The 288,358-nt window shown below is 42.9% G+C and overlaps 1 protein-coding gene and 1 pseudogene across 1 annotated transcript; one reads left to right on the forward strand and one right to left on the reverse strand.

Moving 5' to 3' along the window:
- Positions 1-9,625: 9,625 nt before the first annotated feature.
- On the reverse strand, positions 9,626-233,069 carry LOC126470779 (gamma-tubulin complex component 3-like). Its single transcript, XM_050098787.1, has 11 exons — positions 232,944-233,069; positions 204,705-204,823; positions 161,521-161,706; positions 122,574-122,813; positions 102,656-102,792; positions 102,420-102,571; positions 97,689-97,881; positions 89,479-89,683; positions 72,797-73,150; positions 12,895-13,137; positions 9,626-9,805 (listed from the first exon to the last, which is right to left on the reverse strand). Exons 1-11 carry the CDS (start codon positions 232,972-232,974, stop codon positions 9,626-9,628), a joined length of 2,040 nt encoding a protein of 679 aa, XP_049954744.1. The 5' UTR covers positions 232,975-233,069.
- Positions 233,070-275,243: 42,174 nt separating this feature from the next.
- LOC126472333 (5S ribosomal RNA) lies at positions 275,244-275,361 on the forward strand (annotated as a pseudogene).
- Positions 275,362-288,358: the final 12,997 nt, after the last annotated feature.

Raw genomic sequence — 288,358 nt, forward strand, 5'->3', positions numbered from 1 at the left:
TTAAATCTATACTCGATGTTAACAAATATCTTTTATTCAGAAATGCTTTCCTTGCCATTGCCACTCTACATTTTATATCCTCTCTACTTTGACCATCATCAGTTATTTTGCTCCCCAAATAGCAAAATTCATTTACTACTTGAAGTGTTTCATTTCCTAATCTAATTCCCTGAGGATCACATGATTTAATTTGACTACATTCCATTATCCTTGTTTTGCTTTTGTTGATGTTCATCTTATATCCTCCTTTCAAGACTTTGTCCATTCCATTCAACTGCTCTTCCATGTCCTTTGCTGTCTCTGACAGAATTACAATGTCACCGGCGAACCTCAAAGTTTTTATTTCTTCTCCATGTATTTTAATTCCTACTCCGAGTTTCTCTTTTGTTTCCTTTACTGCTTGCTCAATATACAGATTGAATAACATCGGGCATAGGCTACAACCCTGTCTCACTCCGTTCACAATCACTGCTTCCCTTTCACGCCCCTCGACTCTTGTAACTGCCATCTCGTTTTTGTACAAATTGTAAATAACGTTTCACTCCCTGTATTTGACCCCTGCCACCTTCAGAATTTGAAAGAGTATTCCAGTCAACATTTTTAAAAGCTTTCTCTAAGTCTACAAATACTAGAAATGTAGGTTTGCCTTTCCTTAATCTGTCTTCTAAGGTAAGTCATAGGGTCAGTATTGCCTCATGTGTTCCAACATTTCTACAGAATCCAAACTGATCCTCCCCGGAGTCAGCTTCTACCAGTTTTTCCATTCATCTGTAAAGAATGAGTGTTAGTATTTTGCAGCCATGACTTATTAAACTGATAATTCAGTAATTTTCACATCTGTCAACACCTGCTTTCTTTGGGACTGGAATTATTATATTCTTCTTGAAGTCTGGGGGTATTTCGCCTGTCTTATATAACTTGCTCACCAGATGGAAGAGTTTTGTCAGGGCTGGCTCTCTCGACTTGATCTTTCAGTGCTCTGTCAAACTTTTCACGCAGTATCATATCTCCCATATCATATTCATCTACATTCTCTTTTATTCCTATAGCATTGTCTTCAAGAACATCGCCCTTGTATAGACCCTCTATGTACTACTTCCACCTTTCTGCTTTCTCTTCTTTGCGTAGAACTGGTTTTCCATCTGAGCTCTTGATATTCATGCAAGTGGTTCTCTTTTCTCCAAAGGTCTCTTTAATTTTCCTGTAGGCAGTATCTATCTTACTCCTAGTGATATACATCTCTAAATCCTTACATTTGTCCTCTAGCCATCCCTGCTTAGCCATTTTGCACTTCCTGTTGAACTCATTTTTGAGACTTTTGTATTCCTTTTTGCTTGCTTCATTTGCTGCATTTTTATATTTTCTCCTTTCATCAATTGAATTCAATATTTCTTCAAATACCCAAGGATTTCTACCTGCCCTCATCTTTTTACCTACTTGATCCTTTGCTGCCTTCACTATTTCATCTCTCAATGCTACCCATTCTTCATCTATTGTATTTCTTTCCCCCATTCCCTTATGCTCTCCCTGAAACTCTCCACAAGCTCTGGTTCTGTCAGTTTATCTACGTCCCATCTCCTTAATTTCCCACCTTTTTGTGGTTTCTTCAGTTTTAATCTACAGTTCATAACCAATAGATTGTGGTTGGAGTCCACATCTGCCCCTGGAAATGTCTTACAATTTAAAACCTGGTTCCTAAATCTCTGTCTTACGATTATATGATCTATTTGAAACCTTCCAGTATTTCCAGGCCTCTTCCATGTATACAACCTTCTTTTATGATTCTTGAACCAAGTGTTAGCTATGATTAAGTTATGCTCTTTGCAAAATTCTACCAAGCGGCTTCCTCTTTCATTCCTTAACCCCATTCCATATTCACCTACTACATTTTCTTCTCTTCCTTTTGTTACTATAGAATTCCAGTCACCCATGACTATTAAATTTTCGTCTTCCTTCACTATCTGAATAATTTCTTTTATCTCATCATACATTTCTTCAATCTCTTCGTCATCTACAGAGCTAGTTGGCACATAAACTTGAACTGCTGTGGTAGGTGTGAGATTCATGTCTATCTTGGCCGCAATAATGCATTCACTATGCTGTCTGTAGTAGCTTACCCTCTTTCCTATTTTATTCATTATTAAACCTACTCCAGCATTACCCCTATTTGATTTTGTATTTATAACCCTGTATTCACCTGACCAGAAGTCTTGTCCCTCCTGCCACCGAACTTCACTAATTCCCACTATATCTAACTTTAATCTATCCATTTCCCTTTTTAAATTTTCTAACCTACCTGCCTGATTAAGGGATCGGGTGTTCCACGCTCAGATCCATAGAACGCCAGTTTTCTTTCTCCTGAAAACGACATCCTCCTGAGTAGTCCCCGCCCGGAGATCCGAATGGGGGACTATTTTACCTCCGGAATATTTTACCCAAGAGGACACCATCAGCATGTAACCATACAGTAAAGCTGCATGCCCTCGGGAAAAATTACGGCTGTGGTTTCCCCTTGCTTTCAGCCGTTTGCAGTACCAGCACAGCAAGGCCGTTTTGGTTGGTGTTGCAAGGCCAGATCAGTCAATCATCCAGACTGTTGCCCCTGCAACTACTGAAAAGGCTGCTGCCCCTCTTCAGGAATCACACATTTGTCTGGCCTCTGAACAGATACCCTCCGTTGTGGTTGTATCTACGGTACAGCTATCTATATCGTCGAGGCACAGAGGCCTCCCCACCAATGGCAAGGTCCATGGGTCTTGTGGTGGGGGGGTGGGATGGGGAAGTGGTAGTGAGTTGGGAAAAAAAGCTGCAGAAATACACATAAAATTGGGAAAAATCATTAAATGTTGCACAGTCTAAGCACAAAAAGCTATTGGATCTCTAAATTACTTACTTTTTTTAAAAAAATTAACTTACCTGAATACTATAGTCATTCTACCACACTTAGTTCTCTTGACAAGCTGTCAGCAGCACAGATTGGTTACTTTAGTGCAGAAGAGTTGTTCCAGTATATTCAAGAATACTGCAGTGGTTGCCAGCACCAAGTCATGGTAATAAGAATTTCATCCACAATAACATTTTTAATCTTCTTCATACAATTACAAATTCACAAGCTGTGCTTCAGGATTAAACTCTCTGTTTATGTTGTGGAACTGGCCTCAGGCAGGCCAGTGCAACCAGCTAAGGGGTAAGCAAGCCAGGAAACCACACAATTCTGCAACTACTACATTTTGCAAACTGGCATTCTACCATCAGTGGTGGACTAGACTGCTGCATACTGTAGCACAATGCTGCATTTCTGAATATGGCTATGTGACAAGAGCCTAGCTCTTGTCATAACACACCCACAGTTGGAGTGAGTATAAATGTTCCCTACTCTGGCATTAGCAGCATTCCATCAGCACTGTGCATTTGAAGGGCACAGTTTTCATGCTAGTTTTTGGTTGAATGTGGAGCCAAGCAGCTACAGCCTCACTAAGCAACATCATAATCTAAGCAAAGCTGCTCATCTTTGATCTATCCACTAGCCCTGATGGTTATGGGCTTTGAAATGGATGCACTGAAGTGAGGCCATCCTTTCCGTGCCATTACCATGTTGGCCCGCCACTCTCAAAGAGTTTGAGAGGGTCTGAGTTGGAGTCTAAGCACAAACCTGCCAGCTGGCTTGGGCCACAGGCAGTGTATGCCAGCCCAGCCATCTAATATCACTTGCTGTAGAGTGGAGACTGGACTTCCATAACCAAGGGTGCAGTAGTTGCTGGCCATTGTTACGCTCTCACAGCATTCTGCTGCCTCAGCATCCTCACCCTCCACCTGCTAGCCATGGCCAATTCATGGGCCACAGTTATCGACTTCTTGTATAGAATCACTGACTAATAAAAAGTAATGTTTTTGAGTTAGCATTCTGAACTACACGCTCATTGCAGTACTGGGGATCCCATCCCAAAGCTCCCTGCAGATGCCACTTTGGGGACCGAAGTGGCCTTCCTGCAACACTGGTGTCAGTGTAGGGGTTGTTGCATGAGGTGACCACTACATTTTGGCAGCAGAAGAGGAAATACCTATGAGTGACAACTTGGAGTGACAATCTGAGACTTCATCTCAGCATGCGAGTGAAAATGAACAGTTTTGCATGTGACAGGATGAAGTACACAGTTTCTCGTGACCTGAAGAGGACGACTTCATATTATGTCAGGCAATGCCATGGTTAGCACTGTGATGTAAGTATTGAGATAGGTGTTCAGTGGTGGGAAACACAGTTGTGATGTTGGTTCCTCGAAGATTATTACTGCAGAGGCGGCTCGGACCTTAGTAAATCAGATGATACAAATACAGGCAGACAATACAGAGCTGCACAATCAGTTACATGCACAGAGGATAGGAGGTATCCTCATTCACTATGTCACCACCTGAATTCCTGGCAATTTAAGGGTACCACACGTGTGATCGACTAAAGAAGTTCATAGAATGTAATAAAGAATTTAAGACAATATTCACACTGCAACACTACCATATAGATATGACTTATGTGAACAAAGAAATACAAAAACTAACTTTAAAATAAAACAGATGAGTTCATTTTTGGGCTGTACGGCATTTAGATACATGCATGCTGGACAGATGTCAGAATACAAGGCATGGAATACATCTGAATTGTGGAGGAAACTATTTGTGTGTAAAAAGATAAACGAAATCATTCCACACAGAGAGAAAGAGAAAAGCGAATTCCATGTGTGGGAGCAACACCATCAAGAGCAGAAGTAGCAGCATTAGCAGTGCAGTCAAAAATAACAGTGTTGAAGGTATCAGAATTAGCAGCTAAAACATCACCACATGCATCAGAAGCTCATCCTACAAGCAACAGGAAAAAGAACCAGCCTTTTTCTCAGTAAGATGAATGAGAGGAAAGCAGTCTAAGCTATGTGAAACACCTTTCTTGCGTATTCAAAATGAGCCTCCAGTGCCAAAAGCAGACCAAACAACTCATATAATGAGAAAAATTGCTCTTCTACCAAACAAATATCTTATTAATGCTCAGGTGAACAAGGCTCAACTTCGTATCCCATCAAAATGTGAGAGGTCTGAAGAATAAAATAGAGAAACAGGTAATACACTTAAAAGATGAAAAATATGATTCACTGCAATGGGTAACTTAAATGTGCACTTCCCAACAGATGATAGAAACAGAATAGACCTTTAACAGATGATGTGCTCTTACAACTTATTATCAGTGACAGGCTCTCCAGCTATAATAAAAGTCAATTCCAGTACTTCAATAGCTAAATTATTGTATGTACCCTTATCTATAAATATTTTAATTGTCAAAAATACTATAAATGGCCTCTCTGACCAGGATTGACAGTTTCTCACCATAAAGCAAATAAATGCACAGAGAAGTGAATTTCATTTGGAAAAATGTAAGCATTATAAACACACATCATGGATAATTTTAATCATTAACTACAATTTGTTGACTGGTCTCCTCCATATGCTGCAGCTGATGTTAACTCTAACTTTAATGTACTTGTCAAGGAGGCTACAAAAGTCTATCTGAATAAATATTCCCAAAAAAGTGAGAGAGGGAACCTGTTTAAATCAGGTTATAGGTCTTCAATTACTAGGGCCATTAAACTCACGAAAGACCATACAAGCATTGAGAAACACCTACAGGATCAGCAGTCTGGCAGAATACAGTTTACAATACCTACATGAAAAACAGTTTTATCTGCATTGTTTCTGGATCTTTCCCAACCATTCAACACTACTGACCATGAAGTACTAACACAAAAATTGGAAAACTATGGCATTCAAGGGAAAGTTGAACAGAGGCTATAATCATATTTATGTGCCACAGAACAGTGTGTATGAACATGGAACTCAAACCAGTTAGAAATGAAAGCAATCAAATATGAAGTGCCACAGGATTTGGTAATGGGACCATTGTTATTTGATCTGATTGTTAATGATATAGATACTGAAGAGAAGAGAAGAAAATATTGTACGCTGATGACATGACAATATTGTACAGTGAGCAAAATGTGGAAATCTTGAGAACAGAGTATATATTTCTGCAAATGTCATAGCTCATGGCTCTTGGAAAAGGAACTGGTTATAAACCTAAAAAAGACTATGTATGGAGCGTTCAGAAACACAGAGAAGGCTGTTCATATGGATTTAGAGGTGGATGAAATGAGGCTAGAAGAAGTAGAATTCACTAGATTTTTGAGAACTGCTGTGGGTAATGATCTGAAATAGAAACAGAATATAAATTCAGTCTGTAAGAAACTCAGCTGTGTCATATTCATAATGAAGCAGGCATCACAGTACACATGCAAACAGCTTCTGTGCACAATATACTATGTACTCTTTGAACACTATCTGCAGTATGGAGTGATATTGTGGAGAAACTCAGACATTCAAGAAACAAAAATTCAAAAACCATTTTTAACAGAACATATAGGATTGCAAGGCTCCATAAATCAAGCCATGAATTTTCTGAAAATGAATATACCTAGTACGGAACAAATATAACCAAGTAAAAACGGTCCCAATACACGAACCTGGAAGGATTATTGAGTCTCTAAAAAGTGAAAACTCCAGTAGAGTTGACAACATAACTACTGAGTTATTAAAATATTGTTGCAGACATGTAAGTAAAATCCTTTGCCATATTTTCAAGGCCTCATTTAAGCAGGGAATATTTCCTCAAAGTCCACTGTGTAAGAAGGGAGATAAGGCAGATACTTCTGAAGACTGGCTGAACCCATTAGCCCCAAGTTTTTCAAAGGTTTCAGAGAAACAAATGCATGCCAGGATTGGTATGTCTCTTAGTGACCATAATATCATCAGATTTGGTTTAGATTTCAGAAAGGATCACTAAAAGAAAATGCAAATTAACATGTGCTGTCAACAACAAAAAATGAAGATTGTTGGAATATTTTGGGACTCAATGAAAGCATTTGACCATGTCATTTTTATTAAAGATCTATGTTTCTGTAGGGAATGTTGTCAACACCTAATATGGTGAATTGAAACTACACCACTTCTTGATAATTCGATTTACGAACTTGATATGTCAGCTAATAAGATTTTTAGGGATATTGTGAAATGATTTAATAAGAATGGTCTTCCTGTTAAATACAGTAAAACAAGCTTTATTCAGTTTCACTCAACCTCTAATGGTGAAGAACTAGGAAAAAGTTTAGTGACTATTGTATACTTCAAAACACGTCAGATTATGTATTGATAGCAAACTAAATGGGCCAATTACATCCTTGATCTCTACTAAGTACGGTGTTCTGCAACATTTTATGCAATGTATGCTCTTACAGAAACATGAAAAATATTTGATCTGCTTATTTTCATGCCATTGTGGCATAAGGAATCTTATTTTCATGCCATTGCGGCATAAGGAATCTTATTTTGGGGAAATGGCCTCTGAATAGAGAAGTGCTATATGTAAAGAAAACAGGCGTAAGAATCATGAACAGTGTCCATCCTAGAATGACATGCAAAATCCTGTCAATATCTTGAAATTCTTACATCAACTGTGCAATGTATGTTGATACTTATAGGTTTAAGGAGGCTAAACATCTAAGGTAACCGTCTTCCCCAAGATGGAATCAGTGTACCTCGTCTCTCTGCATATAACATAAATTTTATGTGCAAGTGTGAGCAACTTCCCTAAATATTTGGGTAGCGTGTATCTGAGGCAGGATGTGGGTACCAGCCTGGTATCCACCTAGTACGATGTGGGAAACTGCCTAAAAACCACATCCAAGTTGGTTGGTACACTGACCCCCCTCCCATTAACCCATTGGGTGTATTTTAAGCAGGGCCGGTGTGCCTCCCCATCACAGAAGTGGGCACTATAGCACACATGTCTATCCAGGCAGTTTACAATATACATTCTCCCTAATGGGTTTCATAGGGGAAAAAAGGGTGCCTTTCAAGCCCAACTTACATGTATCAGTCATGATACTAGAAATGAGCATACAAACCTACATGGTACCAAAGGGAGTTCATTACAATGGCTGTAAGATTTTTAATGCCTTCCCTTCTTTTAAAAGAAAAAAAAATGAATTCTCGTTTAGAAACACAAAACTTATGTCAGTTCCTACTGCAAGAGTCATTTTACGGTATAGGAAAGTTCCTGAAAGACCAAGTCCAGTATCCACATACACGTATAATCCATAGGTGTATTCACAGTCCTTATGTTTGTGAATATTTATTATAATTATAATTATTATTATTTATGTTATTGTTGTTGTTGTTGTTGTTTTTGTTGTTGTGGTGGTGGTGGTGGTGGTGGTGGTGGTGGTGGTGGTGGTGGTGGTCTTTAGTCCGATGACTGGCTTTGTGCAACTTTCCACGCTAGTCTGTTCTATTGACACCTCTTTATCTCTGCATAACTACTGCAACCTACATCCACTTGAATATGCTTACTGTATTCAAGCATTGGCCTCCATCTATGATAATAAGTTACTTTGACATAGTATACTTCATCTGAAAGTCCTCTGATTCCTCTTTTCAGTAATTCTCTTACTTTCTCCAAAACTTCCTGTTTTTGAAGTTATCCATGATTATATCTTTCCTCTTCTAGGACCTTCCATTTTTAACTAGTGCTCATTTCCTAAATTCAGTTATCTAGATTTGTAGTCCTAATTTGTCTGATGGAATATATTACTTTTTAATTATTTGACCAAGAAAATTATGTAAAACAGCCAAATTTGGTAGGAGCTGGGAATCCCACAACAGTGTACATTGTGTTAACAATAAAGTCCATATAATTTGATCAATTTTCCAGTTATCAATTTCATAATTAAACCATATTACTTCTTGGCTCGTTGCAATTCCAAGTTCACAAATTTTGCTCTTTTCCTTGTGGTAAATTATATGTTCATAGCCAAATTCAATAATTATTCATACGCTTATCTATAAGTAGGACCAGTGGACAATATTTCAGGCAATCCTCACTTAGCCACCAACACCCAAACATCCACATGCAAATGCTTTAACGAGTCCTTGGCTTGCATTCTTGCAGCTAACAACCAAGAGTCACTCAAAATGAACAACATGTAATTAGTACTGAATTGAAGTGTGTGTATCCACAAAAGTTATTCAATATGGGTACATCTCTGTGTTAAAGTTACCAAAACAAATGACTTTATTGTGCAGTGAATAGCTAAATGGATTTTTCTTCATACTCTGCCTACTTAAGAACTATAGGGAATGTTAACTTAAAATCTGTAGCCACTGTCAGGTATTTCATGGCAGAATGTGTGTGTGCTCATTTGTGGTGTATAAACTGTACAATTAAACTTATACAAGCTAATTATTGACATAATACTTGTGTCATGAACCTGGAAAAACTGACAATGTAACTGATGCAGTGTTGTGTCCATCATTTTGGACTTGTCGTTAATCAAATTACAGCAAGATAACAGGCAGGAAAAGCAGTGTAACTACTAAGGGACAATGTTATCACAGGTGAGGCACACCACAACCTTAACCTGAAAGTGAGTAGCACAATTTATATAACACCATAAAATGTAAACACATCATTTCATTAAACTTTTATTGAAGAAAGCTCAACAGAAGGTACTGGAGCTGATTGTAATTTGAATCATGTTTGAGACAGATGCTTTCCTCCCAAACTGAGACGACGATGTTGGAATGTGAGAGGTACATTTAGCCTTGAATCTAGTCTCTGGTAGTGCTCGTTGAAGTCGAGACGGAAGCTCAACAGCTGCAACATTTCATTTGGTTGAGTTGTCAACATGAGCAAGAACTTCTTCACCATATCCTGAAACATGGTACCAAATGGATTGTTATTACATCGAGGAACTAGTTTGGAATCTTAATAATGAAATATGTGGTTACTCAAACCTTAGGAAGATGGGTAAAATTAATTGATTGTCAGTCCCTCACATTTTATTTCAGATATTGAAGGATTATTTTGCTGCAACAGCTTGTTCCTTCTGTCTGTCTGAAGTCTCTACATGCAGAACACTTAATTCCCAGCCAAAACTGGGACAGAAAACCCAAAAATGCAGTGCAACTTAGGGCCATCATTGTGGAGTTATGCCATGCCATTCCAGAAGATTTGTGTTAGAGAGTAATCATAAATGCACGTGTGTGACTTGAAGAAGTTGTAAACCAAAACGGCAGTCATATTAAATGTGTGATTCATTAGGTTGTATTTCCAAGCTGTACTCTTTACTTCTACATCGATAAATTAGAAATCTTGTCAACAACAAATGTGTTATTCATGAAACAAATCTGGTGACTTACCATGTGCCACTCTGTACCACCAGAAGTAGGGAAGTTTGAGACTTGCCAACTGCAGTGGTTTTTCCTCAAAGTCTTCCATAAAATAGTTGGACACCATTGGTGACAGTGGATTCCTGGTGGCAACAAAACTACTGTATGAAACAGGATCTAAGGGTCAGTCCCAGGAAAACTGTTGTTGTGAAATTCTTGAGGAAGCGTAACTGGGACATATGCTCGAATCTGAAGCTCTTCTATGAACATCTACCAGTAGAGGGCATGGTTAAGTTCCTAGGGGTAACCTGGGATGCAAAATTTACATGGATCTGTTGCATATAGAATGTAAGTTCCAAGGCAAGAGGTGCTTCTCATGCACACTAGATGGGCCTGTGGAAAAAATTGGGGTCTAAGTACAAGGAGAATGTACTAGATATACACCTCTGAAGTAAGAATTAGCAGCACACTCACTGATGGGATGGAGACTATGCTGCATACATTCCCATTACATCTTTGTGTTACAATGGAGGCAGCAACAGGTGTATATGGGCTAAAAACTGGAAACCTTTAGTATATCCAGAATTCCACACTTATACAATTGATGTAGTGAATATAGGAATGGTCAGGGAAATGCTGGCTGGCTGACTGTGCAATAGCTTTCATCTGCTTCAAGAAACCTTTCATTGTAATGATTGGAAGTAGGGATCAGTGGAAGAATGAACTTCAACAACATTCCAGTGACGGTCGGGTTGACTGACAAGTCCAAAACAAAAGGTGGTGTTGGGGTTCGGGCTGGGATAAACGGGGTACACCCTAGACTAAAGTGTGCAGTCTCTCTGGGGAAGCTGGCTACAGTATTCCAGGCAGAGAGATTCGCTATATGAGGGTGTGTAGCAGAGAGATTCGCTATATGAGGGTGTGTAGCAGAGAGATTCGCTATATGAGGGTGTGTAGCAGAGAATATACACAGGTGCTACGAGACTCGTACCATCCACATTCATCCATGGAGCTGCTGTGAAATCTGTATCAAGACTTGCAACGAAACCAAAGATTGTGCAGAATGAAATAAATCCTTTGTGAGGCAATGAGAAAGCAGCAGAGTCATGTAGATAACTTATAGTCACAATTTATTTGTACTGTTTACAACTTTTCAAATGAGCAAAAGAGAAAAATACAAAAGACATTCCTATTCCCTATCTCAAACTAAGGAAAGACGGTCTCTTGAGTCATTTAAGGGACAATACAGCTGAAAGACAGCTGAAGTGAGGTTTAGAGTTACAGAATTTGACCATGGGAACTACTGGCTGGAAGAGTTAACATGATAGTTTGTACAGTAACTAACAGAAAAAAGTACAAGCATTTGAAGATATCTTTAAGTGTTTGTATAACGCACAGATAATAATGAAAATAAAGAGGTTGCAGAAATAATGTCAGATGAGGTGTATAATACCATTTGATGTATGAAGAAGAGAAAGGTGCCTGGAGATGATGTTTCAGTTGAAACAATTAAAGCTAAAGGGAAAGTAATATAAAAGGAATTTGGAAAATTATTTACAGAATAATTGTGAAGGAAGAGAGTTTCCCAAATATTGAACAATGCTGTAACGGATTTGCTTCACAAAAAAGAATACAGGCATGTCTAACTTACAAGACTATTAGTCTCCTTATCATATACACAATATTAACTAAAATCATCACCAACCACAGAGGAATAATTAACAATTACTAAGCAAAGAAACAAAATACCTTACAACAACACAACAGACAATTTGCAAGTCCTGAATGAAACTATAGAATGGAGCAACGAGTAGGAATTATTACTTAGCCTGAGATAAAAATATTTTGAGAAAATAGACTGTTTTAACAACTGCTCTTATGGTAAAGAATACATACATCAACATTATTGTTTTCATTAGGTTTCTTCCAGATAGTGAGAAGTTTAAAATGGAAAGAGAAGTCAGGTAAGGAAATTCCATACCGTCATGTACTCTCATACTGAGATCCTACAGAGCATGCTTAACTGTCAAACTCCAGAAATTTCATTACAGTATACAAAGCAATCAGCACGACAGTTTCATACTTTAAGAGAGCTATAGTCAGCAACTAAGTCATTTTCTGCCATATTCATTTCCTCTTGTACTGGAACTTAATTTTTCTAAGCAGGACTAAAGACAATATCAGGGTTCAGTGCCTAGTCTGGAACAGAATACAATTCCGTGACTAAGATCATTATATTGTACATTTTGCTGTAGAATGACAGTTCCATTTTACAAGTCTTTGTATTCCACAATACACACAGTACCAATACAGTATTTGTCTGATACATTACCATCTCACCTAATGAAGGCAGAGAAGTTATTTAGCAAAACATGTGGAGTTACATCCTGAGCAACTGATTCTAAATCTGGAAAATTTCACATTAAAAACCTCCTGATGAAAACCTCAGTTATTTAAATGTTCCCATATTCTTTGGATCATAATTGTGACAGCTCACTATGATGTTGAATGAGATGGTTTTACAATTATAGTATGCCTACACTCAAGTCGAACGACAAATTTGAACATCTTAGATTATCAAAATGCACTGGAAAAAAGTTCTCACCCTTCAACAATGCCAAAATATGTTACCTGATAGCTTTTTGCCAATATGTTCAATTGAGTCCGCATGCGAGGCAGGAACTTATTTACGAAGTCATTCACCCTTGCAGATTCCCTTTCCTCCATTTTACTGTCCATGCCAGAATTTTCAACTAGCTTCTCATATTCCTTACGAGCTTCCAGCTCCTCTGATGCTCTGTCATGCAATTCTTGTTCTAGGCTTTGCAGCTGTAGCATCAAACCATACACAGACCGCAAGTGGGCTGCCAAACTCTGGAAACAAATTGAAATAGCTTTTGTTGAATAATTTGAAGCTGCTTTACTACAATTATTATACTGTTCCTGAAGAAATAATAGTTAAATGTGTTTCCCATAGTTGAAACTTGGCCTGACTGAAGTACAAGTGATACCAAGCATCAATCTTGGCAGCGCACACAGACTATCGGTAGGAACACTGAAGAAATTCAGAAATAGTACCTACGGAGGAAAAAAAAAAGACAGGCAGAAACCAAAAGCTAAGAGGAAACCAAAAGCTAAGAGGAAACCAAAAACTAAGAGGAAACCAAAAGCTAAGAGGAAACCAAAAGATAAGAGGAAACCAAAAGATAAGAGGAAACCAAAAGATAAGAGGAAACCAAAAGATAAGAGGAAACCAAAAGATAAGAGGAAACCAAAAGATAAGAGGAAACCAAAAGATAAGAGGAAACCAAAAGATAAGAGGAAACCAAAAGATAAGAGGAAACCAAAAGATAAGAGGAAACCAAAAGATAAGAGGAAACCAAAAGATAAGAGGAAACCAAAAGATAAGAGGAAACCAAAAGATAAGAGGAAACCAAAAGATAAGAGGAAACCAAAAGATAAGAGGAAACCAAAAGATAAGAGGAAACCAAAAGATAAGAGGAAACCAAAAGATAAGAGGAAACCAAAAGATAAGAGGAAACCAAAAGATAAGAGGAAACCAAAAGATAAGAGGAAACCAAAAGATAAGAGGAAACCAAAAGATAAGAGGAAACCAAAAGATAAGAGGAAACCAAAAGATAAGAGGAAACCAAAAGATAAGAGGAAACCAAAAGATAAGAGGAAACCAAAAGATAAGAGGAAACCAAAAGATAAGAGGAAACCAAAAGATAAGAGGAAACCAAAAGATAAGAGGAAACCAAAAGATAAGAGAAACCCAAAAGATATACAAAGAAAAGATTATGACATAGCTTCCCAAAGATGAGAGTAAGGGATGTAGAGGAAGAATGGAGAAGGTTCAAACAGGCCATAGTCAAGGCAGTGGAAGAAACATGGGGAAAACATTGACAAAATTCAGACACAAAGAAACTCCATGGTTGGATGAGAGAATTGCAGCAGCAGTCAAGAAGAAGAACAACACATGGAGAGAATGGTTCAAGAACAGAACAGAACATAAGAGAGAGAGAAATGGAAATGACTAAGCAGAGCAGCTTAGAAAATGATAGCATTGGCTAAGAAGCTGTCTTGGAAAAAAATCACTAAAGAAATAGACGAGAATTTTAAGGATGGAAAAGAAGATATTATACCACATATTAGGTAACAGAAGGAAGCAGAAAGAAAATGCTTCAAGAGTCATCAACAGAGAAGGAAAATCAATTGGCAGGAGGAAGAAATTGTGAAAGTATAGAAAGGATACTTCCAAAATCTATACGAGGATCAGGATGAAACGAACACATGTAATGAAACAGGTCAAGGAAGGAAATATCATCTTCACAAAGGAAACAGAAAGAGTGGATCTGCAGATGTCAGATGTAAATAAAGCCGTATGGGAAATGTAAAATGGTAAAGTATCTGGAGTAGATGATATCAGAGTAAAAGTGACCAAACCACAGGACCTTTTGGGATTCAGTGGGATTTTTCATTTCTAATACAGTTCTGTCTTCATCCAACATTTGCAGATCATCTCTTTCTGTTTCCTCTGTGAAGATATTATTTCCTTCATCTCCCTGCATTTCATTAGATGTGTTTGTTTCATCCTGTCCATAAACATCTTGGATGTATTCTTTTCATCCTTTCATAACTACTACCTCCACCCACATGGGTTTTTCCCTCCTTTTTGGTTATTTTTGAAATATTTTCTTTTTGCTTCCTGCTGTCATCTAATATGCAGTATATCATATCTAATATGCAGTACATCATCTTGTCATCGTTAAAATTATCTTCTATTTCTTTTGTGAATTTTTCCTAAGATATTACCTTAGCCAATGCTATTCTTTTCTTTGCTGCTCTGCTCAGTCATTTCCATTTCTATCTTCTGTTCTGTTCTGTTCCTGAATCATTCTCCCCATGTGTAGTAGTAGTAGTAGTAGTAGTAGTAGTAGTAGACTGGTTCTGCAGTTCTCTCATTCCACCATGAGAATAGTGAGGTTAGCATGGACACATGGAATGATTGCAGGCAAATGGGTAAAGGCAATTATTGTATCTGTTTTAAAGAAGGGTAACAAGGCATTCTGTCAAAACTACAAAACAATAGCATTACTATGCCACTGCATGAAGATTTCTGAAGAGAGAATTTTACAGGAAATCAGAAACAGGATAGAACAACAATTAAGAGAAGAAGAACAACAAGAATGTCAGTCTGGAGGATCAACTATACATGCCATATTTACATCTAGACAGGTAGAAGGGGAATTTGGGGAAGATATCACAATTGCATTCATAGGTATAAAAAAGGTTTATGACATGGTTAGAATGGAAAGACAAGTTCTGAATAGACTGGAATTGTCAAAAAGAATGAAACTCAGAATCATAAACATCTGCAAGAAATGCCTGAAATGTGTTATGATAGATGGCAAGAAATCAGAATCGCCTAGAACATACAGAGGAGTTCTACAAGGAAGTGTGCTCTCTCTAGTGTTCTTTAATATAGCCATGGACAATGGACAACATAATGGAAGTTTTTCAAGGGTCAATAGCAAATGATATGATGATCTGAGAAGAAAATTGGCAGAAACTCTAAGAATAACTAAATACCTGGCAGAGAGCAATTTAAGAATCAGGCATGGAAATAAGCTGCACAAAGAGTGAGATGATCAAAATCAGCAGAAAAAAAGAAGGGAATTAAGTAGTAAAGGAAAAATTATTAAAGCAGTAGATACTTTCAAATATCCAGGAAGTAAGTTAAACAAGAAAGGAAACATCAAGAATGGAAATTCGGAGAGGACAGAAAACTGTTCAAAACTTGGTTTATTGCATATCGATATCAGACACAGTTACAAATCAAAAAATACTTGCCAAAGCAAATATCATGATATATAAGTCATATCTGCCAATTTGGACCTATGGATAAGAATGTTGGACCTGGACAAAGAAAGGTCGGAGCTGAATACAAGTGAGAGAGGTGCATGTTCTACAAGGTATCCTGGATAAGATGAGAAGGGACAGGATAAAGAATGCAACAATATGAAACACCCTTCAGATCAATACCCTAAAAGAAACTATGGGGAGAAATAGGCTTACATGGTTTCACCAGTTTAAAAAACGGGACAAGAAATACTTCCAAGAAGAGCTCTAGAATGGACAAAATCTGTAAGGAGACCAATTGGAAGATCATGAACAAGATAGACGAGATGAAGGATGATGTGAATTGAAGAGGACTGCAATGGGAAGAAATACCAAACATTAGAATGTGGGAGAAAAGAGAAGCTTGGAAGAGGCTCAATGAACGATTGGCTAAAGCAGAAACATTTGAGGAGGAGGAGGAGGAGGAGGAGGAGGAGGAGGAGGAGGAAGAAGAAGAACTGGTGAATAATGTGTATGATAATGAAATTAACTTAGTACATTTACATTATTAAGCAACTTCATTTGTTAATCTTAGCACATATTTTAGGAACAGTGGCACTTCACTCAGTTTGGTGATCTGAAAGTTTGTAATTGAAACCACCTGACAACCATCTATGAGGCATGTTCAGAAAGTAAGTGTACTAGATATCCTTTTTTTTTTTTACGGTGTATCTGAAACAAATTACATGATATTGTTGATACACTTATGACAATTTTTCCTTATGGATTGCCATCCTGTTCAGTGCATGTGGTGAGTCATGGCACAAGCTTCTTTATGCCCTCCTTGAAGACTCTCCCAACAGCTCCTTGTCCAACTCCAGAACCTCATTCTCGACTTGCTCAATGGTTGAAAATTTAATTCAGTTCTTTAGTGCCTTAAGAGAGGTGAAAAGCTGATAATCTAAAAGTGTTAAGTCAAAGGAATACTGGGGGTAGTTCTGAACATCTCAATAAAATAAGTCCAAGAGTGTCTTGGTGGCATTGTCATGCAACAAGCACACTCCTTTTGGCAGCGTTCCCCTTCTTTTGCTTTGAGTGCTCCTTTTCAGTTTTTTAGAGTCTGACAATATTGTTGTGCATTGATTGTCTCCCCATGAGTCAGAAATTTTATCAAAACGATGCCTTTCCAGTCCTAAAACATTGACAACACTTTTTTGTGTGCAAAAGTATGGTTTTGAATTTTTGGCAGATGGATAATTATTGTGACAAATGTCTATTTATCTCAGGCATGTAAGAAGTCACAAGTTTCACCCCCAGTCACAACAGAGCTCAGAAAATCCTCAATTTCCAAATCAATTTGCTCAAGAAACTCACAAACACTACTGACTCGAAGTTAGTTAGTTAGTTGCAAGTTTCATTGATCAATGGCATGGTACAGTAGGCATTATGATGTGGAACATGCCAAGCGCACAAGAAATGAATAAATGAAACAAGATTTTTTAAATATATATATTACAGTACAGTGTTAAAGATTAGTATTTCTACTACTTACCACATTCTCTTAAATGGCACAACACGCATATACTTTAATTATAGATTTATTTATTCATATTCAAGAATTCATCTATGGTATAGGAGGAGTTGTCCAGGAGATATGATTTCAATTTATTTTTGAAGCTATTACTGATGTCTGCCAGATATTTTATTTCACCTGGTAATTTGCCAAAAATTGTTATAGAAGCGTATTTTACCCGTTTCTGTGCCAAAGATAGGTTGAGCAAATGATAGTGTAAGTCTTTCTTTATCTGGTATTATAATCATGAATGTCACTGTTGTTTTTAAACAAGTTCATGTTGTTGAGAACGAATTTCATTAGCAAGTAAATGTGCTGTGAGGCTGTTGTAAGAACTCACAATCTTTTAAAAAGTTGCCTACAAGATGTGTGACTATGAACCCCACACATTATTCTAACCACTTTCTTTTGAGCAGTGAACACTTTTCGTCTAAATGTTGAGATACCTCAAAATATTATTCCGTATGACATCAGAGTGAAAGTATGCCAAGTACATTAGCTTACTAATTTCTATTCCTCAAAATTGGCAATTATTCTGATTGCAAAAGTTGCTGAACCTAGTCGCTTTAGGAGATCCAAAATATGAATTTTCCAATTGAGATTCTCATCTGTATGTACACCCAATACTTAGTATGCTCTACCCTGTCTACTGACTTCTGTTGATGTGTTATATTTATTGAAGGAACTGTACTTTTTGCAGCAGAAAATTGGATGTACTGTGTTTTTTCAATGTTTAGAGCAAACCCCATTTGCAGAAAAACAATTAATGACTTTTACAAAGACCTTTTTTGTACCATTTTCAATTGGAGTTTCTTTTACTGGATTAATAGTTCAAATGGCTCTGAGCACTACAGGACTTAACATCTGAGGTCATCAGTCCCCTAGAACTTAGAACTACTTAAACCTAACTAACCTAAGGACATCACACACATCCATGCCCGAGGCAGGATTCGAACCTGTGACCGTAGCAGTCGCGCGGTTCTGGACTGAAGTGCCTAGAACCGCTCGGCCACCGCGGCCAGCTTTTACTGGATTAGTAATGATGCTTGTATCATCAGCAAACATCGTCAGTTCAGCTTCTTATTTCAGATAAGAAGGGAGGTCATTTACATATATCAAGAACAAAAAGGGACCCATGATTGAACCCTGGGGAACACCTAGTGTAATTTCACCCTGTTAGATGAAGTGGCAAACTTACTTAAATCACTTGACCCATATAAAGAAACTTTTTGTTTCCTGTTCTGTAGGTATGACTTAAACCACTCCTATGTTATTCCATTTATACCATAAAATTGTAATTTCTCTAACATAATGCCATGGTTCAAATAATCAGATGCTTTGGACAAGTCACAGAAAATTCCTATTGGTTACATTTTACTATTTAAGGACTCTATTATGTGGACAGTGAAATTGTGTATTGCTCTCTCAGTGGAACAGCATTTTTGAAATCCGAGCTATGATATACTAAGTATCCCATTACTGTTGAGATGGCTAACTACTCGAGTACATTAGTTTCTTGAATATTTTTGAAAATGCTGTGAGCAAGGGTACAGGCTGATAATTATTGAAGTCTGTGGTGTCCCCCTTTTTGTAGAGAGGCCTGACAGTGGCGTATTTTAACCTGTCTTTTTCTGTGATGATCTGTGAATTGTTTTGGGGCCTATTTTGTACACAGTTTCCAATGGCACAGTGTTTCTCTTAGTGTGTCTTGCAAGAGAGTTGTTGAAACATCATAGAAATTTCATCAAGTGTCAATTAGTGGTCTTCATGAACAGATTTCTTCGTTTTTTGCACCAACTCATCAGTCAAAATGGGTCGTGTTCTCCACTGTTCGTCATGACCACTAGTTATGCCTCCACTGATCTCCCTACACAATTTAAACACATTCATTCTGTTCACAACATCTTTGCTATAAATGGTTTTGATTCGCAAAAAAATGTTGGGAGGTGTTATTCTGTGTGTGAGTAGGAAGTGGATCATAACACTTGGCTCACACTTGGCACGATTCCTTACTGACATCTTTCGTGCGACTAGACACTACAATGTGAGTTCACATACTATGATGTCCTTGCAATGCTCACTCTTGTCAGGGAATCCCTGTCTACCACTCAGTGTTGCCAACACTCAAAAAAACTAAAAACCACAGCTCATTATGGTCACAGTACAGTTACTTTCTGAACATGCCTCACACTACCAAAATTTGAATTCTGGCATAATGACTTATAAAAGACAATCATTACTGTTGGGAGCCAAACATTCTAGAATTATTGAACACTGTAATTGTTTAAGCAATTATGCTCAGGTTTTCTGATAGAAAGTTTTGTTAGGTTACACAAGTTACCACCTCTTTAGTAAGATCTGGAGGTCCTATGTTTTCCTGTGCATGCACCATCACTGATTGTAATACTTATGCCAATGCTGATTATTTACTTTAAAATTTGTTATGAAGGTTTGGCTGTCTATTGAGATGTGACACATTCAAATTTCCAGTTAATCAAAATACAAAACTCAGATATGTCTATGAAAGTACTACTAAACCTAAACACAGAGGAAATTGACTAGAAATAAATCATGGTGTTGAGATACCAAAACCTGTGCTTCATGTCATTAATTCTCCTGTTTCGTGGTTGACTTGCACAAAAATCTGCTGAAGTGGTCTGCTGTGTAGTTATATTTCCTATAATGTGGAAGTTGTGTGTTGCTGTCCAGTTTTTAAGACACATTTCAGTAGTACAGTTACTTAGGTCTACTGCAGCAGTAGAAGCAGGAGCACTGGGAGCAGCAGTAGCAGTAGTGGTATAATAATAATAATAATAATAATAATAATAATAATAATAATAGTAGTAGTAGTAGTAGAGGATAGCAGTAGTAGTAGTAGTAGTAGAGGATAGCAGTAGTAGTAGTAGTAGTAGTAGTAGTAGTAGTAGTAGTAGTAGTAGTAGTAGCAGTAGTAGCAGTAGTATAGTAGCAGTAGTAGTAGTAGTAGGGGGTGGTAATAGTAGTAGTAATAGTAGGGGGTGGTAATAGTAGTAGTAATAGTAGGGGGTGGTAATAGTAGTAGTAATAGTAGGGGGTGGTAATAGTAGTAGTAATAGTAGGGGGTGGTAATAGTAGTAGTAATAGTAGGGGGTGGTAATAGTAGTAGTAATAGTAGGGGGTGGTAATAGTAGTAGTAATAGTAGGGGGTGGTAATAGTAGCAGTAATAGTAGTAGTAATAGCAGTAGTAGTAGGGGATAGCAGTAGTAGTAGGGGATAGCAGTAGTAGTAGGGGATAGCAGTAGTAGTAGTAGTAGTAGTAGGGGGTGGTGGTGGTGGCGGTAGTAGTAGGGGGTGGTGGTAGTAGTAGTAGTAGTAGTAGTAGTAGTAGTAGTAGTAGTAGTAGTAGTAGTAGTAATAGTAGTAGTAGTAATAGTAGTAGTAGTAATAGTAGTAGTAGTAGTAATAGTAGTAGTAGTAATAGTAGTAGTAATAGTAGTAGTAATAGTAGTAGTAATAGTAGTAGTAGGGGGTGGTGGTAGTAGTAGTAGCAGCAGCAGTAGTAGTAGTAGTAGTAGTAGTAGTAGTAGTAGTAGTAGTAGTAGTAGTAGTAGTAGGGGGTGGTGGTAGTAATAGTAGTAGTAGTAGTAGTAGTAGTAGTAGGGGGTGGTGGTAGTAATAGTAGTAGTAGTAGTAGTAGTAGGGGGTGGTGGTAGTAATAGTAGTAGTAGTAGTAGTAGTAGTAGTAATAATAGTAGTAGTAGTAGTAGGGGGTGGTGGTAGTAATAATAGTAGTAGTAGTAGGGGGTGGTGGTAGTAATAATAGTAGTAGTAGTAGGGGGTGGTGGTAGTAATAATAGTAGTAGTAGTAGGGGGTGGTGGTAGTAATAATAGTAGTAGTAGTAGGGGGTGGTGGTAGTAATAATAGTAGTAGTAGTAGGGGGTGGTGGTAGTAATAATAGTAGAAGTAGTAGGGGGTGGTGGTAGTAATAATAGTAGTAGTAGTAGGGGGTGGTGGTAGTAATAATAGTAGTAGTAGTAGGGGGTGGTGGTAGTAATAATAGTAGTAGTAGTAGTAGTAGTAGTAGTAGTAGTAGTAGTAGTAGGGGGTGGTGGTAGTAATAATAGTAGTAGTAGTAGTAGTAGTAGTAGTAGTAGTAGTAGTAGTAGTAGTAGTAGTAGTAGTAGTAGTAATAATAGTAGTAGTAGTAGTAGTAGTAGTAGGGGGTGGTGGTAGTAATAATAATAGTAGTAGTAGTAGTAGTAGTAGTAGTAGGGGATGGTGGTAGTAATAATAGTAGTAGTAGTAGTAGTAGTAGTAGTAGTAGTAGTAGTAGTAGTAGTAGTAGGGGGTGGTGGTAGTAGTAGTAGTAGTAGTAGTAGTAGTAGTAGTAGTAGTAGTAGTAGTAGTAGTAGTAGTAGTAGTAGTAGTAAGGGGTGGTGGTGGTAGTAGTAGTAGTAGTAGTAGTAGTAGTAGTAGTAAGGGGTGGTGGTGGTGGTAGTAGTAGTAGTAGTAGTAGTAGTAGGGGGCAGTAGTAGTAGTAGTAGGGGGTAGTAGTAGTAGTAGTAGTAGGGGGTAGTAGTAGTAGTAGGGGGTAGTAGTAGAAGGGGGTAGTAGTAGTAGTAGTAGTAGTAGTAGTAGTAGTAGTAGTAGTAGGGGGTAGCAGTAGTAGTAGTAGTAGTAGTGGGTAGTAGGGGGTGGTAGTAGTAGTAGGGGGTGGTAGTAGTAGTAGGGGGTGGTAGTAGTAGTAGGGGGTGGTAGTAGTAGTAGGGGGTGGTAGTAGTAGTAGGGGGTGGTAGTAGTAGTAGGGGGTGGTAGTAGTAGTAGGGGGTGGTAGTAGTAGTAGGGGGTGGTAGTAGTAGTAGGGGGTGGTAGTAGTAGTAGGGGGTGGTAGTAGTAGTAGGGGGTGGTAGTAGTAGTAGGGGGTGGTAGTAGTAGTAGGGGGTGGTAGTAGTAGTAAGGGGTGGTAGTAGTAGTAGGGGGTGGTGGTAGTAGTAGGGGGTGGTGGTAGTAGTAGGGGGTGGTGGTAGTAGTAGTAGTAGTAGTAGGGGGTGGTGGTAGTAGTAGTAGTAGTGGTAGGGGGTGGTGGTGGTAGTAGTAGTAGTAGTGGTAGGGGGTGGTGGTGGTAGTAGTAGTAGGGGGTGGTGGTAGTGGTAGTAGTAGTAGTAGTAGTAGTAGTAGTAGTAGTAGTAGGGGGTAGTAGTAGTAGTAGTAGTAGTAGTAGTAGTAGGGGGTAGTAGTAGTAAAGTTGGCATTAAACTGTGGGTACAGTTCACTTTGATATTAGACACAGTAATGTGATAACATTCAAAAGAAATTGTTGAGTATGATAAAGTTGATGATGTTCAGTACTAATTCAAGTTCTAATTAAATTTTCTATATCTTAGTTTTCCATACAGCCATACTAGAGGTCATGCCATTTAATGCAATCTAAATCCAACCACAGGATTATCAGCCAATTACAGGAGGTAACAGAAGCTGCTCTTGACATTAAAGACAACTACTTGGAACAGTGGAAATGAGGAAAAGCACCACTTATGTGCAGATAAATGTTGTTGCTGCTGCTGCTGCTACTGCTAAGAAGAAGAAGAAGAAGAAGAAGAAGAAAAAGAAGAAATAATGCTCCAAACATTGTGCATGTTTCTGACCATTTTAAGCAGATCTATGATATTTCAAAACTGGGGTAAAAACTACATAGTGGTGATATTTTTATATAAATCTGGAATTGCCACATTCTTCCATATAATGTGTGTGATGTCCTTGTTCCCCCTCCTTCCTCGTTCTAACAAACAATCTTGTCATTACTAATTCTGTAACTATTCCTGCTATTGTCGAATCTTATTCTCTGGTTGATTTCATTAACACAACCAGAATCACTGGTTTAGTAATAACACATTTCTTCTCCGGTTAGGCATTAGTACATGTTATACAAAGTGTTTTCTGACCTAATCCTAGAACAGAATGAAATGGCTGCTAACCAGGCACTGTACAACTGGCTCATAGTAGTTCGCAATCTGGTAAAAATTTTCTGTCAAAATTTCATTTTCTTGGATACACCAAGAAGATAATATGTAATCTTTCTCTCCTGTTAGTGTTTTTTTTCCACTCTGGTAGTCTGAATCTATGGATCTCACTAATAATTATAACGAAACTTATCTTCTGCACACCCAACCAAACCAAATAAACTAACAGTGATTAGTATTCACTCGTTCGAGTTTATTCGGTTCAGCTCCTATACCCCCTTTGCTTTTTGTCTGTGGGAAAGTTTTTTTATTTCTAGATGCAAAGAATATTCCCCTGGCAGAGACAACATGTACACTATATGCACACATTCAAAAATCAATGTATGATGCATTCAGAAATCAACTTAGAATGTGTTCATAAATGTTCAAAAACCAACAGAGATGCATTTCAAAATCATATGAACAATTGATGGACCAATGTGTGCTGGATGCTAGGCGCTTTGTGAAACATGGATTTTTTCCTTCAAGAATATGAATTTGGTGCCCCCAGAAATTGCTGCCCAGGGCAAATGCCCGACTCCTCTGTTTTCTTAACGCTTTTTACTACATCACTTTCTTGCCTGTGTGTTTAGTACCAGTTTTTAAGTTGATTTTAAACTAACTTTGCAGTGAGCTGGAGACTTGATTCTAAACATAACTCAGAAATGAATGATAATGCAATATTAATTAGCTTTCTTGTTGGCCTGTTTGATTTATAATTTCATCCAACTGTTTAAAATTCATTGAGAAATACCACACTTGACACTAAAAAGCAGAAAATAATTAAATAAAAATAAATTTTTAGTATAACACTTCTTAAATTGGACTGCGAAGTATAAAACAATTTCTCAAAGCCCTGTTCAGATTTTTAACTTCATACAGATAGTTCTGAAAAATTGTGTTATTGAATTTTTAATAGCTATGAAAATATTTGTAAAATATATAACGAAAAACATGGGGTGCATGCAATAGATAATAGTTAGGTGGTGAACTATTCTAGCACCTATCATGTACTTCACACGCCCAACATTTTTTGATATAAATCTTACATGTATTTTCATTGCTATTAAAAATTCAAAAACAGAAATTATCAGGACTGTCTCTATGAGGTTAGGAATCTGTATGGAGCTCAGAGAAATTGTTTATACTTTTTAGCTTGATTTGAAGATTTTATTAAATATTTATTTTTCTTTAAATAATTATTTCTATTAAAATTTGACATCAGTGAGTAGCCAACTGTTTCTAGGTGCTTAATTTTTGCCTATGTACAACCTCCCTAAGATAAATTTTTAATGTTATCACATTCCTGATATATAAAGATTACACTTTTTGTAATGGAATAAATTTTTAGTAATTGAATGTTGGTCAGCTAACTTCGTAATGTTCATGCCTCTCTGGCCACAAGTGCCATCTGGATTCTCCTGGTGACACTAGTTTCTCTGAATTTCATACATGGAAACTTGCTCATAAATGTGATTGGTTCTCATCACTTGTGTTCACAATTCAATTTAAAAAGAGGTTGAAAAAAACTACTAATTTTTTTCCTTCCACTTATTTTTTTCTTTCTCACAACCTTCTTTCATGTACATAGTGTTCTTGCTCTTCTGGTTTGTTTATCACGTATTTCCACTCAGTTATAACTTGTATAGTACCTTCTCAGATACTTTTAATTTCTCTACTTTTCAAATTTCATCCAGTATCAGAAACCCAATTTTGCTTTCCTACTGTCCAAAAAGTTTCATTTGATCCATGGTACTGGGTAACTTTTCTTGTATTCTTAAATATTATCAGTCTCTTTTCCTCAAAAGCTTTCTTCTCACCTGAAAGTAGAAACTCCTGGTCCTGAAAGCTAGCAATCTCACATCATTCTGTGTTTCCATACGGTGACACGGTGAGTATACAACATATTTTAGTGTTACACATACTGCAGTATTTTGAGACACTGGCATAATGAATACCTTTGTAATGGTAGTGACTGAAGCTGATTTTCATAAGCTGTTGTAATCTTGCTTCACAAGAATTGGGATAGAACAATAGTAAACAATTATCGACACATCTAATTACTGTCAATATTATGAAAATGTTTTCAGAAGGTTGTGTACAATAAATTTTCTATGCACATAATAGAAAAATACTTTCCCTATGGAAACATTATGATTTACAAAAGAAATTTAAATTAACTATATTCACTTAAACATCACTCATTTGTTACATAACACATCCACACCACCAAATATGCTGCAGAATTCTCAACAGTTGGTCTGCATTTTAAATCACTGCACTGTTGCATGCCTACATATGATCTTCCTGACTCCATGACTGAACAGCATGTGAATAGATGCATTATCAGTATGTTCAATCTTACATTTAACACAATCCAACAGTTTCTGGTCACTGTCTCGCAGTTCAAAAACATCCAGTCTGCCTTGTTGAGTGCCCATTTTTCAGGCTTTCTTTTTGAGACTGTTCTGGGTGAGAGAGACATCCAGATAAGAGAGAGGGCATTAAAGAGTACAAGGATGTTTCAAGCACTAACAGCAACGACAACTTTTTTTTGAAATATTGCAATGAGAAATAAAATAAATATGTAATTTAATGAGAAAATCACCTTCCATTTCAGCTCACTACTCAAACTGTACTGCCAACTTTTCAACCTCGAGAGGGGTGAGGAGAAAAGGAAAGAAGCTGATATATAATTTTGGTTTTGTCTTCTAATTAATCAAGAATGCATCAATTTTTCCATCTTTACTACCAATCTCAAACAGTTGTATCCTCAGATAATGAATTCAGGTACATAGTAACCTAATGGAGCAAGATCAAAGCAGTATGGAGGATAATATGCAATATGAAATTACAGTTTTTGAATCACAAGGGTTGCAGCTATGGTGTGGGGGAGAGCACGGTCAATAAGATCAATAACATCTCAACGGAAGTCCTTCATGATGACTTTCCATTGCTGGCTTTAGCTCTCCCTCCAATATTGTTCTGTATTGGTTTCAGCAGTGCCGTAAAATCTGCCTATCCACATTCTAGACAAAAATGAAAAGGGCATTACGAGAGTTGAGATGTTAATGTATTTTTTATACTTGCTGTTATTTAAAAACTGAAGTTTGTATCATGTATTCAGCAGTTGGCAGTACATGTGTACACTCTGTTAAGCTGTGTACACTTCGTCTTTTTAATAAAGGAAGTGTTTACAAGCACATCAGTGTCAATTTTTGGTTCAGTAAATGGCACCAGGTTCTAAAACCCAGTGTTTTGAAACTACAGTTGCAAGAAACTAAGAACACAAATCTGTGCTATAGGGTTTTGAAGTTATCTCTATGAAGCTTTCCTTTCATTAGGTTATTGATTCCATGCAACTAACAATGGATTCTATTAGAATTAAGAACTCTGGAATTCTGGTGCATTTTATATTATCCAAGACAGGTTAGTAAAACCTAATATAGTTTCAAAAAGTGTAACCACCAAACAAAGGGTGAGATATGAAAGTGCATTAGGAGTTTTCTGCATCTAAATACAGCTTGCAAAGTGTGGACAGAATTGTATAGAGTATTTCATTTTGCCACTGAAGACAAAGTTTACAAGTTCTGCTTGCAATTGGTTAGTTACAAAACAGCTGTTGAAGATGACATTGTGACCCTCTTCAAAATTGAATATTCTGTGGAGTGAATTGGAACTGGATAGGTCTAAAGATAATGTAAATTATTCAGTAATGTCCAAGTTGTTTTTAGTTTGAAAAATATTATGTGTGCTACCAAGACATTATTTTTCATTCAAATGTTGGATGCAAATGTTGAGAGATGACAAATCAATTGACAGTCTGAGAAATTAGCTGTGTGCATATGAGAAAGCTTTTAGAAAAGAGTGGATGATTATAGTAAACAAGAAGCCATTGCCATAGATTCATCAAAGCAGTCATTTCATTAAGTAGATCTAACAGAAGGAAAATTAATGTGTAAGTACTGTAAGAAACTCAACCATACAACTAAAGTAGACAAAAAATGGTTAGCTGATGGAAAAAAAATTGAGACCAGCTAACACTGACAAAAATATGACACTTCTTGCTGTTACATTCCTTGTGATCAATTCTCAATGCAGAAATGATGACTGTTACATAAAACATGGCGCAACAAGTCACATTACAAATGGTAGAAAATGTTTGAACACTGTCAACAAAACACTCAGAAGCTACACTAATAGTAACATGCAATCATAAAGGTGCTGCAGGCCTTGAAACAGCAGTTAGAGCAAAATGGCACAAAATTACTATGACAGTGTATACTACACATCTCAGATTCACAACAAGAATATATTTTCTATTTTGCAGCACATGATAAATGCATAGAAAGTAAATTTTGCCAACTGCAGAGTTTTATAATTCCAAGACCGATCACTTCACTAGTTGTGGAGATGTCCATTACCACAATGGGAAAATTTTTGAACAGGTTGCAGGAAATGTGAAACCTAGCTCCACTTGTTGCATTAGACTTGCTTGTTGCATTACTATTCTGTAACAACAGAGGAGGAAGATGGATTGGAAAGCAGTAAAATGAATTGTTATGAGATATGATCACAATGAATATTACAGAATTAATTGTGAAGACGGATGCAAAGTCATTAAACAACAAGATGTTGTTGTTGAGGAGAGGCCACTGAAAAACAGTAAAGATTCAATTTGTCCAGTGAATGTTTTGAAGCATTAGGATCAAACCTCTCAGATTGAGAACCAGCTTGTTATTGACAGAGTGCTGATGATGGCAAATTCTTGAATGTAGATGAGGACCCTCAGGAGGCACACCAGGAAGACAAGTGAAGAAGCCCAACCACCTCTGCCTGATCAATTAAGTCCTAGAGCTGCACAAAAATTTAGTGTGCTGTGATAAAAAAAATGCTGTAGCGTTCACTATGAGGTGCTATTCCTTGGCATTTTTTGAAATATGCTTGTTTTCTATATAATCTCTTTGAAGTTTGTTTAGTCACAAAATAAAGCCGTATCCTGAGGAAACACACCACTCATAAATGAAACTGTGTTGTTCAGAATTAACTATTAATAAGAGGTAATGGGCATAGACCACAGCTAACTGATCAAAATACAGTAGTTTAAGTGACTGATTCAGTCCAGTGTAGGCTGGAACAAGAATTTAGTAGTAGAAATGAGTTCTATGGTAAGAAAATGGCTACAAATGGAGACTGTAAAGTCAATATTAATATTGATAAACTTGAAGGGCCTGACAACTGGACAAGATGGAAATGGCACATCTCTATGGAGCTCCATTCATATGAACTCTGAGACATCATTATCACTTCACACAAATCTATGATGTTGCCTCAGAAACCAACAAGTGAACAGTAGGCAACATACACAGACTGACAAAAGAATGATATAAAAACAGCAAGCCTGGAAAAAAGTGCAGTAAGCAAACCAGTTGCTCAACTTGTGCTAATGAGCAAAAATGCTACAGAAATATGTGAAAAATAATGTGTGCAATCTGAATGTAGCAGCACAAATCACTTTAACATGTAAACTGAAATCTTTTTTTCAAAAGTGATGAATTAATGAAACATGAAGAGAATATGTTGTCTGAAAGAATATTAAATGGTCAAATTTTATCTATGCTGGTAAGGAAATATGATAATTTTAATGGACGCAACTGCATCTGTTGTCTCTAACACACGGAAGAAAATGTCAAACGAGCAATCAAAAAAAAATTTCTGTGTAATAAATATAAACAACTAGATCATAAGGTGCATTTACTTCACACGTCATTGGTTCGTCTATTAGAAATTATATTGACATAAATAAATGGTATTGTGATAGTGACGCTATGAAGAAAACCACTTCAAATAAATAGCACTTCATCCTGAACCCAAAAAAAGTCAACCCTTAAGTTTAAGTAAATGCAATCAACACAACAACAAGAACCAGCTTAATTTTGCAAGAAACTCCTCAATTGAATTGAAGGAATTACCTGTGAACAAAATATTCAGTTTTTATTTGAAAGTGTGTGGATTACTGCTAAGATTTTTGAATTCGAGTAGTAGCTTATCAAAAATGGATGCTGCAGTATATTGCACAACTTTCTGCACAAGAGTTAAGGAAGTCTGATGCAAATGTAGAGTTGATTTCTGCTGAGTATTAACTGAGTGAAAGCTGCTTATTCTTGGGAATAAGCTAATATTGTTAACAAGAAATGACAGTAAGGAATATATATACATTCAGAGACCGATGTCAAAATACCCAGACTCATGAACAGGGATACCACTTATTGCCCGAACTGCCCATTTCTGAGCCAAAAATTATCCTTTTAGAATGGGAAGAGTTACCCCAAAATATAATACCATATGACACAAGTGAATGAAAATAAGCAAAGTAGACTAATTTTAGTGTCAAACGATCACTTACTTCAGATACCATTCAAATAGTAAAAATGGCAGCATTAGGTCTTTGAATAAGATCCTGAACATGGGCTTTCCACGATAGTTTACTATATATCTGAGCAACTATAAATTTTAACTGTTCAGTTTCACTAATCATATGCCCATTCTGTGAAATTAAAATGTCAGGTTTTGTTGAATTGGGTTAGAAACTGTAAAAATTGAGTCTTACTGTGATTTAGCGTTAGTTTATTTTCTACAAGCCATGAACTTAGGTCATGAAATGCACTATTTGAAACTGAGCCAATGTTGCACACAACATCCCTTACTATGAAGCTAGTGTCATCAGCAAACAGAAATATTTTAGAGTTACCCTTAATACTAGAGGGCGTATCATTTATATAAATAAGGAACAAGAGTAGCCCCAACACTGATCTTCTCTCCCCCCCCCCCCCCCTCCCCCTCCCCACTTGACTGTACCCCACTCAGACCCCACATCACAGCCATTCTCAACATTTTGAATAATGACCTTTTGTTGTCTTTTACTGAAGTAAGAAGTAAGAGGTAAACCAATTGTGAGCTACTCCCTGTATTCCGTAATGGTCCAACTTCTGGAGCAATATCTTGTGATCAACACAATCAAACGCCTTAGTTAAATCAAAAAGTACATCTAGCATTCAAAACCTTTTCTTTAACCCATCCAGAACGTCACAGAGGAAAAAGAATATAGCATTTTTAGTTGTTAAAAGACTTCTAAAACTGAACAGTACATTAGAGAGCAAATCATGTGATACAAAATGATCAATTATCCTTACATACACAGCCTTTTCAATAACTCTGGCAAAAACTGATGGCATAGAACTAGATCTAAAATTGTCTACATCATCCCTTCCTCCCTTTTTATAAAGCGGCTTTACTACTGAGTACTTTAATCGTTCAGGTAACTGACCATTCCTAAAGGAAACATTACAAATATGGCTAAATACAGGGCCAACATGTACACCACAGTACTTTACTATTCTGCTGGGCACTTCATAATAACCATGAGAGTCTTTAGTCTTCAGTGACTTAATTGACCAAAGTTCCCCCGTCTGTGTCACAGAGTATTTCAGACCTCAATCTCGGAAAGACATTTTCCAAGAAAGTTATATGATTCCCTGTAGAAACTAAATTTTTATTTAATTCACCATCAATGGTCATAAAATGATAGTTAAATTCTGTACATATATCTGATTTATCAGCAACAAAAATATTTTTACTATGAACTGACTTTATATTGTCAACCTCCTGCTGCTGACCAGACACTTCCTTCGCAACTGACCACATGACTTTAATTTTATCCTGTGAAGTAGCTATTCTATTTGCATCCCACATACTCTTTACCTACTGAATAATATTTTAAGCAGCTTACAATTCTGTTTCTAATGGGATACTGTAGCTTGATTGTGACTACTTCTAACATTGTGATATAATTCCCGCATTGTTCTACATGATATCCTTATTCCACTAGTCAGCCAACTGGGCTGCCTATTACTGCTAGTACCCTGTTTAGAATGTTCTAATGGAAAGCAACTCTCAAAGGGCATGAGAAATGTATTAAGGAAAGCATTATATTTATTATCTATGTTATTGGCACTATAAACATCCTGCCACTCTTGTTCCTTAATGAGGTTTAAAAACTCTCTATTGCTGTTGTATTAACTTTCCTACATAGTTTGTAATTATATGTGACTTTTTTTGAATACAAAAGCCTTTGAGTGTTAAGATTTGTGCAACATGGTCTGAAAGGCCATTCACCCTATTGCTAACAGAATGCCCATCTAGTAATGAAGAATGAATAAAAATATTGTCTATGGCTGTGCTACTGTTCCCCTGCACCCTATTTGGAAAAAAACACAATCTGCAACAGATCATGTGAATTTAGGAGATCTACCAACATCCTTTTTCTTGCACTATCATATACAAAATTTATACTCAAGTCACATGTATAACTAACTTCTGGTACTTCCTACAAAATGAATCAAGAACCCTCTCTAGCTTGAGCAGAAATGCTCTGAAGTGAGAGTTAGGGGACCTATAAACAACAACAATTGGAAGGTTAGTTTCGCTAAATGCAACTGCCCCTGCACTACATTCAAGTATCTGTTCAATGCAGTGTCTACTACTACAGGAATTTTTCCATGGATATCCCATCACCATCCAGTGCACTGTCACCTATAAGCTTTGCCAGCCTCTTCTTCCCATATCTATTGTGGTGCACACCATGCCTAGTGAACCTGATCTACTGATAGATCCAACTGGCACCACTGAAATGTTGCCCATGCTCTCTTTATTGCTGCTCCACACCACGGATCAATACAGGCAACAGCAGTGTTGTGGTGGTGTCCGTTGCTTCCTGTGTGAGTGTTTCTCATGCAGCAATGCTGACAGAGCATGGCACTAGTTGAGCAATGGTGCGCGACCCAGCTGCCTCTGTCAGCAATGACACTGGTCTTGGTGACCAGCTACAGCTGCGAGTATTTCGGCATGACTTGCATCCTCAGCACTGTTTGGCAAGCAGCAGGCAGGTGACATAATGGCCACGAGCCAATGCTATGCGTTGATGACTGGCTAACTGCTTCTCATGGCTGGTGCTGCCCCAATGTGACCATAGGTCCAGGTTGCGTGGTTACAGAATGGACTGGCCTGTCACAGGGTCAAACTGTGGTCCACATACAACATTCCAGATGGCACCCCAAGCAGTGTGGTATGGTGATTGTAGGGCTGTGATACTAACAAAAGTAGCTTTAGTACAAAATGGCTAGGTATTTAGATGCTTTCAGGCTGCAGTTGCTTAAGTTATGCTGTGATGGCAGCACACATATTAAACACTTCCACAGCAGTTAGTGTGAAAAGGATTCTGCCTTCTTCCACTTAGGTACTGCTGTGTCAATTATTTCAACACCTGATAGATAACTTCTTTATAGACCAAGATAAGTTTAACCAGATAAATGCTCAGCCTGTTGAGAATGGTCTTTCTGATCATGGTGCACAGCTAGTTACAATATATGACATAGCTCCATTCAGCAATACTAAACAGTCTTCCAAAGTAGTACGTTCAGTCAACGATTTAACAATTGAAAATTTCAGGGAAAGCCTACAGCAGTTAGACTGGGATGAGGTGTACCGTGAACCTGATGCCAATTTAAAATATAATTTATTTCATGACATTTTTGTAAATGCATTTGAAAACTGCTTCCCCAAGAAAATAGTTAAATATACTCGTAAGAAACCTTGTAACAAACCATGGCTTACTAAGGGTATAAAAATATCTTGTAACCGGAAAAGGGAAATGTATCTGACAGCAAGAAAGAGTAGTGACCTAGAAACTATCAAAAATTATAAAAACTACTGTGTTATATTAAGAAAAGTTATTAAAAAATCCAGGAGTATGTGTATCATGTCTGAAATCAGCAACTCTGATAATAAAATTAAAACAATTTGGAATATTATTAAAAGAGAAACAGGTCAACCAAGAGCACAGGAAGACAGTATTACTATCAAATTGAATGAAAACTTTACGAACAAAAAGTCAGAAGTTGAAAATATTTTTAATAATCATTTTCTAAATGTTGTGGATATAGTAGGATCCAGGTGTTCATTAGAAGATGCTAGGCTGTTAATGGAAGAGGCCATACCTATGCAATTTGATACAATTGAAATCTCACCCACTTCTCCCTCTGAAATTAGGAAAATAATAAACTTGCTTAAAAGCAAAAACTCACATGGAATTGATGGCATTTCCAGCAAAATACTAAAAGCTTGTTCTCAACAGATAAGTAAGATTCTCAGCCACCTGTGTAATAGCTCTCTGGAACAGGGCATTTTCCCTGATAGACTGAAATATGCTATTGTTATACCTTTGCATAAAAAGGGGGATAGATCTGATGTCAACAATTACCGTCCAATCTCCCTTCTAACAGCTTTATCCAAAATTTTTGAGAAAGTAATGTATTCAAGAGTAGCTTCACATATCTGTAAAAATGAAGTACTAACAAAATGTCAGTTTGGTTTCCAGAAAGGTTTTTCAACAGAAAATGCCATATATGCTTTCACCAGTCAAATTTTGAATGATCTGAATAACCGAACACCACCCATTGGGATTTTTTGCGATCTCTCAAAGGCTTTTGATTGTGTAAATCATTAAATTCTGCTAGACAAGCTCAAGTATTGTGGCATGAGTGGGACAGTGCACAAATGGTTTAATTCGTACCTAACTGGAAGAGTGCAGAAAGTTGAAATAAGTAGTTCTCGTAACATGCAAAGATCAGCACATTCCTCAAACTGGGGAACTATCAAGAATGGGGTTCCACAAGGGTCAGTCTTGGGTCCTTTGTTGTTCTTATTATATATTAATGACTTGCCATTCTATATTCATGAAGAGGCAAAGTTAGTTCTCTTTGCTGATGATACAAGTATAGTAATCACACCTGACAAACAAGAATTGACTGATGAAATTGTCAATACTGTCTTTCAGAAAATTACTAAGTGGTTCCTTGTAAACGGACTCTCACTGAATTTTGATAAGACACAGTACATACAGTTCCGTACAGGGAATGCTATGACGCCATTAATAAATATAGACCTTAATCAGAAGCATATAGCTAAGGTAGAATATTCCAAATTTTTAGGTGTGTCCATTGATGAGAGATTAAATTGGAAGAAACACATTGATGATCTGCTGAAACGTTTCAGTTCAGCTACTTATGCAATAAGGGTCATTGCAAACTTTGGTGATAAACATCTTAGTAAATTAGCTTACTACGCCTATTTTCACTCATTGCTTTCATATGGCATCATATTTTGGGGCAATTCATCACTGAGGAATGAAGTATTTATTGCACAAAAGCGTGTAATCAGAATAATAGCTGGAGTCCACCCAAGATCATCCTGCAGACATTTATTTAAGGATCTAGGGATATTCACAGTAGCTTCTCAGTATATATACTCTCTTATGAAATTTGTTATTAACAACCAAACCCAATTCAAAAGTAATAGCAGTGTGCATAACTACAATACTAGGAGAAAGGATGATCTTCACTATTCAAGATTAAATCTAACTTTGGCACAGAAAGAGGTGAATTATACTGGCACTAAAGTCTTTGGTCACTTACCAAATAGTATCAAAAGTCTGACAGATAACCAACAAGTATTTAAGAAGAAATTAAAAGAATTTCTGAATGACAACTCCTTCTACTCCATAGAGGAATTTTTAGATATAAATTAAGAAAAAAAACACAAAAAAATAAAGTTGTTATATTAACTTAAGTATGTTGTTAAATTAACCTAATTATGTCATGTATTAGAAAATTCGACTCGTTCCACATCATTACGAAATATCGTATTCATGATCCATGGAACTAGTATTAATCTAATCTAATCTAATCTAATCAAGCTGACTTGCCTTGCAATTTTGTGATGACTATGATGTATTTTATTAGGCATAACATACACATTTGCCTGTGGCTGGCACTTAACAATCTACTTCCTACTCTGCATTACATTGGCCTCCTCTTTAATAAGACCCAGTGCAACAGGTCATCTTAAACTAGATTATTCTTATGCAAACTAGAGTGATAAATTCTCCAGCAACTGGCACAGTTAGCTCTGATCTGGTATCCACATTTCCCAAGATTACTTTTATCATTATGTTCTCTTATGCACTACTTATCCTATGCTCCATCAGATCCTTTTATCTTAACTTGCAGTTGTAGTCCCCTATACTGCCTCCTAGGCTCTGGGAATCCAGTCCACCAGGATTTTAACAGTATCCGAGTCTGAACTTTGTCTTGTGTTTCACTTCTTGTACATGTTAACAAGAGCTAAGCTTAGCAGAGTAAGGGTCACTGTGGCACCTGATATAATTATGGTCAATGTTGTTTCTCTTTGGTACTGTTTCTCCCTGTAGTGATCTACATGGTGCATCAATGTCTCCCCAGAGACCCATCTCTACTGCTCATTAATGAGTGTGTCTACGAACTGTATTAACTCAGGTCCTAAAGTCTCATTCAACATAGTCAGATTTGCGGCTGGTGAAAGTTCCATAGGTTCACCTGGCCAATTCAACTGAGGCTGCAAAATGCTCAGACAGGTTAGTCCCACTATTTAACACAATGTCCCATTAATCAACAACCCATTTTCCTCTAGCTCTAACCTTTTCACTGCTGTGAGATTCCCTATTCAAGACGAGCCACTACTGTCACTTTAGCAAAAGTATAGTACAGCAAAATGTGCCTCACTGTTGGAAGTGCAACTGAGGCCTAGTCATCTCTTTGTTGTAATCTTTCCTTTTTTATGACCCAGCAGCAACTTCACTGTACAGGAGTTCTGATTTCCTCTCACTATCCTGTTCAGACAAAGGGTAACCTCACCTCAGTAATGCTTTTCCAACTCCTCTGCTTCTATTTTCACATGCCTGTTCTTGTCCTGTGCAATTAATAACAACCACTGCATTTTTACCCTGACAAGCTTCTTTGGTATCACTAATGTAATGGGATACCTGTGGTCCTTGTAACACGGGTGCCATGACTGCCTCTCTGCTACTGGTAAAGAAACCAAAATGTACACTTTGACTCCATTGGTTCTTTGCTTCCACCATGGCTAGGTTAAAATCAGTAGGCAAGTTCTTATTACTAGGTTTAAGACCAAATTTACTTCTAGTGGTAGCTTCTTTTGCAATTTCCACAGCTCCTGCAGGCGCTGATCTGGAGACACCAGTTTAGTCTCAGCATTCTCACACAACTTGCTGCATAGCTCCCAGCAATTCCAATACCTCTTACCATGCTTCTGATATGCTATTCTCCAAGGACTGTAGTCACTTCATGATCACTACTTCCCTATCCAACAGTTTTACTTCAGCTTGTAACCTCTTAATGTTGGATGTTCAATGATTCTTCCACAGTTACTGCACAATACATTACTCCCCCAGTCAACTGGAATATCTAATGTGAGGAAAGGGATACTCTCTACCCTAACCTCTCCCTGAAGTCCTCTACCACCCTGCAGCAATTCATCCCACCTACATTATAACTGATGTTATATTTATACCCAATAGACAGACAATAAATCTACTCTTATCTCTTAGGCCTTAATACATATGGACTACTACTAATTGGTTTGCCCAAAACTTCTCACTTGCTTTTTTGAACTTTCTTTTTCACTTTACCCTTCAGATTCAAATCCATAAATCCTGGATAACTGCTTGATTCTCTTGAAATTATTTCAAATGTACCAAATGAACAACTGTTGCCATCATGGCAACTCAATCTTTACATTCTCTGGTGAGCAGTTTCCACAAGTTGACATGGCCCTTGACACTTCGCAACTTATTTTATATTCCCCTTTTGAGTATAAAAAGTCAGTAATATTACCCATTGGCCAACCTTGCATTGAGGCATTCTTGCTCTACAGCCCACTGCTGCATCTTGCTTTTCTAGTGTCCTGGTATTAGCCTTGCACACCCTGTAGCATATTTCCCTTATTACTGTCATGAGCCCTTTTACAGGATCTCCTGTCTCACCTTCTTATTTTGTTAACTTGTTTAATGGTGATGGCATCTTATGACCATATAATTCTTCTTAATGTGACTGGAATACTCTCTTTCAAATTCTAAAGGTGGCAGGGGTAAAATACAGGGAACGAAAGGCTATTTACAATTTGTACAGAAACCAGATGGCAGTTATAAGAGTCGAGGGGCATGAAAGGGAAGCAGTGGTTGGGGAGGGAGTGAGACAGGGTTGCAGCCTCTCCCCGATGTTATTCAATCTGTATATTAAGCAAGAAGTGAAGGAAACAAAAGAAAAATTCAGAGTAGGTATTAAAATCCATGGAGAAGAAATAAAAACTTTGAGGTTCGCCGATGACATTGTAATTCTGTCAGAGACAGCAAAGGACTTGGAAGAGCAGTTGAACGGAATGAACAGTGTCTTGAAAGGAGGATACAAGATGAACATCAACAAAAGCAACGAGGATAATGGAATGTAGTCGAATTAAGTCGGGTGATGCTGAGGGAATTAGATTAGGAAATGAGACACTTAAAGTAGTAAAGGAGTTTTGCTATTTGGGGAGCAAAATAACTGATGATGGTCGAAGTAGAGAGGATATAAAATGTAGACTGGCTATGACAAGGAAAGCGTTTCTGAAGAAGAGAAATTTGTTAACATCGAGTATAGATTTAAGTGTCAGAAAGTCATTTCTGAAAGTATTTGTATGGAGTGTAGCCATGTATTGAAGTGAAACATGGACGATAAATAGTTTGGACAAGAAGAGAATAGAAGCTTTCGAAATGTGGAGCTACAGAAGAATGCTGCAGATTAGATGGGTAGATCACATAACTAATGATGAAGTATTGGGGAGAACAGGAGTATGTGGCACAACTTGACAAAACAGAGGGACCGGTTAGTAGGACATGTTCTGAGGCATCAAGGGATCACAAATTTAGCATTGGAGGGCAGCGTGGAGGGTAAAAATCGTAGAGGGAGACCAAGAGATGAATACACTAAGCAGATTCAGAAGGATGTGGGTTGCAGTAAGTACTGGGAGATGAAGAAGCTTGCACAGGATAGGGTAGCATGGAGAGCTGCATCAAACCAGTCTCATGACTGAAGACCACAACAACAATGTGACAATCTTGTATTTGTGTGATATTCTGAGCTATACACTGAGACCACATACCTTAGATTAAACATCACAATTGGAATGGTGTGTGTCCACATAGTATACTAACATCATCTTTATAGTTTTTACACACACACACACACACACACACACACACACACACACACACACACACACACACACACACCTTCCATTAGCTTGAGGACGTAAAGGTCTCTTTCTCAGCTTTTTCATGTGTAACAGCTTCAGGTATTTCCTAGTGCTTGCACCACTGTTGCTGCCTGTAGGTTGGGCATAGTGACTATTTCCACTTATATCAAAACATGGTTGATTATCATGAGAACATATTTATTCCCTGCAGGTGTTTTGTTGAAAGGACCTGAAACATCAATTCTGGGCCACTGAAATGGTGCTAATGCTTGAAGTAACATCTGCAATGGTACTCTCATCCAACTAAACTGCATACATTCACTACCTGTCTTCTGCACTATATGCTATTCCTTCAATTCATTAAAATGTATATGTAATACTGCTACTTTCCTACTTAATCTGTTGGCAGTCCCTTGTTTTTTGCACATTTATATATGACGTCAAAATCAAACATACTCAATTGTACTGCCCTTTGAGTCAACCTAATATATGGCTCCTCCAACTCCTGCAACTATTTCAATCCTGCATGACTCATTATCACTTGAAACATTTTCCCACAGAGAGAACACTTGAAGTAGGTGATCCCACTGACAAGGGTCAACATTTCTTCTCTGCTGAGTTTATTTGCCTTGATCCATATACCACCAGTTGTCCTATGCCATCTGCTTCCTGACACAAACACAACCTAGGGTTTAGTTGGATATATTGCATAAGAAAATGAATTCCTTAGTAAAATTTGTAAACACCAAGATCAGACTATCTGAAAGCTTCTTTCAGTTTCTCAAAAGCACATTGACAAACCTCTGACCAAACAAAATTTGAATCTTTCTTTAGTAATTGTGTCAGTGGTCTGGCAACATCTGTAAATCCTTTTATGAATCTCCTATAATAATTCGCAACTCCAAGAAATGATTGTAGCTGCTACACCAATGCAGATATAGAAAATTTATGTAGGGCTTTAACCAACCTTGGGGTTTGTTCTAACACCATCACTACTAATTATGCCACCAAGGTATGCCACCTCTTCCAACACAAAATTACACTTCCCCTTACTCAACATTAACATTGTGGCTCTGGGTCTCAGGAATACTTCTTATAGGCATTGTCTGTGCTGCTCCATATCACTCACACATTTGATTATATCATCAAAATTTACTATGCACTGATGTGGTTTCAATCCTTGGGAAACTCCATCCAACAACCTCTGAAACATCACAGATGTGTTATTCAATCTGAAAGGCACCCTACTGAATTTATAATGCACCCACAACAAAGAAAAAACTGTTTTTGGTCAGTCCTCTGGAATGACTTCAAACTGATGGTAGGCACTTAAGTCCATCATTGAAAAATACTTGCACTGGCCCAAAGTAGTATATGGTTTCTATAATGTTTGGCAAATGGCACATGTCTGTTATAGTCTTAGCATTCAGGCGTTAATAATCACAACAAAACCTGTATTTTGGTGATCCATCTGCACTTGGGCACAATGACCATTACAGCCACCTATAGGCTACAGCATTCCTCCATAATCCCATCCTTCAGCTGCTGACTGATAAATTCCTTCAGAATCAATTTCAAGTACTTCAGGCTCTGTATGGTTTATGGTAACCAGTAACTCATTTCCTGTTGGTATTTGGTATTGCATAATATGCACTGCTGTCAATGACACTTTTGGAAAAAAACTAACCCATAAATTCCAAGAACAGCACTTTTTTCTTCCTAATCACTCCCCTTCTGGCACTTCACTTTCCCTCATAATGCAGTTTCATTGGTGTTTGGTGATTTTCCAAGGCCGACATCCCTAGTACCCAACACCACCTCTTACAGGATACTCACTTTAGCTATCAACACCACCTTGGGTAACCTTAAATCCTGGGTGCTAATCTTGTCCACAAACACAAGTATAATTTTTCACAATTTACATACTGTACAAATGCACCACATCTTTCACTAAGCAACCTGCCCGATACAATACGCCATTTGCTTCCAATGTTTCCATAATACACAACATCCCTACCAGTGTGTTATACTGAACATCAACCCAAAGTGGTGTCCTGGCACTCTTAGGTACACAGTTGTGTGAATCGAGTCTTGGTGTGATTAGAATGAGATTTTCACTCTGTAGCAGAGCATGCGCTCATATGAAACTTCTTGGCAGATTAAAACTGTGTGCAGGACTGAGACTCAAAGTCAAGGCCATTACCTTTCGTGGGCAAGTGCTCTACCATCTGAGCTACCCAAGCACAACTCATGACCCATCCCCACAGCTTCAATACTGCTACTACTGGCAGAATTATTAAGTGGGTTTTTACTGTGTTTGAACCCCGGAATGGTGGTGCTCTCCCGCCACTGCAATGGAAAGACGCTATTGCACCACATCCAACTGAAGAGAACGAGGAGACGTTGCTTGTAGTCATATGAGAGACGTTTAATCATCTGACTGTGGATCCGATCTGGTCCAGGAGCTGTGTCGGGGCAATATCAAGGACGCTGAGGAGCTCCCACTCTGCAAATGGGGCATTACAGGGTTCACTGTGGAGTGTAGTAAGACAGAGGACTTACCCTTCCAGCTGCTGGTTGAGAGTGCGAAAGGCGGGGGAGAAATTCTCTGACACAGAGGCTGGAGCAAAGCGCTCAGCAAAGCGCTCAGCAAAGCGCTCAGCAAAGCGCTCAGCAAAGCGCTCAGCAAAGCGCTCAGCAAAGCGCTCAGCAAAGCGCTCAGCAAAGCGCTCAGCAAAGCGCTCAGCAAAGCGCTCAGCAAAGCGCTCAGCAATCGCGTTTGGGTCTGTAGATAACTTGCCATTCACATTAACATCTGGAACACCTGTTGGGATCTGGTACCTGACAATACGTTTGATCTTTGCCCAAACTTGAGGAGGTGTCATATGGTACCCAACGGTCGAGACATATCTCTCCCAACACTCCTGCTTCCGCTGTTTGATAAGTTGGTTAATGCAGGCACGGAGATGTTTAAAGGCTGAGGTGCTGCACAGAAGGGTGCTGCTTATGCCACTGTAGAGCTTGCCGACACTCCTTAATTGCTTCAGTGACTTCCAGCAACCACCAAGGGACTGCCTTTCACCGAGGGTACCCTGAAGAGCGTGGGATCATGTTTTCTGCCACTGGAACGATTGTTGTAGTCACCTGTTCAACCATCACATTGATTTTACCATGTCGAGGAGATTCAATGGTGACAGCAGAGGTGAAAGTTTCCTAGTCCGCCTTGTTTAAAGCCCATCTGGGTAGGAGTCCATGTGCCTGATGCCAGGGCAGTGACAGTAAGATGGGGAAGTGGTCACTACCACAGAGGTCAACATGTGCTGTCCAGTTGATAGATGGGAGAAGTCCTGGGCAGCAAACTGATAAATCAATGGCAGAGTAGCTACCATGAGCCACACTGAAATGTGTAGCAGCCCCAGTATTTAAGAGGCCGATGTCGAACTGAGACAGTAAAGTTTCGACATCTCTGCCTTGACCAGTAAGCATGGTGTCACCCCACAAGGGGTTATGGGCATTAAAACCTCCCAAAAGTAGGAAAGGTTTAGGGAGTTGATCAATCAGTGCAGTTAATACATTCAGGGATACTGCACCATCTGGAGGAAGATATACTTCCTGTATCATCCTTATTCTGACAGCCACAGCTTCAAAAGGGGTTTGAAGAGGCACAGTTTCACTACAGACTGAGTGTAGGACATAAATGCAAACTCCACCTGACACTCAATTATAGTCGGTACGGTTACTGTAGTATCCCTTATAGCCATGGAGGGCAGGGGTCCACATTGCTGGGAAGCAGGTTTCCTGGAGGGCAATGCAGAAAGCGGGTGTAAAGCTTAACAGTTGCTGTAGCTCAGCCAGATGGTGGAAAAAACCACCGCAATTCCACTGGAGGATGACGTCATTGTGAGACTGGGAAGGCATGGAACATTCAATGAGGCAGTTTACGACTCAGGGTCACCTGCTGCAACCGACTTTTTACCTGAGCAGTCTTTATACATTGTGTCTGAGGGTCCGGGGAGATCTAGGTCCTCAATGGACACCAGAATCTCTACCTCATCAGCAGACACAGAGCTCGTACGAGTAGGTAGTGATGGTGTGGGTGCTACCGCCATTCCCATGGTCTTGGGGACCTTCTTTTTGGATTTCTCTCGCTGCTCCTTGGGTTTCCGTAGCTTGGAGGACTTCACTGATTCAGTCTCCAGGACTGAGGATGAGCACGAAGCACTACGACCAGCTGCTTTAGGGCTCTTCAATCACTGGCGGGTGTCATCTTTCCCACTAGCAGAAATTTTGGAAGGGAGTAACCCAAGGGACCCCTTCCTAGCAAAAGGAGCTGAAGAAGATTTATGCTTCTCCAGCTGAGAAGTGGGGATTGATGTCCCCGATGGTTGGCACAGAGGGGGGGTGTTGCTCCACAGCATACATGGGGGGGTTAACAGTAAAGGCATCAGCTGAGTGATCCCTGTCTTGTCAGGGGGGCTACAACCAATAGGGTACATGACAGCCCCACCACAATGGACTTGCTATTGTGTTGGATATGAGGTGTAAAGAAGTCCATGGTCATCGTCAGTGCAGAAAGTGACACTGCATAGTGCATGGCAGAAACTGCACCCAGGAATGTATCCTCCCCGAAGAGATGGAGTGAGTGGTACTGCAATGCAACGACGAGAAAGTGGTTGGTTGGTTGATTGGTGGGGGTTGAAGGCAACAGACTACAAAGGCCATTGGTAGCTTTTTCCATGACCATGAAACACCCACAAAGAAGAAAAAACAAGCAATGCAGACAAAGGATGACACAGAACAAGAAAGACATAGACAAAGTCCAGAAAAGAGGAATTAAAAAGCACACAGTGTTATAGTGGTTGGCTGACCATGGAAACAAAAAAGGAAAAGCCAACCACCAAGAGACACAATAAAAACTCCAATCTAAAACTGTAGGCCAAAGGCCAGACTCGACACCAAAAAAGGACACTAACACTCAGATTGAGCAATAAAAGCCCCCTGAATGAACGAAACTCAAAACTAAGTCTGCCATTGGAGTGTCATCTGCTAAAAGTGCAGGGAACATATCAGGCAGTGCAAACATCTGCCTGAGTGCAGTTAAAAGCAGACAGTCCAACAAAATGTGGACCACCGTCAATGTTGAACCACAGCAACAGAGAGGTGGGTCCTCACAGTGCAATAAATAACTGCTGCATCAGCCAGGTGTGGCCAATGCGTAGCCAGCAGAGGAGAATGGAGTCCTTGCAAGAGGCCCACAAGGAGGAGAGCCACACACCTGTAGTCTCCTTGACGACCCTAAGTTTGTTGAGTGAAGGCAGGGTGCACCATTCATCACCCTAGGTACCAAGCACCTTCTGCCGCAAAACTGACTGGAGATCACACTCCGAAAGACCAATATCCAAGGTCAGTGCACCAACAGTCTGGTCAGCATATCAATACACTCATTACTCAGGATGCCGACAAGACCTGGAGTCCACGCAAAGACCATGGAGTAGCCGCAATGGGCAAGACTATGGAGGGACTCCTGGAAAGCTATCACCATACGAGAGCAAGGGAAACACAGGTCAATAGCTTGTAAACCACTCAGGGATTCACTACAGATAACGAAGAACTCACCTGGGCAGGACACCAGCCTCCACCAGTATGCTGTTTACAGGGCTTGTGCGGAAAGCTCCAGTTGCGAGTTGGACCCCGCAATGAAGTATGGGGTCGAGCAACCGCAATGTGGAAGGCAATGCCAAACCATAAGCCAACTTGCATGTGGAAGGAATGAAGTGACAGAAAATTTTGAGTAAAAATTGGGAGCAGGCCCCTAAGAACCCACCCATGAAAAATGATGAGGATGTGATGTTGCCACATTGTATTGTACACCTTCTGCATGTCAAAAAAGATGGCAACCAGATGCTGAAAGTGGCCAAATGCTGTGCGGATGGTAGACTCCAGGCAGACCAGATTATCGGTGGCAGAGTGGCCCTTATGGAACCCACCCTGGGACAGAGCCAGAAGGCCTCAAGACTCAAGTAGCCAACTCAACCTCTGGCTCACCATGCATTCAAGCAACTTGCATGGAACATTGGTGAGGCTAATGGGGTGGTAGCTGTCCACCTCCAGGAGGTTATCACCAGACTTCAACACTGTGATGATAATGCTTTCCCGCCACTGAGGGGGGAATTCACCCTCAACCCAGATACAGTTGAAAAGGTCGAGGAGGTGTCGCTGGCAGTCCACCGAGAGGTGTTTGAGTATCCAATAGTGGATGTGATCCAGCCTGGGAGTCATATCAGGGCAAGTGGCTAGAGCACTTTGGAATTCCCACTCACTGAATGGAGCATTGTACGATTCGGGATGGCACGTATGGAATGAAACACTGCGATGTTCCAACCACTCTTTCAGGGAGTGGAGGGCCAGTGGGTAATTTGTAGAAGAGGAACAACACTGAGCATAACGCTCTGCTAAGTGTTCTTCCATCATGCCTGATTCATTACAGACTGCTCCATTCAGGGAAAGCCCAGGTATGCTGACGGGTGTCGGATACCCATAGAGTTGCCTAATATTGATCCAAATTTGGGATGGAGATGTTCGGATGCCAATTTTGGTGACATACTGTTCCCAGCATTCCTGCTTCCATTAGCAAATAAGGCGTCGGGGTCGGGCACGGAGCTGTTTAAAAGTAATTAGGTGTTCCAGTGATGGGTGCCACTTATGATGATGGAGGGCCTGCCTGCAATCTCTAATCACCTCAGCGATTCTCGGTGACCACCAAGACACTGTCTTGCACCGAGGGGACCTGGAAGAACGGGAAATTGTTGATTCCGCTGCAAAAATGATGCTGGCAGTGATCGTTTGAACCATCACATCAAAGGCGTCATGGAAAAGAGGCTCAGTAGTAGCAATGGAGGCCTTATTAAAAGCCCATGTGGGGAGGCACAAAGAAGAGTGATGCTGCGGCAGTGACAGAAAGATTGGAAAGTGGTCACTACTGCACAAGTCATCATGAACACTCCATTGGACAGATGGTAGAAGGCTGGGGCTGCAGACTGAAAGGTCGATGGCTGAGTACGTGCCATGTGCCATACTGAAATGTGTGGGGGCACCATTATTTAAGAGGGAATGGTTGAGCTGTACCACCACTTGCTCAATGACAGGACCTCAGCCTTTTGCCACCAATTCACCCCACAAAGGGTTATGGGCGTTAAAGTCGCCCAGTAACAGAAAAGGGGGTGGCTATCAGCACAGTCAATACATGCTGTGGGATATCACCATCCGGTAGAAGGTAGACACTGCATACTGCAGACACGAACAGTCTGAGGCGTCCACACCTGAACATTGACAGCCTCTACAGGTGTTTGAAGAGGTACACACTCGCTCTAAAGAGTGTTATGGACGTAGATGCAGACTCTGCCAGACATCCTTGCATAAGCTGCCCGATTCTTATAATAATCCTGATAGCTATGGAGGGCTGAGGTTCACATTGGGGAGGTGGAGGCTGATAAGTTGGGACCAACAGGGAGGGAAGTGCCCCCCACCATCAAGGGGGCAGGTGTAGTCTTACAGCTCTGAGAGCTGACTGGAATTGGTGCAACAGATGGGGTTGTAACAGTAGTGATAGCAACAGTGTAAGATGTTGTCATGAGCATGAGATGGAGCCTTTCAAGTTTCCTTTTAGCCTCAGTGTAGGTCAGTCAGTCCAGGGTCTTGTATTTGATTATTTTTCTTTCCTTCTGAGAATCCAATAGTCTGGTGAGCAAGGGGAATGGTGCTATCTGCATTCGACACAGATCACAGATGGGAGGCGAGGCACATGGAGTATTGGGATGGGATGGATGACCACAATCTCAACATATGAGGCTGGAAGCACAGTGGGAAGACATAAGGCTGAACTTCCAACACTTAAAGTACCGCATCAGGGGAGGGATATATGACTTGACATCGCAGCGGTAGACCATCATCTTCACCTTCTTGGGTAATGTGTCACCCTTAAAGGCGAAGATGAAGGCATCGGTAGTAACCTGATTATCACTCAGATCCCGGTGGATGCGCCAGAAGAAATGGACACCTCATCACTAAGTTCACGTGCAGCTCGTCATCGGATTGTAAAAGAAGATCCCTGTGGAGGATAATACCCTGGAGCATATTTAAACTCTTATGCGGCATGATAGTAACAGTAACATACAACAGCTTGTCACAAGCGAGTAACGCCCGTGACTGGGCAGAGGATGCGGTTTTTATTAAGACTGACCCAGACCATATTTTGGACAAGCCCTCCACCTCCCCAAACTTGTCCTCTAAATACTCTACAAAGAACTGAGGCTTCATGGACACAAAGGATTTCCCATCAGCTCACGTACATAGTAGGTACTGAGGCGAATGACCATCGCTGCCATCCTTAGCTTTTCATTCCTTACATGGTGTGACCAGGGAGGGAAATGATTTGGGGTCATACGCATTTGCATTAAATTGAGCCCTGGAATGCTTAGAGACTGCTGGCAGCTGGCCACCAGCAACAGAGGATGTACCACGCTTCATTGTGTGTCCTCCGCCCTGATGCCACCCACTCTGACCAAAGGCCCTCCCCATGGGTGCCACCCAACCACTTCAAGGGCCACCTTGCAGGACGGTCATTGCCGGGAGTCCCAATGCCCCATGGAGATAGACATCTACTCCTTGGCATACATGGGGAGTTAATGGCGCAGGCATCATCAGCAGAGCGATCCCTGTGTTGTCAGGGGGCTACAACCAACAGTGTACATGGCGGCCCCACCAACAGACTGGCTACCATGCTGGATATCAGGTGCAAAGAAGTCCATGGTCATCGTCTGAGCAGAAAATGACACTGCATAGTGCATGGCAGAAACTGCACCCAGGAATGTATCCTCGCCGAAGAGATGGAGAGCGCGTGGTACTACAATGTGACGATGAGAAAGTGGGCTAAAGATCTCAATGCACAATGGACACGATGCACCATGTAAGGTACCCTTCCACAACTGGCTCGCTCTTCTTGAAAATTTTGAAAAATGGAGGTCAAACCCTACAGGGGACCATCACATAAAGGCCGAAGGGTTTGAGACTCCTTTTAATCACCTGTTACAACAGGCAAGAATACCTCAGGCCTATTCTGACCCCTGGGCCCACAGGGGAACATAGGCCATAGGTTTAGGCATTGCATTGAAAAGGCAGACCCAGTACACTGACACCAGTGAAGTGGTGTGGAGCCAGAGGGGTATACGGTGATTAATGTGGCACTATACGAACAGCCAGAAACACTAAATATCTTTATTACAGCTCCCCATTGTGGTTCTTTACACACAACAGCTGCACAGCTGAGACATCCAGTGGCTTAACGTTTGAGTGACTAATTAAAAGGAGTCTCAAACCCTTCGGCCTTTATGTGATGGTCCCCTGTAGGGTTTGACCTCCATTTTTCAAAATTTTCAAGAAGAGCGAGCCAATTGTGGAAGGGTACCTTACATGGTGCATCGTGTCCATTGTGCATTGAGATCTTTAGCCCACTTTCTCATCGTCACATTGTAGTACCACTCGCTCTCCATCTCTTCGGCAAGGATACATTCCTGGGTGCAGTTTCTGCCATGCACTATGCAGTGTCACTTTCTGCTCCGATGATGACCATGGACTTCTTTGCACCTGATATCCAGCATGGTAGCCAGTCTGTTGGTGGGGCCGCCATGTACACTGTTGGTTGTAGCCCCTGACAACACAGGGATCGCTCTGCTGATGATGCCTGCGTAATTGCTGATGGAGTGCAGCATTGGCCAAGAGGTGGTGCGTGGCGCAACTACCTCTGTCAGCAATGACTCCAGTCCCAGAGGCCGACTACATGCATGAGTGTGTTGGGGCAACTAGTGCCCTCAGCACTGTCCAACAGGTGGTGGGCAGGTGACATAATGACCACGACCCACTGCTGTGAGTTGATGGCCGACAAACTGCTTCCCAAGGTCAGAGGTGGCCTGATGTGGCAGTGGCTCCAGCTTCTGTGGTCTCAGGGCAGACAGCCCGGTCACAGGGTCGAATGGGTACATGAACAGCGTTATGGCTGGTGCCCCAAGCGTCCCAGCCCCTTGGCTGCAATACTAACGCAGGTGACTTTAGTACAAAATGGCTACGTACTTATATGCTTTCAGGTCGTGCTTGCTTGGGGTTTGGTGTGTGTTGTGGCACGTATGCTAAACACTTTTGTAGTAGCCAGTGTGGAAAGGCTTCCACCTTCTTCTATTTAGGTATGTCTGTTTCAACTGCTTTTACACCTTGCCAAGCCAGCTTGTCTCACAACATTGCAATGGCTGTGTTTTATTTTGTCAGGCATATGCTTTCCTGCAGCTGGCACTGCTGGGATCTACTTCATACTCTGTACATTTCTGATCAAATATAGTTGGTGTTCAGATATGTGTGAAATCTTATGGGACTTAACTGCTAAGGTCATCAGTCCCTAAGCTTACACACTACTTAACCTAAATGATCCTAAGGGCGAACACACACACCCATGCCCGAGGGAGGACTCGAACCTCCGCCGGGACCAGCAGCACAGTCCATGACTGCAGCACCCCAGACCGCTCGGCTAATCCCGTGTGGCTATAGTTGGTGTGCTAAGATGCGTGTATTTAGTCAAGGAACAGTTATGAGTATATTTAAGTGAGATGGAACAATGAATAGTACAGTGCTGGAATAGAAAATGTTTTACATGTGCCCAATGCAAGTGCCCATTTGGTCTCTGACAAAGTAGCTGCATGTTCTGACAAAGTAGTTGCATGTTCTGACTACAATATAATGACTGACTGTAAGAGTGTCAGGATTCTATATAATAATATATGACAAATGCACAAAATCTACTCTCACCTCATGTTGTGAATTTGCTGTTAAACTCTGAAAATCCTTTATAAATAAATGGCCATTTATTAATTAGCAGAACCTGCAGGGGTGGAGGGAGTAGCTTAACAAAAGATAAAGTAGACAAGAACAACCTCATAGAAGAGGTGAAGTGCACATTCAAACATTTTCCTTCACACTCCTGTTTAAAATATTGACACACTCTGACAGTATGAGATTCTCATCACTAGTTTTTAAGCAAATGACTGTAGGATCTTCCAGCACACTTTGTTCACTGAATCTTCTTGAAGGAGGAACTAGAGGAGCTGCACAACTTAACTTTAGAGGAATTATTTTTATATTTTTATGAGAATGCAGGGTCAAGCCTTGTTAAACAGATAAACTGTAACAACAACTGCTTGACAGTTGAGACAAAAGGAAAAGGTAAGTATTAATAACAACCTGGCTGTATGGTCTACAGGAGAAACAATCATAGTGACAAGCATGAATGAAAAGCCACATCATCTTTTGCCATCTTCCCACAGAAATCTTCAATTCTGTGGAGGTTACTAAGCCTCATAGCAAATGAGTATCAGATTTTAATATAAATTGCTTGTAGATGCAATTATAGGAAGCTATTTTGGGTTGCAAGTGTCAGTACCTTCACATTAACATTTATCTGTTATATAGTAGTCACACTGTGGTGGTTACTTTATCCTTGATAAAGTAAGTTGGTGGAGAGGCATGCTGAATTCCTCAGACTGATTTTAAATTCTATGTATCTGAGTGATGATCTGTTCTTGAATCATCAGTCAGGAATTATGAAGCATGGTCTGATGGCTTTGGCCCCAATATTTGTGGTATCCCACTTAAAAAAACGAGAGAGTTGTATCACCCCATTAAATATTTTGTACTTTCTTATTTCTTTTTTACACTTCTCAACAGTCAGTTTTTAAAGTGATGTTTCTCGTTGCCTGACTGAATATTGCTTGAAGTCCAACACACAGTTTGCAGTACCATTTCTCACCTACATCTACTCACTGCTTCAAAAATAAGTGTAAGCTGTGAACTCTCTTTGTCCCTGATTTACACAATCATAATCCTTCCACTATCGAAGAGCCTTTTTTGTGCGTTATCTGGTTTGTCAATACCTTTCACAATATTTACTTGTGGACTTGCTGAAGGACAGTTTTTTTTTTAAACCAAGAAACTGAAACGTTTTCCATGTCTTTTTGAAATAAGATGATCGTTCATGAGGAAATTATCTTTTCCTAACAATCACTACTTTGTGATGGCACCAGCAGTTTAATAATTCAAACTGCATATTATGACACAGGGCATACAGTAGATCATGTAGAAAAGTACATCATTCGCCAAGAGAATAGATGAGGTCTGTATTTCTCAGAAGCACAGTAGTTAGCGATTACTGAAAGTTTTCATCATTTTAACTGATGTCCAGATTTGTTCCTACCACCAAGAGTCATCTTATGGCCAGTACTGCAGGACTGTTTAAGGGTTGGACATTGATTCTGTTCAGACTTGTCTGTGTAGTCTGTCAATGGCTTTGCTATTCTTTGATTACACACGTCAACTACGGTATTGTAATATCAACAAAAATACCACTGTAGCTACTTATGCTGGTTAGTAATAAAACAAATTACTAAGACAGTCCCTTTTTTGTCTACAGCATCAGTGGAAGGAAGAGTTTATCAGCTGTCAGCTAAGCTAACAAGGGGACTAAGCCTACCTATCACCAATTTCAGCAATATTTATGGGGTTGGGTTGTTTGGGGGAAGAGACCAAACTGCGAGGTTATTGGTCTCATGAGATTAGGGAAGGATGAGGAAGGAAATCGGCCATGCAATTTCAAAGGAACTATCATGGAATTTGCCTGGAACATTTTAGGGAAATCACAGAAAACCTAAACTAGGACTGCTGGAAGCAGGATTGAATTGGCGTCCTCCAGAATGAGTCTAGTGTGCTAACCACTGCACCCTCTCGCTCAGTCCAAATTTACGGCCTGTGCAGTGGCTGGCCAGAAATAAAAGTGACAGAAGTGGGAGCTCCAGCTGGCCAGATGTTTAGAAAAAATAGCATTTTATGCATAGGTTGGCAAATGCATTAGCCATTTATGTTATTGTAGTTTTCAGGCAGAATAAAGAGTGCAGAATGATAATCTGAGGGTTATGAGTTTGTCCTCCCAAGTGGAAAAATATTTTGTTTTCAATTTTTATGTTACTTGCACTGCATTTCAACTGAAATAATGTTTAGTATATGAGGTTTATTAATATTTTTGAAAAGTTGAGATGGCAATCTGATGATGTTGATGATGATGATGATGATATTTTTGTGGTCTTCAGTTCAGAGACTGGTTTGATGCAGCTCTCCATGCTACTCTATCCTGTGCAAGCCTCTTCATCTTCAGTGAAGTACTGCGACCTACATCATTCTGCATCTGTTTGCTGTAAGCATCTCTTTGTTTCCCTCTATGATTTTTATCCTCCAGGCTTCCCTCCAATACTAAATTTGTGATCCCTTGATGGCTCAGAATGTGTCCTGCCAACTGATCCCTTCTTCTAGTCAAGTTTTTCACCCAAGATGTTCACTCTGCAGTGGAGTGTGCACTGATATGAAAATTCCTGGAAGATTAAAACTGTGTGCCGGACCGCCACTGCAGAGTGAAAATTTCATTCTGGAAACGTCCCCCAGGCTGTAGCTAAGCCATGTCTCCAGAATATCCTTTCTTCCGGAGTGCTAGTTCTGCAAGGTTCACAGGAGAGCTTCTGTAAAGTTTGGAAGGTAGGAGACGAGTACTGGCAGAAGTAAATCTGTGAGGATGGGGCCTGAGTCATGCTTGGGTAGCTCAGCTGGTAGAGCACTTGCCCGCGAAAGGCAAAGGTCCCGAGTTTGAGTCTCGGCCTGGCACACAGTTTTAATCTGCCAGGAAGTTTCATCAGTTATTTTGCTTCCCAAATAGCAAAACTCATTTACTACTTCAATTATCTCATTTTCTAATCTAATTCCCTCAGCATCACCTGATCTATTTTGACTGCATTCCATTATCCTTGTCATGCTTTTCTTGATGTTCATCTTATATCCTCCTTTCAAGACACTGTCCATTCCATTTAGCTGCTCTTCTACGTCCTTTGCTGTCTCTGACAGAATTACAATGCTGTTGGCAAACCTCAAAGTTTTTATTTCTTCTCCATGTATTTTAACAATGTGCACCCCCACCAACAACACATCCATCACCATTCCCTGAATACAAAAATGCAGCAGGAGACTGGGATAAATAAAAAAAGGCTGTGATGACGTTTCCATGCATTTGGGGTAGCAGATGTAAAATTGTGCTAGGTTCTTTTTTGTCATGGATCTCACCTCATCGATCAGTTGTGTCAGATCATTACCTTACAAGAACCTTCTAGTCTTTCTTTTGATCAGATGTGTGAGTTACTTTCCACCTATCACTGTGTGGAGTTTCATCATTAAGTGGCCAAAACAGCCATGCATGACATGGGCAGCAGAACCACAGTCATTATCATAGTTCTGTGAAAAATAAGGAATCCTATGTAGATCAAATGGTTTGAGATGCAATCATATAAATTGCTCCTGATAGGGAAGTCAGAGCCAATTCTCAGTGTGGAAATCCTACACTTAGAGAACTATTAAACATAGTTCAGTCATTTGAAGTTTCACAAGATGCAGGTAGAAGATAGAAGCCTGGTCTAAAGTATCAGAAATCAGTTCCTCTCACCCCTCCCAGTCTTCAGTCACTTTCCAAGGGAATGAAGATGCTATTGCCACAGGCCAACAGATGTCTCAGAGTCATACAGGTAATCGTCGTTTGTGACAACAAGTCTGCATCAGAGTAGCAACAGCCTTGTGATCTGCTGCCTTCATACCCATACTGTTTCATTAAACATGAATGGATTGCATGCCCCGTGCACTGGGCAATGTGTACTATGTGCCATAAAGGAGGACATATTACTTCTGTGTGCAACTCTCAAACCTGAATGAGGATGAAATGAACATGAATGTAAACAGTTTGTCAGCACTGAAGGTGTCTCCAAGCAAGTCATACACTGAAATGCATTTGTTTAACAAAGCACTGAGAATGCAGGTGAACATGGGTGCAGCAGCAACACTCGTGAATTCTCAGACTTATGGGGACATGGGTTCTCGCACTCTGACTGCAACGTCATCAATACACCATTTGGGCTTCATCAATACCAGCATTTACCTTTTGGTGTGGCAAGCACAACAGCTATTGCATCAGGACCAGGATGCATCAACTATTTAGATGACAGTGTGTCTGGTGCCCTAGAGAGGCACATTTGCAGAACGTTTGTGCTCTATTTTCTGTTTTAGAATCATCAGGATTAAAGTGCAATTTGGACAAGACACAGGTTCTTCAACCACCCATTCTTTGTTTGGGTTCTTAAGTGTCACAGGCTGGCATTAAAGCATTACACCAGCATATTGACGCCATCACCACATTGTCACACCCCATATCTGGCAAGGAACTACATGCATTTTTAGACAAAATTGCGCACTAATAGAAATTCATAGTAGATGTTGCTACTGTGGCACAATCACTCCATGCATTATTATGTAAAGATGTTCTTCTCTACTGCTCCCCAGATTGTGAACAGGCATTCGAGTTGTTGAAATCTAGGTTACAGTTGGCTCCTTGTTTGGTCACTTTTCAACCAGGCGATCATATTGTGTTAGCCATGGATGCATCTCACTTTGACCTTGGTACCCTCCTTGCTCATAGGTATGTGGATGGATCAGAATGTCCTATTGCATATGCCTCTAAAAATTTAAATTCAGTGCAGCAGTGTTATTCTCAGATAGAGAAAGGAGCTTTAGCAATCCTGTGTGCTCTAAAAACATTTCATGATTTTCTGTAGGGGTCTAAATTTCATTTTATCACAGACCACAAACCACTGGTATCTCTTTTTAATACTTCAGCATTGTTGCTGGAAGAAACTCCACATCAATTAGAGCAGTTTGCCCTTTTCCTGTCACAATACAATTATGAGATACATTTCAGATCTACAACTGATGCATTATTGCATCTGCTGATTGGTCTGTATCCAGAGTTTGATAAATAGAATAGCTTTGTTTTCATTTAGATGTGGAAGCTCCAGATGCTGTTGATGGTTTTCCTTTTAATAGTACTAAAATTGCAGCCACAGTGGTGGTGAATCCTGTTTTTAGTAAAAAAAAGTTTTTTCTTTTGTGCAACATAGCTGTCTGGACAAACCCCTGGGACATTGTTATGATCCTTTCAGAAATTATTTTGCATTACAGAACTGTCTTTCTGTTTGAGGCAGAGTTGTTCTGTTAGCTAAAGAGGACACTGTTCCCTGGGTTGTAAGAGGTCTGCTGAAAAAGTTCTGGAACTTTGTCCACAAATTTTTTTCTATGCTTACTTTTTACTTATTGTGTGTGGTCTCCTTTGAAATACTCTCCTCCACAATTGATCCACCACTCCCAATGCTCAACACTTCTGGAAGCAGTCTTGGTATATGTCTTGCTGGATCAGGCAAAGCGTTGTGTGAGAATTTTCTTTTATCTTGTCTATCGTTACAAATCTTCATCTTTCCAATGGGGTTTTCAACTATGGAAATGAAACAAGTCCACAGGGGACAAGTCTGGAGAGTATGGAGGATGAGGTAGCACAGTGATGCACCAACAGCAATGAATGTATGGGTGCATTATTGTAATGCCAGAGCCATGATTTGTCTCACCGCATTTAAGGCCACTTCCTTCTCATACTTTCTCACAGGCATTGCAGTGAGTCCTGATACTACCACCAATTGACCCTGTGTCATGAATTCATGGTGAACTAATCCTTCAAAATCAAAGAAAAATATCAGCATAGCTTTAATATTTGACCCTACCTGATGAGCTTTCTTCGGACTTGAAGAACCTTTCCTGACCCATAGTGAAGATTTAACGTTTGTCTCAACAACATAACCATAGGCTGATGTCTCAACACCAGTTATGATTGTCTCAAGGAAAATCTTGTTCTCATTTGTAAAATCCGACAGCTCTTCACAGATTGCCCTCATGAGGCGTGGGATGAGCTTGGAGGCAACATGATGCATTCCAAGATATTGTAGCAGGATTTCATGACATGATCCAACTGAAATGGACATGATCCAACTGAAATGGACATGATCCAACTGAAATGGACATGATCCAACTGAAATGGACATGATCCAACTGAAATGGACATGATCCAACTGAAATGTTACTTTCTTCTGTAATCTCTCTGACAGACTGAGTGGTACACACAATTTCATTGACATTCCCTCAAGAGCGTCATTGGTATTGTTGAAGGGCGTCCTGGATGAGGATCATCTTTAACTTCCGTCCAGCCATTTTTAAACCATGTGAACCACTTGTAACACTGAATATGGGTTAAGCACTCTTCACTGTAAGCTTCCTGCACCATTTGGTGAGCCTCTGTAAAGTGGTTCATTCATTGACATTTCTAGTTGTGGACAATGCTTACACTTCTTGAGTTTCATGCAAAATTTAATGCAGACATGTTACTCCTCTAGCTCTGCCATCTCGAAATTCATTAACTGTGTGACACAATGTTCTCCTTAATGCGGCACTGAACAATAACTAACAGACATACAACATTGGACCTTCTGGCAGTTACACATTAAACACAGATGTGTGCACAGATGCCAGCTGCATTTCACTCCAACACACCATTGGTGCAAAATTATGAATGCTCCAGAATTTTTTGAGCAGACCTCATACTTCCATCCAGCCTTTGGTGTGAGTTTATTACATGTGCACCACTGCAACTGCAGCATGTCATGTACAAAAACATTAGCTAGCAGGAAATGTTTTCTGATCAGGCGTTGATGAGCAAATGGTGCAAGTTGTTGCAGCCTGCCCACATTATGCAGCTCCCCATGGTTTTTTGTCAATGTGGCCAGATCTACAGAATGAAATGAGAAAGTATGTTCTGATGTGTCACTGGAAGTGGTTCTTTACTGGTCAGGACATCTGCTGACACTGACACCACATTGCTTCTGGCATGGCACAGCTGTTTGGGTTCGCTGTTTTGGTCGCTGACCAAAATGGGTTCCGGCAATCATTGAGAGTCACCACAGCCAATGCCTTTGCATCATATGCACTGCTAACCAGTATGACCAGTGCCAATATACTTAAGACAGAATATTTAGTCGGGTAAGGCGGAGGGTGGGGTGGGGTGGGGGGCGGGGGTAAGGCGGAGGGTGGGGTGGGGTGGGGGGCGGGGGTAAGGCGGAGGGTGGGGTGGGGTGGGGGGCGGGGGTAAGGCGGAGGGTGGGGTGGGGTGGGGGGCGGGGGTAAGGCGGAGGGTGGGGTGGGGTGGGGGGCGGGGGTAAGGCGGAGGGTGGGGTGGGGTGGGGGGCGGGGGTAAGGCGGAGGGTGGGGTGGGGTGGGGGGCGGGGGTAAGGCGGAGGGTGGGGTGGGGTGGGGGGCGGGGGTAAGGCGGAGGGTGGGGTGGGGTGGGGGGCGGGGGTAAGGCGGAGGGTGGGGTGGGGTGGGGGGCGGGGGTAAGGCGGAGGGTGGGGTGGGGTGGGGGGCGGGGGTAAGGCGGAGGGTGGGGTGGGGTGGGGGGCGGGGGTAAGGCGGAGGGTGGGGTGGGGTGGGGGGCGGGGGTAGAAGGCGGAGGGTGGGGTGGGGTGGGGGGCGGGGGTAGAAGGCGGAGGGTGGGGTGGGGTGGGGGGCGGGGGTAGAAGGCGGAGGGTGGGGTGGGGTGGGGGGGGCGGGGTAGAAGGCGGAGGGTGGGGTGGGGTGGGGGGGGCGGGGTAGAAGGCGGAGGGTGGGGTGGGGTGGGGGGGCGGGGTAGAAGGCGGAGGGTGGGGTGGGGTGGGGGGGCGGGGTAGAAGGCGGAGGGTGGGGTGGGGTGGGGGGGGCGGGGTAGAAGGCGAGGGGGTGGGGGGCGGGGGGGGAAGGCGAGGGGGTGGGGGGCGGGGGGGGGAAGGCGAGGGGGTGGGGGGCGGGGGGGGAAGGCGAGGAGGTGGGGGGGGGGGGAAGGCGAGGAGGTGGGGGGGGGGGAAGGCGAGGAGGTGGGGGGGGGGAAGGCGAGGAGGTGGGGGGGGGGAAGGCGAGGAGGTGGGGGGGGGGAAGGCGAGGAGGTGGGGGGGGGGGGGGGGGGGGAAGGCGAGGAGGTGGGGGGGGGGGGGGGAAGGCGAGGAGGGGGGGGGGAAGGCGAGGAGGTGGGGGGGGGGGGGGGGGGGAAGGCGAGGAGGGGGGGGGGGAAGGCGAGGAGGTGGGGGGGGGGGGGGGGGGGGAAGGCGAGGAGGTGGGGGGGGGAAGGCGGAGTGGGGGGGGGAAGGCGGGAGGGGGGGAAGGCGGGAGGGGGGGGGGAGGCGGGAGGGGGGGGGAAGGCGGGAGGGGGGGAAGGCGGGAGGGGGGGAAGGCGGGAGGGGGGGAAGGCGGGAGGGGGGGAAGGCGGGAGGGGGGGAAGGCGGGAGGGGGGGAAGGCGGGAGGGGGGGAAGGCGGGAGGGGGGGAAGGCGGGAGGGGGGGAAGGCGGGAGGGGTGGAAGGCGGGAGGGGGGGAAGGCGGGAGGGGGGGGAAGGCGGGAGGGGGGGAAGGCGGGAGGGGGGGAAGGCGGGAGGGGGGGAAGGCGGGAGGGGGGGAAGGCGGGAGGGGGGGAAGGCGGGAGGGGGGGAAGGCGGGAGGGGGGGAAGGCGGGAGGGGGGGAAGGCGGGAGGGGGGAAGGCGGGAGGGGGGGAAGGCGGGAGGGGGGGGGAAGGCGGGAGGGGGGGGGAAGGCGGGAGGGGGGGGGAAGGCGGGAGGGGGGGGGAGGCCGAAGGGGGGGGAAGGCGGAAGGGGGGGGGAAGGCGGAAGGGGGGGAGGCGGAAGGGGGGGGGGGAGGCGGAAGGGGGGGGGGAGGCGGAAGGGGGGGGGGAGGCGGAAGGGGGGGGGGAAGGCGGAAGGGGGGGGGGAGGCGGAAGGGGGGGGGAAGGCGGAGGGGGGGGAGGCGGAAGGGGGGGGAGGCGGAAGGGGGGGGAAGGCGGAAGGGGGGGGAAGGCGGAAGGGGGGGGGGAAGGCGGAAGGGGGGGAAGGCGGAAGGGGGGAAGGCGGAAGGGGGGAAGGCGGAGGGGGAGGGAGGCGGAGGGGGAGGGAGGCGGAGGGGGAGGAAGGCGGAGGGGGGGGATGGCGGAGGGGGGCGGGGGTAAGGCGGAGGGTGGGGTGGGGTGGGGGGCGGGGGTAGAAGGCGGAGGGTGGGGTGGGGTGGGGGGCGGGGGTAGAAGGCGGAGGGTGGGGTGGGGTGGGGGGCGGGGGTAGAAGGCGGAGGGTGGGGTGGGGTGGGGGGGGCGGGGTAGAAGGCGGAGGGTGGGGTGGGGTGGGGGGGGCGGGGTAGAAGGCGGAGGGTGGGGTGGGGTGGGGGGGGGGCGGGGTAGAAGGCGAGGGGGTGGGGGGCGGGGGGGGAAGGCGAGGGGGTGGGGGGCGGGGGGGGGGAAGGCGAGGGGGTGGGGGGCGGGGGGGGAAGGCGAGGAGGTGGGGGGGGGGGGGAAGGCGAGGAGGTGGGGGGGGGGGGGGAAGGCGAGGAGGTGGGGGGGGGGGAAGGCGAGGAGGTGGGGGGGGGGAAGGCGAGGAGGTGGGGGGGGGGGGGGGGGGGGGGGGGGAAGGCGAGGAGGTGGGGGGGGGAAGGCGAGGAGGTGGGGGGGGGGGGGGGGGAAGGCGAGGAGGTGGGGGGGGGGGGAAGGCGAGGAGGGGGGGGGGGGAAGGCGAGGAGGTGGGGGGGGGGGGGGGGGGGGGAAGGCGAGGAGGGGGGGGGGGAAGGCGAGGAGGTGGGGGGGGGGGGAAGGCGAGGAGGTGGGGGGGGGAAGGCGGAGTGGGGGGGGGAAGGCGGGAGGGGGGGAAGGCGGGAGGGGGGGGGGAGGCGGGAGGGGGGGGGAAGGCGGGAGGGGGGGAAGGCGGGAGGGGGGGAAGGCGGGAGGGGGGGAAGGCGGGAGGGGGGGAAGGCGGGAGGGGGGGAAGGCGGGAGGGGGGAAGGCGGGAGGGGGGGAAGGCGGGAGGGGGGGAAGGCGGGAGGGGGGGAAGGCGGGAGGGGGGAAGGCGGGAGGGGGGGAAGGCGGGAGGGGGGGGGGAAGGCGGGAGGGGGGGGGAAGGCGGGAGGGGGGGGGAAGGCGGGAGGGGGGGGGAGGCCGAAGGGGGGGGAAGGCGGAAGGGGGGGGGAAGGCGGAAGGGGGGGGGAAGGCGGAAGGGGGGGGGAGGCGGAAGGGGGGGGGGAGGCGGAAGGGGGGGGGGAGGCGGAAGGGGGGGGGGGAAGGCGGAAGGGGGGGGGGGAAGGCGGAAGGGGGGGGGGGGAAGGCGGAAGGGGGGGGGGGGGAGGCGGAAGGGGGGGGGGAAGGCGGAGGGGGGGGAGGCGGAAGGGGGGGGAGGCGGAAGGGGGGGGAAGGCGGAAGGGGGGGGAAGGCGGAAGGGGGGGGGAAGGCGGAAGGGGGGGAAGGCGGAAGGGGGGAAGGCGGAAGGGGGGAAGGCGGAGGGGGAGGGAGGCGGAGGGGGAGGGAGGCGGAGGGGGAGGAAGGCGGAGGGGGGGATGGCGGAGGGGGGGAAGGCGGAGGGGGGGGAAGGCGGAGGGGGGGAAGGCGGAGGGGGGGGGAAGGCGGAGGGGGGCGAAGGCGGAGGGGGGGGAAGGCGGAGGGGGGGGGAAGGCGGGGAGTGGGGAAGGCGGAGGGGGGGAAGGCGGAGGGGGGGGGGGGAAGGCGGAGGGTGGGAAGGCGGAGGGGGGGGAAGGCGGAGGGGGGGGGGAAGGCGGAGAGGGGGGGAAGGCGGAGTGGGGAGGGAGGCGGAGGGGGGTGGTGGGAACGCGGGGGGGGGGGGGGGAAGGCGGCGGGGGGTGGGGGGAACGCGGAGGGGGGGAAGGCGGAGGGGGGGAAGGCGGAGGGGGGGGGGAAGGCGGAGGGGGGGAAGGCGGAGGGGGGGGAAGGCGGAGGGGGGGGGAAGGCGGAGGGGGGGAAGGCGGAGGGGGGGGAAGGCGGAGGGGGGGGGAGGCGGCGGGGGGGAAGGCGGAGGGGGGGAAGGCGGAGGGGGGGAAGGCGGAGGGGGGGAAGGCGGAGGGGGGGAAGGCGGAGGGGGGCAGGCGGAGGGGGGGAAGGCGGAGGGGGGGAAGGCGGAGGGGGGAAGGCGGAGGGGGGGAAGGCGGAGGGGGGGAAGGCGGAGGGGGGGAAGGCGGAGGGGGGGAAGGCGGAGGGGGGGAAGGCGGAGGGGGGGAAGGCGGAGGGGGGGAAGGCGGAGGGGGGGAAGGCGGAGGGGGGGAAGGCGGAGGGGGGGAAGGCGGAGGGGGGGAAGGCGGAGGGGGGGAAGGCGGAGGGGGGGAAGGCGGAGGGGGGGAAGGCGGAGGGGGGGAAGGCGGAGGGGGGGAAGGCGGAGGGGGGGAAGGCGGAGGGGGGGAAGGCGGAGGGGGGGAAGGCGGAGGGGGGGAAGGCGGAGGGGGGGAAGGCGGAGGGGGGGAAGGCGGAGGGGGGGAAAGCGGAGGGGGGGAAAGCGGAGGGGGGGAAAGCGGAGGGGGGGAAAGCGGAGGGGGAGGAAGGCGGAGGGGGAGGAAGGCGGAGGGGGAGGAAGGCGGAGGGGGAGGAAGGCGGAGGGGGAGGAAGGCGGAGGGGGAGGAAGGCGGAGGGGGAGGAAGGCGGAGGGGGAGGAAGGCGGAGGGGGAGGAAGGCGGAGGGAGAGGAAGGCGGAGGGAGAGGAAGGCGGAGGGGGAGGAAGGCGGAGGGGGAGGAAGGCGGAGGGGGAGGAAGGCGGAGGGGGAGGAAGGCGGAGGGGGAGGAAGGCGGAGGGGGAGGAAGGCGGAGGGGGAGGAAGGCGGAGGGGGAGGAAGGCGGAGGGGGAGGAAGGCGGAGGGGGAGGAAGGCGGAGGGGGAGGAAGGCGGAGGGGGAGGAAGGCGGAGGGGGAGGAAGGCGGAGGGGGAGGAAGGCGGAGGGGGAGGAAGGCGGAGGGGGAGGAAGGCGGAGGGGGAGGAAGGCGGAGGGGGAGGAAGGCGGAGGGGGAGGAAGGCGGAGGGGGAGGAAGGCGGAGGGGGAGGAAGGCGGAGGGGGAGGAAGGCGGAGGGGGAGGAAGGCGGAGGGGGAGGAAGGCGGAGCGGGAGGAAGGCGGAGCGGGAGGAAGGCGGAGGGGGAGGAAGGCGGAGGGGGAGGAAGGCGGAGGGGGAGGAAGGCGGAGGGGGAGGAAGGCGTAGGGAGAGGAAGGCGTAGGGAGAGGAAGGCGGAGGGAGAGGAAGGCGGAGGGAGAGGAAGGCGGAGGGAGAGGAAGGCGGAGGGAGAGGAAGGCGGAGAGGGGGAATGAATTCCTAGAGTTGGGGGTGGGGGAGGAAAAGTGGTGGGAGAAGGCAGTTTTGGATAGGAAGTATTGGTGTGGACAGGGGAGAAGGAACTTGGGTGCTGGGAGGTGAGGCAGTGGGAAACATGTTTGCTGAGATTTAGACCAGGGAGTTGCGAGAGGCCATTACATACTGGAGAGACAGTTCCCACCTGCATAGTTCAGAGAAACTAGTGCCAAGAGGGAGTACTCAAAAGGTTTGCATAGTGAAGCAGCTGTTAAATTCATTGATGTGGTGCACAGCATGTTGACAAGTGGACAGTTGACTTTTTGGTGGACAGTTACCTGGTATGCTCACATAGAATGCTGCACAGTAACTGCAGCCTAACAGATGCATAGCATAGCTGCAGATGTGTGATCCATGGGTGAGGCTATAAGGAAGAGACTTTTTGACATGGAACAGATTACAGAGGTAGTGTTCATTGTATGTGCATTTGATATGAACTGATTTTTAACTTAGCCTCATCTTCCATTCCTAAATCCCTCCCCCATGAGTCCAACATCACTCCTATGGAACACACAGTTATCAACATCCTGAAGACCTATCTGTACCTTGTCCTTCCCACAGACAGAGGTTCGGTCATTAGTAGTATTGACTATGTTGTTGAGAGTCTCCACCTACTTTCTGACATCTCTGTGTACAAACCTTACGACCATGATCCCATCCCTGAAGACCAACAGGACCTTCAGCAGCTTCTCAAGGCCTCAAGTTCAACCCATGACCTAATACCTGATCCATCTCCCTCCTCACATAACTAAGTCCTGGCACTCAAGACACCACTCACTCTCTTCACTGCCTTTCCACTGTTCTTGTCCCATTGTGGATGTAAAATCCTTGAACACCAACATCACCGATGCTCATATGAGTGGGGGCTGGGGAGTGGGGTTACGACTGGGCCACGGTTGGGGGGGTGGGGTTACGACTGGGCCACGGGTGGGGGGATGGGGTTACGACTGGGCCACGGGTGGGGGGATGGGGTTACGACTGGGCCACGGGTGGGGGGATGGGGTTACGACTGGGCCACAGGTGGGGGGATCGGGTGACGACTGGGTTACGGGTGGGGGGTGGGGTTACGGGTGGGGGGTGGGGTTACGGGTGCAGGGTGGGGTTACGGGTGGGGTTACGGGTGGGGGGTGGGGTTACGACTGGGCTACTTGTGGGGGGTGGGGTTACGACTGGGCTACTTGTGGGGGGTGGGGTTACGACTGGGCTACGGGTGGGGGGTGGGGTTACGACTGGGCTACGGGTGGGGGGGTGGGGTTAGGACTGGGCTACGGGTGGGGGGTGTGGGGTTAGGACTGGGCTACGGGTGGGGGGGGTGGGGTTAGGACTGGGCTACGGGTGGGGGGGGTGGGGTTAGGACTGGGCTACGGGTGGGGGGGGGGGTTAGGACTGGGCTACGGGTGGGGGGTGGGGTTAGGACTGGGCTACGGTTGGGGGGTGGGGTTAGGACTGGGCTACGGGTGGGGGGTGGGGTTAGGACTGGGCTACGGGTGGGGGGTGGGGTTAGGACTGGGCTACAGGTGGGGGGTGGGGTTAGGACTGGGCTACAGGTGGGGGGTGGGGTTAGGACTGGGCTATGGGAGTGGGTGGGGTAGTATGGGGCTGGGTTGGACAGGGTTTGGCAGGGGGAGAACGGGGGTGGTGGAAAGGCAGGAGAGGGAATCGAAAATAGAAAAGAAAAAGGAAAGTAAAGTAAGTAAAGTAAAGTAAAGTAAAGTAAAGTAAAGTAAAGTAAAGTAAAGTAAAGTAAAGTAAAGTAAAGTAAAGTATAGTAAAGTATTGTAAAGTATAGTAAAGTATAGTAAAGTATAGTAAAGTATAGTAAAGTATAGTAAAGTAAAGGAAAGGAAAGTAAAGGAAAGGAAAGTAAAGGAAAGGAATACTTCATACAGATATTAGTAATTTGTGTGTATTGGGCATAGGGGAAATGGCTGTTTTTTCATATTTGATGGGGGGAGTAGAATGGGTGTGTAATATTCCTTAAACATAAGCACTCTAAATTTACCTAACACAATCTTGTCAGAATAATGTACTTTCTACCAAGGATTTCCAATTAAATTAACTAAGCACCTCAAAAACTTTGATATGGGCTGTAACACACTATTAGGATCCCAGCAGTACATCTCAGTTTGTTGTCATTTCTACTTGATAAGTACTCCTTGATAAATACTACTATTACATTATAGTTTGCCACAGATGACAATGGACCAAAAGAGCAGATGAACAAAATGGATAATGTCTTCGAAAGATATTACAAGATGAATATCAATGAAAGTGAAACAAAGGCAGTGGAATGTAGTCAAATTAAATTGGGCGATTCTGAGTGAATTGGATTAGGAAAGGCAACACTGAAAGTAGTGGATGAGTTTAGCTATTTTGGCAGCCAAATATTGTTGATGGCCAAAGTAGTGAAGACTTGATACCAAGAAAAGCATTTCTAACAAAGAAGGATAGATTAACATGTAATACAAAGCTCAGGACCATCAAGAGAAAAGAAGATTTTAAAATGTGGTTCTATAGGAGAATACTCAAGATCAGATGGGTACATCGAAAGACAAATGAGGAGGTACTGAATTGAATTGAGGAGAGGAGAAGTTTATGATACAACTTGGGGGGGGGGGGGGGGATGGAATTGGTTGATATGACATATCTGGTGGCATAAGAGAACAATCAGTTTGTTAATTGGGTTGGGTTGGGTTGGGTTGTTGTTGGGGGAGGAGACCAAACAGTGAGGTCATCGGTCTCATTGGATTAGGGAAGGATGGGGAAGGAAGTCTGCCATGCCCTTTCAAAGGAACCACCCTGGCATTAGCCTGGAATGATTCAGGGAAATCACAGAAAACCTAAATCAGGATGGTCAGATGCAGGACTGAACTGTCGTCCCCCTGAATGTGAATCCAGTGAGCTAACCACTGTGCCACCTCACTCGGTAGTTTGTTAATTGAGGGAAGTGTGTGATGTAAAAACTGCTGATGTGGATAAAGGCATGAATATAGTAAGCAGGTTCAAATGGGTAAGTTGCGTTCGTTATTCAGAGATGAACAGGCTTGTTCAGATAGACTACCATACAGCTGCATCAAAAACTAATTCTGTGTATCCAATTATTTTTTATAAATAGGTGATCTGTGCTGTTTGCCAGTCAGGTAGGTCTATTTGTTGCAAAGGAGATAACCAATAAATATTATTTAGGAAAGGAGCTAATTATGCAGTGTATTCCATGTGAAATCTAACTGGAAATACATCGTGACTGGAGCCTTTGTTTGCCTTGTGAAGTCTTAATTCTTTTTCCAATACTAAATGTGCTTAATTTATGAGTATGTGCAGAGATCGAGCATTGGTTCAATAATATCTGCATGCATAGGTGCATTTTAAACCGTGTTTTTAATATTTCTGCTTTCTATATACCAGCTTCAGCTTCAACACCAGGCAGATTCACAAAAGATGGAAAAAGATGGAGGGTTTGGATCCTCTGATCAACTTTACAGATGACTAGGATTTCCTAGAATTTTATGATAGATCTTTCACCAGAATGCAACCATAAAAATTATTGCAGACTTCACACACAGCACTTCTTACAGATGCTGAAGTTGCTATCAAGTTTTTTTGATCAGTTTCCCAGCAGTCTCCTCAGCAGCAAGAGAGAAGCAGTCCCCAAATTCTCACATTATGGGGGTTTACTTAACCTGATAGATGAAAGGGCAATTCATCCAGAAAGATATGCCATTCAGAAAAAGTGTCCTTTCCTATATCCTGGAGAAATGAAATGTAAAATTTGTATCTTCTGTTATGATCACCGGGACACAATTGCTGCAGCAACTGCAGTTTGTAAGGCTTAATATACAGGTATTGTTTTAGAACATGCCACACCACTGTTTGAGGAAGCTGAAGTTCCTTGCCTGCCCATCTTTTGAGCTTCTGAGGATTCCATGTAAATGCATCTTTGATATGCTCAAAATTTGCATCAGATTTAGGTGGCCAACCAGCACTATTTTCTTTGCATATGCCACCAACTTCCAAGAATTTTGTATTCCAGCCATGAATCTGCTCGTGTGGAGGTGGCTTCATGCAGAATCAATGGAGGAATGTACACTGCACGTAAACAGCATCTTGTCTTCATGCAAATTCCAACACACAATATGATTTCTCCTGTGGTATAGTCACCATATTGCTAACAACAAACAACAGTGCAGCTGTGTCAAAACTTTGAACTTTCCTATATCCAGTGACATCTGCAATTTGGTTCTATCCTTTATAGTTTGTCTCAACTGAAGTCTGTTTAATCTTTCTTTCTTAATCACTTGGTACACAGAAACATTTTGCTCCAATAAGGGGCTTTCAAAAAAAGCAAAAACAGTGCACCTCAAAGTAATTATGTGAATGGGCAGAAATATGTAGATGTAATGTACATGCACAGACAAACAAATGAACTTAATTTCAGAAAAATTGGGTGATTTATTCAAGCTATAGCTTTGCAAACTGAGCAAAACACTAACACATTGATTCAACTCTGACCATTATGCAAATAGTTACTCAGCTTGTCATTGAGTAATAGAATTGTTGGAGGTCCTCTTGAGGAATATAGCATTAACATCTGTCCAACTGGCACATCAGATCATCAAAATCATGGGCCCTATCCATAATGGTCCAAATGTTCTCAATTGAGAAGAGATCTGATGATATTGCTGGCCAAGGTAAGATTTGGCAAGCATTGAGACCAGCAGTAGAAACTTTCATACTATGCGGATGGGAATTATCTTGCTGAAATGTAAGCCCAGGGTGGCTTGCCATGAAGGGCATAGAATATCACCAGAATACCACTGTGCTGTAAGGGTGCCATGGATTAGAACCAAAGGTGTCCTGCTATGAAAAGAAATGGCATCCCAGACCATCACTCCTGGTTGTCAGGCTGTATGGCGCATGATAGTCAGGTTGGTATCCCACCACAGTCCAGGTTGTCTCCAGACATGTCTTCACTAGTCATCAGAGCTTAATGTGAAGTTGGACTCATCACTGAAGACAATTCTACTCCAGTTAATGAGATTCCACCCAATTGCCAGTGAAGACGTGTAAGACGTGCCTGGAGATGCCCCAGACAGTGATGGGATACTAACATGACTGTCACCTGCCATATGACCCAACAACCAGGAGTAATGGTCTGAGGTGCAACATCTTTTCACATTAGGACCCCTTTGGTAGTCACCTGAGACATTGCTACAGCACAGTGGTAGGTCAATGATATACTACACCCCATTTTGTTGCCCTCCATGACAAGCCATCCTGGGCTTAAATTCCAGAAAAATAATGCCCACCTACACATGACAAGAGTTTCTACTGCTTGTCTTCATGCTTGCCAAACCTTACCTTGGCCAGCAAGATCACTGATCTCTTCCCTACTGAGGACATCTGGAGCATTATGGGCAGGGTCCCCCAGCCAGCTAGGTATTTTGATGATCTAAAATGCGAATTGGAGAGATATTGGCACAATATCACTCAAGAGTGCATCCAACAACTTTATCAGTCAATGACAAGCTGAGTAATCACATGCATAAGGGCCAGAGGTGAACCAGCGTGTTACTCATGTGCTGAATTTGTGAAGTTCTTTCTCTTGAATAAATCAGACAGTTTTTACGAGGTTATGATCGTTTGTTTATCTGTACATGCACACCACCTCTACTAATTTCCATTCCAGTGAAATAATACCTCTGAGGTGTGCTTTTTTCTTATAAGAGCATATTTGGAAATATTAGCCAGTTGTTCATGGCAAATCGTTTATCATAAAATTTTGACTAGTCTCACTACATACAACTCAGTACTTCTCTTATATTTCATTTTTTCAGCGTACTATTTCTAGGTTGAAGAATTCTAAGACAAAGATAATTTTATGTTTTTGTAACTACAGACAGCTCATAACCTCAACTGGAAAACCCAGACTCTACATTTAATGAAGCATCCCAGTTCAGCCACACCTACAATGTGTGTAATTACTGCTACAGCTGATTTAAAAATAAAGATCCTATTTTATTATGAATATTTACATTCACTTATGAGATACACTATTTTAGGAGGGCTGGAGGGAGGGGAGGTGGGGAGAGGGTAGTAATACTTGCAGATTACTGGAATACTGGAACATGTGATGATATTCATACCTGTTGTTAATTCTAGAACATCCTGCAGAGACAGTTTTCAAAAAAACTTGATACTTCAAGAAGCATTTCACAATCTACACAGAGTAATTAATTGCTATTATCATTACCAGTATTTCTATTTTCTTGAAAATAATTGAAAACAAAAATATAACAACACTAGATGTGGTTAATATTAACAGTGAAAGGAGTCAGACACATGGGCAGATATGCATTCTGCAACCTGCTACAGCATATTAGCTGTATTGTGGTTAACATGATGGTGTTCAAGACTGAACTGAAGTCCTTTGTGTTGGGCTGCTCCTCTTCCTCCTGTCGAGAGTATTTCATAGGAATTCTTGACAATGGTGTATTAAATATAATTAATATTAGCACTGTAATAATTTAGCCTTTCAAAAGCTAAGTTGTTTTATTGTGTATAATTTAAATAAAAAGGTACATTTTTGTCCTCTTCCCACATTATAAAGAGCTCAAATAATATATCTCGTGTACTGAACCTCCAGAAGTAAATTATCAGAAATATGTGCACTGCACAGCAAAGAGAATCATGTCACCCATTATTACAGAAACTAAACATTTTGGCTGTCCCCTCCCTATACATATATGAGCTAATGATACTTCAAGCAATCAAAATAGAAAGTCGTGAGTAACAAAAGGAATCAAAATTTCTAGTGAGAGAAACAGATTTTGCCAATATAGCTCCAAAAAATACACAGTCACTGAAGAATTTTCTGACTATTGTAAAGCCTACAAAAAAAACTTATCTTGGAGTGGTTAGGCAGGCAAAACTTTTATGGAATGACAATTTCATAAGAAACTCTTCAAACAAAATGAAAACTATGTGGAAAGTTATTAAAAAAGAAACTTGTAGTTCAACACCTAAAAAGGAAAACATTACTCCAACACTTAATGACTCTAAGGTCACAGATCCATACACAGTTGTAAACAAGTTCGATGAATATTTCACCTCACTAGCAGAAGATCTCATTCAGGCAAACTGCAAGGTATCGTTCTTCAATTCCACCAATACGTCAAACAGCACTAATGCTACAATGTTTGTTTATGAAACAAACCCTGATGAAATTAGGAACATAATAAAATTGTTACCCAATAAAATCTCTAGTGGCTATGATGAAGTACCTGACCTCATATTAAAGGTGTGTGCTCCCCATATAGTAAAGCCATTATCAACCATCTACAACCAATAATTAAAAACTGGCATTTTTCCAGATGCTCTCAAAATAGCTAAAGTCTCACCATTACTAAAGAAAGGTTCCCCTGATTTAGTATCCAATTACAGACCATTATCCATATTAAGCATCTTTTCAAAAATCCTGGAAAAACTGTTTTATGACAGGCTTATAAATTTCATAAAAACCACACACCAATCAGCATTCAACAACATGGTTTTAGTAAATCTTTATCCACCCAGACAGCAATTTTTGAACTGTTCGACCACATACTGAAATCAATTGACCAACATAATATAGCTGCAGGTATCTTCTTAGATCTCTCTAAAGCCTTTGACGTACTAGATCATAAAATACTGCTTGCTAAATTGGAAAGAAGAGGAGTAAGAGGTGTGGCTCACAAATGGCTATGCTCTTACCTACAAAACCGCAGACAGAAGGTATCACTTCAATACGATATTAATGTACAGAATAAAATAAATAGCACAGTTTTCCTCTTGGAGGAAAGAACAATAAGATATGATGTTCCCCAGGGTTCTGTTCTAGGGCCACTACTTTTCCTCATTTACATAGATGATCTTGTTGAACGAATGAGCTCACAAGAAACTATCCTGTTTGCTGATGATACAAGCATAGTGTTGACTGGATCTAGCCCTGAATCCCTTCAGACAATATCTGATAACTCTATGAAAAAACTTTCTGAGTGGTTTAACAAAAATTGCCTAATTGTTAATAGTGGGAAAACTGTATGTATCAACTTCCATCTAATTCCCACATCCAATCAAAAAACTATCCAAGTAAAGTTAAATAATGATAAAATTGAAAATGCAAATACAACAAAATTTTTGGGTCTATGGGTCCAACAAAATTTAAAATGGGACGCACATATAAACAACTTATCAAAGAAACTCTCATCATTGTGCTATGGACTAAGAATACTAAAATCTACTACAAGTAAATCCACACTAATGCAAGCACACCATGCACAGTTCCACTCATTGCTCCGCTATGGAATCATCTTTTGGGGAAATTCAACACTCAGCACAAATATATTTAAACTACAAAAAAGAGCTCTGAGGATAATCCGTGGCCTCAAAAAGCTGGAATCCTGTGAATGTCAATTTATAAAACTTAATGTTCTAAGCATCCCATCCCTATTCATTCAAGAAACAATCCTATTCACGAGGGAATACCTCTCAAAAACAGGCAAATTAATCCAAAACAATGATATACACGCTCATTATACCAGAGGGCAATATAATATCCATCAAATGTTCTCAAGGACATCATCATACCAAAAATATATAACACATCTGGGTGTCGTATTACACAATAAAATTCCAGAACAAAAAAAACTGCTCCAGATCCAATATTTAAAAATAAACTAAGGGCATTTCTGACAAAGCACTGTTTCTATTCAGTACAAGAATTCCTGGAAATGAAAAATTATAAAGTTCCTTTGTAAAATACTGTGATTAGAGTAAAACATTCTGTAGGCAAAATAATAACCTAATTTCTACTATATACAACTATGTTTCAGTTTCACTTCCCAAAATTTTTTAACTCGCTTTTTGAATGTACAAGTACACATTCTATTAGTATTAAAACTTAATTGTCCGTGAAATCTCAATGTTAATTTCATGTTTAATGTAGTTTTTAAATGACATTGTCCTTCTGTTGTGTTTCCAGTTGACATTTTCACTATTCTGTAATATCAGTGATTATTTGTGTAAATTTAAAGTAGCACTACATTGCCTACATGTTTCTTAGTTCCCCATGTAAATTGGAGGAGGAGGAGATTAGTGTTTAACGTCCCGTCGACAACGAGGTCATTAGAGACAGAGCGCAAGCTCGGGTGAGGGAAGGATGGGGAAGGAAATCGGCCGTGCCCTTTCAAAGGAACCATCCCGGCATTTGCCTGAAGCGATTGAGGGAAAATCATGGAAAATCTAAATCAGGATGGCTGGAGACGGGATTGAACCGTCGAAATGTAAATTGTTTGTATTCTCTGTATGTGAAGTTACTATATTCATCAATGAACAATTTTGTGTACATTTTATAAATGGCAGTCCATTGCCTATTTTTTTTTCTCCAAACTACATATTTGTTAAGAAAAATGACTTGTCCTATATCATGTGTACTTTGTACAATATGTGATCCACAGGATAAATAAATAAATAAATACAAATACAAATACACAACAAACTGGAATTGTTCACTATAAACCAATTTGATCATCCATACAGTACAAGGAATAAAGATAATTTTATGCTTCCTGCCCATAGATTGAAATTATATGCTCAGTCCGCACAATATATGAGGATGAAAGTCTACAACAAACTTAAAGGCAAAAACATTCTAAACATGGAACTAGGGATACTGAAAAAGAAGTTACATGAAATTCTTATGCACAAATGTTACTACTCATTAGAAGAGTTCATGGAAGATGAACTGATAATTTGAGCAGAATCCAATCGCAAATTGGCGTTATATTGTGGAAAAAAAAATTGTCCATTATCAAGAAACATATTTACCTATGCTGGAAAATAAGAAAATATAGATACTGCTACATAAATTAAATATAGTTTTAAAAATTAATATTAGATTTTAGTTTGAAATTTTTTGTGTGTCTCCTGTACCATAATCACATGATTTGTAAGTGTATGTTACGAGAGTAATAAATCACAATTCGTCCACATGGCAGGATTCATGAAATATTAATGATAAGGTGTATTTTAAAGTGTACAGCATTCAGATATGAAGTGAAATCAAGTAAGTTCTTGTAACTGCTGCTGATGAAGCCTGCCTGCCTGCCTTAGAAAATAAACAATTCCTTTTCATACCCATTGCATCTGTAGATCTATGTTTGTTAGTACGTAATATGACAGAGTTGCCACAAATGTTTATTAGAGCATCATGTAAAAATCTGAAGTAAATCAGTCAAGATCTCCGAGATTTTTGGTAACAAAGTTAAACAATGACCTGTCTTTATATATTAGTACAGATTTAATGTTAAGTACTATTTATAAAGTCAGACTGATAATGGAGCATTTCATGTCACTTATGGCTTCATGTCAGATCAATATAATTCAGAGTCTGTGCAGGTATTTACATACCCACGGGCACTGTTCAGGTAGTTCAGTCAACTGGGACTTATTTGTTTGAATGTGCATGTTCTGTACTATGTATGTGTGTGTGATTTGGAATTAAAAAATACTTTTTTTTTACTAATGGCGAGATTGAAGCAATTAAGTTTAAAGAAGTTTCTCATAATGCTAATACATTCCTTTCCAAAATGTTTAAAATTATCTACTTGGTAAGTTGTTTTCCTGATAGCTGACAATATAACATGCCGTAAGTAAACATATAATAAGATAAATATGTTATGTAGCTTTCATAATGGAGAAGCAAAGAATGGTTCATTACAACAATCATTTTCAAACATGTTACCTGTGTTCCTTCATCTAGTAAAGCTCCTGCTTGAACTTTTGCTAGGAATGCATTATGTGCTCTAATAACATCATCCAAGCCTTCTGCTTGCTGCACTTCCTTGTTAAATGCCTCCCAGGAGCATTCCAATACCTCAAATAGGGTGTAGTACTGCACTTGATGTACGAAGTGCACCATTTCGGAAATTAAGAGATGTAATCTCTGCAATAAAGGCTTCATTCCAGGTAGACATTTCATCTGCTTAGCAGCTGTCAACTGCCGTTTGAATGCCAGGCTTAATACAAATTCCATTCTCTTAGCTCGCCAAAGAGCATTGAACAGCATCAAGTACGTTGACATATTCATAGCAAGAACCTGTACAGAAACCAAAGTATCATTTACTAGTTTTAGCAAGAGGTATTCCTTTAAAGGTTTTTATTGTTTGAACTGTCTTTCATTACATTCTACATCTTAAGTAAAATTGTGATATCATTTCATGTTTTCATACTGTTGAGAAATTAATGTTGTATTTGCTAGTTTCATAAAAGATTATTTTACTTTTTAGGGTAAAATTACAAACAATTTGTGTATGTAACTACAAAAAAACTTCAGAAGACATTAAGCTCATTTAATTCTGAGAACAGGCTTAAGTCTTTATGGAATGTAGTGAAATGAGAGGGAGGACAAGAAGTCCTATATCCGAGTAACATGACTATTGATTTTAATGGAAGGGCTGTGAATGGTCACACACAGCAGGTATGCTTAACAATCATTTCATAAGTGAGGTAGGAAATATAGGGTAAGCACTTCAACAGAAAAATCAAAGCAGCATGTTGATAAAGCAACTCTCATGAAATTCAGTCATGTTGATGTCTCATCCAGCTATTCTTAAATGAAGAGTATTATATATTCTCTCAAAAATAGAAACTCATCTGGATTTCATGACATTTCTAACAGATTACTGAAGATTTGTTGCCATATAATAATGGATATCTTTCAACACATCCAAAGGAACACAATGGCAAACCACCTCCACTAGGACCTTGCCTAGTACGGCGGTGCAGGTTACTGGCATCGTTCCCCTATCATCATCATCATCATCATAACCCATCATCACTAATTCAAGGTATTTTTTTCAGAGAAATGAAGTATGTCATTGTTGAACCCCTTATAAGAAAGATAGCAGGAAAGATGTCAAAAACTAGCAACCCTTTTCACAACAGGAATCTTCCAAACTTTATGAGAAGATGATGTTTTCTATTATAGTATCCCACTGTGACACTAATAACCTCAGTAAATCAGTATGAATTTCAGAAGATTTTCTCCACTGGGAACACAATTTACACGTTCACTCACGAAATTTTACAAGCTTGAAATAACAAAACAGCACTGGTTGGTAATTATCTATGATTTATCCAAGGCATTCGACTATGTGAATCACAACATTCTCCTAGTTAAAGTGAGGTTTTGTGGAACTGATTGTGCAGCCAACCAATAGTTAGTATCATATGTAATCACAAGAATGCTGGAAGTTGTACTTAATAATTTAACCAGTTTATGCAGTGGAAAATTTTCTGATTGTAGAGAAATAACCTATAGGCTTCCACAAGGCTCAATCTTAGGTCCACTGTTTTTCTTATGTGTGAACAATCTTCCGTCTGATATATAACAAGCAGAATTAGTTCTTTTTGTGGATGATTCTAGTATTTTATTCAACCCAAACACACAAACAGGAACAGAAGAAATGGAAATTAATGTTTTTAAAAGTATTATTGAGTGGTTTTCTGCAAATGGTGTCACTATCAATTTAAAAAAGAGACAACATATTCAGTTCTGGACATCTAAAGGTACTATACAAGGCTGTTCCAGCTTGAATGGCTGCCTGTGGGCAGCTGGTTGCCCATAGGTAGTAGTTATCAGCAGTGGACAAACAGGTAATGTGCAGTCTATCAGGCAGCCAGGCTGCAGCATGTGCGACCATACTGCCATGGCCTCACGTCTGCCAGCAGGGATGAGAAACTTTTCACACATGCACAGAATATGTGCAGTAGGGACACCTGATGGATAGGCTTTATTTACTAACTGCACTTATGCCCATGTGAGTTTTTGATATCTCCTAAGCACTGTGCCCCATGGGATGTCACTGGAACAACTTCTACTACATAAGTTAGAATTATAGCACAAAGTGAGGACGTAATAAATATGGTGGGACCTCCAAAAATTTTTAGGTGTCTATACTGGTGAGAATTTGAACTGGGAAACACACATTTTGGAGCAATTAAAACAATTTAGTTCAGTCACATTTGCTTTTCAAATCATTGTAAATCTTGGGAAGATGGAAATCAGTAATTTCACATGTTTTGCACATGTCATTAAATTATTATTAAGTAATAATTATGTACATATTTACAGCCATATTAAAAAAAGAAAGAAAGAAAGAAAGAAAAACACCACCTGCAAATTGTCAGCATGTAGCTACGTTAACACATGAATGTGTATTGTGAATGTAAAATGATGTGTTCCGCATCATTCTGATGAACTGTACAAATGATCCGAGGGATATGAAATTGATTAACCAATTAATCAACAAATAACACTAAGTGTATGGCTATAAGTATTTCACAAGAGAGTCCTCAAATAAAAAGTTCTTGGTAAACTTGTGTCAAACTTGGGTAAAATTGCAGTCTTTCAATGATGGCAGTCAGTCAGCGAAAGCTTGGGATTTTACCCAAATTTGATATGGCATTTTTACTGTTTTGCTGATGAATTTTTACTCACAAATTTTTATCCACCAGTACAATTACTTCAAGAGTCTATGTGAAATGCTCCCTCCTGAATTCCTAAAATACAGGTGTGAGATATAAGCCTTCGTTAAGTTAAATACCCCATCTATAGCACATGTTTCAAGAGAGATCTAGAAAAATTAAGTGTCACATACAAAAGAAACTTGTAAGAACAATCTTACCATTATGTGTCAGAATATTAGAGGACTTTAAAAAACCACAAAGTTAATGAACATATCTATTTAGATGATAGAAACTGCCGAAAGGAAGTTTGTGTATCATGTCTTTCTGAGAACCCTATAGATACAGGGATGCATTTGTTAGGTGTGTTGCAAGATGTCTTCTAATATTCTGCAAATAAAATATCTAGAAAATAATAAAAAAAATCATCATCAAATCTTTCCTTGGAGTAATAAATCTATAAAATTTGTGTGCCACAGTCATTCTGTAACAAAAAACGTATTGCACATTCTTAATTGTGTTTGCTTTTTTGCATCTAAGGGGAGGAGAATCACACAGAGCGGTTTTGTGAAAGTTGGAAATATACTTTAGTGTGCCCCACAAGAAGAAATCTTAAGAAATGTGGTGCTACTCATTGGGAGTTCAAATATTAGATTGTTGATGGTACCCCTTGGGAAAATAGCAGGATAAGTTTGCCTGGAGGTCTTGGTTCAAATGGCTCTGAGCACTATGGGACTTAACTTCTGAGGTCATCAGTCCCCAAGAACTTAGAACTACTTAAACCTAACTAATAAGGACATCACCGTAGCAGTTGCTCGGTTCCAGACTGTAGCGCCTAGAACCACTTGGCCACTCCGGCCGGACTGGAGGTCTTGTCAGTGATGTGGAGGAGTCCGTTCTGGCAGCTATTTAACAAACTGTGTGCAATCAGTTGCAAATCATGGCTAATGCCAGGACGAATGTATTGCCTGTCACTTGCACTGAGGCCATCCTCAGTTATTTCCAGTAGTTGTCCAATTTGTGAAGGCAGCTAGCATCACATGCAGGGTGCAGACTAAGCTCACTATTTGTAGCATCATATCCAAAGTTGAATGAAATCTCTTATTTCGAGCAGTGTGAAAGATCTAAATTTGATGAGTAAACAATTCCATGATGACAGTGGAAGTAAATTTCTTGACTTCTGCTTTTGGCCATAAAACTGTAGGCCTGCCCCAAAATTTTTGAATTGGTTAACGTAAGAAGAGGGTACGCATGATCCTAAGGCTGTGATAGCATCAGTGACTTGAGGGGTTATAAGAACCATTAAAAAACATAGGAAAATATTCTTATTTAGCACAAGAAACCAATATAAATTACAGAGTATCTGAGTACTCAACATAGAATATTCAGTGTTGGGGATGAAGACATGCAGCACAAACGGATAAAATTAAAAGGTGTCATTCAATAGAGAGAGAAGTATGTCCAGAGCAAGGTTTTCTGGGATGGGAAATGTCTCCCATGGTTTAACAGCCACATTAGAAAATTGCTACTTAACCATAGAGAGCATCACGGATTTAAAAATGACAAAACCCAGCTGTCAAACAGAAGCTGAACTAAGCAGAAAATGAGCACGAAGAGAGCACTGAATTATTTTGAAAGTAAAATTTAGCAAACTGGTGTGACTAACAACCCTAAAAAGTTTTTGTCTTATATCAAATCAGTAAGTGGATCAAAATTATTTATTCAATCGCCTAGGGACCATACTTGGTACTGGAACAGAAGAGGACAGAGAGAACGCTGAAATGTTGAATTCGATATTCCTAAATTGCTACATCACTGAAGATCAGGATACAGGCCGCCTTCCTTTCAATTATCAAACAAACTTCAAAATGGCCAATATGGAGAAGTAATCACACAATGAAAAAAGCAACTACAAATGAATGGTAGCAAAAAAGCATATCGATGAGATGAGATACCTCTAAGATTCTACAGACATTGTATGAAGAAAACTGCTTCCCTTCCACCAGCAGGTTATTGTAGGTCACTGGAGCTATGAAGGGTACCTAGTGACAAAAAAAATTATTGCAGCTCATTTCCGTTTTCAAGAAGAGTTGTAGGGCAGATGCAAACAGTTATATACCTGTATCACTGACATCAATCTGTTTTAGAATTATGGAGCATGTTTTATGCTCATATACACTATGTGATCAAAAGTGAACATACACTTTTCATATTAAGTGCATTGTGCTGCCACCTACTGCCATGTACTCCATATCAGCGATCTTAGTAGTCATTAGACATCATGAGAGAGCAGAATGGGGAGCTCTGCAGAACTCATGGACTTCGAACATGGTCAGGTGATGGGGTGCCACTTGTGTCATAGGTCTGTACACAAGATTTCCACACTCCTAAACATCCCTAGACCCACTGTTTTCGATGTGGTAGTGAAGTGGAAATGTGGAGGGACATGTAGCGCAAAAGCATACAGGCCGACATCGTCTCTTGACTAGTAGAGATCGCCGACAGTTGAAGAGGGTCGTAATGTGTAATAGGCAGACAGCTATCCACACTATCACACAGGAAATCCAAATTGCATCAGGATCCACTGCAAGTACTATGACAGTCAGGAGGAAGGTGAGAAAACTTTGACTTCATGGTTGAGCGGCTGCTCATAAGCCACACATCACGACGGTAAATGCCAAACGATGTCTCGCTTGGCGCAATGAGCGTAAACATTGGACGATTGAACAGTGGAAAAACTGTTGTGTGGAGTCACGAATCATGATACACAATGTGGCGATCAAATGGCAGGGTGTGGGTATGGCAAATGCCCGGTGATCATCATCTGCCAGCGTGTGTAGCCCAACAGCAAAATTGGGAGGTGGTGGTGTTATGGTCTGGTCGTGTTTTTCATGGAGGGGTCTTGCACCCCTTGTTGTTTTGTGTGGCACTATCACAGCACAGGTCAACATTGATGTTTTAAGCACCTTCTTGCTTCCAACTGATGAAGAGCAATTCGGGGATGGCAATTGCATCTTTCAGCACAATCGAGCACCTGTTCACAAAGCATGTGCCTGTAATGAACTGGCCTGCACAGAGTCCTGACCTGAATAATATAGAACACCGACTTCATGCCAGGCTTCATTGACTGACATCATTACCTTTTCTCAGTGCAGCACTCCTTGAAGAATGGGCTGCCATTCCCAAGAAACCTTCCAGAACCTCATTGAACATATGCCTGTGAAAGTGGAAGGTGTCATCAACACTAAGGGTGGGCCAACACCATATTGAATTCCAGTAGTTCCAATGGAGGGTGCCACAGACTTAAGTCATTTTCAGCCAGATGTTCGGATACTTTTGATTACATAGTGTATTATAAAATTTTTGGACAATGAAAATCTCCTCTATAAATATCAACTGCATTCCACAAACAAAGATCTTGAGAAACTCTGTTTTCTCCGTTCTTCCATGAGATCTACTAATTGGCACTTGGGCTGATGCCATGTTCCTTTATTTCAGATAGTCATTTGACACAGTCCTGCAGTATCCTTTGATTTTTAAAAAAGTACAAGCTTACTGAGTATCAGATTGGATCTGCGACTGCATTAAGGATTTCCTTGTAGACAAAACAGTACATCACTCTTGACAAAATGCAAGTGACAGATGTGAAGATAGTTTCAAAAGCACCCCTAGGTAGTGTGATAGGCATGTTACTGTTTACCAATGTTACTGTTTGCCATCTCACACACAAGAGCATCAGTAGGCACAAAGATTCATAGGAATAATTTTAAGGAACTTTAATTCATCCATGGAAAACACTGCTCACAAAACACTTGTTCCCTCAATTTCTGGGCAATTTCCATTAGTCTGGAACCCTTACCAGGTCATCGTGATAGAGGAGATGGACAACATCCAATGAAGAGTGGTGCATTTCATCATGGGATTGTTTAGTTAGGGCAAATACATTACAAAGATGCTGAATTAACTCTAATGGCAGATGTTTCAAGAGACGCTTTTTGCAACATGTAATGGTTCACCACCAAAACTGAGACAGTACATTCTAGGGAGCATCTGGCAACTCATTACTTCCTCTCATGAACATCTCACAAAATGACCACAAGAGAAAATTCAAGAAAGTAGAGCTAACATGGAGGTTTAATGACAATTGTTCTTTCCATTCGCTGCATTTTATGAGTTATTGGAGAGCTGGGAATTCCACCTCCACTGTTTTAGGTTGCAGTGTTCTCCTAACATCATTTCTGGTAAGCAGCAGAGTGCTTTGCTTTTATCTTTAAGTAGTCATTTATACCAAATGGTGAAGAAACTGAAACCACTTTTGGACCCTGTTTAATTGTATTTCAGTGATCTTTGTGCACTGTCAACTGAATACCACAGTCAGCAGATGCGCCTTGCTGCTAGGCTCCAGTTGAATCATTGGCACTGGTACAAAGGTTGGGCTGTAGACTTGCAAAGTATCATACACAAGTGGAATTTCACATGGCAGAACTGTAAAGTTTCATATGTGGAACATTTAATTTGAGACTGCAAGGAAGGCCAATTCTAAGGCATTCACTAAGCCTGACCCTAGTCCAAGTGATTGGATTGAACTGGACGATGTGGTTAAAGGGAGCAAACTATGAGGCAGTCAGTCCCTCTATCCTTTGTGTGTCGATCCAGGAGGAGTTCTCAGATAGAAGGGACACAGAAGACAAATCTTGATGAACCTGATTTTCACAGAGAATCAATAAAACCAAGAGACAGAAGCAAGTAGAAGTGAGAGAGGGGTAAGAGGATGAAGGTCGGTCAGCTACAGAAACCAGCTGGAGGTCCCAAGGACATGTTATATCACGAGAGACATACCTTCTGCAACTGACCAGTGTTTCCTCACCCTCCATTACCACAAGAAAACTAATGACATGAAAACGTTCATAAAACTTCAGGAAGAGAACAATGACAAGACAGAAAACCAATGACACAAGTAAAAGAATAAGGAGTATTAAAAAGGTGGAAAGGACAGGAGCTATGCCTGATCACTGAGCAAGATAGCCTGAAGGCTACTCATGGTGTCACTGCTGATTAAAAATGTCTTGTCAGTACAAGAACAAACATGCTTAAGGGATCACACCACGGCCACCAATCCTGGAGGGAAAACACTACATCTGTGTAGCAGGGAGCATTGTTCATTCCACATTGTATGGATGTAGGCAAAACTGGTTCATCTGCCAGCTGTAGAGCTGTCAGTGTATACCAATTCTGAACCTGGAAATGCATCAAGGACAACCACAAACTGCTGGTGAAAAACAATGGGGTTAAGGTACTCTTTCAGTCCAAAGGATAGGTTGAGACTGATCCAAGGATGGTGTACACACCATAGGGGCATATGCAAGGGCTCCTTGATTAGAGATGACAATGAGGGAGAAAGTATAAGTTCAGAGCAGAGACTGTGTATGTGAACTCTATTGTGACCCCACTCCTGGGCCACTGTAGTGGTAGGTGGATTTCCCCATCAGGAAAGAGGATATGAGCATTTGGATGTTCATGGGAGCAGTAAACATGTATCACATAGCTGAGGAGCACTTATGGTGCCTGATCTGTGGAGGAGGGACCTCTGCCTCTGAACAGACTGTTAACAGAGCTGGTCTGAAAGGAATCTGTCACAAGTCAAACCCCTATGTGGTGTTTTGGGTCCAGTATCCACAGTACTGAAGGCAATACCAAGCCATATGTCAGATATGGATCACAGCTTTGTAAAGCCACCGAAGTGTCAAGTGGTCTGTGCCCCAAATGGTGTTACTGAAACAGCAAAGGGTATTAAGGTTTGATTAGCACATTCACTTAAGTTGGAGAAGATGGGGGAAGCCACATCACACCATCTGGGCAACAAAGATCAGAGTCAGAAAGCGATATGACTCCACTACATTGACTAATTGGTCATTGATGTAGAGTTATGAGTGGATGGGCCCTGTGATGATGACAGAAGTGCAGACATGTCTTGGTGGCTGAAAACTAGAAGCCCCAGGTGAGAGCACAGGCCTGCACTTTCCATATGGCACCCTGCAGTTGGAGTTCAGCAACACCTACAGTGGAGGTGTAACAGTAAATGCAAAAATCATCAGCATACATGGGGGGTGACAATGTAGACCCAGCTGCTGCATTTAGACCATTGAAAACCACTGGAAAAGGGCACTATCAATACAAAGCCCTTTGGGACATGATTCTCTTGTATATTGGAGGTACTGTGGGAAGCACCAACCTGAATCTAGAAAGTATGGCCTGATAAGATAATGATGCCACGTGGTGTCACAAGCCTTTTTCAAATCGAAAAAGACAGTGATAAGGTGTTGACACTGAGCAAAATCTGATGAGACAGCAGTCTCCAGGCAGACCAAGTTGTCAGACTTGGTGAAAAATACCCTGAGGCAGAGTAAAAAACCCTTAAGATCTGAGGTACCAACATAGGTGCCAGCTCATTAACACTAGCAAGTTGCAAAGAACATTAGTGAGGTTAATTGGGTGACAGCTACCCATCTCAAGGGGATGCTTACCTGTTTTCAGTATTGGAGGATCATGCTTTCTCACTATTGAGATGGAAACATGCCCTCACTCCAGATACAGTTGAAAACGGCAAGGACATGGCATTGGGAATTCATCAATAGGTGTTTGAGCATTTGGCTGTGGATGCAGTCTGGCCCTGGACCCATGTCAGGGCAAAGTGTTAGGGCATTGAGGAATTCCCACTCACTGAATGGAGTGTTATATCAATCCAGGGGACATGTTGTGAAAGGTATGTGAATTCACTCCAACCCACAGTTTGAGACATGAGATGCAGGTTGATAATTCTTCGATGCAGAGGCTCAAGCATAATTCAGAGCAAATTTTTGGTAATATAATCTAGGTCAGCGCACACAACACTATTCTGGGAGGCCCTAACTGGTATCTGTAGAGATGTCTAACATTTCCCCGAACTTGCAAAGGAAGGGTGCGGTTCAATGGTAGTAACATACCATTCTCAGCATTATTGTTCCTGTCATTTGATTAAGTGGCAGGCCTGGGCATGGAGATATTTAAAAGCAATGCAGTGCTCTGTCAGTGGACGTTTGAGAGCCTGCCTGTTATCTCTAGTGGCCAGAGCGATATCTGAAGTCAACCAAGGTGTTGTCTTCAGATGGGGGATCACTGAGTCCACTGATCATATAATGGCAGTGGTTTTGCTCTGGACAGCTCAATTGATACTTCTCTATGATAGTCTACTGAGGATGAATGGAGAGACAAAGGGATCGCTGTCAGTACTGTATAGAGCCCATCTGAGTGAACACCCAGGCGAGAGAAGCTTAGTGATTGACAGGATAATCGGAAAACAGTCACTTGTCTATACCTCATCAAGGTCTCTCCAGTGAATTGAGGGGAAAAGACCTGGGCTGCAAATGTAAAGATTAATGGCTAAAAAGATCCATGTGCCACACTGAGGTGTGTGGGGTCACCGGTATTCAAGAGACAAAGATCAAGCTCCGCAAGTGAAGTTTCGACAGCTTTACTGTAGCCAGTGATTGTAGTCCATCCCAAAAAGTGTTGTGGGCATTGAAGTTATCCAAAATGAGGAATGTGGGATAGAGCAGAGAAATCATTGAAGACAATGTGTTCTTAGACACTTTGCCACTGGGAAGGGCACAGACATTACAGGCAGTAAAATCACATGAACAACCATAGTCTCCAAAGTCTTATCAAGTGGACATGTTTGCTGTAGATGGAGTCTACAACATATGTGCAAACTCCACCAGATGCTCTGTCACAGGTAGCTCAATTCTTAAAACAGACCCAGGAGGGATTCACAATGCTGGGAGCTAAGTTTCCTAGAGGGCAATGCAGGAGACAGGTGGTCATCTGCTGCCATAATTTACAAGGATATGGCATCAGTACACATTGGTCCTGAAGCAGGTTGTATGGGGAGACCTGGTGCCAGAGGACCCACCAGGAACTCCACCTCAGTTAGCAATCAGAAACGTATAGGGTCCAGTGACAAAGGACCACTGGAACTGGAACTACTACTACTACTACTACTACTACTTTGACATCTTCTCCCTGTCCCTCTCTTCCTTGGATAATTTCAGTGTTCGCAAGGGCTTGTCTGCCATAGTTTCGGCCACAGGTTGTAGACCAACAGAATCCTGGGAGCCTGGTAGGCGAGTATCCCAAAGGACACCATCCTGGTGGGAGATGCCAGATGGGGGTGGTGCTTCTGTAGCCATAGGTTTGGGATCAAATTCCTCACTGGGTAGGGAGTTGATGCTGCTGAAGTGGGCGTGGGAAGAAACAGTAAGGAAGGGGTTCCCAGCTACCAAGTGAGCGGGTGTAATCGAGCAGCTCCAAGTGCCTGGTTTTGAAGGAACAAAGAGCAGTGGTACCACTGCTAGACAGGATGACATCATCATTAGTGTAGCAAACTTTAATCATCATATGTACAGGATGTAAACAACCATATTTCTTTTTGACCTCCTCATACACAAGTCAGTTAAGGGTCTCGTACTCTTGAATTTTCTTTTCTATTTTGAAGACAGTGCAGTCAGCTGAACAATGGCAATGGCACAGACAGGTGGGGTGGGGGGCTGGCATTACAATGCGAAGACATGTGCCTTGTGTCTCACGCATTGTAAGCGCTGCAGGGGAGGGAGAACATGAGGTTGCACACTGCATTGATATATCATCACCTTAACCTTTTCAGACAATGTGTCACCTTCAAAAATGAAAGTCCTAGTATCAACACTATTGCCCTTAGGTTACCACTGGACATGATGGACAAAATGCATACCCTTTAACTACAAACTGGCACATAACTCATCAGCAGTCTGCAAAAGCAGGTTGCAGTGGGAGATGATACTAAGACTATTATGGACTAATAGCTATAGGAATTTCACCCACCTTGTTACAGGTGAGAGTACATGCAACTGAGCAGGGGATGTCATTTTAATCACAACAGTATCACTTTCCTTTTTTGAAGTTGTTGATAATTCACCAAGGCTGCCCTCAATGTGTTCAACATAGAATAATGGATTTGTGGCCAAAAATAAAATCCTGTCAGTCTTAGAGCAATTTAAGTATTGTGAGGAGTATTTCTCCATTTGTTTCTTATGCCAACATTCCTGTCACGGCATAGTCTGGGAAGGAAATATTGTGAGGTCATATCTCTCCATGTTGTAATAATCCTTTCCTTCTGAAGAGATTTCTGGGGCCATGCTGCCACCAGCAGAAGAAGAAAGTCTGAGCCACTTCATTTGTGAGTCATCCACCTTGGTGCCACCTACTCCAAATAGGGGCTCTCCCCAAGGGCACCACCAAGCCACATTAATGGCTAACTGGCCGGGTAACTGTTGCTCAGCCATGATGCCCTAGCCATGATGGGCACATACTCCTTCTAACATGTGGGGAGTTTTCAGTACAGGCACCAATAGTGCAATCCCTGCATGGTTAGAAGGCTATGACTGTACAGGTACATAACGATGCCTCACAACAGAATGGCTGCTGTGTTAGGTTTGGGTGTATTACTTTTGCCAGAGAGGAAAAATACAGAGAAGCAAAAAGGTGGAACACACACCACATTTGGTGACTTTCGCCAATTGATATGAACTTCTGTAAAATTTGGAGGAGGAATGGTAAGGCAAACCAAACAACAGGACCATGCAGTGAAGGATGAAAAGTTGCGGGAAGTGCCAGAACACAAAAAAATGAGTGTCCAAAATCTTAAACCAAATCTAAGCATGGTCAGCACCAAGAAGACCATCCAATGGAAAGGCAAAGGAGGAGAAAGAATAGCAGAAAGATGGACTTGCAGCAGGGAAAGGGAAGTGGTGCTGTAAGGGTTAGGGCCCCATGTTGACGAAGCACGTACCTGTAAGAGGGATGAGAGCCTCCGGCAGCGAGTCCTAGTTCTTAAAACTGCTAAATCAGCTGATGATTCTGACTCATCGTATCTATTTCTACACATAAGTATGACCCAAGTTCACGGGCTTCCATGTTGCCAGCGTATCATGAAAGACAAGTATGTTAATCATTGCCCCCCCCCCCCTCCTCCCTCCCCCCCCCCCCCCCCAAAATTGAGTATGACTTTTCTGTAATGTTAACAGGGTGCCTTTGGAACGTTCTCTCTTCTTGGCATCACATCGTCAGTTAAATACATTAAGAAAGTCCAGTCCTGTCCTCAAGTGTGATGGTGGCCATAATGAGCTGATGCCCACATTGTGCAGCTGACTGCTGGACCCGCAACAAGCATGGCCACCTGGCTGTCTTATGTCAACAAGTAGCTTGCGGGCATCATGCTTGGCCAAAGTATGACAATGTAGGAGTCCATAATGTGAAGGCTGTGGATCATATGCCTCTCGTGCCCCTGCAAAAGTTCACTTTGACCTCGACACTGCTCGGCCAGTCCATGGAATTCCAGCTGAACACCAGTACTGCCATTTCTTTAATCAGTGAGAACCCATGTAGCCACCTGGGTTCACCTCTGCTGCAGTGGACCCAGTGCTGGGTCCTGTCTTCTTTGAGAACTGTCAACGGTGGCCAAGTACAAAAATGGTGATTGCGTACTAACCTTCTTAGTTGTGTGTTCCACTTCTGCTATTGACACTTCAGGCTTAGATGCCTTTACCAGTTTTCAGCACAATGTAGAGGAGCAATTTAATTTCGTGTCAGCCACGTTGCCTTTTTCTAATCCTTACACACTGTGCTTGAGGTACATAGAGGTGTTAAACCATTACTTGTGTGTGCATGTAACTTTACGTCTCATATTTCTCTGAAGTCTTCTATGGTGCCTAAATTTTGCTGAGCTTGCTCACTTCTAGTGGCAGTTAATGACGATGCTCAGGCAGATCTTGCATGGTTCCAAGATCAAGCCAGTATTTCCTCCAGTCAATGAGCAACACCTATGGTGGTCATTAAAAAATTGAAGGGATTCTTATGCACTCATGGTTATTTGAAGTCTACTATTATTTCCCAGTCTGACATTGATCTTTACCCCCTACCTCACCTGGAGGAGTTGTCTAAACTGTCAGAGGGGCCAATATTATTTGAAGGTAGATTTAAAGACTGTATCTTCAAATGCCTCTTGATGATACTTTGAGAAGTTGCTGGTTTTACATATGCCATTCATCATATTCAGGTAAAATGGCTTATTGTGTGGGATTGCCCCACACCAACAATTTTCCAAAATTATTTAGAGCAATGGATTGATGATAATCCACACAGTGTTAATTATTTGGTCAATGTTGTTAAAGCACTGATACACATGGGACATTACAAGAATCTTTAATCCCATTTTCGAAGGCTCCAGGAGAATGAGCTATGCTGTCAGCTGGAAACGCAAAATTTTGTTGTCCACAGTTGCAAATACCTGGTACACATTCTTAGTCACAAGGATATGACACCCAAATGAGATCATGTTGATGCAATTATCAACATGCTAGCCCCCAGTAATTTCAACAGTTGCAATCATTTCTGCGAAAATTGCATACTATGCCAATTTCATTGCTCAAGTAGCACAAATCATGCACCCACTAAATCAGCTGTGCAAGGAGGACATTAAGTTTGTGTCATCAGCTGCCAGTCAACAGGCTTCTCAGCATCTTAAGGAAGGTCTCAAAACAGCTCCATGTGTTGTGCCACATACACCATGTTTGCTGTTAATATTTGTGAAAGATGCATCTCACTAGGGCTTTGCAGTGTTTTTGTCACACAATTTGTTAGATGGTTCAGACTTCAACTGCCTTCACCTCCATTAAATGCTGTACAGTGTAACTACTTCCAAACTGAGGACTCTTAGCTATTATTTATGGAGTAAGAAGTTAAATGTATATTTTTGTGACAGCAAATTTCACTTCTTAACTGATCACAAACCTTGGATTTCCTTGTTCAGGCATCAGTACAAACTTTGGAAAAGTTTTATTAGCTGGTTATCACTATTAAATACGGTTTCATCCCACCACCCAAAATGCTAATGCAGACAGCCTGTCTCATGGAAGGTTTTGTTAATGGTCCAGAAGGGGGGCATGCATATGTTTCTCATCAGCCCAACCCAAATTTTTCCAATTATTTTTCATTGTGCTACTGGCTCAACACCTGACAGGATGTCTTAACATTCACCACAGAGGACTGACTGTTGGGTTGTCATTCTACCCTGCCCCTGCTTCCAGGTCATCACCCCCCCCCCCCCCCTGCACCCCCCTCACATCCTCCTGCTCCTTGATGCATCACATTGGGGATGACACACATGAAAGCATTGGCCAAGTGGCACATTCACTTGCCCAGCATTGATGCTAACATTAAATGCATGTCCCATTCCTCCTGTGCCTGCCCCCTCAATCAAGTATTCCCAGCACAACATTTTTCACTGTCACACTGCCCTGACCACCCTTGGGTGATGGTCAGCGTCAATTAAGCAGGGCCATTTGAGGGCACTGTGTTGTTGCTGGTGGTCACTTACATGTGGGGCAGCTGTGTCTTGGCTTGCATGTTAGGCTAGCATCCAAGGTGGGCCGTAGGAATCATTGTAGATCACAGGAGCCATCAGTTGTTCAATGTTGAGGCTGGGTATGTTCATCTGTTCCATCACTGCAACCAGTTCTGGCCACAGACACAGTCTTAATTGGTGCCCCTGTGCCTTGCCTCCACCTCTGACCCACAGACCAGATACCAGGGCTGCCTCCAGCCAGGTCTCTCGTCCTCTCTCTACACCACCTCCACCAGGTTATGACCCTCTGCCTTTGGTGATATGTGGCTGGGTAAGTGAGGGGATCACAATTTGGAAATTTATAAAGACAGAACCACTCTCTCCGTCCCAATTATCCCTCACCCTGATTATCACACTGTGGGTGCACCGACATGTCTGTCACCCCTACAGTCTACAACTGGACTACCTGCCATACTCAGGCGTGAGCCGACAGTCTTAAATTCACTGACAAAGAGATATTGCTCCACCCTCCATGTAGCATTGTTTGCTGCCATTAAGCTGTGTTAATTTTATGTTGTATGTTGTGTTGGGCTAAATTTTAGCCTGAAGAGAAGAAAAATTGGCAACAATAGACAAGAGTGATATTAGTGCCCCTTCCAGATAATTTATGAACTTGTTTGGAAAAATAGCAGAAGTGATGCTTCATGTTGAAAATGTATGAACTACAAGGGTTTGTTGGGAAAATTATGTTATAAAATATGCAATAATTTTTGTTTGCAGTGAGACAGTATCAAGATGTGTATGGTATACAGTTCGGTTTTTGGAAAATGTAACAATTTCCGGGGACTGTAGGTAGTTTGGGAGATAACAGCATAGCTTAAACTGCTGTGAGTTAAATGAGTAGTAAGAACATTTAAACTAAGGGTTTTAAATTCAAGTCCAATACAATTTACGAAAATGTTTATGTTTTTTGAAGTACATGCTTAAAAATTAATTTTCCACTACTTTAATTTACACACAATTCACACAATTTTTAAGTGTGTTGAAAAGTGTAAAAGTGTATTCTACTGTTGTCTGTGATGTAACATGCTGTAATTCATTACTTTAGTGGTGTTGAAGGCTTCATAAAATAAACTTCATTTCATTTCCTGTTGAATCTAATGGACTGCAAGTAGGACAAAAACCTTAGTCCCCACTGCCTACATGATCCACAACAAAGTTGAGATAAGAGATGACAAAGACTACTGCAGTTAACTCTCTACATCTAACATTGTGAGCAGCTGATCAACAGTGAGGTGAGGAGGCAGTGACATTCACTAGTATTAAACATTACATTTCATGGCATTAGTCATCAATTAACATATTTAAAAAGACAAATACTAATCTTACAAGATGCAGTAAGTGAGACAGTAGCTTGCGACTAAAATTGATAAATTGCAGAGCCACACTATTAAAACATTTATTTAAATAATATTCTCATTTTATTAATAGCTATTTCACTATAAGAGCAATAGCTTTAAAAATACCTAATAAGAAAGACTTACTGTTCCTATGGGACCTACAACATTGTAGTCCAATGTGAACACGTCCCACCCAGTATCTCCTCCTGATATTTCTAGTAATCTCACTTCCAGTCTACTAAGAATATCTTCATCTTCATACTGGGCACTTGTAGAACGGACTGCAGATTCAAGAATTGCAGATAAATTGTGAGGAGACAATTGAGAAGCTGGCTTTGCCAACTCTGGCCTAAAACACAATGTGCAAGAAATCACATAACTTTCTTATAGCCTGCGAATTTTGACAAGCATAAATAAATTACACATATGGAGATTATTTTTTTATTCATCACAGAACAAAGACAAGGGCAGTTTTGAAATATTTGTGACTTTCAAATGAGAGAGAATAGTCCTTAAACGACCAACTTATTTTTTCTATACTAACTTTCATCCACAAAGCATTGTTCTCTATTAATAGTTCTTTGACATAGTTTCGTAAAACAGTCATTGGTTTCATAGGATTTGCTGATTAACATTTTCCATTATTTTTGTTTTTTGAGGCAGGAGAGCCCTATCCAATGGGCCTAAGCAAACTTAAAAAAGGATAAGTAATAAAAATAATATTAATGAGAACAACATTTCTACGAGCTGCTGATTTCCCAAGGATGAAGAGAGATGCAAAGACAGCATTCATTTCACAATGTATATTTTACTCTGCAAGAGATATCATCCTGTACTGAAACTTCCTGTGAGACAAAATCTATGGATCAGACTAAGACTCAAATTTGGACCTTGATTGTCACCATGAATGCTCTCATTAAGCTTTTACTTCTGTTAGGTTATAAGAAAAAACATTAATACACAGTTCTCTCCCTCAGACTTCATGCCATTAGCTCACCAATTAACATTTGTTTTTATTGAGAGATGGGCAATTAAACTCTGTGCTCTCTCAAATTGCTTAAAACAGGAACTCCAATTCTCATTTGCAGCCTTTGCTATACTGTAAGTCACGGGTGGGTAATCAGCGGCCTGCAGGCTGGATATGGCCCGTAATTGATTTTTCAATTCAAGTCCACAGAACAACATTGTGGACGAGAAAGGGAGGTGCTTGAATGAAAATTGAAATGTGCTGATTTTAACAATGGCAGCAGGGACTGTATCTTGGTAAACAAACCAGTTATCAGTTGTCATTTTATGCATAATATTGTGTACTCATTGTTTATTTCATGCAAGTGTTTCCATGCATTTTTACCGAATTTATTCACAAAAGGTCAGGCACTAAGAACAGAAAAGTAGATGCTGAATGTTTCCAGTCCCAGGGGAAATGGACAGAGGATTATTTCTCTACCATCTAAACCTGTTTTCTTCTTGTGTGGTGAATTACCATCTGTTGTGAAGGAATGTGATTTGAAAATGCACTTTCCCCACAAAAAACAATGCTCCTCAAGAGCTTACAGGGCAATTGCAGGAGACAAAATTAAAATATTAATTTCCAGTTTGGACAAGCAACAGCAAATATATGTCAAACTGAGGACACAGCAACAAATCGGTTAAAGCTAGTTTTATAGTGAGCGGAAAAATTATCAAGTTGTTTAAGTCTTTTGCTGAAAGTCGATTAATGATCAGTGCCTCTTCGACTGTGCTACACCTTGAGGGGTGGGGGAGTAAAACAATTAAGTTTATCGAGATGAACTGTTGTTCGCTGAATTGGTATGAAGGTATATTACATTAAAAAAAAAAGTTTGTGTGATTTTGCTGCCACATTCTAAGAATTTGCAGCCACTTTGGACGGAAGCACTAATTTGTCTGACAAAGCTGTTAGCAGGTTTTGTTCATGGTGTAGCTGTGAAGTTCAGCATAGTGGAAGAACTATTAGCATTACAAGTATTAGAAGGAATCATCGTTGGTGAAAGTAGTTTGAGGAAAATAAGTTCAATCTGCAGCTGAGTTACCTCATTGGAGTTTGTTCTTTTGGAGTACCTAAGTTGGTTGGTGCCATTCATATTGGTGCATTAATCCATAACCATTTACATCACAGGTACTGTAGTTCTGACTATGTGCTAGGTGCTGTGTTGTTGCATTATGTGATGAGGTGGCCCATGAGCTTAAGTATGTGAATTAGGCCCTTGGGTCACACAAAGGTTGTCCATGCCTGATGTAAGTACACGAACAGCAAAAAATAATATGGTAACTATTTTGTAAAAATCTTCACAGGTTTCCATGCTTAGTTTTCAGGATCTTTTGGCTGAGTACATTCCAGCCACTGTCCAGCAATATATAATCACTCCTAAGTGGTTGATGGCAGCATTATAATAAATTCACCACATCAATTACGTCTGATCCACTGCTTTCATGAGGAGCCCATTGTGCTTGCTTGTACCTTGTGATGACATGTTTGTAACACTGAAACATCAGGAGGCTGAAATGTGTACAGCAAACATGAAGTACAAACAATAACAACGCATCAGTAACATTGGGGATGGAAGTGCAGGGATGGCATCAGTCATCCATTCAAAACAGTTTAGTTGGCACAACATTACTGCCAATGGCAGTCGCCCATCTGATCAGATGGTGCTTATTACCACGAGCACCCTCTCATGAGGTGACACCTAGCAGAATCCTTCATACAGTCTGGACCAGGGCCATTCTGAGCTTGTAACTCTGTCATAGTTCTGACACAATAGCCACACTCTTTGGTCAGTCTATTGGTTTGGTTCTCACTATGGTCTTTGTTTACAGGTGTTTCCTTTGAGTGTTTCACAATTACCCAAGAGTGTGTGTCTTCAAATGTGCAGCAATTACAACAAATACTAATGGAAGCTGTTTGGAGTTATCAAGAGCTAATGACAGCGAAGTTATAGGGAGTTCAAGTGTTAGCAAATGCAACAGGAATGTCTTTCATGCAATCAGTGTCTACAGTGTTCCAACCTTTTAATGAACCAAGTGAAAAGTGGGATGTTTACCAACGATTATGGCAGTTACATTTTATGGCTTGCTAAAATTATGAATTACTAAGACAAAAGACCATGTTCTTGTTGAGATATCCTCAAACTGCATCAGATCATGCAGAAAACAGAGCCACTAATGAATGTTGTGGAACATCAGTTGCCTATAATACTTTCTTTTATTACAAGAACATATTTCAACAACAGAGAGGGTTATTGCAGCCACATTAAAATTCTGGTAGTGGAAAAAGACCCCAATACATCTTATGCAGTCTAGGCTACCAAACTACACAGATTAAGTAAGAACTGCAATTTTAAATGTGTGTACAGGCAGAACTACACTAACTCTATAACCATGGATGATATACTGTTGTTGTAGTAGTAGTAGTAGTAGTAGTAGTAGTAGAAGATAACTTTCTTTGCTAGTCCCCACTTTGTATCTCTTTTGTATCTCTGATAGTACTAAAATGCTCTAACTGTCCATTGGTTCCACAGTATTGGTGATTTACAAACTAGAGAAGTAACAACAGCATAAAATTTATAAAGCAGAGTTACAGTGAAATAAACCCATAATAATTATGTTACCAAATAAGTGTAAAAATTTTATGAACATATTTTTAAAACCACTACTGCCTACCACCCACCATGAAACCTAAAACATCCACTAGTGAGCAGCAGGGACCAGGTTGACTAGCAATGATACAGTGCATCTAAGAGTGCCGCCCCCCCCCCCCCCCCCACCATCCCTGAAGTCAGGAGCCATGCATTGAGGAAATTGTATCTTTCTCTGATGGAAGTAATGTGAACAGCTCAAAGCTATGAAACTGACCATGCAGTCCAGAGTTTGTTTACAATAGAAGACGACTTCAAGGCAGTTAGTTCTCCAGCACTGGTCATGTGGGATGTCATACCACTTCTGGCAGGGCCATGAAATATGCCACAGGTGTGGCAAAAGGGGTCACATTTAGGAGGTATGTTTTAGCAGCTCGGCCACAAACATGCTTCATGCTGTGGAAATGAACCAACAGAGAGAAATCTATGGAAGTGCAGACTTCTCGGAATACAGGCCAGCGAATGTAATTACATACATTCATAGATAAGCACTCATAGATAAGCACTTAGGCTACTCCATGACACTGGTGCTTCCATGTTCTTGTTAAACAAACACTCCTAACTTTAGTGTATCCAAATTTTGAGGCAGAAATGAGACAATGCTTTGGGACTATGGACTCATCATGTGCCTTTGCTAGGAAATTTGCTTCTGGTAGCTTATCCCAAAATGCAAAACATTTTTTGGGTTTAATCTTTCTATGCCTTAGGGTTTGCAGTTCATGAAACAGTACACACCACACAGTATGAAGGACCTTGTGCCACCCTAAAGACTAGGTAATAGATATGCTCATATTTTCTCTCCTGGGTTAGAGAATCTGACAGATTTCAAAGCTTGTGTCACTTAAGCAATGACTTCTCTGTGCTTCTTGAAAGTTCTCCTGGCTGTAAAGGATGTTCTCAAAATAGAACTGGAGAGACTCATTCATGAAGATGTGTGAATACTTATTTCCCATAGTCAAAGGGCCACTCCAATGATAACAGTACCCAAGCCCAACAGCACTTCGACTTAGTGGGGACTTTAAAGCGATAAACACATAAGCTAAAATGGAAGTATAACCCCTACCAACCATGGATGAACTCTGTAAAATTAAGCCATGGCACCTTACTACATAAAATTACCCTCACAAACATATTTTCAAATTCCCTTGGATGCAGCATCACAAGCATGCTTAGTGCTCAATATGCCAAATGGCCTCTGCCATTGCAATCTGTTAGTCTTGGAAGGACAGCCCCTGCCATGTTCCAGCATTTTATGCATCAACACATTACAAATTGTGTCTTATACCTCTATGATATCTTTGTTGTAGGCATAACTCCTGAGGACCACCTTCACAACCTTAGACTCTTGTTGCAGAGGCAGGCATCAAAAGTACTCATATGCAATATGTGCAAGTGTTCTTTCACATGACCATTCTTGACATACTTTGTATTCTAATTCTCAGCCAACTGACTCAAATCAAAGGAATGTTACGTTTTTGTGGTAGACAATGTACAACTACCCACAGGTGTAATGTGGTATTCCCAAGAATAAGCAGCTTTCACTCAGTTAATACTTGGCAGAAATCAAACCTGCATTTGGATCGGACTTCTGTAACACTTTTGCAGAAAGGTGTGCAGTATACTGCTGCATCCATTTTCAATAAGCTACCATTCAAATTCAAAAATCTTAGCAGTAATCCATGTGCTTTCAAATCGAAACTGAAGAGTTTCCTCATGGGTAACTCCTCCTATTCTGTCGAGGAGTTCCTTGAAAAATTAAGTTGATTCTTCTTGTATTATTGATTGCATTTACTTGAACTTAGGTACTGACTCTTTTTTTTGGTTCATAAACATTTTATTTTTATCTGTTATTAGTTCTATGTTGTAATTTTATGTACTGGCATGTTCCATGACCTTTGAGATTTGCTCTCCAATTTGGTCCTACGGAACTTGATGTGTAATCAAAAAAATAAATAAATTCCACAACACTTGTTAATCACAACACAGTGCAATTAAAATGTTCATTAGTTTAGGTTACTGACATCACTCTCGTGTCTTTAATGTTTGAAGTTCTTGAGTTTTGTGGATATTGTTCACATATTTTTGCACACACAATGTGCATAGTTGTGGTTTTACTCAACACCAGCGGTGCACCCAATGAAAGTCTTAATCATGAGCTTGCTAACTATGAGCTGTCAATTTGTTGACAGACATAAGAATAAACTGTTATTTCATAAATTACATTATACTTTGAAAATTGGCTAAGCTGGATTTTACTGCTTTGGGTAAACTACCACAATTTATGTGATTTTGGTTTATAGAAAATGAAGCTGGTCAGAAATTTAGAAAAATACCTGGTCACCATTATTCATGTGATATGAATCCTGTTATTTACATGTGTAAGGACCATACTGAATATCACAGTAAATTACATGAAATTATTAATTAGTGCTGTATGTCATACTGCTGAGAAAAATTAAAGAACAAAAATGGGATGTTCTTGTAAGATCAATGCCTCTATCTCCCATTCATATCCATTGTTCTAAACTTAGTTTATACTGTTCCCAACTCATTATCAATTTTCAATTTTTGGAGGACATGACATAATCATCTTATCAGAGTGTGTTCACTTCCTTTCACAATCACAAATTCAAAACCTTTAACATTATAACTGTTTCATCAACAAGCTTCAGCACACAACTACACCAAGTGTCCTGCAAGGAATGGTCAACATTCATTGGGATGGAAAATGCGTGCCTCAGGAACTATGAGCATTTCATCTTTGACACTATGAAACAAATCTCTTATACTGCAAGCTCTTTGTTTTCCATATTCTAAGAAGTCGTAGTATGGACCAAAAGGAGAAAAATATGTTCAGTAAACATGGTCTCTGAAGTGCACAAGCTATGAGCTCTTGTTCATCTTCACTACTGTGAAACACACCTTTTCTACTGAACAAGAGCCTGTAACTCTTGAGGTATGTATTTTAGAGTCCATGTTTACTAGACTTATGTTCTGAATGATCCTTCTTTTCATACCCCTGAATATTGACCACTACTCCCGGAACTCCTTATATTTGTCTATAGGCTGAAAGCAAACATATGGATAATTTCCAAATAAAGTAAGATAAGTAATATTCTTATTCTACATTATAGCACCAGCATTTGTATGTCTCATATGCCTTATTGCTAACATTACTACACTTCTTTAGTGATGCAGTGAACTTTAGAAAGATACAGATGAATTTAAACTAAAAAAGAAATGAAAAGAAACTTACTTTTATACTGTTATGCAAGTGACAGCATGCACTACCTGAAGCTTTGTTTGTTATAAAAAGGTACAGTCCAGTGGTTTGGATAATCCTTGGGATAGGGACGATTTTCATACCGAACAGAAGGATTGTCTTAGTGTCACCATCCTACAGTAGAGTGTCATATGAATATTACACTACTCCTCCTGTTTAGGCAAATGGTGCAAATGTATTGATTCTTTTTGCATTTGATGTGGTCTACAAAGGGCTGACTATACACAGAAAATGGTATAAATTATTAAGATGCACTTTAAGATCCTAACCTCGAACAACCTTGAAAATTTTCTTCATACTTTATCCGTTTCCAAGATACAGATGTTCAAAGGTACACTACTTGTACACATAAAATATGGTGTGAGATGAAAAGGTAGTTTATAAAAGTGATGTAGCATGGAGAAATATGCTGTAAAGTATCTCCATTATCATCTCAGGACCTCATGTTGTAGCACATTCAAAATTTTTGCAAGTAAAATAAGGTCTGAGGTGGAAAATTAGTTTTCCATTATTTCATTTTCACATAAGTAAACTACCTAAATTTTACTGACCAATACATTTCTTTTCACATGCATTGCTCTGGCAAGGTAAAGAATGGAACCAGTGGAAAATGCTGCTTATGCTAGGAGCAAAGGAGACAGACAGACAGACAGACAGACAGACAGACAGAGAGAGAGAGAGAGAGAGAGAGAGAGAGAGAGAGAGAGAGAGAGAGAGAGAGAGAGAGTGGGGGGTGGAGGTGGGGGGGGGGGAGATTGAGACAATGAGGAAGGGGGGGGGGTGGTGGGGGAGAATAAAGAGAAAGAGAAAGTGGAAGTTTGTGAGAGCCAGTGATAATCAGAGACAGAGTAAATGACAATGAGGAAGAGAGAGACAGGGACAGTGAGAAGAGAGAGCAACCATAGGAAGGAAGCATTGAGATATTAGCTGTAAGAGAAAGCAAGAGGGAGACAATGATAGTGAGATGAGACTGTAGTAGTAGGATAGGATAGGATAAAGGGGACTGGCTGCGACACAGGAGACAATGACAGTGAGAAACAAAAAGATAGTGACAATGATTGAGTGACTAAGGGCAACTGAGAGTGGACGAGTATGAGCAACTTACAGTGATGGGCTAGTGGCTGTGAGTGAGTTACAGTTAGGGGAACTTGTGGGAGTGACAGGTGAAGTGCATGTTAAAAAAGCATGAGTAAGTTCCCATTCCAAAATTTTTGAAGGTGCTGAGGAAGGTAGAATGAAACAAGTGATACCCCCTTTCCAGTCAGAGCCTTTTAAATAAACAAGAACATATTCACATATTTTGTGCTCCAATAGGAGCATGTTTCTACTGGTTAACATGAAAGGCAGAAAATGAACTACTAAGTAACCAAGTGACTTAATTATTAACAGCTGCAAGGTAAAATACTCCGTCTTACTGAAGTAGCTCCATAAGGTGCCCAATGAAGTCTCCTTGGCCTAGGAGGAGATACCTCCTCAGAGCTTGCAGATGGTCCATGAATTTGTACTTATTGTTGAGAACATCCAGAACACGTCTAGATGTTTCACGGTACGCTTGCTCTAACATAACCTGCAGCTCTCCATCCTGGTCCTCGACAAAAAGCGCTTCCACTGTTAACAGAAAAAGCAAATCAAAACATCAAGTCTCCAAGGAGATATCGACTGCACTTGGAATGATTAACACAGCAACAACAACAAAACAAATTTTATATTTATGAGATACTGTAAAAGAATTTGTGGCTTGGTCTATGGTCCAAGGACTTTTTCTGACAATTATCTCTTCTTTCACCTCAGGTAGTGATTTATTAACATGAAAAATTCCCAGTTAAACTGTTGTTTGGAGTTCACATTAAACTGTATGTCCTCCTGCAACTGACTGGCAAGTCAGTTCTAAACTTTCAGAAGGGCATGAACATCTTTTAGTGCCTTCAATTTTATTTATTTAACGAATTTTCTTGAAAAGATTTTGAAAGCTAAGATGGATAATCATGAATTCATTCCATATGAATTACTTTGACAAGAAGTTGTCAGTTGTTCTGAGAACTATTCCAGAACCATCTCTCTTACGAATTTAAATAAATCAACTTTTTAAGTGACTGACTTCTCAGAAATTCCAAAAGTTGCAGAAATCTATGCAAAGGAATCCAGTTGCCAGAGCATCTATAAACAAAATAGAATGTGTCAATATTGAAGAATCTTTGTAATACAGCCACAAGAACATTGTTATTGAACCAACATTTTTTAAAAAATTGTTATCATCATACAAGGACAACTTCACATAAAAAGAAGTATAAAACAAATAAAATCCAAGCCTGTGAATTCATGACTAATTGTTTAACTGTGTTCCTGTGCAATTTTCTGTAATTATGGTCAATAAACTAAGGAAATATACTTCTTTGCAGAACCTGAGAACTATTATTATGCTGAAGATAGTCTTACCATTTTATTTTACAACATATCAAAGATGAGATGTTTTCCTGTGGTATATTGACAAATAAGTTGACCTTCCCAATTACTGAAGCTAAATGTTATCAGCACTGCAAATTAAGACTATTCATGTGTCATCATTCAAATATATACAAACCTTCCTCATAAAATTGTTCCCTGAAATGAGAGTTGGAACATTTCTAGAGGGCAAACGTGTTGTGACAGAATGTCTCTGAAGATTGGGACTGAAAATTCAGCAAATGCTAGTATCAGTACAGAAAATACTGAAATCCTCATAATTTAAGTGGAGAATGTGATGCTGCTAGGAGACAAATTGTGGAACACTGGAAGGAGCACTTTGCCAAAGCTGATACAAAGATACGAGCCCACACATTTTTTCAACTTTAACAAAACTGAGGTGTCGTATAATTTGCTTCTTTCAAAAATATTTTCTGTTGTGGGGGAAAAATATCAAGGGGGCAAATGAACTAAGAAAGAAAGGCAGCACTGCTGTGTATTAATTGCAAAAAAATTCAATTGTTGTCTCCGTCAGTTAGGTATTAGAAGAGAGATAGTAAGAATTTGGAATGAAAAATTAAAAGACCAGACTGTTATCCACGAAGCTGAGAAACAGGAAGCAATTTATTTACGTAAATTGCCTGGCCTTTGGGGGTGATATTGCCGTAATATTTAAAAATCAATCACATGCAAAAATACATGACTTTCTCTTGGAACACATAGCCATCGATTGTAAAATGTAGAAACTGAAAAATCTGGGAGTAATAAAGAAAATAGTATAGAAAAATCTGCTACAGAGGGACAGCTAAACAAAATGAAGAGCCTATGGAATAATGAAAGATATTTACAGCAAAAACTGCAAATTCAGAAATGCAAAAACTATTCTCGAAACTACAATATATCTTTGATCATGCAATCTAGCTGGTATCAACCATCACTCATTCTACACTCATATTCGCACACCATCCTCCTCAACCTCCAGACTCCTCTGTTTCACTTCATCCTCCCAGTGCACTTTTACACATCACTATGTGCCATATGTAACTCCCCCTGCCTGTGTCAATGCGAACACATTGTGTCACAATCCCACATTTTGTGCTTGCTGCATTTTACCACCCAGATATTAGCCACTCTTCCTTTCAACTGTCCATCCCCCTCCCCACATCCTTCCTCCCCTCTCTCACAAGATTGAAGGGGCTAGCTTTAAAGAAAATTGATTGAATGCTTTGGTCTTATTTATGCGTGTATATAGCGACTTGTTACCTGTACATTACATTACAATGCACAAGTGAAACCAAGAAGTTCCGAAGCAAGTGAGTGCCTAGATGAACTCAAAATAGTGACAAGAAGAATGAGGAAAATTTAAGGTCAGATAAGGAGCACATATGCCTCGAAATTACAAATCTGTGAGAAATATATCAAAAGAGAGAAAAAAAGACAGAAACAATATGGAAATTGACACTTATACAGAGTAAACAAAATACTAACTCAACAAATCTTCAAGCACCTTAGGGACAACAAATAAGATGGATCTGGGAGGTAAAAAATATTTAGAATCATAAAAACATAAAAGAATCTGCAGAAATAAATATTTTCATTATTAAAGTATTAAAGTTAAATGGATTCCAAAGTACAATTGCTAAAACATGACATGTGACTTGGCCTGATAGAGAAGGAAAATGAGTCATAGTCAAAAATAAAGGTTGTTTACGGAAAGAAAAGCAGCAAATATTCGTTTTATAAACATATGTCCACCACTTTGAATGATTATCTCATTTCCCACAGACAATATGGTGTCCATTCCTACTATCTGTACATGACAACTGCAGTCTTAGGATTTCTGCATTTTTTCAGTAAATACCACTAATGGTTTAGGCCTTATGCCTGTTGCAACTGGCTGGCTGCTGCTGTATGAGGAGCCATCTATAATCATAGGAGATGTTATCAGCTTGTTACCAATCCCTCCAGCAATTAATGTCTGTAGATGAATCTTCTTGATGCCAGTACTTTTTTATTCAAACAGCTCCTCATGTGACCTCATAATGACTTAATGGACCCTGTACCAGACCTCACCACCTCAGAAAAAGTCTGAGGTGGTACCAGGAAGTGAACCTGGGTCCTTCTGCACTGAAGGCAGCACTGGTAACCATTCAGCTACAGAGATGTTTGCACATTTTTTTAATTCATTTATGTCACCTGGCTAATTATTTTGAATCATAATATATTTTAGACAAAATACTAGTTCCATATTTTTTCCACCAACACACCAAAATAAAAACAAACATGCATAACAGATCTTAAATGATACAGTTACTTGAATAGCAAAACACAGTTTCAGTACAATACTGTAGTTTGACGAACAGTACTCGCCATGTGACATCATCATAATGGCAAACAGGACTCCAGGTACACAAAAGGCAAGTATTGTGCATGCTAAAAAAATGAAAGTAAAATGGATTTACTTAAGAATAAAAATGACTGCAGATTGGAAAAATATTAATTTAAAGTTCTGCCTGAGTAAATATGGTAAATATGTGACAATGCCATTCTTATCACACTGCAATAAACTATGTGACTGACAACAACATCATTATATAATTCTGAAAAGACGAGTTGCAGTACTGTGTATTATTAAACTCTAAAGGACATTGTCTAGAAGCCCAGCAATGTTTTCAGTCTGTGTTATACCATGTCAACTGCTTAATACTTGAACTATGCAGCAAGTGGTTTGTTTACCTCTACTCTTTTCCGTATCCGAGAACATAATTGTCACTTAGCATACATGGCAGCAACACCAAACTATCCACGTTGACTTACAGCTTATTTATTAATTGCAGACATGATAAACATAAAAGTCTTTAACAGTAATCAAACATTACAGTAATCAAACATGACTTCGCTTGATGTTAAATCGTGTGTGTGTGTGTGTGTGTGTGTGTGTGTGTGTGTGTGTGTGTGCGCACACACACACATATTTCTCTGCCCTGTATGTTGAGGTTAATTCCAGCAACTCCTGTGGGGATTTTAGATACTGTTGTCAACAACCAATTAACAAGAAATGTTTGTGTATATAATTTATAAACATTTTGTGGCAGTTGTGTGAACTATGACGAATTAAAGCTCCTGCCACTGTCATTGCAATCTAGCAGTGGTAAGCATACAGCCATATGACTGCAGTACTAGGTCGGTACAAGCTACCGCTACTGGTGGCTGATGCTACCTACTGCCTACTTCTTAAATGATGTGCAATGCACCATTTATCAATTATTAAAACTAGCTTTTCTTAAAATGTGCTAGACATCAAATATGTAACACATTAACTCACTTGTAAATTAATCAGACATTTGAAGTAGTTTTACACATAAGAGTGTGATTCTATAAATAATCTGGGTGTGAAGGATCACTAATACTCTAAAATTGGTCCCCACTTGCATCTTGTATGCAATTTCCTTTGCAGTGTATTTCATTTTCCCAGTATCCTTCCAAGAAACCTACAGCTTCCATTCCTTTCCTGTAACACTGACTTTACCTCCAAACACTTTTACTTGCACAAACCGTGTTAACTCTAAATTGTGAGATTTGTGTACTCAAGAAAAATATTCATTCCTCCATGAGGTACCTTGTATTACAAATTATTGATAACAAGAACATTTAAGTAACTCAGTTGTCTTTCTTGTTAAACCACTAGACAAGAAAAATTATACCGCTTGTGCTTTCCAAAGTGCGTCGGAGGGCTGCACGACCTTTTATAGGGCCGTGATCTTGGCATACTTCACGAAGAAAGTTGATGCTCTTGCCTGTGGCAAGAATTTTACAAGCTTGTTCCAGAGATATGAAACTAGGAACAAGAGATTCCCTGTAAGGAAAAGAAAGTTAATATTGGTTTATTGAATTTCAATGACAACAACACAAAATTCATATACCATAAATCAAAACTTACTGGACATAATACTTGTCATGCCACAAGCGGTTGCCTTTAACACCTGGATTTGCAGCTATGAAGAATTCATTGTGAGGATCCTCCAATTCTCCATCCAAAATCCACTTACTTAGCATTATGAACAAAGGACGACATACCTGCAAAAATAGGTAGCTCTTCTCACTACTCACAGTTGTTGCATAAATATATTAAATGTGCAACAAATGTAACAGGGCCTTATCAATGATTATTGTTATTGTTAGCTATTTGCTGTTTTATTAGTATCTGTAAGAGAAAATAATAGGATTTATATGTGTTCCTAATAATGCAAACTAATAACAACAAAAATGTTTTGAAGATCTTGTCGCATCAAACTAAATGGACATGTAGACATAGAAGTAAGTCTCTGTCACAACTGTGTACCATAATAAAATCATTGAGAAATTTTACTTTTATAAATAATCATGGCAAATTAAGCTGCTATGTTTCATTACATGAAGAAACTGCTATGCATCACTACAGGAATTACCCTATACATTACTAACATTCACAACCATTTATAATCAGAAATGAAAGTATAGTAAGAATGATATTTTCGTTTTTTAAGACAGGTTACGGATGCTGAGGTCACATGTTATGGAAACACTAGTTGGATACCCTGAACAGTGAAATATTGATGGGCAGTGCTAATTTTTGAGAAAAGAAAATTCTGAAAATTATCTCATTTTCTTGAGAAGTACAGCATTATTTGTCAGGAGTGGTGATTACATATTCATTTGGTTAGCCATACAGGTTTTCTATAGTCTCACAGGAGAGAATATCATTGAAACTATATAAGCCCACCTGTTTGTACAAATATCTGCTGACATAAATTTCATTTTATTTGCATCTGGAGTGTTCAGTTCTCCAGTTCTCAGGGCTGGGGGCTGTCTTCCTGCTGAAGTTCATTCTTCATTTCCTTATTGGTTTGTTTTTCTGTATTATGTTTGCAGATTTCTTCTGTCCACTGGCCCTTCACAAGACCTTCTGTGTGTACAACACTGACGTTAAGTTGAAATTAGAACAAGAGTGATGGTCCTGTCATGTGTGACTGACATCAAGAAGAATGGAGTCTTATTATTCAACAGGAGATACAATTGGTCTAGGCAACCTAGGGCATGATCTCCCCAGATGATGCGACGTTTAAACTTTGGATTTATTGTGGTTACATGGAAATTTCAAGGCACTGGTGTATGCCACACAAATCATCAACAAATGCATCAATTACAGGAACTGATGTCTTATGCATATGCCCAAATACAAGAGCAACAAAGTGTGATCACATTGGTTTACAACTGACTGAGAAGGAAGACAGAATGATTTGTATCAATAGGTGCTAACCAAACAGTACATCTCCTGCATTGTGACCAGACAATGTTTTGCATTAAGAAGCTATTTTTCCAGAGATATACTTGCAAGACTTTTTCTTAGTTTTGTCCTATTCTACCTCCTATAAATATGTAGGAGAGTGAGAGTGCACACGTGTGAGTGTGCGTGCACACACTCTCACTCTCTCTCTCACTCTCACTCTCTCTCTCCCCCCCCCCCCCCTCCCACTCCTTTTTTTTTTAAAAAAAACCTCAATTGCAGTAGATACCATCAGTCACCATTATCTAAACAAGAACATGCCTATTTTTGGTAAGCAACACCCCAAGTGCAATTACTGCTGCTGTTCATCCTAAGGAGACAACTGAATTTGACTAGTAGGCGTAGCTAAAATCACAAACTTGGTATTTAATGAACAGGCAAAATGAATGAAAATCAGTAGATTGTTACAATGATTTCAAGTACCAAGAACATAGGTTGAAATTTTAAACACACAAGAGTGAACTAGAGAGTCAAAAAGCTCAGGGAATACACAAAAGTAACATGAAAAATACACATATTTGAGTGATCCAGTCCCAATCTCAGTATTAGCAAGTCAGGTTCATTAATACTGTAATGCTACAAGCTATAGCTTTTATGTGTATGAACTAATACGTCTCCTATACTGTGAAACAGACAGAGCTTTATGAGCAACACACAGATAGTGAGTTACAGCAAAATGACTGTTTAAGGTAGACGAGTTATACTGAGTGCCACAAGGTGGGTTGGAATTGCTAAGATACAGCTGTATGCTACTGCTTCCAGGAAATCCTCAAGTCCTTAAGGACATCACATGGACGAGCACTTACAGGCAGAAGGTGGCGATGTCCTGAATGTACCTAAAAAACTGAACTATATAGTCACCAAAAGAAATTTAAAATCATCACACTAAAATGACAAGGCCAATAAAGTCTTTATAAACATATTAATGTTATAAACAGTATGTATACATACTGCTTATAGTAGAAATACTTACAGTACAGACACATGCTTTCCAGAAACAAATGACATGTCATATAAAAGAGGATGAAGACAGTTATGGGATCAGCTGTTGTTAAATACAAGAGGAATTTTCATAGACAAAAAACATTGAACTACAGTGGTTTAATATAATAACGAAAATAATGACAATATAATGTAATTGGATAGATAAATCTAGATATCTACTCACCAAGCAGTAGCAGGAGAACACGCACATAAAAGAAGGTTATACTTATGCAAGCTTCCAGAGCCCATGGCTTCTTCTTCTGGCAGAAGGGTTTAAGGCGAAGGGAGAGGGCTGAAGGAAAAGAACTGCAAAGTTTTAGGAAAAAAGAGTGCATTTTGGGAAAGTCACTCAGTACCATGTGTCAGGAGAGACCTATCAGATGGGATGAGAAGGAAAGACTGATTGGTGGGGACTGAACCAGATGAGAGATGAAAACCTGAGAGCTTAAAGGTGGAAGGAATGATAATATGGAAGACAGAGAATACTGCAAAAACATCATGCACAAGTTAGTAAGAGTGAAAAGCTAAGTGCATTGTAAATAATAGAGGTGGGTGTGGTATCGATAGCAATGATGCCACAGAATAGTTTCTCAAGTTGGCACTACGAGAGACACAGACGACAGCACCCTCTAGCTGATGCTGTCGAAGTTTATGAGCTCCGTGACTGCTTCAGCCCATTTCATCAGGTCCAGCGAGCCAGGACACTTCACTTCAGCATTGCACCTACGTACAAAGTTATGTAATCGTTTATCACATTATTTTTGCACTAGTAAACCATTTTCTTGCAGTACCGACTTGTATTACCTTTCTACCCATTCCTACCCACGCGCTGCCTCCCAGGCGGGATACAAAATTTTTGCGATGAGGATCCCGCATTTCATCTCCTATCATTTCCTTTTCTTGCTCAGTTCTGCTTTAGCTTTTTTGCGATTTCCCAGTGTGACCGTGCGGGTGTATGAGTGTTCCCACCATTCCCTATAAGACTTTCAGTTGTGTCAACCATGGCTTCGCCACAGGAACAGACTTTGCTGTCCGATCTTGTCTGTTTTCAGGCTCAGCAAATGATGCAGCTGCTTGCTGCCATAAATGGACTGGTCACACTACAAACTGCAGCTACTTTAGCACCTCCAACACCACCACCTATACCGACGCCGCAGTCAATGGCGCCGCCATTTCATGCCTTCAATCCTGACGTTGAACGCTGACCAGAATACATTACCCAGCTCGAGGCACACTTCGCAGCTTACAATGTACCACGTACAGAGCAGCTTGCTTTTTTCATTGCCAATGTGGGTGTGGTGGTGTACTGTGTGTTCATGAAATTGTTTCCCACCACCTGCCCAGAAACTAAAACATACAGCGAAATGATTGATGCTTTAAACTCGCACTTCAGTGACAGTTTAAATGTGGCAGCTGCACAATACAAATTCGTTCGCCTCCGGCATGGCCCTACTCAGTCATATAAATCATGGTTAGCAGACTTTCAGGGACCAACTTCTGATTGTGAATTTAATTGCTCATGTGGACGCTCATATGCAGATATAATGATTAGAGACGCTATTGCACAGAATGTGACGGATCACCGCATCTGCGAACAAATCCTCCAATTTAATAACCAGTCTTTGCAGGAACTAATGGACATGCTAGACAGACAAGACACATTAGACATGGCTACTTCTGCATTCGACATGACACTTGGTGTGTGTACTGTTAGCACGGCACAAGAAGTGCCCTTCAAGTCAGCCACGCCGTGCCACGCGCTCTCGCGTAAATATGGTTCAAACCAGGCACCCTCTAAGAAGATGAAATCCTGTCCAAACTGCTTTCGTACCCACACCAGGGACAGTTGCCCATTCTGTCAAGCACAGTGTTACTTTTGTAATAAGAAAGGACATGTACAAGCGCTGTGCAGTGAGAGAAACTCTAATTCCGAACTTGTCTCCCATTCGTGTGACTCGTGTGGACATCACCACAATGACAACTACCATAATCAGGTTTCACATCAGCCTATGGACGTTAATGCCATTTATTCAAAGTCTTCAACAACTCGTCGTGTGAACCAAGTTTTGCCAGCCACTTCCTCTTGCATTCAGCATGATGCGAGGAAACTTTGTTACTTTGCATATTTGTGGATGTTCTGTTTGCATGCAGCTGGACACTGGTGGGTCAGTTTCTTTACTGAACAAATCTATGTATGACTTGCTTGGTTTGCCCCCGCTTTGTCATTCGCATTCCATGCTGACTGCATTTACTGGACAGGAGATATCAGTGATCCGTGTGTGTAGTTTGCAAGCCACGTATGGTGCAACAACCCGTACTTTGTGCTCCAGTCTAGTGATGCTACGAACATTTTTGGCATGGACGCATTGGAATTTTTAGCCTCTCAGTTCAGGACAATGTACTTTGCATCAACGCTAGTGACCATGCAGACAGTGTTGCCGCACTATGCGATGATTTTGCTGAACTCTTTTCTGATGGACTTGGTTGTGCCAAGGACTTTGCAGCGCATGTTGTAGTTAAACACAATGCCCTGTCCATTTTCTGGTGCACACGCCTGGTACCATGTGCACTGTGCGACGTTGTAGCTACTGAACTTATGCAATTGCAAGACAGTGGTGTCATTGAACTTGTTTCTGCTACACCACCATGGGCTTTGTCAATCCTGTGTGTGTGAAGAAACCCAATGGTTGTCTCCATATTTGTGCTGACTAAGTCTACAGTAAATCCCCAGACATTGGTAGCTACGTTTCCCTTACCACGTACTGAAGACATTTTTGATAAGCTTGGTGCGGTAAAATTCTTTTCCACAGTTGACTTGCAGGACGCATACTTTCAGATTTTGCTCTACGAACAGTCACAGCGTTATTTTGTGATAAACATCCACCTTGGCTTGTTCAAGTTTCACCGCCTTCCGTTCAGTTATGCTTCAGCTCCTGCTATTATTTGCAGCAGTTGTGTGCCACTGTCCCTAGTTGTGCCAATTATCTGGACGATATAGTTGTATCAGGTTGCACCCCTGACGAACATTTGCAGAATTTGCGTGCCTTGTTTACTGTACTTTTGCAGGCAGGACTAAAGTGTAACAGGGACAGGTGCAAATTTTTTCAAACTGAGATTCAGTATTTAGGATATGCGCTTAACGGACAGGGTATCCACCCCTCACCGTCACATCTCAGTGCAATTAGACACTTGCCAGCACCCAGAAACTTTAAAGAACTTCAGTCTGTGTTGGGCAAAATCACTTACTGTATTCGGTTTATACCAAATGCAGCGCAAATTGCAGCGGCTCTGCATCGCCTTCGGCATAAGAATGTTCCTTTTGTTTGGTCTTCGGCATGTGACACTGCTTTCTGCAAGCTCAAATCTGCTTTGTTGAGTGATCGCTGTTTGATTCCTTTCGATCCCTTCAAACCAGTTGTTTTGGCTGTCGATGCATCGTCTCTCAGCATCGGAGCGGTTCTCTCACACCGCATTAATTCATCGATCACCTGATCGCTTTTGCGTCTAAATTGCTCAATTCTGCCGAGCAAAACTATTCTCAAATCGAGAAGGAAGCTTTAGCTATTGCATATGGAGTGACTAAGTTTCATGATTTTTTTTATGGTCTAAATTTCTATTTGGTAAGCGACCATAAGCCTTTGATGCCGTTGTTCCTACCATCAAAGCCAGTTCCAGTCCATACTGCACAAAAGTTGCAATGTTGGTCTTTGGTTTTGTCTAAGTACAATTACGAAATCTTGTTTCGGCCTACAGCTCATCATGGCAATGCTGATGCTTTGTCTCGTCTACCTATCGGTCCTGACAAAGTGTTTGATTCTTCTGAACTGTCCTGCATATTTATTGACTCGCAAGATAAGGAATTAGCTAATGGTTTTCCAGTGGATTTTCGTTGGATTGCTTCTACGACTGCTGCCGATGCTTCTTTAAAGATTCTTTTGCAGTATATTTGTACTCAATGGCCTCCATCTGCTTCACAAATTCACAATCCACTTGTTTGACGTTACTTTGCGCATCGTACAACCTGTCTGTATACCACGGTGTTATCTTGTTACAAACTGACAATGATCAGTCTTGAGTGGTTGTACCTTGTTCATTGCAGTCGGAAATCCTCCATTTACTGCACGATGGTCATTGGGGTATATGGTGGACGAAGCAATTAGTGTGTCATCACTGCACTTGGGTCGGCATTGACAAACAAATTGAGAATTTGCTTGCAAACTGTTGCTCTTGCGTGGAGCATCAATCTGCTCCCCACTAGCGCTTCTTTGTGTGCCCAACTCCTGCTGCGCCTTGACAGTGTGTTCATATTGATTTTGCTGGTCCTTTCTGGGACACCCGCGGGTTGATTGTTATTGATGCGTACAGAAACTTACCTTTTGTTGTACCTATGTTCTCTACAACCTCTGCCAGCACTATTCGGGCTTTGACATCTATTTTTTGCATTGAGGGCCTTCCTGAAGTTATTGTCTCCTACAATTGCCCCCAATTTGTGTCCTCAGAGTTTGATGTGTTCTGTGCTGCTAGTGGCATTTGCCATCTGACCTCAGCCCCATTCCAACCCTAGTCGGATGGAGAGGCTGAACACTTTGTGCATACATTTAAGTCACAGATGAGCAAGTTGCATGCCACACACTCTTGTGAGCATGTGCTCTGGACTTTACTTGCTTCCTATTGCTCTCAGCCACGCAGCACTCGCTCCCCAGCAGAATTGCTACAAGGCTGTGCCCATCAGTTGCTCCTGCAGCTCTTGCCCCTGCCACCACTCGCTCCCGCTGCTTTGCCTTGTTCTGGCTTGGCGTCGCACGATTTGGAGTTCTATCGTGTTTTCTCTGGCAGGCAGCACTGGGAGCAGGGGTGCATTCGTCTCCAGCTTGGCCGTGCTTTATTTGTCATTTCTGGTCCCCATGGCACTGTCAAGCGACACCTGAACCAGATTCATTTGTGCCATCTTCAGTTTTCTGCCGCAGGTCGTTTTCTGGCAGAATCGGAGGTTTCGCGGCTTCCGCTGCCACGGCCCACGATGCCACCGGTGGCACCTCCGCAGCGGGCACGCCTCCAGTCGTCGCCACTGCACCAGCCGGACGCCTCCCGCCATCGCCACGTTCCTCTACGGTGCCAGAACGGATGGACACTGAGGCTGCCGCTGCCCATGGAGGTCGTTGCTCCGCCACTGCCTCCTCCTCCTCCTCCAAACACACCCAGTAGCGGTGCGCGGCCTGGGCTGGTTTTCCGATGGGGCATTTTCCTCGCTCCCTCGGGACCGATTCGGGGTCGCAGGTGGACAGCGCACCCCAGCAATTCCACTGTCCGCCCCCTCAGCTGCGCCGCCCCTGGGTCTCTGCACCCACCACCGGAAACCATGCTCAATGAAGGCAAGTCGTTTCATGGGGAGGGATGTGGTATCGATAGCAACGATGACAAGGAATAGTTTTTCAAGTTGGCACTACAAGAGAGACAGACGACAGTGCCCTCTAGCTGGTGCTGTCGAGGTCTACGAGCTCTGTGACTGTTTCAGCCCATTTCATCAGATGCAGCCAGCCAGGACACTTCACTTCAGCATCGCACCTACGTACAAAGTTATGTAATCAGTTATCACCTTGTTTTTGCACCAGTAAACCATTTTCTTGCAGTACTGACTTGTATTACCTTTTTCCCATTCCTACCCACGCGCCGTCTCCCAGGTGGGATACGAAAGTGGGAGAGAATCGGCAAAAAATAGACAGGTCAGAAAATGAAAGATGCAGAAAACTAAAACAAAGTGAAGAGGGGAGTTACTGTGAAGATATGCTGAGAGGGAATAAATTAACGTAAATTAAGACCAGATGTGTGGCAAGAACTGAGGACATGTTGTAGCACTAGTTCCAGCCTGCAGAGATTTCAGAAACTGGTGTTTGGAGGAAAAATCGAAATGGCATATGTGGTGGAACAGTCACCGAGATCAGTCCGAGATTTTGTCCACCATGTCAACAATAGCTTTCAGTCACCCTTCCAGTCTCTGTAATATAATTGTCAGACCCTATGATCCTGCTGTACCCATCTCGCTAACCTTTGGCTCTTATCCCTGCGACTGTCCCACAGCAAGATTTGCCCTATGTACCCTCCTACGACCACCTATATTGGCCCTGTAACTGGCAAAATGTTTACTATCAAATGGATAGCCACCTGTGAAATGACACATCATATACTAGCTCTTATGTAAACACTGTTTGCCATATTACAACGGCATGACTACCACCAAGTTATCGTTAGGATGAATGGGCATAGACAGAGGGTGTATACCAGAAACACATGAATCTTGCTGGAGAGCATGGTCTACAACATGACAGTCATGACCTCAGTGCCTGTTTCACCACATGCATCATTTAGATTCTTCCCTTAGACGCCAGTTTCTCAGGACTCCACAGATGGAAACTAGTGCTACAACATGTCTTTGGTTCTCACCACCTGCCTGTCCATAATTTATGTTAATTTCTTCCATCTCATCATTTCTTCACAGTAACTATTCCTTTATTCACTTGCTTTCAGTTTTCTACACCTTTATTTCCTGACCTGTCTACTTTTCACTGCCCCCTCCCAACTCTGTTACGTACAATGCACTTAGCTTTTCACTCTTATTAAGTGGTGCATCATGTTTTTGCTATAATCTCTGTATTGCATATCACCCTGTCTTCCACTGTTAAGCTCTCAGGTTTTCAAATCTCATCTGATGCAGTCCCCAACAATCAGTCTTTTCTTCTCATCCCATCCAGGAGTCTCCCCTGACCCATGGTTCTGGGTGATTTCTGAAATCTACCCCTTTTCCTGCACACTCCTTCCTTTCCATTCAAGCCTTCTGTCAGAAGGAGCCGCTGGCTCCAATAACTTTCGTAAGTACAATTTCTTTTACACATGTGTTCTGCCACCACTTGGTGAGTAGAATTTTTTTACGTATCCAGTTACATTGTGCTACAATGGATGTGCGCCAATACAGAAATTTTGCCACAATTACACAAGAATATTAGCCTCTGCATAAATAGTTCATATTAATGTATTTTATTTATATATATTACTACAAAATTATTGTAATATAATGTTGTAAGAGTGTCATCTGACTAGATAGTAATGCAGGGCACAAAGAATTGAGTTGTGAACTTTACTATATTCATGCAGTCTCGATTCACTGTGCAAAATACTTATTTAATAGGTGTAATTTAAGCAACATATGTGAAATTAATCTGTGTAATATAGAATGCAAAGGCAGTGTAAAGATGCAAGTTATTTGTTTAATAAGTTCAAACATTGCAAATAATTTTGAAGGGAGTAAGGACATAGAGAAATTACACATGAAATAGTTGCTGTGTAGTTAAATTGAAAAATATTATGATTTTCAATCAGACAATGCAAAGGGGGACTCGCTATCGATAGTGAATAAGACCATCAATAAATTTAAACTATTAGTATATAGATATCACTATTGACTATCGCCCATCCCTTCTTCAGCCAAGACCAACTACTGTACACCGTTGGCCTTAGGATGGGAGGGTGATTTGAGGGGAGGGGGGGGGGGGGACCAAACAGTGAGGTCATCAGTCCAATAGGATTAGGAAAGGATGGGGCATGAAGTCAGCCACACTTTTTTAAAGGAACCGTTTCGGCACTTGTCTAAAGTGATTTAGTGAAATCACAGAAAACCCAAATCAGGATGGCTCGACATGGGTTTGAACCATCATCCTCCCGAATGTGAGTCCAGTGTGCTAACCACTGTGGCACCTCACTCTGTTTGTTGGCCTTACTTGCACCCAGTTGTTGTTTTGTTAATCAGCACAGTTCTCAGTTACAGTTGAATGTAATGTAAGAGTTGGCATTTGTTGTTTCTGTGGTTTGTGGTGGTGTTATAGTTTCTAATTATGCATAGGTTTGCAATAAGAAAGAGGAGGAAAACCAATTCTGATTCATCTGCAAGTGTTACAGTAGATTAAAAATATGTATGCGCACTGCTGTAGTGGCCCAATTACCTAACTATAACACTTTAATGTTAATACTATAGTCATTATTTGGAGACCAGTAGAGCTTCAGGGTTGCAATACTTAATTATTTCACAAGGTAGTGGTGCGATAAACATAATTACAAATGACATTAAAAAAATTTGTATGTACATAAAAACACACTTGAATATGCCCATTTCATCCAAAATCACATTTATCAACAAAAATATCACCTATATAGTGATGGATACCTTTGTTTACAACATTTGCTCAAAATTCTGTCATTAGAATCCCAGATAGCAAAATACTACCCAATATGGTCACCTGGGTAGTCCTCAATTATAAAAACCACTTCTGATATGGTAATATGGGGATGAGTTTGTGTAGGGTGAAAGGGGTATGTGATGACAGCACATGCTTTGGTTCTTTTGTTTCTAAATTTTTTTCAGCAGGCTGCTTGAATTCATCCAAGTTGACTTAACATTGTATTCCACCCCACTCGCCCATTTTCACTGAAAATCTATTTATGCTCTTACAATTGGTCAATGCATGCAGCATACTGTACAAGTATATTCCAAAAGGCCCCACAAGAGATTGTGTAGTGGGATATAGCTCAAGTTCTATTGATTACAGAGATAAGGTGTTAAGTGTTTAGGATAGCCCTTTGCCTAGTGACAATTTTAGGTCATAATTTAAACATTACATACTTCCTCCATCCCAGGCAAATTGAACAAATTGGTAGTTCTTTAGCATTAGGTGTGGTCTATGGTGGACATTAGGTGGCTTATAAAAGTATTATGTTTTCATTGGCAGCTCCTGAGAAAAAAAAAAAAAAAACATGATTGTTGAGTATGTAAACTACCAGTGGTGGGGATGACCACTTTTAATATTTTTATTCAAGGTAAATCCTCAGTAGGTTTACTATATGTTCTTAAGACAAAGTTCTTGGGAAACCTTTAAACTCTTTTTATATTGTCATCTGTTGCCAAGATCCAGAGGTTCAGAGTTACTATAATTATGTAAGTAATATCAAGTGTGAGAAATAAATGTAATTTTCACTGGAATAGTGAACACGTGGAAAGGGTTCTAGGCTCATCACAAGGGTTCTGTGTTTGCCAAACTATGTGTTTGTATAGCATTTTTCACCAATGAAATTGTATGATATGCTGTCTCTGTATAATGACACTTGAAACATATACAAATATATCTAATGTGGTCCTGTGGTCGCAAAAAAATTAACTAAAAAGCATCTTAACATACCTAAAAATAACTTAAAACGGAAAGACAGTAAAACGGAAAGACAGTAAAACGGAAAGACAGTAAAACGGAAAGACAGTAAAACGGAAAGACAGTAAAACGGAAAGACAGTAAAACGGAAAGACAGTAAAACGGAAAGACAGTAAAACGGAAAGACAGTAAAACGGAAAGACAGTAAAACGGAAAGACAGTAAAACGGAAAGACAGTAAAACGGAAAGACAGTAAAACGGAAAGACAGTAAAACGGAAAGACAGTAAAACGGAAAGACAGTAAAACGGAAAGACAGTAAAACGGAAAGACAGTAAAACGGAAAGACAGTAAAACGGAAAGACAGTAAAACGGAAAGACAGTAAAACGGAAAGACAGTAAAACGGAAAGACAGTAAAACGGAAAGACAGTAAAACGGAAAGACAGTAAAACGGAAAGACAGTAAAACGGAAAGACAGTAAAACGGAAAGACAGTAAAACGGAAAGACAGTAAAACGGAAAGACAGTAAAACGGAAAGACAGTAAAACGGAAAGACAGTAAAACGGAAAGACAGTAAAACGGAAAGACAGTAAAACGGAAAGACAGTAAAACGGAAAGACAGTAAAACGGAAAGACAGTAAAACGGAAAGACAGTAAAACGGAAAGACAGTAAAACGGAAAGACAGTAAAACGGAAAGACAGTAAAACGGAAAGACAGTAAAACGGAAAGACAGTAAAACGGAAAGACAGTAAAACGGAAAGACAGTAAAACGGAAAGACAGTAAAACGGAAAGACAGTAAAACGGAAAGACAGTAAAATGGAAAGACAGTAAAACGGAAAGACAGTAAAACAGAAAGACAGTAAAATCAGTAAATTTGTCCTAACAACATTTTTACTCATTTACAATACAAATCATAAGCTGGGCATATTTGATGCACTGCAATCAGTGAACAAACTATTTAGAAAAATATGAAGCAAAAGATTGTGTGTTCACCTTTGTTATGTTGTGGTTTTTGTATGTCGAAGTATATAAATGTGTCAAAGTACATAAACTGTCAAAGCTTTACTGATTCACAGAATTTTTATTTATACACTGTCCACGCACAGTGTGCAGACTGCTGGAAGATGTGCAGAATGAGTGTATGAGCTGCTTTAACGTACTGACAGGGATGTGGAGCCATGCTGACTCTAGTCCCATGGCTAGCTGTGCTAAGTTTCTTCATTGAGGCTCCATAGTGCATACAACCCGACTGAGGTGATACCACAGATTCTCGTTTGGGTTTATACCCAGGGGAGTTTAGCAGCCAGGCAAGTATCGTAAATTCATAATGTTGCTTTTCGAGCCATGCATGTACACTGCAAGCTGTGTGATGTGTTGCATTGTCCTGCTGGCAGATGCCATCACACTGATGAAAAACAAACTGATGTAGGGATTGACATGGTCCCAAAGGATATATGGCTACTTGGGTCAATCCACTGTGCCTTCTGGAATGCCACAAAACCATTCCTCAGACCATGATGCTCCATCCTCTGGCCTGGAACCTCATGACGATTGTTTTTTAGGTTAGATGACCTCGGGCAAGTACAGAAAGGGCAACAACCTCAAAGGATGCAGGGCAAAGTCAGGACATGTGGTGACCAAGCAGCAGTCGGTATTGTAATTGTAAACTGTTGAAGCTGCGTTTGTAAAGTATCAGAACTTCAAGCGCTGATAGAAAGCACTGAAGCTGAAATTGTTATAGGTATGGAAAGCTGGCTGAAGCCAGAGATAAATTCTGCAGAAATTTTTACAAAGGCACAGACAGGGTGTTCAGAAAGGACAGATTGCATGCAACCGGTGGTGGCATGTTTGCCACTGTTAGAAGTAGTTTATCCTGTAGTGAAATAGAAGTGGATACTTCCTGTGAATTATTATGGGTGGAGGTTATACTCAACAACCGAGCTAGGTTAATAATTGGCTCCTTTTACCGACCTCCTGACTCAGCAGCATTAGTGGCAGAACAACTGAGAGAAAATTTGCAATACATTTCACATAAATTTCCTCAGCATGTTATAGTCTTAGGTGGAGATTTCAATTTACCAGATATAGACTGGGACACTCAGATGTTTAGGACGGGTGGTAGGGGCAGAGCATCGAATGACATTATACTGAGTGCACTATCCGAAAATTACCTTGAGCAATTAAAAAGACAACTGACTCATAGAGATAATATCCTGGACCTACTGATAACAAACAGACCCGAAATTTTCGACTCTGTAAGGGCAGAACAGGGAATCAGTGATCATAAGGCCGTTGCAGCATCCATGAATATCGAAGTGAATAGGAATACAATAAAGGTAGGAAGGTTTATCTGTTTAGCAAGAGTAATAGAAGGCAGATTTCAGACTACCTAACAGATCAAAACGAAAATTTCTGTTCCGACACTGACAATATTGAGTGTTTATGGAAAAAGTTCAAGGCAATCGTAAAATGCGTTTTAGACAGGTATGTGCCGAGTAAAACTGTAAGGGACGGGAAAAACCCACCGTTGCTCAAAAACAAAGTTAGGAAACTACTGCAAAAGCAAAGAGAGCTTCACTGCAAGTTTAAATGCAGCCAAAACCTCTCAGACAAACAGAAGCTAAATGATTTCAAAGTTAGCGTAAGGAGGGCTATGCGTGAAGCGTTCAGTGAATTCGAAAATAAAATTCTATGTACCGACTTGACAGAAAATCCTAGGAAGTTCTGGTCTTATGTTAAATCAGTAAGTGGATCAAAACAGCATATCCAGACACTCTGGGATGACGATGGCATTGAAACAGAGGATGACACGCGTAAAGCTGAAATACTAAACACCTTTTTCCAGAGCTGTTTCACAGAGGAAGACCGCACTGCAGTTCCTTCTCTAAATCCTCACACGAATGAAAAAATGGCTGACATTGAAATAAGTGTCCAAGGAATAGAAAAGCAACTGAAATCACTCAACAGAGGAAAGTCCACTGGACCTGACGGGATACCAATTCGATTCTACACAGAGTACGCGAAAGAACTTGCCCCCCTTCCAACAGCCATGTACCCCAAGTATCTAGAGGAACGGAAGGTTCCAAATGATTGGAAAAGAGCACAGGTAGTCCCAGTTTTCAAGAAGGGTTGTCATACAGATGCGCAAAACTATAGGTCTATATCTCTGACATCGATCTGTTGTAGAATTTTAGAACATGATTTTTGCTCGCATGTCATGTAGTTTCTGGAAACCCCAAATCTACTCTGTAAGAATCAACATGGATTCTGGAAACAGCGATTGTGTGAGACCCAACACGCTTTATTTGTTCATGAGACCCAGAAAATATTAGATACAGGCTCCCAGGTAGATGCCATTTTTTTTTTGACTTCCGGAAGGCATTCGATACAGTTCCACACTGACGCCTGATAAACAAAGTAAGAGCCTACAGAATATCAGACCAGCTATGTGGTTGGATTGAAGAGTTTTTGGCAAACAGAACACAGCATGTTGTTCTCAATGGAGAAATGTCTACAGAAGTTAAAGTAACCTCTGGCGTACCACATGGGAGTGTTACAGGACCATTGCTTTTCACAATGTATATAAATGACCTAGTAGATAGTGTCAGAAGTTCCATGCGGCTTTTCGCGGATGATGCTGTAGTATACAGAGAAGTTGCAGCATTAAAAAATTGTAGCGAAATGCAGGAAGATCTGCAGCGGATAGGCACTTGGTGCAGGGAGTGGCAACTGACCCTTAACATAGACAAATGTAATGTATTGCGAATACATAGAAAGAAGGATCCTTTATTGTATGATTATATGATAGCGGAACAAACACTGGTAGCAGTTACTTCTGTAAAATATCTGGGAGTATGTGCACGGAACAATTTGAAGTGGAATGATCATATAAAATTAATTGGTGGTAAGGCAGGTGTCAGGTTGAGATTCATTGGGAGAGTCCTTAGAAAATGTAGTCCATCAACAAAGGAGGTGGCTTACAAAACACTTGTTCAGCCTATACTTGAGTATTGCTCATCAGTATGAGATCTGTACGAAGTTGGGTTGACAGAGGAGATAGAGAAGATCCAAAGAAGAGCGGTGCATTTTGTCACAGCGTTATTTGGTAAGCGTGATAGCATTACAGAGATGTTTAGCAAACTCAAGTGGCAGACTCTGCAAGGGAGGCGCTCTGCATCGCGGTGTAGCTTGCTGTTCAGGTTTCGAGAGGGTGCGTTTCTGGATGAGGTGTCGAATATACTGCTTCCCCCTACTTATACCAACCGAGGAGATCACGAATGTAAAATTAGAGAGATTCGAGTGCGTATGGAGGCTTTCTGGCAGTCGTTCTTCCCGCGAACCATACGCGAATGGAACAGGATAGGGAGGTAATGACAGCGGCACGTAATGTGCCCTCCGCCACACACCGTTGGGTGGGTTGCAGAGTATAAATGTAGATGTACATAAGGTTTTCTATCAGATGCCTCACACCATACACACCAACAACCACCCATCCAATGGATCATAAAATGTGCTTCATCTGAAATGGCCATCTGTTGCCATTCAGTGGATGTCTAGTTGCAGTACTGGCATGCAAATTTCAGCCTTCATTGTCTATCAACAGCGGTCAGAATAGGTGCAAAAATCAGGCACCTGCCGTGGAGACCAATATGCAGCAACATTAAGGAGACATTTATGGCAGTCCCTTGGCACATGGGGCTGGTCAGTTGTCCAGCTCACAGTTGCCTCAGTGTCAGTTTTGGATAATGCCATTTTGCCATGCACAGTATACTTTAACCACGGTGGCATTTTGCAGACTTGGTCATTTCAGAAATTCTTCCAGGCTTGGCCCAAAATCCAATGATGATGCCTTTTTGAACATCAGAAACATCAGTCTGTTTCTGCATTATGACAACTACTGTACCATTTTCTGCATCCTCTGGTAAAACGGTTTGCAATAGTAAAGATGCATTTTATTCATTGTGAGTTAACATGAAAAACTGTATTGATTTTTGTATGAGATAGTGTTATTCAACAGACTGTGTGAATTAGATAAAGGTGGAGAATTGAGTTAGAGTACTGCAATGTGCTTTTACTCAAGTAAAACACTACCCATGTAGGGACTAATTGTGTGCCTGCACTGCTATACTAAAATAATGTTTAATTATTGGGAGTACTAGCCTCTGTAAGACTACCATTTGTTGACTGCGATAAAAGTGAAGTTTACTCTAATCCTGTGTCAGCTACGTAACTTTCCAAATGGACCATTCCGAGTTTCATATCTGATGTTTCAAATTTAAGTGTGATATGAATTGTTTATTATTATTATTTCTTTCCTTTCTCAGACATTGTGTCTGGTTAAAAATGGAAAGTGACGCGGATCTTGATCAAGCGTGACTTCCTTTTAACTGTACGGTATATGTTACATTGCATTTAGGAACTTTTGGGTAATTGAACATGTATCAATAACTACAGATTTCTGTAGGTGTATATATACGTTTGGATGTAGCTGTATTGCGTTGATGTACTAGTGGATATTGTGTGGTATGACTCCTGTAGTTGATAGTATAATTGGTATAATGTCAACCCTATCCTGATGCCATATGTCCTTGTCTTCCTCGGCCAGTTGGATGTATTTTTCAATTTTTTCTCCTGTTTTCTTCTGTATATTTGTTGTACTGGGTATGGATATTTCGATTAGTTGTGTTAATTTCTTCTTTTTGTTGGTGAGTATGATGTCAGGTTTGTTATGTGGTGGTGTTTTATCTGTTATAATGGTTCTGTTCCAGTATAATTTGTATTCATCATTCTCCAGTACATTTTGTGGTGCATACTTGTATGTGGGAATATGTTGTTTTATTAGTTTATGTTGTATGGCAAGTAGCTGATGTATTATTTTTGCTACACTGTCATGTCTTCTGGGGTATTCTGTATTTGCTAGTATTGTACATTCGCTTGTGATGTGATCTACTGTTTCTATTTGGTTCAAAATGGTTCAAATGGCTCTGAGCACTATGGGACTTAACTTCTGTGGTCATCAGTCCCCTAGAACTTAGAACTACTTAAACCTAACTAACCTAAGGACATCACACACATCCATGCCCGAGGCAGGATTCGAACCTGCGACCGTAGAAGTCGCGCGCTTCCGGACTGAGCGCCTTAACCGCGAGACCACCGCGGCCGGCGTCTATTTGGTGTTTGCAAAGTCTGCATTTATCTGTTGTGGTATTGGGATCTTTAATAATATGCTTGCTGTAATATCTGGTTTTATTGTTTGATCCTGTATTGCAATCATGAATCCTTCCATCTCACTGTATATATTGCCTTTTCTTAGCCATGTGTTGGATGCGTCTTTATCTATGTGTGGCTGTGTTGGATGATACGGGTGCTTGCCATGTAGTGTTTTCTTTTCCCCATTTACTTTCATCGTATCTGTTGATGTTATGTGATCTAGAGGGTTGTAGAGGTGGTTATGAAATTGTAGTGGTGTAGCCAATATATTTATATGAGTGATTGCTTTGTGTATTTTGCTACTATCTGCTCATTCTATAAAGAATTTTCTTAAATTGTCTACCTGTCCATAATGTAGGTTTTTTATGTCCATAAATCCCCTTCCTCCTTCCTATCTGCTTAATGTGAATCTCTCTGTTGCTGAATGTATGTGATGTATTCTATATTTGTGGCATTGTGATCGTGTAAGTGTATTGAGTGCTTCTAGTTCTGTGTTACTCCAAGTCACTACTCCAAATGAATAGGTCAATATTGGTATAGCATAAGTATTTATAACTTTTGTCTTGCTTCTTGCTGTCAATTCTGTTTTCAGTATTTTTGTTAGTCTTTGTCTATATTTTTCTTTTAGTTCTTCTTTAATATTTGTATTATCTATTCCTATTTTTTGCCTGTATCCTAGATATTTATAGGCATCTGTTTTTTCCATCCCTTCTATGCAGTCGCTGTGGTTATCCAATATGTAATCTTCTTGTTTAGTGTGTTTTCCCTTGACTATGCTATTTTTCTTACATTTGTCTGTTCCAAAAGCCATGTTTATGTCATTGCTGAATACTTCTGTTATCTTTAGTAACTGGTTGAGTTGTTGATTTGTTGCTGCCAGTAGTTTTAGATCATCCATGTATAGCAAATGTGTGATTTTGTGTGGGTATGTTCCAGTAATATTGTATCCATAATTTGTATTATTTAGCATGTTGGATAGTGGGTTCAGAGCAAGGCAGAACCAGAAAGGACTTAATGAGTCTCCTTGGTATATTCCACACTTAATCTGTATTGGCTGTGATGTGATAGTATTTGAATTTGTTTGGATATTAAGTGTGGTTTTCCAATTTTTCATTACTATGTTTAGGAACTGTACCAATTTAGAATCTACTTTGTATATTTCCAATATTTGTAGAAACCTTGAGTGGGGTACACTATCAAAAGCTTTTCGGTAATAAATGTATGTGTAGTGTAGCGACCTTTGTTTAGTTTTAGCTTGGTATGTCACCTCTGCATCTATTATCAGTTGCTCTTTGCATCCTCGTGCTCCTTTGCAACAGCCTTTATGTTCTTCATTTATAATTTTGTTCCGTGTTGTATGTGTCATTAATTTCTGTGTAATGACTGAAGTTAATATTTTTTATATTGTTGGTAGGCATGTTATGGGGCGATATTTAGCTGGGTTTGCTGTGTCTGCTTGATCTTTAGGTTCCATTATTATTATTATTATTATTATTTTATTATTAAATTTTTAGGGCACCCTGCAACAGTGTACAACCAGTCCCTAGACAAGTAGTTGAGCAAATAAATTTATTAAATTGTTGTGTGCGTGCCCACTGGCAGTCATGCTAAAGACATGAATATTGTTTGTATCATCAGGGAGTAACCTGCAGTGGCATATAACATTGTCATATTTCTCACTATATGTGAAAGTGACTATTCCTGAACACATGTAGTGGAAATAATTAAATAAAAATTTAGTTAATTACAATTGAAACAAATATTTGTCATTATGAGTAATGTTTATGCCTGGCAGATGATCTGTTGATAGGATATTCAACCATTTTAACAGGTAACAGACTTTGGAAAACAACACAAAGGGATGGAATTAGTTAAGTTTTTTGGCTGAGTGTTATAAAAGTTCTGAAGTCTGAACACTATTCTCCTGTGGCATTTGTGTCTTAGTGCGTACTAACAGTATCTGTATCTAAGTGATTTATGCCAAGTCCAAGTGTAGTCTGAACATTGTACCAGCTAAACTGCAAATTAAATCAGATAAACCACAACATACTCTTTGAAATTGAAAGTACCAAGTCAATTTTCCTTAAAGACCTCATTATCACAAAATTAAAGGCAAACACGCTCAATACAAAAATATATAACTTACTGAAGCTAGGAGTATGCGAACACAATGACGGATATTTGGATCACCATGATGTAGAAAGCTGTGAACAGAAGATGCAAGAGCACCACCGCAACGACCACGACATGCTTCTACTAGTGACAGCAATAGCTGCAGTCTCCACATCGGACTCCGCATGCATATTGCCATCTGATTCAGCGTAAATGGTTGCAGCTGCTGTTCTGTCGGTGATGAATCAACAGCAGCATCCAAGTGCTTCTGTAACTGAGATGGAAAGTACTTTGTAAATAAAGCACTGATGGGCACATGGTATAAATAAGAAACTAATCACAAATACAGCAATTGTAAAACTCTGTTTTTGATAGATAAGGTTAATAGAAACTTTTACGCAAATATCATGTTTGGTGTTATAACTTGAGAATAGAGGACACTGATGTAGCTGTTCATTCATGACTTACAGTCTCACATTTTTCAAATGCAACATTACTAAGAGTAGCAACCCTTAAGGAAGCATCATTTAAAAACTCTACTGTTATTAACGAGCCATCATACAATACCTATTATGCATAAATGGTCGCTACATTGTCAAAATGTGTCCCATATGTTGAAGCTAGATAAAACTAAGTATGTTATAAATTGAACAACTCTTTGTTTGGCTGACCATAACACCATACTAACACTCCATTCTCTGACAAAAGTTGAACTATTTTTGACAATACAACCAACCACAACATGAGACTATTGAAGTGTTACATTTCTATTGCTTTAAATTTGTCATTTGTTATTGTTAAAATGGCTGGCTCTGAGCACTATGCGACTTAACTTCTGAGGTCATCAGTCGCCTAGAACTTAGAACTAATTAAACCGAACTAACCTAAGGACATCACACACATCCATGCCCGAGGCAGGATTCGAACCTGCAACCGTAGCGGTCTTGCGGTTCCAGACTGTAGCGCCTTTAACCGCACGGCCACTTCGGCCAGCTGTTAAAATGGCAGCTCATTAATTGGCAGAGTAGTTCGGTCACAAAGAGCATTTAAAGAAATAGTGTTGGGGAAAAAATAATTTCTTTGCCACAATCCATTGATAAAATCAGGAGAAACAACTGAAAATGATACAGCATTCTTCACCATGACGGAGTCACCAGTCACATCAGACATCAAACAATTTTTTGATGAAGAAAAAAAAATCAGACTAATGTCTCACTGCCGATATTCGCCTGAGTTAATGCCTACTGACTTCTTTTTGTACCCTTATGTAAAAAAATGATAAAAAAATACATAGACAGCAATTGTCATCACACACAGATAATGAATAGTCCTTAAACTATGCTTAAGGAGTATCTTCAGAATGGAAAAAAATATTTCAAAAATTTGTTTAACACATACAAGATGTGAATGAATTTTAATGGCAAATATTTTGAGAATCAATGAAACAACTTGTAATACTAATTTTTTTTCTTTCAATGTTTTTACCAAAACTTAAAAGGTTGCCATCAAACAAGAAAAAAAAGAGGAATAAGGTAAGTTAAGAAGGTAACGTACATCACTGTAGAAGCAGACAAGAGCAATGGAAGAGTTTGAGGATGATTTAATTTTAGGTGTGTGTACAGCCAAGATATCAGATCAGCTAATGACTACAGACTGACTTCATGTAATTTGACTTCCTGAATAAACAAAGTATGGCTACTATGTCCTTCGTAAAATAGTAGTAGTAGTAGTAGTAGTAGTAGTAGTAGTATCAGCAGCAGCAGTTTAGAGAATCTAAAATGTAGGAAAATGGCAATAATCCACGATATTTAACAAGACTAAACCAGGTGTGTGTGAGGCAGAGGCAGAGGCAAAGGAGAGGAATACATTAGCATCAGAAAGTGAGATCTGTCCAAGAAACAAACTGAAATCAGTCTTGAGTCATGAGAATACTTGAGACCCCTTTAAAAACTTTTCATGCAATGTTTCAATTACTGAAACATCATTAACTTTTGTCTCCTACATAGCCAATTGTCTTGAGCTCTTTCAACTGTTGACATGAAGGTAAAGAAGTTTGTTTTAGTTCAATTTTTGTTTAAAACCTACAGTCTTTCTTGCCACATATGTGAGCAAATGAACCTCTCTATTGATTGAGAGATTTAAGGAACTGAGATATTTGTGTTCACCACAAAACTGAAGACACCTAATCACTAGGGACCATGGAAACAGGTATCATTATTTGTAATCTCTATGAATGGTGAATTGTCATCAAAAAACAAGTGCATCATATTTTCATTCTTATGTTCTTCTAATGAGAGTTTCCTTACTGACTGATGATAGTATGGTGCCAAAATAAACACTTTACATGACCATCAAGTGATTTCTTTTAAAAAATACATAGGAATTCCCAGTCTGTATTGAAGGCAGGGGTCTTTCCATCATTTGGCAGTGTGCATACAACATAGTGCATTTAATGCATGACAGTCTGTGATATATAAGACAAATCTGTCTCTGACAGTAGAGCCAGGCTGGAATGACCTTTACACTAGTCAGTTGTCATTCAGTGAGTTTGGTTTAGATTTGTGTTCATAACTTCAACCTCAGTGCCATGCTCACATATCATCAGACTAAAGGTGATTATTTAAATAATACAACCGTAATTCTGAAAATTTGCCCACAAAGTTTTTCCTACACTTACCTTTTACTTACTGTGTATCATCTCAGTTGAAATATTCTCCTCCACAATTGATACACTGCTTCCAACGCCATTTCCACTTCCAGGAGCAGTCTTCGTATGCCTGTTGCCAGATTGCACGAAGTGCCATAAGCGAATTTTCTTTATTTTGTCTTTCATAACAAATCTTGATTATTTCCATGGGATTTTCAACATTGGAAATAAAAAACGTCCACAGAGGCCAGGTCTGGAGAATATGGAAGATTATGCAGCACAGTGATTCATTTTTTGTGCAATAGTCATGCACCAACAGGGATGAATGGGGAGATGCGTTATTGTGATGCAAGAGCCATGAATTGTCGCACCACATTGAAGCCTATTTCATTCTCACACTTTCTCACAGGCATTGCTACATGTCCCAATAGTACCATCAATTAACAGCCTGTTCCTGTGGCATGAATGCATGATGAACTAATCCTTCAAAGTCAAAGAACGCTATGAGCATGGCTTTGACATTTGGTCTCATTGGCAGTTATGATTCTCTTAACGGGAGGTTTACTATCTTCTGGTTCAAAAAATCGATTTTTTTTTTAAAATTGCATTTTTGGATCCATAGAAGTGTTTAGAATCCACCCCTGAAACAGTTTTTCCGAATACGGAACGGAAATGTATGGTATGCGAGGTTGAACAAAAAACGCACCTGCCTGAAATAGGCCTTTTTCATGCACCAGTTTTTTTTCTTTCAGAGGGTGAGTTATTGTACTGGTGCTTGGGAGGAAACACACAAAATTCAAATGAAAGTTTGAACACTTGTGTTTGGAAGTTAGCCCCCAAGCTTTTGCATTCTGTTGTGAAGACTGTGGAGATTGCAACTTGCCTGGCAGTGAGCAGCTTCAATGAAGGGTATTCAGTAATTCTGAAGACCATGACAATGATGGACGTCACCCTGGGACTCTATTTGACGCAGTTCACCAAGCATTCGGACAACCACTGGATTAAAGCAGCTGAAAACTGCTTGTGACTGGCCGTACGAGTGGCTCTGGAGCAGCGCAGGATGGCCCAGATTGAGCAGAACGCTCTCTATGAGGAAGAGGAAGGACTAGTTTATGGACGAGGAATAGATTGAATGTACGTAGCATAATATTGCATTTATATGTAGTCAAAACTACAAACGCATTTTTCTCGAAATGACTTTTTTTTTATTGCACGGTATGGTAACTTCAAATCTACTGAACCGATTGGTAGGATTCTTTGCATCCAACGAAGCTAACTAAATAGTCTAGGAGTTGTACCGCTTTTATTCCAATCCATCAACTACAAGTATTTTTACTTGGCCAACGAAGTCGAAAAATCGATTAACGAAACACTATTTTATTCAAATGGCCGCCATTTTGTTTCCTATGGTTCAAATAATTTAAGTGAGGTACAACTCCTAAAGAATCTCATATACCTCGCTAACGTCAACTCAATTTTGATTTCAGATGAGCCGGCTGACGTGACATACCACGAATGGAGGTCTACATCAAAATTTCGTTTCCTTCTGACGGCACTTCCGCCTTTGCTCTTTGACATTCCCAGTCGAAAAAATTCCAGTTTGTAGAGGAGATATCAATAAACATTTTGACCAAATTTGACATTGATATATACAACACATACCGAGAAAAAAATTCTCAAAGAACATGCTTTTTTCAGGCCAAAGATAGTAAACCTCCCCTTAAGGAACATCTCGTTCTCATTTGCCCAATCTAAAAGCTCTTCAAAGATTGTAAGGTGAAGGTCTTTCTGGTCTTGGCTTGGGAGCTGTTGGATGAATTTGGTGGCAACATGATGAATTACAAGATGCTGTCTCAGGATTTCATGACATGATCCAACTGAAATGTTGGATTCTTCTGGAACCTCTCGGACTGTCCATTTTCGATTGACTCACACAATTTTGTTGATGTTCCTGACATCAGCATCATCACTATATGTCGTAGGGCATCCTGAATGAGGGCCATTTTTAACTTCCATCTGGCCATTTTTAAACCAAGTGAACCATTCGTAACACTGATATGGCTTAAGCATTGATCACTGTAGGATTCCTCCATCATTTGGTATGTCTCTGTAAAGGTGGTTTTCTCCAGTTTCATGCAATATTTAATGCAGAGATGTTGCTCATCTATGTCTGTCATCTCAAAATTCACAAACTGTGTGATACAACGTTCTACTCCATACAACACCGATCAATTAGTAACAGACATATAATGATGAAACTTCTGACAGTTACACACTGAACACAGGTGTGTGCAGGGATGCTAACCTGTATTTCACTCCAACACACCATTGGCATGAAATTACAAATGCTCTGGAATTTTTGAACAGAACTCATAAATGTTTGTTAATTGTTACTCACTGTGTTGCCAACATTATTTTCGCCGTAGCCTAAATTCAAATGGAGACAAGACATTTGTTGTGTGCAAGCATGCTACATCATTACAGCAACTAAGGGGGAGGGGGTGCCAAACTTATTTGATGAATACAACAGTAACAATATGTAGTTATGCTTGATTATGGAACAAGATATTTCCTAATGCAGTCCCATGCTACCAACTGCAAACTGGACGTAGCATTCCATCTATATTACAGAAACCAGTAATTGCTGTCCCCACTTTGCAGTTAGTAACATGAGACAGCATCAAAAAAGTTGTATGGATGTACGGGTGGATATGCACTCAATTGAAAATGGAGATAAAAGCTCTTTGACAATGTAGATTTCATTGACTGAAAGCACACAGACAAGTCAGAATGTTTTGTGTGTACTAGTGTTTCAGATCCACACACTAGAGAACAGTGAGCTGGAGCACCATCATGTAGCAGCCACAATACCCTCCAAATCACCAAACCCATGTCTTCCAGCAGGGGAGACAGGGACAAACACTGAAGTGCACCTATGTCTCACCTGTGATGATGACGATGATGATGATTTAGTTGAGGGTTAACTCGACATCATGGTCATCAGTGCCACGATGAAAAGTCAACATGAAATCTCATGGATGGGGATGAAGTCTATCCCCACATGAGGAGCAGTTTATAATGTACTGAAGTCTGTCGCCCTTCCCTACCAGGTTAGGGATGAGGCCTGACAGTCCACAAAGTATCACCACTCTGTTAACACTGGTATCGGTATCTGCGAGGATGGTGGGCAGATCTCCAGCGAGACCAAGGGCTGCTCTAATATCGGTATACAGGACACATGTAGCTACAATATGCTGAACTGAAAGCGGCATGCCACCAACTTCACAGAATGGTGGATCCTCCTGCTGGAGGAGGAAGCCAGGACTATGCCTGATGCACAGTCTTGTAAGCAAAATCTCCTTCCAGCAGCGAGGCTGACACAAAGTCCGCCAAGCCTTTGTGGTCGATTTGAGCGACCGCAGTTTGTTGTCTGACACCTGCAACCATTCAGTCTCCCACTGACACATGAAGCATCTGTCAGAAAATGGGATAATGGCATGCAACGGGATGGGACACTGATGGGCAACACCATCCCAATATGCTTCCTTGGCAGCTTTGTCAGCCATGTTGTTACCCTGTATCCCAATTTAGCCAGGTACCCAGCAAAAGACCACCACCTTGCCACAACATTGGAGCCACTGTAAGGAGTCGTGGATGAGCTAAATCAGCAGGTCTACCGGATACATTTGGTGAAGCGCTTGCAGTGCACTAAGAGAGTTGGAACAGACAAGAAAACTCATACAGTGATGTCTGTGAACCCTCTCCAGTGCCATCAGAGTGTCATCTTAACTCCGCATCACAATTTGTAAACTGTTCTGGAAGACACACTTTAAACACCCCATCATGGGCAACCACAGAACAACCGAGAGCATTCTCCTGCTGGGATCCACCTGCATAAATAACAATAATACTAAGGTACATACTTAAAATAGACAAAAACAAAGTTGTAAAAACCACGTCTGGAGTACAACTTTTCGCGTACTGTGTCAAACTTAAAATCACTTTGGGCCTCTGAAGACACCAAGGCAGCAGTACATTCCATCCCTGTGTGTGTATTTTCATGCCCGAGAGATCCCGATCCTTGAGATACTCTGTAGCACATGTACCAAATGGCTGGGTTTGTTGGGGCTGATTCCTGAACAGTCATTCGAAGGTGGGTTGGATCACTGAATTAAATGCTAATGACTGAGGTGATGCCGACATTTTCAGTGCCTGTCGAGCCAAAAGGATATGTTGCCGAATCCAGAGGGGTGGTTCATCAGCCTCTGCACACAAACTTTGAAGTGGGCTGGTCCGAAAAGCTCCAGTCAATATCCAAATGTCCTCATGGTGGACAGCATCTAACATCCAGAGGTAGGAAGGGCGGGCTCATCCGTAGACCATGCTGCCATAGTCTAGGCGTGATCAAACAAATGCCTTATATAAATGCAGAGCTGGGACTTGTCAGCTCCCCATGTTTTTTTGCCAAGGCATTTCAGAATGTTCAACAACCAGAAGCCCTTTGTTTGTAGGTCTTTCAGGTGAGGGAGCCATGTTAACGTCATGTCAAATAATAAACCCAAAAAGTGCACAGTATCTTGAGAACATAAAATACGGTCCCCGATTTTAAGCTCTGGTTGGTTAAAACTCCGACCAGCACAATTAAAATTGACACACACAGTCTTTTCAGGTGAGAACCAAAACCATTTGTTTTGGCCCAGGTTTCCAGCCTCCTAATGGCCAGCTGTAGCTGCCTCGTCATCATAAGATCATAGGAAGATTAGAAGATTGAAAAGTCATCCACAAACAAAGAGCATTTGACAGGACTCCTGACTGCAGAGGAAATGCCACTGATAGCAATAGCAAACAATATGACACTGAGGACACTGCCCTGGGGCACACCATTCTCCCAAACAAAGCAATCAGACATGGCATCACCAATGCGATAACGAAAACTCCGGTCCTTGAGAAAGCATTCGATCAGAAGCGGCAGGAGTCCACGTAGCTCCCATTCATGAAGCTGGTGAAGGATGCTGTACCTCCAAGAAGTGTCAAATGGTTTTGGCATAAGGAGGACTCCTGTATTGCCATCTCCAGTAGAATTAAGTTGGCAAGAGTGGAACGGTAGCATAAGAAACTGCACTAAAGTGGCTCAGGTGACCTCGGGACTCAGGCAGACAGACGAGGTGGTGGTTGACCATGTGTTCAACAGTATTACACATACAGCTGTAAGGGTGACACTCTGATAACTGTTAGGGGTGCTACGATCCTTGCCTGGTTTCCAAAATAGAATTAATATTGCCTCCTTCAAAGTCATGGGGTACTGTCCATCAAACCAGATGTGACTTAAACAAGAGAGGAGCTGACCTTTCACTTCAGGGCACAGATGACGAAGCATGGTATAATGGATCTCATCAGGAGCTGGAGCAGTGTATCTGTCTACCAATAAAGCTGATTCCAGTTCCCACATGGAGAATGGAAGGCTGTAGACTTCCTCATTACGTGAGAATAAACTGAGCTTCCTCATCTCTGCAGTCCGACAGAATACCTGAACAGCAGGGGCTTGTCTAAATAACTTAGTAACAGTAAAGAAGTGTTCTGCTCAAACGTGAGCCATGTCTTCTGGAGTGTCCACCAAGACCCCCATTATTTGACAAGGCTCTAAGGGGATGTGGGCTACCCTCGCCTGAAATCCGTCTTATTGATTCCCAAACGTGCGCGGCAGAAGTGGACTGATTAATGGAAGTCATGATTTCCCTCCAGGAAGCCCTCTTCGGTTCTTTGATCACTCGCCTTGCATGTGCTCTCACAGACCTGATGGCATGAAGATTGGCTTTAATTGGACACTGAAGTTCTGCAGAGCTGTCCATCTGGCCCTGATTGTCAAACAACACTCGTCATTCCAACAAGGTACAGGCTGTCGTCTGAGGTGGTTACCAGACCTGGGGATGGACTCTGGGGCAGCCCTGTGGATCTTATGAGTGATATGGGCCACTGCCTCCTGTGCACAATCCTTTCGTTCAAAAACAGCTTGTCCACTGTACTTTATCCAATTTGCCCTTTGTATAAGCCACCTGCATGGTCTGCTGCTGGTCACTGTCCTAGGTGGCAGACGAATCCACACTGGAAAGTGGTCACTAGAATGTAAATCTAGAGCCACTTCCCACTGAACTGACTCTGCAGTAGTTCAGGAACAAAAACAAAGATCAATAGCTGAAAAAGACACTGTAGCTGTGGAAAAGCGAGTCATCTGACCTGCATTCAGAACGCAGACATTCTCAGAATGGACGAGTCGCTCCATCCGACCCCTGGAGCAAATGGTAGCCGAGCCCCACAGCACATTGTGGGCATTGGGCTTCTGTGGCTAGGAGGGCTTCACTGATTCAGTCTATGAAACTGAGGATGATCGTGAAGCCCTACGACCAACTGCTTTGGGCACTACAGCCACTAGCGGGTGTCATCTTTCTCATTAGCAGGAACCTGGGAAGGGAGTGACCCAAGGGACCCATTCCTGGTGAGAGGAGCTGAAGAAGACTTATGCTTCTCCATCTGAGAAGTGGGGACTGGTGTCCCCAATGGTTGGGGGGAGGGGGGGGGGGGGGCAGTGCCCCCAAGGTAGGTAGTGCAAGAGCAACAGGGGAGCAAGCGCCCCCACCATCAAGGGGACAGGTGTAGCCTTCTGGCTCTGAGGGTCAACTAGAATTTGCAGAACTGATGGGGCTACAAGTGTTCTCGTGGTGGTGGCATATGAGTTGGTCATAGCTACAGGATGTAGGCCCTGATATGGTCTCTTAGCCTCATTGTAGGTCAGTCAGTTCAGGTTCTTTTATTCCGTGATTTTCCTCTCTTTCTGTAAAACCCTGCAGTCTGGTGAGCAAGGTGGATGGTGCTCTCTGCAGTTGACACAGATGGGAGGTGGGGCACATGGATTATTGGGATGCGATGTACATCCACAATCTCGACATGTGAACCTGGCAGTACACTGGGAAGACATATTGCCAAACTTCCAGCACTTATAGCACTGCATGGGGGGGGGGGGGGGGGGGGGCATATGGCTTCACATCACAGCAATAGACCATCCCCTTGACCTTCTCAGGTAATGTGTCACCCTCAAAGGCAAAGATAAAGATGAAGGCACCAGTGGCAGCCCAATTATCCAACTGACTCCGAGGGACGAGCCGCATGGAATGAACGCCTTGCCACTCTAAATTGGCATGCAGCTTGTCGCCAACCAGCAAAAGAAAGTACATGTGGAAGACAATACCCAGGACCATATTTTAGCTCTTATGTGGCGTAATGGTAACAGAAACATCCCCCAACTTTTGACCCAGATTGCATTTTGGACAAGCCCTCCACCTTGTAATGGTACTTTAATTACATAACCACTGCAGCACATAACCTCAACCTCTCAATACCAGCAATATTCTACTGTGTTTCTGTAAAATAGTTAACATATTTCGGTGACAACATTCAGATTTGATTTCATTAATGTAGAGGTACTTTGATACATCGATATGTTTATATTGCAATGATATTGTTCTTAGTGTATTCCTTCTTTTGTCACTATGATCTTTGATGTACTTTTAACTCTCATTTTTGGGCTTGTAAGCAGTATTTAGAGTGTCAAGTCTTGGTCATCATGTTGAAAAGACGCTAATTGTAGTCAGTTCATGAAATGTGAACTTTAACAGTGAGGAATATATTTTCAAGTATGTTTTATATTGTCAAGTGATGTTGCAACAAAAGTAATAAAAAAGAAGTGTAACTTAAATTCGGAGTGCTGATTACTTTTTTACATCACCATTGTCCTAACTTGCAAAAGTTTCATCTTCAAGAATGGTTTATGAAACAAATCTATAAAACTTTTGAATATCACAGAACACCACCTAGGCCTCTTTGCATCTGAGCTTGGAATCACCACCACCTAGATTTTCGATGATTGAGCCATGAGTTCACAACGAAACCAGCATGGGAAACACGAAAAGATGAGTGCCTAGTTTATCCATTATTTCATAAAAGTACTTTATTAACTGTGCTCTAATGACACCTGCCACATAATATAACTTTGTTGTTGCCCGAAAATACAATATTTAGTAGCGTGAGCAACACTACAATCATAATTAATTTTTGACCTTTGTTGTGGTAGGGTTGTTAGAACCTCCCAAAATTTGTCCTCTAAATGCTCTACAAAAAACTGTGGCTTCATCAAAACAAAGGAGTCCCCATCAGTTCTTGTACATCTGAGGTACCGGGGTAATTAAGGTTCACTGTCATCCTTAGCCTGGCATTCCTCCAATGGTGTGGCCAAGGAGGGCAATAATTTAGGTTCATACTTCCTTTCATTGTTCTGAGACTTAGAATGCTTAGAGACTGCTGGTGTTTTATCAACAGCAAGTGATGACATGGTACGCTTCATCACATGTCATCTGCCCTGATGCTTCCCACTCTGACCAGGGGCCCTCCCCACGGGCACCACACAGTCCCAGCAAAGGCCACCTGGCAGGATGATCATTGTCGGGAGTCCCGATGCCCCAGGGTGACAGGCATCTACTCCTTGGCATATGTGGGGAGTTAACGCCACAGGCATCAGCAGAGTGATCCCTGTGTTGTCAGGGGGCTACAACCAACAGTATACATGGTGGTCCCATCACAACAGACTGGCTACCATGCTGGTTATTAGGTGCAAACAAGTCCATGGTCATCATCAGCACATAAAGCAACACTGCATAGTGCATGGTGGAAAACACACCCAGGAAGGTGTCCTCACCCAAGAGATGGAGGGTGAGTGGTACTGCAATGCAACAATGAGAAAGCAGACTACAGGTCTCAAGGCAAGATGGACACAATGCACCATGTAAGGTGCCCTTCCCCAATTAGCTCGCTCTTCAGAAAAATTTTGAAAAATGGAGGTCAAACCCTACAGGGGACCATCATATAAAGGCCGAAATGTGAGAGACTCCCTTTAGTCACCTGTTATGACAGGCAGGAATACCTTGGGCCTATTCCAATCCCCAGACCCGCAGGGGGAACTGGAGCCATGTTTAGTGAATTTCCCACAGGGCTTTCTTCTGAGTCAATAGCTTATCTTGATATGAATCAATGCTCTGCCATTGTAAATAGGACATGACAAAAATTTGCTCTCTTTGCAGATGAAAAATGTTATTAGCAAAGACCTTGAATATAATATCTATGATGTCACTAATAGGGTAGCCTTTAACATCAGCACTTTGCTCTATGAGAACATATTATCAGCTCAAGTGCAGCTCAACACAGTGCAAATGGTTTGTGACACCCAAGTCTTGTAAAACCAAAATCAGTCGAAGTCAATCATTTTAAATTCCTGGGGCTTAGGGTACATGGGAGACTTTCTTCAAAGTACCACGCCCAAGAGCTTGGGAAAAAAAGTGAATGCTGCTATCTCCAATATAGAAATGATGTTCACGGGCTGACACAAACTTGAAGACTTGTTTGCTTTGCTTACTTTCATTCTATTACCTCTCACGATGTTACATTTTGGAACAACTCTGGCAACCTGTGAAGAATCTTTGTACCCAGTGTGGGGCCGCGGGTGGAATAATTGTTAAATGTTCCTATTATTTTTTTAATGCTGTTGTTTGCCGTTCTCAACACTGGCTCTCTAACTACAATACTGGCAACCAGAAAGTGATTAGCAAAACGTGAAGCCTGTAATTAGAATTCCTAGTGCCCACTTCATCTGAGAAATACACTTATACCTACAGCTTATAGCTCTGAGGAATTAGGAGATTGTCTGGGATTCATAATCAAAAACCATTCTCTCTAAAATGTTCACTATATTCTAAAAGTCACAGAAGCAACTAACTGTTCAAATTAAATGTTTAAGTGAATGCTCACCATAATTTGATGATAATGTTCATCAAACGCCATGCTAATAATGGTAGAATGTCTGTCCTGCGGCAGCATGTGAAAATACGACATACGTAAACTAAAGATAGATCATTAACGTCATCCCAAAATTAACACTTCACTTGAAAACAATTTCATGGTTACGTGTATCCCGAGTAACTTATTACTGCATCCGAGGCTGTTTATATCAACGATACAGACGCGACACGACTCCCGGCACAGGTGGTGCACTAATCAATGTCTGGAGAGAACCGGGGCCTTCCTTTCTTGCGCAGCATTCTTACATATAAAGCCGTGGTGCGGACGGCTAAGGGAACGCCTGATCAAATCTGCTCTCCCGACTAGCCGCTGGGCTAGTAATGCACCACTAAGTTATCGAGTAAGTCATTGCTTCCTTTGCTGATGGCTGATGAAGCTTTCAATTTAATTGTGCAATCAGCACACAAGTAAGTAATCATAATAAAAGTCTGACGTGGCTAAGTCAAATATTTTGGGTGAGAGAATTAATTTAATTACACTACACACAGTAGACGAGCTCTGAACTTGCTCTTTGGAGATACGCTATAGCTATAGTTTTATAGTTATTCTGTTGAAACTTGTCACATTTTTATGATTATAGTGGATCTCCCTTCTACTTAAATTTAAACATCCTAGCTTTATTTATTCGCCTACTTTATCTTGCTTCCTTAATTTCTAAGACAAAAACCAGAAAATCATGAATTTCAACTAAAATTTTAATTTGTGAGATCCAGAATATAAATTTTTAAGTTTCTAGCTCCTTTCTGTTGCGCCAACGATTTTTACATAAAAACATCCAAATTTCAAAATTGGATAAAGTTACTGAACTGATATCCAACACATATTGTTTTTGTATTACTCCTGACATGCTAGAAACGTTTCAGGTTATTTACTTCATTTTAAAGTATTGCACAATATTTATGATGTCAGAGCTAGTTACAGCGGACTAGGCTGGCACACAATGGAAAGACTGATGTGAATTTTATAAGGCGTGAGTATGCTGCTTCCCTACACCAGCAACAGGTGGTCAGACTGAGCTGCAGTGTCAATTTGCAAGCTTCTTGCAAGTAGTTGTGTGGTGTCACATATTATCGATACCACCCCAGGGAGAATACATCCCGAGGTCAGCAGTAAACTATGTGACAGCCTCGCCAATCAGTGGTTGCCTTGAAGCCACAACACCGTTTAAATTTTGTCGATTTGTTTGCGCTCTCTGTAGATTAGTTCAGACGTTCTTTGCAAAACAGTTTTTAGCATGGATAGGGACTGCAACTGCTGTGTTCGGATGCAGGCTGAGTTGGCATCCCTTCGCTCCCAGCTTCAGGCAGTGTTGGCTTTGGTCACACAGCTTAAGGCTGTTGCCAATGGGCATCACTGTGGGGGTCCAGATGGGGGTTTGTCGGGGACGGCCAGCTCGTTCCACGCATCGCCTGATCGGACTACAACTGTGGTTGCCCGGGATACTGCCCGCATTGAGGCTGATCCCTCACCTGTGGTAGAGTGGGAGGTCGTCTCAAGGTGTGGCAGGGGGTGAAAGACATTCCGGAGGGCTGAAAGGAAAGCCTCTCCAGTTTGTCTGACGAACCGGTTTCAGGCTCTGTCTCAGGCTGATACTGATCTTCGGCCTGACATGGCTGCTTGTCCTGTTCCAGAGGTTGCCCCTCAGTCTGCAAGATCCGGGCAGTCGCAGAGGGTGGGCTTACTGGTAGTTGGGAGCTCCAACGTCAGGCGCGTAATGGGGCCCCTTAGGGAAATGGCAGCAAGAGAGGGGAAGAAAACCGATGTGCACTCCGTGTGCATATCAGGGGGAGTCATTCCAGATGTGGAAAGGGTCCTTCCGGATGCCATGAAGGGTACAGGGTGCACCCATCTGCAGGTGGTCGCTCATGTCGGCACCAATGATGTGTGTTGCTATGGATCGGAGGAAATCCTCTATGGCTTCCGGCGGCTATCTGATTTGGTGAAGACTGCCAGTCTCGCTAGCGGGATGAAAGCAGAGCTCACCATCTGCAGCATCGTCGACAGGACTGACTGCGGACCTTTGGTACAGAGCCGAGTGGAGGGTCTGAATCAGAGGCTGAGACGGTTCTGCGACCGTGTGGGCTGCAGATTCCTCGACTTGCACCATAGGGTGGTGGGGTTTCGGGTTCCGCTGGATAGGTCAGGAGTCCACTACACGCAACAAGTGGCTACACGGGTAGTAGGGGTTGTGTGGCGTGGGCTGGGCGGTTTTTTAGGTTAGATGGCCTTGGGCAAGTACAGAAAGGGCAACAGCCACAACGGGTGCGGGGCAAAGTCAGGACATGCGGGGACCAAGCAGCAATCGGTATTGTAATTGTCAACTGTCGAAGCTGCGTTGGTAAAGTACCAGAACTTCAAGCGCTGATAGAAAGCACCGAAGCTGAAATCGTTATAGGTACAGAAAGCTGGCTTAAGCCAGAGATAAATTCTGCCGAAATTTTTACAAAGGTACAGACAGTGTTTGTAAAGGATAGATTGCATGCAACCGGTGGTGGAGTGTTCGTCGCTGTTAGTAGTAGTTTATCCTGTAGTGAAGTAGAAGTGGATAGTTCCTGTGAATTATTATGGGTGGCGGTTACACTCAACAACCGAACTAGGTTAATAATTGGCTCCTTTTACCGACCTCCCGACTCAGCAGCATTAGTGGCAGAACAACTGAGAGAAAATTTGCAATACATTTCACATAAATTTCCTCAGCATGTTATAGTCTTAGGTGGAGATTTCAATTTACCAGATATAGACTGGGACACTCAGATGTTTAGGATGGGTGGTAGGGACAGAGCATCGAGTGACATTATACTGAGTGCACTATCCGAAAATTACCTCGAGCAATTAAACAGAGAACCGACTCATGGAGATAACATCTTGGACCTACTGATAACAAACAGACCATAACTTTTCGACTGTATGTACAGAACAGGGAATCAGTGATCATAAGGCTGTTGCAGCATCCCCGAATATGTAAGTTAATAGGAATATAAAAAAAGGGAGGAAGGTTTATCTGTTTAGCAAGAGTAATAGAAGGCAGATTTCAGACTACCTAACAGATCAAAACAAAATTTCTGTTCCAACACTGACAATATTGAGTGTTTATGGAAAAAGTTCAAGGCAATCGTAAAATGCGTTTTAGAGAGGTACGTGGCGAGTAAAACTGAGAGGGACGGGAAAAACCCACCGTGGTACAACAACAAAGTTAGGAAACTACTGCGAAAGCAAAGAGAGCTCCACTCCAAGTTTAAACGCAGCCAAAACCTCTCAGACAAACAGAAGCTAAACGATGTCAAAGTTAGCGTAAGGAGGGCTATGCGTGAAGCGTTCAGTGAATTCGAAAGTAAAATTCTATGTACCGACTTGACAGAAAATCCTAGGAAGTTCTGGTTTTACGTTAAATCAGTAAGTGGCTCGAAACAGGATATCCAGACACTACGGGATGATGATGGCATTGAAACAGAGGATGACACGCGTAAAGCTGAAATACTAAACACCTTTTTCCAGAGCTGTTTCACAGAGGAAGACCGCACTGCAGTTCCTTCTCTAAATCCTCGCACAAACGAAAAAATGGCTGATATCGAAATAAGTGTCCAAGGAATAGAAAAGCAACTGGAATCACTCAATAGAGGAAAGTCCACTGGACCTGACGGGATACCAATTCGATTCTACACAGAGTACGTGAAAGAACTTGCCCCGCTTCTAACAGCCATGTACCGCAAGTCTCTAGAGGAACGGACGGTTCCAAACGATTGGAAAAGAGCACAGATAGTCCCAGTCTTCAAGAAGGGTCATCGAGCAGATGCGCAAAACTATAGACCTATATCTCTGACGTCGATCTGTTGTAGAATTTTAGAACATGTTTTTTGCTCGAGTATCATGTTGTTTTTGGAAACCCAGAATCTACTATGTAGGAATCAACATGGATTCCGGAAACAGTGATCGTGTGAGACCCAACTCGCTTTATTTGTTCATGAGACCCAGAAAATATTAGATACAGGCTCCCAGGTAGATGCTATTTTTCTTGATTTCCGGAAGGCGTTCGATACAGTTCCGCACTGTCGCCTGATAAACAAAGTAAGAGCCTACGGAATATCAGACCAGCCGTGTGGCTGGATTGAAGAGTTTTTAGCAAACAGAACACAGCATGTTGTTATCAATGGAGAGACGTCTACAGATGTTAAAGTAACCTCTGGCGTGCCACAGGGGAGTGTTATGGGACCATTGCTTTTCACAATATATATAAATGACCTAGTAGATAGTGTCGGAAGTTCCATGCGGCTTTTCGCGGATGATGCTGTAGTATACAGAGAAGTTGCAGCATTAGAAAATTGTAGCGAAATGCAGGAATATCTGCAGCGGATAGGCACTTGGTGCAGGGAGTGGCAACTGACCCTTAACATAGACAAATGTAATGTATTGCGAATACATAGAAAGAAGGACCTTTATTGTATGATTATATGATAGCGGAACAAACACTGGTAGCAGTTACTTCTGTAAAATATCTGGGAGTATGCGTGCGGAACGATTTGAAGTGGAATGATCATATAAAATTAATTGTTGGTAAGGCAGGTACCAGGTTGAGATTCATTGGGAGAGTGCTTAGAAAATGTAGTCCATCAACAAAGGAGGTGGCTTACAAAACACTCGTTCGACCTATACTTGAGTATTGCTCATCAGTGTGGGATCCGTACCAGATCGGTTTGACAGAGGAGATAGAGAAGATCCAAAGAAGAGCGGCGCGTTTCGTCACAGGGTTATTTGGTAACCGTGATAGTGTTACGGAGATGTTTTATAAACTCAAGTGGCAGACTCTGCAAGAGAGGCGCTCTGCATCGCGGTGTAGCTTGCTCGCCAGGTTTCGAGAGGGTGCGTTTCTGGATGAGGTATCGGATATATTGCTTCCCCTACTTATACCTCCCGAGGAGATCATGAATGTAAAATTAGAGAGATTAGAGCGCGCACGGAGGCTTTCAGACAGTCGTTCTTCCCGCGAACCATATGCGACTGGAACAGGAAAGGGAGGTAATGACAGTGGCACGTAAAGTGCCCTCCGCCACACACCGTTGGGTGGCTTGCGGAGTATAAATGTAGATGTAGATGTATGCACAGGTAGTGCCACCACTTACATGGATTAAGGAAGATGTAGCACCAATCTCGCCCAGATTGAGATCAGAGTTCGCTGAGTGCATTAGCAGCCTTATTCTTAGTTTCCCTGTATTGTGATGACTAGGGTCTGACTAATATATTTCTGGAATACAATTGGACTTGTTGCATTAAAGTTAAGTAAGCACCACTGTCACTCGGATTATGTGTACTTCTAATTATTTCTGCTTTCTGTCTAAGCACCCACCTGTTCTTTGGCACTGACCTCTGGCAGAGCCAAAACATTGTTCAGTTGTGTCTGAATTCTAACTCTGCTGTCCCTGTATAAACACGCCATCACAAATATTTGTTGTTGATATTATTGACTATTTCAGAAGAAAATCCAAGATTCATTCAGTAAAGATGTGCAACTGTGAAATACTTCCTTCAGGACTGCACAGAAAGTTGTGCACTATCCACCAGGTTTCACTTCCAACAGGCTTCCAGCAAAACTGCAAAAACTGATCGATAAACACCAAGTATTCAAATTCAATTTTAAGTTCCCTTATGGCACACTACTCCTGTTGTGTACAGGATTTTCTCACACTAGTTGAAAACTTTTCTCTGTAATATGTTATTTGTTCTTTATACTCTTTTCATGTTTTATTGATTGTTTAATTCTTCATTTACAAATTTTCTGATCTGAAATCTTGAAACTATGTACTGATTCATTCCAATACCAAGTAGCCTTGGCTTCTATGGTCCCATGGAACCTGATAAAGAAACTAAAAAATTACTATCATTCAGTCAGTATAATGCCTAATCACATCATCATCATCATCATCATCATCATCATCTGCACTCAGACATAATTAGTCAGAATACAGTACATAGTCATTCTGGAATTCAACTACTAAAATGCTGCTTAGCTCCATCCTATTAGAACTTACCGTAGGTATACCTGAACTTAACTTAAACACAAATAGATATACAGGGTGGTCCATTGATTGTGACTGGGCCAAATATCTCATGAAATAAATGTCAAACGAAAAAACTACAAAGATCAAAACTTGAGTAGCTTGAAGGGGGGAAACCAGATGGCACTATGGGTGGCCCGCTAGATGGCGCTGCCATAGGTCAAACAGATATCAACTGCATTTTTGTAAATAGGAATCCCCATTTTTTATTACATATCCGTGTGGTACGTAAAGAAATATGAATGTTTTAGTTGGACCATTTTTTTCACTTTGTGATAGGTGGTGCTGTAATAGTCACAAACATATGGCTCACAATTTTAGACGAACAGTAGGTAACAGGTAGGTTTTTTTAAATTAAAATACAGAACGCAGGTACATTTGAACATTTTATTTCGGTTGTTCCAATGTGATACATGTACCTTTTTGAACTTATCATTTCTGAGAACGCATGCTGTTATAGCGTGATTACCTGTAAATAAGACATTAATGCAATAAATGCTCAAAATTATGTCTGTCAAACCTCAATGCATTTGGAAATACGTGTAATGACATTCCTCTCAACAGCAAGTACTTCGCCTTCCGTAATTTTTCACACATACATTGACAACGCACTGACGCATGTTGTCAGGCATTGTTGGTGGATCACGATAGATAATATCCTTCAACTTTCCCCACAGAAAGAAATCCAGGGACGTGAGATCTAGTGAACGCGCGGATCATAGTATGGTGCTTCGACAAAAAATCCACCTGTCATGAAATATGCTATTCAATACCTCTTCAACCACATGCGAGCTATGTGCCGGACATCCATCATGTTGGAAGTATATCGCCATTCTGTCATGCAGTGAAACATCTTGTAGTAACATTGGTGGAACATTATGTAGGAAATCAGCATACATCACACCATTTAGATTGCCATCGTTAAATTGGGGGCCAATTATCTTTCCTCCGATAATGCCACACCATACATTAACCCGCCAAGGTCGCGGATGTTCCACTTGTCGCAGCCATCATTGATTTTCCGTTGCCTAATAGTGCATATCATGTATCATGCTGGTTTACGTTACCGCTGTTGGTGAATGATGCTTCATCGTTAAATAGAATGCGTGCAAAAAATCTGTCATCATCCCGTAATTTTTCTTGTGCCCAGTGGCAGAACTGTACACGACATTCAAAGTCATTGCCATGCAATTCCTGGCGCATGGAAATATGGTACGGGTGCAATCGATGTTGATGTAGCATTCTCAACACCGACATTTTTGAGATCCCCGATTCTCGCGCAATTTGTCTGCTACTGATTTGCAGATTATCTGTGACAGCAGCTATAACACCTACTTGGGCATCATTATTTGTTGCAGATCCTGGTTGACGTTTCACATGTGGCTGAACACTTCCTGTTTCCTTAAATAACATAACTATCCGGCGAACATTCCGGACACTTGGATGATGTCGTCCAGGATATCGAGCAGCATACATAGAACACGCCTGTTGGACATTTTGATCACAATAGCCATACATCAACACAATATCAACCTCTTCCGCAATTGGTTAATGGTCCATTTTAACACGTATCAAATACCATCCACACTTATACATTTGTGGCTATTATAGCGCCATCTATCACAAAGTGAAAAAAGTGGTCCAACTAAAACATTCATATTTCTTTACATACTACATGAATATGTAATAAAAAATGAGGATTCCCATTTAAAAAACGCAGCTGATATCCGTTTGACCTATGGCAGCGCCATCTAGTGGGCCAACCATAGCGGCATCTGGTTCCCCCCTTCAAGCTAGACAAGTTTCGTTCTTTGTAGTTTTTTCGTTTGATGCTTATTTCGTGAGATATTTGGCCCGGTCACTATCAATGGACCACCCTGTATTTGAGTTTTAGTGAAGATTCTGTTCAGCAACAAATGTACATGTTAGTACAAATGATAATCTCCACACTGCACAAATTTCAGAATCATTCATCTAGAGGTTGCATATGGTTTACATTGACATTTCCTTTGTAGAATATGATACTGTAAAAGGCATGTATGTGTATTTATGTTGGCAGTATACAAAAATCACAAATATTCAGTCCATTGGTAAGAGATTTTTTCTTAATATTCAAGGAAATGGACATACATGGTGGAATGCTACTGAGCAAAACATGCTGAATTTCAGTGGCTGCTTCACAACAGTGTGTTCTGGATACTTTCCTCCAACACCAGCTTCCTTGAATTACATTGATGGGAACTGTTCTTACAACATGTTCTTTTGTTTCAAAATCGTACTTGTCTCAGTATCTACTAGTCCTTGCCTCACACTACCACTACCTCTACCCTATGAGCCTAACACATCTATCAACCTGCACTAATATCCTTCTTATTACAGTCTCTCTCCCTTTGTTCTGTGTTCCCCCTCCCAGTTCATTTCTTGACATTCTTGAGCACAACACACAACTCCTGGTACCTGCAGCCACTAAAATGATGCAACACACCTACTTCTGCTGCTTCCCTCTCCCTGCCATATGCCTTTTATCCCAGGCACCTTCGGCTGTTTAAAATGAATAGTTCATTGTTTTACCATTCACTTGTGCACTGTTAGCCTCCTTATATATATCCAACACAAGGAGGAACGATGACAGTATATTATGAATGATAGAAATCACACAATTTCAACGACACTGTTTCATCAAACAATGTTAAAGTTTTTTTGATATGACACTTATAAAAATCATAGCTTCAACTATATTTCACAGCCATTGAAAAACATGAGGGTAGAATAAATCTCTACCACACACACATTACATCCCTGATCTACGTGGTGAACTATCATCAGAAAGAGCATGCACACAGACTATTACCAGTGAAGAAATTAACAAATGTAGTCACTTCATTACATATCATTTCACAAATAATACAGTCACAAAATGAGCATCACATCCTCAGACCCATGGTAATTTACATAATACTTGGTATGGTTTCAGCATTTGGAGGGGGGGGGGGGGGGAGCACTAACAACTATACTCTTATACCTTTGTTTACAGAGGAAACACACATGCATGCATGCCAAAGATAACCACAACCAATGTCTGGCCTCTAAATTTGTAAATTTTGTCTTTTTTTGTTTATGGTTTTAGGGCGCAAAACTGCTACGGTCATTAGTGCCCAGTCTGTGACTTAGGAAAAGGCAGAAATGGGAACGAAACTCAAAAAATTGGAGAAACTTAAAATAGAAGGAAAGCTTAAAAAACCAATATAGAAGGGGGTTGATTGTCCCCAAAAAGAGCTTCAAATGACTATCATCATCTCACTGGCACTAATAAACTCGAGAACGCGATCGGCTGATCGCGTGTCATCTGCTAAAATGGAAGATATATCAGGTGACAGCTGTAGACGGACATGTAACAGAGTAAAATAGGGGCACTCAAGTAAAAGGTGTCTTACCGTCCACAGCTGAGAGCAGTGGGGACAGAGTGGGGGACGATCGCCACTTAAAAGATGTCGATGGCTAAAAAGACAGTGCCCTATCCGGAGTCTAGTTAAAATTACCTCCTCCCGACGATGTGTTCGGGAGGAAAAGGTCCAAGCACAGGGAAGAGCTTTCATGTCCTGCAGTTTATTATTGGGAAGTGTCGACCAATGTGCGTGCCATAAAAGAGTAACACGATGACATAAAACACTCCGTAGATCGGCGAAGGGAATTGTGCGAATAGGTGGCCGAAGAAGAGAGACTGCTGCCTTGGCCACTATATCGGCCGCCTCATTTCCACAGATACCAACATGTCCTGCAATCCAGAGGAACGCCAGAGAGACGCCCCTCAAGTGGAGCAAGTGGAGGCAGTCCTGAATCCGGTGGACCAGAGGGTGGACAGGGTAGAGAGCTTGGAGACCGAGGAGAGAGCTGAGAGAATTTGAACAGATAACATACTGTGTCCTCTGATGGCGACGGATGTATTGGACAGCCTGGAGAACAGCGTAAAGCTCCACAGTATAAACCGAACACTGGTCGGGAAGCCGAAATCGATTTGGGGTGTTGTCAACAATATAGGCACTCCCTACACCTAACGATGTTTTCGAGCCATCAGTGTAAATAAATGTGGCTTCCTTCATTTGTGCACATAGAGCAGCAAATGCCCGACGATAAACAAGTGAAAGGGTACCATCCTTGGGAAACTGACAAAGGTCACGGAGCAGGCAGGTCCGGGGACGGAGTCAAGGCAGTGCTGTACCCCAAGTTGTCAAGAAGGTTTTAGGAAAGCGGAAGGAAAGAGAAAGGAGCAGTTGATGGAAGCAGACTCCCGGTGATAGTAGGGAGGAAGGGCGGTCTGCATACCCTAAATCCAAGGAGGCGTCGAAAAAAATGTCATGGTCCAGATTAGCAGGCATGGAAGACATAACGACTCAGAAGGACTGCTCGCCGATTGGACAGCGGAGGTTCAGCAGTCTCAGCATAAAGGCTTTCCACAGGGCTGGTAATGCCGGGATGGTTCCTCTGAAAGGGCACGGCCGACTTCCTTCCCCATCCTTCCCTAATCCGATGAGACCGATGACCACGCTGTCTGGTCTCCTTCCCCAAACAACCAACCAACCACCCACAGGGCTGGTGTAAAAAGCTCCAGACACTAAACGTAATCCACGGTGGTGGATAGAGTCGAGACATCGAAGAATAGACGGCCGAGCAGAGGAGTAAACTATGCTTCCATAGCCCAATTTCGAGCACACAAAGGCGCGATAGAGGTGGAGAAGGACCACTCGGTCCGCTCCCCAGGAGGTACCATTCAGACACGGAGGGTGTTGAGGGACCGCAGACAGCGAGCCGAAAGATAGGAAACGTGGGAGGACCAGCACAGTTTTCTGTCAAACATAAGACCCAAGAATTTAGCGACGTCCAAAAATGGAAGGTTGACAGGTCCTAGATGTAAGGAAGGTGGAAGAAACTCCGTACGATGCTAAAAATTAACACAAACGGCCTTACTGGGAGAAAAGCGGAAGCCAGTTGCAATGCTCCAGGAGTGGAGGCGATCGAGACATCCTTGAAGACATCGTTCAAGAAGGCTGGTCCGTTGAGAGCTGTAGTAGATCGCAAAATCGGCCGCAAAGAGGGATCCCGAGACATCGGGAAGGAGACAGTCCATAATTGGATTTATGGCAATGCAAACAATACAACACTCAGCACAGAGCCCTGGGGTACCCCGTTTTCTTGGGAGAAAGTACGGAAGAGAGTAGTGTTCACCCGCACTCTAAATGTGCGCTCTGCCATAAATTCATGAAGAAAAAGGGGCAGCCGACCTTGAAAGCCACAAGAGAACAGTGTGCGGAGGATGCCTGTCCTCCAACAGGTATCGTATGCTCTCTCCAGATCAAAAAATATTGCTACTGTTTGGCGATTCCAGAGAAAATTGTTCATGATATAAGTGGAGAGAGCAACAAGATGGTCAACTGCAGAACGATGCTTTCGGAAACCGCATTGGGCAGGTGTTAAAAGACTGCGGGACTCCAGCCACCAAGCTAAACGTCAATTCACTATATGCTCCAAAACCTTACATGGACTACTCTTGAGAGAAATGGGGCGATAGCTAGAGGGGAGATGTGTGTCCTTTCCAGGTTTTGGAACAGGAACGACTATAGCTTCCCGCCATCATCTGGGAAAAGTACTGTCGGTCCAAATTCGATTATAAAGGTGAAGGAGGTAACGCAGACTATGGGTTGATAAATGCAGCAACATTTGGATGTGGGCCATCCAGTCCTGGAGCGGAGGAGCAAGAAGAAGAGAGTGCATGTTGGAGTTCCCGCACGGAGAAAACAGTATTATAGCTTTCGCTATTTTGAGAGGAGAAAGCAAGAGGTTGCACTTCCGCTGCACGTTTCTTCGGGAGAAATGCTAGTGGGTAATTTGAAGAGCTCGAAATCTCAGCAAAGTGTTGACCCAATGAGTTAGAAATTTCGATGGGGTCCACTAATTTATCATGTGCGACAGTGAGCCCACAGACTGAGGAGAAACTAGGTGCACCAGATAACCGTCGAATCAGACTCCAAACTTCCAAGGAGGGAGTGAAGGTGTTAAATGAGCTAGTAAAGAAGTCCCAGCTTGCCTTCTTGCTATCGCGGATGACGCGACGGCATCGCGCACGGAACTGCTTATAGCGGATACAGTTGGCCAAAGTAGGATGGTGGCAGAAAACACGAAGAGCATGTCGCCGCTCACGTATTGCATCACGGCATGCCTCATTCCACCAAGGAACTGGGGGGTGCCGGGGCAATTCGGAGGTGCATGGTATTGAACGTTCCGTAGCTGTAAGAATAACGTCTGTAATATGTGTGACCTCATCGTCGACCCTAGGAAAGTTACGGTCATCGAATGTCGCTAGAGACCAAAAAAGTGTCCAATCGGCTTGGGCAAACTTCCAGCGTTGCGGGCGCATATATGGCAGTTGAGCCTGCAGTCTAAGGACACATGGAATGTGGTCACTCGAGTGTGTATCATCAAGGGCGAACCATTTGAAGCGCCGAGCTAGCTGAACAGTACCGACATAAAGGTCCAAACGAGAGAAATTTGTCGTGGAGGCAGACAAAAATGTAGTGTCCCCAGTGTTGAGGCAAACTAGATCCGATTGGTGGAAGACATCTACCAATAGTGGGCCACGCGGACAAGGATGTGGAGATCCCCAAAGCAGGTGGTGGGCATTGAAGTCCACAACCAGCAAATAGGGGGGTGGAAGCTGACCAAGAAGATGGAGATCAGCTTGTGCCATTGGTGTGGACGATGGAATGTATACAGTACAAAGAGAGAAGGTGTATCCAGAAAGGGAAAGACAGACAGCGACAGCTTGGAAGGAAGTGTTTAAGGGGATTGAGTGATAATGGAGAGTATCATGGAGAAGCATCAAAAGTCCTCCATGTGCTGGAGTGCCTTCAACAGAGGGGAGGTCAAATTGGATGGACTGAAAATGGGGGAGAACAAAGTGGTCGTGGGGACGCAGCTTTGTTTCCTGAAGACAGAATATGACCGGCGAGTAGGATCGTAAGAGGATCGACAATTCATCCTGATTGGCTCGAATGCCGCGGATATTCCAGTGGATAATGAACATAGGGTGAACAGAAAACTGAGGAATGTGACCAAGGTTGCCGTCAACTCAACGACTGCTCAGAGCTTCTGACCGACAGCATGGAACGGCATTCAGCCGAAGGCAGAAGATCCTGATCCATAGGTTGTTCAGGAGCAGCTCCTGCCACCAGTGATCGGCCGGTTGATCGGCCGCCAGCAGTGCGCCTCAGCGACACAGAAGACGGCCGAGGGCGGTTACCGCCAGGTGGTGCTGTAAATGAGACACGCCTTGGTGGAGAAGGAGAGAAACTGGGTTTCTTATTAGCCTTCTTAGAAACATGATGTTTAGATGAAGGAGGAACTGATGGTTGTGAAGTAGGGTACGTAAAAAATCTTCACGAGTATGCTCTTTTTTGGAAGTCTTGGTGTCTGACTTGGGATCAAGATTTAGCAGAACCCGACGAAGGGTGAGCCATACAATGAGCAGGTGAAAGTGGAGAGGTTGAACGAGTGATCTTTGCGCTGGCCGATCTGATGACCATGGCTCTAAAGGTGAGATCTCAAGTCTGCGTGGCTGCCTTCTTTGTTGGCCGAGGAGAGGCAAGGACAGTGCTGTATTTTCCTGTCTGAGGCACAGTGGGCTTTCGACTAGCGAATAATTTTCGAGCAGCAAAGGTCGACACCTTTTCCTTCACTCTGATTTCTTGAATGAGCTTTTCGTCTTTAAAAATGGGGCAATCTCTAAAGGAAGCAGTGTGGTCACCCATACAGTTGGTGCAACGAGGGGATGGAGATGGACAAGCACCCTCATGGGCATCCTTGCCACATATAACACATTTGGCCAGATTGGAACAGGACTGGCTGGTGTGATTGAACCGCTGACACCGATAGCAACGCGTAAAGTTTGGGATGGAAGGGGGAACGGAAATTATCTCATAGCCCACTTTGATTTTCGAAGGGAGTTGAACTTTGTCAAATGTCAAGAAGACAGTACGGGTCTAATGATGTTCGTGTCAACCCTTTTCATGACTCTATGAACAGCTGTTACGCCTTGGTCAGACAGGTAGTGTTGAATTTCCTCATTGGACAATCCGTCGAGGCAGCGTGCATAAACGACCCCACGTGAGGAATTTAAAGTGCGGTGCGCTTCCATCCGGACAGGGAAGGTGTGTATCAGTGAAGTACGCAGCAATTTTTGTGCCTGGAAGGCACTGACTGTTTCTAACAACAAGGTACCATTTCGTAATCTAGAACAAGACTTTACAGGACCTGCAATTGCGTCGACACCTTTCTGAATAATGAAAGGGTTGACCGTGGAGAAGTCGTGACCTTCGTCAGACCAAGAAACAACAAGGAACTATGGCAACGATGGAAGGACTGTCTGTGGCTGAGACTCATTGAACTTACACTTGTGAGCAGACATAGTAGAAGATGAGGAAACCATTGCGGAAGTATCCCCCATGATTACCGGCGTCTCCGATGGCGCGCTCCTTCCTTGTGGGGGCCCTCTCTGAGGGCACTCCCGCCTTAGGTGACTGTTCACACCTCAGGTCACACCTCCCGAGAAATGGACGGAGGGACCAATCGGCACTTTCGGAAGGTATCAGCTCGGGTAATCACCCCTTCCTGGGCCTGGCCATTACCAGGGGGTACGTACGTGTCCTACCTGTCTACCCGGGGCAGGGAATTACGCGTTACCCCGTCACCGACTACACATGGAAACGCGTGGGTCGGCCTTCAGACACGCACAGGGATGAAAAAAGACAAAGGGAAAAAACAAAGGTAAAGAAAAGAAGAGAGGTCTCAAATGCCGCAGTGGAGAAAAGGGCAAAGAGAAGAGGTAAGGAAAAGAGAAGGACAAAGGATGGATGAAGACTTGCAAGCAGAGAAAGCAAAGAATGTGTTAGATTTTCGAGCGTCCGTCTCCGGACGTAGGCACAAAACATACTCCCAGAGGGGGAGAAAGGGAAGGAAAGAGGCGGTGGCGGGGGGGGGGGGGGGGGGGCGAAGATGGGGGATGGGGAAGGATGCGGAGAGGGAAGGTATGCAGCCCAGAAAGGAAGGAAGGCCACATTAGCTCGGGGTCCCGTGCTCGCTACGCACGTATCCACAAGAGAGTTGTCGACCCCCTGGGGGGTAAATTTTGTCTGACCAGTAGATCTGATCAACATGCAAGTATTATGGAAATGCTTCATGAACTCAAATGGATATCCCTGGAGGGAAGACTACAGTCTTCTCATGAAACAGCATTGAGCAAATTTATAGAATGGACACTTGGGCAAGAATGATTTTACTGCCACCAACACACATTTCTTGTAAGTACCACAAAGATGAGAAAGAGAAATTAGGTCTCGTACAGAGGCATACAGAAAGTCCCCCCCCCCCCATGATCCATGTTTAGAGTTGAACAGGAAGGGGGATTACTAGGTATGGTACAAGGATCCCTTTGCCAAGTGCTGTATAGTGGCCTGAAGAGACAGTACCATGTGTACACTACCGGCCATTAAAATTGCTACACCAAGAAGAAATTCAGATGATAAACGGGTATTCATTGGACACATATATTATACTAGAACTGACATGTGATTACATTTTCACTCAATTTGGGTGCATAGATCCTGAGAAGTCAGTACCCAGAACAACCAACTATAGCCGTAATAACGGCCTTGATACGCCTAGGCATTGAGTCAAACAGAGCTTGGATGGCGTGTACAGGTACAGCTGCCCATGCAGCTTCAACACGATACCATAGTTCATCAAGAGTAGTGACCGGTGTAATGTGACAAGCCAGTTGCTCAGCCACCATTGACCAGACGTTTTCAATTGGTGAGAGATCTGGGGAATAAGCTGGCCAGGGCAGCAGTCGAACATTTTCTGTATCCAGAAAGGCCCATACAGGACCTGCAACATGCGGTTGTGCATTATCCTGCTGAAATGTAGGGTTTCGCAGGGATCGAATGAATGGTAGAGCCACGGGTCGTAACACATCTGAAATGTAATGTCCACTGTTCAAAGTGCCGTCAGTGCGAACAAGAGGTGACCAGGACGTTTGTTAGCTGGTTATGGGGTTTGATGGGGGCTAAACATCGAGGTCATCAGTCCCCTGTTCCAAACAGACATTCTTGTCAAAGGCCTATACAGTAAAAGCGTAACCTCTGCACCCAGATGGAGGGAACACCAAAGGGTACAGAGCTAAAATGAACACTGCAATAACACAAAATAGAGGACACTTAAAAGGAGCAGAGCAAATAGTTGACTAGAGTAAAACAGACTACAGTGGTTAATAAATCAGGTAAAAGGTCAACCACTCAACTACAAATGAAGAACCTCCAGCCGGAAAGCGTTGATAGAGGTACCAACACAACTTGTTACCATAAAAGACACTATTTTGGTATCCACATCAAAATTAAAAGTCACTGGAGTGGGCATAGCCTGAGAAATCATGCAAGAGCGCCCACACTAGAGTGAGTGGTAAAACCAAGCTGCACAGATAAAACGTAAAACAGAGTCAGCTATAGAGGCATCACCACCTAGAATTAAAGGAAGTGCAGCTGGTAAATTAAAGGACTGCCGCAAAGGTGCTAGAATGGGACAGACCATCAGAAGATGGACAACTGTCAGCCCTGCATCACAGCAACACTTGGGCAGGTTCTTACAGTGAAGGAGATAGCTGTGGGTTAACCGCGTATGTCCAGTTCAGAGACTGTAGAGAACAACTGAGTCCCTACGCGTGCTCCTCAAGGATGAGTTCCATACCGCCATGGACGACTTGACCATGCGGAGCTTATTTGGCCTGTTCAAGACAGACCATTCAGAGCTACAGACATTGCGGATCTTGTGATGTAGGGCTGACCGGAAGTATCTTTCCACGAGACCAAGCTCCAGGGGTGCTGAAGTGGTGGCCTGCTTTGCCAACCGATCAACACGTTTGTTTCCCGGAATGCCGATGTGGCCCGGGGTCCACACAAATGTCGCTGAACAACCACACTCTGCGAGAGCAAAAACAGCATCTTCAATACCGCGCACCAAAGGGTCCCGAGAAAAACACTGGTCGAGTGCTTGCAATCCACTCAGGGAGTCACTGCATATAACAAATGACTCCCCAGGGCAGGAGGAAAAGTGAGCGAGTGCACGATAAAGAGCAACCTGCACCGCAGTGAAAACACTGCTCCCAGAAGGCAGGGAATGCTGCTCAACATAGGCACCGTGGATGAAAGAAAACCCAGTGCCTGCATCAACCACAGAACCATTGGTGTAGACTACATCTGCATCGCGGAACGAGGCAAGTAGAGCCATGAATTCTTGACGAAGAATGGCAGGTGGAATGGAGGACTTGGAGACGCAGGACAAATCCAAGCAAAGCCGCAAGTGAGGGAGGGACCAAGGAGAGGTAGAAGAATAGCGCCGGAAGGATGGAGGAAGGGGAAAGGACTCGAGTGACGAGAGAAGGGAACGAATGCGGACCACGATCGGGAGACCCGACCTAGGCCGCCGTCGTGGGGAGGGGAGTGTAGAAGACCGAAAAAGGAGCCTGCGGTTGGGTGGTCGGGCAAGGCATGGACGCGGGCAGCTCCATGCAGCTGCAGGCAACTGTTGTCGGCGGAATCGTAGGGGAGGGATTCCAGCTTCTAGAAGAAGGCTAGTCACCGGACTAGTGCGGAAGGCTAGTCACCGGACTACTGCGGAAGGCACCTGTTGCCAGTCTGACGCCACAATAGAGAATCGGTTCGAGGATCTGCAATGTTGGAGGTGCTGCTGAGTCACACACCACGCTCCCGTAGTCGAGATGGGACTGTGGGACTGGACTAAGGCCTTATAGAGCTGTAGGAGAGTTGTTCGTGAAGCCCCCCAAATGGTGTGGCTGAGGCAATGAAGGATGTTCAGGTACCGTCAGATGAAGTGTCCGTGTGAGCTGAGCATCAAACAGCATGTCAAGAAAGCGATGTGTCTCCACAATACAAAGGAGTTCATTGGCAAGGTAGAGCTCTGGATGGAGGTGGACCGTTTGACGACAACAGAAATGCATCACTCGTGTCTTAGAGGCTGAGAACTGGAAACCATGCTTAGATGTCCAAAAATGTGCCTTACAGATAGCTCCCTGCAGCTGCCATTCAGCGACAATGATGCTTGGGGAACTGTAATAAAGACAACAGTCATCGGCATATAGAGAGGAACAGACCAATGAGCCCACCGCAGCCACAAGACCATTAATCACCACCAAAAAGAGGGGAACACTGAGAACTGAGCTCTGCAGGACACCATTCTCCTGAATATGAACAGAGCTAAAATAAGTGCCAACTCAAACCCGCACGTGGGGAACTGTAGGAGGCGGGCACTTCTCCAGCTCAGAGGAGGAGGGTTTGTTACTCCCGATGTTGAAAACAGGGGAGCAATGGAAGACGGTGTTCCCCCAACAACCATGGGGGCAGGAATAGACGGCCTGGCTGGAAGACCCACAAAAAGCGGCTGAGCTTGGGGGCTCATCACCAGGGATAGCGACATCGAATCTGCTGCAGCATACGTCAATGAAATGTGCACAGGGTGAAGTCGGTCGTACTTGCGTTTAGTCTCTGTGTAAGTGAGCCTGTCCAAGGTCTTATATTCCATAATCTTCCATTCTTTTTGATAAACCGCACAGTCTGACAAGCAAGGTTTGCTTGCCCCCCTGGTTGTTGGGGGAACACCCTCTTCCATTGCTCCCCTGTTTTCAACATCGGGAGTAACAACCCCTCCTTCTTTGGGGACTTCAGTCCCCACTTCTGAGCTGGAGAAGTGCCCGCCTCCTACAGTTCCCCACGTGCGGAAGGGATCGCTTAGTGCCCTCCCTTCCATGGTTACTGCTCCTCCAGATGTCAGCCAGTGGCTGAACAAGCCACCACCTGAGAGCCGTAGGGCTTGCAGGTCTTCGTCGGTCCATGAGACTGGGTCGGAAAAGCCCACCCAGCCTGATAAACTGAAGGACAAATGGGACCCTACCAAAAACTGTGCAGTTGACACAAACAGGAGGCGGTGAACACAGGACGTTGGGGTGGGAGGCACGTCCACAATCCCAACAGGTAGGGATTGTAGGCCCTGAACCATATTGTGGCTCTTATGAGGCGTAATGGAGACTGCGTCACCGAGCTTGTCACAAGCAAGCAATGCCTGTATGAGGACTGCTCCAGACCTCATTTTAGACATGCCCTCAACTTCTGCAAACTTGTCCTTTAAATTTTCCACAAAAACCTGAGGCTTTGTGGTCTGAAATGAGTCCCCATCTGTTCGGCTGTAAACCAGAAATCGAGGAGAATACGTCTCATGTTCCTCCCCTGGTGTGGGCAGGGAAGGGAATGACTGGGGATCATACTTTAAAGCATTGAACTTTCCTTTCTTAGAGACTCGTGCTTGCGAACTATTCGTATTTCTTTTCATGTTGGTCCCATGAGCAGCTAGGGAAAGGAATGTCCACCCAGACAGAGCCGCGCGTGCCTGGGTAAGCCTAATGGAACCGGGGGGGGGGCGGCAGGTTCCCCAGAGGTTGCCCACTAGCAACTGTTCTACCGCAACAGCCATCCATCTCCTCGGCACGCAGCACACCTTGAGATTGATTTTTTTTTATAGAAGTTTATACCATCCTCGCGACCCAGGCAGTTAAGCTGTACCATACAACTTTCCACCGTCGCACCTTACGGTGGTCGTTGAAGCATGCTCAGAGCTTATGGTATTGAGGACTGGTGGTGCTTCCCAGTACCCAGCTCAGGGACCCCGGGGTCGCCAAGCCCATACCCAGCAACTAAATGCTGAGCCCCCTGAAGGTGACCGAGACGTGTAACCAATGGCACCCTATACCATCATGCCGAGTGATACACCAGTATGGCGATGACGAATACACGCTTCCAGTGTGCTTTTACCACAATGTCGCCAAACACGGATGCGACCATCATGATGCTGTTAACATAACCTGGATTCATCCAAAAAAATGACGTTTTGCCATTCGTGCACCCAGGTCCATCGTTGAGTACACCACCGCAGGCGCTCCTCTCTGTGATGCAGCATCAAAGGTAACTGCAGCCATGGTTTCCGAGCTGATAGTCCATGCTGCTGCAAACATCGTCGAACTGTTCGTGCAGATGGTTGTTTTCTTGCAAACGTCCCCATCTTTTGGCTCAGGGATCAAGACATGGCTGCACGATCCGTTACATCCATGTGGATAAGATGCCTGTCATCTCGACTGCTAGTGATACGAGGCCATTGGGATCCAGCACGGCGTTCCGTATTACCCTCCTGAACCCACCAATTCCATATTCTGCTAACAGTCATTGGATATCGACCAACGCGAGCAGCAGTGTTGCGATACGATAAACCGCAATTGTGATAGGCTACAATCTGACCTTTATCAAAGTCGGAAATGTGATGGTACGCATTTCTCCTCCTTACAAGAGGCATCACAACAATGTTTCACCAGGCAAAGCCGGTCAACTGCTGTTTGTGTATGAGAAATCTGTTGGAAACTTTCCTCATGTCAGAACGTTGTAAGGGTCACCACCGGCGCCAACCTTGTGTGAATGCTCTGAAAAGCTAATCATTTGCATATCACAGCATCTTCTTCCTGTCGGTTAAATTTCGCATCTGTAGCACATCATCTTCGTGGTGTAGCAATTTTAATGGCCAGTAGTGTAGATGTAGGTGGAAAAACTTACTGTTTTGGTATGATGCAAGGGGGAGAGGGGGAAGCAAGTTACCTTTAATAATACATATCCATGAACTTCCATTATCACATAACATAGTGCTCAGGCTGTGCACCATACTAACTGAGGATCATTTTAACAAAACTAAAAAATGACATCTTTTATACATATGCATTTTTTATGGAGTCTGGTACTTTAATACAAGCCCAACACAATGAATAACAGAAAATATGACAAAACTGAACATTTGCTGTTGTTAAATATGGCTGAATACAGCCAATTTTCACAAAACTCAACATCTCTATTTTGTAAGACTCCACAAAGCTCGACTAATCCTCCTTTTATATTGCAGATTTGAAACTTTGAACATAAAATTTAAGAGCTAGATTTAACACCCTTTACATTTTCATGTGTGTATTGGTGAGTCATCATACAACAACCTAGAAAATAAACCAACTATTTCTTAATGATTGTTAGATGATAGTGTCTATATTTCCCATGATTTTCTTTCAAGTTGAATCACTGTTCCACTATAAATTAGTAGCTGTTGTGCAACATCCTTGTTGGACAATCATTATGAAGGTTTTAGAAGATTCAGAATAATCTCAAATAGTGCAAGGGGTGAAAAAAGGAAGATAAAGCAGGACCCATCAACATTGAAACAGTAACAAGTATACAGTTTCTCCTTCAAATGCAGATCTGTATGTGGACTGTAACCATTTTGTAACAGCAACAGAAACAACATGAAAAGCTGGACATTTGAGTCTGAATGACCTTATTCGTTTTAGAGAGAGCCCATATATGAGTAACACAAAATTTGAACAGAAAAATTTCTTACTAGGATACATGAGAGAGAACTTGCCTAAAAGCAGCAGAGGGAAGGAAGACGATAAAAGTAACAAAGATTTGTCTCAATCTCATACTATATGGGGGAAAAAGAAGGCTGAGAGATACCTTTATGTGGCTCAACATTCAGAAAAGTGGCAGGTAAATCTGATTTTATTTACAGTCTTAAAAAAAAAAAAAAAAAAAAAGATTGCAGAATGAAAATAATTGTTTGAACGGATTATATTTATTTCATATACTTTTATCCACGAGTGTCCAGAGACAGACTCGGATGTATTGCAAAAAGATATATGCTGGAGGGCATACTACCTAAGGAGAATCAAGTTTGGTCAAGCTTGCAAGCTGCTGAAAGCGACAAAGAGTCGACACAGTACATTAAGAAGGGTATACGTAAGTATGAATGCAGATCATCTCATTACTCTGAAGCTAAGCCATAGCATCTTCTACCGGAGTTAAATCCTTAAAAGTTGCACGATAGGTAAAATTCCGAGTTGAACACAGGTTTTTAGGCTGATCACTTTGAAAGTGTAAATAGATATTCTACGAATGTTTCAGCCTGCAATTTGGAAATTCTCATACTGATAGTTGCTCAACTTTTGCACATTTTGTTGTAGAATTGAAGTTAGCTCAAGATATGGAATAATAAAAAAAAAAAAAAAAAATAATTAGGAACAGGTTATAGGTTCCAAAAAGTAAGGGCAAAAAGTCTTTCCAATATTTTAAATGAAAATAAAAAAATATTTTTATGACATCTGTTTTGACTGCCAGTAGAATCAATTCTTCCCCATACTGGATATCGGAGAAGGGGAGAGGGGGCTATAAATGAAATTTAATCTGCTGTGAGAGTGAGTATTTAAATCCCTTAGAGCAAGATATAATGAGCAGGAAGGTGCAGAAAATCTTAGTTTCAGGGAGACCCAGGCGAGGTTACATTCCTACAATGCTGCATGAGGAACCTGTTTGGGCACCAAGGAAGACTAACATCTGGAGAATCCAGGATAACCAACCAGTATGTTTCCACTGTGGATGACCAGGACATGTCGTGTGCTATTGTCAAAAAAGGTGGCAGATATTTGATGATGCCTGAGCCAGAAAACAGCAGACCAACCTACTCCAGGACGACGAAGATGAACAAGAAGATGTGGGTGCAAGACGACGTAGGTCACCATTGCCGCAAGCTAGCTGCTTGAGAGGACGCTCCCCAACATGCTGATCAAGGTCTCCATCACTGTTTAGAAGCTCCAGCCGATCGCCTAGCTGCCACAACCTGGAAACCTGGGAGGCGAGGCCGCCAAAGAGAAAAATCCTCCACCGTTGATCACTACAAAAATGATAGGAAACTACGTCGGTATCCTCATGGATGGCCAACCAGGCCAAGCTCTTGTGGACTCTGGAGCATCATATTCAGTCATTTCAGAGAAGTACCGCTGCCAGTTGCAGAAAACCATATTTGTCAACATTAAAACATCTCTGCTGAAGGTGACTAATGGGAAATATGTAAAACCAGTAGGAAGATGTGTCATTCGTGTGGGTATAAGTGGCTGTACACAGCCCTTAGAATTCATAGTCTTACATGAGCGTAGTCATGATGTCATTCTCGGATGGGACTTTTTGAAAGCTTCTCAGGCAATTATAGATTGTGGTCACTCGAAGATTATGCTAGACGAGATGAGATACTGTGGACTGGAAGATGCTCATCCGAGTGAGATACTGTGTGTGCTGGATGAAGTGATCATTCCTGCAGTCAGCACTGGAAAGCTAACTGTCATGTGTCATGCCATGCATCAACCTATGGATCTTGTAGTGGAATGTAAGACAAGCATACCACTGAAGAATAACTTGATCATACCAGCCTCAGTCATCTCATTTAAGAACGGATTCAGTGATTTGTAGATAGTTAACTATCACCAAAAACCGCAGATCCTTCCAAGGTGCATGTGCATAGCAAATGCTGAGTCGTTAATTGCCAAACAGCTGAGCAACATAGAAACCTCCCACGCAGAGTCTGTGGGCAAAATTGGCACTACCAGTACGAGACAAGATCTTCTAGCTTAACTATCACCAGATCTCACTAAGGAACAACAGAAGAAGCTACTTGCCATTCTTCAAGAGTTCTCTGAATGCTTCAATCCACAAGTGAAGAGGTAATTAGACAAATCAAAGGTGAAGCACTAGATTAGCACTGGAGACCATCAACCAATAAACCAGAGAGCATACCGTGTGTCAGAAATGGAATGTCGAATAATTCACAACGAGGTAGAGAAAATGAAGAATGACATCATTCAGCCTTCACAGAGCCCATGGTCGTCACCAGTAGTTTTGAACAGGAAGGAGGACGGCAGTTGGCGCTTTTGTGTCGATTGTAGGAAGCTTAATAAGGTAATTGAAAAGGGCGTTGACTCCCTGCCATTAATTGATGATACACTAGATTGTCTGAAGGGGGCTAAGTTTTTCTCAACCATGGACATGTACTTGGGATACTGGGAAATCAAAGTACATGAGGCTGATCATGAGAAAACTGCATTCGTCACCCAAGAGGGCCTGTATGAGTTTAAGGTAATGCCTTTTGGTTTGTGTAATGCACCAGCAACTTTTGAACGGATGATGGATAATCTTCTAAGGCACCTGAAGTGGATATTTGTCTTTGTTATTTAGATGACATAGTGTTCTCAGAGACATTTGATGAACACTTAAGAAGATGACCGAGGGCTGTTCTTAAGTGTCTCCAACAAGTCGGACTGAAACTTAATCCAAGAAAATGTTTGTTTGAGCTCACAAGTTAAATTTAAGCATGTACAATGTACATATTGACTCCATTATATTACGACTGTTTTAGTCAGTCACTCATTATATTAAAGGAATTCCTCCATTATATGATACTGAGACAACAGACTCTGCATATCAGCATCTTCCTATTTTGCTTAAAATACAGTAGTTACAAGACTCAGTGCAAGGCCTGGTTAACACTATGACTAAACAAATCAAGATGCACTTGGATCAGAAGAAGGATCAAGTTATCTCACAACACCACATGCATTATACTAAAAAATGGAGTATTTAGTGACTGATTACAAATTAATTTAGAGATGTCACTCCCATATTTTTAATGTTTCATCTACTTCAGTGTTTTAATCTAGAAAATTGTCTACCACTACCAACATTAAAAGTTGAACCCTTCTGGATATGACAAAATCAGTACCCAAGTGAATGATGATGAAAATTTTAAGCAGCCAAAGGGAGCAAAAGTTAGCTTGATCTTATAATGTTACACATATTTAGGTGTGCAGTTCAGCTGCCTAGAATTAGAATGAGATGAGGTGAATTTGTCGTGCAGCTGAACAGTAGCCAGCAGCCCCAGAGCATGGTTGGGCATGGCTGGTCCATGGCTGCTCAGTGCATGTAAGAATGCGTGCAGCACGTGACTAGAATGGGTAAAACACAGACCAGGAAGAACTTGGATGGCAGGACTGACTTAGCTGAAGAACTGACAATGCGCAATGAATCAAGGAGTGTAAGAAAGTCTGACATATGGTTCTTACAAATGTGAATACATCTGTGATCTCAGGAAAATTAGGTGCATCCAATGAAATGATAATATTTTCAATAACTTAAATACTACTGAATTTTATATTTTACACTGAATAAATACTTTCACACTGAATTGTATAATTAACAACTTTTAAGTGCTTCATGCGAGTTCAACATATGATATCTCAGATGATAGCACTGTACTATAGCTATTATCCCTGAAAGCTAAGTATCTTTATGTATTTTATTAATTAATTTGTTATGTTTATATTTCCTTTCATTATATAAATGTTTGTCAGGAAATCATATCCTCCTCAGTAACACAGCAACTGAATGCAGTATCAGTGCCTCATACTTTGACATATCTGTGCAGTTATGCAACAAATACGTTGCTGTTTTTGCCAAGAGTGCTATTTAAATTAGACTACTGTGTAGTTTATAAGTGGTCAATCACATGTGTTAGTTGACACGACCTTTGAAAAAGAAGAACAAAAACTGCTTCTATCAAGCAAACAGACATAACTGTTTAAACAATATTTAATGAAGTTTTCTTGTCATTTAACATGAGCACAATTTCGCAAGAATGCTTTACAAACAAACCTTTACTTATAGTTATTGTAAATGGTCTGAGTGTGACTGAATATTTATAGTGTATCTCTATTGAAATATATTTGTATCATATTAGTTATCCCTTGGGTGTTATTGTGCAAAACTGCCATACTGATCTTTTAATTATTGTAAGCTGCTGAATATTTTATGTATTGTGATCATGAAATAGACTCAGTTTTTCGAGGGTCTTAGATGACTGTTTAGCTTGGGGATTCTGTTACCATTCTCATAATGCTCTCAATGCAACTTTATTGCATTTAATAAGGTTATTTTCTGACTGTATTTTAACTTGTTATCATAGGACCAACTTCCCTACATTTCAGATTTATCTTCTTGAACAAATATTAATCAACATAATTATCTGGTGTCCTCGACATCAATTATAGATGTTATAATAGAACTCCTGTTATTAATTATTCATTTATCTTTTATGTAATATATCTGTTTATTTTATTGATTCACAGTTCTAGCCAATGCATTGACTACTGACTACAGGATCATAGCTTCAGGTTCTTGGTGCAGCTATGGGTCAATGCAGACGGAAAGTGAATTACATTACCTCTTGCTCAAGGAGAAATTATTGAAAAAGCATAACACATTTACTATCAAAATATGTTAGATGACGGTTTCATTCTTCAGTGTCTACTTCCTGTAGATAAATAGTACTTTATCATGATAAATCACTAAGTAACATACCTTGGAGCGTAGAACAGCAATCAATCTGTAGTACTCTGTCAGTTCATCGCGGACGCCAACTACAAGACTCTCGCTAATACGTCCAGCTGGTCTTGTGGTATCACAAAATTGTCTCAATTTATTGTACAGCCACCCAACCTCTGCTAAATGGAGAACTCGCTGCTTAACTGCTGGAACAAGGTCCACCTGCAGAAAGAGACTTGTCAGTCTGATGCCTCTAAATTTACATAAATTTTACTTTAAAAATTAAGCTGCAAGTCACAACTTTCATTTTTCAATGCAAATAACAAAAAAAAAAGCTGCATTAAATGTTGTTCACAGTGAGAGAAACATTCTGAAGTCTCTGAACTGGAGAAAATTCTGACTTTTGTGAAAGTTGTCAGCAAAGAGTCACTGAAGCATTAACCAAGTTTTCTTAACTTACATCCTGTATGATAACAACATCAGCAGGACACAGCAAGCTATCTGGCCAGAAAGAGATATGTTAACTATAAGGGAACATAGTGAGTATCAATTGAATTTCCACAGTAACTGCATCTATCACTTCATGAAGTTATTAAATATCATTTTTCACAAAATTTTCTATCCAATTACTATTATTTATTAATAGTGTGCCAGTTTGGGCATAAAACAGTCCTCTGTGCTTTCCTCTCTGGCAGATTTTTGCTTCCTGAGTGGTCACCATGAAAATTTCATCTCCAACACTGAAAATGTTGAGCACCAATGAACAAAGTTGAAGAGAATTGTACAATACAATTTAGACAACTATGTGCTGAGAAAAGTTGTCAGGGATGGAAAAGACCCACCAGCTCAACAGCGATGTTAAAAAGTTTCTACAAAAGCAAAGAGCTTCACTGCAAATTTAAAGGTAGATAAATCATCAGACACAAACAAAAACTGAATGAAGCTAAAATTAGTGTAAGGAGAGCCATGTGTGAAGCTTTCAACAAATTCTAAAGTTAAATGATATCTACAGACATAATAGAAAATCCTAAGAAGTTTCAGTCATAAGTTAAATATGTAAACAGATCAATGCGATTTGTCCAGACACACTGCTCATAATGGCATCCAAACAGAGGATGACGTATAAGGCCAAAATATTAAATATCTTTTTCCAAAACTGTTTCACTTAGGTAGATCACACTGTAGTTCCCTCCTTTAAATCGCCACATGAATGTCAAAATGACTTAAGTTACCATGGGATGGAAAAGGAACTGGAAGTCACTCGACAAAGGTAAGGTCACTAAACCTGGCGGAATATCAGTACAATTCTATTTAGAGTAAATTAAAGAATTTGTTTATCTTCTATAGGCAGTGTACCATAATTTGCTGGAGGAGCAAAACATTCTTAATGATTGGAAAAAAATGCAGGTCATTTCCATTTTCAAGAAGGGTCATCAAACAGACACCCAAACTGCAGGCCTTTATCTCTGAAGCCAGTCTGTTGAATGCTGGAACATGTTTTATGCTCACGTATTAATGCATTCATGTAGACCAAAAATCTCCCTATAGGAATAGACATGGGTTCTAAAAACAACAAATGTGTGAAACCCAGCTCACCCTGTTTGCCCACGAGACACAAAAAGCAGTAGATACCAGTGCCAAAGTTGATGCCATCTTCCTTGAATCCCAAAAGGCATTTTATACAGTTCTGTACTAGCTTCTAATCTATAAAATACAAGCATACAGAATATCAGACCAGGTATATGACTGGATTAAAAGGTTTCTTGAAAGCAGAACACAGCATGTTGTTCTCAATGGAGAGGAATCTTCAGATGTAAAAGTAACTTTGGGAGTACCCCAAAGTAGTGGTATTGGGTCATTACCTTTTACAATATGGTAGATTCTCTACTATCTAGCTGAATGTGGCAGAAGGTCAAGCAGAATAACAAAAAACGAGATAGGCTGGGGCGCTATAAATCCTCTCTTCCATCCCTAGCCGTGCCATTCAAAACACCCCTTTTTATGTCAAAAACCAATTTTATTAAGATTTTTTTGACTTCTTACATAACATATGCTAGTTGCAATAGTTTTTATATTCACACAGCACCTTTCAAAAATGATTACAGGAAATATAAAATGAACTGCATTGTTAAGTGTTGTTGTTGTTGTGGTCTTCAGTCCTGAGACTGGTTTGATGCAGCTCTCCATGCTACTCTATCCTGTGCAAGCTTTTTCATCTCCCAGTACCTACTGCAACCTACATCCTTCTGAATCTGCTTAGTGTATTCATCTCTTGGTCTCCCTCTACGATTTTTACCCTCCACGCTGCCCTCCAATACTAAATTGGTGATCCCTTGATGCCTCAGAACATGTCCTACCAACCGATCCCTTCTTCTGGTCAAGTTGCGCCACAAACTTCTCTTCTCCCCAATCCTATTCAATACTTCCTCATTAGTTATGTGATCTACCCATCTAATCTTCAGCATTCTTCTGTAGCACCACATTTCGAAAGCTTCTATTCTCTTCTTGTCCAGACTATTTATCGTCCATGTTTCACTTCCATACATGGCTACACTCCATACAAATACTTTCAGAAATGACTTCCTGACACTTAAATCAATACTGGATGTTAACAAATTTCTCTTCTTCAGAAACGCTTTCCTTGCCATTGCCAGCCTACATTTTATATCCTCTCTACTTCGACCATCATCAGTTATTTTGCTCCCCAAATAGCAAAACTCCTTTACTACTTTAAGTGCCTCATTTCCTAATCTAATTCCCTCAGCATCACCCGACTTAATTAGACTACATTCCATTATCCTTGTTTTGCTTTTGTTGATATTCATCTTATATCCTCCTTTCAAGACACTGTCCATTCCATTCAACTGCTCTTCCAAGTCCTTTGCTGTCTCTGACAGAATTACAATGTCATCGGCGAACCTCAAAGTTTTTATTTCTTCTCCATGAATTTTAATACCTACTCCGAATTTTTCTTTTGTTTCCTTTACTGCTTGCTCAATATACAGATTGAACAACATCGGGGAGAGGCTACAACCCTGTCTTACTCCCTTCCCAACCACTGCTTCCCTTTCATGTCCCTCGACTCTTATAACTGCCATCTGGTTTCTGTACAAATTGTAAATAGCCTTTCGCTCCCTGTATTTTACCCCTGCCATCTTTAGAATTTGAAAGAGAGTATTCCAGTCAACATTGTCAAAAGCTTTCTCTAAGTCTACAAATGATAGAAACGTAGGTTTGCCTTTCCTTAATCTTTCTTCTAAGATAAGTCGTAAGGTCAGTATTGCCTCACGTGTTCCAGTGTTTCTACGGAATCCAAACTGATCTTCCCCGAGGTTGGCTTCTACTAGTTTTTCCATTTGTCTGTAAAGAATTCGCGTTAGTATTTTGCAGCTGTGACTTATTAAGCTGATAGTTCGGTAATTTTCACATCTGTCAACACCTGCTTTCTTTGGGATTGGAATTATTATATTCTTCTTGAAGTCTGAGGGTATTTCGCCTGTCTCATACATCTTCCTCACCAGATGGTAGAGTTTTGTCAGGACTGGCTCTCCCACGGCCGTCAGTAGTTCCAATGGAATATTGTCTACTCCGGGGGCTTTGTTTCGACTCAGGTCTTTCAGTGCTCTGTCAAACTCTTCACGCAGTATCATATCTCCCATTTCATCTTCATCTACATCCTCTTCCATTTCCATAATATTGTCCTCAAGTACATCGCCCTTGTATAGACCCTCTATATACTCCTTCCACCTTTCTGCTTTCCCTTCTTTGCTTAGAACTGGGTTTCCATCTGAGCTCTTGATATTCATACAAGTCGTTCTCTTATCTCCAAAGGTCTCTTTAATTTTCCTGTAGGCGGTATCTATCTTACCCCTAGTGAGATAGGCCTCTACATCCTTACATTTGTCCTCTAGCCATCCCTGCTTAGCCATTTTGCACTTCCTGTCGATCTCATTTTTGAGACGTTTGTATTCCTTTTTGCCTGTTTCACTTACTGCATTTTTATATTTTCTCCTTTCATCAATTAAATTCAATATTTCTTCTGTTACCCAAGGATTTCTACTAGCCCTCGTCTTTTTACCTACTTGATCCTCTGCTGCCTTCACTACTTCATCCCTCAAAGCTACCCATTCTTCTTCTACTGTATTTATTTCCCCCATTCCTGTCAATTGCTCCCTTATGCTCTCCCTGAATCTCTGTACAACCTCTGGTTCTTTTAGTTTATCCAGGTCCCATCTCCTTAAATTCCCACCTTTTTGCAGTTTCTTCAGTTTTAATCTACAGGTCATAACCAATAGATTGTGGTCAGAGTCCACATCTGCCCCTGGAAATGTCTTACAATTTAAAACCTGGTTCCTAAATCTCTGTCTTACCATTATGTAATCTATCTGATACCTTTTAGTATCTCCAGGGTTCTTCCATGTATACAACCTTCTTTCATGATTCTTAAACCAAGTGTTAGTTATGATTATGTTGTGCTCTGTGCAAAATTCTACAAGGCGGCTTCCTCTTTCATTTCTGTCCCCCAATCCATATTCACCTACTATGTTTCCTTCTCTCCCTTTTCCTACACTCGAATTCCAGTCACCCATGACTATTAAATTTTCGTCTCCCTTCACAAGCTGAATAATTTCTTTTATTTCATCATACATTTCTTCAATTTCTTCGTCATCTGCAGAGCTAGTTGGCATATAAACTTGTACTACTGTAGTAGGTGTGGGCTTCGTATCTATCTTGGCCACAATAATGCGTTCACTATGCTGTTTGTAGTAGCTTACCCGCATTCCTATTTTCCTATTCATTATTAAACCTACTCCTGCATTACCCCTATTTGATTTTGTGTTTATAACCCTGTAGTCACCTGACCAGAAGTCTTGTTCCTCCTGCCACCGAACTTCACTAATTCCCACTATATCTAACTTCAACCTATCCATTTCCCTTTTTAAATTTTCTAACCTACCTGCCCGATTAAGGGATCTGACATTCCACGCTCCGATCCGTAGAACGCCAGTTTTCTTTCTCCTGATAACGACATCCTCTTGAGTAGTCCCCGCCCGGAGATCCGAATGGGGGACTATTTTACCTCCGGAATATTTTACCCAAGAGGACGCCATCATCATGTAATCATACAGTAAAGCTGCATGCCCTCGGGAAAAATTACGGCTGTAGTTTCCCCTTGCTTTCAGCCGTTCGCAGTACCGGCACGGCAATGCCGTTTTGGTTATTGTTACAAGGCCAGCTCAGTCAATCATCCAGACTGTTGTCCCTGTTGTTAAGTATGAATATACAATTACACACATGTGAAAATCTGGGCCTAACAAAAATGATGAAACTTACAGGTTTGAGGTTTTAAAAATATCTGACATGATTGTTTCCCTCCCTTTACCCTCTTCCATGGTGCAATATCCCTCTACTTATGTGAACAGATGAAATTAGCTGGCATTGTTTCCTCCTGCTCACTAATTCATTGCAGCACTGCCTCAATCACTTGAACCCTTCTGAAAGTGGAATGAGATTTCTCCCATCTAAATTTGCCAAATATTTTTGTCAGTTAGGTCATCAACATCATTTGTCATCAATTGTGTGATATCATCTGCACTGACATCCTCACAACCCAGTACATTTTTCAGCAACCAATTTACATCATCGTATCCATCTTCCACTTCGCTTGCACAGATGTATTCAAAGTTAAAATGTCCACCTTTTGAAGACATTACAAGTGATATATCTGGAACCTCTTTCCCTAATCCAGCAAACCACCTTATCACATCTAGCAAGTCAGTCCTCATCATGGTTACACAGTCTTCACTATGAACAATTGCTGATAACAATAAACAACAAACTGAGGAAGTGGTGGTGATACTACTACTTTCACATCTGAAGGATGACATGGTCCTTCAGTTGACAAAGAGCAGTCACATTTGGTGGTAAGAATAATGCTTCAATATCTCCATCTCTCAGCTTGTCACTAGCACGATGCTATTTATTTTATGCTATTTATTTTTATTTATTATGAGTGTAAAGTAGAGGTGGTGATTCCCGATTTTTCAGGTTTCTGAAAACTATAGGTTTCTGCGATATCCTTATCAAGGAGCAGCAGAACTTAACTCAGTAAATTGTTGTCTTTGAAATTATTCTCTACAGCTGGTATGAATTCACTTTGTAACTGGGTTTTAAAGACATCTTAATTCATTCTCTCTCTCTCTCTCTCTCTCTCTCTCTCTCTCTCTCTCTCTCTCTCTCTCTCTCTATTACAAGTGTACTGTAGAGGTGGTGATATTCCTGATTTTTTCAGGTTTCTGAAACCTATATGTTCCTGCAGTTTACTTATTTCTGTAAGCCTAAGCTTGTGGTAACCCTCTACATTACTGCAAGCCAGTATGGTAACTTGTTCCATACCTTTCTTTGATCTGGATGCTGCTGCTTCCTTTTTTTGAAGGAAGTGTTTTCATAAGGAGCACCTAGTAATTTAAACCACTTGTCACAACTGTGTAACTATTCACCAGAAATTCCCTCATGATCAATTAAGTTTGAAAGATAGTCTTTCAACAATGGTACAGTTTCCTTGTCAAAGGATAAAGTCACTCCACTAATTGTAAACTGGAAAATACTGAATCTCTTTTCCACTGATCCGACCATCCACCACAAGCAGTAAATTCTCAATCTTCTCCTCATATTTGCAAATTAAATTGCAATACTTTTTCATGCAATATCAGCTCAGTCATACACAAACCTTTTCCTCTTAAATATCAATGCCACAAAAATAAAGCTTCCTCAACTTCTTTGTGCTTACCTTTCAACACTGCCTTCCTTACTTTTACTCCACTTCCACTAACTTTGGAAGCACACCACTTTCCAATTTTTTCTTTCTGTCTCTAACAGTACTACTTTCACACCTCTAAATCCCATGGAACAGTTTTGTCTGTTACCCTAAAATCCAGTCTGATTACAGCATGTAGTTTCTGATCCATAGTCATTACAAGTTTTTTTGTTCATCACCCATTTCAGACACAAATTGAAACACAAAGGACAGCACAAAACAACACTTTAACAACACAAGCACTCTGGATATCTGATATACAACTGAAGGAACAATTAATACAGGTTTGACAATAGAGCTGTTCTCTACATATCTTCATTGTCATTTGCGAGTGCTGGAAGATGACTTCCAAGTACTGTTTCTTGAAACATCATTCTAGTAATTTATTCAATATTACAGTGCACTATGGATCTTCTAACCGTGACTCCATGTGGTACAAGCACAAAACAAGCATAAAACATTTCGAAAGGCCACATGGCATTGTGGCCAAAGCCCACTCACTGAAGCTTTGGAAAAGCACAATACATATGATAATTTAAGGTTGGTTTGTTGATTGGTTTAAAAGAGGGGGGGGGGGGTGGAAGTGACCAAACTATGAGGTCATCAGTCCCTTGTTCCTAATAAAGAAATGCCACAAGTGTGATAATAAAATGGACGAGACATACCATTGTATAACACAAAACAGAAATAAAGGAAAATCCACAAGAATGAAGGAAAGGCAACGAACACTAAAAGGAACAAAAGAGGACAAGAAAACAACAGAGCCACACTAGAAACAGAAGAGAGTAAAACAAGAAAGCAGATTACAGTGGCTGGCCGACCACAAGAATAAAAAGAAAAAGCCAGCCACTCGGCACCCTAAAAGCTCTAGGGTGGAGGACACAGAGGGACAAAGGACATGCCCTAAAACCTACATAGAAGTATAAAACCCACTTGCATGGATAAAATGTAGAACTAAAGCTGCTGCTTAGGCATCATCACCAAACACCAAAGGTAGGGAGCTGGGAAAGTTAAAGGTCTGTCAAAGAGTGGTAAAAAATTGGGCAGTGCAGCAAGAGGTGGATGACTGTCATTTGGGAACCACAGCGACACAGAGGTGGGTCCTTATGATGGAGTAGGTAACCATGCATTAGCCATGTATGGCCAATGCAGAGACAGAAGAGGACAACTGATTCCCTGCAAGAGGACCGCACAGAAGATTTCCACACATTCATAGTCTCCTTAATGACACACAATTTGTTGTGTGTACTGTTATGCCATTCCGTCTCCCAAAGCCAGAAAACTCTGTGACATAAGACAGAACGCAGGTCATCTTCAGAGATGCCCATTTCCTGAAGCAGTTTCCTGTTTGGCCAGCCTTTTGGCAAGTTTGTCGCCTGGAATTTTGGCGTGTCCTGGGGTCCACACAAGCAGCACTAAACGATGGGACAATTCTAGGGCATTGATGGACTCCTGGATGGACGTTCACAGAGGATAGTGAAGGTAGCACTGGTCGAGAGCTTTTAGGCTGCTCAATGGGTCAGTACACAGGAAAAAATGACCTGCTAGGGCATGAGCAGATGTGCTCAAGAGCATGACATATGGCCGCCAGATCTGCAGTGAAAACACTGCAGCAATCTGGCAAGGAGTGCTGTTCAATATGTCCTTTATGAACAATCGCAAAGCCTACACGACCCTCAGCCATTGAGCCATCGGCGAAAACCACATAAGAGCCTCTGAACATGTCGAGAATCAAGAGGAAGTGACAGTGGAGAACAGCGGGGTTAACTGAGTACTTAGGGCCATGCAAAACCTCCAGATGCAGCTGTGGCCGAGGCGTACATGGAGGCGTACGTGAAAGGACTGCAAGTAGAGGTGGTAAAGGGAAGGACTCCAGTTTGGAGAGAAGGGACTGCATGCGAACCACAATTGTTAGCCCCGACCTGGGCTGCTGATGAGGGAGATGGACTGCCATGGGCAGGAAAAGGAGACAGTGATTTGGATGATCAGGAGAACTACGAATGTGTGCAGCATAACTGGCGAGCAGTTGTGCATGTCAGATCTGCAATGGTGGGACCATAGTGTCCACCAGACTCATCCTGAAAGTTCCTGTTGCTAGTCTAACACCGCAGTGGTGCACAGGGTCGAGTAAATGCAATGATGAGGGCGCTGCCAAACCATAAACACCACTCCCATAGTCAAGGAGGGATTGAACAATGGCTCTATAGAGCTGCAGCAGCGTAGAGGGGTCTGCACCCCAGTTGGTGTTGCTCAGGCCACGGAGGGCATTGAGGTGCTGCCAGAACTTCCAATTAAGCTGACGAAGATGAGGAAGCCAAGTCAATGGAGCATCATAAACCAATCCTAAGAGTTGATATGCTTCCACTGCAGTAAGTGGATCATCATGAAGGTAAAGTTCTGGTTCAGGATGCCAACAGAAATGCATGACACATGTAGTCGCGACTGAAAACTGGAAGCCGTGGACTAGAGCCAATGACTATGGCTTGTTAATGGCTCCCTGTAGGTGCCACTCAGCAGCACCAGTACTGGAGCAGCAGTGCAAAATGCAGAAATCGTCTGCATACAGAGATGGTGAGACTGAAGGCCCTACAGCTGCTGCTAGACCATTAATGGTCACTAAAAAGAGATAGAAACTCAATACAGAACCCTGCAGGATGCTATTCTCCTGGATATGGGGGGAACTATGGGATGCACCAACTTGGACAGGGAAAGTACGAAGTTACAGGAAGTTTTGGATAAAAATCAGGAGCGGGCCCTGGAGACCCCACTCACACAATGTGACAAGGATACGATGTCACCAGGTCATGTCGTATGCTTTATGTAAGTAAAAAAGGCTGGCAACCAGGTGTTTGTGTCTGGAAAAGGGTGTTCGGGTGGCAGACTCATGGGATAACAGATTGTAGAGTGACCCTGGCAGAAGCTGCCCTGACATGAAGCCAGGAGGCTGCGTGACTGCAAGGCCCAACTCAACCGCTGACACACCATACATTCAAGTAGCTTCCAAAGAATGTTGGTGAGGCTAATGAGCCGATAGCTATCCACATCCAGCAGGTTCTAACCAGGTTTGAGCACCGGAATGACAGTGCTCTCACACCATTGCGATGGAAAGACGCCATTGCACCAGATCCGGTTGAAGATGACAAGGAGATGCCGCTTGTAGTTAGATGAGAGATGTTTAATCATATGACTGTGGATCCGACCTGGCCCAGGAGCTGTGTTGGGGCAATGTGTAAGGGCACTGAGGAGTTCCCACTCTGTAAATGGGACGTTATAGGGTTCACTGTGGCATGTAGCAAAGGAGAGGACTTTCCTTTCCATCCGCCATTTGAGTGTGTGCAAGGCTGGGTGGTAGTTCTCTGACGCAGAGGCTTGAGCATAGTGCTCAGCAAAATGCTCAGCAATCGTGTTGCATCTGTAGATAACACAATGTTTATGTGAACACAGAGAACACCTGTTGGGGTCTGGTACCCAAAACCTCAATTTGATCTTTGCCCAGAATTGGGGAGGTGATGTATGGTACCCAATGGTCGACAGGTATCTCTCTCTTTAAAGGCTATGAGGTGCTCCAGGGAAGGGTGGCACTTAGGATACTGTAGAGAATGCCGACGCTCCTTAATTGCCACAGCGACTTCCAGCAACCACCAAGGGACTGCCCTTCATTGGGGGCACCCTAAAGAGCGAGGGATCGCGTTTTTAGTCGCAGTAACGATTGTTGTGGTCACCTGCTCAACCAACACATCGATGTTACCATGCGGGGGAGAGTCAATGGTGACTGTAGAGCTGAAAGTTTCCCAGACTGACTTGTTAAAGCCTATCTGGACAGGCGTCCATGGGCCTGACACCGAGGCAGCGACAGGAAGATGGGGAAGTGGTCACTACCACACAGGTCGTCATGCGCTCTCCAGTGGATAGATGGGAGAAATCCTGGGATGCAAATGGACAAATCAATGGCCGAGTAACTACCATGAGCCACACTGAAATGTGTGGCGGCCCCAGTATTTAGGAGGCAGAGGTCAAACTGAGGCAGGAAAGTTTCGACATCTATGCCTCGGCCAGTAAGCACGGTGCCACCCCACAAGGGGATATGGTCGTTAAAATCTCCCATACGGAGGAAGGGTTTAGGTAGTTAATCAATCAGTGCAGCTAATACATGGAGGGGTGCTGCACCATCTGGAGGAAGATATACATTGCAGTCAGTTATTTCCTGCAATGCCATTATTCTGACAGCTGCATCTTCCAGAGGGGTTTGAAGGGGCACAGATTCACTACAGACAGAGTTGAGGACATAAACGCAAACTCCACCTGACACTTGATTACAGTCACGACGGTTCCTGTAATATCCCTTATAGCCACTGAGTGCAGACGTCAGCATTACAGGGAACCAGGTCTCCTGGAGGGCAATGCAGAAAGCAGATGTAAAGCTTAACAGTTGCCATAGCGTGGCTCGGCGGAGGAAAAAACCGCCACAATTTCACTAGATGATGACATCATTGTCAGACCGGGAAGGCAGTGAACATTCAATGTGGCAGTTTATGTCTCGGGGTCACCTGCTGCTGCCTGAACAGTCAATATCCATTGTGTCTGAGGGTCCAGTGAGATCTAGGTCCTGAGCAGACGCCAGAATCTCCGCCTCACCTTCAGATGCAGAGCTGGTAGGTATCAGTGGTGTGGGTGCCACTGCAGTGTCTTGGCTCTTGGGGGTCTTTAGCTCTTTTGGTTTCTCTCGCTGCCCCTGAGGTTTGTCTGGGTAGGAGGGCTTCACTGATTCTGTCTCAGGGACTGAGGAGGACCGTGAAGCCCTACGACCAGCTACCTGTGGTTGCTTCAGCCACTGGCAGGTGTCAGCTGCGCCACTGGTAAGAACCTAGGAAGGGAGTGACCCCAGGGATCCCTTCCTATTGAGAGGAGCCAAAGAAGTTGTACACTTCTCTGGCTAAGAAGTGGTGGGAGGGGCAGATGTCACCGATGGTTGGGGGGGGGGGGAGGGGGGTAAGAGGGTGTTGCTCCCAAAGAAGGTGGTGTAGTCTTATGGCTCTGAGAGCCAACTGGAATTTACTGAACTGATGGGGCTATCACTGTTGTTGTTGTGGCGGCATAACATAACAGGAACTCATTTGTGCAGGATGAGGTCATTCAAATTTCCTCTTAGCCTCAGTGTAGGTCAGTCCGTCCAGGGTCTTGCACTCCATGACTTTTCTTTCAATCTGTAAGATCATGCAATCTGGTGAGCAAGGGGATGATGCTCTCCACAGTTAACACAGATAGGAAGCGTGGCACATGGAGTATTGGGATGCTAATGATGTCCACAGTCTCACCACGTGACACTGGAAGTACACCAGGAAGACATATGGCCAAACTTCCAGCACTTAAAGCAGGGCATTGGGAGAGGGATATATGGCTTGACGTCACAGAGGTAGACCATCACTTTGATCTTTTTTGGTAATATGTCACCCTTGAAGGCCAAGATGATGGCACCAGTGGCAACCTGATTATCCATCAGACCCCGATGGACGTGCCGGATGAAGTGAACACCTCGTCGTTCAAAATTGGCACGCAGCTCATCATCAGACTGCAAAAGATCCCTGTGCAATATGAGAGCCTGAACCATATTCAAGCTCTTTTGGGGCATGATGAAAAGAGAAATATCCCCCAGCTTGTCGCAGGTGGGTAGTGCCCGTGACTGGACAGAGGATACTGTTTTGGTCTAGACTGACCCAGAGTGCATTTTGGACAAGCCCTCCACCTTCCCAAACTTGTCCTCTTAATGCTCAACAAAAAACTGAGGCTTCATCAACATGAAGGATTACCCATCAGCTCTCGAACAGACAAGGTACCGGGATGAATAAGCTTCACTAACATGCTTAGCCTGGCATTCCTCCCATGGTGTGGCCAGGGAGGGCAATGATTTGGGGTCATACTTCTGCCCATTGAATTGAGCCCTGGAATGCTTAGCGACTGCAGGTGGTTGGCCAACAGCGAGAGATGATGTACCACGCTTCATTGAATGTCAACCCCCTGATGCCAACAGTTCCGAACAAGGGCCCTCCTCACGGTCATCAGCTAGCCTCAGTAGGGGCCACCTTGCAGGATGGCCATTGCCGGCAGACCCTTGGCATATGTGGGGAGGTAACAGCGCAGGCATCAGTCGAGCTATCCCTGTGTTGTCAAGGGCTACAACCAACAGAGTACATGGTGGCCCCACCACAATGGACCGGCTACCGTGCTGGATATCAGGTGCAAAGCAGTCCACGAGATCATCGGCGCAGAAAGCGACACTGCATAGTGCATGGTGTAAAATGCACCCAGGAATGTATCCTCACCCAAGAGAGGGAGACTGAGTGGGACTGCAATGCAACAATGAGAAAGTAGGCTAAGGATATCAATGCACGGTGGATACGATGCACCATGTAAGGTGCCCTCCCCCAACTGGCTATCTCTCCAGAAAAATTTTGAAATATGGAGGTCAAACCCTACAGGAGAGCATCACATAAAGGCCTAAACATGTGTGACTCCTTTTACTCACCTCTTACGACAGGCAGGAATATCTTAGTCCTATTCTTGACCCTGGACCTGCAGGGGGCCAATAATTTAATCCTCATTTTTCACAGAGAAATATTATTATTGTATTAATTAAGTAGGCTGGATTAAGTAGGTCTTATAGTCATGAGTCCTTAGAGCCATGTGAAAGGTCCAGGCAAAGATTTGGCCTAGGTTCACACCATGGAGGTATACGTGAATCTCCCTTGAGTAGAGGTGGTAAAGGGAAAGACTCCAGTTCAGACAGAAGGGACTGGATGTGAACTGCGATCGTAAGCCATGACCTGGGCCGCCAATGCAAGAGATTACCCGCCATGGTTAGGAAAAGGAGATGGTAATTAGGATGCTCAGGAGAGCTACGAATATGTGCAACGTAACTGGTGAGGAGCTGTGCACGTCGGATCTTCAATGGAGGGACTCCAGCCTCCACCAGTATGCTGGTCACCCGACTAGTCCTGTCGCTAGTTTAACTCCGCAGTGATGCACTGACTCGAGTAAATGCAATGCTGAGGGGCCATCAAACCACAGATAACACTCCTATACTCAAGGTGGGATTGAACAAAGGCTCTGTGGAGCTGCAGCAGCATGGAGCTATCTGCACCCCAGTTGGTGTTGCTCAGGCAGCGGAGGGCACTGAGGAGCAGCCAGCACTTCCACTTAAACTGACAAAGTTGAGATAGCCAAGTCAATCAAGCACCAAAAACTAGTCCTAAGAATCGATATGTCTCCACTAAAGTCAGTGGATCATCATTAAGGTAAAGTTCTGGTTCCGGATGGATGGTATGACGCCGACAGAAGTGCATGACAAACGACTTTGCGACTGAAAACTGGAAGTTGGGTTGTTTTAGGGGGAAGAGATGAAACAGCGAGGTCATCGGATTAGGGAAGGATGGGGAAGGAAGTCGGCCGTGCCCTTTGAAAGGAACCATCCCAGCATGTGCCTGGTGCGATTTAGGGAAATCACGGAAAACCTAAATCAGGATGGCCGGACGTGGGATTGAACCGTCGTCCTTCCGAATGCAAGCCCAGTATGCTAAAAAACTGGAAGTTGTGGCTGGCTCCCCGTAAGCGCCGCTCAGCAACACCAGTACTAGAGCAGCGGTGCTAATTGCAGAAGTCGTCTGCATACAGACAAGATGAGATTCACGGCCCGACAGCTGCAGCTACACAATTAACAGCCACTAAAAAAGAGCTAAACAGAAATATGCTCTCAAAACAGAGCCCTGCAGGACCCCATTCTCCTGGATATTGGGGAAACTATGGGAGACACCGAACTGGACACAGAAGATATGGAGCAATATGAAAATTTGGTTAAAAATTGGGAGTGTCATAAGCTTTTTGTAAATCAAAAAAGAAGGCAACAATGTGTTGGCGTCTGGAAAAGGCTGTTCGCATGGCAGACACGAGGGACACAATATTATGAGTGATACAGCGACCCTGGCAGAAACTGCCCTTGCATGGAGCCAGTAAGCCATGTGACTCCAGGACCCAACCCAACCATACATTCTAGCAGCTTGCTAAGAACGTTGGTGAGGCTGATGGGCCAACAGCTATGCACACCAAGCGCGTTTTTACTGGGTTTGAGCATTGGAATGATTGTGCTCTCCCGCCACTGCGCTGGAAAGATGCCATTGCACCAGATCCGCTTGAAGGTGACAAGGAGATGTCGCTTGTAGTCGGACGAGAGATGTTTAATAATCTGACTGTGGATCTGATCTGAGCCTGGGAGCTGTGTCGTGCAATGTGCAAGGGCGCTGAGGAGCTCCCACTCTGTAAATGGGGCGTTATAGCGTTCACTGTGGCATGTAGTGAGCGAGAGGACTTTCCCTTACACCCGCTGTTTGAGAGTGCAAAAGCTGGAGTGTAATTCTTTGATGCAGAGGCTCTAGCAAAGTGCTCGGCAATCACGTTTGCGTCAGTAGATTACACGCCATTTATGTTAACGACAGGGACACCTGTGGGGGTCTGGTACCCAAAAACCCGTCGGATCTACGTCCATACTTGAGAAGGTGATGTATAGCACCCAATGGTCGCGACTTCTCTCTCCAAACACGTCTGTTTCAGTCTTTTTATAAGCTGGCGAATGCAGGCATGGAGCCGTTTAAAAGCTATTAGATGCTCCAGGATGGGTGCCATTGTAGACCCCGCCTACACTCTTCAGTGGCCTCAGCAATTTCCGGTGGCCACCAAGGAACTGTCATTTGCCGGGGGCACTCTAAGGAACAAGGGATCGCATTTTCGCCGCAGAAACGATCGTTCTAGTGAGCCACTCAACCCACACTGATGGTACCATATGGGGGAGATTCAACAATGACAGCAAAGGTGAAAGCTTCCCTGTCTGCCTTGTTTAGAGCCCATATGGTGGGCATGATGGTGGGGGAGTGACAGGAAGATGGGAAAATAGTCACTACCACACAAGTCATTGTGGGCTCTCCAGTGGATAGATGGGAGAAGTCCTTAGCTCCAACGTGATAAATAAATGGCCGAATAAGTGCCATGAACCACAATTAAATGTGTGGGAGTCCCAGTATTTAGGAGGCAGAGGTCGAGCTCAGACATTAAATTTTCGACCTCTCTACCTTGGTCAGTAAGCATGGTGTCACCTCACAAGGGGTTATAGGCGTTAAATCACCCATACGTAGGAAATGTTGAGGAAGTTGATGAATCAGTGCAGCCAAGATATTCAGAAGTACAGCACCATCTGGAGGAAGATAAACGTTGTGCAGACAGTTATTTCCTGCGTCATCCTTATCCTGACAGCCACAGCTTCACAAAGAGTATGAAGAGGCACAGGTTCACTACATATTGAGTTCTGGACATAGATGCAAACTCCACATGATACTATTATATTCGCTACGGTTCTCGTAATAATCCCTATAGGGCAGGGGTCCGCATTGCCAGGATCAAGGTTTCCTGGAGGGCAATGCAGGAAACAGGTGTAAAGCTTTACAGTTGCTGTAGCTCAGCCAGGTGGTGGAAAAAGCTGTAGCAATTCCACTGTAGGATGACATTGTGAGGCAGGGAAGGCATGAAATCCTCAATGAGGCAGTTTACGCCTCAGGCTCATCTGCTGCCACTGACTTAATTACTGAGCAGTGTATATCCATTGTGTCTGCGGGTCTGGTGAGACCTAGATCCTCAGCGGACACCACAATCTCCTCTTCATCCTCAGACGCAGAGCTTGTAGGTAGCGGTGGTGTGGGTGCCACCACAATTTCCTTGTTCTTGGGGCTCTTCTTTTAGGATTTCTCTCGCTGCTCCTTGGGTTTCACTGGATGGGACGGCTTCTCTGAATCAGTCTCAGTGCCATCTTTCACACTAGTAGAAACCTGGGAAGTGAGGGACTCAAGGGACCCCTTCCTAGCTGGAGAAGCTGAAGAAGACTTATGCTTCTCTCCAGCTGAGAAGTGGGGACTGATGTCCCCGATGGTTGGCGGGGGGTGGGGGTGGGGGGTTTACTCCCAAAGTAGGTGGTGCAGGAGCAACAGGGTGGGAAGTGCCCCCCCCCCCCTCCCCATCAAGAGGGCAGGTGTAGTCTTACGGCGCTGGGAGCCGACTGTAAGTAGCAGAACACATGGGGCAGGAAGAGTGGTTATAGCAGGGGCATAACATGTCACGGGCACGGGATGGAGCATTTCGAATTTCCTCTTAGTTTCAGTGTAGGTCAGATGGTCTTTGGTCTACTTTCCATGATTTTCCTTTCTTTCTGTAGAATCCTGCAGCCTGGCGATCAAGGGGAATGGTGCTCTCTGCAGTTGGCACATATGGGAGGTGGGACACATGGAGTATTGAGATGCGAAGGATGTCCACAATCTCAACACGTGATGCTAGAAGTACAGTAGGACAACATATGCCCTAACTTCCAGCACATAAGCACCGCATTACTTGACAGTAGTAGACCATCACCTTGACCTTCTCGGTTAATGTGTCGCCCTCAAAAGCCAAGATGAAGACACCAGTGGCAACCTGATAATTTCTCGGACCCCGATGGATGTGCTGGATGAAATGAATACCTTGCTGCACTAAATTGGTGTACAGCTCATTGTCAGACTGCAAAAAGAATGTCCCTGTGAAATATGATACCCTGTTTAAACTCTCATGGGGTGTGATGGAAACGAACATCCCCCAGCTTGTCAGAGGTGAGTAGTGCCCATGAATGGGCAGAGGATGTTGTTTTGATCAAGACTGACCTAGATTGCATTTTGGTCAAGCGCCTCCACCTCCTCAAACTTGTCCTCTAAATGCTCCACAAAAAGCTGAGGCTTCATCAATATGAAGAATTACCCATCAGCTCTCATACATACAAGGTACTGGGGAGAATAAGATTCACTGCCATCCTTAGCCTGGTGTTCTTCCCATGGTGTGGCCATGGAGGGGACGATTTGGAGTCATACTTGTGTGCATTAAATTGAGCCCTTGACTGCTTGCTGGAGTTTGACCACCAGCAAGTGATGACGTCATACGATTCATAGAGAGTCATCTATCATGATGCCTGATGCCACCCACTCCGACCAGGGGTCCTCACCGCAGGTGTCATCCAGCCGCAGCAAACGCGACCTGGTAGGGTGGCCAGTGCAGGGATTCTCGATGCCCCAGGTGATGGGCATCTACCCCTTAGCATACGTGGGGAGTTGACAGTACAGGAATCAGCACAGCGATCCCTGTGTAGTCAAGGGCTACAACCAATAAGGTATACGGTGACCCCACCACAATGGACTGGTTATCGTGTTGGATATGAGGTGCAAAGAAGTCAATAGTCATCTTAGGCACAGAAGAGGATACTGAACAGCAGATGGAGGAAAAGGCACCTGAGAAAGTGTCCTTGCCCAACAGCTGGCGAATAGGCAGAACTGCATACCACAATGATAAAGGGGGCTTAAGATCTCAGTGCATGATGGAGATGATGCACCATATAAGGTGCACTTCCCCAATTGGCTCCCTCTTAGGATTGGAAGAATGGAGATCAAACCCTACAGGGTAACATCACAAAGTCTGAAATGTGTGGCAGTACATTTAGTTGCCTCTTACAACAGGCAGAAATACCTTAGGTCTATTCTATCACTCGGACCTGCAGGGGAAGACAAAGGGGAAGGGGAAGACAAAGGGGAAGGGGAAGACAAAGGGGAAGGGGAAGACAAAGGGGAAGGGGAAGACAAAGGGGAAGGGGAAGACAAAGGGGAAGGGGAAGACAAAGGGGAAGGGGAAGACAAAGGGGAAGGGGAAGACAAAGGGGAAGGGGAAGACAAAGGGGAAGGGGAAGACAAAGAGGAAGGGGAAGACAAAGAGGAAGGGGAAGACAAAGAGGAAGGGGAAGACAAAGAGGAAGGGGAAGACAAAGAGGAAGGGGAAGATTAGGAGAAAATTTCGGTGGTTCCATCTCAGTCCCATGTGCTTCTAGGGAAATAATAATCCTCTAGACACAACCCTGCACAGCCAGGTAAGCCTTATACAGGTGAGATGCAGCAGGTTCCCATGACGTTTTCCACTAATATCTGTTCCACCTTAACAGCTATGCATTTAATTGGCTCATAGCACACATGGAAATTGAGGGTTTTTTAAAGACTTTTACTATTCTTGCAATCTGGGTAGTCAAATCAGGATCCCATTATCTGTGTCACAAAAAAGTTCCACTATTGTGCCATACAGTGGTCACTGAAGAACTCCCAGTGAGAGAGGAATGGCAGTAATTAGCAGTCCCAAGTCAGGAACCCCAAAGTTGCCAAGCCTATACCCAGCAAATGGATGCTACATCTGTAAGGGTTAAAAATACTCAAATACTCTTGTAATTGTAGTTGACAAATTGGAATTGGTCCATAACTGCTTTGCATGGTTAACAGAAGGTCAGTCAAAATTACTATTAAAAAACAAATCTTTGTCGCATTTTGAGTGTACTTTTAAGTCAACTGTGAGGTTGTTCACTTTAGACTGGGACCAACACCTTGTTTCCAAACAAATGGGCACACTATCATTCATGAGTGATTAAGATAATCACAGTGAAAGGTGGTGGCATTTGTGGTTGAATATGAACAGACACATAATAACTGGCAACTTAAATGGTCGAGATTACAGCAGGTGTTGCCAATCCGTACAGATGAAACTATGTTACTTATGCAGACAGAATAAAGTCAGAGATGAATAGTGTCACTAAAACAGACAATGAGATGATCATGAGTGATGAGAATCTAAAGACTGCTATGGGCTGGACATGTAGTTACAATGGAGGCAACAAGGTGGCCCAAAATTGCAATGGACTGGATCCCGTCAGGCAGCAAACTAGTGGGAAGACCTAGAAAGAGGTGGATTGATGGAGTGAGAGAAGACTTGTTGCAGCTGGGAGTCATGGAAAACTGTAGACAGAGAGCAAAAGACAGAGACACATGGAGCGCTCTAACTGTGGTGGTGCGCAATCCATTGGGCCTGATTGTGTGGATGATGATGATGATGATGATGATGATGATAACAGACTATTGTTTGAAGTAACAAAGGTAATTTTAGTTTAAACAAAACTGAAAATTTGTGCGTAAACAGAAACCTAAAAAAGTGCGAGCAACAAAGGGAACAATGTAAAATGGACTCCATTGTTAACAGATGACACAGACTGCATTAATGTCACATGCAACAAACAGCCAGATAATAACCATTCATAGTATTATTGAAGCAGTGAACGACACGCTCAACACGTTGGACTTTTGTGGGGTACTGAATACTGGAAGAACAGAAGTTGCTGCAGTTCACAAAAAGATCTAGTTGATTAATAACTGATTCTATTTTGAAATAATACATGCAAAGAAAATTATCAAAAGCATTAGTATCACAGAACTGCATTCTAATATTGGTTTATCGAGCAAAAATCAAAATTACAGAAGTAAGTTCAGCAGATATCTAAAATTAGAGCCAATGTTTCATAAATGAGATCTTAAATCAACAAATTTATTTATGTGAACACAAAAGCACATTAGTAGATCTGCTACCAGTAAACAATTCTGAAATTTGAACCAAAATGGTCAGCATTGAGAAAATGCAGTAAAATCAGAGTTCAATTTCTGTGGTTTACAACGTGCACTGCACGAAAGATCTTTCAGAAGGTGGTGGTTTCAAACTACATAAGAAAATGGGTGGATAGCATGATTTAGATCCGATAAAAAATTGTGACAGAGTCAAGAAATATCAATGCCCAACTGATGCAGTGATGGGAAAAATGAGATAGAGATTAAATGTATCCATGTCTGGAATTTCTTTCCATGAATTCAAGGATGAGTTTTATAGAAGAGTTCTGACCTGAGCAAAATAAAGGTGTTTTTCTTAGAATCTTTTTGCCAGATCACATGACATCAGTACAAATTGAACTGTTGAAAAGCTGGTTCCAGAGATTGGAAAGTAGCACACGGGAAGGGGTGATCGAAGGAAGGTGATACTCATTCCATATGATATTAGCAAGTGTAAGAGGGAGTACATCTTGCAATAGAGGGGGCAACTCCATGCACTGATGATGTTACAGTCAAATAATATCAAAAGATTACTTACTTATCACTTGTTGCTCTTGCGCAGGACATAGGGTGTCGATGAAGCTTTGCCAATGGACTATTTTAGCTGAGGATCTACAACTCTGCAAATGTTTTCCCTTCTTTCTTGGCCTCTTCCTTCACTGTCTCCATGATGTCTTTAGCCTTCCTTGTTTCCTTTTACCCTGTGGATTTCGTCAGAAAACTTGTCTTTTTATGACATCCTGTCTTTTTCTGAGGGTGTATCCAAATCAGGTTTTACTTCCTTCTTTTGATCTGGATGGCAATTGGTTAATTTCTAGTTCTGTTTCAAAGGCTTTTGTTGGATATCACATTTGGCCAGAAAATTTTATGAATTTTCCTAAGACAACTATTTAGGTAGCTTTTCAAACTCTTGATGATTGTATAGGCAACGTTCCTCAAGTGTCACATCTGTATAGCAGCACTGCTTTCATATTTGTTTTAAACAGTCATAGTTTAGTTGTTATGGAAATCTCTCATGCCTCCATAATAGATACAGCTGGATGGAGTCCCTATTCACCTTTCACATTCTTGCTCTGACATCAGCAGCTCCCCGTCTTCAGTAACTACGTTCTGAAATTATGTGAATTATTCTAACTTTTTCCTCATTATTCACTCTCAGTTTTCTTGCATCTCTTGTATTGACTTTCGTAGTCTTTGTCTTGGTGGCATTCACTTTCAGCCCAAAATCTTAGCTTTATGTTCAAGATCCTGCAGCTTTCCTTCCATCTCAACATGGTTCTGCAAGAGGATGCATATGTCATTGGCAACCTCAAGATCTTCCTATCACTTAGTCCACATTGTCTCCTCCTCCTCCTCCTCCTCCTCCTCCTCCTCCTTCTCCTCCTCCTCCATCACTTTCCTAATCATTTCATCCAGCACCAGTAAAAAGATAGAGACAAAACACATCCTTGGCTCCAGACTTAATTGGGAAGGTCTCCACAAGTTTATCCTCCTTGATGGATATTACTATCTTCTCTTCTATCATGAACTTTTTCCAGATTTCCACATATAACTTCTTTTAATGGAATTGATGTTTTCAAAGTCCACAAAAAGAGTATGAATACTAGCGATGAATTCATTTGATTGTTGGATAATGAACAAGCCTTTTGTTTCATCTGTACAAGAACTGTTACTTCTAAAACTGGCTTGCTCCTTTGTTATCTGAAGTTGAATTTACACAATGATTCTATTATGGGTTATTCACATAGTCACTTTGCTTGGAGTCATAAGCAAGGTGATTCCCCTCCAGTTATGGTAGTTTGCGATATCTCCTTTTCTTTGGGCAATTTGAAGAGGAACCCTCCTCTCCAATTTTGTGGTATGCTCTCCTAGTTCCAGATCTTTAACAGAAGATTAATGAAGACTTTATGAAGAAACTGGTGTCTTGAGACAAAATTAGTTGCCCTATGATGACTACACACAAATAATCCTGGAAAATTTATATTACAAGTTTTATGAGGTCAAAGCAAATGTAGAAGCAGCTCAACTACATTAAGTGACATTGTAAAATTATTGCAGAAGTGAAGGCAAAAAGATGTAGGCAGATGCAGTATGAATTCAAAGAAGCAGAAAATATGTAGAGGAAGAAGATGAAAAAACCAAATAACTTAGATAACAAACATGCACCACCAGTAAATGGGAACTTAAGTAGTATTGGAAAGGAGGGAGATAAGAGAAAGTGTAGAGGTCTGTGGTCTCTCTCAGAGCAATCTCTCTGCAGGACAGGACTAACTTACTGGGGGAAGATGGCAAATTGAGCACAAATGTATTAACTAATTGGCATCCAAAAGAAACTGTAAAGGCTAAATGCTAAGATTTTAACCGATAGTGCTAAAGATATTTACATCATGCCACACATGTTATCACTATTTTGACTGTACTGAATTAGAGTACACCTAAAATTTTCAGAACAGTGTGGTTCTTTTTCATCTGCAGGTGATTACTAATTCCAAAAACAGAAGTAATAAGTTTCAGTTCAGGCTAAACTAGATTAACATAAATTTTAATAACAAGTAGAAGATGGAAGTGAACCCATATAAATTTATCCAAATTGTGATGCCACCAAGAAACATTGGTTTAGATACAGAAGAATAATGTACCTGTATCAGAAACCTGTATGGGATCAGCCATTCAAACAAAAAATTCCACCAAATTACACCTGATGTTCAGAACATCACAATAGAACAACTTAAGAAACTTTATTAGATATTTGTACAAAATAGTGTGGTGCTTTCTGACAAATCAGGGTTGACGCATGACTACAAGCAACCTCTAGATACCATACAACATTATGTTTGCCTGTATCCTACACCTTTAACCAAAACAGAGGTAGCACAGGAGGTGGTCAATAAAATGGTAGGAAGGGGTGTAATGGAAAGGAGCAATCGTCTATTTAACAACCACTTAATTACATTCGCAAGTAAGGATTCAGGAGTAGTAATTAAATAACAATTAGCAACAGTGATAGAAGCACCAAAATGGAACAAATGAGATTACCACCTCACTGGTTCTGGACAAACATATTGCAATTTAGCAAAAAAGAGTCAAGCAACATCTCCAATGTGCTACAAACTATTGGCAATTTTAACCAAGCACCATCTCTCCATTTCATATTTCCAGTTTAGCAAAGGTGAACCAAGTGCCATTGGTTTTGTAATAGTGATCCACCAAATCATTCATGTCACATCACAGAGTGAAAAAACACTATTTTGTTGTTTCTAGAGACAAAATTAATCATAGACCTGGTAAGATATGCAGTTGAAGAGGAAAGGAGAAATGAATAAATTTCCTACAATAAGGAAAGGGCGAGATAGGTTGAAAGATTTCAAATGATCACATTTGAACTTGAGAAGACATTGCCATTGCCAAGAGCCCCAAAAAACATTGTGTTCTGTGAAAGAGAGTTGTAGGTGTGTAAGTGTCTAGTTCACACTAGCACAACTGGAAAAGAGTTTTGCTATGTTTGGGTCGAAGGTACTGTGGGTAGAGGTGCTCAAGATGTAGGTTTGTGTCTGAAGCAATATATTGAGAACAATGTAAAAGAAAATATTACTGAGCTATTTTTGTGAGCAAATTCATATAGTGACCAAAACCAAAACATATAAATTGCCTTGATGTTGAAAGCTATTATGGAAAATTGTCCAGCTCTTACTTCTGTTTCTGCAAGGTTCCTAATTCCTGGGCACACATGTATGCCAAACAATGCCTACTCCATTAATGTCAAATGAGCTTTAGAAATTCAGTAATGCACATACTTACTAAGTGGCTACATCAATGTTATGAATACTTGTAGGAAAGGAAATCCTCTTGTTCTAACTTTCATGAAGACCAGTGATTTTGTTGGATGTTCTAAAATGCAGAGTAGCATTATGAACCATAAGGCTGACACCACAGGAAATAAAATTAACTGGATGCAAATGTGCAAAATAATGTTGAAAAAGGAAGGTTCATTCAATCTGCACGTAAAAGAAGACCATAATGATGATTCCTATGTCACTGAGGACCAACAGAAGAAACAGCCGGGAAGACCTTCTAACTCAAACTTTTATGGAATCTGTGAACTACAGTGGCCTCAAGGGAATGCCATTTCTATACCTAAACTTGAATATCTGAAATCTATGTTGCACTTGATACCCAATGATGCCAAGCACTCTTACTGGAGATGATCTAGTTGCCAATGACATCAAAGGATTTAATGATGTAATCTATTTTGAAGAAGTTGCATACTGATGGCAAAAAGGTTGTGTAACATGCAAAGCAGAAAACATGTTTCATATTACCTCTCTCCAAATAGTATTTCCTTTAGAATGAAATAAATAAATACTACTGAAAAATGTATTATTTTATGTATGTGCTTGCTATAACCATATTACCAACATCAATGTATCTACACTTGTTTGTGAACACAGAATTTTCGTTTGCTAACCACGTGATAATGATTCAAGAGATATTTGTAACACAACATTTCATAAGTATATACTATTCTTGAACATTAACATATTTTTAATACAGTGTACATAATTGCCTCTATTTTAACAAGTTTTTGGAATGATAGCTATTACACAGATTTTATAATGAGAAGGTTTACAAATGGATCAGTATGCCAGTTTGTGATTTTGGAGCTTGGATCACTATCGCTAATCATAGTTCAATTAATGCTCACATCTTAAAATAATTCAAATGAGATACAGACTAATCAGACTACCTATATGAGGTATTGCTAAAGTTTCACAACAGGTAGTTGGTTGGTTGGTTTGGGTTTAAAGGGACCAAACTACAGGGTCATCAGTCCCTTTTTCCTGACACAAACAAGGCTTAAGGTACAAAAACACCCAACACCACACACAAAAAGAAAAGGAATGAACAAAAAACAGGGAAAACACACACCACAAGGAAAAGTTAAAGAACGTATTAAAACCATGGAGCAAATGGTCTGGGCTGGCTGATCACAATAATAAAAGGGGATAAGCCAACCACTCCACAACACATTAAAATATCCACCCAAAATATACAAGGCGAGATGAACACATGTACAGAAAAGACGACCACCAAGATAAACAAATGCAAAGAAAGTGTGACAGAGTTAAAATGAAGAGAGGGCGGCGACCTTAGAGAGAAGGCTAAATGCCCACCCTTAGATGGTAAAATAAAACCCCCACTCATGAATAAGATCTAAAATAGATCTGCTGTTGAGGTATTGTCGCCCAGCATCAAAGGTAGGGTGCTGGGAAGGTTAAAAGTCCGCCACAGAGTGGCTAAAAGTGGAAAGTCCGCCACAGAGTGGCTAAAAGTGGAAAGTCCGCCACAGAGTGGCTAAAAGTGGAAAGTCCGCCACAGAGTGGCTAAAAGTGGAAAGTCCGCCACAGAGTGGCTAAAAGTGGAAAGTCCGCCACAGAGTGGCTAAAAGTGGAAAGTCCGCCACAGAGTGGCTAAAAGTGGAAAGTCCGCCACAGAGTGGCTAAAAGTGGAAAGTCCGCCACAGAGTGGCTAAAAGTGGAAAGTCCGCCACAGAGTGGCTAAAAGTGGAAAGTCCAGCAAGACATGGACAACAGTCATATGTGAGCCACAATGACACTGAGGTGGGTCCTCATGACTGAGGGGTAGCCATGTGTTAGCCACGTATGGCTAATGCTAAGCCACAAGATAAACACATATTTTTAGAGTCCCTGCGAGAGGCACACATGGAGGTCTTCCAACATTCATAGTCTCCTTAAGGGCATGCAGTTTTCTCTGCTTACTGAGATTATGCCATCCCATTTCCCAAAGCTAAAATCCTTGTGGCGTAACAATGATCGCAAGTCACTTACAGGGATGCCGGTCTCCAGAAGTGGTTTCCGTGTAGCCCGTTTCGCCAGCCTGTTGGCAAGTTCATTTCCTGGGGTTCTGACATGGCCTGGGGTCCACACCAACACATTGGAACAACTGGACCGTTCCAGGGCATAGATGGACTCCTGGATGATCACTACCAAAGGACGGCAGAGGTAGCACTAGCCGATAGCTTGTAGGCTGCTGAAGAAGTCAGTACAGAGAAGAAATGACTCACCAGGGCATGAGTTGATGCACTCAAGAGCACTAGAAATGGCCGCCAGTTCTGCAGTGTTTCCACAGCAGACATCTGGCCAGGAGTGCTGTTCAATATGTCCTCCACGAACATACATGAAGCCAACAAGACCATCACTCATCGAGCTGTCAGTGTAAACCATTTCATAGTCCCAGTACATGCCAAGAATCGAGAGGAAGTGACAGCAGAGAACTGCAGGGTTAACTGAGTCCTTAGGACCATGTGAAAGGTTCAGGCAAAGCTTTGGCCTAGGTGTACACCACGAAGGTGTACGTGAATGGACCTCAAGTATAGGCAACAACTCCACTTCAGACAGAAGAGATTGGATGTGAAACGCAACCTTAAGCCCTGACCTGGGGTCCGATGTGGGAGATGAATCGCTGTGGATGGGAAAAGGAAACAGTACTTCGGATGCTCAGGAAAACTATAAATGTGTTTGACATAACTGGCGAGCAGTTGTGCAAGCCTAACCTTCAATGGAGAGCCTTCGGCCTCCACCAGGATGCTGGTCACCAGACTTGTCCTCTAAGCTCCTGTTGCCAGTCCAATGCCACAGTGGTGCAATGGGTCGAGTAAACACAATGCTGAGGCCACACTGAACCATAAGCCAGACTCCTGTTCGGATGGCAGACTCAAAAGAAACATCGTGGAGCAGCCCTGGCGGAAATCGAGCTGACATGGAGTCAGTACACCAAGTGACTCCAGGACCCAACCCAACTGCCGACTTACTATACATTCTAACAGCTTACAAAAAACATTGGAGAGACTGATGGACCAGTAGCTATCCACATCGAGAAGATTTTTACCAGGTTTGAGCACTGGAACAATGGTGCTCTCCAGAAGTCCTGGGCTGCAGAGGGATATATCAATGGCCAAATAAGTGCCACGAGCCACACTGAAATGTGTGTGGGGCCCCAGTATTTAAGAGGCAGATGTCGAGTTGAGACAGAAAAGTTTCGACAGCTCTACCTTGGCCAGTTCGCCCAGTGCCATCCCACACGGGGTTAAAATCTCCCAAAAGTAGGAAATGTTTAGGGAGTTGATCAATCAGTGCAGCCAATGCATTCAGCGGTGCCGGACCATCTGGAAAAATATATACGTTTCAGACAGTTATTTCCTGCATCATCCTTATCCTGACAGCCAAAGCTTCAGGAGGGGTTTGAAGGGGCACAGGTTCACTACATACCGAGTTCAGGACATAGACAAAACCTCCACCTGACACTCTATTATAGTAACTATGGTTCCTATAATATCCCTTATAGCTGTAGAGGGCAGGAGTCTGTGTTGCTGGGAACCAGGATTCCTGGAGGGCAATGCAGAAAGCAGGTGTAAAGTTTAACAGTTGCTGTAGCTCAGCCAGGTAGTGGAGAAAAATGCCGCAATTCCTCTGCAGGATAACGTAATGTAAGGGTTGAGCGACTGACATTGGATGACAGGGCAAATAAAAAAATATTTGAAGATCAAGGAGCATTGGAGAAAGTTAGATTAGCTTGTACTAACAAATTAGGTCCATTTAGTCTCAAACCTGACAAATCGTCGGGCGTTCCATGGAGAAAATATAGTAGGCGTAATGCATTTAAGTTTGTGACATATTGTAAACCTGAAAGTAGTGCTGAAATAGGTAAAGTCGTGGGTAGATTTAGAAAAAGAATGTAAATGTAAAAATAAACTGTTTCAAGGTGTCAATCCTTTCTATATTGGTAGATGCTATTTTTCTTGACTTCCAAAAGGCGTTCGATACAGTTCTGCACTGTCGCCTGATAAACAAAGTAAGAGCCTACGGAATATCAGACCAGCTGTGTGGCTGGATTGAAGAGTTTTTAGCAAACAGAACACAGCATGTTGTTATCAATGGAGAGACGTCTACAGATGTTAAAGTAACCTCTGGCGTGCCACGGGGGAGTGTTATGGGACCATTGCTTTTCACAATATATATAAATGACTTAGTAGATAGTGTCGGAAGTTCCATGCGGCTTTTCGCGGATGATGCTGTAGTATACAGAGAAGTTCCAGCATTAGAAAATTGTAGCGAAATGCAGGAAGATCTGCAGCGGATAGGCACTTGGTGCAGGGAGTGGCAACTGACCCTTAACATAGACAAATGTAATGTATTGCGAATACATAGAAAGAAGGATCCTTTATTGTATGATTATATGATAGCGGAACAAACACTGGTAGCAGTTACTTCTGTAAAATGTCTGGGAGTATGCGTGCGGAACGATTTGAAGTGGAATGATCATATAAAATTAATTGTTGGTAAGGCGGGTACCAGGTTGAGATTCATTGGGAGAGTGCTTAGAAAATGTAGTCCATCAACAAAGTAGGTGGCTTACAAAACACTCGTTCGACCTATACTTGAGTATTGCTCATCAGTGTGGGATCCGTACCAGATCGGTCTGACGGAGGAGATAGAGAAGATCCAAAGAAGAGCGGCGCGTTTCGTCGCAGGGTTATTTGGTAACCATGATAGCGTTACGGAGATGTTTAATAAACTCAAGTGGCAGACTCTGCAAGAGAGGCGCTCTGCATCGCGGTGTAGCTTGCTGTCCAGGTTTCGAGAGGGTGCGTTTCTGGATGAGGTATCGAATATATTGCTTCCCCCTACTTATACCTCCCGAGGAGATCACAAATGTAAAATTAGAGAGATTAGAGCGCGCACGGAGGCTTTCAGACAGTCGTTCTTCCCGCGAACCATACGCGACTGGAACAGGAAAGGGAGGTAATGACAGTGGCACGTAAAGTGCCCTCCGCCACACACCGTTGGGTGGCTTGCGGAGTATCAATGTAGATGTAGATGTAGATGTAGATCACTAGACTGGGAAGGCATGAAACGCCTCAGGGTCACCTGCTGCCACCAGATGAGTACCTGTGCTACCAACATCCATTGTGTTTGAGTGCCCAGCCAGATCTAGGTCCTCAGCAGATGCCAGAATCTCCACCTCATCCTCAGACACAGAGCTTGTAGGTTGTGGTGGTGTGGGTGCCGCCGCAGTGCCTTGGTTATTGGCGATCTTTTTCTTTTTAGGTTTCTCTCGGTGCTCCTTAGGTTTGTCCATCTGGGAAGGCTTCACCGATTCAATCCCAGGGACTGAGGAGGACCGTGAAGCCCTATTACCAGCTACCTTTGGTTGCTTCAGCCACTGGCTGATGTCAGCTTTGCCGCTGGTAGGAACCTGGGAAGGGAGTGACCGAAGGGATGCCTTCCTGGCGACAGGAGCCAAAGAAGACTTATGCTTCTCCAGTTGAGAAGTGGGGGACCGACGTCCCCGATGGTTTGGAGGGTGTTGCTCCTGAAGTAGGATGTGGATAGACCTCAAGTATAGGTGGTAAGGGCAAGGACTCCACTTCAGACAGAAGAGACTGGACGCAAACCACAAATCTTAAGCCCTGAACTGGGCTGCCAATGCGGGAGATGAGCCAGCCGGCCATGTGACTCCAGGACCCAACCCAACCGCTGACACACTATAGACTCCAGCAGCTTACAAATAAAGTTGGTGAGGATGCTGGGCTGGTAGCTATCCACATCAAATGGCTTTGACCAGGTTTGAGCACTGGAATGATGGTGCTCTCCAGCCATTGTGATGGAAAGATGCCATCGCATCAGATCCGGTTGAAGATGATGAGGAGATGTTGTTTGTAGTTAGACAAGAGATGTTTAATCATCTGACTGTGGATCTGATCCAGCCCAGGAGCTGTGTCCTGTAATGTGCAAGGGTGCTGAGGAGCCTTCACTCTGCAAATGGGGCGTTATAGGGTTCACTGTGGCGTGTAGTGAATGAGAGGACTTTCCATCTGCCATTTGAGGGTGCAAAAGGCTGGGGGGGTGGGGGGGGGGGTGGTTCTCCAACAAAGAGGCTCGAGCATATTGCTCAAGAAAGTGCTTGGCAATCACATTTGTGTCAGTATATAACACATCATTGACGGTAATGCCAGGGACACCTGTTGGCATCTATTACCCAAAAACATGGATTGATTGATTGACTGATTGAGAGAGTATGGGACCAAATGACGAGGTCATCAGTCCAGCGATTCCAAAGGGGGTTACGTAAGAAAGAGTGTCGGAACGGATTCAGTCTGAGGAGTCAAATTGTAAAAGAATGAACATTAAACACACACAGTATAAGCATAAAAGGTGAGACCAAATCTAAAAACTGGAAGAAGGGGGGGGGGGGGGGGGGGGTGTGAAGACTGCAAAAGGAGTCTTAATCACAACGAACCCGCCCTTGCTCCAAGACGAAAGGAGAACCTTGTATCTGGAAATAAAAACCACTTTCATGGAGGAAACCGAGGACCAGGTCTACCATCCGTGGATCGTCCACTAGTATTCAATTTAAGGAAGCAGAAGACTATACTTAGCACAAAGGGTCGAAAGAAGAGGACATGCCACCAATATGTGAGAGATCGTCAGTCTGGTGCCACAACTACACTGTGGGGGTAGGTTGTTACATAGGAGGAGACAATGGGTGAGCCGGGTATGGCCAATGCGTAAACGACATAAAACAGTGGACTCCTTCCAAGAGGGGCGGAAAGAAGTGACCCAAACTGCAGTAGACTCCTTGATTGTGCGGAGTTTAATACTATGAGCAGTAGCGCTCCAGATGGCATTCCACTATTCGGCAAAGAGAGATTTGACGTAGATCCACATATCCGCAGCTGGAATCATGAAAGGAAAAGGTGGTAAGTATCCATTTCTCTAGCCAAACGGTCAGGCAATTCATTCCCTGGGATTACCACAACTCGGGACCCAGAGAAAGGCGACTGAACAGGTGGAACGCTCAAGGGCAGAGAGAAAGTCATGGATGGCAGAGACCAAAGGGTGATGAGAGTAGCATCGATCTATAGCCTGAAGGCTGCTCATGGAGTTGGAACAAACTAAAATGTTATGGACAGAGGCCTGAGAAACAAAAAGGAGGGCCATGTAAATGGCTAGAAGTTCTGCTGTAAATACACTACATGATCCTGGCAACAAATGGTGCTCGAAGCTCATAGGAGATGTGAAAGTGTATGCCATCTCATCAGTAGTCTTAGAACCATCAGTGAAAAGGATGGTGGCACCCTGGAACTCTGCAAGGATGGCACATAAAAGACACCGGTAAACCATAGGAGCAACGGAGACCTTAGGACCCTGGAAGAGAGCGGTCCTAATCCGTGGTCTAGGCACCATCGAAGTGGGAGCATAGGAGGAAAGACACATGGTGCAGTTCAGTGAGTGCAGATGGAGATCCCGGCAGAGGGTAATGAGAGACATGCCAACCAGCGATCCCACCCGTGGGCGGGTGTTAGGAGGGAGACATCCATCATTGGCGAAAAGCACAGGGTATGCAGGATAGTCAGGGAATTGGCGAATGGCGACAGCATAAGAAACAAGAAGTTGGCTCCATCATCAGATGTGTATAGTGCAAAAGACACCAATAGCCAGACGCACCCCACAATGATGGACAGGGTCAAGGAGTTTCAAAGTGGAAGGAGCTGCTGAGCCATAAACCTGACTACCATAATTGAGTCTAGACAAAACCAGAGCACGGTAAAGATAAAGAAGACATGAACGGTGTGCACCCCGAGATATGTGGGCCAGGAGGTGGAGAGCATTAAGCTTCCGCATACATGTAGTCTTTAGGTGACGAATGTGTGGCAACCATGTCAGCTTGTTATCAAAATTAAGGCCCAAGAAATGGAACTGTGTTACGTCAACAAGCTGGTTGCCTAAATAAAGTTCTGAATCAGCATGGATTGTGGATCGACGACAAAAATGCATAACCCGCACTTTGGCGGAGGAAAACTGGATGCCATGGGCGGTGGCCCATGTAGAGGCCAGTCGGATGGCTCCTTGGAGCTGGCACTCAGCAGATGCCATTGAGTGGGAGCTGCATCAGATACAAAAATCTTCAAGGTACAACGTGAGGGTAACCAGAGGCCCAACAGAGGTCACAAGCCCATTCATGGCAATGAGGAAGAGTGTGACAGCACAGAACCCTGTGGGATACTATTCTCTTGAATCTGAGGGGTGCTGATTGAAGTGCCAACTCCAACCCGGAAGAGCCGTTAAGATAAAAACTCGAGGATAAAAATTGGAAGGGGACCATGGAAGCCCCAGTCATGGAAGGTAACTAAAATGTGATGGAGCCAAGCCATGTCATACGCCTTATGTAGGTCAAAGAACACTGCAACAAGGTGCCGGCGGTGAGAAAGCCTGTCAGATGGCTGATTCCAATCGGAGTAAATGGTCAGTTGGAGAACACCCTGCCCAGAAGCCACACTGATATGGTGACAAAAGGCCCCAAGATTCGAGTACCCAACATAATCTGGAGTTGACCATCCTTTCAAGCAGTTTACAAAGCACATTTGTAGGGATAATGGGGTGGTAGCTGTCGAGAGACATTGGGATTTTCGCGTGCTTAAGGCCAGGGATAACTATACTGTCTCGCCATTGTGACGGAATAACACCCATGATACAGATGTGATTGAAAACCCTGAGGAGCTGTTGCCTCTGGGGAACATACAAGTGTTGAATCATCTGATTGTGAATGGAGTCCGGCACTGTGGCTACATCCCATGAAGAGCTAAGAGCCTGCACCGATTCCCATTCAGTGAAAGGAGCATTGTAGGACTCAATGTGGTGTGGGATGAAATGGAAGGGGGTCTGTTCAACTCTGTGTTTCTGCTGGAGAAAGACAAGAGGATAGGAAGCATACGACGATGCCATCACAAAGTATGTTGCAAGGTGTTCTGCGAGGACCAACGGATCAGTGAACAGAGCTCCTTGGATGTTCAGACTCTGGATATTTGACTGTTACTGGTGGCCCAGAACGCTACGGACCTTTGACCAAACCTGCGATAAAGAGGCATATGTCCCAGGGAGGAAACATAGTGCTCCCACCATTCCTTTTTATTCCACTTAATAATGTAACAAGCCATAGCACGAAGACACTTAAAAGTGAGGAGGTTGATCTGGAAGGGGTTTTGCTTAAATCACTGCAGCACCCATTGGCGGTCCTGGACAGCGACTGCGATGTCCTTGGTCCACAACGGTACCGGCCGATGATGAGGGGGGCCCTGTGGATAGGGGGACAGCAGTGCCAGCAGCATGAGGATGAGCAGCAGAGATGCCTTGCACGACTACATCAATGGAATTTGAGAGAGAGGTATCAAAGCGGACAGCAGACATGTATAAAGGCCAATTGGACCTGCGGAATGCCCAACATGGGGACCTGTCTGCCTCGCTGCAGCAGGGGAACGATAGTGTCACTGGGAAGTGGTCATGTCACAGAGGTCATCATGGGATGACCAATGTAGGGAAGCCACGAGGGCAGGATAGGAGATCGCGAGATAGATAGCAGAGAAGGTGCCATGAGCAGCACTGAAGTGGGTAGGGGAACCATCGTTGAGGAGATGCATATAAAAGTCCGTGATAAGTTGGTCGATTAGGATACCCTGAGACATTGATGTAACACTCCCCCACAGTGGATGGTGGGCATTGAAATCCCAAAGAAGGAGAAACAGGGGCGGGAGTTGCTGAAGTAAGGTAGGTAGTGCAACATAAGCAAGTGACCTACCTGGAGGGACACTGCAAATGGTGATTGCCATTGTCGTTTGCTCTCTAACCGCTATCACTTCCAAGGTGGTACGTAGGTGGATCCTGTCACTATGGACATGGGAGCGATCCAAAGTGCAGACCCAACCAGATGTTATCCCAGGGCCAGCACAGTTCTGACAGAACGCCCGATAACCACGTAAAGTGGGAGAGTGGTCATCACAGAAATGCGTTTCTTGGATAACAAGACAGAATGCAGAATAAGAGGAGACAAGATGTTGCATTTCCAGTAGGTGATGACAATAGCCATTGCGCTTCCACTGGATGATCGTGTGGTGTGAGTCCAACGTAGGCATGAAGGAGCTGAGGAGGTGGTCAGGTCACTTTGTCAGTAGTCGTCACCAACAAGGATGGGTTGACATCCATAAATAAGATGTCAGACTCAGGTTGCGAGAGAGGAGTTGGGACCTCTGGGGGCATTGGAGATGCCTTCTCTTGGGATTTATGTTTCTTCTTCTACTCTTTCTGAGGTGGAGGAGGACAGGACACAGGGGGAGTACAGGTATCTGCATGATCGGGAACTGAAAGAGAGTGGGCGACCTTGGGGCCCACAGATGGTGCGCCACATGGCCGAGTGGTGGTAACAGCCTTCTGGCCTGAGAGATGCAGGGGATAGGGTTCCCAGGAGGGAGCCTAATCACCGGCAGATGCTGAAGGAGGGAGCACTTCATCGGCCAGGGTGGAGGGGCCACACTCTGACGAGAGGTCGGTCATGGAAACGGCGTGGAGGTGGAGGGAAGAGTGGGGCAGGGCTGGGGTAAGGACAAGGGGGTAGGGGGAGGGGGAGGAGGAGGAGGAGGAGGAGGAGGAGGAAAGGAAGTAACAGAGGCGACAGTTGAAGATAGTGACACTGGATGGAGTCTCTCCTACTTCTGGCGAGCCTCAGTGTAAGACAAGCGATCCAGGGACTTATATTCTTGTATCTTCTTTCTCTCTTGTAAGCTGGGCAACCCGGTGAATGGGGGGAATGGCAGTCAGCACAATTAACACACACAGGTGGCAGAACACAATGGGTTCCCTCATGGACGGGATGGCCACACAAAGGGTCCACCGTACAGCGGGAAGACATACGCCCAAAACACAAGCACTGAAAGCACCGCATAGGTGGAGGGATGTACGGCTTCCCGTCCCATCTGTAGCACATAACCTTTATCTTCTCTGGGAGGGTATCTCCTTTGAAAGCCAGGATGAAGGTGCCAGTATTGGTGTGGTTGTCTTTGCGGCCATTCTGCACACGTTGAACAAAATGAATGCCACGCCACTCCAGATCAGCCCGGAGTTCATCAGTTTGCAGGGTGAGGTCCCTATGAAAAATGACTCCCTGGACCATATACAGAGATTGGTGAGGAGTGATAGACATTAGGATGTTGCCAAGACAATCACAGGCACAAAGAGCTACCGATTGTATAGCAGAAGCAGCTTTGAACAATAAGGATCCCAACTGAATCTTACTAATTGACTCCACTTCACCACACTTGTCCTCGACATTTTCCATGAAAAACAATGGCTTTGTGATGGTGAATGTGTCCCTCTCCGTCCTAGTACAGATGAGGTTTCATGGAAAACGTTTCAGCCCAAGACCAAGATGGCGAGCCTGGCCCTCCTCCCATGGGGTAGCCATGGAAGGGAAGGCTGCCGGGTCATACGAAACAACATTTAAGGATCCTTCACCATTCAAAGAGACGGACATATGAGAAGGGCCAGATTTTTGTAGCTTGATATGCTTCATGCACCAAGCATACACTCTGATACCACCCACTCAGATCAAGGGCTCTCCCCATGGGCACCACCCAGACACATCAAGGGCTGTCTGGCACAGCAGCTGTTGCCGGGAGTTCTGATGTTCCTACCACTCCTTGGCATACACGGGGAGGGAACAGCTCAGGTATCAGTAGTGTGATCCCTGTGTTGTCAAGGGGCTCAGCCTTATGGGTACATAACAGGCCCACCACACAGACTGGCTACACATGCTGGTGAACTAGCCAGGTGGAAGGGGGCTACGGTGGGGAAGGGAGAGTGGAGAGGAATCCACACTGCAGATGCTAGGGAGGGAAATCTTCCCCATATGGCTCACACTAAAAACAGGAAATTTAGAAGTGGAGGTCAAACCTCAAGTGGGGACCGAAATGCCAAAAGGGTGAAAGAACTGGCTAAAGGAACAAAATTGCAACCAATAAGGAAACCATGGGAATAGCCAGGTCAACATAAAGCAGAACACAGAGAGGGGAAGGAGGTGGCAACAGGGAAGGAGGGGGGATACGGAGAAGGAAAAGCAACTAGGAAATGAAGAATGAGCTGCAATAGCTTGGGCCCCCATGTGTGATAAGCACGAACACACGCAAGAACCATGAGCCGTCTGTGGGGTACCGAAAAAGATTTCTGATCTTCGTCCAGACTAGGGAACGTGACGCAGGGCACCCAATGGTCGACACTTACCTCTCCCAACACTCCTGTTTCCATCATTTTATAATCTGGTGAACACAGGCACAGAGCCGCTTAAAGGCTATTAAGTGCTCTAGGAATGGGTGCCACTTTTGTCGCTGTAGAGCTCGCTGACGCTCAAATTGCAGAGACGTCCGGCGATGGCACCATGTGGGTGAGATTCAATTGTGACAACAGAGGTGAAGGCTTCCCAGTCAGCCTTGTTTAAAGCCCATCTGGATAGGCGTCCATGGGCATGAGGCTGGGGGAGTGACAAAGATGGGGAAGTGGTCACTACCCCACAGGGAGTCATGTGCTCTCCAGTGGATAGATGCGAGAAGGCTAGGAATGCAAACAGAGAGATCAATGGCCGAGTAAGAGGTGAAGTTGTGACAGTAAGCTTTCGACCTCCCTACCTTGGCCAATAAGCATGGCGCCACCCCACAACATGTCATGGGCATTAAAATCTCCTGAAAGTAGGAAAGGTTTAGGGAATTGATCAATCAGTGTGGCCAATACATTGAGGGATACTGCGCCATCTGGAGGAAGATATACGTTGCAGACAGTTATTTCCTGTGTAGTCGTTATGCTGACAGCCACAGCTTCAAGAAGGGTTTGAAGGGTCACAGGCTCACTACATACTGAGTTCAGGACAAAGACAAAAACTCCACCTGATACTCTATTATAGTCTCTATGGTTCCTGTAATACCCCTTATAGCCACAGAGGGCAGGGGTCCGCATTGCCAGCAACCAGGATTCCTGGAGGGCAATGCAGCAAGCAGGTGTAAAGCTTAACAGTTGCTGTAGCTCTGCTAGGTGGTGCAAAAAACCGCCGCAATTCCACTTGACGATTACATGATCATGAGACTGGAAAGGCATGATACAATGAATGCAGCAGTCTACACCTCAAGGTCACCTGCTGCCACCAGATGAGTATCTGTGCTGTTGACATCCATTGTGTTTGAGGGCCCAGCGAGATCTAGGTCCTCAGCAGACGCCAGAATCTCCATCTCATCCTCAGACACAGAGCTTGTAGGTAGTGGTGGTGTGGGTGCCACCTCAGTGCCTTGCTCCTTGGGGTGCCTTTTTCTTTTTAGGTTTCTCTCGGTGCTCCTTAGGTTTGTCTGGCTGGAAGAGCTTCACTGATTCAGTCTCAATGACTGAGGAGGACCATAAAGCCCTACGGCCAGCTACCTGTGGTTGCCTCAGCCACTGGCGGATGTCAGCTTTCCCACTGGTAGGAACCTGGGAAGGGAGTGACCCAAGGGATGCCTCCCTGGCGAGAGGAGGCAAAAAAGACTTATGTTTCTCTGGCTGAGAAGTGGGGACAGACGTCCCCGATGGTATGGGGGGAGGGGGGGGGGGGTGTTGCTCCTGAAGTAGGTTGTGTAGAAGCAACAGGGAGGGAAGTGCCTCCACCATCAAGGAGGCAGGTGGAGTCTGACGACTCAGAATGAACTGTACACAGTGGAACAGAAGATGGTAGAACCATTGTCTTAGTGACAGCATAGGTTGATGTCATATGCACAGCATGCAGCCTCTTGTATTTTCTCTTAGTCTCAGTGTAGGTCAGTCAGTCCAGGGTCTTGTATTCCATTAATTTTCTTTCTTTCTGGAGAATCCTGCAGTCTGGCAAGCAAGACGAATGGCGCTCTCTGCAGTTGACACAGATGGGAGGTGGGGCATAAGCAGTATTGGGATGCAAAGGATGTCAACAATCCAGACAGTTGACGCTGCAAGTACAGCGGGAAACCGTAGGCTGAAGTACCAAAACTTAAAGCACCTCATCGGGGGAGGGATATATGGCTTTACATCACAGCGGCAGGCCACCACCTTGACCTTCTCAAGTAATGTGTGACCCTTGAAGGCCAAGATGATGGCACCGGTGGCAACCTGATTATCCCTGGGATCCCGATGGACGTGCCGAATGAAATAAAATCCTCACCACTCTACATTGGCATGCAGCTCATCGTCAGACTGCAGAAGAAGGTTCCTGAAAAAAAAAAAAAAAAAATAAATATGATACCCTGGACCATATTGAAGCTCTAATGGGGCATGATGGAAACAGAAGCATCCCCAGGTTGTCACAGGAAAGTAGTGCCCATGAATGGGCAGAGGATGCTGTTTTTATCTCGACTGACCCTAACCGCATTTTGGACAAGCCCTCCACCTCTCCGAACTTGTTCTCTAAATGCTTCACAAGAAACTGATTTTTCATTGACAAGGAATGTTCCCCATCGACTGTCATACACACGAGGTGCCGGGGGGGGGGGGGGGGGGGTGAATAAGCTTCACTGTCATCCTTAGCCTGGCGTTCCTCCCATGGTGTGGCTGGGGGGGTGGGAGGGGGGGGGGAATTTTGGGTCATATTTCTTAGAACTCAAGCTATATCTTGGCCACTTAGAGACTGCTGGTGTATGACCACCAGCAAGATATGACATACTACGCTTCATGACATGTCATCTGACCCGACACCACCCACTCCAACCAGGTGCCCTACACTCGGGCAACACCCAGCTACAACAAGTGCCACCTGGCAGGATGGCTATTGCTGGGAGTCCTGATGCTCCAGGGTGACAGGCATCTACCCCTTGGCATATGTAGGGAGTTAACAGTGCAGCCATCAGCAGAACAGTCCCTGTGTCGTCAGGGGCTACAACCAACAGGGTACATGGCAGCCCCACCACAATGGACTGGCTACCATGCTATATATCAGGTGCAAACCAGTGAAGAAGCCCTTTACCGTTGACAGCACAGAAAGTGATACGGCACTGAGGATGGAGGAAAGTGCACCCAATTAGGGTGACCTCACTCAACAGCTGGAGAATGAGTTGAAGCGCAGATTCACGTTGACAAAGGATGTGAGAGTTCTCAGCACAGGATGGACGCTATGCAATGTGCAAGGCGCCCTTCCCCAATTGGCTCCCTCTTCAGGAAAATTTTGAAAAATGGAGGTCAAACCCTACAGTGGACCATCACATAAAGGCCAGAACACGTGAGACTCCTTTTAGTCGCCTCTTAGAACAGGCAGGAATACCTCAGGCCTATTCTAATGCCCGGACCCGCAGAGGAACAAGAGATATTGACAAAGGGCCTCTAGAAATAAGAGGGGAGCAAACAAATTGTACCCCACCAAGAATAAGAAGGAAATTAAAAACTTTCTTGAGCCTCTGAAGTTCCTACTATTAATTTAAAAAGACAAATATTACAAAGATTTTACAGAACAAGTACATTTCCAAATTGAACAATGGGGTTTCCTACTTTGGTCTGAAAGCGGTATCTTTTGTATTTTTTTTTTTTTTTTACTGAAGCTGAAAGCATTTTTACACATTTCGTATTTGTTGTACTCAATATCATTAACAATTATGATAGCTTGGGTGTAGGAGAGTTGCTAACAATTCTGCAAGTTGTACACATTGAGTTAAGTATTTAGAAGCTTTTCAGTATCAGTGCCCCATTTCCAAATCATTTGCACACTATTACACAATCTTGAATGATTAAACTGATCAGAGTGAGTGGTGGTGTTACAAACTGTATTAAACCTTTTTCTGTCTCCTTTCCAATATCTTCTTTTCTTTTCTATGTACAGGGTTATTACAAATGATTGAAGTGATTTCACAGCTCTACAATAACTTTATTATTTGAGATATTTTCACAATGCTTTGCACACACATACAAAAACTCAAAAAGTTTTTTTATGCATTCACAAATGTTCGATATGTGCCCCTTTAGTGATTCGGCAGACATCAAGCCGATAATCAAGTTCCTCCCACACTCTGCGCAGCATGTCCCCACCAATGAGTTCGAAAGCATCGTTGATGAGAGCTCGCAGTTCTGGCACGTTTCTTGGTAGAGGAGGTTTAAACACTGAATATTTCACATAACCCCACAGAAATAAATCGCATGGGGTTAAGTCGAGAGACCGTGGAGGCCATGACATGAATTGCTGATCATGATCTCCACCACAACCGCTCCATCGGTTTTCCAATCTCCTGTTTAAGAAATGCCGAACATCATGATGGAAGTGCGGTGGAGCACCATCCTGTTGGAAGATGAAGTCGGCGCTGTCGGTCTCCAGTTGTGGCATGAGCCAATTTTCCAGCATGTCCAGATACACGTGTCCTGTAACGTTTTTTTCACAGAAGAAAAAGGGGCCGTAAACTTTAAACCGTGAGATTGCACAAAACACGTTAACTTTTGGTGAATTGTGAATTTGCTGCATAAATGCATGAGGATTCTCTACCACCCAGATTCGCACATTGTGTCTGTTCACTTCACCATTAAGAAAAAATGTTGATTCATCACTGAAAACAAGTTTCACACTGAACGCATCCTCTTCCATGAGCTGTTGCAACCGCGCTGAAAATTCAAAGCATTTGACTTTGTCATCGGGTGTCAGGGCTTGTAGCAATTGTAAACGGTAAGGCTTCTGCTTTAGCCTTTTCCGTAAGATTTTCCAAACCGTCAGCTGTGGTACGTTTAGCTCCTTGCTTGCTTTATTCGTCGACTTCCGCGGGCTACGCGTGAAACTTGCCCGCACGCGTTCAACCGTTTCTTCGCTCACTGCAGGCCGACCCATTGATTTCCCCCTACAGAGGCATCCAGAAGCTTTAAACTGGGCATACCATCGCCGAATGGAGTTAGCAGTTGGTGGATCTTTGTTGAACTTCGTCCTGAAGTGTCATTGCACTGTTATGACTGACTGATGTGAGTGCATTTCAAGCACGACATACGCTTTCTCGGCTCCTGTCGCCATTTTGTCTCACTGTGTTCTCGAGCGCTCTGGCGGAAGAAACCTGAAGTGCGGCTTCAGCCGAACAAAACTTTATGAGTTTTTCTACGTATCTGTAGTGTGTCATGACCATATGGCAATGAATGGAGCTATAGTGAATTTATGAAATCGCTTCAACCATTTGTAATAGCCCTGTATATCCCAAATTTCCTATTTCTCCTCTAACATCTTGCACACTTCTTCAATCCACAGTAACTTCAGACATTTTATCTGTCCTTTGTCTACCTTGATGCAAGGGTTAGATGAACTACTTCCCCATATATCTGCATAACCTGCCCAATTAGTTCACAATTTTGAACTTTTTGTTCTCTCTTGAAGGAGAAATTTTCAAAAATTCCAAATGCTGTATTTCCAACAGTGTTTTCCAAGTTCTGAGTTTTTCACCTCACTGTTGTTCACTAATACTGTAAAATCTCACAAATTGCCCTTTTTCTTCCACTGGTAAACTACGATTAAGTGAATGAGATTCCCAAAAGTACTGCCCACTGCTCAGAAGCATTCAAACAATAGAACACAGTTACTCAACACTTCACCTCATCCTTCCATACTCCTTGATACAAGAGACTGCACTCAAAATGCAAATTTCAGGTTTCAACATACTTTTGGGCAGGTGTCATCATATTGTCGTTTATGAACATGAATTGATAGATGCCGTAAGCTTCAAAATGAAAAATGAACAGCAAACAACATTCATAATTTTGTACATGTGCCTTGCATTTTATAATTATTTCATCGCTTTACTCCATTTCTATACCAGAACACACAACAACAGCAGGAAGAATAAAAAGGAGCCCAAATAAATAGAGTACATCCCATTTGCCAGCAGGCAAAGCAGGGATCTACCAAATCCTCAACTGATGTGGCAAGGCATATCTAAGGGCAACTGTATGCAAGATGGAAGAGAGGTGCCATGAACATAGACACCACACTGAACTACACTAGCTCTGTTACTGTCTACAGAATAAAAACTGGCCATATTATAAATTAAACGAAATCAAGATACTCAGGCAATATTCTTCCTTCTGGGATCGTGTGATTAAAGAGGCAATTGAAATTAGGGTGCAAGATGATCTGATTAACAAAGGTAGTAGCCTACAAGTGCATCAGGCATGGAACCCTGCACTGAGCCAAGAAAAAGAGAAGCATTCCCATACAGTGAGGTCCATACGCAGGGGTGAATGTGCAGAGATTGAAGACCATGGTTTGTAACTGAGCATCTCCACTCCTCTCCACCATTACCACCCCATCATGGTGGTTGCATGGGTAGTGAAAGTTGTGAAGTAATGGCGGGGCAACTACCAATGTATACAGGGTGCCAACCTGAGCAGAGCAGCAGCCACCAGGAACCCTGTGTAGATGACAAGTCGGTATGCCTAAATATAATGTTGAACTTGAGACGTGACCCAGATAGACATCTTAGAACTCTGTAAGTTAGAAATATGCTAGGAAAAATATCAAATCATTTAAGAAACCAAATGATTTAGCAATGCTGTTGTAAAGTAGGTTCTGAAAACTAAGCACCAGACAAGTATTTCCATGTTATTTCATCCCTGCTAGGTCTAAGTGTGTTGGGTGGCCAAAACTAGCCACAAAACATGTTTGTGGCTGGTGGCAGTCTTCCTCAGCAATATTTAAAATATTGCAATGCCAGAAATGGTAAGAGTGTGAATAATGTGCAGGAAAACAACACAAAGGTAAACACTTAGTCTGGTTGTTACAGAGAGTGGGACTGGTCTTAGAAACTTGGATTGTAGTTATTATCAAGTAAGGGCTATCTTTTGCATTATCTCTATTGTTAAGCCCCACTGGTACAATGATTTCTACTAAAAATCCAATGAACAGAAAATTACATATGCTTAGGAATAATTTTCCTGTCAATACCCAGAAATAAACAGAACCAAAAACATTGTTTGGAAAAATGCTTAATTGCTATTGGATTAATAAATTCTGAAGTTCTAGGTTTTGGATTAACTTACCTTTGAATCTATCTTGAAGCCTTGTGAGACAGGATCCTCTATTAAAACTCTTCCTCCTATTCCTTGGAAACAATAGATAAGTTCCTGGAGCAAGACAGTTTCTGGTACTCTCATCTTATCTGAAATATTGCACTTTCCAAATTAATGTAACATTTCAAAGTATGTATTTCAATAGCATGTAAGTAAGAGAATTACGTTGAGATTCAAATATCTTTACAAGAATGAAAACAGATTTCAGTGAAATACAACTACAAGCAAATTGATACATTCATAGAAATTCCTGGATGGAGCGATGTGTAAGAAGCTTTCACACTAGCTTTTGAGCACTAGCTCTTTTTCTAGCAATAGTACACACATTCTCTCACACACAAGAGCTAGTGCTCAAAAGCTAGCTAGTGGGATTGCTGTTTTCTGTTACGTATTTCTGTGCTCCTCACATCAGTCTGCTATAGATGAGTGGTTACCTTTCCTTAATTTTACTAACTGATTAATTCACATCCTCAAACAAAACAATATAATGATTGTTAATTGCCCTGCACACATGATTTTCATTTCAGAACGTTTTTTAATAGTTAAGATGATGTGTAACTCATATACAAGTGGTAAGATTAAGAGTTCATCACATCATTAATAATATTTTTTTCACATTTCTCTGTACTTTGAATAATATACAAACCAATAATAAATAAGAATCACATTACTGTGTTGCCTCTTTAATGTTATTGCCATATGTCAAGAAGCGACAGAAAATTTAGTTAGTGAAACACCTATGGATATTGAACTGCCATTCAGACAAGCATTCTAGAGGTTCTGAGCACTGATGGTTGTATTATTGGAATCTTCTTTTGCAATAAATCTTTACAAGTGTATACCAAGAAATTTATAAATCTGAACTACATCCCCACCTACCACATATTGCAGAAGTGCAACTTGGAAGAAAGTGCTCATTTTATTTGCTGAAATTTCAACATTCATATTCCAGATTAAATTCATATTCATTTGCAGTGCACATATTACCTAATGGTATTTGTACCAACATGTGTGAAACCACATATTACAAAGTAATTTGGGTCTGTCATTAGAGACAGTGTATTACTGTGGAAAAGCTCCAACAGAGTATCTCATATACTGAAGCTAAAGAAAATGATTGTGACATCCACGTGGATTGAAATGAAATTACAATGTTGCCACCTCTTCTTTACTGATCAGCCTGCTATCCCTTCCATAAATATTAACGAAATTATACTCTTACACAACAGACTGAAATAACATGAGAAAAATCATTTTGGACTTACTTACAAGAAACAGAAAAAACCTTACACTTCCCTTGCCAGTTGAAACTATGTGATCACAGTTCACAATTTATGAGAAGAAAATCTACAGTAAAAAATAAAATAAATTAAAAATGCACCATGTCTACAAATTCATGGTTTCAAAAGTTTCAGTGCAGTAATTTTATAGCTCCAGTAATATTAGTGTATTTGCACTGAACATATATGTTCCAAATTATCAGAAATAAGTCACAACAGCACAGTTCACTAATTTTAATTTAAACACATATCTGCAGTTACCAATTTTATGTCATTCAATTGTAAAAAAAAAAACATTTAATTTACATATTTTATCTGATAAATTATTACGATTGCATCAAAATGAAAATGCACTTGAGACAAATAAAATTATGAGACAGAGTTTCTGGCTAGTATTTCACTTCAGAGGCATTTTTTTACACACACACACACACACACACACACACACACCACACACACCACACACACCACACACACCACACACACCACACACACCACACACACCACACACACCACACACACCACACACACCACACACACCACACACAAACACAATTTACTCTCGCAGATACTGTTTAAGTCACCAGCTGATATTAGTCTAAAAAAATATGAATTCTAAATAAATTACGTCTTTCAAAGTGACATTGTTAATACTATGTTAAGGTATTAAAATCTTGTGCTGACTTGATAGAACCATCCTTGAGCTATCTTTGGCAGAAAATATCTCTTTTATCATGAACAGAGTAGACACTTAAATAAATTGTAGTGAAATCCATCTGAGCTTTAGAAACTACACTATCCTAGAGCTTTCAGAATTAATAGTTTCTTTCTTGGAGAGGAGAGAGGGATAGTTTAGGGAAGGTTAAAAAGATGAGCAGGTCACTCAAACCCCAGGATGAGACAGATTCATTTGCTGTGAGGATGAGGGAAAATAAGGATGATAAGGTGGCTAAGGTGGCTGTTAGAGAGAAGATGGTGAAAGAACTGTATAACACAAGAAAAGGTACAATTCTCAGATACTTTGAGAAGTATTTGAATAAACTAAAGTACTCAGAGCAAGACACTGGTATCTAATAAGTCAATACTTTGAGTATCCTCTGAAATTACGAAATTTAGAAGGCCACTGGTACTTCATCAGCAAAAACTGAAAGAACTAGGTGAAGGAACACTCCAAGTCAGTGAGTTGACAATACAAGGTATCCAGTATGAACTTAATGAGTTGCTGCAGGCAGGAAATGGCACAAATGGAGGGAAAAATCTTAAGGGGGGCATAACAACTTTTAATGATGCACTTTCTGGAAGACAGTATGTTATGCTGGAAGGCGTGAAGTACACCCAGTGTTTTTCATAAAATTTTTCCACAGTGTATTACCACAAAAATGGACAGAAAGGTAAGATCAGATTTGTTGGATGTTATATACAATGACATGCTACATTATGGGCAACAAAAGCAGTTGATGAATAAAATATTTTGGGAAAACATTCCTATGAAAATGTTGGTTGCACAGCATTCAGGAGAATGTTTTCAATTCAAAACTGTATGACACAAGGAAAGGCAAAATTCTCATATATTTTGAGAAGTATTTGAATAAACTGAAGTACTGGAAGCAAGATACATAATAAATTGATACTTCAAGGATCCTCTGAAATTAGGAAATTTAGGTCTTAGAGCAGAAAGTGGGTGCAATTCATGAAGTGATGTAAAATTATCATATAAACAATGAGTACAGGATAAGTGAGGGAACCACAATGTTGAATGGCAGAGATATACGGTGCGAGAATAAAGAGAAGAGATGAATAGACATGGTCACAAGGCAACAACAATTGCAGGCATTGTCAGTCAAATATGATAATATATCGACCAGGGAATAGAAAAATATCTTAAGTATTATGGTCATAGCTATTATCAACCCATGGATAGATCTGAATGTTCTTCATGTTGATTTATTTCACTGAAGACAGAAAAAAAGAGAAGGTATTAACCTTAACTGTAAGTAGCTTCAAATTAATCAGAGGGGTGGCTACAGGATTAAGGCACTTTAACTGAAATTCCATATAGAGTTGGAACTAAACAGAAAAATTGTGGAGCATTCCTTTTCAGTAGTTGAAGATTTGTTGGCCAACTTTCTTGCAATTTGAACTTTTGTGGCATAAGAACTTGCTGTTCAATGTCTCAACCAGAAAGTGTTTGTCGAGAGAGAGATAATTGGGAATGACTTACAAAGCTCCAACGTGGCACGTGGATGATTCTGTGATCAAATTAAAATAAAAGTAGTGGGTACTGAATATAGGCCATTACAAGAAGTATGTACAGGATAATGAGGAAAACTGAATGTAAAGGAAGCAATCTAAGGTAAAGTACAAGACTCTGATTAATTGCCACATGAGAACTAAAACCAAAAGATATCCCGGGTAGCAATTCTCATGTTTCAGGAACAATTATTGATATCTAAATAAAATGTATGTCATCTGGAAGTGGGGCCCCATGAACCTTTTTGTTACCCTACTTAGCCTATACCTTGGGCCACAATAACAGACGTAAACTGAGGTGTTAGACAAATGTTAGATTGGGAGATATTTGAAAATCTGAAGACTGCATATTCTAATGCTCTTAAATGTTTCAAGAACATGAGGTGACATCCATCTAGTTCAGGATACTAAAAAACATGTGCTCAAGAGCATGAGAAATGGCCGCAAGCTCTGCAGTAAAAACACTGCAGCCAAATGGCAAGGAGTGATGTTCAGTATGTCCTCCATCAACATATGCAAAGCCTACGTGACCATCAGCCATCAAGCCATCAGCATAAACCACTTAATGGCCCTGGTACACATCAAGAATCGAAAGTAAGTGATAGCGGAGAGCTGCATGGTTAACGAAACCCTTATGTACATGCAAAAGGTCCATGAGAATCTGCAGCCTAGGTGTACACAATGGACATGTACATGAACTGACCTTGAACAGACATGGTAATGAGAAGGACTCCAGTTCAGACAGAAGGGACCGGACGTGAACTGCTATCATAAGCCCTGACGTTGGCCACTGATGCAGGAGATGAACTGCTGTGGGTGGGAAAGGAGGCGGTAATTTGGATGCACAGGAGAATTACGAATGTGTGCAATATAACTGGCGAACAGTTGTGCACAGCTAACCTTCAATGGAGGGACTCTTTCTAAAAGCTCCCGTCGCTAGGTGAACACCCCAATGGTGCTCTGGTTCAAGTAAACGCAACACTAATGGCAGCGCCAAACCATAAACCAGACTCCCATAGTCAAGGCGGGATTGAACGAGGGCAGTGTAGAGCTGCAACAGCGTTGAGCTATCTGCACTCCAGATGGTGTTGCTCAGGTGGCAGAGGGTACTGAGGTGCTGCCAGAACCTCCGCTTCAGCTGATGAAGATGAGGTAGCTAAGTCAATCGGGCATCAAAAACCAGTCCTAAGAATCAATATGTCTCCTTTACAGTGAGTGGATCATCATTAAGGTAAAGTTTTGGTTCCAGATGAATGGTGTGACGCTGACAGAAATGCATGATACATGACTTCACGGCTGAAAACTGGAAGCTGTGGGCTAGAGCCAACGACTGCACCTAGTGAATGGGTTCCTGTAGGCACCCCTCAGCAACACCACTACTGGAGGAGCAGTTCGAAATGCAGAAGTCATCTGCATACTGAGGTGGTGAGGCCGACGACCCCACAGCTGCTGCTAGACAGAAAAATAGACAGACACTCAATACAGAGCCCTGCAGAATGCCATTCTCCTGAATATGGGGGAACTATGGGAGGCACCAACTTGGACAAGGAAAGTACAGAGTGACAGGAAGCTTTGGATAAAATTCAGGAGCAGGCCCCGGAGACCCCACTGATACAATCTGGCAAAGATATGTCGTCAGGTCATGTCGTATGCTTCAAGTAATTAAAAAAAAAGATGGCAAACAGATGTTGGCGGCTGGAAAAGGCTGTTCAGATGGCAGACTCAAGTGACAAGATTATCAGTGGTAGAGTGACCCTGGCAGAATACACACTGACATGGGGCCAGTAGGCCACGTGACTCTAGGACCCATCCCAACCGCCGACACACCATACATTGCAGCAGCTTAAAAGAAAGTTGGTGAGACCATGATGGGAGAGTAGCTATCCATATCAAGCGGGTTTTGACTGGGTTTGAGCACCGGAATGATGGTGCTCTCCAGCCACTGCAATGGAAAGATGCCATCCCACCAGATCCAGTTGAAGATGACGAGGTGATGGTGCTCGTAGTCAGATGAGAGATGTTTAATCATCTGACTGTTGATCTGATCCAGCCCAGGAGCCGTGTTGTGGCAATTTGCTAGGGTGCTGAGGAGCTGCAACTCTGCAAATGGGGTGTTATAGGGTTCACTGTGGCGTGTAGCAATGGAGAGGACTTTTCTTTGCATCAGCCGTTTGAGGCTGCAAAAGGCATGGGGGTGGTTCTCTGACGAAGAGGCTCGAGCACAATGCTCAGAAAAGTGCTCGGCAATCACGTTTGTGTCAGTAGATAACACGTCATTGATGGTAATGCCATGGACACCTGTTGGTGTCTGGTATCCAAAAAGACGTCTGATTTTCATCCAGACTTGGGAAGGTGACGTATGGCACCCAATGGTCGACATGTACCTCTCCCAACACTGGTGTTTCCATCGTTATGGAAGCTGGCAGACATGGGCATGGAGCCGCTTAAACGCTATTAGGTGCTCTAGGGAAGGGTGCTGCTGATGTTGCTGTAGAGCTTGCTGACGCTCTTTAATTGCCTCAGTGTCTTCCGGCGACCACAATGGGACTGTCTTTCGCCAGAGGCAACCTTAGGAACAAGGGATCGTGTTTTCCATCGCAGAAACGATCGATGTAGTGACCTGCTCAACAACAACATCGATGGAACCATGTGGGGGAGATCGAACAGTGACAGCTGTTGTGAAGGCTTCCCCACTGCCTTGTTTAAAGCCCATCTCGTTTGGCGGCCATGGACATGATGCCGAGGGAGTGACAGGAAGATGGGCAAGTGGTCACTACCACACAGGTATTCATGTGCTCCCCAGTGAATAGATGGGAGAAGGCCAGGACTGCAAACCGAGAGATCAGTGGCTGAATGTGTGCCATGTACCACACTGAAATGTGTGGGGGCACCTGTATTTAAGAGGCAGAGGTCGAGTTGTGACAGTAAATTTTCGACCTCCATACCTTGGCCAGTAAGCACGGCGCCACCCCCCAACGGGTTATGGGCATTAAAATCTCCCAAAAGTAGGAAAGGTTTAGGCAGTTGATCAATCAGAGCAGCCAATGCATTCAGGGATACTGCATCATCTGGAGGAAGATATATATTGCAAACAATTAATTCCTGTGTCGTCATTATGCTGACAGCCACAGCTTCAAGACGGGTTTGAAGGGACACAGGTTCACTACATACTGAGTTCAGGACAAAGACAAAAACTCCACCTGACACTCTATTATAGTCTCTACAGTTCCTGTAATATCCCTTATAGCGGTGGAGGGCAGGAGTCCACGTTGCTGGGAACCAGGATTCCTGGAGGGCAATGCAGAAAGCAGGTGTAAAGCTGAACAGTTGCCGTAGCTCAGCCAGGTGGGGGGAAAAAACCACTGCAATTCCACTGGAGGATTACGTGATCATGAGACTGGGAAGGCATGAAACAATGAATGAGGCAGTCTAAGCCTCAGGGTCACTTGCTGCCACCAGATGAGTACCTATGTGATCGACATCCATTGTGTGAGGGCCCCGCCAGATCTAGGTCCTCAGCAGAAGCCAGAATCTCCACCTCATCCTTAGACACAGAGCTTGTAGTTAGTGGTGGTGTTTCTCCTGAAGTAGGTTGTGCAGAAGCAACAGAGAGGGAAGTGCCCCCACCATCAAGGGGGCAGGTGAAGTCTGACGACTCAGAATTAACTGTACATGGTGGAACGGAAGATGGTAGAACCGTTGTCTTAGTGGCAGCATAGGTTGACACATATGCATAGGATGCAGCCTCAAATATTTTCTCTTCAGACTGCAGAAGAAGGTTCCTGAAAAAAATGATTCCTTGGACAATATTGAAGCTGTTATGTGGCATGATGGAAACAGAAACAGCCCCAGGTTTTCACAGGCGAATGCCCGTGAATGGGCAGAGGATGCTGTTTTGATCAAGACCAACCCTTACCGCATTTTGGACAAGCCCTCCACCTCTCCAAACTTATTCTCTAAATGCTTCACAAGAAACTGATTTTTCATTGACAAGGAATGTTCCCCACCGACTGTCATAATACGAGGTGCCGGGGTGAATAAGCTTCACTGTCATCCTTAGGCTGGCATTCCTCCCACAGTGTGGCGAAGGGGGGATGATTTGGGGTCATATTTCTTAACATTGAAGTTAGACCTTGACTGCTTAGAGACTGCTGGTGATTGACCACCAGCAAGACATGACGTACTAAGATTCATGGCATGTCATCTGCCCTGATGCCTCTCACTTCGATCAGGGGCCCTCCCCACAGGTGCCACCCAGCCGTAACAAAGGCTACCTGGCAGGATGGCCATTGCTGGGAATCCTGATGCCCATAGTGACAGGCATCTACTCCATGGTATACATAGTGAGTTAATGGTGCAGGCATCAGCAGAGTGATCCCTGTGTAGTCAGGGGCTACAACCAACAGGGTACATGGTGGCCCCATAATGGACTGGCTACCATGCTGGGTATCAGGCGCATTATCGTCGACAGTGCAGAAAGTGAGAGGATGGAGGGAAACGAGCCCAAGAGGGTAATCTCGCCCAAAAGCTGGAGAATAAGTGGAAGCGCAGATCCATGTCAATGAAAGATACAAGTGGTCTCGGCACATGTTGGACACTATGCACCATGTAAGGCGCCCTTCCCCAATTGGCCCACTCTTCGGGAATATTTTGAAAAATGGCGATCAAACCCTACAGGGGACCATCACATAATGGCTGAAATGTGAGAGACTCCTTTTAGTCTACAACAGGCAGGACTCGTCCTAAAAGCCCTGTTGACAGTCGTATGCCGCAGTGGTGCATTGGGAAGAGTGAGTGCAACGCCGAGGGCACAGCCGAACCATAAACCAGACTCTCATAGTCAAGGCGGGACTGAACAAGGGCTCTGTAAAGCTGCAGCAGTGAAGAGTGATTTGCACCCCAGTTGGTGTTGCTTACGCAGTGGAGGGCATTGTGGTGCTATCAGCACGCCTGCTTCAGCCAACGAAGATGAGGAAGCCACGTCAATCATGCGTCGAAAATCAGTCCTAAGAATAGTTATGTCTCCACTACTATGAGTGTATCATCATTAAGGTAAATTTCTGGTTCCTGATGAGTGGTACGACGCTGACAGGAGTGCATGACACACAACTTTGCAGCTGAAAACTGGAAGCTGTGGGCTAGAACCCGTGACTGCACTTTGTGGATGGCTCCCTGTAGGCACGGCTGAGCAACACCAGTACTGGAGCAGCAGTACAAAATGCAGAGGTCGTTTGCATACAGAGAATGTGAGACCAACTGCCCAACAGCTGCTGCTAGATCATTAATAGGCACTCAAAATAGAGATACACTCAATACAGAACCCTGCGGGACCATGTTCTCCTGGATATGGGGGGGGGGGGGGGGGGGCAGGGACGGCGGGGGCGGGGGGGAACTATGGGAGGCAGCAACTTCAACACAGAAAGTACAGAGCAATAGGAAATTTTGGATAAAAATCAGGAGTGGGCCCTGGAGATGCCACTCATATAATGTTGCAAGAATATTATGTCATCAGGTAGTGTCGTAAGCCTTTCATAAATCAAAACAGACAGGAACTAGGTGTTGGCATCTGGCAAAGGTTGTTCGGATGGCAAACTCGAGGGAAACTAGAATATCAATGGTAGAGCGACCCTGGCAGAAACCACCCTGGCATGGAGCTAGTAGGCCATGTGACTCCAAGACCCAACACAACCACCCACTTACCGTACGTTCCAGCAGCTTACAAAGAACATTGGTGAGGCTGATGGGCCAATAGCTATCCACATGAAGCGGGTGTTTGCCGCGTTTGAGCACTGGAGTGATGGTGCTATCTCACAATTGTGATGGAAAGATGCCATCACATCAGATCTGGTTGAAGATGACAAGGAGATGTCACCTGTAGTTGGGCGAGAGATGTTTGATCATCTGACTGTGGATTGGATCTGGCCCAGGAGCTGTGTCGTGGCAATGTGCAAGGGTGCTCAGGAGCTCCCACTCTGTAAATGGAGCACTGTAGGGTTCAATGTGATGTTCAGTGAATGGGAAGGCTTTCCTTTCCATGAAAAATGCTGGGGGATAATTCTCCAATGCGGAGGCTCAAGCACAGTGCTTGGCAGTTGATGTGTATTGGTAGATAACATGCCATTGATTTTAATGCCGGTGACACTTGTCAGGGTCTGGTACCCTAAAACACGTCTGATCGTCTAGACTTGGGCCCCCTTAAGAACAAGGGATCATGTTTTCTTCCACAGAATCGATCATTCGAGTGACCTGCTCAACTACCATATCAATGGTAGCATATGGGTGCAATTCAACAACGGCAGTAGAGGTGAAAGCTTCCCAGTCTGCCTTGTTTAAAACCCATCTTGGTTGTTGTCCAGGTGAATGGCCCTGGGGGAGTGACAAGAAAATGGGAAAGTGGTCACTAACACACAAGTCATTGTGGACTCTCCAGTGGACAGATGTGAGAAGTCCTGAGCTACAGAGGGATAAATCAATAGGCGAGAAAGTGCTACAAGCCACACTGATATGTGTGGGGGGGTCCCAGTATTTAAGAGGCAGATGTCAAGTTGAGACAGGAAAGTTTCAACAGCTCTACCTCAGCCAGTAAGAACATGGGAGAAGGCTAGGAATGCAAACAGAGAGATCAATGGCCGAGTAAGAGGTCAAGTTATGACAGTAAGTTTTCGACCTCTCTGCCTTGGCCAATAATCATGGCGCCACCCCACAACAGGTTATGGGCATTAAAATCTCCTGAAAGTAGGAAAGGTTCAGGGAGTTGATCAATCAGTGCAGCCAATGCATTCAGGGATACTGCACCATCTGGAGGAGGATAAACGTTGCAGACAGTTATTTCCTGTGTTGTCCTTATCCTGACAACACAGCTTCAAGAGAGGTTTGAGGGGGCACAGGTTCATTACATACTGAGTTCAGGATATAAATGCAAACTCCACCTGACACTATTATAGTCGCTACGGTTCTTGTAATATCCCCTGTAGCTGTGGAGGGCAGGCATCCGCATTGACGGGAACCAGGTTTGCTAGAGGGCAATGTGGAAAGCAGGTGTAGAGCTTAACAGTTTCCTTAGCTCAGCCAGATGGTGGAAAAAACCGCAGCGAATGCACTGGAGGATTATGTTATCATGAGGCTGGGAACGCATGAAGCATGCAAGGAGACAATTTATACCTCATGGTCACCTGCTGCCACCGAGTGATTATTTGTATCTGTTCTTTTTGTGTGTGAGGCATCAGTGAGAGCCAGGTCCTCAGGGGACACTAAGATCTCCACCTCATCCGCAAGTGCACACTTGGTAGGGAAAGGTGGTGGTGGTGGTGGTGGTGGTGGTGGTGGTGGTGGTGGTGGGGCCACCTGAGGGTCCTCTGTCTTAGCAGATGTTTTTGTTTGCTTGCCCTCTCACTTCTCTTTAGGGGCTTCCTAGGAGTACTTCTCCAAAGTAGCTTCAGGCACGGAAGAAGACTGTGAAGCTCTTGGTCCAGCAGCTTTTGGCTCCTTTAGCCACTGGTGAGTGTCTGCTGTCACATTAGTGGAGACTTTGGGAGAGAGGATCCCTTGGGACCCTCTCTCCCTTCCGCATGACAGGAGCTGGCGGAGGCTGTTGCTTATCCAGCTTATCCAGCTTGGGGGGGGGGGGGGGGGGGGGGAATTTCCCCTGCATTTGGGGGGGAGGGGGGGCGGCCTTGCTCCCAAAATAGGTAGTTTGGGAGCAATGGAAGGGGATTTTTCCCACTACCACCAAGCTGCAGCGTATGTGGATGTCAACCGAATGGGGTGTAATCATTCAAATTTATGTTTAGCCTCTTGGTAAGTGAACTGGTCCAGGGTCTTGTACTCCATGATTTTCCGCTCCTTTTGGAATACTGTACAGTCTGGCGAGCAGGGGGAGTGCCACTCTCCACAGTTGATAACAGTGGGAGTGGAGCGCATTGGAGTATCTGGATGCAGTGGACGTCCGTAGTCTCAACATGTGGCACTGGAAGTGTAGCGGGAAGACTTGGGCCCAAATTTCCAATACTTAAAGCACCACATGGGGAAGGGATGTATGGTTTAATGTCACAGCGGTAAAACATCACCTTGACCTTTTCAGGTAATGAATCACCCTCAAAGGCCAAGATGAAAGCACTAGTAGCAACCCTGTTGTCTAAGCGTCCCCTGTAAATGTGCAAGATGAAATGAACATCCCACCGTTCTAGATTGGCGTGGAGCTTGTCGTCAGACTGCAAGAGGAGGTCGCAATGGAAAATAATCCCCTGGACAGTGCTGAGGTTTTTATGGGGAATGGTGGAAATAGGAATATCACCCAGCCGGTCACAAGTGAGTAACACCTGGGTTGGGCTGGGGATGCTACCTGACTCAAGACTGCACCGCTTCTCATCTTAGACAGTGCTGTCAATTCCCCAAACTTATCCTCAAGATGTTCAACAAAAAATTGAGGCTTCGTAGGCAGAAAGGAGTTCCTGTCCATTCTGGCGCCATACAGTCACCAGCAGGAGATGACTTAGTCGGCTTCATTTCAGGTCATCCACCCTGATGCCCCCCACTCCGATCGGGAGCTCTCCCCACAGGTGCCATCCAGCCACAACAAAGACCACCTGGCATGATGGCCGTTGCCAGGAGTCCTGATGGCCCAGGAAGACCGGCATCTACTGCTTGGCATACGTGGGGAGTTTACAGTTGGGGCATCAGTAGTGTGATCCCTGTGTTGTCAGGGGGCTACCACTAAATGGGTACATGACTGCCCCTTCACAATGGACTGCCTATTGTGCTGGATATTCAGCACAGAAATCCGATATTGTCACGGGGACAAAAGAGTACAGGAGAGAATGGAAGAAGATGACATACCCTGGAAAGTGTCCTCGCCCAAATAGTTGAATTGCAGATGGAGATGCAAAGCCATGACAAGAGGTTCAGGAGATCAAATCAAAGGGCACTATGGATAACTCATGCACCACATAAGGTGTCCTTCCCCATATGGTCCGCACTTCTGTAGAATTTGGAAAGTGGCAGGTCAAACCATAAAATGGGACCTGAAGTTATAGGGCCAAAAAATGACACACTCCTTTTAGTCACTTCTTACAATAGGCAGGAATACCTCGGGCCTATTCTAACCCCTGGACCCGCAGGGGGGCTCTAAAACTTGATTGAAAATTTTATATGTAGCAGCAGATGATTTACATTAGAAAACTACTAATTTAGCAATGTTTGCTTTCACATATTATTAAATATCTAGTACTTGGTTAGGAAAATTAGTCAGAAGTTACTGCAAGATTTATGGGCTGTGTGTCTAGCATTGTGTGCATACTGATTTTGGGGTTAGATGGGGGCTAAACATCGAGGTCATCAGTCCCCAGTTCCAAAAAGACATTCTTGTCAAAGGCCTATACAGTAAAAGCATAACCTCTGCACCCAAAGGGAGGGAAAAAAGAACACCAAGGGGTACAGAGCTAAAGTGAACACCGCAGTAACACAAAATAGAGAACACTTGAAAGGAGCAGAGCAAATAATTGACTAGAGTAAAACAGACTACAGTGGTTAATAAATCAGGTAAAAGGTCAACCACTCAACTACAAATGAAGAACTTCCAGCTGGAAAGCGTTGATAGAGGTACCAACACAACTTGTTACCATAAAAGACACTATTTTGGTATCCACATCACAATTAAAAGTCGCTGGAGTGGGTGTAGCCCGAGAAATCATGTGAGAGTGCCCACACTAGAGCGAGTGGTAAAACCAAGCTGCACAGATAAAACGCAAAACTGAGTCAGCTATAGAGGCATCATCACCTAGAATTAAAGGAAGTGCAGCTGGTAAATTAAAGGACTGCCGCAAGGGGGCTAAAAGGGGACAGTCCATCAGAAGATGGACCACTGTCAGCCCTGTGTCACAGTGACACTTGGGTGGGTTCTCATGGTGAAGGAGATAGCTGTGGGCCAACCGCGTACGTCCAATTGGAGACAGCATAGAACAACTGAGTCCCTACGCGTGCCCCTCAAGGATGAGTTCCATACGGCCGTGGACGACTTGACCATGCGGAGCTTATTTGGCCTGTTCAAGACAGACCATTCAGAGCTCCAGACATCATGGACCTTGCGATATAGGGCTGACTGGAGGTCTCGTTCCACGAGACCAAGCTCCAGGGGTGCCGAAGTGGTGGCCTGCTTGGCCAACCGATTGACACGTTTGTTTCCTGGAATGCCGATGTGGCCCGGGGTCCACACAAACTTCGCTGAATAACCACACTCTGCGAGAGCAAAAACAGCATCTTGAATAGCGCGCACCAAAGGGTCCCGAGAAAAACACTGGTTGAGTGCTTGCACCCCCCTTAGGGAGTCACTGCATATGACAAATGACTCCCCAGGGCAGGAGGAAAGGTGAGCGAGTGCACGATAAAGAGCAACCTGCTCCGCAGTGAAAACACTGCTCCCAGAAGGCAGGGAATGCTGCTCAACATAGGCACCGTGGCTGAAAGAAAACCCAATGCATCCATCGACCACAGAGCCATCGGTATAGACTACATCTGCATCATGAAACGAGGCAAGAAGAGCCATCAATTGTTCACAAAGAATGGCAGGTGGAACGGAGGACTTGGAGTCGCAGGATGAATCCAAGCAAAGCCGCAAGTGAGGGAGGGACCAAGGAGGGGTAGAAGAAGAGGGCCGGAAGGATGGAGGAAGGGGAAAGGACTCGAGTGACGAGAGAAGGGAACGAATGCAGACCGGGATCGGGAGACCCGACCTAGGCCACCGTCGTGGGGAGGGGAGTGCAGAAGACGGAAAAAGGAGCCTGCGGTTGGGTGGTCGGGCAAGGCATGGATGTGAGTGATGTATGACGCAAGCAACTGTTGTCGGCGGAATCATAGTGGAGGGATCCCAGCTTCTGCAAGAAGGCTAGTCACCGGACTAGTGTGGAAGGCACCTGTCGCCAGTCTGACGCCACAATGGAGAATCGGGTCGAGAATCTGCATCGTTGAAGGTGCCGCTGAGCCATACATCACGCACCCGTAGTCAAGATGGGACTGGACTAAGGCGTTATAGAGCTGTAGGAGGGTTGTTCATGTAGCCTCCCAAACGGTGTGGCTGAGGCAGCGAAGGATGTTGAGGTGCCGCCGGCACCATTGTTTAAGCTCACGATGATAAGGTGTCCAAGTGAGCTGAGCATCAAACAGCTTGCCAAGGAAGCGATGCGTCTCCTCAATGCGAAGGAGTTCATAGGCAAGGTAGAGCTCTGGATGGAGGTGGACCGTTTGACGACAACAGAAATGCATCACTCGTGTCTTAGAGGCTGAGAACTGGAAACCATGCTTGGATGCCCAAAAATGTGCCTTACAGATAGCTCCCTGCAGCCGCCATTCAGCGACAATGATGCTTGGGGAACTGTAATAAAGACAACAGTCATCGGCATATAGAGAGGAACAGACCGATGAGCCCGCCGCAGCCACAAGACCATCAATCACCACAAAAAAGAGGGGAACACTGAGAACCGAGCCCTGCGGGATACCATTCTCCTGAATATGAACAGAGCTAAAATATGTGCCAACTCAAACCCGAAATGAGCGACTGGAGAGGAAATTCCGTAGATAAATCGGAAGTGGAACCCGTAAGCCCCACTCGTGCAGTGTAGGAAGGATATGATGGTGCCAGGTGGTATTGTACGCCTTCCGAAGATCGAAGAAAACAGCAATTAGATGTTCTCGCCGAGTAAAAGCTGTATGAATAGCCGACTCTAGTGAGACTAAATTGTCAGTTGCTGAGCAGCCCTTACGGAAGCCCCCCTGTTGCCGGGCTAGGAGGTCCCGAGCTTCGAGGATCCACATGAGCTGCTGACTCACCATCCATTCCAGGAGTTTGCACATAATGTTGGTAAGGCTGATAGGGTAATAGCTATCAACCACCAGCGGATCTGCAACAGGTTTCAGCACCGGAATGGTAACGCTATCCTGCCAACGAGTTGGGAAAACACCCTCCGTCCAGACGCAGTTAAACAGCGATAGTAATTCACCATGACAGTGCGCTGAGAGATGGTGAAGAAACTGGTTGTGAATGCAGTCTGGACCTGGAGAGGTATCGGGGCAAGCTGTAAGGGCACTTTGGAACTCCCATTCACTAAACAGGGCATTGTATCATTCCCAACGGTGCGTACGAAATGACAACTGTGTACACTCAGCCTGCCCTTTAATGGTGTGAAATTCTGCTCTGTAGCCTGCTGTCAAGGAAATACGAGCGAAGTACTCTGCCAGATGTTCAGTGATGGCAATTGGGTCAGTTCAAAGTGTACCCTGAAGAGAAAGGCAAGGGAGAGATGCACGAGGGTGAAAGCCAAAAATTCGCCGAACCTGCGACCACACCTGAGATGGGGAGGTGCGAGAACCTATGGTGGCAACATATCATTCCCAGCAGTCCTGTTTGCTCTGCCGGATTACCCGCCAAGCCCGGGACCGCAGCTGTTTAAAGGCAACCAGATTCTATAGGGGAGGATGATGCTGGTGTTGTTGCAGGGCTCGCCGGCGGTCCTGGATAGCTTCTGCAATCTCTGGTGTCCACCAAGGGACTGACTTACACCTTAGGGTACTTGAAGAGCAGGGGACAGTTGCCTCGGCAGCAGAAACAATGGCCATAGTGAGTGTGTGTGTGTGTGTGTGTGTGTGTGTGTGTGTGTGTGTGTGTGTGTGTTTGAGGTTTACGGGCGCTAAACAGCGGGGTCATCAGCGCCCAAACGCATAAAAACAGAACACATGCAGTGAAGGGACCAAGACGAACAACGAACAAGGGGAACAGCTAAAAGACACAGACTTGACGCAGTTCCAAATCCTCACATACAGAGGCAAAACAAGAGGAGAAGGAGTGCACTAAAAAAGGAAAGGAAACACAAGGAAGGGAGGACAGAAACCGAAGGGAAACAAGGAGGTAGTCGTGACTGGTTGACCTCTTACCTAAAATCTGGGTGAGCCAGTCATCCAGCAGCACATTAAAAACCTCTCCCTAAAAGCCGTGGCAACAAATTGGACAGGACACAAAACCGTAAAACCTTAAACACAGACGTTGTGTCGTCTTTCAAAATAGAGGGCAAATCCGGTGGCAAAGAAACCACTGCCCTCTGGTCAGAGAATAAAAGACAGTCAAGTAAAATGTGGCGGACAGTAATCTGGACGCCACAAGCACTGCAGAGGGGGGCATCCTGCCGCCGGAGTAAAGAACCATGTGTGAAGGGACTGTGCCCGATGCAGAGGCGAGTGAGGAGAACCTCATCCCGCCTGCATGACTGGTAGGACATACGCCATGGCTGCGTGGTGGCCTTGACCAGACGCAGCTTATTTTCACCGACTGCCAGCCACTCCTCTTCCCACTGACGCATAACGCGAAAACGCAGGAGGGAGGTAACAGCATGGAGGGGGACGGCACAGTCAACAACGTGAGGGAGGGAACATGCATCTTTGGCAGCCACATCCGCCAGTTCGTTTCCCCTAATACCCAAGTGCCCCGGCACCCAGCAGAAGGAAACCTCCTTCCCCTGCCGCTGCAGGTGGAGTAGGGCATCATGGATGTTCTGGACGACCGTATCCGCTGGGTACAAGTGTTGCGTGGTCTGAAGGGCACTCAGGGAGTCAGAACAGATGAGGAACTTACGACTGGGAACACATCTCATCCGCTCCAATGCCCGCAAGATCGCAAACAATTCGGCATCAAAGATGGTAAACGCCACAGGAAGCCGTAACTTGACGAGTCGATCAGGGAAAACAACAGCACAACCAACAGAGTCCCCCTGTTTAGAGCCATCTGTAAATACTGGTACATGGTCGGGATGCTGGTTTAAAATATCATAAAATAAGGAGGTAAAAACAAATGCAGGAGTGCAGCTCCTCCGGTACTCCGACAAGTCTAAAAGGACGCTGGGCCTCTGGAGCAACCAGGGAGGCAGGCGAGTAAAACCTTGTCATTGGGGGGCCACACGCTCCACACCAAGGGACTCAAGCAAATGCTTGGCACGAATCCCAAATGGTCTCGTTGCCCTGGGACGACTGGAAAAGAGACGTTCCATAGGCAGTCGGGCAACGGTAGGGTACGCAGGGGATGTAGGACAGGCAAGGAATTGACACACCCGTCGCACCATGAGGAGTTTCCGCCGGATGGCGAGCGGCGGTTCCCCTGCCTCAGCACACAGGCTGGGGATGGGACTGGTACGGAAGGCACCAGTGGCCAGCCTGATACCCTCATGGTGTACTGCGTCAAGTATCTTCAGATACGAAGGCCTTGCTGACCCATACACGGTGCAACCATAGTCAAGACGCGATCGGACGAAAGCCCTATAAAACTGCAGCAGACGCGCCCGATCTGCTCCCCAGGACCGATGGCTCAGACACTTCAAAAGATTCAGTGCCTTCAGGGCCAGCACCTTGAGGTCTTTAAGGTTAGGCAACCACGACAGTTTGGAATCAAAAGTGAGGCCCAGGAACCGCACAGTGTCGCTAAAAGGAAGAATGGTGTCCCTCAGACGCAATTCAGGGGAAGTAAAAAGACGTCGAGAACGATTAAAATGAACACACACACATTTGTTGGCAGAAAAGGTAAAACCTGTCTTCGCAGTCCATGCCTCTAATCGCTGTATCGTAAGCTGCAACTGCCGACTAGCAGTGACAAGACTGGAGGAAGAACACAAAACAGCAAAATCATCCACAAACAAGGAGCGTTGGGCAGGACTCCGGATAGTGGACGTGATACTGTTAATGGCGACGGCAAAGAGGGTGACACTTAAAACGCTTCCCTGAGGAACACCATTCTCCTGCACATACAAATCAGATAGCACATTACCAACCCTATATCGAAAGAGGTGGTGGGAAAGAAAGGACCGAAGGAAGATGGGGAGACGGCCACGAAAACCCCACTCATGGATTGAGGATATGGCGGCGCCAAGTAGTGTCATACGCCTTATGAATGTCAAAGAAGACACCGAGACAATGCTGGTTACGGAGGAAGGCCTGCTGGATGGCTGCCTCAAGCAGGGTCAAGTTGTCTATAGTTGAACGACATCTCCGAAAGCCACACTGCGAGGGGCTAAGGAGCTGCCTGGTTTCGAGCAGCCAAACCAGGCGACGGTTGACCATGCGTTCTAACGTCTTCCCGACACAGCTCGTCAAAGCAATACTTCGGTAACTGCTGGGATGCGTTCGGTCCTTCCCCGGTTTGAGGAGGGGGATCAAAACCGCCTCCTTCCACGAGTCAGGGTACGTGCCAGATAACCATATCATATTAAAAAATTCAGGAGAACTTCCTTGGAAGGCAGTAACAAGTGCTGCAGCATGCTGTACGGGATTTGATCACGGCCAGGCGCAGTATCATGAGCCTCAGACAGCGCCGAATCCAGTTCCCACATTGTGAAGGGGCAGTTGTAGGGTTCAGAATTTGGAGACCGGAAGTCCAAGTGACCCCTCTCGCTGGCAGTGCGGTAGTGGCAGAAATCTGGATCACAGTTAATAGTAGCGGTAGATTCCGCAAAATGCATGGCCAGTGTCTGGGCAATGTCTCTCAGCGCCGTGAGGAGACTTCCCTGATGCAGCAATGCCGTAACAGGTAGCTGGCCGAGTTTCCCGGAAAATCTCCTGATGGCTTCCCATACTTTCGTAGAACTAGTGGAGCGGGAGATGGAGTTCAAGAACGATTGCCATGACCGTCATTTACTCTCTTTAATCACTCGCCGTGCTTTGGCCCTTGCCACCCGAAAGGCCGCAAGATTGTCAGCTGAGGGACGGCACTTGAAGCGGCGCAGAGTTGCACGGCGGGCTCGGATGGCTGAGTGGTACTCAGTGGTCCACCAAGGGACGGGACGCCTCTTGGGATGACCGGATGACCGTGGGATTGACAATTCAGCAGCATGGGAGATCACGGCTGTAACATGGTCTACCCATTCGTGGACGCTGGCACGGTGTTCCAAAACAGCCAGTTGGCTGAAAAGTGTCCAGTCAGCTCTGCAGAGGTGCCACCGGGGCGGCACTGGTAATGCCATAGCCTCAGCCAGGAGGCGAATCCAAAGGGGGAAGTGGTCACTAGAATGGAGGTCTGCAGCAACCTACCACAGAGCAGAATCCGCGAGTGCTGGAGAGCAAAAGGAAAGGTCAATAGCTGATGACGACCCAGAAGCAGTACAGAAATGAGTGGGAGCACCAGAGTTGAGGATGCATAGTTCTTCAGACATCATGAGGCTTTCCAGAATGCGACCCCTGGGGCAAGTAGTCGAAGAGCCCCATAAGACATTATGAGCATTGAAGTCCCGCAGAAGAAGAAATGGGCCGGGGAGTTGGCTAATAATGTCTGCGAGAGCCTCAGAGTCTATAGCATCCTGAGATGGTAAGTAAAGTGAACAGACTGTGAGCCTCCGACCCACAAGAAGGTCAACTGCAAATGCTTGCAAGTCTGTAACGAGAGGGAGCTCAGATGAGGGGTGCATGTCACGGACAAAAACCGCAACACCACCCTTTGCCCTTTCCCCCGTCAGATCATCTTTCCGATAGACGGTATAGCGCTGTAAAGAAGGAGCATCAGTGGCCCGAAAATGTGTCTCTTGGAGACATAAGCACAAAGGGCACTCTCGTACAAGGAGCTGTAATTCGGCCACATGCGTCCTGAACCCATTCAGGTTCCACTGTAATATGGGAGCCAGTGATCAGGGGGGCTGAACTCTCACCCTGCCTCTGTGCTTTGGAGGAGAGCCCGTACTGGCCAGAGATTTATTCCTGGGGCGAGAAGATCGCCCCCGGTCGACGTCAATGTCCATCAGCTCCGATGACGACCCACGGGAGACGACAGACAGTACGATGGCCTCGTCATCGGACCGACCCTGACTAGTCGCCGCAGGTGGCAAAACATTCAGCTTCGGCGTCTTTGTCTTGGGGGGCTTAGAAGGCAGAGCCTTGTCAACAGGTGGAGAATTACTCGCCTGGGCAGAAGGCCCCATATGGGGAGAGGGAGGAAGTACCCCAATGTCAGCAACCACAGCCTTGTCCGACGTTGCGGGGAGAGCCGCAGGTTGCAAAACAACCGCAGCAGCACAAGTGCACTGGCAAATGCAGGTATTAGTGCTAACACTAGCAACCTCCGTTTGCGTAGCAACAGTGGCCAGTTGTACCAGTTTTTTCAGAATGGAAGCGAAAGAGGTAGTAAACACAGGAGGTTGCATGGCCTTAAAGAGCTTCTTGGCCTCACCATAGGGGATGCGCTTAGAAGTTTTAATCTCCTGTATCTTCCGTTCGTCGAGATAGATGGGGCAGACCCGGCTCCAGACAGGGTGACTCCCAGAGCAATTCACGCACTTCACAGGCGATGAACAATCAGCTCCTTCATGGGCAGGCTGACCACATTTACCACAAGTGGCTATCCCATTGCACCCCAACGTAGTATGCCCAAAGTGCTGACATTTAAAGCAGCGCATTGGGTTAGGGAAATATGGCCTTACTGGCAAACGTAAGAACCCCGCTTTAACATGCTCTGGAAGTCGTGGGCAACTGAACGTGAGAATAAATGAGTCGGATTTGACTAGGTCCCCATCGACTCGTTTCATAATATGCTGCACGTCAACAATACCTTCATCAGCCCATTCAGATTTTAACTCGTCTGTGGGGATATCCACCAGGTCCCTACATGTCACAACACCCTTACTGTAGTTCAGAGTGGAGTGAAGCTCGGTCTCGATAGCGTACTCACCGAGACAGGTTGCTTTCCGAAGAGAAGCGACTTGACGGGAACTAGATGTCTCAAATAACAGAGTCCCATTGCGCAGTCGCTTCACAGATTTAAGTGTTCCTGCAATTCCCTCAAGACCCTTGTGGATGTAAAAGGGAGAAGCCCTCTCAAAGCTACCCTCCTTCCGTTTAATAATCAAAAACACATTCTGATTATCAGCATGTGCTCTGTTACGACAGTCTGACAAATCTCGATCAACACTAGGCGCTGGAGGACTCGCAGCATGAAGTCACTTCTTCGATGGGGTGTGTTTTCCTACCAGTGGCCCACCCAAGCCACTGGTAGGGGGAAATGTAGGGGTCAAAGGGTCCATTGCCGTCCCACGAGCAGCGAGGGAACTAAAGGTCCGCTCAGACAGAGCCCCGCATGCCTGAGTAAGCCTGATACAACTGGGGTGCGGCAGGTGCCCCAGAGGTTGCCCGCTTGCGACTGTTCCATCTCAACAGCCATGCATCTCATAGGCGCGGAGCACACCGGAAGATTGAGGGGTTTTTAGAGAGGTCGGCCTTCCTCGCAATCCAGGCGGTCAAGCCAAGATTACCATTCCCCGTAGCACACAACATTCCACCGCCGCGCCATACGGTGGTCCCTGAAGCATGTCCGGGGGTTACGGTGACAGGAGACTGGCGGCGCCGACCAGTCCCCAGCTCAGGACCCCGGGGTCACCAAGCCCGTACTCAGCAAATGAATGCTGAGCCCCTGGGGGCATGGCCATAGTGACCTCGTCCACTGCCAAATCAATGTCACCAGGAAGCGGAGCAATGGCCATAGTAGTTGCAGTGTAGGCTGCCCAATCAGTTCCACGAAGAGACCATCATGGCAGCTGGTCAGGGGATTGGGAGTGAAGAAGAGAAACCAAAATAGGAAAGTGTTCGCTACCACAGAGATCATGGACCCTCCAACTGAGGTATGGAAGAAGACCTGGGCTACTAAGAGAGAGGCCAATGGCTGTGTATGTGCCATGAGTCAAGCTAAAATATGTGGGAGCACCAGTGTTAAGGAGGCAAATGTCCAGCTGTGCCAAGAGAGCCTCAACGTTCCTACCCTGGCCCGAGATCTGGGCCCCACCCCATAAAGGGTGGTGGGCATTAAAGTCTCCCAAAAGCAGGAATGGCGGGGGGAGCTGGGCGAACAAGGCAGCTAGGTCAGCAAGACGGACAACCTCATCCAGGGGAAGGTAGAGGAAACAGATGGCAAGCTCCATTCCTGCCCGGATTCTAACAGCCACAGCCTCGAGAGCTGTGTGAAGTGGCACTGGGGCACTAGGAACAGTGGCAAGAACATACACACAGACACCGCCAGACACCCTGTCATATTCTATGCAGTTCTTATAGTAACCCCGGTAGCCACGGAGGCAAGGGGTTCGCCTAACAGGAAACCAAGTTTCCTGTAGGGCCAGACAAGTGGCAGAGAAGCGACACGAAAGTGGTTTCAACTCTGCAAGGTGTTGGAAAATCCACGGCAGTTCCATTGAAGGATAATAGTACCCGACTGAAGACATGAAAGAACCTGGTTATGCCTTAGAAGTGCTTGTCGTCACTGATTGCGAAGTAGCTTGATCAACTTTCATAGGGGCTGCGAGTTGAGCAACACCTAGCTCCTGAGGGGACGCTAGACGCTCCACATCATCTTCAGGGGCAGTGGTGATCTCATTATCTGTCTCTATGTCCTTCTCCTTTTGCTTTTTCTTCTTTTTGGTAGAGTCCTGTTTGTTCTTCGGTTTATCAGGCTGGGTGGGCTTTTCCGACCCAGTCTCATGGACCGAGGAAGACCTGGAAGCCCTACAGCCCTCAGGTGGTGGCTTTTTCAGTCACTGGCTGACATCTGGAGGGGCAGTAACCACGGAAGGGAGGGCACCAAGAGATCCCCCTTCTGCGCGAGGGGAGCCGGAGGAGGCGGGCACTTCTCCAGCTCAGAGGTGGGGACTGAAGCCCTTAAAGAAGGAGGGGTTGTTACTACTGATGTTGATAACAGGGGAGCAACAGAAGAGGGTGTTCCCCCAACTACCTGGGGGGGGGGGGGGGGGGCAGGAATAGACAGCCTGGCTGGAAGGCCCACAAAAAGCGGCTGAGCTTGGGGGCTCATCGCCATCGAAGCCACTGCAGCAAACGTCGAGGAAATGCGCACAGGGTGAAATCGGTCGTACTTGCGTTTAGTCTCTGTGTAAGAGAGCCTGTCCAAGGTCTTATATTCCATAATATTCCGTTCTTTTTGATAAACTGCACAGTCTGACAAGCAAGGTGAATGTTTCTGTTTGCAGTTGACACAAACAGGAGGCGGCAAACACAGGACGTTGGGGTGGGAGGCATGTCCACAATCCCAACAGGTAGGGTTGGCGTCACATCTCGATGACATATGCCCAAACCTCCAGCACTTAAAGCAGTGCATGGGAGGAGGGACGTAAGGCTTAACATCACATCGATATATCATCACCTTGACCTTCTAGGGCAGGGTGTCACCCTCAAAAGCCGAAATGAAGGCACCGGTGGCAACCCTACTATCTTTAGGTCCCCTGAAGACACATCGTACAAAGTGGACACTGCGGTGTTCCAGATTTGCATGGAGCTCATCATCAGACTGCAACAACACGTCACAATGGAAAGTAAGTCCCTGAACCATATTGAGGCTCTTATGAGGCATAATGGAGACTGCAACGTCACCGAGCTTGTCACAAGCCAGCAATGCCCGTGACTGTGCTGGGGATGCTGTCTGTATGAGGACTGCTCCAGACCTCATTTTAGACATGCCCTCAACTTCTCCAAACTTGTCCTCTAAATTTTCCACAAAATCTGAGGCTTTGTGGTCAGAAGTGAGTCCCCATCTGTTTGGCTGCAAACCAGAAATCGAGGAGAATACGTCTCACCAGGTAATTTAGACTGCCGTTCCTCCCCTGGTGTGGACAGGGAAGGGAATTGGGGGTAATACTGTAAAGCATTGAACTTTCCTTTCTTAGAGACTCGTGCTTGCACACTATTCGTATTTCGTTTCATGGTAGGGGAAGGAATGCCCACCCGGACAGAACCATGCTTCCATGCTTGCCTGGGTAAGCCTAATACAACCGGGGGGGGGGGGGGGGGGGGGCGGAGCAGGTTGCCCAGAGGTCGCCCGCTACCAACTGTTGTACCTCAAAAGCCATGCGTCTCCTCGGTGCGCAGCACACCTTGAGATTGTAGTTTTTTTTTTTTTTTTTTTTTTTTTTTTTAAATAGAGGTTTATACCATCCTCGCGACCCAGTCAGTTAAGCTTTGTACTGTACAACGTTTCACGGTCGCGCCCTACGGTGGTCGTTGAAGCATGCTCAGAGCTTACGGTATTGAGGACTGGTGGTGCTTCCCAGTCCCCAGCTCAGGGACTCCGGGGTCGCCAAGCCCATACCCAGCAACTAAATGCTGAGCCCCCTGACGGGGTGCATACTGAGGAAATGATGATGAACAATTCTGGTAGAATGATTGATTTCAGTGTGGGATAAGCATGATGGCAATGAAGTGCAAGTACTTACAAAAGTGAATATCAGTAGTGCAGCAGCAGTGCAGAATGTGCTGAACTGTGCCAGAGTGAACAATAAGTTTCACATGCAAAATTGTAAAATTCGAAATTAAATGAATGTATAAACAGTGAACAGCTCAACGGTGGGGAAACTGTTGTGAAATACTGCAGACAGCAGCTAGACACACAGTGAGCTCTCTGGAAGTTGAGTCTCAATTACCAGTGGGGTGAAGTGCGAACAGCATATGCCAGAGGCAGTCCTACTGGTAAAATGAACGATGTTTTGTATATTTGATGCTAGGTGTCACAGACTCCTGTTTACGATTGCGTAAGTGTGTTTTGATAATGATTTTGACTTTACAAGGTGTTCTGTAGATCAAAGCTGACTATCTTCATCTCTCATGAAAGAGTGCTCATTATTTAATGTTAATGTTCTAATTTGTGTAAATTTCCTTGGATGATGTTATAAATATGATTAGCAGGGATTTTGCCTTACATGGCAGGAAGAAAATTTTTTGTGAATGGCTGGAATTATGTTAATGATCATTGTTACATTCAGGAAGCAGACCACTATCAATGTTTTATCATATATTTGCATGCTTGTGTAATTGTTTCTTATTCATAAATACTGATGAACAGAACCAAACAATGGGTTACCATGCTCCATTTAATCCATTAGACAAACATATACAAAGTGCTACACTAAGACAATCAGCTTGTGTTGATATCATCCTGTGATAGTTCTGGAAGGCTCTTTTGATCTTACTCAATATTTTCAAACAGGTGAATATTGTAATTTGTTTCATACAATGTTAGTATTGTGTGTTTATTTCCACATCTTATGGTGTGTTGACACAATCTACACACATTTTTGATCACTGCAAGTATTAAGCCTGCCCTGCTTATTTCATTTTTATAAAGTTTTCAATGAATTATACACTGAAGAATGAAAGAAACTTTTACTACTATATATAAGCATGTTAGGAAAAAGTTCAATTTAACAAAGAAAATGTAACAAATTCTTTACAATGGTATCAAGTACAAATGAGCTTCACCAGGAAGCAATTGATTTATGGTGTAGGTAGGAGGCCTGTTATACTACATTCATGTCAAAAACACACAGTTATTTGGATTGTTTCATGATTTACAGTAACATTTGAATTTTTGGTCTTCACAAAATTTCCACTGATTAGGAGTTCTCTTGGACGACAATATACTTGCTGTTGTCTCAGTTTCATTTCTCATCAAGAGAGTAAGACAACATGGAGATGATAGACAAAATTGATTCCCTCTCCTGCTGGGGTTAAAGGCCTGGAATGAAGTCTTGTGCCACTGGAAAAACTGCAACAATCTGTATAAAATTTGTGAAATAATTGTGAAGATGGAAATTAAAAGATGATTTAAGCTAATACTCTGGACTCACTTCTATTAAATAACATTTCATTCAAATTTTATTAGATCCTGGTTTACAGTGCAGCAGAACAGGTGTAGTATGTGAGTCTAACATAGAAGCCATAAGACAGGCTGAAGAGTAATTTTTGCCATTAAGTGCTACTGTGAGCAAGAAAAGGAATGAAGATTATAGATCATTTCATTTGCAGAACATTTAAAATACACAACTAAGACATTAAAGAAACTGCTTGTGCTACCCTTTTTCCATCTCCATATCATCATCATCATCATCATCATCATCATCATCATCATCAACAACAACAACAACAAAAACAACAACAACAACAAAAACAACAACAACTGGTGAGCAGCACAGAAATATTATCTCATATAAATGACAGAAAAGGTAGAAAATCATTCCCAAAAGGGCAGCTCATTCCGTGTTTTTATTAAATATCTATCAACAACTTCCTACTCTGATTGCTAACGTATTTTGCTGCCTCCAGCTTACACGGGGAGGAATGACTAAGGTAATAAAAATCAAAGCTTTGTTAGAGAAACTTGTGTACATTTTACTCGTGCAGTTTTATAGTGGAAGAGTAGAAATATTGTTCAACATTGATTTCCTGCGCCCTTGTCAAAGCACTCTGCATGAACTGCAAGGTAATAATGTGGGTGTACATTTTTCCTCCATTATGTGGTGCTATTCACTTCAGCTTTTCTCCATAGACTTACATCCCATGTGTACTGGAGGGGCAAGTTCAAGCATCCAATACACTTTCTCCAACTGTCACTGACAGCACTTTCTTATTTCCATCTGACTGCAAAATAATTGCTGCCTTCTTTATTTGATTATCACTTCTATAGCATTTAAGTGATGTTACTCTCAGTGCCTACTAAGGCACCCCATTTTGAAAGGCATAAAGTTATAATTGCTCTCAGTCATGAGCAGAACTGAGAAAAACAAATCTTACCTCTTAGTTTTCACTTGTATATTTTTCACCATCATATGCATTTTCTGGCAAGGTACATACAGTTTTTGCTTGAGGAATTTTACTACAGATGTCTTCTTGTAGCTGCAACTTTCTTCAGATGTACAGACTTTCATATACATTTGACTGTTACAGCTCGTTAATTGGATCTTCAGTCTGTGTTAACACAATGGACTGCCTGGAGTGGCATATATATGATTTGATATTTGGCAAACTCAAGTTACATTTGACAGACTTTTTAGCAGAATAAACCCTTCCATTCACTACCAGCTGTTCTCCTAATAATGATATAAACAACAGAAAAGATGCGAGACTGCATGGTCCTCTTTTACTCCTGTGCATACAACCATTTTCTACTGAAGGTTTGTTTAAAACACATATAGCTGAGAGTGAATCCACTGTACATTTATTTTAAGAGTGTGATGATTTTTCCAACTGTACATTCTGCTTCAGCTGCACTGCACACTGTTTGCCAATTTTCAATAGCACAGTCTATCCTTAAGCCTATAAAGACGATGTTTTCTTAGAACAGCAGGGATTTGATCTAAACAATGCCATCATATTTTCAGCTTATTTGTTTGTCTTTATTCGGTATGTCTGGAGATTTTTCTGATGACCTATGAGAGGCCAATGGCATAGTGGTTCCTATAGTCTGTGCACTACTACTACCCTGCAAGAATGGGCTAAGAACTGGTTTTCTCTATCTAATATTTTTTCGTTACATAGTGTCAAGATTAGAAAGGAATGTATGGCACTGCCAGAAAAAGGCTCTACTCTGACACCGATCACCAAAGCTCTGCATTTTTTTTGCAGTCAAATATATTTAGAGCAATTTATCACATGTAATTCTGTGCAGAATGAAATTACTGTATGATAATGCTTTGAAGAAAGACCTACACCCATCCTAGCAGTAGGGATTACAATCTGCAAATGGTACATAAATATGGATTAACAGGCTTTAAATCCTCCCTACTCCTTTTCATTATCAGATTTATTTGTCTAGTTATAAAGGTGGATAACATGATAAACTTCAGAAAATAAGGATACTTAAGGATCCAGAAACATTTATGAACAGACATATACTTACAGGGGTTTCTAAATTGCAATGGCACAGGCATCCCTGCTGAACTTCCACTAAGGTGAGAAATGGTTCCATCGGACAAGTCACGGGTGTATGAAATGGCTCTAGCTCTGGATGCGTGGTAAGCCCCTGTGAAATAAAATTTGTTTACTGAATTTTACAAACAAAACACATACAGAAATTTCACACAGAACAAACAGGGATGCCACCAAAAAGGAGGAGGAAGGTTTTGCAGCACACATGAACTGTTTAGCTTTTTTATCTGAAGGTATCTTTCGAAATTCTCTTTTGACCACAGCTGCCCATGTAACATATATAAAAGTAAACGTCCATTCTTAGTGCAGTTTAGTGGGGGTGACCTGCGTCTCCTATCATGAATATGATTGTCAGCATGAGAAGTAGAGTGTGAAAATAGCTCAGAAGAAAATGACATCTTACTAACTTTCAGCTGCTGTTGTGTGACACAAAACACTGAAGGTCTGCCTCATAATGATTGTCCATGATCAACAACACCAGTTGATGACTGCTTTTCACAAATTAGGGCTCATAAATGCCCTGCACGCTGTCTTTTTGAAGGCAACTGGGAAGGCTGTGATGTCAAAGAGATTATAAACCATCACACCCAATGCATTTAGACTCTAAGCATCCATTACAAACAGCAACAGTAAACCCATATACGCACTGTACATTGAACACAAATAAGATGGACAAAAGCAAGTCAGCACCTGAAAGAGATCCAAGTCTTTGGTATCAAGTTCCCTTCGCCAACAAATGCAGAACCTGACTGATGCCTGATGATCACCATGAAAGAGAGTAAAGCACATTTCAGGCTTGCAGCCCCACAGATTTAATAGGGAGGGGGGAATTTAATGTTTTTGGATGATGCAAAATGAATGTCAGATACCACTCATTGCTATTTAAAGAAATTTGAGATCTGTGCAGTATCGCAACAGGATCCTGCCCTACAGTCAAATTTTCAGTGTAGGGTTCATCTTTTAAGACAATAATGTACAAGCAGACAGGGTCCACCTCAAACAACTTTCTCCTGGAGACAACAACCAACCAAATATAATGGCATGCAGTATCTGCTGGCATGAAATCAGTGGATCATGCTTAGTACAAGTCAGAATTTGCAGTGAACAGATGCAGAAATCCCACTCACAAACCAGGTGGCTTTAGCACAGCTCTAATCAAAGAGAAAGATCTAAGTGTGTTACAATGCAAATGGTGGAGCAATAGGGAAATAAATGTTACTGATCAGCAAATTTTAGTTTCACAGTTGTGCATTTTCAAACAGACTGCCTTTATTTTGGTTATTTTGTTTTAATTTCACACTTTTGGAAAGACTTGCCATTTATTACAGAAAAGTTATTAATCACCAAATATGAACTGTAGGTAGACAGTGTTAATCACTGAAGTAATATCAGGGATATTTATTTGAAATAAATGCCACACCTACTCTGGCAGTGAGCTAAATTTATAATAAAAGATATACAACATTGTTTGTAACCATTCATGCATTTTTAAGTACCATTTTATGTGATGTGCCTAAAAATTTGAACAAAACACACACACACACACACACACACACACACACACACACACACACACACACACACACACACACACACACAAGCTCTTGAAACTACACAACACAATTTTTTCCTTTGACAATAGAGGGAAGGACTATATGTAATGATACTATTCATGGATAGCAATGAAAATTCACAGGAAGTGATAAGGAGAACACAGAGCAGGGCAGGATCATACAAATAACAATCAACACTAGAAGTTAGCAACAGATGAGTTTTGAAAATCTGGTAAGTTGGAAGTGACTGAAAAGGAGATTGAGCAAAGATAGACTAGAAATAGAGCTGAAGAAATAGCCAATGATAGCTGAATTCAAATAGAAACATGAATGATGTTTCTAGTAAAGAAATTCAAAACAAGACAAAATAGGTAAATGTAAGTGCTGACTGATCGTCAGTTGTAAATTATACAATCCACTTTGTCTGCTGCAATTCTTTTTTGTTTCTGGGTCACTAATTGTAAAAATTGTCCCATTTCCAGATTCAGCAAGTCATTGACAGTGATATGTGTAATACGAACATTCACAAAGTTTTAACCAAAAATAAAGAAAATAGCTCTGCACCAACAAACAAAAAGTTCACCGAAATACAGGTAAATTTCACAGTACAATACAATAAACTGAACATGGTGCTTGTTTCTGTAACTTCAAAATGTTTTATTGGAAGTGGGTGCATTGGGGAGGGGATGGGAGAGGATGAGAGGGGAGGGGAGGGGAGAGGAGGGGATGGGGGGTACAACGGGGGCGGGGAGGAAGGAGTGAGCAGCAGAGGCAGGAGTAACATCCAGCTGGGCTGTTGTGCTTACAATGATCCTGTTCCACTACAGACATACAGGGCTGTGAGGGGCACCGACAACAGATCAGCAGTGCTGGCTCTAATACTGCCATAAGAAGTTTTCTGCCAGAAGATGTCTACATCTACTTGACTACTTTGCAGTTCTCATAGAAGTGTTTAGCATAGTATTCATCTAACCACTTCCAGCCTACTACTTGACTGTTCCAGTCTATAATAGCATGTGGGCAAACTAAAACCTGTCTTTCCATGAGAGCTCCAATTTATTTTATCCTGATAGTTTTTTTCTCCCTCTGTTGGTGGGAGTGAACAAAATATTTTCACATTTGAAAGAGAAAGCTGACGACTGATATTTCATGAAAAAATTTCACAACAGTAACTCCCTTGCTTTAATGACTGTAATCCCAACTCTCTCATCATATCCGTGACACTCTTCTATACTATAACACATAGCAATATTCCAGAATAGGCTGGACAAGCATAGTGTATGCAGTCTCTCTGGTAGATTTGTTCCATCTTCTAAGTGTTTTTCAAATAAAATACAGTTTTTGTTTCACTTTTCAACAATATTTTCTATGTGATGGTTACAGTTTAAATTTGTTCATTATTGTCGTCCCTAGGTATTTAGAAAAACCACCAAACTTTAAAATTGTGTGATTTTTCATGTAACCAAAATTTAACAGATTCCCTTTAGTACTCATGTAGAGAACTCGTAACTTTTACTGTTTAGAATTAACCGTCACTTTTTACACCATTACAAATACAGTTCCAAGGCATGGCAGGCAGCGAAAGACGTCCCCGGAGGCTGATCAGAAAGCCTCCCTGGTGCGTCTGACAAACAGGTTTCAGGTACTGTCTCTGGCTGAGCCAGATGCAGCTGCCTGCCCTGTTTCAGAGGATGATTCTCAGCCTTCAAGGTCTGGGCAATCGCAGAGGGTGGGCTTATTGGTAGTTGGGAGCTCCAATGTTAGGCACTTAATGGGGCCCCTTAGGGATATGGTGGCTAAGTAGGGGGAAAAATCCAGTGAGCACTCCGTGTGCATTCCAGGTGGAGTCATTCCTGATGTGTAAAGGGTCCTTCCGGATGCCACGAAGAGCACAAGGTGCAGCCAGCTGCAGGGGGTGGCACATGTCGGCACTAATGACATGTGTCACTTTGGATCTGAGGAAATTCTCTCTGGATTCCAGCGGCTATCTGATTTGGTGAAGGCTGCCGGTCTTGCTTACGAGATGAAGGCAGAGCTCACCATCTGCAGCAGCGTTGACAGAACCGACTGCGGACCTTTGGTGCAGAGCCGGGTGGAGGGTCTGAATCAGAGGCTCAGCTGGTTTTGCGACCATGTTGGCTGCAGATTCCTTGACTTGCGCCATAGGATGGTGGGGTTTCGGGTTCCGCTGAATAGGTCAGGAGTTCACTACACTCAGCTGGCGGCTACACGGGTAGCGGAGGCTGTGTGGGGTGGACTGGGCGGTTTTTTAGGTTAGAAGGCCTCGGGAAAGTACGGGGTGGGCAGCAATCTCAAAGGGTGCATGGCAAATACAGGACATGCTTGGATCAAGGAACAGTCAGAATTACAGTTGCAAATTATTGTAGTTGTGCTGGGAAAGTCCCTGAGTTTCAAGCGCTAATAGAAAGCAAAGAAGCTGAAATCGTTATAGGTACAGAAGGCTGGCTAAAGCCTGAAATAAATTCTGCAGAAATTTTTACGAAGTCTCAGATGGTGTTCAGGAAAGATAGATTAGGCAGAATTGGTGGTGGAGTGTTTGTGTCTGTCAGTAGTGGATCATCTTGTAGTGAAGTCGAAGTAGATACTCCGTGCGAATTGGTATGGGTGGAGGTTATACTTAACAGCCGAACTAAGTTAATAATTGACTCCTTCTACCGACCCCCCAGACGCCGATGATATAGTTGCTGGACAGTTCAGAGAAAATTTGAGTCTTGTAACAAATAAATACCCCACTCATATGGTTATAGTTGGTGGGGACTTCAACCTTTCCTCGATATGTTGGCAAAAATACGTGTTCAAAACCAGTGGTAGGCAGGAAACATCTTCCGAGATTGTCCTAAATGCTTTCTCCAAAAATTATTTCGAGCAGTTAGTCCACGAATCCACATGAATTGAAATGGTTGCGAAAACACACTTGACCTCTTAGCCACAAACAATCCAGAGCTAATAGAGAGCATCATGACTGATATAGGGATTAGTGATCACAAGGTCATTGTAGCTAGGCTCAATACCGTTTCTTCCAAATCCACCAGAAACAAACGCAAAATAATTTTATTTAAAAAAGCGGATAAAGTGTCACTAGAAGCCTTCCTAAGAGACAATCTCCATTCCTTCTGAACTGACTATGCAAATGTAGACGAGATGTGGCTCAAATTCAAAGCTGTAATAGCAACAGCAGTTGAGAGATTCATACCTCATAAATTGGTAAGAGATGGAACTGATCCCCCATGGTACACAAAACAGGTCTGAACGCTGTTGCAGAGGCAATGGAAAAAGCATGCGAAGTTCAGAAGAATGCAAAATCCCAAAGATTGGCTAAAATTTACAGACGCATGAAATTTGGCACGGACTTCAATGCGAGATGCCTTTAATAGGTTCCACAATGAAACATTGTCTCGAAATTTGGCAGAAAATCTGAAGACATTCTGGTCGTATGTGAAGTACACAAGCGGCAAGATGCAGTCAATATCTTCGCTGCGCAGTGCCGATAGTAATGTTACCGACGACTGTGCTGCTAATGCGGAGTTATTGAACGCAGTTTTCTGAAATTCCTTCACCAGGGAAGACAAATGGAATATTCCAGAATTTGAAACACGAACAGCTGCTAGCATGAGTTTCTTAGAAGTAGATACCTTAGGGGTTGCGAAGCAACTCAAATCGCTTGATATGGGCAAGTCTTCAGATCCAGATTGTATACCGATTAGGTTCCTTTCAGATTACGCTGATACAATAGCTCTCTACTTAGCAATCACATACAACCACTCGCTCACCGATAGTTCTGTACCTACAGACTGGAAAATTGTGCAGGTCGCACCAGTGTTTAAGAAGGGTAGTAGGAGTTATGGTCCTTCCCCTTTTTCCACCATCAATCTCTAACCTTCCAGTATCATATTTTAAGGCTACACTAACAAGTTTCATTTTCAGTGTTCCATATTATGCTGTGAATTGTACCTTTACTTTAATAAACTCTTTACCTCTGTATAGATGCTTTTCTATATAGAAAGAACAACTTTTTTTTCCTTAGGATGAAACAGTCTGTAAATATTCACACCACATTTGTCGATGGCAATGATTTGCTGAAACTGGTAATGTGTAATCCCCAATACACAAAATATTTAATGAAAACATGCGAACACACAAAAGAGAAGTGAAAAATAAATACGAAGAACTGGGGAAGCTAGGACGGAAATGAAAGAGGGATAGGGCAGAGGAAGGTATGAAAGGGAGGTGAATAATAAAAGTGATTAATGTAAATTGAGATTTTAAATCTGATAAGAACTGAATGCATACTACAGAGCAACTTCCCAACTGCGAAATTCTGAAGTACTGCTCCTGGAAGGAAGAATCAAAGTCAACCACATGATTAAGGAAGTGCCAAGGTCATCATCTCCAACAGGTTACTAGCTGTAAATGGTGTAGAGTCTCAGAGCAAATACTATCTCTTAATAGAAAATTCAACAGTCGCTGCATGTCAACGGGTGCACATTGAGAGTTCTCAGATGTGGCTCTCCCCTTCCTGAAGGCCTAATACTGGCCTGAACTATCATGTTTAAACATTCCAGGTATCCAGTCCCACACTTGCTACTTCTTTTATCACCCCTTGCTCTGCATAGGGCTATTTCTGCCATTCCTTTATTAATGAGGTTACATAAAATGAATGTGTTCAAACAGTAACAGATAGTTCCTGATTTTACTAAGTTTATCATTAGGATATTTTCACCAATTCTGAAAATTCTGATAGAATTAAAACTGTAAATGCAATCCAGACAATGATGGATAAAAAATAATGAAAACAATAACATACATAATTATTGTTTTTAATGGTTCAGTGCAACCAATGAAAAATAAAACCAGGAGCTAAGATCAAAACAAATCACTGATGTAGTTGACTTACAAATGAAACAGAAAAAATGTTAAACTATAAGGATTTTCTTCATTAGACAACAGAAAGAGAATACAATCATTTTAATGTTTTGTAATGAACAACAAATGAATTGGTAGGAAAACTACAGCAAGACTCTTTAGCCATTTAACAGAGCACCCATCATATGGGGAAGACAGGAAAAAGGAGTGGATGAGCACAAAATTTAGGAATGTTTTAATGAACATAATGGGGAAACTTAACAGGAATTTGGACCAGAATACATAAGATATCAAGTCAAAACTTGAAATTGAGGGCCAGGAGGAGGCTGGAGGAAAGTACTATTATAAATAAAATTTTAAGAAATCTTGAGAAAATGAGCAGTGTTATGGAACAGAATTCAGTAACAGAACTATGAAACAGAATACAAATACAATATATACAAGTTATAATTTATGACTACTAAAAAAAATTATGGCATAAATATTATTTTATGAGATTAATGAACCTTTTCACAAGAAGATGAAGTGGACTTGACATTAAGTAGGAAATGGAATTCTCGTAATAAAATGATTTTACTTTTTAAACTGTGGATCATGAATAAATGTAGTACAAACAATAATTCACAAGTATCAGAGCCTACCTAATAAATTGCTAGAAGCAGAAGTAGATGGTAGAGATGGGGTGCCTTCAAAAGAAGATGAAATAGATGGAGTGTTTCCTCTTCTTGTAACTGGTGTTCCTGAAGCCTGCAAATCAAACAAAATCAAATTTTATGCAGTATATACGACAACAATAGTATCTGCTATCCAACAAAAAAACTAACACCTGGGACATGTCTGAGAACAACAGAAATTTATCTACCTGTTTTAGTCTTAAAAATTGTTTCAACCCAACATATTATATTAGGAACAGGATGCACACACAATGCTCAGTATTGTATGCTGTGTTACTAGTATAAATAGTTTTGTCAGAGCTAACTTGTTCTGTGTGGTACTTGATGGGAGTCATGCTCTGGGCATAAATAATATATCAGTTAACAGTTCACATGCATGGTTTCACTGTTTACCTTCATGTTGGTAATCTATGACTTGTCAACAATGCAACTTGAGTATGTGATACTCGTAAAACACAATAAGACCATATACAAAGTTAATAACAGAAGAGTAACCTAAGAGGATTATCGATGTCTTATGACCTGACAAGTACTCTGTTAAGATTATAAAAACACAATTTATGGTGTGAGAAAAGGTTCTGGCAAGCAATCTTGTTTCACAGCTTTCCTTAAGGGTGTTAGATTCCTCATGTTTTTGTTTGATGTCAAATTGATTTTTACCAAATTCAAATGACACTGAAAATTATTTCTTCTTCCAAGCCAAGATACAAAGTTTCCATTGTATGATAATTGAGTCACGTGAAAGCACTGCATTTTCAAGTTAATATCTATCACATGAAGTAACTGCTTTAGTGTTTTGTCCAAATGTCAGTTCACCATTCTTGACTTCCTTTTTACACTGATAATCTGACATGCAGTTCTCTTTCCCCCATAGACTCATGTACCCTACAATTAGTGGCTGCCACACGTTTGAAGTTCTTTCTTCCAAAGTTTCACCTGTCTTAGATACAGAAGATCTCATCATCTGCTGACAATATTATGAGAAGGATAGATTGCTACTCATCATAAAGATGACATGTTTAGTTGCAGACAGGCACAATGAAAAGACTCTTACACACCGAATTTCTTCATAAAGGAAAAGAAAAACACACATCTAGACACTCCACTTCATCGATGTAATGAAATACCCATTTGTTTCTTTCAGAAGCCCAGACAGCTTTTTCTCTAACTACAAGGTTTTCCTAAGCTGTATTCATCCTTTTATTCTGTGCCACGTTTCAAAAGGTGCAAATCAATATCTATTCCTCTGCTGATTATTTTTTGGCCTGAAGAACTGAGTTTTGCTTTGTCATCAGTTGTCATTAACACTGTTCCTAATGATTCTATGCTTTCTGATAGGTGTTACATTTTCCTTGAATATTTTACACTGCCTGTAATAGCTTTAAACTACTTTAAAGAGTAAACAAATTTTATTAAGCAATTGTTTAGTTCCATTTAAAAGTTATATTCAGCAAAAAATATAAATCAATACGCAATTTGAGATAAAAATACAGTCTTGGTTGTGAAGGTTTTTATTTTCAAATTTCAGTGATGTGTTTTGCCTGTGGAAGGCACCTTCAGATCATAGAACCTGGTCATGGCGCATGCTGTTTGTAGAATGATCACACAATGTGAATACACTGGCAAAATGTGATTGGGACACCAAAAAGTTACAAATCTCCAATGACTGTCAACTGGGTTCCTTACTCATTTATTTATCTTATCTTACAGTTCAAAACATGGATTTAACATGCATGAGCAATGTTATAATAATTACATTTAGATTATTGATACACAATATAAATAGATTACATGCTACTAAGTAAAATATCATTTAAGTATATTTAATATAGCATTCCTGAGGTCAAATCATGTCAGCACCATACTGTATGGGTACTTCAATACAAGTGATTTTTTTAACTCGTTTTTAAAAATTCTACCAGAAAGCTGTTTCACGTTGTTTGGCAGAGAATTATAAAATATTGCTCCCTTAATGAATGGGGTGTTTGTTGTTAGATTCAATCGTCTGCTCACCATATGAAAGTCTGATTTTTGTCTTGTATTGTAATCATGGATTTCCATATTCTTGTTTGTCACTTTTTTGTCTTTTTTCACTAATAATATTGATTGAAACATATATACTGCATAGATAGTCATAATATTAAACTTAATAAACAGGTTTTTACATGAAGTTCTGGGTCTTACTTTTGCCATAGTTCTTATTACTCTTTTCTGCAATACAAATACCCTTTTTATATTGTATTGGCTACACCCACCCCACAATACAATTCCGTAAGATAGATGGGGATACACCAACCCAAAATACGCTATTTTTATTGCTTCAATATCTAAATATTGAACTAATCTCCATAGTAAATACAGACTAGATGTTATTTTACCACAGACATGATCTATTTGCTGAGTCCACGGAAGTCTGTCCTCTATATATATCCCCAGAAATTTACATTCTGAACAGGTATTTTCCTGAATGTCCTCATTTAGAACAGTATTTTTATTTGAACGACTTGTCTTAAAATAAATTACATTAGTTTTGTTAATATTGACCCTCAGGTTTTCTTTTTCAACAAAATTCTGTACCACTGAATTTAGGTCACCATTACTACATGCCCAGCAAACCCCAGAGGTGTCATCAGCATACATAGTAATACGATGACTGGTGTCTAATACTTTTGGGAAATCATTCACGTAGCAAATAAACAAGAAGGGGCCCCAAGATAGAGCCTTGTGGCACATCAAAATTTATATTCCTTATCTTTGATCTTCTTTTTGCAATTACCTCTCCATTATCATACACAACTTCTGTGCATTGTTGTCTATCTTTAAGGTAAGATTCTATTAAAAGCAACAGTTTCCCACTGACACCATTATAAGCAAGTTTACTTAAAAGAGCGCCATGACGGACTCTGTCAAACGCTTTGGAAAGATCTAAAAACACTCCTGCCATTTCGTAACCCTCATTTATTTTCTCCATCAGACAGTGTACAAACTGTACAGCTGCAGATATGGTGCTCCGACCACTTCAAAAGCCGTGTTGGAAATCTCCTTTTAAGTTATTCATATTATAGTGCTCAATTAGGATTTCTAGCATTATTTTTTCAATTAATTTACCAAATACTGAGGTTAAGGCAACTGGTCTGTAGTTCTGTGGTTGTTTTCTTTCCCCTTTTTTATATAAAGGTTTAACTATAGCAAGTTTCAGTTTCTTCGGAAACACACCTTCTTCAAGTACACAATTTATTAGATGGACTAATGGTCTGGCTAACTCACTCTTGCATTTTTTCAGTAGAAAAGGAGGGAATTCATCCCATCCAGCTGATCTTTTATTTTTTAGGTTGTCAATTAGCTCTGTTACGTCCTTGGTGGTTGCTGTAAGTAGCTTACAATATATTTCAGTATTATAAGTTACAGGAGTATAATCTTACATTTTTTTTTTTTTTTTTTTTTTTTTTTTTGTAGAACAGAACATAAAGGAGGGGTTGTTGCTACTTACGTAAGGAAATGTAACCTAATAAGTTTTCCTTATATTTACACTGCCTCTCCAGTTTCATGCAAGTATCATTTTCAATAGCATCTATAAAGTAATCATTAAATATATTGCTAACTATATAAGGATCAGAAAAATTATCATTATGTATACTTAACTCTATATTATTAATTTTAGTTTTTGAATCAGTGTTCCTCATATCATTAACTACTGCCCAGCACGACTGAGACACAGTCAGAATTTCGGATCTGTTTACTAATATGTTCTACTTTCCTCCTCCTTACTTCCTTGCGATACTCATATTTATATTTTTTATAATCCTCTTTATATGAATCAAGACTGGTTTCTCTGTGTAGCTTATACACATACTCCATTCCTTCTTTGAGTCTTTTTGTTTTTTCATCCAGTTTTACACATTTGACTACGGGAGGTTTATTTTTATTTACATCGATCTTCTTTGCCGGGATAGTAATATCAATATGTCTAGTTAAAATTTTTACAAATTCTTCCCATTTGCTGTCAACTCCCCTTTCTCTATAAACTGATACCCAAGATTCTTGACCCAAAGTTTTCTTTAGCAAGGTGAAGTTGTATTCAGAAAATAATCTTCTATTCTCATATTTTTTGTTTTGTTTAAGTTTATTAAGACAACCAATCACTAATAATTGTCCTAGATGATCAGATATACGCCCATTTACAGTCTGTGCCATTAACATTTTCATGATTGGTCATTACATGATCTACGGAACTGCTGCTTGACTCAGTTACTCTAGTGGGCACATGACCACGTAGATCTTTAATATCATAGGATCATATGCAGTCTTGTAAACCTTTGCATTCCTGGCTGTTGCTTAGTGTGTTTATATTAAAGTCTCCTAACATTATAATATTTACTGTATTGCCACCCTTGCTTAGCTTCCCCAATACACTATCCAATGCTTCTACGAAAACCTCGAGATTACCAGAAGGGGCTCGATATATACCTACCACAATAAGTGGGACGGATACAATCATTAACTTAATTATCACTGCTTCAAAGTCTTTCTCGGTACAATAATCCTTAACCCATGATACTTTTTCTACAGAACTTATTAGGTTACATTTCCTTACATAAGTAGCAACACCCCCTCCTTTATGTTCTGTTCTACAAAAAAAAAAAAAACGATGTAAGATTATACTCCTGTAACTTATAATACCGAATATTATGGTTAGCTTTTTGATGCTCTGTAACCACAATTACATGTGGAGCTAGATCTGTAACTAAGGCCTCAAATACATCAATTTTGTTACCCAAGCCCTCAACATTATAATGTAAAAATGATACATTAGTACAATCATGAGAGGATACAATGCATAAACGACACTGCACAAGTTAGGAACAGATGCACAGCAAAGCTTCAGGGAGTGGAAGCACAACTTGTATGAGTGGCCCCACAGACAAACTACTTTCACTCTTTCTTCATTCTTTCCAAAATATCAAAAACAATGAACTGCAAGAGCACACTGTTTTTTTGTTGTATCCCACACTTAGATACTTATTTGTATTTTAGCTGTGGGAAGAGGTATAATGATCTAAGGAGTGAATGAGCATGGCACCAAATGGGTTCTGCTTTATGATTTGGATAAAGGGGATGTAGATACTTTTTGCCTTTCTTCTGTATGAGATATGAACAGTGATTAGTCTTAAGTGTGTGGCAAAATTAACAGAAGTGTTTTACAAAATCTCATAAACATATGAATTTTTTAAATTTGTCTAAAAAAGAAATCCATAGACATCCTCCTTTGTATCAGTGGTGTATGTATGTTGGTGGTAAGGGGTGGGATGAGGACGGAGGTTTTTTTTTTTTTTTTTTGTGGTTTTAGGGCGCACAACTTCAATGGTCATTAGCGCCCAGACTACGTTAAGAATGCACCGCGAGGCACAAGTTTAAAACAACAACTAAAAGGGAAAACACGATAAAAGACAGACTGACAGGCATAGGATTAAAAAAACAGCATAATCAAATGTCCTTAGAGAGGTTTGTCAAATTGATAAAACGAAGAATGCGAGCAGCTGCCCGTGGGTCATATGCTAAAATGGCATCTAGAGTACATGGCAGGCCAAGATCAAAACGCAGTGTGTTAAAATCCGGACAGGACGTTAAAATGTGGTGGACTGTCAGCAATTGCCCACATGGGCAGAACGGTGCCGGCGCAGCCGTCAGCAGATGGCGATGGCTGAACTGGCAGTGGCCAATGCGTAACCGGGCCAAAATGACCTCCTCCTGCCGAGAAGGGCGGGAGGAGGACGTCCAAGCCGCGGGAAGAGGTTTCAAGGCCCGAAGCTTGTTGTCCGTAAGTGCAGCCCAATCGGCATGCCACAGCGATAAAATGCGCCAACAAATTACCCTGCTACAATCCGACGAAGGGACACAACAAGAAGCTGTCCGAGGCTGGAGGACCGCAGCCCTGGCCGCGGCATCTGCAGCTTCGTTCCCAGGGATACCGACATGGCCAGGAACCCACATAAAGCTAACTGGAGAACCGACGTCCACCAGCTGCTGAAGAGAGCGTTGGATCCGGTGCACGAAAGGGTGAACCGGATACAGATCACTGAGGCTCTGGATGGCGCTCAGGGAATCGGAGCACATGACATAAGCAGAATGTCGGTGGTGGCAGATGTAAAGAACAGCCTGGTAGAGGGCAAAGAGCTCAGCTGTGAAGACCGAACAATGGCCACGGAGCCGGTATTTGAAACTTTGTGCCCCGACAATAAAGGAACACCCGACCCCGTCATTGGTCTTTGAGCCATCTGTATAAATGAAGGTCATATTAATGAACTTCGAACGAAGTTCGACAAAACGGGAGTGGTAGACCGAACCGGGGGTAACCTCTTTTGGGAGCGAGCTGAGGTCAAGGTGAACGCGAACCTGAACCTGGAGCAAAGGTGGCATGTGGCTCTCGCCCACTCGAAAGGTTGCAGGGAGTGAAAAATTAAGGTGTTGAAGGAGGCGACGAAAGCGAACTCCAGGGGGTAGCAGGGCAGAGACATACAACCCGTATTGACAGTCGAGAGAGTCGTCAAAAAAGGAACGATAAGACGGGTGGTCGGGCATTGACAGTAGCCGACAGGCATTTTGACAAAGCAGTATATCGCGCCGGTAGGTGAGTGGTAATTCGCCAGCGTCAGCATGAAGACTCTCTACGGGACTAGTATAAAACGCTCCAATCGCAAGTGGTAAACCCCGATGTTGTATGGAGTTGAGGCGGCGTAAGATGGATGGCCGTGCAGAGGAGTATACGAAGCTCCCATAATCCAGCTTGGAGCGGACAATCGACCGATATAGATGAAGTAGGACGGTTTGATCCGCTCCCCACGACATACCACTGAGAACATGGAGGACATTCAAAGAACAGGTACAACGGGCAGCCAAATATGACACATGTGGAGACAAGCTAAGTTTCCTGTCAAATGTAAGACCTAAAAATTTTGTTGTCTCCACGAATGGGAGAGCAACGAGACCGAGTCGTACGGACGGTGGGAGAAACTCTTTGTAGCGCCAGAAGTTAATACAGACTGTCTTCTCGGCAGAAAAACGGAAGCCATTGGCGACACTCCAGGAGTAAAGACGGTCAAGAGAACGCTGAAGACAGCGCTCCAGGACACGTGTACGCTGCGCGCTGCAATATATGGTAAAATCGTCCACGAAAAGGGAGCCTGATACATCAGCTGGGAGGCAATCCATTATTGGATTGATCGCTATGGCGAAGAGAGCGACGCTCAAAACTGAGCCCTGTGGCACCCCATTCTCCTGGTGAAAGGTGTCCGACAGGACAGAACCCACACGTACTCAGAACTGTCGATCCATTAAAAAGGAACGAATAAAAAGAGGGAGGCGACCGCGAAGACCCCATGTATGCATGGTGCGGAGAATGCCCGCCCTCCAACAGGTGTCGTAAGCCTTCTCCAAATCAAAGAACACAGCCGCGGTCGGGCACTTCCGCAAGAAGTTATTCATAATGAAGGTCGACAAGGTAACCAGATGATCAACAGCAGAGCGGCGCCTACGAAATCCACACTGTACATTGGTAAGTAGGCATCGAGACTCGAGCAGCCGAACCAAACGAGAGTTAACCATTCGCTCCATCACTTTACAGACACAGCTGGTAAGCGAGATGGGTCGATAACTGGAAGGCAAGTGCTTGTCCTTCCCTGGTTTAGGAATCGGGACAACAATAGACTCGCGCCAGCATGCGGGAACATGTCCCTCAGTCCAGATGCGATTGTAAGTACGAAGAAGAAAACCTTTACCCGCAGGAGAAAGGTTCTTCAGCATCTGAATATGAATAGAATCAGGCCCTGGAGCGGAGGACCATGACCGGGCAAGTGCGTTTTCGAGTTCCCGCATGGTGAATGGGGCATTATAACTTTCACGATTCGAGGAGCAGAAGTTAGGTGGCCTAGCCTCCTCTGCCTGTTTGCGGGGGAGGAAGGCAGGGTGGTAATGAGCGGAGCTCGAAACCTCTGCGAAAAAGCGGCCGAAGGCATTGGAGACATCCTCCGGGGCCACAAGGATGTCATTCGCGACCATCAAGCCAGAAACTGGTGAGTGGACCTTAGTGCCAGATAGCCGGCGCAGGCCACCCCAGACAACAGAAGAAGGAGTAAAACTGTTGAAGGTGCTTGTGAAAGCAGCCCAGCTGGCTTTCTTGCTTTCTTTAATAATACGACGACACTGTGCACGTAATCGTTTATAAGTGATACAATTCGCCACTGTAGGGTGGCGTTTAAAGGTGCGTAAAGCATGTCGACGGGCGTGTAAAGCATCTCTACATGCTGCGGTCCACCAGGGGACCAGTGTGCGATGTGGAGAAGAAGTAGGGTGAGGGATGGAATATTCAGCAGCAGTGAGAATGACTTCCGTGAGGTGTGCGACCTGACAATCGCAACTTGTGAAGGTTTCATCCTGAAAGGTCGCCCTGGAAGAGAAGAGCCCCCAGTCTGCTTTGGAGATGTTCCAACTGGATGAGCACGGGGAGGGGGTATGCTGCAGGAGATGGATAACACACGGGAAGTGGTTGCTCGAATACGTATCAAAAAGTGCATACCACTCAAACCGGCGTGCAAGTTGGGTAATACATATAGAGATGTCTAAATGGGAATAGGTGTGAGATGTGTCCGAAAGAAAAGTAGGGGTGCCAGTATTGAGGCAGACAAGATTGAGCTGGTTGAAAAGGTCTGCTAACAGGGAGCCCCTCGGGCAGGATGCCGGAGAGCCCCAAAGGGGATGGTGGGCATTGAAGTCTCCAGTTAACAAAAATGGGGCAGGTAGCTGAGCAATAAGCTGCATCATGTCTGCCCTGGTAACGGCAGATGACGATGGAGTGTAGACAGTACAAACAGAAAATGTAAAAGTGGGGAGAGTAATGCGGATGGCAACTGCCTGCAGGCCGGTGTGCAATGTGATGGGATCATAGTAAATATCATCCCGGACCAGCAACATAACCCCTCCATGAGCCGGAATACCTACCACAGGGGGTAGGTCAAAACGCACAGAGGTGTAGTGTGCCAAGGCAATTTGATCGCATGGGCGTAGCTTCGTTTCCTGGAGGGCTACAACGAGCGGACGGTGCAAGCAGAGCAGCAACTTCAAGTCCTCTCGGTTGGAGCGAATGCTGCGAATATTCCAGTGAATAAGTGCCATCGTAAGAAGAAAAGGAAGATGAAAGAAGGGGTCACCTTGAAGGCCGCTGAGGGCCTGGCTTCGAGCGAGCACTGCCGCCGCTATCAGTAGGCGGACAGTCATCATCCATTGGGTCTATAGGTTCATCGGCCATCTTGGTAAGATGGCCGGGAGGGGGAGCTTCCTCCGCCGGTGAACGGCCAGATGTTCGGCTACCAGTGGTGCGGCCAGGCGAAACAGATGACGGCCTGGGGCGGCAACCGCTGGGTGGCGCAGGAGAAGAAATGCGCCGTGGTGGAGAAGGAGAACTGTGCTTCCTATGAGCCTTCTTGGAAGGTCGTTTGGTGGAAGTACCGGTCGAAGGCTGGGAGGTTGAGGTACATAGGAAGTCTGCACGGGATGGTTCCTTCTTGAAGGCCCGCGCATCTGACTTCTGGGTCTTCGTCTTAGCAGAAGCTGATGAAGGGGCTGGTGTCTGTGGGGTGATGGGAGGAAGAGGAGACGTAGACCGCGCGATCTTAGCACTGGCCGAACGGACGACCGTGGTGCTGAAGGTCAGATCGCATGTCTGGGTTGCCACCTCCCTGGTAGTCCGAGGAGAGGCGAGGACAGTACTGTATTTCCCCGCTGGGAGCAGCATGGGCTTCCTACTAGCCAATAGCTTGCGAGCAGCCAAGGTGGACACTTTCTCTTTGACCCGAATTTCTTGGATACAGCGTTCTTCCTTATAGACAGGACAGTCGCGGGAGGATGCGGCATGGTCACCCTGACAGTTCACACAACGAGGAGACGGAGGTGGACAGTCACCCTCATGGGCATCCCTGCCACAAGTGACACATTTAGCCGCATTGGAACAAGACTGTCGAGTGTGATTGAAACGCTGACACTGGTAGCAGCGCGTAGGTGTCGGGACATAGGGCCGAACAGAAATAACCTCGTAGCCCGCCTTGATGCGCGATGGCAGCTTAACACTATCAAAGGTCAAGGAAAGTGTCCGAATTGGTACAAGGTCATTGTTGACCTTTTTCATGACCCTATGGACAGCCGTCACACCCTGCTCAGCGAGGAAAGATTGAATCTCCTCGTCAGTCAATCCGTCGAGGGATCTAGTATAGACCACACCAAGAGACGAATTCAAAGTTCGGTGAGCCTCCACCCGGACAGGGAACGTGTACAGGAGTGTGGCCCGAAGCAGTTTTTGTGCCTGAAAGGCGCTCTCAGTTTCTAGTAATAAGGTACCGTTACGCAACCTGGTACAAGATTTGACAGATCCGGCTATGGCATCTACGCCCTTCTGGATAATGAAAGGGTTGACAGAGGAAAAATCCTTTCCATCCTCAGATTGAGAAACGACGAGGAACTGTGGGGCAGGCGGTAGTACTTTTGTCACTGGTGGCTGGTCAAGTTTCCGTTTTTGGGCAGAAGTCGAGAGAGATGGAGTGAAATCCATTGCGGAGGAATCACCCACGATTGCCAGCGTCTCCGATGGCGCGCTCCTTCCTTGTGGGGACCCTCTCAGAGGGCACTCCTGCCTTAGGTGAATGTTTACACCTCAGGTCACACCTCCCGAGAAACAGACGGAGGGACCAATCGGCATGGTCAGAAGGTATCAGCTCAGGCAATCACCCCTCCCTGGGCCTGGCCTTTACCAGGGGGTACGTGCGTGCCTTACATGTCTACCCAGGGCGGGGAATTACGCGTTACCCCGTCACCGGCTACGCGTGCGAACGCGTGGGTCGGCCTTCAGGTGCGCACAGGGAGGAAGGAAGAAGAGGAAAAAGAAGAGAGAGAGGGAGAGAGAGGACAGACTGTCTCAAACGCCGAGGCGGAGACCAGAGAAGGCAAGGAGAAGAAGGCAATGAGAAGGCAAGGAGAAGAAGGCAATGAGAAGGCAAGGAGAAGAAGGCAATGAGAAGGCAAGGAGAAGAAGGCAATGAGAAGGCAAGGAGAAGAAGGCAATGAGAAGGCATGGAGAAGAAGACAAGGGAAAGAGTAAGGAAGACAGTGAGGTGGAGAAGAGCAAAGAAAGGAACCAACCAAAGGAAGGAAGAAACGAGAAGTGAAAAAGCAAAATGACCGCAAATAGAGGTCGTGGAACCGTCCGTCTCCGGACGCAGGCGCTAACTACCCCCTTGAGGGGGAGGGACTCCTTTTAGTCGCCTCTTACGACAGGCAGGAATACCTCGGGCCTATTCTAATTCCGGACCCGCAGGGGAGGACGGAGGGTAGGGGGGGGGGGGGGGGATATTTCTACTGTGGAAACATGGGATAAAAAGAGCAGAATTAATCCCAGATAATTATTTCTTCTGCAGGCTGTAGGGAAATACTGAAAGTTATAGGAAAGTCATGTGGATTCTGTGGTAAATAAAAGTACATCACAGAAACAAAATAATAATTTCATCTAATGTTGAACACACTCACTACATACAACTATGATTATTTATCACTAGTATTTATGTTTTGATGCACAGTGGCCTCAAAATTCTTGAAAGAAACCATTTACCTGTATCAGGCTTTTTGTTTAATTTGAAACAAACACTTGTTTCAGTGTAAATTAACTATTATTCCCTCTTGGGCATTGTTAATCAACACACCAGTATGAAACAATGGGCAAGTAACAAAATTAGGGAAAAAGGGAGAGGGGGAGGGGGAGAGGGCTGGACGATATTATGTAAACACTGCGAGAAATGCCTACGTGAACAAAAATGCACAGCCAAGACTGTAGGTTGACCACGAGCAGTCTCTGAGCTGTGTCCTCAATATGTTTCAAATGTCAATCAGTGTCAGAACAGAGTCCTGTGGAGTTCCAAGTGTATTAAGTCATAGCCAAGTGGAGCAATGGAAGAAAGTCATTTGGTCAGATGAATCTTGTGTTACACTGTTTCCAATTTCTGGGCAAGTTTAAGTCCCAAGAGTGAAACATGGTGGGCGTTCAGTGACAGTTTCAGTAGCCATAATATGGTATGCTAAGAGCCCCATGGTTACTCTGCGAGGTCACATTACTGTCAAGGACTATGTGACTGGTTTGGCTGATCAGGTCCATCCAATAGTACAGTGTTTGTTCCCTAATGGTGTGCTGTGTTCTGAGATGACATGGCCACTGTTCACACAGCTCTTATTCCCAGGACTGGTTTTGTGAGGACAAGGCTGAATTGTAAAATCTCCCCTAGGCAGCACAGTCACCAGATATTAATAAGGCTTTGTGATCTGCTTTGGAGAGGAGGGTGCACAATTTGTATCCATCTCTATCATTGTTACCTAAACTTACCACTATTTTGTAGGAAGACTTATGTAGGATTCCCTTGAAAACCATACAGTACCTGTATTTATGAAGACAGTAAGTGTTCTCGAAAGAACAGAATACTGTTGATGACCGTGCAGCTTTTCCCTGGAATAAATGACGACTAACTGAAACCCTCAGCTGCCGACAGGTGTTGTTGATATACCTCGATGTGGACAGCTGAAAATGTGTGCCCCGACTGGGACTCAAACCCGGGATCTCCTGCTTACATGGCAGATGCTCTATCCATCTCAGCCGCCGATGACACAGATGAATAGTGCAACTGCAGGGACTTATCCCTTGCACGCTTCCCGTGAGTCTCACATTCCCAAATGTCCACAATTCTACATACGTAATGTACCTTATAGACATTTGCCCATTCACTCATTACTCGCGCATGCTTTGGCTCTTACGGGAATCGCCAAAGCACGTGCGAGTAATGAGTGAATGGGCAAATGTCTATAAGGTACATTACATATGAAGAATTGTGGACAGTTGGGAAGGTGAGTCTCACGGGAAGAGTGCAAGGGATAAGTCCCTGCAGACGCGCTATTCATCTGTGTCCTCGGTGGCTCAGATGGATAGAGCATCCGCCATGTAAGCAGGAGATCCCGGGTTCGAGTCCCGGTCGGGGCACACATTTTCAGCTGTCCACATCGAGGTATATCAACAACACCTGTCGGCAGCTGAGGGTTTCAGTTAGTCATCATTTAGTACCTATTTTAGGATGACTGGGAGCTGTTTTGAATACCAACAGCTTTCCTACACCATATTATGGATGGTAATGTGCTGTGTTTTTGATGTTGTCAGATTTTTGTACACCCCATGTATATGTCGAGTTACTTACATCAGTCAAAAAACATGTATATGTCGAGTTACTTACATCAGTCAAAAAATGTTGTATGCTCCTATGTCAACATTTCATGACCCACAAAGCAATGTAGAATGGATCAACAGCAATGTAGAATGGATCAACATGCAAAGTGGTCCAAAATAGTGCCCCAGGGGATAAAAATAGTTAACTGCCAATTATATAACGTGTTTTGTTTCAAATAAAAACCAGACACATGGGAAAAAAAATTATTTAAAGAAATAATGATTTTGAGCACTTGCATAATACATATTTTAGCAGTGGAAATTACCTGTGATGGAGTGCAAATAGCAATATTTCTTAGTGACAAATTTTCTATACCAAATGATGGATTGGCATCCTCTGCCGAGTTCAGCACAGCACTTCTGAGAATAAACGCCAAGGCATTTCTCACACTGATTAGAAGAGTCTGTAGTGAAGAAATGATAATCGTTACTTATGCATGGTGATTACAATCTAAGATACTGCAGTAATTGCAAGAACAGAAAAGCTAAGATTCTAAAAGAACTTCTGTATAGATAAAACTGAATTCATAAATTTAACATTAAGTATGTTTTCCGCAAATTGTTGAAACTATTTCCCAATAAGCTTTTCTTTTTCTTGATATGAATAAACAGTACATTACATCAATACATGCACTTAGATTAGCCATCCACTACTAACTGCAGTAATTTTGTATATGACTAAATGAACTAGAGGAGATATTCCAACAATTGCACTGTTAACGAATAGCTGACACTGCATAAGGAACTAATCTCATATCTACGGTTTACCACTGACTTACATTTATCCACATGTAAGTAGAGGAAACAGTTTACACCATATTTGTAATGTGATTGTTATTACATCCTGTAATATTTTGCAAATTATGTATGCATGGTACAATGTTTTCCACATTGGTATGCTTTTATTTTAGGTGCTTGAAAATGATGAATCTTGAAATTGGCCGATTGCACAATAGAGAATGTTACAGCCTACTATGGATCATGACTTTCTTTAAAAAATATTTACGGATTTTGAAAAACAATATTTGCATTACGAAATTTATAGTATGGTTATTACAAAAAAATAAAATGTTATATCACTGATGAAACTACAACTACATTTTTTTACTGCATGCTTCTCAGCACATCAATTATTTCATAGGTATGCAGTTAAGTTCATTAAGTTCAAGGAGCTTGCAATTTCATCAGCTATGAAAGTAACAAGTTAATTCTTTTCTGCAAAAATTGGAAGATTTTTATTTAATTGGGTCTTGTTCAAATCAGAATTAGATTTTATCATGCTGGGAGCAATAGACTCATAGCTTTGGTTGACAGACAAATCACCAAACTTTGTAGGAATAGTTTTTTGGCCAAGTCTTGAAGCAGTTTTTTTTAGACATTTCTTCAAATTGATGGAATTCTGCTGCCTCTCCTGCTTGAAAAACACTAGAAACTGTACACCATAACACCATTCACAAAAATGCACTGGGAAACTTTTGTTGTTAACAACAAAGGTACACTTTGTTGGACCTAAAAACTGCCTGAAGTCATAATGGCAACTGATTACTTTGGCTTAATCTTCTGATTTTTCTTAGCTTCCTTAAATTAAGAGCACAAAATCTTAAATTTAATATATTAAGATTAGCACAGGGAAGAAAGTTAATGCTCTATATCATGTTTGTATCAGTTTATCTGCATGCATTCTATTTTGATTGCACTGCATCAGTTGGGAGTCTGATGAGTAACTAATTCAACAAATTCATTTTCCTGTTTTTATTGCTGAACTGTCTTAACAAGAATAATCAGCATTGTAAGAAATGGGGAAAATAAAAATATGCAATTTTTCTTTAAAGTCAGGAGAATGAAAATAAGCATACTGACAAATTTAATACTGAAGTTGGAAAATAAGAATCCTAGATCAGTTCCCATGCTAAGCAGGGGAAATGAATAACAAAAGTGCCACATTATTAACTGCTACTTACACATCCTCTAAGATGCCGGTAAATACTGGAAAAATTCTTTGCTTCCGTCTCTCCATGAATAGTCGCAATTTTTGATTTTATTTCTTCAGCAATGTCGAACTCATCAGCTTCATCCAACGAGTCATAACTAGAGCCCTGTCTAAGCTCATTTAATTGCTTTTCACATGATTTTAATACTTCATCTATAAAAGAAAAAAGAAAAGTCAAATGATTCTGCACAATTTGGAAAACAGATTCAGAATATCCTACGCTTTAAGACAAAATAGCAACTTATGGTCAACAATATTTCCTATGGACGCTGCAATACTCTTTTAGTTTGAAGAATAAAATTGTTGAACTCGCACAGTATGTTATAGATAACATCAGGACAAGGTCACTCATGTTCTGCTAAGATCAATAATGAATGGTACATGGATTACTTTCCTCCTTATTTCACTATTGTTTTTAATAAGTGGGAATGAAGATTATGAAATTTAAGAACAGAACATTTTAAACTGTTCGGACAGTTAATAAAAGTCGTTCCTACTATTTCAGTTGCTATTTCAATTATCAGTGAGAATCTAACATTATAATCACAATTTACAATGAAGATTGCACAATTTATTACAGAGGGGACGAATGGAGGCACCTGTGCATCAAGTTGGGATAGTTGCTGGGAATCTTTGAAGCATCTTTGGTGTTAATGAAACATCATTAGAGTTCAATCATTAATTCAAAATGTCTACAAGTTGTTGTCCTTCCGCACCAGCCTCGGCTGATGCTTCATTCAGCTGAATGTTGGAGTCTAGCTAACACCTGTTGAGTCAGCTCAGCATCTACATGCCTAGGTGGTGTTGGCACCACTATGGGCTGCTAGTGAGTGGGCAACATCATTGCCCAGTGTGAAGTGGTCTTGTGCTGGTTGTTGAAGTGTCCTTGGCCCCATTCCGAATTCTACAATGACAGTTTATGACCCATCAGCAGTTATCTGGCGTCAGTGATTGTGTGGTTAGTTGATTCTGCTGATAACTGACAGAACCTCCAGGAAGACAAATGGTTTTCAGCTGGGAATGCTGCTGTTAAGGGCTTCCAAGATACTAAAAATTTAAAAATATGAGACCACTATGAGAAAATAGGGTTTCTGTTATGGTTATAACTTTGGAATTTACACGGTATATTTAAAAAAAAGACTGACATGACATACTCTTGGCTTAGCCAACTCACTAGCAAATGGTCAGTTTCCAATACAACCTACACCTTGGGCTATAATGGTACTTAGTATGTCATCACAAGCTCATAAAGAAATAAGATGACTAACAAATGGGTCTAGCATACAGTACAATGCAAAACCTCATTCCCTCAGTGGGTCACTATATAGGTCTTTCGAACAACACAATCTATGCCACCACCCCCAAACAATAAAGAACATATCACATCATAAACAAAACACATCAACAACACCTACAACAAAGTTACAATAAAAAGCATCTCAGTTGCTATCCACGTAACATCACAGCTCACACAATATATTTACTGCCCGCATTGTTCACTAGACCTCGTCACACTATTAAGTCGGGGTACATATTTATAAGTAGTTATTTGGAAAACATATTTCATAAATAATAATGTCATGGACAGAGAAAATGTACACAGTGAAAAAGGTGTCTTTGTAAGAATGTTTATACTGTTGGGTTCTCACTTTGTTCAGTCACATGCAATTGCACAGATAATTACTGGAATACGCCTTTAATGGGTGAAGTAGAGCACATGAAATGCAAACGGTAGTGCGAGAGGTGATACAAATGTATCAGGGTGTTTTGAGAGTAAATCAGACTATTGTAACATACATTCTTTAACTACATTTATAATATACATATTTATATGTTTCTGTAGAGATTGATACGAATATTAGCATTACAAGAATTTATCCAAGGACAAATAAATATGGCAAGACTTGTGTATTGTGACCTACCCTATTGAATTTTTCGTAGTTTATGTAAAACATGAGTAAATAAAATGCACCAAAGAATTTGCCTGAAATATGTTTGTTACCTAAAACAGCTTTTTTTTTTTTATTTAGCTTGCAAAGTGGATAAATGTGACGTGACATGAACATAGGCATCTGAGCTCACAATCTGTTATCACAAAGTTGTTTTGCATCCACATTCATTGCCTCCGCCAACCCACAACCAGACTGTCGTCAGCCAATCAGCCTAGACTCTGTGTTACCACAATCAACATATTGGGCGGGGGGGGGGGGGGGGGGGTGGTACTACAGCAGCACTCCACCATTCTCCCACAATTACATTTTACATTACTACATCATACAATTCCACAACAGGAATAAGAATACTGGTTTTTTTAAGAAATTATACACTAACTCAATGGCATCAGCATTCTCAATCAGCCCTTAATTTATTTAGGTTCAGGAATTTGAATTACATCAACGCCCATCTTTATACTGATTACCATTTACGTATTTACTATCATTTTTCATTTGTAGTGTGTATTACTAACACTTGCATTTTTTCCCCGTAATTCACTACAGCCAACATTAATCACAGTTCTCTCCTAAAAAAATCATGACAATCCTGCAAAATAAACATTGCAAAAACAAGCGAAATTAAATTACCATATGCCATTTCAGTGTCTCAAAAATCAGGTTCAGACGTTGTCTAAACTCAATAAGAAAGTGTTTCACGCAAATGACGTATCACTGGCCAAGTACCCATATCAGTACATCAAGAACCATTTTCAATTTTTACTGGGAATGTGTGATCAACGTGAAATTTACTGAAAACATATTCAAGACAGTTACTAGGACCAACGGAATTGACACATTATGACCACGATGTGTTTGGAAATATATACAGCCAACAATGTCGCTTTGTAATGTAAAAAAACTCAAGCATCAACAAACCTTTATATTTTCCACTGAGGTGCGAAATCAGTTGTTGAACTAAGGACTCATATGTTTCAGTGTTTAAATCTGAACACCAGTCTTTAGCTAGCGATGACATATAATCATCATCATCATGCGACATACTGTCCACGCAGACCGTCAAGCGTGCACTTACGGTGTGCGCTCCTTCGCCGTTGCGTGCCGCTGTTGCTAATTCGCTGAGACTGGCCGTAGTCAATCGGATGTTACTACTCAGTAGTCAATGATAATCGCTGAATCTAATGAAGACTAACGGCGGAAGATCCAAAGTGATTATATTAGTTTTCGCTATGGAGACTGCAGGAATAATTTTTAGTGATCCGATTGTTATAAATTTGAAAGCTGGTTACTGATTTTCGTGTTTGTATGGTTTATTGCGTGTTTGTGGGAAAATGGCAAGAGTGTTGGCGGTATTGTTTGGTATTCCAATGCAGTTATTTTAATTTGCAGCGTGAAGTTATTACACAGTATAAAATATCTTTGAATGTACTTAACCATAGAGTTTACGAGACGTGTAGCAGAGCCTTTGACTCTTTTAACACAGCCAGCTTGCTCCATTCGCGCTAACAGTGGCGCAATAACCAGCCAACCCAATTTGACGTGGCTAGTAAATGCACGAGTAGTTGCGTTATAAGCCAAATCTGTGGGTTTTATTACATTTTAAGTAGTTGTTACAAATTATTTCCTTTGACGCACACGTCTAATCAGCGAAACTGCTAACAAAAGGAAATCGTATGCGAGTAGCGCTTACTTTACAAATTTATTCCTTAAGGTCGTTGTTCCCCCCTGCAGGCAAAATCTGCTCTCCTTAAACATTTAACGTGGTGTTTACAACAAGGTTTCATTGTCAAAGAACGATTAGCATATGTAACTGATGTTCACGGCCCATGAAGCTGGTTCAGAGAAAAAAGAAAATGGCTGGTGTAAGATCGGTTTTGTAAAGGAGTCCACATTTCCCACTGTAGAATACGTCAGAAAAGTCGGTTTGCCATCAGGCTAACAATGGGAGACATTTTAAAAATAACGTATTTGTGGGTGAAGATATGTAGTAGCTCTTTCATTACCAAAGTGTTACACTTGTCTATGCAAGGTGTTGTGGGCTGGAGCAGTTTCCATCGTGAAGTTTGTATTATGGCTTGTATAACTAATGGTTACGATCTTGGGAGTGTGGGATCAGTCATTGAAACTGACGAATCGAAGTTCGGGCGACGAAAGTCTGGTTGGGCAAACGTGTTATCTACAGATGGGTATTCGGCGGAACTGAAAGAGGAAGCAACAAGTATTTCTTCCAAGTTGTGAAAAAGAAGTAACATTTACTGTCAAATGTGGTTAAAGTGTGCCACCGGAATCAATTGTGATTTCAGATTGCTTTCGGTCGTATGATTATTGGATTTCTCCGTCAACCACAAAATGCACTTCAAAGATAGGATCACAGGTGCTCATCCTAGCAAAATGGAGAAGACATAGTCCACGATCGAACGTTCTTTTCATAGGACGAATAAGCACAAGCACTTCTTTTATACTTGTCAGAGTACGTGTGGTGGAGGTGGCGTGATGAGAACGATTTATGTAGTAAATTACTGGAAGCCGTTTTCAGAGTTTATGATCTTGGATAAAGTTTTGTTGCGTTCCATTTCGTTGGTTCTAATTACATCAATTACAGTAATACCATACGTCAGTTTGCTGGTATTCATAATGTTTTCTCGGCAAAGGCCTTTATTCCCGAGATTATGATAAGATTGAGACCTAATAGCACAGTTTAAACTGTTGCGAGTGAAACGAGCAGTAATCATATTTGAAACGTGGTCATCACAAATATTTCACTGTTTCTTTCGAATATGTCATGATTTCCTAGATTGTGGTTAGGTTGCGACCTATAGTACAACTTAAAAGATACCGAGAATCATTTTTATCATAAACGTTACTCTTTTTTCGTTCAAAACATCGCGATGTTGATAATGGCGGCTAAAGTGGGAACCTTTAAATCAGTTTAAATCACAGTGACTGAAACAACATATCAGCTGACTTCATCCATGAAATGAAGGAAATTAAGAATGAGCAATACCATTGCCTACCCACATCCGACTCATGATGCGTGTTCCCTACCCTTGATTCAACGTGCACACTGCTACCAGGAGAAACAAGCAAGCGAAAAACCCGCGTATAGTGTACGTATACTTTCTAAAGGGATTACGCACGCACTAGTTTATCGATAGACCGAACGACAAAAGGCACCAACAACGTTCGCCAGACGTCGTTATCAGAAGTCGCCCGATAATATCGGCCGACTGCTTTAGCAAAGTGCTCCCAATCTCCGTTGGTTTTTGATGGGGTCAAGGACGTTAGGTTAGAATCAGTTCTATGCATGAAGTAGATTAGACTAAGCTCATACCACGATGCCTCTGTGCTTGGAGATGAGTGCTGTTGTTGCGCCTTTTCCTCTTGAAAAGACGTCAAATGCATGTGAATAAGCTGTATCTCCCTGAAAAAAAAAAAAAACCGCGAGTACTGTACATTACACACTGGCATCAGTTATCGGAGCAGCCTGACAAGTTTTACAAATATACGAGACGAATGCAGAAACGTTCTGTTACACAGGGCTTACACTACTCGAGATGATTCGTCGTGATCTTGAAAAGTAAGACAACAAACACACTCTTTCGGTGTATTTATTTGAAGATGTGCAGACATACGTCAACTGACCTCCAATGACTATCATACAGTATACGCGTGAAAGACAAGCAAAAATTTCAGATTAAGATGCTCTTAACACCTAAAGCCCTGGAAAATGGAAACACAAACCGATACACCACATTTACAATTCACCTCATATAACAACAACACCACACTATTGGCATAAAAATGCCGGGAAGCAGTAGTAATAATTTGTAGATAGCTAATGCTCAGCTACCATAACCGAAAAATGATACAATACACACTACAGTGCCGCGCGGGTTTAGCCGAGTGGTCTATGGGGCTGCAGTCATGGACTGTGCGGCTGGTCCCGGCGGAGGTTCGAGTCCTCCCTCGGTCATGGGTGTGTAAGCATAGGGACTGATAGTTCAAAATGGCTCTGAGCACTATGCGACTTAACTTCTGAGGTCATCAGTCCCCTAGAACTTCGAACTACTTAAATCTAACTAACCTAAGGACATCAAACACACCATTGCCCAAGGCAGGATTCGAACCTGCGACCGTAGCGGTAGCGCGGTTCCAGACTGTAGCGCCTAGAACCGCTCGGCCACACCGCCGGCTCGGAACGAACAGTCAAAAGCACAGCACTGAGGCATTATTCTACTTAAAACAACGAAAATACATAACACTTCCTATGCTTCACATGCAATGCTTGCGCCCATAATGGCTGCTAATGTCACGTGAGGCGCTTTCAGCCAATCCTGAACTGCAGACGGCAGCAAACGCCGGGGAGTAGAATGGCCATACTTACCTTTATATAGAACTTTGTGCTGAGACACATACCATTCAGTTCCAAGAGTGATAAGCAGAGTTCTGTATCTCTATTTGCGATCCGTATAAGTAATCGGCGTTGGGCGAAACCGGCTTTCTGTAACACTCCTCCTGGCAAGGCGGTCAACAGTTTCATTATGAAGAATGCGATGATGTCCTCTAATCCAGAATAAGTGAACGACAATGCCCCAGATCTGCTTGTCTCTTACGGCCGCCAAGAAGTCCAGAACATACCTGTTGGTCTGTTTATCAAGTAGGGGACGTTGCAATTTCTGCAGCACGCTTTGAGGTTCCGTAATTATCAGGATGAGCTTGAAAAATCTGTTGGCACCCACCTACATAGGGAGAAATGATCATCACGATAAAATACGAGAAATCAGGGGTCGCACAGAAAAATTTAAGTGCTCGTTTTTCCTGCGTACCGTTCGAGAGTAGAACGGTAGAGAGACAGCTTGAAAGTGGTCCATTGAACCCTCTGCAGGCACTTCATTGTACACTACCGGCCATTAAAATTGCTACACCACGAAGATGACGTGCTACAGAGGCGATATTTAACCGACAGGAAGAAGATGCTGTGATATGCAAATGATTAGCTTTTCAGATCATTCACACAAGGTTGGCGCCGGTGGCGACGCCTACAGCGTGCTGATATGAGGAAAGTTTCCAACCGATTACTCACACACAAACAGAAGTTGACCGGCGTTGCCTGGTGAAACGTTGTTGTGATGCCTCGTGTAAGAAGGAAAAATGCATACCATCTCGTTTCAGACATTGATAAAGGTTGTATTGTAGCCTATCGCGATTGCGGTTTATCGTATCGCGACATTGCTGCTCGCGTTGGTCGATATCCAATGACTGTTAGCAGAATATGGAATCGGTGGGTTCAGGAGGGTAATACGGAACGCCGTGCTGGATCCCACCGGCCTCGTATCACTAGCAGTCGAGATGACAGTCATCTTATCCGCATGGCTGTGACGGATCGCGCAGCCACGTCTCGATCCCTGAGTCAACAGATGGGGACGTTTGCAAGACGACAACCATCTGCACGAACAGTTCGACGTCGTTTGCAGCAGCATGGACTATCAGCTCGGAGACCATGACTGTGGTTACCCTTGACGCTGCATCACAGACAGGAGCGCCTGCGATGGTGTACTCAACGACGAACCTGGGCGCAGAAATGACAAAACGTCATTTTTCCGGATGAATCCAGGTCCTGTTTACAGCATCATGATGGTCGCATCCATGTTTGACGTCATCGCGGTGAACGCACATTGGAAGCGTGTATTCGTCATCGCCATACTGGCGTATCACCCGGCGTGATGAGATGGGGTGCCATTGGTTACACGTCTCGGTCACCTCTTGTTCGCACTGACGGCACTTTGAACAGTGGACGTTACATGAAATGTGTTACGATCCGTGGCTCTACCCTTCATTGGATCCCTGCAAAACCTTACATTTCAGCAGGATAATACAAGACCGCATTTGCAGGTCCTGTACGAGCCTTTCTCGATGCAGAAAATGTTCGACTGCTGCCCTTGCCAGCACATTCTCCAGATCTCTCAGTAATTGAAAATTTCTGGTCAATGGTGGCCGAGCAACTGGCTTGTCACAATACGCCAGTCACTACTCGTGATGAACTGTGGTATCGTACTGAAGCTGCATGGGCAGCTGTACCTGTACACGCCATCCAAGCTCTGTTTGATTCAATGCCAAAGCATATGAAAGTCGTTGTTACGACCAGAGGTGGTACTGATTTCTCAGGATCTGTGCACCCAAATTGCGTGAAAATGTAATCACATTTCAGTTCCAGTATAATATATTTGTCCAATAAATACTCGTTTATCATCTGCATTTCTTTTTGGTGTAGCAATTTTAATGGCCAGTAGTGTAAATAGCAGAGTAATCACGTAGATGTAGAATGCCTGGGTACCATAATGAATAGCTTCCCTGATGGCCAGTAACTCCACCGTGTAGATAGAAGATTCAGTTGGAAGCGCTAACGTTTGATAGGCGCCACTAGAAGAGCAAAAGAAGGCATATCCCACACCCGCCTCAGATTCGGAACGGTCCGTATAGATGAGAGCGTACTGCGGACGTTGTACGCTGAGAAAATGCTCCAGGTCGCGAGTGATGTTGGTCTCCGTCGGAAATAGGCGGCAAGTATGCCACTGGGGGTGGGAGTGAAGAATAGACTAAATAAAAAACGAAAACAGGAGATTTTATGTCCTGCAGAATGAGTGGAAAGGGATGGCGCCATTTCTCGTCGTGCGAACTTGTAAAGAAGTTCTGGTAAGTCGTCGTTCACCAGGTGCCTGTGACAGTCTCCAGCATCGAACACCGCTGTAAGAGAGGCACAATCAGATATCGAAGATCGACTGAAGAGAAAAATATCACACAACATCTGATGGACAGTGGCATAACCAATGCTTCCACTAGAAGGCCGTTGGTGGACATTGATTTCTGGCTACGAGGACAAGACGAATCACAACAGATTGTGCCGTGTATAGAGCTTATGTCCCGACCGCCTGACAAAAGATCGTCACTATGCACGGTAGTGAACGCTGTCCAAATATAACTACACTACTGGGCATTAAAGTTGCTACACCACGAAGATGACGTGCTACAGTCGCGAAATTTAACCGAAAGGAAGAAGACGCTGTGATATGCAAATGATTAGCTTTTCAGATCATTCACACAAGGTTGACGCCGGTGGCGACACCTACAATGTGCTGACTTGAGGAATGTTTCCAACCGATTTCTTATACACAAACAGCAGCTGACCGGCGTTGCCTGGTGAAACGTTGTTGTGATGCCTCGTGTAAGGAGGAGAAATGCGTACCATCACGTTTCCGACTTTGATAAAGGTCGGATTGCAGCCTATCGCGATTGCGCTTTATCGTATCGCGACATTGCTGCTCGTTGGTCGAGATCCAATGACTGTTAGCAGAATATGGAATCGGTGGGTTCAGGAGGGTAATGTGGAACGCCGTGCTGGATCCCAACGGCCTCGTATCACTAGCAGTCGAGATGACTGCATCTTATCCGCATGGCTGTAATGGATCGTGCAGCCACGTATAGATCCCTGAGTCAACAGGTGGGGACGTTTGCAAGACAACAACCATCTGCACGAACAGTTCGACGACGTTTGCAGCAACGGGGACTATCAGCTCGGAGACCATGGCTACGGTTACCCTTGACGATGCATCACAGACAGGAGTGCCTGCGATGGTGTACTCAACGACGAACCTGGGTGCACGAATGACAAAACGTCATTTTTTTCGGATGAATCCAGGTTCTGCTTACAGCATCATGATGGTCGCATCCGTGTTTGGCGACATCGCGGTGAACGCACATTGGAAGCGTGTATTCGTCATCGCCATACGGGTTTATCACCCGGCGTGATGGTATGGGGTGCCATTGGTTACTCGTCTTGGCCACGTCTTCTTCGCAATGACGGCACTTTGAACAGTGGACGTTACATTTCAGATGTGTTACGATCCGTGGCTCTACCCTTCATTCGATCCCTGCGAAACCCTACATTTCAGCAGGATAATACACGCCAGCCAATACTCTTGATGAACTGTGGTATCGTGTTGAAGCTGCATGAGCAGCTGTACCTGTTCACGCTATCCAAGTTCTGTTTGACTCAATACCCAGGCGTATGAAGGCCGTTATTACGGCCAGAGGTGGTTGTTCTGGATACTGATTTCTCAGGATCTATGCACCCAAATTGCGTGAAAATGTAATCACATGTCAGTTCTAGTATAATATATTTGTCCAATGAATACCCGTTTATCATCTGCATTTCTTCTTGGTGTGGCAATTTTAATGGCCAGTAGTGTAGCATGACAGTGCATGGCGGACAAAAGTTTGATCACAGAGTTTCTGAAGAAGTTTAAAGACTGCAGATGTTTGTGGGACACGTAGTGCGAAGAGTATACCAACAGAGGTACAAAAAACGAAGCATTTGATCCATTTTTTAACGAATCCATAGACAGCAAAAGACCTATACATGACTCCGGCGACGGCCTGTATTTAAGTTTTTTTTTTCCGATACTTATCGGAAATGAAATCTTAAAACCCTAATAGACACAGATTACATTTTATATTTGCGTTATCAGAAATGAAATCTAAAAACCGAAATACGTATAGATTATTCACTGGTGTGCAGAACTTACGGACGTAGATAACTTTCTCATGATGTGTACTGATGAATTACATAGCTCGATGAAACTTGGACCATACGAAGAAAGAACTGCTACAGCATAGTAACAAAAGGCAAATGAAAGAAATATTCAATGAAACGAATACAAATGACACTTTTATTCAAGAGCAATAATTAAACTGAAGTCACTGCGATTCATGATGGTCCCCTGGACACTATAAAAGATGGGACATGGTCCTTTTTGGAGTGAGTGATCACAATGGACGGCTATGCATGCTCTGCGCTGTGCCCCCATGCTCGCCACTAGGTGGGTAAGGAGTTCTTGCTGTAGAGCGTTTCATTTCTCCACCAGTACGGCTGACAACGGCTGGATGGTCGCTGGTGCAAGTGGACATGCTACGATACATCTCCCCACTGCATCCCACACATACTCAATGGGAATTAAGTCAGTGGAACAGGCAGGCTAATCTGTTCGCCAAATATCCTCTCGCCCCAAGAGCTCCTCCACGTGCGCTGTGCGATAGGATCGCGCGTTGTCGTCCATAAAAATGAGGTCAGGGCCGAAGACAACTCTGAAAAGACGTACATGTGGAAGGAGCGCAGTATCATAATAACGTTGACAAGTATACGTACAGTGTTCAAAGATCTGGAGGTCAGAACAGCCACCAACATTATGCCTCCCCAAACCATAACACGATCGTGTTCGACAATGTTCCTGGGTCCATTGCACGTTCCCACCTCTCGCCATGTGATGGTACATCTAGTATTACCTTCTGTACTATACAGTAGCAGTTCTTTCTATGTTTGGGCCAAGTTTCACTAAGCAATGTTATTTGGCAGTGACACATCATGCGAAAATTATTTTCGTCTTTAAGTTTTGCACACCATTGTATTAATTATCTGAACCCGCCCGGTTAGCCGTGCGGTCTAACGCGCGGCTTTCCGGAGTAGGAAGGAGCGCCTGGTCCCCGACACGAATCCGCCCGGCGTACTTATGTCAAGGTCCGGTGAGCTGGCCAGTCTGTGGATGGTTTTTAGGCGGTTTTCCATCTGCCTCAGCGAATGCGGGCTGGTTCCCCTTATTCCACCTCAGCTACACTACGTAGGCGATTGCTGCGCAAACAAGTTCTCCACGTACGCGTACACCACCATTACTCTACCACGCAAACATAGGGGTTACACTCATCTGTTGTGAGATGTTCCCTGGGGGGGGGGGGGGGGGGGGGGGGAGAGGGGGGGTCCACCGGGGGCCGAACCACACAATAACCCTGAAAGAGTGGTTCGGTGTGGGGCGGCAGAGGGGTGAAATGGACTGCGGTAGTCGTCGTGGGGTTGTGGACCACTGCGGCTGCGGCGGGGACGGAGCCTCTCCGTCGTTTCTAGACCCCCGGTTAACATACAATACAATTGCATTATCTGTCTGTATTTCGGTTTGCAGATTACATTTCCGAAAGCATCGGAAATAGAACATAAAAACCGAAATAAACGATCGACAGATTTTTAGTCATAAAATATGCTTGCTTCATTGTTAGAAGTGTTAGAAAATATCCAGCCCTTCGCCACGGCTTCTGCTGTGAAGAGTGAAGTATAAGACATTACAGTTCTAACAGTAGCTAAATGCTTCATTTCTTATGTATCTCTTGCTGTATTTATTACATGACGTACGCCGCCATCATTTGTCACGTATCTCTTGTTGTATTTACTATACGATGTGCGCCACCGCCATTTGTAATCAAGCTTGTTCTAATTTGAAATGAGTATCTCAGACTTACTGGGGGCACCTTTTATGCTACATACGTAAATTCATAAAGTTTAAATTAACGTCATTTGTTTCATTTATTTTGCTTTACCGTCATGTACACACATCAAAAAATATTTTGTATCACCAATTTATCTTGAAAATCGTCACAGAGAAACCAAAAGCTGGCTCTGAGGCACGTGTATTATATTCATTTACAATGAGTTCAGATCACCAAATAAGAAAAACATACATACATTTGTGTAACGACAAAAGCGTCCGTTTCGACTCGGTGGAGGGCTTTCAGAGTACTTCTGAGCAATGTCAGTACGTGGTGGAAAGTCTCTTTGCTCAAATGCAGGTTTGAATTGATGAGATCAAGCCAGCCCCAGTCCAAACTGTCCCACTTTTGAGTGGCGATTCTGCGTGAGTCACGCAGAGCACGTGCTCGTTGTCTGTATAAAAAAACAGTTCGTTTCAGTCGATCCCCCATATTGTCGATTGGGTTCATGTCCGGAGAACAGGCAGGCCACTTCATTCTGGCAATCCTACCATGCCGAAGGAACGTATACGCGAGAACAGTACAATGATCAAACGAATTATCACCCATCAAGATGAAATCATAACCAAAATGTTGGCGATATTGTACCACTATTGGTAGCACAATGTCGTTCCTGTGTGTAGAGCAGTGAGTTGCCCTCATCAATAACGGGAGGTGGCCCTGTATACTGCCAGTCCACAATATAGTTCCCCCATCACCTTGTTGCACATGTGGGAAACATTGGTGGAGGAGTTCAATATTACCAAGTTGTCTACAATGAACAGGGTACAAACATATCAGAGTTTAGTCCGTAAACAACACCCAATGTCAATCCTGTAGCGTCTATTCTGCATGAGTTCCTGTGCACGTATAACAAAGTCCATGGTGTTGCTGTATACGAAGTGGTGCTCGCCGTGATTGTGGGTATGTATATTCGCACCATGCAATTGTCTCCTAACAATTCGATGGAATGCATGACGTCCTGCAGCCTCTTGGAACGACAAATTCAGTTCTGGAGCATACAGCCCACGGTTCCTTTGACTCAAAAGTTATAAATATCGATCATTCCGTACACCTGTCGAATGTGGACGGCCTCTGGCGGCGTGAGTCCTTAACACTTCCTGTCCTTTGGAACCGATTCCATGTCCGCACCATATGACTGACTCCAGTCCACATGTCGAGCACCTCGCTCACTGCGCGATAACAACGGTGAAGTCACTGATGACAGTGTCACTAAAGCAGAGTTATTAATCACGGTTTCCCGAAACTACACAATACTCAATGAAGGGATGTAGGAGTAATCCGCTGAATTACAGCCCCATATCACTAACGTCGATTTGCCGTAGGGTTTTCGAATATATGCTGTGTTCGAACATCATGAATTACCTCGAAGAAAACGATTTATTGCCACATGGTCAGCACGGATTCGGGAGATACCGTTCTTGCGAAACACGACTAGCTCTTCATACTCATGAAGTAATGAGTGCTATCGACAGGGGATGTCAAATTGATTCCACATTTCTAGATTTCCAGAAGGATTTCGACTGCGTGCCTATGGACTATCGCCTCAGTTGTGCGACTGGATTCGTGATTTCCTGTGAGAAAGGTCACAGTTCGTAGTAATAGACGGAAAGTCATCGAATAAAACAGAAGTAATTGCTTCGCTACTGGTGCTTTACTTTCAACCGAAACGCTGCAATCCGCTAGTGTGGCGTTCTATCCGCAGGTAGCGCTCATGGTAACTGCGTGTATGTTTACAAACATCTTTTTGGGGGCGACCCTCCGATCGGTACTGAAACAGTCACAATAGCAACACATGCTGGACAAAAAAAATGGTTCAAATGGCTCTGAGCACTATGGGACTTAACATCTGAGGTCATCAGTCCCCTAGAACTTAGAACTACTTAAACCTAACTAACCTAAGGACATCACAAACATCCATGCCCGGGGCAGGATTCGAACATGCGACCGTGGCGTTCGTGCGGTTCCAGACTGTGCGCCTAGAACCGCTCGGCCACTTTGGCCGGCCGTGCTGGACATATCGAGGTGATGCGTCGCTTTTGGTGATGTAATTGTTTCCTCGGGCAACTATAAATTACGTTGCAGGTTACAGGAATCATTTTAGATAATAATTGCAGGGATACAAATGCACTGAATTTGAGGTCCTCGTAACTTCTGCCATTTGCTAGAAACCGTAGTCTGTCTAACAGGCCCTCCATGCAGCTTACAGCTTCACTAATGACTGCATTCTTGTTCTTCAAATATGGTTTGATGACGTTCAATAGCTCCGTAAACAACGTTTCATTCATTTTTGAATAATTCCGAAAGACATCGGCTCACAGTTCCTTAAGTAACAGAGCATAGGTGAATTTCATCCTTTACAAACGTCTACAAAATGAGATTGACAGGAATTGGAAAATGGCTAAGCAGGGATGGCTAGAGGACAAATGTAAGGATTTAGAAGCATGTATCACTAGGGAAAAGACAGATACCACCTACAGGAAAATTGAAGAGACCTCTGGAGGAAAGGGAACCACCTGTATAAATATCAAGAGCTCAGGTGGAAAACCAGTCCAAAGCAATGAAGGGAAAGCAGAAAGGTTGAAGGAGTATATAGAAGATATGAATGGTATGTACAAGGGAGATGTACTTGTTGTTTTTTTTAGTCATGAGACTGGTTTGATGCAGCTATCCATGCTACTCTATCCTGTGCAAGCTTCTTCATCTCCCAGTACCTACTGCAGCCTACATCCTTCTGAATCTGCTTAGTGTATTCATCTCTTGGTCTCCCTCTACGATTTTTACCCTCCACTCTGCCCTCCAATACTAAATTGGTGATCCCTCGATGTCTCAGAACATGTCCTACCAACCGATCCCTTCTTCTAGTCAAGTTGTGCCACAAGCTCCTCTTCTCCCCAATTTTATTCAATACCTCCTCATTAGTTATATGATCTACCCATCTAATATTCAGCATTCTTCTGTAGCACCACATTTCGAAAGCTTCTATTCTCTTCTTGTCCAAACTATTTATTGTCCACGTTTCACTTCCATACATGGCTACACTACATACAAATACTTCCAGAAACGACTTCCTGACACTTAAATCTATACTCGATGTTAACAAATTTCTCTTCTTCAGAAACGATTTCCTTGCCATTGCCAGTCTACATTTTATATCATCTCTACTTCGACCATCAACAGTTATTTTGTTCCCCAAATAGCAAAACTCCTTTACTACTTTAAGTGTGTCATTTCTTAATCTGATTCCCTCAGCATCACCCGACTTAATTCGACTACATTCCATTACCCTCGTTTTGCTTTTGTTGATGTTCATCTTATATCCTCCTTTCAAGACACTATCCATTCCGTTCAACTGCTCTTCCAAGTCCTTTGCTGTCTCTGACAGAATTATAATGTCATCGGCGAACCTCAACGTTTTTATTTCTTCTCCATGGATTTTAATACCTATTCCGAATTTTTCTTTTGTTTCCTTCACTGCTTGCTCAATATACTGATTGAATAGCATCGTGGAGAGACTACAACCCTGTCTCACTCCCTTCCCAACCACTGCTTCCCTTTCATGTCCCTCGACTCTTATAACTGCCATCTGGTTTCTGTACAAATTGTAAATAGCCTTTCGCTCCCTGTATTTTACCCCTGCCACCTTTAGAATTTGAACGAGAGTATTCCAGTCAACATTGTCAAAAGCTTTCTCTAAGTCTACAAATGCTAGAAACGTAGGTTTGCCTTTCCATAATTTTTCTTGTAAGATAAGTCGTAGTGTCAGTATTGCCTCACGTGTTCCAACATTTCTACGGAATCCAAACTGATCTTCCCCGAGGTTGGCTTCTATCAGTTTTTCCATTCGTTTGTAAAGAATTCGCGTTAGTATTTTGCAGCTGTGACTTATTAAACTGATAGTTCGGTAATTTTCACATCTGTCAACACCTGCTTTCTTTGGGATTGGAATTATTATATTCTTCTTGAAGTCTGAGGGTATTTCGCCTGTTTCATACATCTTGCTCACCAGATGGTAGAGTTTTGTCAGGACTGGCTCTCCCAAGGCTGTCAGCAGTTCTAATGGAATGTTGTCTACTCCTGGGGCCTTGTTTCGACTCAGGTCTTTCAGTGCTCTGTCAAACTCTTTACGCAGTATCATTTCTCCCATTTCATCTTCATCTACATCCTCTTCCATTTCCATAATATTGTCCTCAGGTACGTCGCCCTTGTATAGACCGTCTATATACTCCTTCCACCTTTCTGCTTTCCCTTCTTTGCTTAGACCTGGGTTTCCATCAAAGCTCTTGATATTCGTGCAAGTAGTTCTCCTTTCTCCAAAGGTCTCCTTAATTTTCGTGTAAGCAGTATCTATCTTACCCCTAGTGAGATAAACCTCTACATCCTTACATTTGTCCTCTAGCCATCCCTGCTTAGCCATTTTGCACTTGCTGTCGATCTCATTTTTGTGACGTTTGTATTCCTTTTTGCCTGCTTCATTTACTGCATTTTTATATTTTCTCCTTTCATCAATTAAATTCAATATTTCTTCTGTTATCCAAGGGTTTCTACTAGCCCTCGTCTTTTTACCTATTTGATCCTCTGCTGCCTTCACTATTTCATCCCTCAAAGCTACCCATTCTTCTTCTACTGTATTCCTTTCCCCCATTCCTGTCAATTGTTCCCTTATGCTCTCCCTGAAACTCTGTACAACCTCTGGTTCTTTCAGTTTATCCAGGCCCCATCTCCTTAAATTTCCACCTTTTTGCAGTTTCTTCAGTTTTAGTCTACAGTTCATAACCAATAGATTGTGGTCAGAGTCCACATCTGCCCCTGGAAATGTCTTACAGTTTAAAACCGGGTTCCTAAATCTCTCTCTTACCATTATATAATCTATCTGATACCTTTTAGTATCTCCAGGGTTCTTCCATGTATACAACATTCTTTCATGATTCTTGAACCAAGCTATGATTAAGTTATGCTCTGCGCAAAATTCTACCAAGCGGCTTCCTCTTTCATTTCTTAGCCCCAATCCACATTCACCTACTATGTTTCCTTCTCTCCCTTTTCCTACTGACGAATTACAGTCACCCATGACTATTAAATTTTCGTCTCCCTTCACTACCTGAATAATTTCTTTTATCTCATCATACATTTCATCAATTTCTTCGTCATCTGCAGAGCTAGTTGGCATACAAACTTATACTACTATAGTAGGCGTGGGCTTCGTATCTATCTTGGCCACAATAATGCGTTCACTATGCTGTTTGTAGTACCTTACCTGCACTCCTATTTTTTTTTATTCATTATTAAACTTGCTCCTGCATTACCCCTATTTGATTTTGCATTTATAACCCTGTATTCACCTGACCAGAAGTCTTGTTCCTCCTGCCACCGAACTTCACTAATTCCCACTATAACTTTAACCTATCCATTTCCCTTTTTAAATTTTCCAATGTACCTGCCCGATTAAGGGATCTGACATTCCACGCTCCGATCCGTAGAACGCCAGTTTTCTTTCTCCTGATAATGACGTCCTCTTGAGTAGTCCCCGTCCGGAGATCTGAATGGGGGACTATTTTACCTCCGGAATATTATACCCAAGAGGACGCCATTATTTAATCATACAGTAAAGCTGCATGCCTTCAGGAAAAACTACGGCTGTAGTTTCCTCTTGCTTTCAGCCGTTCGCAGTACCAGAACAGCAAGGCCATTTTGGTTAGTGTTACAAGGCCAGATCAGTCAATCATCCAGACTGTTGCCCCTGCAACTACTGAAAAGGCTGCTGCCCCTCTTCAGGAACCACACGTTTGTCTGGCCTCTTAACAGATACCCCTCCGTTGTGGTTGCACCTACGGTACGGCTATCTGTATCGTTGAGGCACGCAAGCCTCCCCCACCAACGGCGAGGTCCATGGTTCATGGGTCGGGTAGTCGGGGGGGGGGGGGGGGGGAGATGTACTTGAGGACTATATTATGGAAATGGAAGAGGATGTAGATGAAGGTGAGATAGGAGATATCATACTGTGTGAAGAAAATGACAAAACATCGAAAGAACTAATTCGAAACAAGGCCCTGTGAGTAGAAGACATTCCATTAGAACTACTGATAGTCTTGGGAGAGCCAGCCATGACAAAACTCTTCCATCTGATGAGCAAGATGTACGAGACCAACGAAATAGCCTCAAAGGTAAAGAAGAATATAATAATTCCAATTCCAAAGAAAGCAGGTGCTGACAGATGTGAAAATTACCGAACCATCAGTTTCATAACCCACTGTTGGAAGATACTAACGCGGATCCTTTACAGAAGAGTGGAAAAACTGGTAGAAGCTGACTTCGGGGAAGTCAGTTTGGATTCTGGAGAAATGTAGGAACACTCAAGGCAATACTGGCCCTACAACGTTTCTTAGAAGGTAGGTTAAGGGACGGCAAACCTATGTTTATAGCGTTTGTAGACTTGAGATAGCTTTTGACAATGTTGACTGGAATACTCTCTTACTCTGTAGATGGCAGGGGTAAAATACAGGGAGGGAAAGGCTATTTACAATTTGTACAGAAACCAGATGGCAGTTGTAAGAGTCGAGTGGCACGAAAAGGAAGCAGTGGTTGAGAAGGGAGTGGACAGGGTTGTAGCACGATGTTATTCAATCTGTATATTGAGCAAGCAGTAAAAGGAAAGAAAAATTTGGAGTGAGAATTAAAGTCCAAGGAGAAGAAATAAAAACTTTGAGGTTTTACGATGACATTGTAATTCTGTCAGAGACAGAAAAGGACTTGGAGGAGCAGTTGACTGGAATGGACAGTGCCTTGAAAGGATGATATAAGATGAACATCAACAAAAGCAAAACGAAGAGAATGAAATGTAGTCGAATTAAAACGGGTGATGGTGAGGGAATTAGATTAGAAAATGAGACAGTTAAAGTAATAGACGAGTTTTGCTATTTGGGCTGCAAAATAACTAATGATAGTCGAAGTAGAGAGGATATAAAATGTAGACTGGTAGTGGCAAGGAAAGCGTTTCTGAAGAAAGTTTGTTAAGATCGAGTATAGATTTACGTGTCAGGAAGTCTTTTCTAAAAGCATTTGCATGGAGTGTACCCATGTATGGAAGTGAAAAACGGACGATGAACCGTTTAGACACGAAGACAATAGAAACATTTGAAATGCAGTGATACAAAAGAATGCTGACGATTAGATGGGTAGATCACGTAACTAACGAGGAGATACTCTATAGAATTGTTGAGAAAAGAAATTTGTGGCACAGCCTGACTAGAAGAAGGGATCAGTTGGTAGGACTCATTCTGAGACATCAAGGTATCGCCAATATAATACTCGAGAGAAGCGTGTGGGATAAAAATGTGCAGAAGGATGTAGGTTGCAGTAGTTGCTAGGATATGAATAGGCTTACACAGAATAAAGTAGCATGTAGAGCTGAACCACAACCACATTAGCTGTTTCTTTGCCAACAGATTTCTCTTCTTTTTTGTTGTTGTTAGTTACAACGCAGCCAAGGAAATTTCATTTTCGTGTCCGTATTATACTAAGTAACATCTCGTGGAACATAACCTCAAGGCAACCGCCTTGCCGCAGTGGTTACGCCGGTTCCCGTGAGATCACCGAAGTTAAGCGCTGTCGGGCGTGGTCGGCACTTGGATGGGTGACCACTCAGGCCACCATGCGCTGTTGCCATTTTTCGGGGTGCTGTCGTGATGCCAATTGAGGAGCTACTCGACCGCATAGTAGCGGCTTCGGTCAAGAATACCATTTTACGTCCGGGAGAGCGGTGTGCTGACCCCACGCCACTCCTATCCGCCTCCTCCACCGAGGATGACACGGCGGTCGGGTGGCCCCGGTAGGCCACTCGTCGCCTGAAGACGGAGCGAAACACAACCTCAGCGAAGTCAGATAAGCAGTTCGCAACCAGCGATGCGATAGGAACAAATCGGTGCTGTAATCGCTGAGCGCAGTCGGTCGGGCTGCCACGAAATTGGTCGGTCAGTAGGCCGAACGATAACTGGTGCGTGTGTAGAGCTCTTTACCCTCCTGCCCTTCATTACAGTTGACACTGTCAAACACGCCTTTGACGCGGCAGCACAGAGATGTTGCGTCAGTACTACTCGTTTCACTCGCCGCAATGTAAGTGGGGCTCTTAGGTTCCTGCCCAATCATATCCACGCAAACCGCGACATATTAGAGGAAAAAAAAACAAAAAAGAAAAAAAAAAACAAGAATACAAATGTCATTGCTGCTCATTTCATTCGCAGCAACTTACTCTTTCGTACTTTAAGCAAACTAAAAATAAAAAATTTAAACATTCCTTCGTACCATGTGCATAACCAGTCCTATGCCTCGATAAAATGCTAGGGAAAAAGCCACGGATAACCTCATTTGTACCGTGGTATTTCCGGCCAGAGCCTCCTCCACTGCTGCAGCTTCTTTTGACGGCCTTCACTTTCCGAGCGATAGCAGCGGCGTTTTCGTAGAGTTATCAGTGCTAACACACAACCAACACTGCATGAAATAACCACATAAATCAATGTAGGACGTAAGGCGAACGTATCCGTTAGGACAGTGTGGCGAAATTTAGTGTTAATTGTCCATAGCAGCAGATGATCGACGCTGCACCTCTCCTCGGCAGTAACCATATCGGTCAGATGAGTCCTGGTTTCAATAGGCAATAATAATAATAATAATAATAATAATAATAATAATGTCGTGTGACGAGGGCCTCCCGTCGGGTAGACCGCTCGCTTGGTGCAAGTCTTTCGATTTGACGCCACTTCGGCGACTTGCGTGTCGATGGGGATGAAATGATGATGATTAAGACAACACAACACCCAGTCCCTGAGCGGAGAAAATCTCCGACCCAACCGGGAATCGAACCGTTAGGTATAACATTCCGTCGCGCTGACCGCTCAGCTACTGGGGGCGGACGTTTCAGTTCAAATGGTTCAAATGGCTCTGAGGACTATGGGACTTAACATCTGAGGTCATCAGTCCCCTAGAACTTAGAACTACATAAACCTAACTAACCTAAGGACATCACACACATCCATGCCCGAGGCAGGATTCGAACCTGCGACCGTAGCGGTCGCGCGGTTCCAGACTGTAGCGCCTGGAACCGCTCGGCCATCTCGGCCGGCGGACGTTTCAGTAGGTAAGAGTTCATGGTAGCGTTCGACTGTGGTGCAGACCCAACGAAGCCATGGGCCCAGGTTTCGCCATTGCACTGTGCAAGCTGCTGGTGACTCAATAACGATGTGGGCTGTGTTTACATGGAATGGACCTGGATCCTCTGGTCCAGTTGAACCGATCATTGACTGGAGAGGTTATGTTCGGCTACTTAGAGACCGAACGACGATGGTACTCTTATAGATGGCAATGCGCAATGTCACCAGGCCACAGTTGTTCGCGATTTGTTTGAAGAATATTTTGAGAAATGCGAGCGAACGATACTGCCACCCAGCTCGCCCGACATGAATCCAATCGAACGTCTATGGGACATAATCGAGAGGTCAGTTCGTGCACAAAATCCTGCACCGGCAACACTTTTACAATTATGGACGGCTGTAGAGGCAGTATGGCTCAATGTTTCTGTAAGGGATTTCGAACGACTTGTCCATGCCACGTCGAATTGCTGCATTATACCGGGCAGAAGGAGATACGCGAAGGAACTTGCCCCCTTCTTGGAGCGGTGTAGCGTAGGTCTCTAGAAGAGCGAAGCGTTCCAAAGGATTGGAAAAGGGCAAAGGTCATCCCCGTTTTCAAGTAGGGACGTCGAACAGATGTACAGAACTATAGATCTATATCTCTAACGTCGATCAGTTGTAGAATTTTGGAACACGTATTATGTTCGAGTATAATGACTTTTCTGGAGACTAGAAATCTAATCTGTAGGAATCAGCATGGGTTTCGAAAAAGACGATCGTATGAAACCCAGTTCGCGCTATTCGTCCACGAGACTCAGAGGGCCATAGACACGGGTTACCAGGTGGATGCCGTGTTTCTTGACTTCCGCAAGGCGTTCGATACAGTTCCCCACAGTCATTTAATGAACAAAGTAAGAGCATATGGACTATCAGACCAATTGTGTGATTGGATTGAAGAGTTCCTAGATAACAGAACGAGCATGTCATTCTCAATTGAGAGAAGTCTTCCCAAGTAAGAGTGATTTCAGGTGTGCCGCAGGGGAGTGTCGTAGGACCGTTGCTATTCACAATATACATAAATGACCTTGTGCATAACATCGGAAGTTCACTGAGGCTTTTTGCGGATGATACTGTGGTATATCGAGAGGTTGTAACAATGGAAAATTGTACTGAAATGCAGGAGGATCTGCAGCGAATTGACGCATGGTGCAGGAAATGGCTACTGAATCTCAATGTAGACAAGTGTAATGTGCTGCGAATACATAGAAAGAAAAATCCTTTATCATTTAGCTACAGTATAGCAGGTCAGCAACTGGAAGCAGTTAATTCCAAAAATTATCTGGGAGTAGGCATTAGGAGTGATTTAAAATGGAATGATCATATAAAGTTGATAGTTGGTAAAGCAGATGCCAGACTGAGATTCATTGGAAGAATCCTAAGGAAATGCAATCCGAAAACAAAGGAAGTAGGTTACAGTACACTTGTTCGCCCACTACTTGAATATTGCTCACCAGTGTGGGATCCGTACCAGATGGGGTTGATAGAAGAGAGAGAGAAGATCCAACGGAGAACAGCGCGCATCGTTAGAGGATCATTTAGTAATCGCGAAAGCGTTATGGAGATGATAAACTCCAGTGGAAGACTTTGCAGGAGAGACGCTCCGTAGCTCGGTACGGGCTTTTGTTGAAGTTTCGAGAACATACCTTCACCGAGGAGTCAAGCAGTATATTGCTCCCTCCTTCGTATATCTCGCGAAGAGACCATGAGGATAAAATCAGAGAGATTAGAGCCTACACAGAGCCATACCGACAATCTTCTTTTCCACGAACAATACGAGACTGGAATAGAAGGGAGAACCGATAGAGATACTCAAAGTATCCTCCGCCACAGCCACACGCCGTGAGGTGGCTTGCGGAGTTCAAATGGCTCTGAGCACTATGGGAGTTAACATCTGAGGTCATCAGTCTCCTAGAACTTAGAACTACTTAAACCTAACTAACCTAAGGACATCACACACATCCATGCCCGAGGAAGGACTCGAACCTGCGACCGTAGCAGTCGCGCGGTTCCGGACTGAAGGGCCTAGAACCGCTCGGTGACCGCGGCCGGCAATTGCGGAGTATGGATGTAGATGTAATACGACATTAGGAGGTATCCCATGACTTTTATCACCGCATTGTGTTATGTATTTGGTGTTTCCATATTTTTGTGTTAAACAGTTCCACCTGTAACTGGTTAATGTGGTTTTGGTGTAGGTATTTAGGAACTACCATCTCGAGCAAAAATAAGTGCCAGTTTTCAAAATTTTGCAGTTATTGATGCCCAAGAAAGACACTGATTAGAAGCATATGTAGCATCGGCGGTGCAGAGATGGGACCACGTCGATCAAGTGATAGAGGGTGGTATTTGCGTTGAGGAGTGCAGACAAATAAGTGAAACTTCTAGTGTTTGAGCAAGCGACCCTGAGTTGTCGAAATCATTCCAGAAACTGGACAAGTTTCAACGGCTAGATCGACAGGGAATGGGAAGCTTTTAAGTTTCTATACAGTTATGTGGAATGAAAAAAAGCCCTTCAGCAGAATGAGATTTTCACTCTGCAGCGGAGTGTGCGCTGATATGAAACTTCCTGTCAGATTAAAACTGTGTGCCCGACCGAGACTCGAGCTCGGGACCTTTGCCTTTCGCGGGCAAGTGCTCTACCATCTGAGCTACCGAAGCACGACTTCGTTTGGAGCAAAGGAAAGCAACTATTGTACTGCTTTGTTTGCTGCTTGCTTTCGCGATTCGTGGAGGTCTCTAAGCCTGATTTGGCTTTAATATTCTGTTCGGGATTATCAGTAGGCTGGGAAAAGCTGACACAAAAAATGCACTAAATGGTAGTTCAACCATAGAAAATCTTTGAGACTGAAACATAGTAATAGAAGAGCAGCACTGGACAGAAGGAGTGCATCGCGTAACTGAAGCGGTTCTTTTTCTAGTTGAAAGCGATATGGCTTAGAGAGATAATAGTGACTTAGCCGGAGAATGTCGAAATGACAATTTTTTTGGACATTTCAAAGTTTTTGGCGAAGTCTGATCCTGTTTTAAAAGAGCATTTAAAGAAAGTTGAAGCATCGCAGCTAGGATGGTTCTTTATATATCACATGATGTTCAAAGAGAATTTATTGAAATAACTGGAGATGATGATCGTCAAACTATTGTAAATGATGTAAAACGTAGTAAATGCGCTTCTGTCCTGGTAGGTGGGACTCGCGAAGAAGTGCAAACAAAGCAAAATGGTTTTATACTGAGTTACATTGCCCTCGATGAAGAAAATCAATACAGAATTAGATTGGTTCAAATGGCTCTCAGCACTATAGGACTTAACTACTGAGGTCATCAGTCCCCTAGAACTTAGAACTACTTAAACCTAACTAACCTAAGGACATCACACACATCCATGCCCGAATCAGGATTGGAACCTGCGACCGTAGCGGTCGCGCGGTTCCAGACTGTAGCACCTAGAACCGCTCGGTCACCCCGGCCGCCCACAGAATTAGAAGGCTGGTCAGTCAACCGCTAAAACGATTTTCGACGTGCTGAAATGTTATGGCTTACAGCTTTCATACTGTCGGGGGCAGGATCATGATAATGGGAGCTATATGAGTAGCATCTATCAGGCAGCTCAAACCCATATATTATAACAAAATTCACTGGAAATTTTTGTCCTTGCGATGCTCATTCTTTACACCTTTGTGGCGCCCATGCTGCCAGGAGTTGCACAGATGTAGTTACTTTTTACGACATTCGAAACTACTTTATTCTAGTCTCCAAAGATGGAAAGCTGTAAAAGAAAACATTTTATCGTCCCTTCACGTGCTTTCGGGAACGAGATGACCTGCGTGATACTGTAGATACAATGCGTCCATTTGTTAAGCATTTGCCAGGATTACGAAGAGCGATTGAACTTACTTCCAACTCTGACTGCGGGGCACGTACTGAACTTAAGGGTGCCAATATTAAGATTCTAGTGGAGGAATTAAATGAATCGAAAAATAGTTGGGATGCTATCTTTGCAGTATTTGACTAAGTAGCAGAAAATATTGGAATATCACCTAAGCTGAATGTAACGATCAGCGGCATGGAGAAATGGAAAGGCAAAAGAAAACGCTTTGCAGATGCAACACCAGAAAAAGATTTAAACCTGAGCCCAGAGGACAGTTTTAAACTAAATGTTTTCAGTGTTGCTCTAGATACAGTTGTGAGAAACTGGTTGCTACCTTTGTAGAGCATGGAGATAGTAAGGAGGATTTGAAAGAAGAAATTTTGCAGTCAGATAATATTCATACAGCTAATTTTGGGTCTGAGCGGCATTCTAGTCTGCTCCTTCTCAAGGAAATACGGAAGCGTCCGATCCCACCCGTCTGCTTTGACCCATGACGTCACAAATATGGCGGAAACAAAAACAAACACACACACTTTCCACAAGAAGCCTAATGACACTAACAGGACAAGCGCGGGAAATGGGGTGTTTTGGGTGGGGGGGGGGGGGCAAACTAAATATAAACAAATTTAGACGCCTTGCGTAGCTACAACGTGTAAGTGAAGACAGCCATGCATGAATACCCCACCCACCTCCCCAGGGGTCGTAACCCCTGCAACCCATAGAAGATAAAGATGCTTCAGTAGCTGATTAGTGTTTTTTGTCTTTTAAAAAAAAATCTCACGGGATAGAACGAACAGATCAGAAAGATAAATATAACAAACTAAAACAGAAATTCGAGGAAACATAATTAAAATAAGTAATAAGTGTTTTTAAATTTAAAAAAAAAATCTCACGAGATAGAACGAACAGATCAGAAAAGTAAATAAAATAAGATAAAACAGAACTGGAGACAGCCACACTCAAACCAAACTCCGCGCCGTCATGACGTCACACACGACAACACACTTACGTCACGGGTCAAAGCCGACGCGTGGGATCGGACGCTTCTGTCGACCCCTTCTCAATGCTATTCATAAGTGCAATTTCTATAAAATATTTCCAAATATAATGGTAGCTTTACGGATTTTCTGCACTTTTCTGTTACTGCTGCGCAAGATGAGTTCTCACTCAGCGTTCTTGCAAGATTTAAGAATTATTTGAGGGCTAAAATTGGGCACGAGCCACTTCTTAGATTAGTTATGATCACAACAGAGTGAAAGTTAGCCAATCATTAGATTATACAAGGATCATAAAAGATTTGCATCTAAAGAAGCTAAAAAGGAAGTATAGTTATGTTAAGTATCGATTTTATGTAAATTGCGAACATTAAAAAAGTTTATTAGAAAAGTAGTTTGACTTTTCGTATTAAAGTTTTCTGACGTTATCAAAAATGCAGAGTTTAAAATGAAAAAGAGTCGTAATAGGGTCCTAAGAACGCTTACCCCAGCCCAAAAATCGTAGCGCCGGCCCTGAGTGTAGTCACTGGTCGCTTTCTTCCGGCTCGCTGTGTCGTCATGTTGCCTTCAGACGCCGATGTACCGTCGACGAGTGCAGAAGCGTCCACCCTGAAATAGTGTGTCTTCCCGCGAGGTAGCAAGCGTCATAGTCACACTTGTTTCTGCATATCATTGTATCACATTTTAACACACGTGGTGAAAGTATAAGATCACTAGAGCAACTCTTCAAAAACGTTAAAAAATTATATTAAATTCGCATAGTTCATTTAAAATCTGTTCTGAAGAGCCATTCTTGCTAATAAAGATTTCAGTTTCCTCTAGCACGTCGAGCAATATTCCTTTCGTTGCTGTATGTAGCGCTTTCAGGTTACGTTCTACGTTTGTTGTAGAGTGTGTATTTTCGACATGTGTGTACGAAAAGCGATTTTATTTTGTGGATACGTGTGCTCTTTAAAACGTGTTTTAACGACCGCCTCATGTGACTTATGAGAAACTAATCACAGTCACTGCAGTTCATTTTGCACACAACTGAATTCAGGAATTTTTTACAATCCTCACCAATTTTATGCCAGAGAGGTGACCCCAAAGTATTGTTTGTTTGAAACCCTACTGCACCGCTTGAATTTTTAAAACATTGTCCTCTTTTTTTTGTCGTTATATATCATAGGAATATACTTAGTTTTTGTTTTCTGGGCCTTATTCGTGACTGATTTACAGAAAACCGTAAGTTACATACCGTATATACATGTTACGACTCTCCACTTTAAAAACTGGGAGGAAGACCTTGAGAACGTTGCACAAAATATGAGTTTAAAGCGCCCAGAAATCATCTCACTATTGAACTGGAGCGTAGTAACTGCATTAACTTCCTGGACGTAGCTGTAACCGGAAAACAAGATAAACGCGTTTTCAGATTTATAGACAACCAACTTGCACCGGAGTGATGATAAACGCCAGTTTTTGTCATTCTCAACGTTATAAAAGAGCTTTTTTCAACTCTATGGTTCACCGTCTACCATTGCAACAAGGTGAAATTAATAAAGAAAGCAGTATACTGAAACAGACTGCTGTAGCAAACTGTTATAAATCCACCGTTGTCACCAGCACAAGTCAAGAAACGGTACGAGTCACATCTAGGTCAATCAATTACGAATAATGCCCAGAACAAAATCTAAGTATATTGCGCTGACACATAACTTGTTTGTTTTGTTTTAGAACACTACTTTGAGGTTACGCCTCTGACACAAAATTGCACCTAATTGTGACAAATTCCAGAATTCAGGCGGGTACAAAATGGACTGCAATGACCGTAATCAGTTTTACGTAGGTCAAACGGGACGATCGTTTAAATCACAATTTAAAGAGCACAACGTAGTCCCAAAATAAAACAGCTTTTGGTGCACACACTATAGAAAATAAGCGCTCTACAACAAACACGGAACTTAACATGAAAGTGTTACATTCAGCAACTACAGGAATATTGCTCAACGTGCTAGAGAAATCTTTAGTAGCAAAAAGTGCTCTCCAGAACAGGTTTTACATAGCAGCGAGAGTTTAATCAGAATGAGATTTTTAATCATTTTTGAAGAGCTGCTCTAATGATACTTACTTGGACGTTGTGTGTCAAAATGTAATGCATTGTTACGCACAAACAAGCGTGATTATGACACTGGCTGCCTTTTGGTCAGACGGCCAGACTGCTTCCGTATGCGCCCTTCCGCACTCGTTCACGGTACATCGGCGACTGAAGGCAACAACAAGACACAGCGCGCCGGAAGAAAGCGACCCCTGGTGGCTGCAATGAACATACCGATGGTGCAACATACCCTCCCTACACTTTTTTACATTGCATTTAAAAAGTAAATGTATTCCCAAAATAAACAGCTTTTGGTACACACATTGTCGAAAATAAACACTCTATAACAAACACAGAGCGTAACGTGAAAGTATTACATACAACAACTAAAGGAAAACAATATAAGAAATAATGTTGACAGGTTAACTTACGGTAGTAAAGAGTTAAACAACTGAAAATAATAAAATGTGGAGAGATTAAATTATTATTTCGTAATTCACTGACGTGAAATGAACTTTTTGGCGGTACAGCGTTTCTGTTTTGTACCTTGTATTTTATTTATTAAATTAATCAATAATTTACTAAGGACTACCTTGCAATATCAGTCAACAGTCTGATCATTAGAATTATTGTTTTATCTTCTTATGTAGTCTCCCCACGTTTTATTATTTTCAGTTGTTTCCACTTTTACCACCGTAAGTTAACATGGCAACATTCTTTTGTATATTGTTTAACTGTTTTTGATATGATACATTTTATAATGTAATTGTGCATACAATGGCGCCTTTTAACAAATGCACGCCTCTCTGTATCTTAAATAGCAGCACCACGACTCATGCAGTAATTTTAATGACGCAGTACCTGACTTTACAACATGTGACGCGTTATATTTCGCAACGACATTTTATGGTGTGTTCTTTGACAGTTCCATTTCTTTTCATATTGCGCGTATTGTAAGTGGATATAACTTTCATGGACAAAAATTTTTCCGTCTATTTTAGACATGAAGATGATTGTTAGCACAATCGAAATTGGTTATATCATTTTATAAACTTCGATCTAGACAAAGGCTGCGTTACAGATACTAGTGTCAGAGGCATTGAGAAACAGCAAAAATCGATAAAATAAAACAAAACTGTATGGTCTGATAGGATCCCTATCATATTCTGTACTGAATTTGCAGCTGAGTTAGCTCACATTTTAACTACAATATACCATAGATGGTTGAAATGGTCTAAGCACTATAGGACTTAACTTCTGAGGTCATCAGTCCCCTAGAACTAAGAACTACTTAAACCTAACTAACCTAAGGACATCAAACACATCCATGCCCGAGGCAGGATTCGAACCTGCGACCGTAGCGGTCAAGCAGTTCCAGACTGTAGCGCCGAGAACCGCTCGGTCATTCCGGCCGACAATATACCATAGATCTTTTGAACAAAAAACTGCTCTCAACTAGAATAACAGACGTGATCCACAAAACCAATGGCCTATCTGATTAACATCCATCTTCTGCAGACTCCTAGAACATATTCTAAGCGTAAACATGTGATGTATCTCGAACAGAATGTTCTCTTCGATGCTAACCAGAATTGATTCTGTAATCATCAATCACTCAAAACCCAACTTGTGCATTTATCGCATGACATCCTGAATGCCACGTGTCAATGAAGTCAGGTAGATGAAGTATTTCTTGACCTCCAAAAAAGTTTTTATTCGTTATTGCAACAACGTTTATTAACAAAGGTGCAGTTATGTTGGGTATCATACAATATTTGCGAATGGGTCACGGATTGCTAGTAAGGGGAGACCCATTCCATGACCAAATAGCTTTGGCTCGCATGTTCCTACGGAAACTGATAAATAAAAAAATAAAATAAACAAACAAGAGCATGTTACCTTTGTCATTTTTCGGGGTGCACTCAGCCTCGTGATGCCAATTGAGGAGCCACTCGACCGAATAGTAGCGGCTTCGGTCAAGAATACCATCATAACGACCGGGAGAGCGGTGTGCTGACCCCACGCCCCTCCTATCCGCATCCTCCACGGAGGATGACACGGCGGTCGGATGGTCCCGGTAGGCCATTCGTGGCCTGACGACGAAGTGCATGTTACCTTGGGAGAAGACTTACAGACAGTAGTGGAAATTATTTCAGGCATGCTCCAGGGATGTGTGTTATGACCTTTGCTGTTCATGTTGTATATTAATGAGCTTGCAGCCAATATTAATGATATTCTCAGCCGTTTCGCATGTGATGCGGTTGTTTATAGTGAAGTACTGTTTGAAAAAATGCTGCAGACGTATTCAATCTGACCTTGATAAGATTTCAATGTGGTACAAAATTGACAGCTTGCTTTAAACGTACAAAAATGTAAAAGGATACAATTAACATAACGAAAAACCTAGTATCCTATGACTACAATATCTCTGAGTCACAATTATAATCAGACAACTCATACAGATACCTGATTGTAAAAAAATTGTAGGGATACGAAATGGAATTGATCACATGCGTGCAGTCGTAAATAAGGCGGGTGGCAGCTTTCGGTTCATTGAAAGGATACTGACAAAATGCAGCCAGGCTACAAAGGAGGCTTCTTGTAAACACTTGTAAGTCCCATCTTACTATATTGGGGCCCGTACCACATAGGGGGGAACGGGGGATACTGAACGTATACAAAGAGAAAAGCACGAAGGATCACAGATTTGTTTCCTTTGAATCACGGGAGTGCGTCAGGTAATGTTGATAAACATTAACTGAAAATAGACGACAGCTGTTCTGCAAAAAGCCTACTTACCAAAATTTGAGGAACCAGTATTAAGTGAGGAACCTAGGAATATGCTAAAACTCCGTAACTATAGCTTAAGCAGTGGTAGTGAAGACTAGACTAGACTAATTACAGCAAGCAAAGAGGAATTCGAGCCAGTCGTTCTACGCTCCGTACGCAGTTAGAACGGGTTCAAAATGGCTCTGAGCACTATGGGACTTAACTTCTAAGGTCATCAGTCCCCTAGAACTCAGAACTACTTAAACCTAACCAACCTAAGGACATCACACACATCCATGCCCGAGGCAGGATTCGAACCTGCGACCTTAGCGGCCACGCGGTTCCAGACTGTAGCGCCTTTAACCGCTTGGCCACCCCGGCCGGCAGAACGGGAAGAGAACCATAATATGTGGTATCATGCAAGGTACCATCCGCCATACACTTCACAGTGGTTTGCAGATCATGTATGTAGACGAAGATGTAGACGTAGACAGCAAAATGAGGTGCACCGGCAGTACAGCGCCCGACTACACCAAGTACAAGGGTGTACCACGTTATCTTTTCAGAGGGTCCCCGTTCTGCCCCACGATTGGCGTATCCATATATGGAGGCTCCGAGGACAATGAACATTTCCAGGTTAGATTTATCATCATCACCATCATCATCATCATATGGGCCCAGCATGTAGTGTGGAGGTGTGCATTGCCACTGAGTACACAATCTGCGCAGCCGGAAATTTGGACAACAGGCCTTAGATTTTTGACGTTTTAGGCCCGCGATTGTGCACTGTCTTCGAGGTTTCCGTGACGTTATCTAATAGCAAGATAGGGTAAGAGCGCGTCTTAGCCGTGTTGTCTTGCTCTACCTCCACGCAAAGTGTGTTCGACTGTTGCTGAGGCCAGCACAGTCTTCGGGTCCATCACCCACTGCCGAAGTCTATCACGCCACCATCGATAGCTACTACATTTTACAAACTCTGGAACAGTATCAGCAAGGAGTATCGTATCCATATCTGTCATCCAAGTCCAGTTCAACGCACTGGATAGCGGGGTCTGAGCCACTTTAGCTGCGAGAGGTGGCATCTCGTGTATTGAATTTCGAACCCTCTATATTCCCAAGCCACCTACAAGTTGAAATATAAATGGGAAGGGTAGGTAAATTTCCATTATTGTAGTAGCTGATACCAATGTTTATAAAAGCTCTTGTCGGCCGAAGTGGCCGAGCGGTTCTAGGCGCTACAGTCTGGAGCCGCGCGACCGCTACGGTCGCAGGTTCGTATCCTGCCTTGGGCATGGACGTGTGTGATGTCCTTAGGTTAGTCAGGTTTAAGTAGTTCTAAGTTCTAGGGGACTGATTACCTCAGAAGTTAAGTCCCATAGTGCTCAGAGCCATTTGAACCATTTTTATAAAAGCTCTTGATATTAATTTATACCCGACTTACGTGATACATGTGATCACATAAAAGTAATTATTTCATTCAACATATGTTGTAACTGACGAAAGTATTTATTCTCGGCTATATTCAGGTATAACACATACATTTAACATATTGTAATAAAGATTCATCGTCCGTCGTTTGTTTTAAAATAAAGGGGAAGCCACTGATCCCAGTAAAGCTTTATATTTCTTTCATACTGGCTATGAAACATGTAATGGATAATCGATATGTTCCAGAAATTGTCAAAATTTTGTCAAAGGCGTTTCTCATTAAGCTTTATTGTTCAATATTTAGTTGCCAGTTTCTTGATTGTAATAGTGCACTCAGTTCTAT

The sequence above is a fragment of the Schistocerca serialis genome, chromosome 3 (genome assembly GCF_023864345.2).
Source record: "Schistocerca serialis cubense isolate TAMUIC-IGC-003099 chromosome 3, iqSchSeri2.2, whole genome shotgun sequence".
NCBI classification, from domain to species: domain Eukaryota; kingdom Metazoa; phylum Arthropoda; class Insecta; order Orthoptera; family Acrididae; genus Schistocerca; species Schistocerca serialis.

Bases quoted from the DNA above. Each gene is read 5' to 3' on its own strand.
- LOC126470779 (XM_050098787.1), bottom strand. From the start codon at position 232,974: ATGCCTGTGCCATTGCAATTTAGAAACCCCT. The intron at 102,572-102,655 runs GTAAGTTTTGAT...TTTTCCTTACAG, and splicing joins CATGACAAGTATTATGTCCA to GGAATCTCTTGTTCCTAGTT. The intron at 97,882-102,419 runs GTATAATTTTTC...TTCTGTTAACAG, and splicing joins CACTTTGGAAAGCACAAGCG to TGGAAGCGCTTTTTGTCGAG.